The sequence below is a fragment of the Poecile atricapillus genome, chromosome 2 (assembly GCF_030490865.1).
Source record: "Poecile atricapillus isolate bPoeAtr1 chromosome 2, bPoeAtr1.hap1, whole genome shotgun sequence".
Classification (NCBI taxonomy): Eukaryota; Metazoa; Chordata; class Aves; order Passeriformes; family Paridae; genus Poecile; species Poecile atricapillus.
The window spans coordinates 117369177-117612969 of record NC_081250.1 but is presented as its reverse complement, the minus strand read 5'-3'; the positions used below and the strand labels follow the sequence as shown (position 1 = coordinate 117612969).

General features: G+C 38.2%; 2 protein-coding genes across 9 annotated transcripts; one reads left to right on the top strand and one right to left on the bottom strand.

Annotated features, from left to right (window-relative positions):
- The first annotated feature begins 532 nt into the window (after window positions 1–532).
- Window positions 533–120975, top strand: ASPH (aspartate beta-hydroxylase). Of its 8 annotated transcripts, XM_058833812.1 has the most exons (27): window positions 595–731; window positions 6782–6846; window positions 17114–17263; window positions 19325–19393; window positions 39090–39173; window positions 40677–40751; window positions 41233–41394; window positions 43000–43059; window positions 44573–44629; window positions 45152–45196; window positions 45976–46011; window positions 49254–49292; window positions 50594–50635; window positions 52021–52074; window positions 53027–53071; window positions 62650–62691; window positions 75056–75144; window positions 76907–76993; window positions 80044–80194; window positions 81189–81325; window positions 86768–86866; window positions 87610–87699; window positions 91153–91290; window positions 97686–97821; window positions 98690–98781; window positions 103384–103517; window positions 120822–120975. In XM_058833812.1, the coding sequence occupies exons 3-27, from the start codon at window positions 17185–17187 to the stop codon at window positions 120973–120975; spliced, it is 2196 nt and encodes a 731-aa protein (XP_058689795.1). In that variant the 5' UTR covers window positions 595–731; window positions 6782–6846; window positions 17114–17184. The 8 variants fall into 8 exon arrangements, with proteins under 8 accessions (XP_058689790.1, XP_058689791.1, XP_058689796.1 ...); XM_058833807.1 differs by lacking the exon at window positions 6782–6846 and having other exon boundaries at window positions 533–731; XM_058833808.1 differs by lacking the exons at window positions 6782–6846; window positions 120822–120975 and adding an exon at window positions 109110–113329 and having other exon boundaries at window positions 533–731.
- On the bottom strand, window positions 114471–204591 carry CLVS1 (clavesin 1). Its single transcript, XM_058833815.1, has 5 exons — window positions 204203–204591; window positions 179745–179919; window positions 133185–133295; window positions 131819–132054; window positions 114471–114558 (listed from the first exon to the last, which is right to left on the bottom strand). Exons 1-5 carry the CDS (start codon window positions 204589–204591, stop codon window positions 114471–114473), a joined length of 999 nt encoding a protein of 332 aa, XP_058689798.1.
- Between the last annotated feature and the right edge of the window lie 39202 nt (window positions 204592–243793).

Genomic DNA, 243793 nt, shown 5'->3' with positions numbered 1-243793 from the left:
TTGGTCACCCACGCAATACAGAAGTTCTTCCTCATGTTCAGGTGGAATTTTCTGTGCATAAATTGCCTGCCCATTGCCTCTTGTCCTATTATTTGGCACCGTCGAAAAGAGCCTAGCTCCATCCTCTTAGACCGTTAGACGCTTAACACACATCAACGATGATTTCCCACAGCCTGGGCGTTTAACTGGATGCGGAGCGCGGTTTAAGGCACAGGGCGGGATGATTCAAGCGGAGTGACCCTGTAAATGCCGCCCTCTCTCGCACGAAGCTCTCCCTCCCCGGCCTCCGCAGCCTCCCCTCCCTCAGCGGCGGGGGCGGCCCCACTGCCTGGCGGGGGGCGCGCGCCCGAACCCTCGCGAGAGGCCGCCGCTCGCGCCCGCCTTTGCCACGTTCAAATGGGCCGGCGGCGGCGGGGCAGCGCGGCGGGCGCGCGCAACCGGCGGGCCGCCGCCCCGCCCCCTCGCGGCGCCGCCGCCAATCGGAGGAGAGCGGCGCCGCGCCCCGCTGGCGCGATTGGCTGGCGGCGGGCGCGGGGGCGGGGTCGCGGCGCTCCCGGGGTCGCGCTGCCGTGGCCTCAGCGCGCTCCCGCCGCACGCAGGGCTCGGGTGGCGGCGGCGGTTCCCGACGCGCTCCCGCTCCGCCCCCCTGCGCTGCCCGACGGGAGGTGCGATGGCTTCCCGCAAGAGCTCCAGAGCCACCGGCGGCAGCCCCAGCCCCGGCTCCAAGAGAGGTGAGCGGCGCCGCTGCTGCGAGAGCGAGGCGGTAGCTCTGCGGGGAAGGGGCGGGGGCTCCAGCGGCGGCCGGAGCCGGGGGAAGGGAGGGGGCCGATGCCGCCCTTCCCCGCGATGCGGGGCAGCTGCCAGGCAAAGCGCTGGGATGCTGCGCCTTCTCCCCGCCTCTGCTGCCCTTCCCTTCCCTCCTGCCGGCCCCCCTGGTTCCTCCCGCGCTGCGGGAGCCGAGGAGAGGGACGCAGGGATAGATGGCCGTGATGTGTCCCTCGCGTTTCCGCCGGTCCCTATCCAGGGAGTTCACGTGGAGGAGAAAGTTGTCGGGCCTGGGCGGCGGGGACGCCCCTCGAAAGCTCCATAGAAGGGATGAGATGAGCGCCGGGCAGGCCTCAGCATCTGAGGGTACCCTCGAGATCTCTTCCTCCGGGAGATGAGGTAGAACCAGGATGGCCCATTCTCAAGTATTTCATCTTCTCGTATCCAAACTTGGATGTGGAATATCTCCTCAGACTGACCTGGTTAGGTCGAAATTACTCGATCTGTTGTAGATGGAGCACCTCAGCTGACGGTTTCTGTAGCTATCAAAGAGGAAGAGTCTCAGAAAAATACAAGGAGGAATTTTTTTTGAGGTAGTGATTCTCCTGTCCCGCCAATAAAGAACCCCTGGAGAAATCTGACTGTTCACATACTGCTGTGGACAGTTTATGTAGGGAAAGTTTTATGTGCATTGGCATTTCTCAGCATAGCAGTATGCGCCTGAAAGAGGGCAAAAAAGTGTCTGTACTTCTGGGGTCACTATGTAGCCATGTGCACTGTGCTGGAGAAAGAGGGTTTTTTTACCACACACTGCGTGTCCTAGCTTCTTTGGATTTGAGCTTGCTGTGCACAGGGCTCCAGTGATAAAATGTGGTGATGACAAAGAAATAATATCTGTTGTCCCTCTTTGAATATAGCAATAATAGCAAGAACAGTGTTCATTAACAGCTGAACCATGTAGGATTAGTTTACCTATCACATGATGAATTAAGAGGGAAAGATTTCAAATATACTTAAGCTTAAAAGAGTTTAGAGATAATATTGTAATGTTTGTAGAACATTACAATATTGTGAAGACCTGCAGAAGTGTTTTTTTTTTTAATTTAATTTTTAAATTCTTTTTTCAATTGCTGACCTGTGCTGTGCAGTCTGTGTTAATTACATAGTCCAGCTTTTGCTTGGGCTGGACATGCTGTGATGTTCACCCAGTATTAAGCGTGCTGAATACAGATTTTCAATTTTAATGCTTTAAAAACATGCATCCCTGTTGTAATTTTGAATACTGAATATGGTATTTAATATTTTAAATATCACTTTACATGTTTGTCAATATCTGAAAAATAAATTTATTGGTAAACTGAATCTCTGACTGAATAAAAAAAATCCTTTTTTTTTTTTTTGATTTGTAGTCTGAGTAAAATTTTCTCTCTTTATATTAAAAGATGTCTTTCAGGGCATGAAGCAGTATGGGTAATTTGTTAGGCACTCTACTGATATGTAACCTCTTAAATTTGTTAGTATGCAACACTCCTAGTTAGAATCCCTCAAACAACCATAGCATTTGCAGTGTGAAGCTGATGCTGTTTTCATAGTTGCAGCTGCAGAAAGAGGCAAGGGATGATAACTCCTGTGCAAATAAAGGAACAGCTGGAGGAGCAGAGTGCTCACAGCAGCCAGTAAGCTTTCCACAGTCAAGGGATGTGAAAATGTGATGAGGAAGTGATTTTGAGATGGCAAGTAATTGAGGCTGTGACGTATGAAAACCTCAAGTCTGAGGCAGTTTTTGCTTGATAGAAGTATTCACTTTCACAGCAGTACTTGAGAGTGGATGTGGCTTCTTGCCAAGGCCTTGCTCACAGCACAAACCGCTGAGGCTAACAGCTTATTTCAAAATCCGTGCACTCAAGACAATACCAGCATCAGTAATCTCCTTTTAGGTTTCTCTATCAGAAAATATTTACAGGAAACTACAAATAGATTAAATCCAAAATAGTTCTAACTAGTTTATATAGGTGTTTTCAGGTACACTGTATTGTCAGAAGTGGAACTAAAAATTTTTTAGAAATAGAACTCTAGCTTTTACTTTCAGAAGTCATATACTAGAAGCTGTGAAATCAGTCCTAATTTTAAAAAAAGCTTTTATTTTAGCTTTGTGGTGCTGCTTACTCTTTAAATTACATTTACAGAATTGTATGATTGTACCAGTGATATTATTTAGAGTACGGAAGTGAAAACCAGGGAAAAAATTTGACACCTTGAGGATACTTAGAGAGGGAAACGTGTTTGTTATTATCTTTACTGGAAAGTTTGGCTGCTTGTTACTAGCCTGCAGAATCCATTGTAAAGATGTAGTCTCTCAAAAGGAAGACTATCAGTGTTAGACTAGATCAAGTAATAGATACTTTCTGCATTGTTACTTGAGTCATCATTAGATGAGGAACAGTTTTGTTACAGAAACAAATGCATAACACCTGGTCATGAATCAAGTCCCTCAAGGTTGATGAGATGTGAAATGTGGAAATGTCTTGGGCATTGGTAGGTGCCTGTGGAGAAGCCTTCCAGCTGAGGGTCAGCAGCCCAGCTAACTTCAAATACAGATGACTGAAAAAATATGGATTACTTTGTAAGCTATGCTTACCTATAGAAGTCCAGATCATAAGACAACTATCATTATGCTGCTGTGTGGGTGTATTGTGTCTTACAGTACGTAAATGAGGACTTACTTAAACATGTTTTTAATGAAGATAAGTTGTGCAATAATTGTTTTCTTTGCATCTCTAATGTTAAGTAGGAGAGTTCTCCATTAAGCTAGACACCAAACAAACCACACATTTCCAATGCAAGGCATCTGTATCTACAGACAACTGTATTTTATATTAAAAAACCCATTGTCCTATCTCAGTTCTGAGGCTGTGTTACCTTCTGTTACCTATGATGACAAAGATCTCTAACATTGCTTTGTTAAATTTTCTTTAATCTCTGCACTAATGACTTGGAATCTTCTAACATCCCCTGCTTTTCTCTGCAAGATCCCAGGAGATGGTAGTTTCCTCATTTTGCTGTTTTAAGCATGTGACTTCCTTACATGTGTATATGTATTGCCATGTTTTTAACTCCTTTCAGTCATTCTTTGAACCCTCTAGTGCAGTGCCCCTTACTGTAATTCTTTGATTAATTTTTGGTGTTTCAACTTCCAATTTGTTTGGGGCTTTTTTTGGTATGTATTCAAGGTCACTCAATGTATTTATCCAAATGCAATTTTGTGTTAACATTACAACATTTTAGTTCACTACATCCCTTCTAGAAAGAAGTTGTGCCTGCTAATTTACAAGAATTTCTACTTTTTTCTCATCTCTGTTGTAAAGACTACTTTAGAGTATACTTTTATCTGGGTGAGGATCTTCATTAGCTTTCTACTTTACCCAAACAGCTGTGAAAACTCATCAACTAAAGAGATCATCTTTGTCTACTGAAATTCTTTTGTTGGGAACACTGAACTTCACATGAGTGAAGTTCCAGCGCTTGAAGTGGCATTGCCCATCCGTTCTATGGTGTCTCTCAGCTACTGAGCTATGGTCTAACATCTCATTTTTTTACACCATGGATTCTGTTTAAATATGTTGCTTTTTATCTATCTAAAAATTTGGTCTAATTTCTGGTCTCAACTGCTGTCCAGTGTGCTTGTTTAAGCTCATTACACTTGTGTAGTGTTTCATCTGATTTCTTGTATTACAATCTATCCATTATTGCCTTTTTCATGTTAATTGAAGCACTTAGGAAGGGGGTGTTCAGGTGTTGGAGGTCATAAGTGAGATGTAAATTTGGGATGCTCTGTGGGGCTTAAAAAATGTATTGACTTGTCAAACTGTTTGCTGACCGAATGCGACCAAAGTCCAAGCGTTTGCTGAGCCAAAGAGAGTTCTCATGATTCAATTAGTGTGGCACTCCGATTTAGCTTTTTAAACTCAATGTCAAAATGTTTTCTTATAACATTATTGGTCTTCAGAAATATACAGCAAATTGTTACTACTATGTTACAGCGTCTATAGGTCTATTGTGAACAAAGGAGAGATACTTTGTGTCTCACTAGTGGAAACTGTATATTGTTTAAGAAATTTTGTAGTGATTTCTGTTGAAGTTTATCCTATTGCCTAGTTTAGGTGCTTTCAACTATTTGTAGACAGCTCTTTATAATTAATCTGTCTGCCTTGGGTCTTATTCAGGGTGGCTTTTCTGGAAGGCATATTTAATATATTGTAAAACAATCCGCCAAATTAAAAAACAACAGTAGCAACAGTAATGGTCCAAACATCTGTAATTTGCATGGTACATTGCATCAGTGCCACTGGTGAAATCAGTGTTTGCTGATTCTTCTCCATTCTTCTCTTTTTTCTTTTAATTCCTTTTATTTCTTAAATGTCCTGTACAGAACTGGAGACTGTAACTCTTCAAACAAGCCAGTTTCCTTATCTCTGATTCAGTGACAGTGATATAAAAAACAATCTTAAAGTGGTTAATACAGGTATTACTCAGCTTGCTTGAGCAGATTTGCATTGAAATAGTGAGTCCTCAATAGATTCTTGATTCATTTGTCTAATACTAGAGTCAACTGAGCTCTAGAAAGACAACCCGTAAGGTTTATGTGAATGAAACTCTCTACACCATTAACTGTTGACAGGTGCAGTAGCTGATTGCCAAAGTTACTTTGGAAGTAGAAACAATCAATTTGAACAGCATATATGCTTTTATGCTTTTTTGTTTTTCCCATGTTGCTGGGTATTTGTGTTTCCTTCCTTTGCTCTATTTCTCAAGGATGTATTATTTTGCATTTTAAGATTGATACTTAAGTGTAGCAGGATGGACATAAATACAAAGAGCCTGATGCATTCCTCTCAGTTCTTTTTCTCCTGAAGACTTCTGAAGCACTGGGAGAGTCCTCTCCAAACTTCCAGAGATGCTACCACTTGATGAAGACATCAGAGTTCTCATACCCGTTTTGATCCAGTGTGGGCTGAAATCTTGGTCCTGCTCTGTGTTTTCTAATTGATCTTACCTGTATGCAGGAAGTCATTGTGGGCTAAAAGAAATTATTCACAGTACTTCCAATATGGAGGAAGGTTGCAGTTCATGGCTGCAAGGATGTATGCTGCAATATACTTTTTGGGCATTTAAGTGTTTAAATGATAACCTTGTCAATAGTCTTTTGAGGATAGGGCTTGTTTAAAATGCTAGGAGGAAAACCTAAAGAATCTCTGGTGTCAGGGAGACAGGAAGCTGGAGTATGTTTTCTCATATTTTGGCAACTATTCTGAGAATGCACATGAGGAATCCTCATCAGAGGTCATAACTACTCAGTGTTCAGACACCAAGGATGTGCATCATATTGGGGGATTAAGCTATTTTTTTTTAACTGTTTAGCCTGCAGGTCTGCAGTCAGCTTAATCTAGTTTAAGGTTGCTCTTCAGTCTTCCTCTTTTCAATACCCCTTCCCTGTAACTGAATTATTGGGTGTGCAGGTGCGAGGTGAACCACACAGGGAGCTGATAAGCAGAATGCTGATTTGTTTTATTTCCCCCCCTAGACTGAGTCATGGCTTTATAGAAGGTCATTTTTGGGAGGAGGGAAGAGATGACAATGAGTGGGTGGGCATTATGGGAGGGTGAGGTTAAATCAAAAGTTTTATGTTCCATCGTGTAATTATGGAGCCATGGTGTGAGCACCAAAAGGTGACTGGTTTGGTTGGCTATGCTAATGTAATAGCTGGATATATAAGGGCTCCAGTAGAGATAACAAAATTTACTAGCAGTAGAAGGCCTATGTTTCAAGATTATTTCTCATTACAGAGTGGTGACATTTCATTAAGAGGTGACATTTCAATAATGCTGTCTTTTAAAACTGAAAATTCCCTTGGCCGATCACCTGTATGAAAAGAAAGAGTTCATTTTCATCTGGAATCACTTTGAAACATAGAATAAGAATTCCTGTGCTAATTCATATATTGAATTCTTCATTGTAGAGAACTTGAGCAATGAAGTTCTGATTTGCCCCAAGCGGTTCTTTCCTGATGAAGATCACAATCTGGTAATCTGTGTGATAGCCTGCAGCAATCTTTTTCCTAACTGCATTTGTGGGATAGCTCTTTGCATGGAAAAGTTTTGAGCTATGCTTTGAAGTGGAATTCATAATATTATGTGTCTTGAAACATGTTGGAAATTAAGTATGCAGATAACTATATACTGAGTTTGAGCATACTGCTGTGTGGTTTGAACATACTGTGCCATGTCCCGTTGTTAGAATTTTTAAGCAGTTGTAGTTTTCTTCATATGGAGTTGCACTCTTACTATGCATGTACTTAACCTGATGTAACAAATGCTACCAAGTTTTTTGTTTGAAGACTTTCTTTACAAAACATCTAATAGCTAGGAGGAGTTGTAACTATTCAGTAGTGGTTTTCTGGTTTTGCAATTTTATTTCCTGAGGTTCTGTTTGTTAATTGACAGTTAATTACTAACGTATCTCACTTTCTCATTCCTCATGCTGGTGTTTTTTAAGTTTAAAAATTCTTAAAGGAAGTTCACATAGCAATTTGTAACTGTAGCCCTATTTCTTTCTATAGCAGCTGGAGGACACATAGTGACTAGAAGACACAGATATATATTTTGAAGCCAAGAGATTCTGTAAACGGAGATCTCCTGAAAGCATATTTTAGTAACGTATGAGGCACCAAAAACCTCTTTTGTACTCCATAAGAGTTGCAGGTGCATAGCACCCCCGTGGACAAACACCTAATTAAGTTGGCTTACTATTGGACTTGAAAATCTGATAAGTTTTTGGCACTTAAGCACTTTAAATTGTTCTTCCTTTCCCTGAGCAGAAACCTGTGAAAAGCAGAGTTGTAGGTGCTTGCATGGCGACTGGAGTTTCTCAATTTGAACTCCCTCAAAGCATGAGAAAAATTTAAAGAACTAAACCAACATAGTCTGTTTTCTTTATTTTGTGGCTTAATTAGGACTTGTTGCTAAAACAAATTGATGTGACCCACATTACAGGATAGGAAAATGGAACAAGGAAAAAATACCCTTAAATTAATGCCAGCACGGTATGTACGGAGATGAGGATTTTCAACCTTATGTAATAGAATCTTTTTTAAAGGTCACCACCAGCAAAATTTGCATGTTCTAGGCCCAAGTATTTCTTGTATTTCCTCTCCACATTTTACCTTCCCTGAACTCTGCTCTGTCCTAAATACTACCAACTATTTAATTAACCTAGTAATTATGTAGGACTGTTGGCTACATTAAACCATTCAAATGCAAGATAGGTATATTGTATAATTTTTAGATCGTATTTCCAAGTGTTCTGTGGGAGAGAGCTGGTTAATCAAAATAGCAGCTATTAAAAATCTGTAAGTAATTTGTACAGTTAAAATCAGTATTTTGTCTACTCATTGGTGTTACAGAGGTAATGTTCCTACAGCAGGAGGCCGACTAAAGTTTCTTTTTAAGCATTTGGTCTTAATCTTGAACCTCTTGGCTTGATGTTTGCTTCAAGTAAGTTTACAAGGGGCACATTCTACATTGTTTTGGAATTTAATTCAGTTTTTTGCTTGTATACACATAAAAACAAAACTAGAGAAAATTGACAGAAGTGTTTGGGAAAAATATGTACTTTCTATACAAATCTATTTAGATTAGGTAAATGTACAACAAAATATTTTTATTCTGTCTTTACAGGATTCTTGTTTTGTTTTCTTTTTTCCCTCCAGTGCTAATTGTCTAAGCCTGTTTTTGTACTGTCTTTAAGATTGTGGAGAAAAAGTTAAAAAAAAAAAAAGTAATCCAAAGTATTCAGATAGTGATAGATGCATTAAATATTGATTTAAATATATTCCTGGTGATAGTATTTATTATAAAACTGAAGTAGTAAGCAATGTAGTTTTTAGTCATTTAAACTGTGTGCACATCTGTGTGTATTTCTTCCTTGTAATAAATCCTCTTTGAGAAACTACTCAAAAAATAGTCATCCAAATAATCAAACACTAAAATAAAAAGCCACAACATGGCTTGAACAAAATTTGAGTAGCTTTTGGAAGTGATTATCTTTCTATCACATTTAGAAAAGCAGCAAGTGCAGATTTAGGATTTTCTCTTATGGATATACATCTATTGTCTTCTCTGACTTGAGTAGTTATGCTTAGATAAACAGGACTTGGGAAGAAAGTTGTTAACAGCCACAACTCTTATGGGGCAAACAGCTGGTCTCTCCAAACCTCACTGAGACGTGTGGAGCCAGCACTGCAAGTAGAGTCCACTGCTGTGCTGTACTTGGATCAAGTGCTTTTGACAAGACTCTTGAACCTCTGCAACCTCCTAGGACAGAATTTCTCACTAAGTTTCTCCTTTTCTTTAATTTGTGACTCTTTTTCTTGTAGAGTCAAATCTTTAGGGTTTTTTTAAAAACTCAAACAACCAACAACCCTGAAGCAAGTCATTATAGTGGTGGGTTTTCTCAGTAGATTTATTGGGAATAAATTTTATTATTTTTGTTGTGTATGTCTTAGAAGAATCATGTAAATGGAAAGCAATATAATCTGTTTATAGTCAGAAAAAATGTAACTACTGAAGCATAATAAATAAATGTAAAAAACCCCACTCTGGGGATGATGCTTAACTTCAATTAGCCAGATGATAATCTCATTCTTGTATTGGGTTTTTTGGTTTTTTTTCTGAAGAATAAATAATTCTGACTTAGTAACACATCACCTTAGCTTGAAACTAAAAAACTCTTCTAAATATTATGATACTCTGTGTGAGTCAAAAAGCTATTTTTAGGCTTAAAAGTACTTTTAAATATAGCAGCTTATGTTCAGAAATGGAGTTATTAACCATCTCTTTATAAACTGAATATAAAAAAGCTAAAAACCTATATGTGTCTCTTTACTTGAAGCATATTTCAGATAATAGGATCTCAGATGTGGTTCTTCAGGGACTGAAATGGCTTTGTTCTTATACCTTTGGGTATACTTAAAATGTTTTTAGACTTACGAAGAAGTTCAAACAGTGTTCCCTAGAGGAGAGAACTAAGTCTGATCTTTCACATCCTGACTAAGTGAGGAATTCGAGGAGATGTTTCAGTGGAATCATTTCATCTCTTGAAGGGAGGAGCTTCCTTTCACTAGGGAAGTTCAGCAGGATGCTTATAATCCTAGAGGTTTTTTGCATATTTTGTGGTGCATCCTTTTTTTTTGCTATTTAATTGTGTTTTCCCCTCCAGTTGGCTCTTCTCACAATCTCCACAGTCAGCCTGCTTTGTTGTCTAATCCTGAATTTATGACTTTTCTCATGCTTTCATTATTTTTGCTTTTCAATTGTTTTTATACTAGGATATTTTACTATGAGAAATCTTGTAGGGATTGAAAATTAAGGACATAAAGGTTTATATTTGGATTGATTATATGTGAAATAAGGTTCCTCAAATACTAAGGTAAAAAACTGTTAAGTGTCAGCAGCAGAGCCAAAATTGCATTTCAGTTAGTTAATTTTATTTCAAATTTACATTCTGGTCTTTGTATTTCCTTTGAAGTTAGTGCTTTTTCTGTTCCATCAGTTTCCCCATTCCTAATCAGTAAATTTATGATATGGATTATTCAGGTCTTTTGACAGTATGCAGGTATCTTTATAACCATGTAGTCTAGATTATATAAAGTTCAGATCAGAGATCTAGTTTTTAATGAGAAAATAATAATTAAAATGCTATTTTTCCCCTTACTAATTTCCCTTAAGGTTGTAATGCTGAAGAAAATTTCTTAGAAACTAAAAGGCCATGACTGTAGAACAAACAAAAAATTCTGAGTATGGATTTTAGTGAAACTTTAAGGTTGGAACGTTTCATAAACAATATCATAAGTATTTTAGTAAAAATCTCTATCCATCTGTAAATAAGCACAGAGAAAATAGTAACCCTGTCTCCCTTTAAAAAATAAAATAGAGTTCGTAAAAGCACAGATTTATCCCTTGAAAGTGTATTAATCTACCCTTGATGTAGAATAAAACTGAGCAAAAATAGAAGATGAAAACAGTTTTGATTTCAGGATAGCACTTGAACTCATTACGATGTAGGGACTTCTTAGAATGCAACAGTTCAGTATGTGCTTATTGAATCAGTTATAAAATACATATTACAAAAAATGTGTGTGTACTTATATGACCTGTTTCTCTGTCGTGAGACAATGAAAAAAAGCTTGTATTTTAATTCAAAGGGGAAAGTACATAGGGGAAAATCAACATAGAAGGCTCTGAATTTCCTCAGACACTTCAGTCAAAATACCTGTTACTGACCCGACCCAAAAAACCCCTCTGTGTAAAATCAGTTTCAAATAATTACCTGCAGATCTATTACTGGATTGCAACAGTTGCTTTATCATTAACCATATTGGAAAAGATAATTTGGCAAAAATTTCAAGCAGTAGTAGGCTGTGCTCATAAAATAGAAGTTGTTTTCTGTCTTTGCTCTGATACTAGTTCTGCTTTATTGGTGACAAGATGGTTCTTTTGTACCTTATTTTAGCTTTTTAATTCTCTCCCGTATCTTCTTTTTGTCACACTGAATTTTGTTCTTAAAATAACTTGTTCTAAAGTTTCCCTTTAATCTATTGATTAAATAAGTAATTTTTACTTCTGAAATGTGATTTTTAGTTGTTTCTTTGGTTATTGCTTTTTCTTTTAGTCTGTATTTCTAATTTCTAGTAACTGCTTGCTTTTGTGCACCCTTATCTCCAAGCGATAAATCACAATTTCTTCCATATAACTCGCTAATCACCTTTGTGGGAAATAATTATACACATTATGAAAGCTTAGCTTGATGGTTGGAAGCCTAACGTTTTTTACTCTAAATTGATTGTTTTTCCCCTCTACATTTCTTTGCTTGCACTTTGGTAGTGACGTAGAGGTGTAAGTAATGCTGTTAGTCTTAATTGTCAATTAGGCTTCTGTAAAATTAATTAAAATACAAGGGCTGCATAGTTGTAGCACAACTAACTTGAAAATAGTTTTTAAATTTTGGAATGGTTATATAAATCAGGTGAAGAATAATAACTTTGAGTGTTAGTAAAGTTATTTGAATTGCTTCGAAAAGAAGCAGCAGTCACAGTATTTGAACACAATAGAGATGAGACATTGTAAGAAGTCCACACTGTTGACTTTGCTATCCCAATGTCAAATTGCATTGTAAGTAGTATTCAACTTAACTTTTGTCTTTCATAAAACTAACCAAAATGATACCATGTGGTGTTTTGAGCTAACCTTGATCCATCTTTCTCTTGGTCCTTTTTCTTTTTGATGAGTTTGAAGAGTTTCCCCATTTTAGCTGTAGCCTCCCCTTTCATGAAGGAAGATGTTTGTCATTCTTGCAATCAATTAATTTCTAAAGGGCACAAGATTAAAACTCTGGGTACTCATCTAGAAGTTGACATATATGTGTTAGTTCAGTTTTGGAGTGTACATTTGAAATTAATTTCTTGATTCTCTCAACTCACTTTCCTTGTGAGCCTTGTGCTTGTTGTCCCTGAATGGAATATGCTCACTTAGATCTGAGTGAAAGGTGCATAAAGGTGTGCTGAAATCATTATGGACATTCAGCCAGGTAAGGTCTAGTTCAGAACAATCCCCCCAGTATATATATTAATGGCTGGGGAGGTTCTCAGCATCAGTTAAGTGCTTTATGTATGCACATGTGGTAAGATCTTGGTGGTGAGATTTGGTGTCTGCAAATGCAGCTGCAGCTGAAGTGAATTTGCTATAAATTGCATGATCTGATGCCTGTCAAAACACTGTGTGGTTTATATACAGTAGAATACATATCATTGCATGCAAAATTGCTTTGAATATTATTTGAATAATATTATTTTGATTTCTCCATGTTTCGTTACTTTTACTCTGTAAATTCCCCCATTTTGCTCTTAATTGCTTGTGCATCAGTTAAGTTACTGAAATGTACTAGTCAGGAGGTCTTTCTTAAAGCACCTGATCCATTTAATGTATTCAAATGGCTTTAAAGATATTTAAGAGATGCACTATTTATAGAATCAACTGGCTGTAGTTCCTTTTCATCCATATGAAAAGTCCTAAGCTCTAGTGCTGTGTCTCAATTTTTCTCCCTTGAACTCTTGGGAATTGTGTTTGGTAATCAGTTGCTGGATGTTAAAACCACAGGAGATACGTGTTTGTTTTTCAAATTAGCTGTAGCATTCTTCAGTTCACTCCATTTACCTGGTAGTTGTGTTACTTAAAGAAGCATGGGAATAGCAGGGCAGAGTGGTTGATCCTAAAGCTTTTTTTACAGTTGTAGTGAATGAGAAATTAGTTTGTGTCTGACTTCCACCTAAAAGGAAGGCTTTTGTTTGATAAGCAATGGGAAAAGAATAGTTTGCCAAAATTGAAGATGTAAAAAAAGTTGAAAAATGTATTGGTGAGTTTTTGCTCTTCTTCTGGTCTCTATGAAGAGGGTGTACTGGTAATTTATATTAACTTTAAATTGTATAGGCAGTATGCATTTTGTCAGAATTTAAGGGAGGGGTGAGTGAGATGAATTAGTGTTAACCCTTTCTGGAAAGGGTCTGCTAGTAGTAAATACAATGTGTACAGTTCTGATACGTAAATTCTTTGGCAAGAATGCATGAGGTTGGTTTCAAATAATTATTTTAGAAGACTCAAATCTGCGTTATAGCAAGTAGCTATCTCTTTTTTCTTAAAGTAGTTAGCAAGTTTCAAATGAGCAGTCTCTGCAGGAAGCTCAGAGCCTGGTAGGGGAGTGCCAACATGGAGAAAGTTTCTTGGATGAGGGCCAATGTAACAAATGCAAGCAGGCAAGCTTTGTGTCCAGACTTGTGTTTCAGCTTATGCGAATGGATTTAATGTCTTTAGAGATCAGGCACCGTGGCATAAATTGCAGCAAACGTACTACAGTACAATGTGCTTGGTTTCATTCGCTGTTGTTTTTGATGTTGAAGGATTAAGGGGAGGGGAAAGGATCAACTACCCAGGATGCTCTGTTTGGAGGAGTAAGTGAATTTCATTGTCGTCAGAACTAGATTGCCATATGAGTTCTGAAAAGCGTTTGGCTCCTGAGGATAACTGCTCTAAAAATAGATTTGGAGGAGAGGTTTCTCTTGGGTCCAGTTTCAGGTTCCAGCTGAGCTGGCTTTAGGAAGCTTGTTTGCTCCTGTTGCAAACAGGAGGATAACCGTGAAGATATTTCTTATTCTGCCTTCAGCATTAATTTTTGGAAATACTGACACACTCGCTCTGTTGGTGGAAATCGAGTACTAATGTTATGGCTGACGACACAGGTATAATCCTAACCTCTTTTTGTTTGTGAGCAAATGGAAAATGTGTACTCGCAAATACCAGTTATGTCTGATTTTGTAATCAGCAAAATAACTGGCTTACTGTTGTATGTTTTCTTGTCAGCTTGCTGTCTAGTCTGTGTTACAGACTGCCTCTGTTCTCTTTGGTTACATGTCCTCTGGACTAGAGGTATTCCATGTGTTTATGGTTGGTGGTTAATTGTAAATAATTTTTTGCCTAAAAGAGCATACGTTAGTATAAGAGATACTGTTTTGTCTTCAGATATGTGACTTCAAAGTTATTTTTAGAGTAAATTTACTAGGTGTTTTGATGGTAAGCTAAAGTAAAAAGGTTTTCATACATTTTTTGCTAGATGTGACTTAATGGGCGGTGGGTGAGGTGTAGGATTTTATAGATTTGCTGTTGAGCAGTAGACTGTGCTTTAAGACTTTCTGATGTCTGCATAAAGACATCTGGTGGTGTAAGCACAGGCTTACCAGATATGGCAAGTGACCTACTTCTGACATGGCTGCCAGCATGTGCAGGGAAAAGGGCTTGAGTTGAGAATTAACTGTTTGGAATGATCTCTGAGCCAGCTTCAGTCCTTGTAGTGTTTTGTTCTGACGCTGCATGTAGCATTATTTGTGCAGATCGTAGGTAAATTTTATGTTACATAATCTCCATTTATGTAAAAGTGTTGCATGATCAAGCTGCTGTGGTTGAGTTGTTATTCAAGAGTTTTGTAAATAATTTTGCTATAAGGTAGAAACCCACAGCATAAAAATATGTTTTTGCCACTATTGTGAACTACGTTCTTATAGCAGAACCTATTTTCGGGGAATTTACATGGACAATTGTTTATACTGGAAAAAAATATAAATAGTTGTGCTTGATTACTTAAATAAGTTGTATTTTCTTTCATTTTCCTGTTCTTCTGATAAGTAAAGCTTCTTTCTTCAGAGGCAAATAGTAGTAAATGGTAGAAAACAGTAAGGCAAATGACTATGAAATGCAGTAAGATTCTCTTTCCTGTTCGCTCTAGAACTAAGTTGCAATCTGGAATAATTAAAACTGCTTTTAACATAAGGGTTTCATTTTAAATATATACAAAGCTTTCATTGACTGCCTTGCTACACAGGTGTAGTGAAGCCCTGCTGTTACATACTGTAGTTGTTTATTTCTCAGTATTGACATTAACAGTTCAAGAGTACTGTAAGTAATTTTCATACAGTGGAGTATATTTCTGAATGCAGATGCTGCTTGTCTGTCCCTCAATTTTTAGGCTACCCATATATTTCCCACAAGAAAGATGTTACAATGAGCTGTGCATATGGACCCTGCACATATCTAATTAGAGGACTGTGCAGTAGAAAATGATATATGCCTGATATGAGGCTAAGTTGCCTCAGTTTCTCTCTGAATATTACTGGCATTTTGTGTTTAATGTAGAAAAGAAACTAATTACTTGGTGTTTGATCTTTGAAGGGAGTAGTGTTAATAAAAGAATTTTTGTTTTTCAGTAAAATGCTGAGCTGAGTAGGAGTTGATGTGAGTCAGTGGATTTTATATTGCTCTGAACTTGGTATAAAGCACAATGAGTGTAATAAAATAGTATTTTATTACAGCTGTAAACCTGCAGGCAAGCAGGGTCAGAGAGTATTTATACATAGTTCCTGTTACAAAAATAAGTCAGTTGCCCATGTCTCATTACTTGCCTTTCAGATACACCATTTTATTGTAAAAACAATTGTTTAGCTTTTGAGAGTATTTTTTCTCTTTTTCTATGATCAGTGTTGATAAATACATCAAACATTACTTTCAGTTAGTATAAAGATAACTCCTTAACTTATATTATCACAATATTCATGACAAAGTTTCTTTCAACATTCTTTAAATCATGTAAGAAATATTTCTGTTTGAATAACTGGGCCTACATGTGGCTGAGCAGGCAAAAGTTGGTTTTTAGAATGAAGTTGAATAGACTTGAAACTGCAGCCAAGTGCCACCCTTGCAGCAGTAATGTCAGGGGGCAGAAGAGCAGACCTTGGGCTTTGGAGGAAGGCCACAGGCATATGTATCTTTTTGGGTACATATTTATTTACTTTTAGATATATAAATATACACATCCCTCTCTCACTGAAACAATCCTAAAACAACAGGCCAAGCAATTTATGTCTTCTCTGGTGATGGCGCCCATTTGAAACTTGCTACACATGTGCTGGGTCAAGGTCTTTTGCAGTCATTTGTTTACAACTACATGTAATTTTTTAATAGATATTTACTTTCTATATATGCAGTTATAAATGAAACTGTAATTTGTGTTTTGTCTTTGTGTCATCCTTTTACTTGTATGTTCCATAGAACTGAAATTCTACAGTTGTTTGGCATGGAGTGAATCTCTGCTTAATTCTAAGCACCAGCGAAAATGGTTTTATTTGGTAAAATGTTCTGAACTTGAAGTCTTACCTTTAACATAGTTAAGGTTTTAGAGTTTTCTTAGGCTATTTGAATTGTCACATTGGTTCTGTGAGCTATTTCAACTAGTTTAGAAACTCGATTTAGGAGAAATGCTTCTCTTGCAAGGCTTTTCTGCTGGCCATACTGGCCTCTGGTGGTAGTCTGGAAACTGCGGGGAACAAATGCAAAGCATCTCAAAAATGTGAAACTGTGTAAATACACATCAAAGGGGAGCAAGGCAGAATTTTCAGCTAACTTGTAAGACAGCTTAGATGGGGGCTTCTGGTGTTGTGTTGGTTATGAGGCTTTTACTTAGATAATCAAGCTTCTCACACTATTTCAAAGGGAAATGGAATGTGAGTAAAACTAGTGAAGTTTAAAAAACGCAACCAACCAAAAAAATGCCACACAACAAAACCCACCAAAAAATTATTGCTCAAATGTCTTGTATTCTGTGTAATAATGAGCACCAAATTTTATAATTGTATCCTCAATAATAATTTTCTAGCCCTTACATCCATTTTTTCCTTCTTGTTTTATTTTAACAGAGACTAAGCATGGAGGAGGCAAGAATGGAAAGAAAGAAGGCCTCTCTGGAAGCTCATTTTTCACCTGGTTTATGGTAATTGCTTTGCTGGGAGTTTGGACATCAGTAGCAGTTGTCTGGTTTGAACTTGTAGATTATGAAGAAGTTCTAGGTAAGATTTCTAAATCTTAAGATTTTTCTAATAATGTTGTGATATGCATTTTATGTTCTTAGATGATTTGTCTAGTGTTTGCAAATTATCTACATGACAAGAATAGGCAGTGTAGTTTAAAATGTATGTTTTAATGCTGAACGCTATTGTGATTGTTAAAATGAGGTTCTCATAAAAGTGTGCTAACATCCTGTAGGATGCCTTTGTAGCATGCCTACTGTAGTTCATTTGAGGGGTCAGCTAAATATGCACTTTGAATTTAAGCTCTCAGAAACTCGCAGCAGTGGTTGAAAGTGGGCAGCTGATGTTAGCTCTGCTCTGATGGACTGTGATGCCTGCAGGGTCAGGACAACTGATCAGTCATCCTCTCATGAGTGAGATGTTGAATGACTTCAGTTTTAAGCTTATAGCGGTGATAATTGTATCTCAATATGACAATTTTAAGAGACAGTATTGTTAATATAATATTTAAGGTTACAAATTAATATCTCAAATATCAAGATGAATGTCCATAGGTACAGCTGTTTTCCCTGATGTAGGATTCAACATGCAGTTTTGCACCTGGTCACTTTACAAAATTTACAAATCTGTTGGTACATGCTTTTTTTTTTTGATCTGGACTGATTTTTTTCAGAAAAAAATTCTTCTGGTTTGAAACTTAACTGGGTCTAGTAATGCAAATAATGTTTTTTGTATTTTTGCCATGCATGCAGCCAAAGCAAAGGATTTCCGTTATAACTTGTCAGAGGTCCTACAAGGTAGGATATTAGAGAAATAAGCTTGCTTTACAGTCCCTTTGCTGAAAGTTTTGGTTTACTTTATTATGGTTTTAATTTTTTTTTATAAGAATTACACTTCTGCAATTACATGAAGTGCAGCCATTTCTCATCTGTTTCATTCTTCATGGTTTTGAAGATGATATCATTCTTATTTCTAGAGAGCTATATTTTTGCACCAGTCTATTGTGTTTATCCATAAACAGATATGGCTCCTTTCTAATGGGTTGCTTCCATACAATGGTGATGAACATATTTTTCTATTCTAGACCCAAGTCTGAATTTTTTCTTCCACAAAACTATTTTCTAATTTTCTAAGTACCATATTAAGAACTATGTTTCATTTATTTTGATAGCAAGAAAGTTCTACCTTCATTTAGAGAATGACAAGTGTAGTAAACTGTCAGACTATAAAGACACAAAGTTCTGCAAGCTCTGCAGAGTTTGATCCTGTTGAAAGTTGTGTCTGAATTTTATCAAGCCTATAATTAGATAACTTGTTTGGTGCTCTCAGGACACTTCAAATCCTGGATACCATGCTGAATGTTAATTTTGAATTTTTGAATTTAAATTAATAGGAATTTTCTATGCTGAAAATTCTCTTTTAATAGAAACTGAGTTCTCCTTTTGTATATACTTAGCACTAATAGAGCTTCAGTTTCAAAAACAAAAAGTGAGAAAACTGATTTGTTAGTCATATATGAAAGGATGGGAAACTTTTTTTGTCTGCATGGAAGTTTATACAATTGTTGGTAAAACTTGTGAATGGTTTTCCTTTGTCTGGGAAGTAGGCTACTTACTCTCTGTTAACTTGGCGCTAAAAACTATGTACCTATATATACCTATCTATTTTCCAAGAATTTAGAATTGCAGGAAACATGTTATCAGAAAACAAAAGGTGATTATTTTACAAATTTTTATTTTATTATTTTCCCTCAAACATGTTGGATGTTTCTCTGAACTTAAATTTTATTTTGAGCAAAGCATGTCAATGTCAAGTATATAATTACAGACTTGCTTTAAATTTACAGGCTGCAAAATCAATGTTCAGGAGAAAGACAAATTTGTGGTTAGTCTCAAGTGCAGGAAATAGAGAAAGAAACTTGAAATATCTGTAGCGTTTCCCAGGAAATTTAAAATGTGGTTAAGAATATTATGGCTAGATTGTTAAAAAACATATAGTAGCAACCTAGCATTGACAGTCAACCATGTCACACTGAAAACTGTGCTGGACACAGATGGCCAAATCCCTAATTGTCTTTTCTTCCTCTCTTTCCACTTCTAGGCAAGCTTGGGATATATGATGCTGATGGAGATGGAGATTTTGATGTGGAAGATGCTAAAGTATTGCTAGGCAAGTACAAATACAGGTGGAACAATCTATATAATTTAGTGGCATGTTGTTCATATTTGGCTTTTTCATTTTTAAGTCAAAACAATATTTCTGATTTGTTTGCTAGCTTTCTCCTAGCTCAAAAACTTAAATTGATTTCATTGTGATAGGCTTTTTCCTTAATGCAAGTTGTAGGATTGGGTGTGTAGCTCACAGCAATTTTTGTTCTTTTTCTTCTAATATAGCAATGTTAGTGGAAAGTATTTAATTACTTACAGGAAGATTTTGAAATTAGGTGGTTGATGCTACTGTATTGAATGTTGAAAGATGGTGTGATTATCAATAAATTTATCAGATGCAGGACCTAAGGTGCTTCAAGAGTGAAAACATTGTTTATGTTAGCATGTTAAGATAGGTCCATTTTAAAATTACTTTAAACATGCCTTTGTACTTCTTAGATGACTATTTGTGTAGTGTATTTTTGTATTGTCTTTATTCTGAATTCTCCACAAGTCTGTTCATTTTCTTTGCCCTTCAGAAACAGTACATGGCATGAATTTTTTACCTTCTCTGGCATTGAAACACTGGGTTTAGGCTTCTGTTCCTTGTAATTTGTGAGTGTCTTTCTGCTCACTGTATATCTTCAAAGGAAAATTTCAATCTCTAGACATGCTTTATGATGTTGTTTACTTACATCTTTTAAAGCACTGCCTTCTTCAGCTTCAGTCAAGCATTGGATAGATACTTCTTGCATACCTGATGGTAGAAATTTTACTTAAGTTTACTTTTCATTAATTTTTCTTCAGCTGGTTTCTTCAAATTTAAACCTCTGCTGAGCACACAAACCTGTAAAGTTAAACAAATGAACAAAGCAATGAACCCCCCAGCACAGTAACTAATTGCTTGAGCAGAGGGCAAAATGGAATATACCAGACTAGTCAAAGTTATCAGAAGTACAATAGGATGTTATAGTTTGCTATTTCAAATTCATTCTCTAAAAATCGGCTTATCATAACTTTTTTTTTTTTGCCTACTTTTATCTGGAGGCATAAGCAAGTCTTTGGGAGGATGTGTGTTCATTTGTTTAATCCCTTCACAGTTTATACAAAACTCATGTAATCAACTGAATTAGTTTGCAGTGGTGTGAATGTGAGAGTCACTCCAAAGAATCTCCAGCACTCTGAATGGCTACAGAGCTACAGACTGGGTGTTAATTATAATTTGTGACTAAGATGATGCTTGGTATAGTTATAATCCTAATTTTTCTCTGTTATGTAGTGTGTAGAAACTGGATATCCTTTTCTTGACAGTCACATACAGGCAGAAACATTCTGCTGCTTTGTTCCATCTCTGTTTTATGCAGCCTGATATAGCTGGGAGTTCTGCCAGTACATGAAAGTGTTTCTATTATAAGCTTGTCTTATCATGCATTTAAACCTTGTACTTCAAATGTGACCTTAAAAGGTCACAGACCAAAATTTATTTTTATTATTTTTGAAAAGTTGCTTAGAAATAGGAATTTCTCATTTAAATTTGAGAAGAATTTTTTCAGTATGAAAGAAATTATAAATTTTGTGACACTGAGAAATTATGAACATAAAAATGCATTTTTTCTAATAGCTAGTATGGTATATTATTAACTGAACTTTCCTGTAAGTTACTGTGCTTGTTTGCATTTAAAATTTAATACAAAATAAAAAATGAGCACCATAATGCAGATTGAAAGTATTTCATTGATACAGAAACTAGAAGACTGGATTTCCTCTTGAAGAATTTGTCTTCCAGAATTAAGTCATTGTTGTAAAGGAAACTGAATAGTAAGCCTACTTTGTGAATACTGCATGCAAAGCTCTTTTTATTTGTGAGGATTTTGTTAGTACATATGCTGTATTTGAAGGGCTTATTACTTCCTGGGATTTTTTTTCTGGGTAAGACTGCCATAACAGCATAATTGGTTTTTCCAGTACAAAAGGAGTCACTGCAGTTTGGTGTTTGATAGGGATTCATGTATTTTTTTCTCTTCTGTTCTTTAGCTATTGCAGCACTAGTATTTTGTATTGGAGTTGTGGTATGTACAGAGGTTTCATGTCATCCACCTCCATAAGCTTTAGTTTTCACTCCAAATTTCAAGATTGAATTTCATTTTAATGGTAAATATATTTTAAGTTTAAATTAATTTAATTAACGGTTGGAGAAATGCTTCTACCAGCATGAGTTTATTTTGTATTTCAAATAATGGTTTAGTAGCTGATAAATTAATAATTTTCTGTACTATTTGTCATACCGAAATAGTAGAATTAAATTTATTATTTTATTTCTTATTTCTATAAGGTGTGATAGGATCTGTTCTTTTTTATTTGTTGGAATCAAAGTGGGTTTCATCACCCCCTCCAGTCAGCCAATCCCAAGTAACTTTGTAGTATTGTAGCATTTATTAAAAAATTATCTGTGGCGGAAATACGAACTTGTTGAAGCTAATCTGCCATTATCTTGCACATTTTGTTTTTTTCATAGATGTTTCTGAGGTTCTGTTTACAAAATTCCTCCTGATAATGGGAAGAGAGGGTTCGTACTCTGCTCCTTTGGGGGCTGCTGTTTGCAGTACTTTGCTTCCCAGTTTTTGTTCACTTCACTCTGATTGTCCTCAGAAGGGTGTTATTCTTAGGGGGAGTGCTACACATCTGACCTTGCTTTAAATCAGTACAGCAAAACAGTGGCTTTAGTGGTATTTCCAAAAAAGTGGCGTGTATAGGGGTGCCAGTGTCTGTCATAACTGACTTTCGGAGCCAAGCTGTTTCTTTTGTACTTCTGTCCCTTTTAACAAGCAGCAATATCCCGAGAAATTCTTCTTAAATGGTTGCAGTAGTTAGTACCGTTTTGGAACTGCAACTACAGAAAACAATCCCTTTATTGTTCTTGTGCATTTAGTTCAGAGTAGTCCAGCTATGCAGAAAATGGCAAAGCTCCATCCTCATGTATCAACAGTCAAACAGTAATAAGTTAAAAATATTCTCCCCTGGTTCACCTACAGTAGCAAAATATATTTGCAGGCAGTTATGCTGAGATTGCACATTCAAAAAATCTGTAATGAGATAATGGGTGTTAAAAGAATGCTTTTTCACAGTTCAGCTGTTCAGGATAAGTTTCATGTTCTTCCCTATTTTTCTCGTGTTCTATTGTAGCACTTTCAAAAAGTAAAGGTTGGCTTGTGCTCATTTTCATAAAAAGAGGTGTTTAAAGGAGAAGAAAAGCTCTGTCTTGTTAAATGCATGTAGGGAAGTCCTGTACCCTACTGCTTGTGGTAACTATTGAACAGACAAATGTTTTGACTCCTTTGTTCACTTGGATTTAAATTGTCATGTTAAGACTCCTCTTAAAATAAAGTAGCTATATCTTGTGAGTCTCTGCTTTAGTAGGGTATGGCTGCTCTGCTTTTGTTACCGTTTTCAGGTACTTGTTGTGATGTTTTTGTGAGCTTATCAGTTTTACTTTGAAAAGAAGTTCTTGATTATGGGGGTGAATAAAGGTGAAAAATACAGTATTAATCAGTTGGTGGTTTTTTTGTACTCTTTCTTAGAAAAAAAGATAAACATGTGAAATCCTGTGGTTTTTTCCTTTAACTCAGGCTGTAGTGTGTCTGAGGGTTTTTTTGGTTTTGTTCTTGAGTTTATTATTTTGGATAATTTTTGCAAAGAATTGTAAAGAAAGGGTTTAGGCTTTTTTGTTTCGTGCTTTTTTGACAAAGAATGTAAGACACATTCTTCCAATCTCTGTGGCTCCCTTTAGAGTATTAGTATTTTCAAAGAAAATATGCTGCTGTACTCCATTTTATAAAGGTAATTGCCCAAAAGTCTTATTCTTGACTTAGTGCAAGAACAGGAGCATCTATATGATTCTGTATGTGTGTACAAAAATGGCTTCTAAAGCTTGAGGGAACAGTGTGTTGGATTTTTTCTTTTATTGGGTTTTGGTTTGTTTTTTTGTGGTTTTTTTTTGTTGTTGTTTTTTTTTTTTTGTTTTTGGCTTTTTTCCCCATTTTGTTTTTATATGAGATTCTGACAGACTAGGATGACACAGTATTAATTCTGTATTTATAAATTAGATTGTACTTTCAGGATTTTTAGATTCAAGTTTCCATTCTTATATTGAGATTTCATACTTCAATAAATATCCTTACTTTAGTATGTCTTTACATCTTGTATGATCCAAATTTTGAAAACAAATTAGAATAACTGAGTACTGTGCATAAAGTTGTTTATAAAATTTAATTTTTATAGAACTAAGCCATGGAAGAAGTTGGAGAGGGATATTTATAATACCTTGATTGCCTCCTGGATTCAATCTGTCATTTTTAAACCTTTGGGCTATCCAGTGAAAAGTTAAAGAGAATGGCTGGTCACTCAAGTAGAGGTACTGGACATCCAGGTACAAGGATGTGGAATATCATGGACTTGGAAGTTTCTTCAGAATTATCATTGATAATTTCACTATGTGCTGTAAGAAAAGCGTGTTGAAATGTGTTAAATGTCTCTGCCATGAACTTCTCTATCTTGAATGTTTCATTAACCTGCATCTAATATTGCTTTGTAATCTGCATGTGCAACATGTTCACTTAATTTTATGTTTCAACAATCTGTCTTCACCTTTAGCTCACTTTTCTGCTTGTCTTTTCAACACAAATGAAGGTTTGTTCTGGTTAGAAGTGGGGGAAATTCCTCCCTCTGCAGCTTTAAAGTGTACCAGTAATTGTTGTAGCCTGGTCATTCTGTTGTGCTTTTCCTAGAATGGAAAATTTGAAATGTTATTTAGTAACACCTGTAAAACAGTGATTTTAACTAAAAAAAAAACCCCAAACAAATCTAGGCAAGACCTCCCACAAAACAGGAGGGGAAAAAAGCATTAGTCATGGCTAATTTGTACTTTACAAGTACCATTTAGATCCGTGGATCTTGTAACATAAAATAGTAACTTAGTTCCTAATATTAGGGACTTTAGCAGTGATGATCTTGCTCTTTGCTGTTCTGTCCTTCTCTTCTTTGGCTCTTTACCCTGCTTTAGATTTTCAGTATAACAAACCTTATGCCTTGTATTGGCTACCTGTTCATTTTTATCTGGTGTTCTGTATATTCTCGGGTGTGGAAATTATTCCCGAGGATCAAGTACATCATATAGAAAATCTATCATAGAAAAAAAATGATTGAGAAACATGTTAAAAACCCAAACAAGCAAACAAACTGCAAAACAACACCCCTCCCCCCAGCAATTAGAATCCTCACTTCTAAACAAAATCAAAATTCTGCATGGATAAGAATGTTATCCTTAACAGTGTGTCTGTGATGAATTTGTTGATATATTCTTTGCTTTTAAATGTTATTTTTGGCCATCAGTTCCAAGCTCTCAAATTTGAACACGATGGTTTAAAAAGTAAAGAAAACAAATGAAATTATTTAAAAGTAGTAGAAGATTACTGATAAAAAATTGTCTAAAGGTGATTGCTGTGGCAGAAAACCTGATTATAAATGGGTGTAGTTTTAGGCCTAGGAAGAAGGGAAAGCAAAGCTACTGCTGTTTTTTGTCTCTCTATTTTTTTTTTTAGTAAGATTCTGGCATAATATTTTGCATGTTTATTGCCCAAATTATAGTCTGTATTGGAAAGATTCAACTTAACATCCTTCTATTTCCTCGTTAGCATTCCTGTAAAGACTTCTGTCTGTGACAAGAGATGTCTTTCACAGATCCTCCTTTTACAGTTTCCTCTTTCCACCTAACTGCTGTCTCTTTTTTCCCCTTCCCTCTCTCTCTCTCTTTCCTCTATTCTGTATAGGCCTGACCAAAGATGGCAGTAATGAAAATATTGATTCCCTTGAGGAAGTCCTTAATATTTTAGCAGAGGAAAGCTCTGATTGGTTTTATGGCTTTCTCTCATTTCTCTATGATGTATTGACTCCTTTTGAAATACTAGAAGAAGAAGAGAGCGAAGCTGCAGATGATGTTGATGGTACGTCACAGAATGAAGGGGTTCAGGGAAAAAAGACTTGTGTTATTTTGGATTTACAGAACCAGTGACTGAGAGACTAATTTGATTGGCTTTCAAAAATGTCCATGAAATTATCAGTCTTAATATATCATGAATTTATGGCATTGAAGGGAACCTCCCAGATGGACACTAAAGATTGAACTAAAGTTAGACATGCAATGCTGTTTCAGTAGTTGAAAACCTTTCAATAATTTTTCCATTTTTGTGACAGGATGACAAGTATTACACAGGTGTGTAAATATGTAGAATAAAACATGTTTCTGTGGTTGTGTAGTTGGTTTCTGTATGTGCTTCAATTTGTGCATTCTGTGCACAAAACTTACAATGCTTAAGTGTAATAATCTCTACTGTTAACACTAACATTTGTCCTTCTAGCAAACATTAACTGAAGCATTTTGTAACAGCCTTGATTGTAAAGTATTCTAGCATGACTGCATTTTGTAAACACGTATTTTTATGTTAATCCTTAATATAGACATGACAATGATAATTCTCTTGTGAAATATAGTTTTAATAAATAACTTATTTTGTGATTCACTGATTTCTCAGATAGGTTCTTTTTACTTGTACAAAGAAAAGCACTTAATTTATAAGTGCTTGAAAATTCTACAGAAACATTTATTTCTAAGTTAGCTGACATCTTGTATTCAGAAGCTACTCTGTCATATGGTTTATTCCCACTGATTTGTCTGTTTTCAAACTAGATCTTCAGTCATTTCTTTAATATGACAATCACATCATAAGGGCTGTTCTAAATTTCTTTTAGTTTTTAAGGTGGGCCTTCTATGGAAGTGGGAAACTGTGATTATGTATTTCTAATGTAATACTAAAGATATTAAAGATTAATTGGAAATTAGAATTTAATGTCTTCTATTCCTTGAGAAATTGAAGTATTTAATGTAGTTTTGCAAATTTGAATAATTTTCTTGTGAAACTGTTTTATGACAGTCGTTCCAAAAATACTTTCCATGTATGTAAATTCTGTCTGCTGTCATGAAATTACTGGTATAGAAAGGGCAGTTTATAATTGTGTCCTGCTGTTTGTATCAGGTATCAAAAGCTGAAACTGAGCTGTCCTTTTAAAACACGAATAATGTACTCAAATTACTATTAAAATTGTATCAAATTGTTTTTTGTAATGCCTGCTTTGCTTAACCTTGTATTGGTTTCCTATATGAAGTTGATATCTAAGTTTAAACACTAGTAGTTGCAGGCTGAAATTTTAACTTCTTTTTAAAATAAATAAAATTTCACTTACTTTGACATGCCATTTTTAAAGCAATTTAACATGCCTGTTTGAAAAACCTTACAATAGATCATCCAATTCAGGGTACAATATAGTCTTTTAAAAGTAATAAAAATGTGCTAGTGTTAAGCAAGTGATAGGTGATGGGCTAATACTGCTGCTCAAGGTTTATGAATTAAATAGAGCCATAAGAGCATTGGTCGCATTTTTTTCCAAATATTTGGGGATTAGGATATAAGAAAGCTAACAACATATAAATGTACTGGATTTTAAAACAAGTGTAAGGCAAAGAAAATAAATAAATCACTAAACATTATCAAAATAAGTGCTAGTAGATCTGGAATATTACTGAGCAGTTTGTTAGCAAGTACAAGAAACTTGCAGTGTCTGAGATGTAGAAAAAAAGTAAGCTTGGGTTGTTTTGTTTTGTTTGAGAATTATTTTTATCTTAATTTTAGAGGTAGATTTGAATTAGAAATAAGAGTTTCATCACTGTTTTGGGATATTAATCAGTTTAATGTGGGCTGCAGATATGAAATGCAGGCCAGCAGAATTCTGATTTGATATCATGCAACTTCCTTGTTGGTTTATTAAGTGTGTATGCATCTGCACAAAAACAATTATAGTGGGAATGAAGAATTTGTCAGGGGAGAAGGTGTGAAGGATGGGTACAAAGACCTAGTGTAAGTAAATAACTTATACAGTCATTAATTATTTTTTCTAAAGAATTTTTAAAGTGTGGGTTGAAAGCCATGGCTTTTTGCCTTCTATTATTTTAGAATAATTAATTTAGAAAGCAAGGCTGCTGCTTTCTCCTGCAGTTTCTGGTCTGAGAATTTAAAATAGGAGAAAATTAGTAGGAAACCATTTTTTTTAATGTGGAAAATATATTGTCTAAGTGATAGGAACTTGCTGGGTTTTATACCTAGGAAGGAATGAACTTTACTGATTTTATATTAAATTGGATATGCAGTTTTCATTAGATACCCTCATATTCCTTACCGTTAATTTATATTAAATTTTTGGAGTGCCATAAAAAATATCTGTAACTAAAATTGTAGTCTTCCAGTTTGTCCAGCATTTTTAGAAATCTGTGGAATGTTTTACTTTGTCATTTGTTGGTAAATGTTTGATATTTTAATTGCCAGTCTTCAAACAAAATACTGCATTAACCTTCGTAGTAAAGCTTTTGCTTGCTTCCTTGTGATACTAATGAAAATAAATTGATACGAGGGAAAAAACCCTTAATACCCATACCTAATACCATAGCCATCTGAGATGGCTGAAAACTTTTGGAAGCTTTGAACCCTGGATTTCTGTGACCACCTTCAGCAGTATTTTAAGTTGAAAGTAAAAGAGTGTTATATGGCAGAGAGAAGTCACAATGCTCATGATGTATAGAATAATTTTGAATTGAAGAGAATGAAGAGTATGTTGTTTGCATATGTGTTAAAAAACTCATTGCAAAAATTTTTTGCTAGTATTTCCCCCCTGCCCCCTTTAAAATTTTTTCAGTATTAGTCTCAATTGACTGGCTGTAGAAGAAATCAAATTTTCATACCAGTTATTGGTATATTGTATTTAGATGGCCACATGGAAGAATATATTGAAGCATTAGAAAGATTTTAATTTAATTTCATGGTCAGATGGGTGAGGTAAAACCCATCTGTATTGTAATTTGAATGCTGGGGAAAGGTGGTGTGTATAGAGCAGTCATTTTGGAGAGATGTTTTAGTATATTCCATTAGGTTTCCATCAGATAAGCAGCTATCATAATGATATCACAGTGGCATGAAATACATTCTTTCTCATGGTCAGTTAGGATGTATGTCTCAAGATGAGGCTAATAAAGGCAAGAATTGTTTGTTGGTTTCTTGTATCTGCTTGTACAGGACACAGCATAGGTCTGTGAGTTCAGGAAACAAAAATGCTTTCTACCACATGTATCTGATCTGGATTTTTCTTCTGACATTAGGCAGTTAAATAAGCAAGAGATATTGAAGCAACGTATGGAGAATATACTGAAGTTTGGTGTTTAGTTGTTTGGGGGTTTTTTATGCTAGTTGTATGAATTAAAACTTCTGCACTTGGAGAGTTACAGTCTTTGGTAAGACAAGTCTCTGAGCTCAGTTTATGGTAAGTGGGTGTTAGCTTTCTGTCAATAAACTAATTTTGTTTAGCAGATGACCTTGTATATCTAATATAGCATATTATAAATGCACAATCATTATAATAATTATATGCAGGGAGATATACAATCAATCATAATTTTTTCCAGATTTGCAGTGCTTCTGGAAAAGGAAAATAAAAGGGAGAGGAAAAAAATTAATAATAAAATTGCAGTGGGGTAGCAAGTGCTGTCAGCTGCTTAGAGCTAACCTGGCCCATGTGGTTTCTATGGAAAATGCAAAATAGCCTCTCACTTTTTCACGTCTAAATGGATAAACTGCCTTAATTAGATCACATTTGTTTCGTGGTGCTGCAGGTTAGAAGTGTTTATACAGGTAGAGGTTGTGGAGAAATTGACTTACAGGAATTTTTTCACTGGACAAAGTCTTCTGTCTAGCAACATTAAAGTTTTCAGGATTATTATGTGAATAAAATAGTATTTGCACATGCCACGTTGCTCAATATAGTGTTAAATATAAAAACGTTATTTGTCAACATCTGGAAAACTGCTCAAAAATTGAGAGCTTTTTGCCTATTATATTTGTTTTGCAGTGCTTATCTTTCTAAATAAAAATGGTATTTAGATATTTTTCTTCTGATGCTTAAGTTATAAATCTGTGCTCTCACTTGGGGGTTGTTTCTGGAGAATGAAGATTTTTGTGGGGCAATGTAGATGGAATGACTGGACTTGGTTAGGAATAAGAATGCTCTGTAATATTCCTGAGCTTCAAAGGATCAGTTAAAATAGCAAGTTGACCACCTTTAAGCACTATAGGAGAATAATCACTTTGAGAGGAGTATTTAATTTATTTAAATTTCATTTAATTTATAGAATGACTATTTAAAGCAGTTACTTAAAAAAATATTGTAAACCTATCCACCTATGGTTACTTGGAACTCAACTTTTTAGTCACTTAACTCCAATAGTAGCCATTTATGACATTCCATTTTACACACGTTTAATGTTATAAATTGTATATTTTCTTCTTGCATTGCCAGCATTGGACATATATAATGTGGGATTGAATGAAAAAAGAAGGAACTTTAAAACTAGCTCAAAACAAGTGTGAAACCACTTGAATTGAACTTTAGAATAATAGTCCACAAGTTCAACTAAATGACTTATAGAATTTTAGACATTTGTTTGTGTGCTATAAGAGCCTAAGTCTTTGCCATGAATTCCCTTAGGTGCCAGATTTTGCCACATGCCCTGGACATTGCTATCTTAAAAAGCCGTGTGGTTTGCACCCATCTTGCTTCAGCCTAATTGGGGATGACAAAGTAAAAGTAAAATTTCCCTGTGCTGTGGGATTTCCCCCTGTAGGGATCATGTCCAGGTAGAAATCAATATGAAGCAGGATTTCAGTCTTGTGCTTATTGCATAATACTAATGTTTTAAAATATATGATTTTTCATATTTGTGAACAGGTCTATTAGTAATATGTTAAAGTTTACATGATTTATGTAATTATGTTATGAATTGTTAACTTGCTGAGAACTTTAGTGCTATTCATTGCATAAGGGCAGATTGAAACAAAATTACTGCTTGTCTGAATATTTAACAAGTGAAAAAACAGTGAATAACAGTAATCAGTGAAGTGTGTTTTGTAATCTTTCAACATAGTGCATATTTGTTTATTTAAAAAGAATTAGAAATATCTGTATGATAATTTTTGTGTATACTGATACTTGTAAAATTTTACAGTTTTCCTTGTCAATACATGCGTTTAAGAGTATCTCAAAATATCCAGTAATGTTTAATTTTAATATGAAAAGAGGGGAGGAGCTGAAATGTAAATATGGCTTTGTGCAACCTTTCTGAGTACTTTTTATTGTTTATGTTTTCATTGATTATGTAAATTAAAGTTGGAGTCTATTTTTTCCTTTTATATGAAAAAGATGTTAACTTTTTCTTCCATGCATTGCTTAGAAATAGTAAGACTGAATAATGATTTTAGTCAAGTTAGAGCTCTGGACTTCATCAGTGGTGGTAGACTATGAGGGAAGAACTTGAAAAGACTCATATCCCAGGTATGAGTTGGTAAGGAAATTAATCTAAAGCCTGTATTTTTACTTGACTAACCCTTTTTAAAACAATTTTGGCCAATGTCAACACTTGATATATTGAAAATGTGTAGTATAAAAGCTAGATGCAAGGTGACTACAATGACTTTGATGGCTACATTCTTTAAATTTAAGATTTCATTTTTTTAGTATAGGCTATCAGAGTATTGTTTGGTTTTTTTTCAGATTAAAAGTTGATATATGGCACAGTTTAGGTAGATATTGTTATCTGGAAACCTAAGCTCATAATGCAGATGTTCAGTGTAGGTGTTCTGTATGTCCGAATGAGAAGCCTGGTGTTGAGACATCGGAATATCTCTTCTCATTTAGTAAGATTATGTATGAGTTTAAAAATACATAGTTACTGTATATTTTCAGCTTTTCTTTACTTTCTAGCAACCAATATTATTTTTGTGGTTAAAATTGCTGTGTTTGTGGGATTTAAGTCTTAATCCACAGCATCATGATAGTGATAATCCAGCCTCTTTTAATGGTATTAAAAAGATGAAACTAAATATTTTATGTATTTTTAGAAAGGTTTTTGCCTTTATGCCTCTTGTGGTACTAGCTAAATAAAGTAATATCAAGAGGCTGACTGGTCTCAGTTTGTTAGCTACAATGGGAAAAGAAGACAGCACCTGATTTTGGAGAGTAAGGTTTATTTTCTTAAATAAAAATCCAAACAGTCTTAAGTAGTCTGAAGTAATACAGTAAGTGTTTTAACTCTAAGAAAATGGTATCTGCTTTTGGATCTGAACAATACCTTTACCAAAACATTTATTTTCCTTTGGATAAAGAAACATATATTGTAATTTATTGTAAGAAAACAGTCAATTTATATACTCCGCAATACCTGTTTACTTGAAGGCCTTTTGAGTTAATATATTTATAAAATATTTATAAAATTTTATAGAAACATAAATTAGTGTGCTTGAGAGGGAACTGACAAATACTTTGCAGAGAAGTCAGAGGGGGGTGTTGGTTATATTTATGTGGCAGCACTTGTCTGGAGAGAACTGAGCAATCTCCAAGATGCTTCACAGGTAGAATGCATCTGGTAATGTGGTATTTTTCTGTGATTACTTTGCCTTTCATATCAGTACCTGTGATGGTCCTGCAACTGAAGTTGTTTATTCTTAATAAGTTAATGCTTTGTATTTTTCCATAGCATTGTAGTGTGCTGTGTAAAATTAACTTTTTACATAGCATGGCAGGTTGGGAAATTTCATGTCAAGTTTATTAAACATCACAAATATCTTCATAACCTATTTCCATTTTGCAACTAATTAGGTGAGGAGCCAGGAGGGGTAGCCAAGAAAAAACCTAAACTCAAAGGTATTTTTAATGTTCTTTTTCATGCAGAACTTTATGCAGATAATGATGTATGAAATGCATGTGCATTACAAAGACCAGCTGTGGGTTTTGTTTACTAATACTAGTTATATGTTGGCTAAATATTTTCTAATGGTGCAGTAAACTATTGTTCTTGCAATTTTTCAGTATTTGTTTTTACTACTGATTGAAATTTCATGGCAATGTGAGAGCTTTCCTAACTAGAGATTATATTTCATTTGTGTGGCTATTTTTTACAACAGATGTCTTGTTTGGATTGTAAGTAGTTTATGATAACGTGATATTCTGCATGTTTTTAAGTAAGATTTTGCTCTGTGTGAAACCCTCTTCATTATCTTCCATGAATTCTTGATACTATTACTATATTGTAATTGAACTCAAGTACCTTAATTCTTCTAAGGCTGTACTTTAATAGTTCCATCTTTTTTTTTTTTTTTTTTTTGCTTTGGGAGTTGATATTTAGGCTACGTTCAATAACTTCCCCTTTAATATTATTTGCAGGATTGATTGCAATATTTTCTAAAAGCATAGCATGGGATAGCTTGCAACCAAATTATACCATATATGTATTTATAATTACATTGCTGTATGAACAAGTCATAGTGTTAAAGACAAAAAAAGCTAATTAACCTCAGCAAACACCAAAGCACCAGATGTACTTCAGGTGCTTAGCTTTTTATTATCTGCATGGTTGTCTCTCATGGCAGCATGAGGCTATGGAAACAGTCTCTATGTTACATTAATGACAGACTGTAAAGTGCTTTTTTCTAGCAGTATATGAAAAATTTATGCTTTTCACCATACAAACCTTCATGAGAAAAAAAGTGTATTTGCTAAGGAAAGCTTGCTGCTCATTTCAGTGTGACTTTTCTCAATATCTTGCATCAAGTTGAAATTGCTTAGCATTTGTTCCACATTGTGCTTGGTATAACTTCGTTGTAAACAGCACATTTCCCATAATGTAATAAATGTCACTTAGCAATTCTTTCCTGATTTTTGCATTATTTTTCAGTGTTTGATATGAGAATAAAGAAATGGCATGTTTCAAATGTTTTATGTCAAAAAACGTTTGGAAGGAAATATGATGTCATTCCTTTTAGACTGAGCTGTGTAATTGAATTGTTCACAGAAATGGTACACAGCTGATAGAGGCAGACCTGTTTTTTTGCCTCAACAGACTGCAGTTTCTCTCAAAAGTCTGAATAAAAATGGAGTTGTGTATATGTAAAAGTCATTATCACTTTCTTAATAATGTGGGAGTATTCATTTCAAAATTAAATGCAAATATTGCGTACAGATTAATGGAAAAATCTCTGTATTTTATTCACCTAAAAATTCCTTATTTTGGAGAATTCTACTGTACTAACAAATATTTTCAAAACTATGGCAAAATGGAAGTAAATATTGAAGATTAAACATATTGAATATAAATTTCAATGATTCTGTTCTGATTGTTCTCACGGCATATTATCTGTATATCTCGTCACAGCCAAATGTGAGTTGAAGTAGAGAAAAGAGGCACAAGAGACACAACTCCAAAAGTAAAACAAAGAAAAAAATATTACTGATAACTGAAAAGCAAAGTTGTAAGAACCAATTTAAAATTATTGCTTTGATTTCACTGAGTTTAGTCTAACTCAGTTAACTTTTTTTAGACTTGATGTAGTTCATCAGGACCCTGCTGTTTCTTACTTGTCCTTCTCAATACGTACTTCAGTTACTTTTTTTAAGTCTTTGCTTAATATGAAGTAAATATGAGCAAAACATTGTATTATAAATTTGTGTAATAATGTTTACAACTGTTATGCTATTGTCAAAAGTTCAAAATTTATTGTGATTTTCACAGTCACAGGGAAAAGTTGTTTTAGCATTCTGCAGAAGTTAGCAGTAAGATAATAGAGGCATGGTTTTCTCTAGATTAACGCTTCATTTGGATGCAGCTGCAGTGCAAGCCAAGATTATTTGCTGGCTGCATGGTGTGAGATGTTCCTAAAAGTCAAAACTAATTTGTTTAAATTGCTTAAAGCTTAGGAGTTAATTATACAAGTTTAAATCTAACAAACATTAAATAAGAATTTGATCAAAGCTTTTACATGGTTGTTCATAAGATGTTTTTTGGCCTAAGAATGGTTCTCTTATTGAACATTTCCTCTTTTTTAAATGAAAAACTAAAAAGAAGCTATTAAAGAATCACTCAAGAAATTAAGGGAGAAGCAGGAATCAAAGAAGAAGGAAAATGAAGAAGACAAAAAGAAAACCAGGAAAGGAAAAGATGCTACTGATCGAAAGGACAAGAAAGCTGTTGATATGAATAAATTAAAGAAAGATTCTGACAAGGCTAAAAAAGACAGAGGAAAGGAAAAAGGCACAGACAAAAGTATAAAATCCAAGGAGACTGCAAAAAAGTCAGCCAGTGAAAAGGATGGCACTGTTCAGGTGGGAAAAGACAAAGAAACAAAAAAGCTGGTTAAAAACCAATCCAAGGAAGACAAGAAAGAAAAGAAATAAACAGGAGTTCCTGTTCTGCTAATGAGGAACAGATCTCAAGAATGTAAAATTCAGCATATTTATATGAATGTGGTAAATATGGCAATAAGAAAATAACATTTGGTAGAAATAAGTATGAACAAAGGCTATATATAATATTTTTTTAAAAACTGTTCAGTGTTTACTGGTATTATAAACGTAAAGCAGAAGCATCGTGTGAAACTCAAATATGTACATATGTTAATGTGCCTGGCTACCAATGTGTATTGAAAACATCCAAATGTGAAATTGATGCCAGTTACTTCAAGTCTATTCTTAATATGGGTTTGAATTTTTGTGATTGGTTTTTCCTCCTTCCTTCTTTACTTGTGTTTGCTTAATATGGAGATGAAACTCTAATTTTCTATATGAAATGCAAGTTTAAAAGCAATACTAACAGGCTTATCTGGACACATGTAGTGGAAACTCATAAAATAGAAATATTTCACAGAAACAACCAAGAGGAGCATTAATGGACTGTAGTGTCATAGGAACTAAACAGATAAGCGTAACTTATTCTCTGCCAAAATTTTTCTCTAAGGAAACTTTTTTCCTGAGAAAACTATTTTGTATACAAATAGTCAAAGCAACTTGAGTGTTGCACTTTATCATGAGACACCAGGGTATACTCAATGAAAATGGTCCTGCATTTTTGTCTTTTGATCTCATGACAGTATGTTTCTGGTTTTCTTCCATTCCCTATTTATTTATTTTATTTCTCTATATTTGTATTGGAAAGCTTGATTCATTATCACTTTTTTTAACCGTGTCCTGATTTTTTTCCAAGTTTGACAACCTTTTGGTAATGAATACTGCTGAAAATTAGGCCACCTATTTCATCATTGACAAGTATTGTTGTATTGCAATTACATTTAAGATGTGATATGCTAGTACTACTCTATTCTGGTTGAACTTGTTTAGAGAACAGCTTATATAGTTTTGCAGCTATTATCTTCAACACTTTCAAGTGCTTGATGTTTCTATAAGCAAAATCTTGTATTAGCTTGTTCTTACAGCTTCTGTATTTTTAGCATCAAGGAAGGATTTATCCAGCAGTCTCATTAGAATAAGCAAAGTTGCAAAACATTTCTGCAGAGATAATAGAGAGATTTGAAAATATTATTGAATCTATGGTTGCTTTCAAGTTTATTTAGAAATTAATATTTTCCAAGTAAATTTGAAAGCAAGTATATTGCATGGAATTGCACAATATAATAACACAAGATTCAGAAAAAAAATTGTGATGGAAGTTTATGATTGATTCTTGATAAAGTGCAGCATTAGTTTCAAGAAAGCAATACGAAGGAATGAAATTCAGAAGGAGTGTATATATGCATGTGGATGGTAATTTAAGATTGAAATCCTGAAGGTTATTTCTGCTTGTGGTTTTGCTAAAATTTTGTGTATAACAGTTGACAATACACTTACCTCAGCCGTTCCATACATATGTCTGCATCATGCTTTGATCCCTAGAGTTATGTGATAATAAGGTTAAAGATGATTTGTTGTTTTTTTCTAGAGAAAGTTAAATATTCAAATAGTTATGAAAAATATTTCAAATTTAAGCTATAGAAAACAGTACAATATCCTAAGATTCTGGCTGTGATCATTACCAGAGATGATCTATTCTGAGGTATTTTCTAAATATTTATAAATTCATGAAGAGGAAGAGACATGCATTGTGAGTGTTACAGTGTCTAGCAAAAAATATGAAAGAATGACAATCTAATAAATGCACTTCCATAATGAACATTCTCTGTTAGGTTTTGGTGATGATAGATATATTTATTCAACTTTGCTCTGGTAAGTGTTAAAATGCATATTTTACCAGAGAAGCATTCAAATCACACCTCTCAAGGATGGTGGCACAATGGTATAGTGCACATCACTTTTTATTTTCTGCCGTAATGTGTCAGAACTTGTAACTGTGTGGGAGTGAAATTTGAAATGAGTTGTATCTATGACCCAAAGTTTATGGGGTTCTGGAAAGGTTGGGTTGTTTTATTTTTTTTCCTTTCCAAAGAAAATTCTATTTGAGCAGCACTCCAGGCTATGCAGACAGCCACAAAATAAAGTACTTTTGTCCCAGAGATCTGTTGTGTTGTTGTGTATCTCTGTGAAATATTATTGTCAATAAACTTAATGCAACAAGTTACCACAAAAACTTTGCCGGAGTAGTAAAAGCTAAATGCGATTTTAATAAAGAGAATAGAGAAAATAGTATCTTACAAGAAGTAAATGATTTAGTATATTACATACTTGACAAGATTGAATAGAAATCAGTGTTAAACATGATAGATGTGTATAAAAAACTTGAAGGTGAGGTAGAGAAATGTGCAAGTGAAACAAAGACACATTGTTGTTGGTTCCTTCTTTCCTGTTAAATACCCATAGCATTCGTTGAGTGTCGAATATTGGCTGTCTTTTGAAATAATTTGAATTCATTTATTGTTCATGAAGCAGAGTATGTGGTTGTCTGGAACTGAACATGTAGGTTATTGAGGATTTGAAGACTTATTTAAAGCAGTGTTTGTGTAAAGTAACTGAACTATGTTTGTGAAAGCAAGGTAGCTGTTTCCATGCTTATGGATTCCAAAGTGTGAGAGTGGTTAATGTGACTTACTGGTTTTGTCTCCATCCTAAGATGATTGTAGAAGGAAGTAATTTCTTATTCTTGTAGCCATTAATATTCCTACAGGAAAAAATTAATTTCTTAATAATATCTTTTAATATTCTAGGTGGGTGGTTTTTTAATGACAGAAGAAAATTGGCCAAAAACTAAGTGTAAATTTGGAATTTTTCTTCTAGCTTCTTGTTTTGACTCCAAAGTGGTGAACTCTTAGTTACACTACTTTTGGATACAGCCTAACTACCTCTGTTCAAATAATTTAAATTTAAATAATATAAAAAGATAGATTTAATTCTGTTATCCTGTAACCATTACTTGAAATAAATACATGTTTTTCTCACAATACATAAAATAATATCTCTCTAGTCTACACAAATTCGGTTTGAGACATACTAGTCCAATTTGCATTGAGATATGTTTGACTCCAATAGAAATGTAGTAATTTTTTTTTTTTTTTAGTTGTACTTACTTGAAATATAATATTTATGTAAAAGTAACTTAAGAGTTGCTTTTACAAGATTGCTAGTACTACAGGAGTGTTCATTTTAGTTTAGCCACTGCTTTCTTGCATACTATCTTTTCTATTGATTTCCATGTATACAGCTGTTGAAGAACTAGTTTGCTTTGGGCAGTGGCGTGTGTTGTGAAGAGAGTCTTACCTTTATTGACCTTGGATGTAGGATTATAGGCAAATGCCATTTGGAAGGGACTTTGGGAGATCCTTATTTCAACATCCTACTCAAAACAGGGTCGTTTCAGAGGAATGACCAGGTTGCTCTGGCCATTTTTCAGTGTGGTCTTTCAAACCTCCTAGGATGGGAATACTCAGCCTCTCTGTGCAGTCTTTTCCACCAGTTTCACTGCCCTCGTAGGGGTGGAGGATTGTGGGTTTTTTGTGAGTTTTTCTTATATCCAGTCTGAACCTTTTGTGTAAGTCTTGCTTGAACCCTCCTAAAGGAGAGTTGAGAGGAAAATAAGCCTAATACCAACACATTCTTGAGCATACTGTGCCTAAAGATGTGACATGATCTGTCACAGTTGAATGTTTATCTCCTGCCATGATGATGGTAATTAAATTTATTGATTGCTTTCTTTTAATTGTTTTGATCTAGAAGGATACTGTGATATAGATAGTCAGGATCTTAGTAGTAAAATTCCATCACTCATGCTTTTTCTATAGTCACTTAGTTGTCAAAACAAACTAATCTTAATCAGGTCTTCTAAGATGTAACACATGAATTTAAAATAACTCTTCTTATTCTGTGTACCTTTTCACAAAGTTTAAATGAGTTCTTCATAGAACCCATATAATTGATCATATGAAACCATTTTTGCCCAAATTGAAAACAGAGAGAAAAATTTGCTGCCTATTTTTTTACTGGATGCTGAATAGATGTTGAGAATACCATAGTCATTTGTTCAGTTACTTTGAAATAAAGGCAAGTGCTTAAATTTCTGTCCCTTTTTACCTCCTCATTGTATGTTTGTCTTCCAAACATCTTTGTTTACTACCTGAGTACACTTTAGTTTTTAGATATATCACTGTATATTATGACAGCCCTGTAATTGTGAATGTTCAAATGCATTTTTGGAGAGTGTAACATCAGTTAATTTAATTAAAAGAACTTTCTTGTTTTATAAGTGAATCAGTTCAAAAAGGGCATAAAGTTAACTTTATAACTGAAAAATGCAGGCCTTAAAGAAAGATCTGTCCCAGCACAGCCAGCATCACCAGAATCTGAGGAGTCTGTCCAGCCTGCTGAAAATGTCGAATCAGGTAAGACCTTTTGTGAATTGTAGGTGAAACACAAGACATGATGCTTCATTTGAATTATAATTCTGTGTCATTAACATGCAGACTCACTCATAGATTTTGTGTTGCTTATCTACTGAAGTTTATTAATCAGGAATCACTGTTTATAACTTTGTATAACTTCACTGACCATGAAAAGTGAAAAATTTCATGGTTACCATTGTAGCTCTATCACATCAGAATAACTTTCTGATGATGTATTCTTGTGGTTTAGAGTGATTTCCAGCAGTATATCCAACCAGAATAGCAGCAGATTCTTCACCTTAAAAAATGAACAAAACCCTCTCAACAACCAACTTAATAAGATAATAAAGTACTCACTTTTCCACTAAAACTACTAGTATATAATAAATACAGTGAATACTGTTGTAAATCCTACTGTTAAAAAAATAATTTAAATATTTTTAAAGTCCTATACTATTAGTAGGATATATTAGAATTTAGAGGGATTGAAGAAAAAATGTTTTATGTGTCACATTTCACATATGTGATTTGCATTAGTGTTATTCAGAGAGTGTTTTTTCTTGTTTATTGAAGAGGCTTATCCTATGTGATGTTTATGTGAACCTAACACATAAACATACAAATACAGAGCATATGGCTAGTGGAATCTATGGAATATAGATTTTGTTTTAAAAGACTTGCATTACTTTTCTTAGATACCATTCATAAAATACATCAATATGTTTCTTGATTGGGTGAGTTTTGTGTGTGTGTGGTTTTTGTGGGACCGTTTTTCATAACTGGTACCATTTTGAATCCATATTTAAAAATGCAGCTGTAATCTGGTTTAGAGGGGTTTTTTGTCAGATGTGTCATTGTAGGGTTTCCTCAATGTTAATTTCATTACATTTATATGAAGATAACACTTCATACAAATTCCCATTATGTCCTGGGCTGGTGTGTTAGATGGCAATCACTTGTTCATTAAACCTGTTTGTGATTTCTCCTGGCAATTTGTAGTGGAGCAAGACCTTGATATTGTAATGTTAATATCTATTTTTCCCTGTTTATGAAGTCGACAGAACCCTACTTCTGCAAGTCACATTTTGTTGTCAAATATGACTTGCTAGTGCTGCAGCTTAAATTGTAGGAAGATAATGGATGAAAGTGTTAGTAAATTAATTTCTTAGAAGAGAGTTCATGGTTTAAATAGTTACCTGAAGCTGTTACTACCCCTGGAAAAAATATATATGCAAAAAATGAGGTGTGGATAAATTCTTCCAATTCATCTTCAGATGGAGAAATCTGATGTGATTGTTGCAATACTTTCTATATTAGAGAGGAAGCAAGACAAAATTGTTTTTCTAATTGCATGAATTGCAGAGGTTCACCAGGTCAGTCTCTAGGGAACTTTGTGAAAGGGATTAAGAACATTATGGAGCCTACTAAAAGCTGCAAGCCTTGAGTTAATGTTTAGATTTTGCCTTTTTCACTTACCTTCACTGCAATTTATAATCCTTTTAGAGCGCAAGATTGCTGACGTAGAAGTGGAAGAGGAAATTCAATCCGTTCTTCATGAAGCTCTCCATTCCCAGCCTGGTAATGCATTGACATTTAGAAATCACTGAAGAGTTTATAAATACTGCCATAGGTTAAATGAATCTCAGAGTCTGATTTTGGTATGCACTTAAAGTACTTTTGCCTGCACAAAACATTCATCAACTCATTTGTCATTTTCAAGAAAATTCAGAAAGTTCAGTCACCAAATCCTAAAACTGTGTCTTCTTATCCAGACTTGTTTAGCAGTAATAGCTCAAATCAGTCCTTTAACAAAAGCTTCCTCAGAACACTGTGTAGAAGGCAAGAGTGGACAGAGCAGAGTTGGCCTTTACTGTGAGCAAAGAAGGTCCTGGCAAGTTGGGTCTGTAATAATGGACTGTGCAGATAAGTTTTCTGTCACTCCCCATTCCCTTTGGAGACTAGCTGGAAAACAAAGGGGCTGTACTGAGGGCTGAATATTTGCAGGTAATAGAATATACCAAAGAAAATTTATTCACTAACAATCTGCATTATTGATTAGGAGAGAGACATGAAGATGTAGATGAAAGTGTAAATGACCAGTGGCAAGTAAAGGAAGAAATACGTGATGAAACTTTAGAAGTTCCTGCAACAGATGACATGCTCAGAGAATTTGAGAATGAAATTCCGGAAGCATATGAGACACCAGACTCAGTTCAGAAAGGTATCTGAATAACTAAATACAGTTAAAAACAAATTTACAAAAGAAAACATAACCCAGACAAATGAAAATATGTCTCATTAAAACCTGGACTTGTGATTACTACTTAAAATAGAGCCTTAGCAAGTGTGAACAACAGCTTTATTTAGCAAATAAAGATATTTTAAGTCAAAATGGGATATTTTAATGCTATCTGTTTTGAAACTTAGGTAACCATATATTATTAATTACTACTCTATGGGCTTAACAAAATTAATCTGTGCTCCAGATATGCATGTCTCCCCAGCAGAGGCATGAATATAATCATACAGAGCGGTTTTGGTTGAAAGGGGCTTTAAGGATGACCTAGTTCTAACGCTTCTGCCATGAAGGACCAAATTATTCAAACTCCCATCTAACCTGGCCTTGAACACTTCCAGGGATGAGGCATTCACAGCTTCTCTGGGCAACATGATCCAGTGCTTCATCACCTTCATAGTGAAGAATTTTTCTTTTATATCCAATCTAAACCTGCCCCCTTTTGGCTTAAAGCCAAAACCCGTTTCTTATCACTACATGCCCTTGTAAAAAGTCCCTTTTCAGCTTCTTTGTCCCCTTAAGGTACGGAAAGACTGCTATTAGGTCACCCCAGAGCATTTTTTCCTCCAGGCTGAACCCCAGTTCTCAGCCTTTTCTCACACCTCTGAAGAGCTGTTCCATGTCCAGTCTTTCATCTACCAGCACCCCCAAGTGCTTCTTGGTGTGGCTGCTCTCAATCTGTTCATCCCCCATCAGTAAAACCTGTATGGAATATGCTTCTGGACCTTATGGTTTATTAAACTAAATTTTAAAGTTTATTAACACATTTTTTTTCTATACTTTATTCTCATTCTTCTTTCATTCAAATATAGCTCCCTAAGAGCATTAACCGTATTTAAGTCCTGCAGAGATGCAGACATCATATAAAGAAGATGCTCATATCTTGTCACCTTGGGTCATTGACTGGATGATGAAAATTGTAGTCAAAATATTAAAGCACATTCATATGATCTAAATCCAGCTAGGGAGAAATTTTTCTGAATGCTTTTTATTTGTACTGCTGAAAATTTTACTTTTAATACCTCTTGATACCTTTTGATAAAATGCATGTAATTGATGTCATCTAAAAGTTTTGATTGCTGGAAGTGCACTGAGATTCCTTCTTCACAACCAAAGTAACTCTTCAGTCTGGCTCTATTATATCTCTGTGTCTTACTCATCCACAGCACAAGTCAAAGTAGGAGACTAGAGGAGAAATTCAAATTCCATTTACTTTAAATTTTTGCAATTAAGAAGGCAAAATGAATACATTCTTGTTTCCTCCAATTTATTCAGAAATTTCTGTGGAGAGTTCTCTTTCTTTGAGGAAATGTGTATATTCATATATACACATTCTCAATATTGTATATAAATAAAATAGTAACTTTTTTTTCAGTCTATATATACATATCCTGCTGCCATTAGGAGAAATTTGCTTAGAATTTCAACTTAGAAATATTACTGTTCTTACATAATGTCTGTTAGAGGATTTGTGGTATTGTTTGTTGATTTAAAAATGTTAAAATTTATGCAAATGTATTTGTTTCTCAGATGCTGATTCTATGGTGGATGATGTTGGAGCAGTGGAGTCTGAATCATATGAAATTCCAGGTATTTTTTTGTTTTTCCATACTCAGTAATAATGGTTTTCTGCCTCAATATAAGAAATTATATGAAAAAGAAAAATGGAAAATGTTAGTCTGGTTTAGAAATATGTAATTTTGAATTTGGGTTTTCTTTTCTCTCAATAACTATTTGTTATTATCTTGAAGAATTTTTCTCTGGGATGACTGTATTATACTTGCTATTGAAAATCTTTAGTACAAATAATAGGTGACAGGTATGGACAATTTTCTTTCATTGGTGCAAAAACTTTTTATTTTCTATGTGTTTCCGGCTGTTTTGTATGATTAGGGACTGGGTAGGCAAGTGATCTGTGTACAGTCTAAAAAAGTGAGAATGAGATTTATTGCTTACATTGTCTTTGTACAATCTATAATACTAAGGTTCTTCTAGACTATATTTTTCTTGGCATTAGGAACATCCGGTTTTTTGTACCTTTCCTTCAGGACTGTTTGTTTCTTTGTGGCTGGCTCTGCTACCAGAGAGTGAGTCAACACCAAGGATGTAATTCTGAACTATCCTTATTCTGTCTTTCTGCATATCTTAATTCATCTTGAAGGGTTTCTGAAATTTGGCTTGGACTAATCTGATTACCTTATAGTCATCTTCATGTTATGCTTGATATCATGTACAATGGCATTAGCTCATCTTTCCCATTATGAGGAAGCATTAAGTGGATATTGCAGGTTCCCTACTGTTTGATAAGTATTTTCTTCAGGATTTTAACAATGTTTCTTTACAGTATGGAGAGTCTCTTGCATTTACCTTAGACTTCTGTTTGTACTAGGCTTCTTATGTTTGACTCAGTGTTAGCTCTAGACTTTGCAGTTGTATTTGGTGTCACAGATGTGACAGAAAAATGGTTTTATTTGTTTGATACAGCTAAAACTGTTTATTCTAAACTGTGTGTGGGATTACTGGTTTAGAATCCAATCTAGTATAATTCCAAAGTAAAAGGATAAATTCAGTACAGCATTTTCTCAGATGTGTCATAACAACATTGAAAAGAATTGTAGTTGTAGAGGAAAATAATCCCCAAATTTAGCTAGGTAATGAAAGGAAGCAAATTGCTCTAAATCTGACATGCCAGAAGTAAAGTACATATTTTGCAAGGTCAGTTTCTGGTTCATATCTTGTCTTCTATAGATCCATCGCCAAGTGAGCCTTAAATTGCCATTAGTAGCAATTTTGAAGATAGATGATGTTTGCATTTTTTATATTAAAACAAATATTTGAAAATATTGATGGAGATTAATGGCTCTCGTTGCTCTAGTTTTCCTACAGAGTATAGCAGAAGGCAGGAAGAGGGAGTGGCCTAACACCTTCCATTAGATTGCCATGTGTCAAATTGCAAGTGTCAGTTGATAAAGTTTTTGTTTTTCAGTTTACAGCTAAGGAGATACATTTAGCCATTAACAGACTCATCATGGATACAAGTTAAATAAACATATTTTATATTTTTTATTTCAAGATATTTATTTGTTTTATGCTTAATTTACAGCCTTAGATGATTATGTTCCAGATTTGGAAGAGAGAATAAGTGATCCAGACACTCCAGGTTCGTAAATTGTCATTACTTCAAATGATAATATAATCATACTTTTTGAAATGTGCTACGAAATGATGTGTCATATTGACTGTTTCTTCACAGTTTTATTTTCAAACAGTTTTTAGGTAGTTTCAAGTAGGCCCAATTTTTAGGCCACTATGTTACCATTACATTTGTGACCATAACACTCTATGAATGCAATCTAAAAATACTTACATAAATATTTTGTTCTATCAGGAGTTTTCCAGTCTAATCAATGGATTGATTATTCAACACCTATTTATCTTCTTAACTTTAAGCCTAGCTACAAATATGTGTAAATTTATTGTGCTCTGTGTGTTACGGTGTAGTTCCTGGATGTGGTTTATAATTCAGCTGTCACTTTCAAATACAGTATTGTAGTATTAAGTCAGTATAATTAATTCTTTCATTTTTGAGCTAAATATGTGACCTTTATAAGCTCTCTTATGTTATTTAGCTGTTGCATGAAAATTCAATTGGAATATAAAATATTAAATATTTCTATTTAAGGTGACTCTGAGGTAATGCCAGAAGATGCTGTGGAACATTATGCAGGTACAAGCCAAAGTCCTCTTTCTTTTTGTTGAAGATTCATTGAATTTTAGCACCAACCAAGACAAGTCAAATACATAAAAAAACACCCCCAGACAAATAAAACAAACCACAACAACAAACAGCACCCAAGACTTTAGAGCTTCTAGGTAGTATTTTTTCAGAATGTAAATTCAAAATGTAGACATAATAACTTCCTAAGGAAATGATGCTAAAACCTACATGAGTACTAGTTCTCTGTAATGTCAGCCAAATGGGCAGAATAATATTTTGAGGGTTGAATTTCCAGAATGGATATTGGTATTTTAAATTGTATAGAAGTGTTTCTGTGGATAAAAAAGAACTTAAATATGCTAGAGATGTTGCAGTTAGTGTGATATCAAGAAGAAAGTAGTATTTCTAAGTTTTTTAGAAGGAAGTAAGCCATAACAAGTAGATGCTAAAATTACAATGTAGAAGTTAGCTGTATATAGAGATGATTTATAAATAGCTCAGAATCAAAATATTTATGAATATTTATAAACTGCATAAGAAAGCCTGCTGATATTGCTTTCTTTTTGAGTCTGTCTTTTGATGCCAGAAGATCAGTCAGTTCTTCTCACAGGATATTTTAGAAATCTTCACCTTTGCACTCTTATTAATTTTATTACAGTATGAATTACTATAGTTTAACTTTTTTTTTTTAATCTGAATAAACTTGACACTGTATTGTATTCTTTGTTTGTCTTTATTGTCTTAAAATTCCATTAATTTTCCTGGTCATTTTCTTTTTCTTTAAACAGAGGATAGAGTGCATGAAGATTATAATGAAGACCAAGGTATGACAACTGCTATATTTAGTGAAATTAGAGTATCAAAATCTTTTGTTAATATGCAAGTGGAATTACTTCGTTTTAAAATTTCCTATGCTGCCATATTACTTTGCAAGTTCTCAGCTAAGGTTTTGGGTTGTTGTCTGTTCAAACTCCCTGTGTTTGTAATCAGTCAATCAATCAATCTTTTAACACTGATCCCAGTACACAAAGTATGGGTACTCATTGTATTCCCACACTGGTCCTCTTTGCCACACTTTTTGCATATGTGGAATAGGAACATTGAAAGCTTTGCCATGCCTTTTTCCTTGTGAAACCCTGGCCAGGTCAGATGTGGTTTATTGCATCTGTTTAGCTCAGTATCACCTTTTCATGTTGTCTGCCACTACCAGTTCTTTGGGAATTGCCCTGTTTCAGTTTGATTCGGTTGATGATTTGCTAATGATTGCTAAGACCAAATCAAAAAGTAAATGAGAAGAATGGTAGTCTTGAAACAAAGGTGTGTTGTTGTCATTCCTGCTGTGATATCCTTCTGGAGACTACCACACTTCAGAATGGCTAAACATATCTTTAAGGCACTCTTGTGTATTTCTTATCTTTATGTAACCTGAGCAAAGGACAGTGTTTCTTAACCCTGTTAAGGTTAAGAAAATGGTTGCAAAATATTTGCAACAGAAAACCTTGAGGTTCATTCTTTGTTATCAGCAGGTAAATTCCAACATCCTTCTTTGGGATAGAAGTCAAAATTCCATTGAAAGACTCTCAGTGGCCCAAAGATATACTTAGCCCTTAGCCTGTGTCTGTCTCAGTCTGCAGAAAATATTTATTTGCCTCAGTTGTGGTGCCCTTGACAAAATGTCTCAGCAGTAATAGGATAGAAAAGCAAGAGACTCTTTTTTTCCCAGGGCTTATTTTTTACTTGCCTTTCAAGGAGATAGTTATTTTATGATCAGTTCCTAATCAAGAATCACTTCTCTTGCTTCTCACACCTTGATGTGAAGAAGTGCAACTTCTAATCTTTACTTTTCATACTCTTTCATATGTAATGGTAACACGAACAGAAAATGCTTCTATGCCATTGTGAAGAGACATCTACATCTGCTTTTTGACTAAGTTGATTAGGGAGGTTACAAAGTAAATTGCATCAGCTTTTTTTTAAATCAGTTCCAAAAGCATTTTATGTTCTGCAGTCTCTTCTGGTACCCCAGCACAATAACAGTGAATCACTGTATTCTGTGACTCATTCACTTACTTCAGGAAGCAGTGGTTTCATGTGCAGCTGCCATTCTGTACTGCAATGAGAGTTTTAAATAGTATCAGATAAACCACCATTCTCTTTCTTTATTCTTACCTGTCCCCTGATTAGTATGATAAGGAGAATAGGAAGTTCAATTCTTTTTCTCAAAAGGAAATTCTAAGGTAACATGTGACTGTCAAAAAAAATATTATTCTTGTCTATTAAATTGCAAGGCTTCTTTATGTAGTAAATTATTCCCACAGTTCAACATAATCCATGGAAAACTGCTTTCCTCTTGATAAAATGTGTCTTTTCACAACACAATTTTACTTTTCTTTCAAGTTCCATCTTGAAGGCATTCTGGTTGTGGGAGAAAGCACAATGCAACCTTTGTATTTTTTAGAGGAACTTCGTTTCAGAGCTCCAGCTTGGAGCAGTGTAGAAGACCAGAGGCTGCCTTTCTGTCACACACCATTTTTATCTTCTCAGTTCAGTCTGAGTTCAGTCCGAGTTCAGTCCATGGAGTTTCGGGGCATGTTCATGTGCTAAACACCATTTTAGCAGTTGTACCTGTTTTTCATTCTTTTTGTCTCTAGGCCCATCTTTCTTATGCCTTTTGACATGACTTTGGTTGGATTGAAACTGAAACAGATGTACTTTGTTTTTGGAGAAGAGCAATTTTGGCTTTGTTTTTCTAAAGTCTAAAAAATCGTTGGAAATCATTGTGGAGATCTGAAATCTTTTCTCATGAGTGTAAAGCCTGTGGTTTTGACATGGGCTCCAAAACTACAAGAAGATTCACATTAAAGCCTTCATATGCAATTCTCTGTGAAATCAACAGAAGTATAGGGTTTGAGTTAATTCATCTTCCCCATTTCTATCATGTGTTTCTGCTCTTCTGGCAAGCCCTTCTGGTGAAATATTTTCTCCAATCCTGGTGCTTTCTAGAGTTCTGAAATCTAAAGACAGTTCAAGATGATTGCTGGCCAGAGCAGTCCAATTTCTTTTGTGACTCTTGCTTTGTGAGGCTTGGCTCTTAATTCAGATTAGGAACTGCTCTAATAGGATTGCTGCAATCACATCACTGAGGTTATTGCTAGTGCTAAAAATTCTTCAGTGGAAGTAAGTGCCCACAGTGGAGTATGTAAATGATTGATCACAGAACTTGGAATACAAGAACTCAATTATTTTACATAACTTCCAGTTTTATGAAGAGTTTCCTACAGTGTGTAGCCATGAAAGGAGAGAAAGAAAGCCAGTTTGAGATTTTCATTAGAAATAAAGAGTTCTGGATGTTTTTTTAAGGATACTCTATAAGAATTCTTCTTTGTAGGAGTGTGGGGAGAGCCACACAACCATTAGTATATAAGATAGAACAATATCTTAAATGATGCAACAATAATATCAAGGTGGTTGTTTTGGATTTTGTTTCTTAATGTTATGTAAATAATCTTTTTCAGATGAGGATTAGTACCTGTTAGATAATGAAATTATCCAAAACACTGAATGAACTTTGAACTTTTTTAGTCTGAAGTTCACAGTAAGTGCATATTGAAAATTCAGACAATGGATAGCATTTTGTCTATTTTCAGACATTATCTAAAATGAAATAATTAATATTCTTGACCTATTTCTTTCAAATTGCAAAAATTAGACTGACTGTGCAAAGATTAAGAAAGTAGGAGAATTATAACAACTGTACAGTAGGAAAGATTTGTTGTCATTGTTTTCAACACTCCATCTGTGTGGTAGAAAGTCTTGAAATTTCAGCAATATATACACATATGGTTTGTTGGTTTTTTTTAATATAGAATTTCTACTATAAGCTCCAGAAAGGATTCATAGATAGACAGATAGATAGATAGATTGATACAGGCCCCCAGACTAGGGGAAGTTATTTTTAAAGGCCTTTGCTTTTGTCATTAAAGAAATTAACTTTATGCTTAACCAAATCTTTAGAATACGTCGTGCATATCAACCACCCAAGAACCTTATTTTTCTTTCCTTTCAGAACCAAAACATGAAAAGCAGACTGAGGCTCAAGAAGCAGGTATATACCTCTATATATATCCATAAAAAATATTTTAGGCAAATCAGTATAAAGATAATAAGCTTAATCTTGCTGTTTATATATAGTGAAGGACATAATCTGTGTAACCTTCAGTCATTGCCAACTGACATTGCCAGTTATGGCAAAGGTTCATTACAGTCTGTATTGTTATGAAGTTAGATTTTTAACTGAGAAACTTTGTTCTAGTATGCCACCCTTGAGGAGTCTTCTTTAAGGTCTCAGGTGACACAGTGGAGTGTCTGAGGCTTTTGATGGACAGCTGAACCACAGTAGCTCATCACAGACACTGCTTCTAGTAGTGTGTTCTGCTCATAAGCTTGCAACCAATGTGTAAGATCATTCAAAATGTACAGGCTGTCAGTTCTACCTCTGCTTTGATGCAGACTTCTTTCTGGTGCATTTGTCTAATTAGTAGGAGCAATTACAAACTCTTTGCAGTATTCTCTCTGGGTTCTGTATGCTTTGTTGTCTTGAAATGCCAGCTCTTTTGAGAGTCATCTCAGGCAGCTGACTGAAAAAAGCCACAATCATTTAGTTTAGAAGGAAGTCAGGAAGTTCTCTAGTATAATTAAATTGTAAGTATGTGTTTTGTCACCTTTGCTATCATAATCTCAAGAGCACAATTTAAAAAGTGCTATATTAAGAGTAAACAAAACAAAATAATTTTTTCTGTAGAATCCATAATTTAAGTTGTAGAATTTCTTTGTGCTTCAAGAAGGAAAGTATGACTCACAGATTAATTACATGTTTATCCAAATAAAAGGACTTTTAAAGTTCATAGGTATGCATGTTTTTAGGTTGGTTTTCACTGTGTCTAGCAGATAGAGTTGATGCTGCAAAAGATGAAAGTGGGAGTACTTGAATGTATATAGAAAGATTAAGAAGTGGTTTTAACATTTCAGTTATTGTGTAATAATCCAAACAGCAATTGTTGAAAAGGTACAATTTTGAAATAACTAGCTGATGAATAGAAGAACTATTTAGTGGAACAGGAAAGAATATTTAAGATGTATTTTTTTCCCCTGGAAATCTTCTAAGTGTCTGTTAATAGCAGGTAAACATGTCTATGTGCTAGCTGTGTTCTTCTGTGTGGTGTGTAAGTTCCATCACTTGAGGGCTTGATTTCATTATTGGTCTGAACTGAATGTTTTCTTAGTTGTTGAGGACCTTCCAAAGTGGGTGAATGAAGCCACAGGGCCAGGTATATATACACTTGTAAAACAGATGTTTTAAAATAAAAAGCAAGCTGATTATACACTTTTTCCTTTTTATACTTATAGGGGAAATTAATGAAGATTTTGATGTTGCTAAAGACCTGTCAGGTATGAAATTTTATAGTTTGTAAAACCTTTTTTCTTCCATTTATATTTATTAATGTAATTAAAAAACAAAGGAAAAACACAGCAGATAATAGAATCATTGAACAGTTTGGGTTAGGAGGGATATTAAAGATCATCTAGTTCAATCATCCTGCCATATATAGGGACATCTTTTTCTTAGCTTGCTCAAAGCTCTGTCTAGCCTGACTTCAAGCACTTCCAGGGATGGAACACTACTGCTCTGGGCAACCTGTTTCAATGTCTAACCACACTCATCATAAAGTTTCTTTCCAATCTCTATCTCCTCTCTTTCATTTTAAAATCCATTGTCCTGTTGCTACAGACATGAGTAAATAAAGTCTCTATCAGTTTTTACAAGATCCCTTATTGAAAGGCTGCAATAAAGTCTCACTGGAGTCTTCTTTTGTCCAGGCTGAACAGCCCCAGTCTGTCAGCCTGCCTTCCTAGGAGAGGTGCTCCAGCCCTCTGATCACCTTCATGGACCTCATCTGAACCTGTTCTAACAGGTTTATGTTTGTCTTGTTCTAAAAACTCTGGAGCTGGATGCAGCACTCCATGGGGGGTCTGATGAGAGGCTTCTCTTTAGATGCAGCCACGGATGCAGTTGGCCTTCTGGGCTGGGAGTGCACACTTTTGGCCCATGTCCAGTGTTTTATCCACCACAATATCAACCTCATGCTCCACAGGGATGTTCTCAATCCCTTCTTCCACAATGTTTGTTGCTATTGGAGGTTTCCCTGACCCTGGTGCCTGGCCTTGTTGAACTTCATGACGTTCTTATGAAGTGCTTATTCCATTGCTCAAATTGGAGTTCTGGGTAATTTCCCACATTGCTACTCAGAAAGGGTACATTGTAAATTTTTGTTTGCTGTATTGTTCTTGGAGAATTTTAAATGAGTAATGTATTAAATGTAATTTAAAAATCTGCTCTAAGAAGTTAAAAATTTTGTTAAAGAAGTTTTTCTCAAACATGATGTTGACTAAGTCAGCTAGAGCAAAGTGATCTAAGCAGTTTAGCCTGAGCACTATGTGGTAGGATTGGATACTGTATTTATTTAGGTTTTCTATTTGAAAAATGCATTCTTGTATGAATAAAAGGGATAACATACATTGTTTCACTCGAACAACAATTGTAGCTAAAATCCTTTTGGTGTGTGCAGTAGAAGTCCTACTTTTGGTAACTAAACTTTTGGATGTGAAATGCATTTAGTACCCTTTTTCCTACTCTTCAGTTAACCAAACTTGTTAGTTTATAATTTAAGTTTTCCTTTTTGTTTTTGATACTAATTCAATTGTGTGGCTGCTGAAAAGAAAAACAAAATTATGAATGTAATGTGAATAATTTTCAATATTTCTTTTCTATCTAGGAGTAGAAAGTAAGCAAACAGAAGATGATGTGATCATTGAACCAGAGGAATCAGGTTCGTATATTGGGTTTTCCATGCGTCTGCTATTTAAAAAAATTAATAGTTGGAAATTATAAATATTATGGAATAGAATTCTATGCTGCAATAAAAATACATTCATGATTTTTTCTGAAGCTGTTTTCTTTCAAGGACAAATATATCTGTGTTTTTGGGCTTCTTAATGACATATTTAATGTCTTAGAAAGCACTCTTCAGTTTTAAAAGTTGAGAGTGCTCCCAGTTCAGAAAAACTTAGATTGATAAAAATTGACTGCATTTGGTTATATGATGGAACTGAAAATTTCTTTTCCATGATCTGTGTTCCACTAGTCAGTCAGAAGTGCATACTCAGGAAAGAGGGTATGTTAAGGAATGAAGTGGAATGTCCCCTATGCTTTGAGCTCTTTATGGGCGCTTCCCAAATCAGAGAATGTATTTCCCTTCTTCAGTTCTTCCTATTAGCTACTGTGAAGTTTCTTTCTGGTGAGCCTGACTCCTTCCAAGCATGTGTACAGACTTCAGGCTGCAGTAGTAGCACTAGGTGATGTGTGACATAGCTAATTTAAACATATATATAGAAATACAAGGAGTTGAATTTTGAAGTCAAGTATTTCACAGTTACAGTTGGAAACATAATAGGTATATATAGATGTTTTCTAAGCCCATGTTGTAGTAGCATGTGAAACTGGGACATGTGCTTTGGATAGTATAGTTGGAGAAGTTTGAAGTATCATTTTTGAAACTGTGTGATCCTACAATATACTCACTGGCCTACTTAGGTATGGATCTTTCTCTTGGAAAGATTCAGCTGAGAAAATTTGCATCCCACTTCTGAAAAAGCAGTATTACAGAGCAGTCTTAATAGGTCACTGCTTGGAATGTAAGTGGAAAAAAAAAAAAAAGACACTTTTTGTAGATTTTTGGGCAGCAGTCCAATTTGAATTATATTTATATTTTTTATTTACAGAAAAACCTGTTAAAGCTGAAGATTATTCAAATGATGTTCAAGTAGGTAAGTCAGTCCTGGGTGCTTGTTTTTTTTTTCCTTAAAAATGAAGCTATAGCTACACTGAAATGAGTAATCAAATTACTTTGTGAAGGGATATAATTATTGTCAAAGTTGCTTCTTGGTTTAGAAGCAATATATTTTCTGTTGTACTTGATAAATGTCAATGGTAGTTACGGGGTTATATGAAAGCATTACTAATAAACTGAGTGGTTTTAATTTAAAACTTATTTTTTAATGATTTCAGATAGAGCTAAATACCTTTGAAAGGGAAATACAACAATTTCAGGTTTCAATATGTGTGTACTTCCTCTCCAGAGCAAATGTCATGGACAATGATAGTGTTACTTCTCTGTGTGTCAGTTGTATCTATTGGAATCTGACTGTGGCAGATTCTTTGGGCAGTGATCTGAAAACAGGGACTGTTTTGTTATGCCATCACATTTTTCTTGGCATAACTGATTTTAAGAACAAGAGCACTTGCAGTTCTTCCATCTGTTGCCTGACAGTAGCAGACATGAATTTTACCAAAACCATTTTTAGCATAGTTAAGTGGCTTCTAAATTAAAGAACTGCATATTGTTACATTTCTTGGAGTTAAGTATTAGAATTTGCTAGTTTGTTTGTTGTACCAAACTGATTGCGTGGAGTGGATCACAGAGTTATATCTCAGGGCAGTACATCAGAGAAGCTGCAATTTAAGACCTTGAACAGCTGTATTTTTGTTTTGTGCTGATTAGCCTGACCCCCTTTCTGGGTTAGTTAATCTTTGTACTATGCAGAAGCTCTTGCAAGATTTAATGCCCAGAGGGCTCTGAGTTGTTGGTTTGTTTTTTTTCCTTACGGTATTTACATTTGGTTCTTAGTCATGCCAAAACTAGCCAGAGAAATTAAGAAAACGCAGTAGGCCTTTTGTGGTTGTCCAGGACAGATTGGAGGCATAGTTTAGTTCATGTTTGAGTTTGTATGCAGAACCTTAGCTGAGGAGGTTTGAAATGCTCATTTTGGTGCATAACGGTGTTGTCTGCGGGGTCTTTCCAGCCTGTTTATCACAACAGCCATGTGGTGTGTTGAAAAGTTTGAAGCATTACCTATTAACTAATAGATGCATTATCTGAAAGTGTTTTGTTTCATAATGAATATGAAATATTCTTAACCAAAGCTTATAATCAGTGTAGGAACAAACAGTAGTTATCTTTGACAGCATGGGCAAGAAGTTCAGCAAAGGTAGTCTTCACTCTGTTATGCATTAAGTTGGAAAGGGAGAAGAGGAAAAGATGTTTCCTCTCAGAAAAGGTTACTGTTTAAAGTTAAAATAACAAAAAGGCCCTGACAGAACTATTACAAAATTTCAAGAGTAGATAATTCCACCACACAATGTCAGTTGAGGATAATGAGATGATTTCTTGACTTACAGATGCTATTTTAAAATTAAATTCAGAATAGAAGTGCCAACTTGGAATCTTGGGGTATTGCACCGTATTTCTATCAGTTTTTGCGTTGCAATTTATGGCTAAATCTTGCAGCTGTAAATTATTTTTTCTACCTTGACCAAAGAAAAAAAAGAAAAAAGAAAAATCTTAGGTGTTTTATATAGCAGCGATGGATTGATGGATTTCAAAATATGCCATTTTGAATCATAGCATCTTTTAGATTGGAAAAGACCCTTAAAGTCAAGTCCAGCTATAGCACTAACACTGGCACGTCCGCCACTAAACCATGTCCCCAAGTGTTGTATCTACACATTTTTCAAATACCTCCAGGCTGGGGACTCCACCTCTTCCTTGGGTAGCCTGTTCCAGTGCTTGACCACCCTTTCGGGGAAGAAATTTTTTCTCACACCCAATCTAAACCTCTCCTGGTGCAACTCAGTGCTGCTTTCTCAAACTGCTTGGCAGAAGAGACTGACCCTCACCTGGCTACAGCCTCCTTTCAGATACTTATGGAGAGCAGTAAGGTTCCTCCTGAGCCTCCTTGACTCCAGGCTAAACAATCCCAACTCCTGCAGCTGCTCTTATGAGACTTGTACTCCAGCCCCAGCTCTGTTCTCTGGACATGCACCAGCAGCTCAGTGTCCTTGCAGTGAGGGGCCCAAAACTGAACACAGGATTTGAGTCACCAGTGCCAAGTGGATTTTTTGCAGATAACTGCAGATCTATTGGCAAATAAGACCGTGGAATTGAACCTAGTTATCCACTCTTCTTTTGTTATATTGTGATACTAAGTTGCTATTTTCAAACACTGCTAGAATGAGAACTATCTTGTTCTACTTTGAAATTGTATGTATTTCTGAATAAATCTTTTAGATTTATTCTTTTTTTACCTGTACTTGTTTTCAAAATAAGTGCAACACACCATTTAAATCACAAAATTACCTTGACATCTATCCTGGCTTAGCTTTTGGAAACACATAATAGCAGCAGCACTAGAAGGAATTAATTATTTTCTTCTTCCCTTCATAGGGAAAAAGTGAGAGAATCAATCAAAATGTGTTTTAAAGACAGTTATTAAAGACACAAGTAATTATTAGATGTTCATGATCCTTAGTTTAGGAAGTGAAAAATGAAAATAATTTGATCAGCACAAGATCTGAGCACTGCACTAACTTAAGAATCCTTATAATTTGTGTGGTTATGTGAAAACCAATTTGAAGGCAGAAGAACCAGTATTTATAACTTTTTCTAAAAATCTCACTGTTTCAGCACATAAAGTAAAATTCCAATAGCATCTTGGAAAACTGACAAAAGAAACATAGGACATAAACTACTGCTAATGAATAAAAATTTATTAAATTATTAATTCTTCCTGCTATTAAGTATATTTACCTGTCTTTTTTTTTTTTTTTTTTTTTTTAATGTGAATATTGCAGTCTGAAGGCAAGATTTCTCTCAAATTTTCCTCTCAGATTATGACATTCATGTTTCCTGGTTTTTGGTTTTTTTTTATATTTTCTTTGTGATGGAGGATTTTGTTGTCAGGAATCTTTCTTATTAGTTCATGATTTTATTTCATCATTTGTTCAAAGCTAATATTTTGTGTTCTTTAAGCATAACAAACATAACTTCAGGCAGTTTAAAAGAAATTCAAAAATGTCACTATGCATATCTTATTCTTAGATAGTTTAAATTCATGCAACTGCATTTGAAGCATGGTGGCACCAGTTTGTATCAGGTTTGAAGCAGCTGTTTGGTTTTTAGCTAAAACATAGTAACTTAGTTTTTTTTTTTTAAAGAAAACAGAACATGGCTCAGTGATTGAATTTAGCTGTGAGGAACATCCTCACATTACCAGGGAAGGCACTGGGTGTGGGATTTGAATATGCTGGAGTGCAAGTCAAAAGTTTTTTGCTGGCTTCAGGTCATATCACAGTAAAGTTCATTCTAGTCAAGTGCATCTTTAGGTATCTGTAAATACTGTTTTCCAGTTCTCAGAGTTTACTTCCAAAATTATTGCCAGTATTTTTCAGATATAGGATACTTTAACTGCAGTTATAATCTGCACTTTTATAAGCTAATGGACTTTATAAACTAATGGCTTGATAAACTAGCTTGAAATATTACTGATTCAGGTTTTCTGGCTAATCCTGCTTTACACTGGCACATAAATTGCAGTGGTTGTGATAGAGTGGTACTTGGACATATTTTAGAGAGGCATTGCAGGTTTAGGGAATACCATTACTCTCTGTATTTGGATTTTGATCCCTCTCATATGTGTTTAGATTTAAAATAACTACAAGTTGTTCCACCCTTCCCCTTCACCTTGTATCCTTGACATTTTTATAACTCTCCATTTATTTTACCAACTGCTGAAATCCCCTATGTGTAGAGAAGTTTCCACTTTAGACCCTTGACCCTTCCTCATTCCCTGGCTCCTCTTTTCTGGTTGTCTTTGACTTCAATATATAAAACCCAAAATCAAACCAACACAAAAAAAACAAAACTTAAATGTTTAAATGGATTTGTGGCATGGCCTAGATATCCTTTACAAAGTAAATAAAGTGCCATATGGTAATAAAAAATTTGCTGCCTAGAAAAATATTTTGAAGTTTGTTTCCCACCTTATACAGCAACTTTGTGTAGATTTACTAAGGTAGCTCTTAGAAGTCAGAGCTTTTTCATATGAGCTAGTCTGATACAAAGTTGCATTTTTTAGCGTTTAAGATTTTTTTGTTGTTGTTTTAGAGGAAGTTGTGTTTTGGTTGGTCCTCTAATATAGATTTCCCCTTATTTTTTCAGATACTTAAAGCTTCAAAAGAAAAGTCCCTACATCAGGAGGACCAGTCCTAACCATACGCTACAAAAGGGGAGCAGATGGTTGTAATAGACCTTATGATGTAATTACCAAGCAGTTCAGGGTTTGGGGAACGAACACTAAGATGTTGTAAATGGGTTTTAGCCAACTGTCATTTTAGTAAGCATTTTTAACACTTGGATGTTTAGTTTACATTCCTGTCTGATATTTTTTTCCTTTGGTCAAGTTTAGTGAATTCATTATTTTTCTTCTGTGTTTGTGACAGAGTTACAACTTAGAGCTGCATTTCATGTACTGTTCAAGCAATTGTTAATATTCTATTTATAACATAGCAGCAAGTACATTTTTTTCAGATTTTAATATATATCTTTTGTTGTGGATTCATACAGTATGTACAGAGCAGTTTGGTCAAATGAAACATACGATGTTATGAATTTTGAAATATTTCATAACTGCTGATATAGCATACATTTGCATTTTATTAAATAAATATAAAATTGCATTTTATTAAAAAATACTAATCAGGCACACACTATGCTGTGAAGTTTGACTGATTGACTTATATGTCTTTGCACTGATGTTATGTCAACAGTTAACTACATGAATTTCAGGTGATTTTTAAAATACCCTAACAAGGAATAAAATGTGTGTTTAATTCATACTAGTGAAAGGCCAAATTACAATATTATAGTTTTCAAAAACTCTTTATGTCTGAATTAGCACTTTTTATTTATGCTCATCTGATTTTTCAAGCAAAAATGTCTAGAGACTAGATGCTAGCCTGACAGGGAGTCAGTGGAGAGTGCAACAAGACTGGCTGGAATCAGGTTTAATTCGTTAAAATTATTCCATTTTGGTTTGCCTACCAATATAATGATCTCAGAGCTGGCTTTAATAAGCTTTATATTCAGTAAATTATTTTAAAAGTAAAATTTGTATGAACACTTGATTTGCAAATTTTATTTTAAAAAAATGCTTTGGAAATTCAACCTTAAGAAAAATACGATGTCAAAATTTAAGACCTACAGCTATGAATGCTCTTAAAAATGGTACATCTGAAATTTAGGTACTGTGAGTGATTTAGAATTTTAATAAAACAGGTGTGCTTTCTACCTGTTCTGTGCTGCTGTTCCACAATTACGAAGACATATTTTAGTCTTTAATATTTTGCATGTGTTCCTTTTTGGCTCAGGAATAATTGCTGTGATTTGAGGAATTTGCCAAGCCTTTTATAGGAGCTTAGGAGAAATAAAGATGAATTTAAAAAAAGAAAAATCAATTTGGTAACCCTAACAGTTGGTTGCCGTTTGGTTTACAGGGAGACTTTCAATTTCTGCAAAACTGTTTTGAGGTCAGGGTTTTAGATGCTTATATTTGTAGTGAAAGGGGCATCATATATGCTTGCCCTTTTTTTGTGTTTGGGATGTCAGTAAGACTCCATGTGAGTATTACATCTGATCGACAAATACAGATGTCCCAAAGTGATTTCTTCAGATTTTTCAGGAAAGCAATAATACTCTTAGACTGTGATGTGTTTTGGGATGGGATATTCTAGTAAAATTACCTGTGATTGTGAATTGCAGAGCAATAATTTTTACAAAGCCATATTTTGTGAGGAATCATGGGAATTATTTTAGAATGGTGAATGGAGGACTTTTTATATAACAGTGGCAGCCTATTTGTAGAATTCTGGGACTGTGAGAGTATATTATGCTGTGACTGAATTTTAAGTATTTTGTAACTGGGTATGTGATTTTACGTGCTTCATGTTTACAAAAATATGCCAAGCTGAGCAAGGTCAAGTGGACTATTAAAAATATGTATATTTAATCCATTTTAATGTTTGGCTGCAATAAAACACAGAAGAATATCTTTGTCTTTCTAGTGTCATTATTTATTCCCAAATGTATTAGATATTAGCTGTAGGGATAAATATTTGACTTGGCCAATAATTAATATTATTTTTTTAATTGTGAATTTGAGCATTAGAAATATATTTGAAAGTATTGTTTATAAGGAGGAAGCAGCAAGTAAAATAATCTCTGGCTGCTGTTACGTGAAGGAAATGGGCAGTACGCTAAGGTCTGTGTCTTCTATAATTGTGTTGTGATTGTCCTTTTGGAGTATTAAGATTCTGCAACCAGTTAGGCCTGAATTTTTTCAAGAAACATAATTTCTGTTTGTAATTTATAATGGATGAGACAGCACTTCTTAACAAACACAAATGTCTGGGGAAAGTGATATATCTGCTTAGCATACAGAATATGGTTGTGGTACATAGTTTAAATAAGGAATCTAGTAAGGTCTGTGAACTTCTGTGAAAGCAAAAATCTCCCTTGGCCTTTTCAGTTTTCAAACACCTCCATAGCTTTAATGATCTGGTATTGCTGAATAGTAGTTTAAGAAAAAGATTACATTTTCTTTATATTTTCACATTGCTACATAGCTTCTTGTTATATGTCAGTGAATCTATGAAATCTTGGATTCAATTGTTTTGTTGCTTTTTTTGGAAATCACAGGAAGAAATACCAGTAAGCAAGGAGTAGAATACTAAAGTTGTGTTTTAATACTGCCAATTTACTACAATTTAAGTGACTTTCTAACATTCTCTGTGATTGAAAAGGTACCATATCATGACACTTCTTTCTAAGAAGTAAAGAAAATGGCTAAGATCTGATATAGGAAGGATACTAAAAATGTAATGATTTTACTGAACATCGTTTGTAATTTTATGTGTTTTAGAAATTATGTATCTGTAAATAAGTTGTATTGTGCATTTATAGTGTTGATTGAGATTCATGTAAAGTCTGCAAGGTCTGAAACACATTTTTAATTGTGAGTTGTGTCATTCTCATATGCCATCAAACATTTAGTTGTATTGTAATATGAAAAATAAATTTATTCTTCCTGGTAGAAATCTTCTTGAGAATCCCTGGTGCATTCATTATATAGTGATAGCAGTCCTAGCCTATAGAGATTAGATAAAGCTGTTTTGTCAGTGATTTTCATCTTCAATTATTTTGCTGGAAATGAAGATATTGAGTAAAGGATGGGAGTGGTTTGAAGAACAAAGATTTGTTTTTTTGTTTGCTTGAGCTACACTTGGTTTTAGTTGATGAAAAAGTAGTCTCAAGATTTATTATCATATTATCACGTCCCTGTCTTTGAGAGAACACATTTTTAGGCCTTTGTCAGAAATAGCGTAATTAAAACCTTTTGCACCATTGAAATATGCTAGGGATCAGTGTGAAAGGAACAAAGCAATATGTGCTGAATATGATGCTGAAGTGAATTCTTAGCCAAGTGTGAATTCTTAGCTTCAGAGCTAACAAGATCAAGTTGTGATGAATTTCAAAATCAGCTACCTAGAAGGAGAAGTGGGAGTATTGAAAGATCATTGGAGAAGCTTTGGTGAAGTGAATGGCAACTAATTTAGCAGAATACAGGCTGAAAATAGTCTGAGAGTTTGGAGAACTGATTCTAGTACATAAATAGATGTAGAGAGCTGTAGGTTATACGTTGCAGGAGTCTCAGGAATACAGAAATGTGAAGCCAGACAATAAATGGGAGATAAGAGCAGGCTTTAGAGTGAGGTCGTCATATGTTGTTCTTCCTGTGATGGCAAAGAAGCTGCAGAAGTAACATGAATATCCAAGATGTGACCTAGAATGGAGTAGAGAGGAGAGGCCAGGTGAGAATCTCAAGTGTTGCTGATAGAAGAGAGGATACATGGAAAATGGGGGCTGACTAGCATGATGTATTATGGTAATGGGAGGTGGTAAAAATAGAAATATGAATATATATAAACTGGTTTGTGTGAAAACTGTAAAACTAAACTATTATTTAATCTGGGGCTGAATCATTGCTCCTTTTAATGGAGCGTTTTGGATGACATACGGCCATTTTATTGATTGTGTGGTATGTGCAAAAAAAATACAGAAGCCAGGGTTTTAGAAAGTACTGCACAATGCTTTCATTAATATACTGCTACAGTAATAATTGTCCCTAGTATGCAATTGACTCTATAGATCTTTTGTCATTTCTTACAATTTAATTGACAGTCTAGATCTCATGATTTAATTGAAGAGGTGAATGACTTTCAGTGTGATCATATTTATTTAATTCACCATATAATCAAGTTAATGCTCATTCTGCCTTGTACTGAATATAAATTAGAGTTATAGTGTCCATACATTCCGGAATGGCAGTTGTCAGCCAGTAGTAAAGGGTGAAATTAGAGTGTTAAAAAATTTGGTTTCATCTGTGTGCATAATCCAGTTTCTTCATGAAAGACTGCAGTATTTTCCTGCATTTTTAAATGACATATTCACACTATAATGCTTCTGAGCAGTCAGTTTAAAAAAACGTGAAGACTGAGTATTCAGACAAGGTGTCTCTAAATTACTTGGAAATTAAAGAAAATGGTTTTTTGTATATAAGAATACGTCAAAATTAAACAGTACATGTTAAGGAGGACAGTGACTAGCTAAAAAGACAACAGACCTTGCTGTTTAGTGTTCTCTAAGTTTCTTAGGAGAAAATATTGGAAGCTTATTTGGAAAAAAATTGAATTGGAAACAGAATTACATTGTTAGAATTGTGAGGCAAGATGCTCTGTATGTTATAGAGTAGGGCAGGATCAAAAAGTGTTTAGGGGTGGGAAAAAGATCTTTATGTATCTGCCACCTTCATGAAATCCACATAAATTATTTTTGTCCAGGATTTACTTTGCCTTTGCTACAGACCATCTTAATGCTTACTTAACATCTACCTCTGCAGTCAGATGTTTGCAAAACACCTGTTACATTATTTTAAAAAAAGACAAAAAGACAAAAGCTTCCAGGTGCCCAAGTCACTTCTAAAAATGAGACTGAAGTTCCCAACTGATTGTGTTTTTCACATTTTAACCAAATGTATGCATTAAGATAGTGTTTCCAATAGATTCTAGTTAGTGAACAGATTTTCTTTCTTGCAAAGTAGCTTGCATAATTATACATTTTATATTTATATATTTTTATATTTATGTAAAATTATACATTTTAAGTGTATATCAACAAAATATATTAATATCTAGAGGAGAAATTCTGTGAAATGTTTTGTGATGGAAGCAATATTGTAATATTTGAAGCATCTGCATGGAAAGAGACCTTTTAGGTAACTGTATAGTTCAGAAAATAATCTTTGGTTATTTTAAAAAATAAAAATTAAACAGAAAGTCCAGTTGACTCAATTATGTTTTGAGTATAAATTGTAATTTTCTTGTATCTCTTTCTTACTGTAAAATGTTAACATAATAAATTTGTTTCAATAAAATTATATTTTTAATGTTCTAGGGAAAAGTGAAAAAGAAACTGAACAAGACAAAACAGAAAAAGGTAAGTCTGAAAGTAACATTTTGTTTGGAAATTCAAAACCATGCTTTCTGGGAAGATTGATTTACATCAAATTAAGCGTAGTGAAGCTTCACTCCTGTACATCTGATGTAGATAAACCGCAGTTGAATAAACGTCCAGAGAGCATGTACTTTTACAGATAAACACTTAGTTGTTTCCAAGGCTGGCATACATCAGTGTACACCAATCAATCTTACCTGGTCACAGAATGGAATGGTTGAATAATTGAATTGGAATTATTTAGATTAGAAAAGACCTTTAAGGTCATCAAGTCCAACTCATAACCTAGTATTGAGCCATGTCCCTAAGTCACACATCTTTTAAATACCACCAAGACAGCCTGGCAACCCTTTCAGTGAAAAAAATTTTCCTAATGTCCAACCTGTCCAAGAGCAGCTTGAGGCCATGGCCTCTTGTTCCATCCCCTGTTACCTGGGGAAAGAGACCAACCCGCACCTCACTGCAACCTCCTTTCAGGGCACTGTAGAGAGCAATAAGGTCCCTCCTAAGCCTCCTTTTCTGCAGGCTAAACACTCCCAGCTGCCTCATCAGATTTGTGCTCCAGACCCTTCCCCAGCTCCTTTGCTCTTCCCTGGACATGCTTCACCACCCCAATGTCTATCTTGTAGTGGGGCACAAAACTGACCCCAGGATTTGGGTGCAGCCTCTCAAGTGCTGAGTACAGGGGGACAGTCACTGCCTTGCTCCTGCTGGCCACACCACTGCTGATACTTGCAGGATGCCACCTGGGCACAGGGTGACTCTTGTTTCAGCCAGCTGTTGACCAGCCCCCCTGGCTGCTTTTCCCAAGGACAGCTTTCCAGCCACTCTGCCCCAAGCCTGTAGCATTGCACTGAGTCATGGGATGGTTGTGACAACTCCTGCTATTTAGGACTAAAATGTTCAGTGTCATACTCCTAGTTTAGTATTCTGGAGGTTGGAGTTCCACCAAGTTCCTTCTGCATCTGAGGGCAAGAGGCAACGTGGGCTACTTGGCCCCTGGAACTGGGTTCAGCGCTGGCAGCTGTGCTAAGTGTGAAGAGACAGGTGACATGCAAATCAGTCCTTGTCAACAGCATGATTGCCTAGTCTGTCTTATGTTAGGTAGGAAGGTGCAGATACAGAGTAGAGGGAAAAGAAGTGAGATTTTGCTGAAAAGCACTGTGAAGCTGCTCTCCCTACAATGATACTTGTTCTGGCCCCATGTGTTCCCTGTCACTGCACAAAGCTTGCAAAACCTCCTTCACTGGGGTTATGGCTGGTTGCTGACAAAACCCAGAAACCTCAGGGCCTGTGCCAAGGGATTCACTAGCTCTACTCCTTTTTCATTCTGTTTCCATTTTCTGTCTGGCTGTTATTTTATACTTGAGTACTTAGGAGTGCTGCTTTTCCAATATTTTGGTATGGTTTATTTGGTTTTGTTTTGTATATTGGTATTTTAAATATAAGTTTCTAGGACTGGCAAACTTCAAACATTTTATTTAAGTACTAAATATGTCACATGTAAGCATTACATATAAAAAGTAAAAAAAAAAACAACCAAAATGTCTTGGAAAGCTTGGCAATTTTGCCTACATTTCCACTTATTGGCAGGGTGTATCTTACTGCAATGGATTAACATATTTGATAGTAGGAAAAAACTCACCATTATGTGCTACTTTTACTGACCTGTTAGAACAGTATAATAAAATGACATACAAGAGCCATCTAGTATGGGTAAAAAGCAGTCAGAGAGACAAATGCCACCTTGTGTAAGAAACTTACTATTATGCAACGTTACTCATCGAAACCTGTACAAGAGCTTTTGGCCATGAAAGTATGACAAAGTGGAGCTACTTTCCTTTTTTGTGCTTTGTGGTTTTGTTTCTTTCTAAACAGCAATTAAATAAATGTCACTGCAGATTACAGGATTTCTATAAGGTAGAAAAAGGGATAGTTTTGTTTTCCAGGTTAAATTGATAGGATTTTTCATCCTACCAGGAAAAACAACTGCAGCTTTTTAAATTAACTTACTTTGTAGCTACACTGCTTGTGTGATTTTCATACAAGTTGAATTTTGTTGAACTTTTTTCATAGTTTGAGCTTTCAAGTTTCCACTTTCAATAAAAGTGGATAGCTAAAGATGTCCTAGTCACAGGAAGTGGTATAAAGTACTATTGATGTGGTTTATTTTAAATTACCATAACATGCAGCAATAAATTGATGAGAGTTGAATTATAAAATATACTATACTGTAACTGGTATATGTAGAAAACTTAAGGAGTTGGGAGTTTGAAACTCCGTGTTTGGTTTGGGTTTAGGGTTTGCTTCTGATTCTGAGAGTACATTCTGATGTGGAAGCCTGCATTTGTTTTGTGGTACTTGGACATACAAGTTCCAAAGAGCCTTCTGTGCAGAAAGTATTTAGAACTTTGAGTAGCTCTTACAACATGATTATTTTTTACTGTGGTAGCCTTCATAGTACTAGGTTAGCAAGGTGTCCTAATAATTATGTAAATTTCAGTATTCAACGGTATTTCATCAAGTTTATTAAGTCTTACTGAAAATTCTTTGATATTAACAAAATCCCCCTCTGGAAAGTCCTCTAAAGAAACAAAAATGAAAATAAACTTGTTTCTAACATATTTGAGTTGTATTCTTCATCTTCCCCACAAGAATGTCATCAGACTTTATATTTAAACAAGTAATTGAAATGGGATGGGTATTCCAGGTGAATCTAAGTAATAATTCTTAAAAGGGTTTCACAAATAGTGCAGTGCATATTGCAGACATACATGCCACATCCATAAGGTGTCTTTCCATCTGAGGTGGTTTTAGTTGTTTTTCATCACATAGACAAAAAAAAAAAATTTTTAAGTAAGAAGCCTAGTTTTTCTACTTCTATTGGATATATATTAAATATTCATTTACATTGGTGAACAGATATAAAAACTGAAAAAATAATTCTCACCATGAACATGTTTGCTTCATACAGTGAACTTCAGCATAGGTGTTATAATAAGAAGTAATTATTTTCCCTTTTCAAAACTGATAAAGCTTGGCTTTAAAGTAAAAATGAGTGCTGTTTGGCTCGAAAACTCAGTTGCACGGTATTAGGGAGAGAAGTACACAAAAGGCAGGCTTAGGACAATGTCATTCCACAAGTGGCCCTGCCACCTGGTATCATTTTGATAACAGGTCAGCATTCACCACTATTTACTCTAAGTATTTACCGTTGAAGATATGTTGGGTTCCACTGTGATATTAGTAGAGATCTAATCTGAGGAAGGTAAAGTGCTGTTCTTCTGACTAAATGCAGGGATTTGGTGCAGAGTAGGTTCAGTTATCCCCTAAATTCCATTGGGAACCTTCACCAGAGCTCTGTTGTCTGGAGAAAGAGCTTGCATGGTTAGCTCACCTCCAGTGTTGTCTCCTCAAGTTAGGTGGACTGAGTTCCACCCTTGCAAGCTCTATTTATAAGAGTACACATAGTACCTATTGATCTGTAAAATTGATACAGGCCACAATTAAATTTCTAAACTGTGTGTGAGAATGATCTGTGATCTATGTACAGAATGATCAACACAGAAATGTAGTTGTCAAAGTCCAAAACTGCTATATAATGCCATTCTGAACTAAATATATAGGACATTAGAATATTACAGTGTATTTCTGAATAGAAAGTCAATGCAGAAATTTCTTTCTGGTTTTGTCAAAGGATTGCTTGAATCCAGGCTTTGAGTGAAGCCAAAAGTCTTAATGGTGAAAGAGAGGTGAATACATGAAAAACCAAAATTATTCTGCTGTTATTCCTTATGATCAACATCTAACCAACCAACAATAATTTCATATGAAAAGCCCTGTAGAATACTTTTTACTGCAAGGGAAATTGTTCTGGAATAGCTGCAGCTAAAGATTTATTATAGTCATTAGATTCCAGCTTTATTAGTCCCTAAAATGCCTCAGTTTTTATTGTCTGATTACTTCCCTAGATAAGTTGATTATAGTGGTTTTGTTTGTCCTACCAATACAGTTTAGAAAGATCTTTTAATTATTGTAGTGCTCCTTGCTTTAAATTGTCTAGATGAAGTTTACTTGATTTTATACCTTCTAAGTTATCATCTATAGAAGCCCATAAAACAAGTAGACAACTTACACTCTCTGTATCTCACCTAATGAGCTTCCCAAACAACAGGACAATGTCAGTTTTTCATCATCACATTCTCATTCAAGTGCCCACTGAGAGGCAGCGCAATTTCCAAAACTAATTTGGGTAATGATATGGGGCTAGTATCAGGAGGGAGGACAATTACTTGAGCGAATTTTGAATTCCAAGTAAAAGTCTACTAATATATGTGCATGTTCTTCAGAACATAATTGAAACTTTGAACAGGGAAGACTGGTGGTGGATGGCGAAGGGAATTAGTAAAACAAGAGGTTGTGAAATTAGTTGGAAAACCACTACAGACCATGATATCAGTATCTACTTGTCATTGTCCCACCCTCAGAAGTTGCCATTCGCAAGTTGCCAAGAGCATTATTATTGAATTTGTATCACAGCAGGGATAGGAGGGTGTTTATAAAACAAAGCCTATGATGCTCCCCTGGAAATTGCTTCCTTAGTTTTTCAAAGTTTAAGACAGAGAACTGATAGGAGGAGCCTTTGCTGCAAGTGACTTACAAGACTGCATCACATGAAGGGGTTTTTATTTCAGATTAGCTTTAGAGATGGCATAACATAAGGAGACATAACTATATAGTTATAGCCTCTACAATTAAATAATTATAACTTCTATTAAAACTTTATTTAAGACCCAAATCATAAAATTATAGAACAGTTTGGGTTGGAAAGGACCTTGAAAGGCCATTTTGTCCAACCCCTGCACTGAGGTAATTTAATTTTCTGCCAAGTGGTAAGCACAACATACAGTCGGTGGAGCAGGATTGTTCCAGTGTACTTTTCAAAACAGAAACTGAGGGCCACGTGTCCTCAAGGTGGCTGTAAAGACCAGCCTTTATCTTGAATCACTTATACCTTATAAAGTAATTAAAACCGGGTTCCTAACTCCTCTCTGTTTTGCATGTGAGGAATAGCAGCTGTATGATCAAGGAAGGCACCAGGAATGCTCCCTTGACATTATAATGACAATATGAATGAATCAATAAGTGAATAAAAAAATCAAATTACAAGAACCAAACCACATTTACAAGAAGGTTTGTTAGATAGGGAGTAGTGACTTTCCATCCTCATGTTTCCTCCCCCCAGTCCACAGAGAGATTGCAATGTTACTGTCTTGCCGTTTCTGAGGAACTAGAAATTTCATTAAAGACAAGTTTAACGAGAAATACTTATGCTAATATGTAATAAGGACTCTCATAATCACAGAGCAAGCCCAATTGACTGTAAATCTTACAGCATTAGTTTCCAAAAACTGAAGCCAGACTCTTTATCCTGTGCGGAAGGCAACCTTCCCCCCAAAACTCCAAGTCAGACCATCCAGGCTGTCAGTCATTGCTCTTGGTGTACAGACCAGGTTCAAAATGTCAGCTCCAGCACTGCAGGTAAGCCTGTCCTCCCACCCCACCAATTTTTCTAGGCTCCAAACATAAGAAAGCAAGCAGAAGGCTTAGGAAGGGAATCATTAGTACTGAGAGCAAGAGGGAAGAGGAGAAAAGGGCAGCAAGTGGAAAACTGCCTGAGGTAGTCCTAGTTTAGATTTCCTTCTGGCCATGGTTGCACATCAGCTGCCAAGCTCTCTGTTTGTGGTGTCCTTCCTTGCATATCTGTTGGGTCAGAATAAAACCACAGAACTGGAAAATATCTGCTCCCAATAATTTACAAGACACAGGAGTGAGAGGAGATTTGTCTTAAGTCTATGGAAGTGCATACTGTTTTTTAGATATGAACACTAATTGTTCTGGAAGTGTTAATAGCAGCATGATGTCATCTTCTATTTAATTTGCTCAGGATGAAAACTGTACATGTATCCTTTGATCAGAGACTCAGAATATGTCAGCAATGACAAAATGGTTCATGCTATGTCTTGTGGTAAAAATACCCCAACTTTTTAAATTATCTTTTCAGGAAACAAGAAGTTGAAGCCTTTACAGTGTAGAAAATACCTTCAGCCACTCAAATTTGCTATCTGTTAAAATGCCAAGTGCATGGCATCTCTCTAGGGTAAAAAAAGTGTTAATTGTGAAAGATAATCATGATAGTATTCAATATTTTTGTGCAATTCTGGCTAATGATGTTAACTGTTTTGATGTACCAGGCTGATACTTAATCAGACAGGTCATCAGTGTTTTTTCTTTTCGGAGAAGCTTTTCCTTAGTTTGGATGATGGTGTTACATTTCAGATGAAAATGTGAAATTGAGAGGTTTCACACACACAACCATTCCCACTTCTCTGGAGGCTAGAGAGGATTCATTTACTCCATTATAGAAGTGGTATTACTAGTTATTTGTGACATTTCTATGAGTTTTTCTCTATTGTTTTGGGGTCATACGTAATCAATTTTTTGGCCATGTACTAGTTTTCTCTTTTTGTTTTCCTTGTTATCCATGCAACTGCCTTAACATAATTGTCTGCTTGGTGTTTTATACTGATTTCCACCCTTGGGTTCTGCTCCGTTACACAGGAATTTACAGATATTTGAACATGTGAGGACATTTGTCTAGAAATTCTTTAAAGTTTTAAGTCCTTGATTATTATATCTTCAGGCAGCTTTTCACATTAGAAGCTATCAAGAAATATAATTCTGTGAATAAATCAACGGTTTGCAAAATTACTTTTCTGATGCTGTTTGGACGGTTATTTAAGGTAAAAAGTTCTGCTTCAGATGAAGATTTACAAACTTGATTTTTTGAATGTTATTAGTATTTTATTTTTACAGAAAAAGCTAATAAGAGCAGTGGTAATTGAGATTGCTTTCTGTCACAAGACAGTGTTTTTAATCACTTATGACTTTTTTTAAATTATAGCACTGAAGTGAAATTTTGCATTGGGAAAAGATTTGAAGCTTCAATATTCTATTGCTGGCATGGGAGGGAGGAATAGGAGGAATCTCAGCTACTGTGATGACTGGCACAGTGAGTTTATGTGGGAGTTTCTTTGGTTGTCAAGTGAGAGAGTGGAAGTTACCTGCATAATTACAGTGTTGGCACTAAAGCACATTGACATATAATAGTATATTACAGAAATTGTACAACATATGACTAAGTGGGACCCTCAAGCTTACTTTGTCTCTTTAGTTGACTGAAAGCCTTATCAGCTGTGTGCATTGTTCTTGGCAGATGCTCACACATCTTGTTATTGCAAATTTTCAGTAATTAGAATTCCACAACTGCCCTCAGCAACCTGTTCTACTGTGCTTGCTCAGAGATAGTACTCCCAGATGTTCAAGACAAATTTTTTGTTATTGCCATTTTAAGCCTTCTCTTATCCTGTGATGATACAGAAAATAATTTATTATTTTCATATCTGTAGCTGTTTTACAGAGTAGTGTGTACCTGTCTTCTCATGGCAAACTCTTTATTACTGCCTTTTTACCCTTTGTTCTTGCTTATTGTTGCTCCCCTCTCCACCCCAAATAAAGGCAAAATATTTTTTAACCAATCTTCAAGAGTGATTCAATTATGCTTAATAGTCTAGTTACTTTTCCTTAATTTTGTTGTGATTCTCTTGTGGTCAGAAGAGTATCTAGCAGTGTGTTTGTTATCATTCAAAAATAATTTCTCTGTCCCTTGTAGAAGTAAGACGGTCACTGCTTTTGGTGATGACAAGGTGCTTTTTAACATAAAACTAAAACATGCCTGGTATTTTAGTTTTCATATGCCAATACATTTATATGAAATATTTAATCAAATTTCATTGGATGATATGACAGGCTATTAAGTTTACTGTACATTAATGTAATACATTGTAATACATTGCTATTTCTATTTTTTTAAAATTCTGTATCTTGGTAAGTGAGATATGAGATTTCTTGTCATCACTGGTAATTGTTTATTCTCCAGGACAAGAACTAGCATAGAGTTTTATATAGGACTTCTTCCTAGCTTGCTGCTTTTTCAGTGGAAACTGTTTTCTCTAAGGAAGTCTTCAGGAATCCTATGACAGCAGTCCTAGATAGAATGCTTATTCTTACATCCAAAGCTATTATTGAAAATCCTCAGTAGTATTCTTGAAAGCCCACAGAATGATACGTAAAAGGATTATTACCATTTTAATGCTCAACCTGATTTGGACTACAGACCAAATGTAAAACCATGTGTGATCATGCATGACTTCAGTGTCATGGTGAAATTTGTCATTGAAGAAAAATTACCTGTATTTTCCTCTGAAAACAGATAAGTTAACTTCTTTGTATCATTGAATTTAATATATTGGGTCACATCTGCTAAAGGATTATTGCTCTAGAAGGAGGCAATGGATAATTTATTAAAATACCCCTGCAGGGAGATAGCAGGCTATCTGGTTAATATAGAGGAATGCTTGATGGTTACACTGAAAGCTCCCTGGTGAATCCTTTAACATAGGAATAGAACGGGAGATGAAAATGACTGCTCGTTATATGCTGTTTACTGTGTTATATTGGTGCCTAGCACATGAATAATATTTATGTTAACAGCTCCTTTCCAGCTTTTTATATTGATCTCATGCTGGTCTAGAGCTGATATATAATTGTACCGAAAATAGGAAGATAATACTTTTTTTTTTTTATAATGGAGGGTAGCAAATAGGTTCTTCCAACACATCACCCTAGCTGGATATGAAAGATATTGTATCTTTGTGCCACAGGCTTGTAGGATTTTAACTTACTTTTTCTATTTACTTTTTTTTCTGAGCTGTTTCTCATCTCCTTGTAAACTTAAATGAACTGCAGAGAGTGTCCCACGGGCAATGGGAGTTTCTTGGTGGGTGGGAAAGCTTCTTTCCTTTGCCTCAAAGGAACCTCACTGTTGATATGCTTACTGAGTTTGAAAAGGACCAAATGACTCTGTCTTTCCATGAATGCTGAAAGCTAAAAAGCTGACAAATAGCTGTCCTGTCTCACTGAAATACAGTTCCTGCATAGCTGGCTAACCTTATATAAAGATGTTTCTTCATGCTGTAAGAACTGAGAATTAACATTTTAGTTGTAGTTTATGCTACTTAGAGAACAGAAACTAAACCAAATGTTTGGTGGTGATATCCCATTGGAAGCTCCCCAGATACTGAGGTACAGATACCCAGAAGAACTGACATGCCTCAGTTTTCTTGCTAACAGCAAAGGACAGTTTCACATGGCAGCAAAGAGCAAAATGAATGAAAAAATCCTCAAGGCCACTTGCTTTCATTGGTTCCTTGGGTTGTTTCTGGGTTCTTCCACTCCTGCTGTTAAGCAAGCCAGGCCTTAGAAATAGCAATGGTTTCTTGAAAAACTGAGCTGGCATATTTTTTAAAATGAAAAAAAAAAACCCCATATGCAAAATCCAACATATATTTTGCATGTTATGGGCTGTTCTTTTCAGGCCCAATGACATTATATGAAGAACTTCTCACCACACCTGTCAGTCACTGTGGACTGAAGGTTTGGGGTGGAGGGATTCTCACACAGCTGTTTCTGTGAATTTTACTGGATTCAAGGGGTGTGAACACCTGGAAGAGAGCCAGAGCTGTGCTCCTTAACCATTATTATCATTAAATGCATGAAAAGGCAGTAAAGACATTGCTTTCCTATGAAATGGAAGATACTAAAGTAAGACAGAGTAAGACTGAGGTCAGTGACAGGTTGGAAAACATTTCTCCTACATCATTTATGGGGAATAAACAAAAGGCATTAAAAACATCTATATTACTAAGAAAAATGCCATGCTTCTCTTTAGTCAGTGCAGTTCATGATAACTACATTCTTTAAGAGTATTACTGTGTGCTTCAGTATAAATGCTTAATTTCAAATCAGTTACAATAAAAAACTTGGAACTGCTTAGGGAAGCAAATCCAACATATTAAGTTATGCTAGTTGTGAGTGTATCCTGAAAAAGGAGTAAACTCCTCAATGTCAGGCATTTTAGTTTTGTTTTTTTTTCCTCTCCTTGTATCTAATGCTTTGAAAAGTTACAGTCCCTACTATTATAAGAGCAATCAACAGACATATAATACTAGTACATTGCTGTTTTAGTACCTTTTATTTATACTTTTTTTACATTTAAACCTTTATACAACCTTTGTGAATAAAAAAATGGAATTTAGTAGGATAGCTTAAATTCTGTTCCCTTCCTGCTCCTGAAAAACAATGGCATCTTTTCAATTGTGCATACCAGCACTGCAGAAGAGTTTAAAAAGGTAGTGTAAGAAAAACTCCACACAGAGCTGTCTAAGTTCAGCATTGAAAAGGAGAGTAAAATCTTACACAGAAAGAAACAAAAGTAGTCAAGGGTGTTTTTTTCATTCTATACAGATATTCAGACTTATGAGATCCTCTAATGACTGGATGGACGTAATATTGGTTTAGCGTTGTCCAAGGCATTGGTCTTTCTCTAAGGTTTAACACAGACCACATGATTTGTCTCCCTAAAACTCCGTGTAGGATCAGAGTCTCAGAGAGACAGTGTCATTTAATGAATCATGAGCACAGCTTCCAGTAGCATTTGGAGGATTTTGTCATTCCTGAACAGTGCACCTGAGGGCTTGGGAAGCAGAATAAAATGTGGATAGTTACTATAATTTGTTATATTGCTTGCTACAATACTTGCTACAGCATTGCAGTAGATGATGTTAAACTGTAGGATGTTTGATTTAAACTTTACACATACCAGATACAACATTCCCTATTTAAACTTCTACAAGGAAAATAGTAATTTTACTTCTTTTTCTGCTATTAATGACCCACTTTCCTTAGAGGCGGAAAAAGCAGTAATGCATAATTAAAGCAAAAAAGATGTGCTACTAATTACAGATATACTTAATGAGTAGTTCTATCAGACAATATGTATTTCCTCTACTTGTGTAAGAAAAGGTGGAATCTTTTTTTCTAATGAAGTGCAAATGCAGAGTTAAGCTGTAGAAAATGTAGAAGAAACCAGTTGTCATATCCTTTCAGTAGAGTACTTCCACTTTTTTAATAACTAGTATATTTAATAACTAGTATACTTGATGTAACCAGGTAGACATTTAGAATAAGCTACTATGAGGTAAATAGCTGTTTAAATTGACACTAGTTACTTAAATTTGCTTCAAATGCAGTTTACTTTACACAATTTATTTCAAGGCTGATTTGCTACATACTGCTGCTGCTCTACTGCTGTTCTACAGCTTACTAAGCTGTAGAAACTTAATCACTTAAATGAGTCTTAACCCAACATTTCAGTGTTTAATTAATCAGGAAAGCCAAGTACTTAATTTTTTGGATCCCTCCTAACCTGAGTAACTGATTTCTATGAATTCATCTAACCACAAAATGGATAAGGTTTGAAGAGACCACAGTGGATCATCTGGTCCAACCTTCCTGCTCAAGCAGGATCGTCCTATGGCACATGGTACAGGATTGTGTGCACACAGTTCTTGAATATCTCCAGTGAGGGAGAATCTACAATATCTCTGGGCAGTCTGTTCCAATGCTTGGTGAACTGCACAGTAAAAAAGTTCTTCCTCATGTTCAGGTGGAACTTCCCATGCATTAGTTTCTGCCTGTTTCCTCTTGTCCTATTGCTTGGCAGCACCGAGAAGAGCCTGGCTCCATCCTCATCACCTACTCTTAAGATATTTATACGCATTAATGAGGTCCCCTCTCAGTCGTCTCTTCTTGAGGCTGAATAGGCCCAGCCCCCTCAGGCTTTTTTCATAAGAGAGATGCTCCCTTGATCATCTTTATTGCCCTCCACTGGACTCACTCCTGGAGCTCCATATCTCTCTTGTCCTGAGGAGCCCAGAACTGCACACAGTGGTCCAGAGGCAACCTCAATAATTGCTCTAGACAAAGCAGACATATTTAGTCACACTTTTTGGAAATTACTAGTATGCCCTGATGATCATGGTTTTCATCATACCATAAATGTGGAAAAATAACAGTTCCCTTTGCTCTTCCACATCAGTCGAACCACTTGGGACAAAAAAAAAAAAAGTCCTTTACTGTCATGTGACAAAAAATGCTTTATTCTAAACTTAACTGCCAAGTTACTCAATTTGAATGTCTGAAGATTGCTTTTTCATATAGGAATTTTTGATTCTAATAACTAACAAATCAGTTTCTTTTCAGTGTAATTTGAAACTGCCTTACTTGAAAATTATGCACTTTGCCAGCACACTCCCTAGCTAAGTGTTACTCCAGACAATTGAAATATGAAAAAAGTAATGAACTGTGTGTTTGTTAAATCTTCCAGCTAAAAAGAAGAAGAAGCCAAAGCTCTTAAACAAGTTTGATAAGACCATTAAAGCTGAACTAGATGCTGCAGAAAAACTACGTAAAAAAGTAAGTTTTAAATGTTTCACTCAGGGCAGTAGGCAGTGGACAAAAAATGAATAAATTAAAAACTTGGAAAAAGGGAGAATGAATTTTCACTTTGTGAAATATTCAGCACATATTTGTCCTTCAAGTTTAAATCCGGCTGGATAGTTTATCTTAAATGTTTTAGTTGTAAGCATCTGTCTGTTCATGTTTGTTTGCTCACTGTTAACCTTGAAGATGTGTAGCTTAATCATTGAATTTCTGCTTAAATGGATCATATGGAACAGGGTAGTTCTGTCCTGTCACTTTGTCCAGTTGATTACTGAAGTCAAGTGCTACCAGAGGAGTTTGTGTGTGTTAACAGGGATCTCTTTCAGTACGTGTTCTGATGCCTCGTGAGCACATCATTGAAGTAGGTGTTTTTTCTGTTGAGATTCTGTGTCCTGGAAGTGCCTCTGCTGCTGTACAGCTGCTTAGGGCACAAAACAGATGTCCCTGCTTCTTGCCAGGGGCAGCAAGACCTTGATGTTAATCAGTCAGTCAGGTTGGGTAGTTCTGAATTTAATAACTTGACCATGAAAAACAAACAAAAAAAACCCCAAACTCTTCAGTCATCTCCCCTTATAGCTTCCAATTTTAAACTTTTTTTTAATATTTCAGAAAATAATGCTTTTGCAGAGATGTTCCTTTTCCAGAGATGAGATTAAATAGTGAAGGAAGACTGTGGCTGTTAAAAATGAGAGAATTTAAGTCTTTTAAATATAGTCCTTGTTAAAACTCTGATATGTCTAGAAGACAGTCCTAGCACATAAAGAGCAATCACAGATCTTTGCTGTACCCTAGATTTGAGGTGGATAAGCAGTGAGATACACTATTTTCAGTAAAACAAAATAAAAACCAATTTGGTCATTGCAGGTGCAGGATTGTTCTTGATTTTCAGGACATACTTTGCAGTTTTGACTTTATCTTGCCATCTATGCAGCCCCAGAGTTCTGGAAGGTCTGTGATGGGACTGGAGAGCTATTGCATCGGGAGCACTAACCTCTGGCAGCCCCTGCAGCAGTTCCTCACTAAAAACCTTCTTTACATGCTAGAATACAAAAAAAAAAAAAAAAAAAAGGAATTTTCATACTTCTTATTGCTTAAGCAATTAGTTAATTTGAAATAGGCATAATAGAAACATTTGATGAGCCTGTAGGGTCAGCTGCTTGACTCTTTTCCTGCTCTATTTCTTGGTAAGTTATATAGGAATCAGATGTATATAATACTTGAAGATAGCAAGGCAGTTGTGTATAATTTATACAGATATAACTCGTATTTATAAAGCTGTAAGGAGGTGGAAGTGGCAGCAAGGTCTATTGCCAAACATTGCTAAGCAGTTCTTAGCACCTCTTTGACAGTGGAGTTGTCTGTTCTCAACGTCCATCAGGAGAATACCACAGGTACCCTTACATTCAGACTTGTAGTTATGATACAGTTCATCATAAGAGTTATGCAGAGGGAAAATTTCCACCTATGTCTAGAATTTTCTTCCTATTCTCTATCATTTTTGGTCTGAAATTTGTTATTGGCAGTAGGATCTTTACTTTTTTATACAGACAGGTTATTTTCACCTCAGCATTTTATCCAGTCAACAGAGGGAAAGTGAATAAAGTATGAAAAACAAAGTTATTAATTTTAACCATGGAAAGTAGATTATATTGTTTCATAAATAATGACAGTTATTTCCTGCATCCTTTAGCATTTTTATTAGATAGAACTGCTGATAAATATCTCTGCTTTTCAGGGAAAAGTTGAAGAAGCTCTAAGGGCCTTTGAAGCATTAGTGAATCAATATCCACAAAGTCCTCGAGCAAGATACGGGAAAGCACAGGTATGTAGGAAAAAAAATTATAGGTGTTGAAAAAGGCTAAAATAAACATTTTGTTTTACCAATAGAGTTATAAACACCCCTTGGAATTAATTTATAAATTTGTGGAGGTTTCCTAGGTAAAAAAGCATCATGTGATCTGTCATATTGTATCTCTTTCAGTCAACCGTCCTTCCCCAATTACCTTGGCAGCTTTTGTGGAACTTCAGTGGGAAGTATTGTAAATAACAAAAAATAAGGTACATCCTGTAGATCTGAGGAGAACTGTCAGGTGAATGGCAAGAGATAAATACCACGTAATGGCCCAGTGCAGGAAGAACAGGCAGAACCTCCCTGTTACATACTATTTGCTGTACCTGGTAAATCAACATATCTGTCAGGATAAATGCTGCTTTTTGCTCTAGTGGGAATAGAGAAGAGGATTTGGAGTTTTTAGAGAGAAAGAGTTAAAGGATAAAGAACACAAATTCTCAGGCAGTGAGGCTTAATTAGCTTTACTTGTGGAGTGAGTTATGTTTTAGGTGTTTCCCTTCAAAAAAAAAAAAAAAAAAACAAAGCCCAGAAGAGATCAGAAAATAATCTCTACATTTATTATACTTTTAGATTGTGTTGAGATGTCTCAAAAGGGAATAATATTTGAATTTTCCTTAATAGTAGGATAATCCTGCTGCAATAAAAGACTCCTTGAACTCATGTTAATCAGGATGAACAAAGTGAAGCCCTCACTGTAGGATAGAATGGTGCTGTTGGACAATTGACGGCGACCTTGGAGTCACAACCAGTTTCCACTTGGTTAATAATAGTCATGCTTAAACCAAAGCTGTGATTATCCAAAAATCTATCACACAAGCACTTGATACACAGCAGACCAAATTCTTCAGTGTCCTCTGTGGTAACAGTCTGCTGAACTCTTTGCCTCTTTACAGTAGGAGACCACTTTGTTCCTACATGTGATGAACTTAACTCTCTTAAGTTACACTTTCAACAGTTAGCCGTTTTTACAAATCTACTCATTATATTTAATAGAATATGCTTCCTGCCTCCTCAATGGCTTTAGGGAGAGATCACTGCAGCTAGTTCTGAAATTTATTCTCATTCAGAATTCCCACCTCAGTGACCCAACTTCCTTTGTCCATTTCTAGCAATTTGTAGTCACTTACTGCTACTTTAGCAATACATGAAAGGTCAATACAGACCAGGATCTGAGGAAATTGTTATATGTGTTTTCTGGGAGTGTGTAAAAACAATAAATTAATTTTCTCTAGCCTTTGAAGGTTCATACTAGCCATCTTACTGAACACTTATAGAAATATTACCAATGACAATTTTATTGAAGCCAGTATGTGTAAGTTCAAGGTGTTTGAAGGAATAGGAAAACCATGGGCATCAGACAGACAAATTATTAAGATTTGCACTGCATCACAGTATTTTTTTAAAACGGGTATTCATACCAACAAAATGCATTTAAATTTGCTATTTCTCATCACTAACTAAAAGTGAAGCTGCAAAGAATAAGGTTAAAGACCTTGAAGATTAAAGGTGAAGAAGGTCAAGAATTCACCACAGAACTGTACTTCTCCATTTCTTTGAAGCATGAACCAACATTATGTGCTAATTTTTTAGATTAGGTTTTTAATAAGACATGAGGATTGATTTTTTTTTTCTGTACCTTTTAATGACTTTAAAAGGCAACTGTTTTCCAAAAAAATTTGCAAAATATTTCATTATTGGTGTGGTTTTCAGAAATATGAGCAATTCTTTATATGATATCTGAATTACACTTGAGACAGATAAAATTATACTCTACAGAATTTATTAACATCTTTACAGCTGGAAAGAACAATAGGTTTTTAACCTTCTTATATGATTTCTACTGGTGAAGTTATGCAGATTTTATGCTAACAATTTTTGCTTCTTTGTTATGTATCTTTAATATTATTTGCCCTGCAATTCCTTTGAAAAAAGAGAAATCAATTTCATAGCAATTGTACATCAGAAAAAATAAGTTATTGCTTAAAACTGATTTCTGAATTTGTCTCTGAAAAATGCTTGATGAACTGTTTAGCTGAGTAACCATACTTTTTGGTATTTCCAATACTAAGTTTTAAAGCAACTGAAGGAAAAAATTAAAGGACAGAAGTGCAAAAAGATTTCAGATACTTGCTATAACATACAGATAACACAGTTGAAGCAATTTCATTTAATTTGTGTCTTTGATGCAACAGTGAATTTAAATAGACCAACAACAGCTTCTGCACCATCATGCTTGTGATACACCTGCCACGGCTCTTGCCTTAAGAAAGAACATAAGCCAATAAATATTGAAGTATTTGAGAAGAATGCATTAAACGTGAAAATTCATGCATTTCTATAAACAATTCAAAGTAAGCCTTTAAAAATTCTGCATTTGAGACAGTCATTTGCAGCTATGGAAGCAAAGTATGAACATGCCCTACCACAGGTGAGATCAGTCATAACTTCTGTTAGATTCATTGAAGCTATAATTTCACTGTAGAGAGCTCATATATCCTTTGATCTGCTTCTGAATTTAATGAAGAAGTTTAAGCTTTGAAGGAGTTGTAGGGTTCATATTCTATCAATGCATGCAAGACAAAAGGCAATTCCTAATTCATTTTGGAAGAAAGAGTGTAAATAAATTTGTCAGAATAGATGAAAATGTTTATTGGTGTGTTTTGATTTGTGTATTGCTTCCAGAGTGAGGTTTAGTATGCAAATAGTCCATAGGCAAAATTTTGCATTTCTTTTGTGTTATTAAAACAGATTGCTTCATCTGTTTTTGAAAGCAGAAATTATGAATTCTACAAATATTAATCAAAAATCTGTGTTAATGAATGTTTTAGGTGCAAATTTTCTCGTACTTCTCCTTTCAAACACTTTGTAGGTAACAAGATTTAATGGTAATTCTAGTGTACTTTCCCATAAAGCACAACCCATAGTCTAACAATTCCATAGTTTGCCCAGTAAGAAAATAGTTGGTTTTAAGACTAACAGATTATTAGGTGTTCTAATAATGGTTTTGTTGTTCTTTCTAGTCTGAAGATGACTTAGCTGAGAAAATGAGAAGCAATGAGATGCTGCAACAAGCCATCAACACTTATGATGAGGTGGTTAGCTTGCCAAATGTCCCTTCAGACCTGATAAAACTGAGCTTGAAGCGAGAAGCAGACAGGCAGCAGTTCCTTGGTAAGTTTGGAGGATGGTATAAAAATTACAGCAGTTGTCTGAGCAAGGATTTCAAGACATTGCTAAGGATTTTAAAGTGATAATTCCACTGAATTTTTGGTTGAACTTGTCTTCCTAGTATCTTAAATGAAAACCATTTTTACATTATTTAATTTTTTTCCTAGGGAACTAGTGTCAATAATTTAGGATAATAGTGCCTGTAGAAAGCTGCAGCAGATGCTATGAGAAGCTATGATGATAGGTGGTCAAAAATTTTATTTACAAGGAAGAAAGTTTTCTTTTTCTACTGAAGCTGAAGAAAATCAAGAGGAAATGACTGGCATAAGCAGAGTAAACATAAGCAGAATAAACTTTCAGTAAACATAGAGAAGAATGGAATTGAACGCAGGGAGAACAGCCCCAAGATTTAGGTTTTAGATTCTAGTTTTAGATCTTAATTCTGTGGTGTGTGAGAAGTGATGATTAGAATATGAGGCACAATCAAGAGTTCTCTTCCCATGGGTTGGATTTTTAATATCAAGTTGTTTTGATCTTGCTTTTCCTTAGCAAGACCTCATTTAGGAAGTCAAGGATCATACTTAATTTTAAGCACATAAAGCATGACAACCTTCATAATGGAAGTAGACTAGAACTTACTTAACATTGGAAATTAATTAAGAATTAAGATGAAGTTTATTATTATATGTTTACTTAGTTTTGTCCAGTGCTTTGCTCCAAAGATTAAATAATGTTACTTCTGCACTGTGAAAGGTTCTCCACAAGAGGCTGCCATAACACTGCGTGATTGCAGTGATTCCCTGATATATTCCTGGTACAGCTACACCCACAGTGACAGCCAGGCAGCTGAATGTGCTCTTGTCCAGGTTTTCCTTCTTGATTGTCACTGAAAGTGGACCACTTGCCTCTGATTTGTGTTTCCTTAGATGTTGTGTAAATGTCTTGCTACTGTTTCTTATATCTGCAGTTGTAATTAAGTCTTGTTCAATCAAATCAGGTCGCATGAGGGGTTCCCTGGTTACTCTGCAGAAATTAGTTCAGCTTTTTCCCAGTGAGACTTCATTCAAGAATGACCTCGGTGTTGGTTACCTCTTGATAGGAGATAATAGCAATGCTAAGAAAGTATATGAAGAGGTGAGTTTCCATTCCTGCCAAGGAAAATTATTGTTAACATTATGTTCATTTCAAATTTTGATAGATTTTAACTTTTTTTAGTTGTTAAATATATCACATGTGAGATTTTGAGGGGTTAATACAGATACTTTTTTTTTTTTTTTTCTGGTGCAGTTATCTTTAATATTAATTAATATTTTCTGATAGTGTCACACTAAGTTTTTCCTCATTGACAGAGGAATGCAGATTATTTCCATATACTCAACTCTTCTACCTTCTGGTAGTCAGGTTTGGAATATATTGATAACACATCCAAATGTGTTGTAAGTAACATGTAATATGTAATGCATACTATAAAAAAAAAGAGATAACCAATCTTCAAGACAAGGGAAGCAGAAGTAAATCAGTTTCTTTACAGGAACAGCATCTCTAACCATGTGATCAAGTAGATCAGTACTCACAAAGCTATTTAACCTTAGTTTTTTCATCTTTCTGTAAGCAGCTTAAAATTTGTTTTTCATTCATGATTTTTGTAGTGTGGACAATTCATTGGAGTTATATTTCTGTCTATGCTATGGTTATCTGTCTGGGGAAACTTTGCTCTCAGGAAAGGCCACTCTGCTCCTGTGATCCAGAAACCTTGTTAACATCTGGAAACTGTCTGAAAGATGTGGAGTTTGACATCACTGGTAGAACACAAACTTGACCAGGAATGGTCTTGTTGATGTTGGCACGCTTGTGGTGCTTGTGTAGGACAGTCTTGGTGGGGTAATTGGCTGTTTATGGAGGCTGGAAAGGGATCAGCAGGATTAGTGCCACCTCCTGAGAATAAAGGCCTCATTTTCCATCCCCCACATCTGGGAGGCTGAAGAGATTCTCATCTCTGATAACTTCTCAAAGAGAAGGAGAATGTCCAACCACCTGGTTAGAAGCAGAAGCTAAACACTAGGAATACCATTTTTTCCCTCAGGCTCCTCTGGTAGTCTCAGATGTTGCCAGAATAATGTTTGCTTTGCTACTTTGGCTACTTTTTAGATCCTTCCATAAAATGTTTCTGTCCGATGATTTTTGGCTTGCTGTCAAAACTTTTCAGAGGATTGGAAATATTGGCCTTTTATACAGAATTTATTAAACAAACCTGGTACTCAAGCTGCAAGGAATTTAAGAAAACAAAAACATACTCCTTTTGGTCAAGATTTTCCTGTGCAATTATTCAGTGTTTTGTCACAAACAACATAATTGTTAGAATTTCTCAATAATCACAGGGATTTTTATAGATGGAGGAAGGTAATGAACCTGCTATATAATTACTTTGATACTGTTTTATATACTTCGGAAGAAATATATAGGGCTCTGATTGAGAACAGGTCTCAACTGGTTTGCTTTTAGCATATTGTTTCCCAGTCTTCTTCATCCAGTGTAATTACTCTGTTTCACAGTTCACTAACACTGAAATAGAACAGAGCATACTGGTGTTCTGTCATTGCAAAAGGAAGACAAATTTACTTTTTTTAAGACTTGGATTAATTTTTTTAAAATCATGGTGGGTTTGTCCATATTTTACATATTACTAAGGCTGAATTCCAACACAATAATGTAATTTTTTTGTTGTAATTCCAGATAAATTTACACTAAGGATTTTAAGAAAGAATACCCAAAGAAACAGGGAGAATCTCATGTGTTACCTGCTTTGGTTCTTGGTTTTACTGAAGGCTTCTTGCATGATTTTGGGCAGATTGCTTAGGGGCTACATGGCCTGTTTTGGAGTGCTCTCTCTGCTCAACTATTGCAATGCTTATTTAGAAAGTTCTTGGTTTTGAGCTCCTACCAGAGGTGCTCAGATTCTCTGCATGGTAGAAAAAAGGGCAAACTGAATAGTGGTTCTGAGGGCCTCAAGGAGATGTCTTGCTCTTCCCATGGTTTTTGAAAACACTGGGAAACTTTTGAAGTGTGACGAAGTCATTCTCACTTGTGTAATCTTTTGATACAAATATGTTAAAAGAGCACAGACAAGAGCATGAACTCAGTGCTGCAAAGTAGTTACCTCCAATATTTATGAATCCTGTATTCTGTTTCCCGCTGTAGGGATGTTCATACATTTTATTCAAGTGTTCTTTAATGCAGAAAGTGCAGACATCTTAGAGTTCAGTACACATCCTCAAGAGAACATACCCCTTAATCAACTTAAAGTCTCAGTTTTTGTTGATTTCCCTCTAGCCTTGTTCATGGTTGTCTAAGTTCCTGTGTATTTGGTACTTGTTTCTGCTGCTCAGGAAAATTCCCAAGTATTTAAATATTCTTCTCTGTGGAAGAACTTAAACACCAAATTTCCCATTTCCAGGGAATCTCCTAGATTTATGGGCAAAATCTTAACTTCCTGCTGCAACATTTCAATTTCAATTCAATGTTACTGATTTGTGTTAAGAATGCACTGAGCACATGCAGCCAGATGAACCCTTCACAGGTACTGTTCCCTCCATGGGATCACAGTACATACCATTTCAGACCAGACTAACCTGAGCTTGCATCATCTCCAAGGAATTGAATAGAAGCACAGGGAATCCTAGTGGATGAAAACTTTCTGGTTTTCCTTCACATTAAATAGACAGTTTACTTATTTTCCAGTCAATTCTTATTTCTCTTTCCAAATTTGTTACATCTTAGCAGCTTATTTTAAAACTCTTTAATATATTATTTTTTTATTCTTATGTATTTGATATAATATTAATATATTCTTATAATTTAATATATTAATATATTCTTATAGTTTCTTCTTTTAGATACAGAAGCAATGTGTATAAACACTGAACTTCAGACTAAGAGAGTTTTTTACTTCCAACTGTAGTGTGGTACAGTATAACTTGCCCAAAATATACTTTTCTAGTTTGTGTTTGCCAGAATTTTTGCTGAACCACAGATGGAAAATGGTGTCCAGCTGGAGAGGATTTCGGTTTTGCCTCAAATATTAAATAATTTTCTTTTGAGCATTGCACTTAGGGACATGGAAACATAATGTTAAGGGTAATCCTCATAGAATTCAGCGCTATTTGTATTTTTAAAGAAAACATAACTTTAAAAGTAGTCCTGGTAGAATTAGAACTATTTTTGGTTCAAACATCCACAGATTATAAAAAAATAGAGAATTTTGTAAGACTGGTTGCTCAGCTAATAGCGCTTTTTCTGCCTGCATGCTGAGGCATGTGTGCATGGTTCAGTGAAGCATTATAAACGTGCATAAGCCAGCTCTGACTGAGCTATCTCAGGTACCAAAACCAGAATATCCACATGAACTCAGTACTCTGCCCTGGCTAATTAGCCACTGCTAGCCCCAGAGGTTAATTTTTATATTCATGATTAGTATTTAATGGGCTATGAGCAGTTTAGTAAAACTTATTTCTAAACATAATTAATATTGCATGCAGCAACAGCAACAGAGTAATACAATTTACATTAAATACTTCCAGTGTAATTTCTGCTGATTGTACCTCTTTGCTGCTCTTTAGGGGCTCTGAATGTAGATCATTCCTTAATGCAACTCGGCATAGTTTAAATGAACCGTAATACAGAAAATTCTATTCTGTCTTAATTAATCAGATAGCTTTATCCTATAGTTAAAGAAACTGTAACAAAATTATGTGGCTAATAAATATTTCTGTCAGTCATTTCATTTCACCCTGCAGGTACAGATTCTTGGATCAAAACAATTATACACAGAATGCTGTAGTCAAAAGGCATAAGATGCAGAAGGTGGTAGTGTGTTCTTATTCTAGGGATCAAGCTTACCCTTACTCTGGTACTTTTTTCTAATAATGTCTCATACTATGTACTTCCAATAGATTCTCAAATTGCTTGTTCCTTAATAATAAGTCTTTTCTGTGACAAGAAGTAAAATGCTGCTATATTTAACTCATAACATTTTGTATTTTCACACCTGTGATTTTTTGTTTTGCTTGGATGTAGTTGCTGTGCCTAAGATATGAGAAAAGAGAGACATTAGTCCAGAAAACTTCTTATGATTTTGCTTGTAATTATTTTGATTGAAAAGTGATATCAGACAGTAACTGGAAAAGGCAGAAGGAAATAACTATAGTGTAAGCAGGCATTTTATCCATGGCATAAGTTAAGTAGCTACAAAAATGGATTTAGGCAAGATAAATTGCTCATCTGTCTGTTGTTTTGTACTTAGCAGCTGTTTAGACATTCAGTGGATATCAGCCTCTGTAATTCCACTGCCTGCCAGGCTCCTGTGATGATCCTCACAGACTGTGGGTCTATCCTGATAAGACTGTCCACCCTTATTTTAAGGACAGAAGAGGTGTAAAAACAGATTAACTTAACCATGTAATTGATATAGCATAGAGCTAAAAATTATATTGAATATGTACATCATAGAAATGTAGAGCTGAAAAGTAGATCAAGACATTCTCTAATCTAATTTTTGCCCTTGCTGGGGTGGACCAAATGCACTTGAATTGTCTGCCTGGTGTTGGGGGTGCATGTTTCAGAATTCAGGTTGGCAGCTTCACACCTCCTTCCCCTGAAACACTGCCCCATATACTGATCCTTTCCTACAGCTGTCCCTGTACTCACAAATCCTTCTCTTCCACAGTTCCCATGAAATATCCATCTCTGGACATTTGCCCATGAGTTTCCCTTTTCTGCAAAATTAAGCAAGTTTGTAATTCAGATGTGATCTGAATCTTGTTGAGGGTACAAAATCTTTTGGCTGAATTTAGCATGCTTGGTCTTGGTCAAAAGAGTGCAGCACACAACTATAAAAGAATAATTTATCCATCAACTTCTAGTGTGAAAGCACATTGAGTCACCACTGCAGTAGACTTTTTATTACCTCCTTTCTCATGGCCAGAAAAGTGCACACTGTTCCAGAGAGCGCTCCCGTTCACCACTGTGCTGAGACTGCCCTTGGTGTTCCAGGGTTTGCACATCCCCATCTCATGATACTGGCATTACATTTCAGCTTCTTTCTAAATTGCAGTCATTATGCTTCACATATTTTCTCTTGCAAAAGCTAGTTTGTCACCACTGGAAATCTATCTAATTTAAAACTATTTCAGGTATGTTTCTGCTGCAGATTTTTTTCAAGAGTAGCTGCTTTCCTTCTGATTAGTCAAACCTGGAATAAGTAACTCAAATGTTAATAGTGGGTTAAATTCTATATTGTAGCAAGCTATACCTCAAGAGAGAAATGTAGAAAAGGACAGACAAGTGAAGAATAAAGAAAATTCTGTTGGAATAATTTTACTTCTGAGACTTCAAAGTTTGGCTCGTCTGGAGAAAGCACAAAAGTGAATGAGGAAAAGGAAGCACAGACAAGCCAAGTGTTTACCTGAGAATCAGAAAAGGAAGAAATAACCATTATATTAATAAATAGTCCTATGTACACAAGTTTGTTAATTTGCATAGATTCATACCGGTATATTTAATTAATTTTCTCTCAAACAGGTTCTAAGTCTGGCTCCAAATGATGGTTTTGCCAAAGTACATTATGGCTTCATCCTGAAGGCAGAAAACAAGATAGCAGAGAGCATACCTTATCTACAGGTACTTTTTCACCCACAGTAAATGTTTTACCAGCAAAATGTAGAATTGGAATGTATAAAATGTGTCAGACTAGAAGTGTACTAATTACAAATTACTGCTGAAGCCATTTGTTAGAGTTATGCGGTGTATTACTGCTTATGAACTGGAACAAGCTTGTGCATTGAAAACGATCAATTCTTAAACATCAATTTTATGTTATTTGTTTTATTAATATTTGTTTTATTAATTAAATAAATTAATAAATAATAAATAATTTTAAAAATTCATGAAATTTGGGCTAACCCAAAGTACAGAGCTCTGAGCCTCAAATTCTTTTGAGGTTGGTAGAATGCTGCAAACCTAAAGTTCTTGAAAGATCCATAGAAGCCTTACATATACTGCTGAGGGTTTGGGAAGAAGTACTACAAAATAAAACCTTAATCCAGCTTTATGAAATGCTTATATATATGTTTATAGAGCCAGAGGCAAGTATCCATCTCTGAATACGCCTCTGTCTTGGAAGGACTGAAGGGAGAGGCTGTGGGATTTGGAAAACTGGTAACATTCCTCAATTACTTTCTACTGACATTTTGTATTCATCCAGTTTAAGTTCCAGGTTACCATGGTGGTTGCATTTTCTATCTAATTTCATAGCCTGTCTCTTGCATAGGATTGACTGACTATTTACAGCAGTCAAAGGAACTCTTTTAGAAGTCCTACTGAAATTTTCTTACAGCTTTAATTTTTATTTTTTTATTTATTAGGAAGGACTGGAGTCTGGTGACCCTGGCACAGATGATGGACGTTTTTATTTTCATCTGGGTGATGCGTTACAGAGAATGGGAGACAAAGAGGTACATGTTTAACATCTCCTTACTTTAAAATCTAAATCTCTGAGTGGCTGGGCTGCAGAATCCAAAAGAGCATTTGATGATGGGCTTAATAATGTTGAAAACAAGAGTAGTCCGAACAATCCAACCTGCGTGTGTAGAAGTCAAGATGAACAACAGCAAAAAATCTGTTACAGGCATTGCAATACAATCTCAGCATTCCTTGTTTTAGATTTAACTTAAAACATTTAAGCTGGCATAGGGCAGCTTGAAACAAGGGACTAAAAATTTACAAGAATTTTAAATGTTTCTAGAATCTGTTTTCTGCTTATATCACTTACAACACAGATTTTAATGAGAGTTAAAAGAATTATGTGTATATTACCGTATAGAAGGCCTTGTATGACAGTGTTTTGTAGATGTTCCTTTATTTCCAAGGAAAAAGCACCAATGAGTATGTGATAAAAGAGGATCATGAGAGAACTGAATATGTGGGCTGAGTTATGAAATTTTTTCAATATCTAAGTTAGCAAATGAATCAGGAAAACAGAAATTTGTACTATGTATCTGTTGAGTGGCCAGCAAAGACAAGCATATGACACTGGAAGCCATAAGAGTTTATCTTTTGTTTATTTGAAATCAAATTATACTTACAAACAAAATTAAAAAGTATGAATTACCACTGTGGTCATGGTAGGGGAGCAGAGGACCTTTTTTGAAGACTCTGATTAGTCATGAACTTTAATATGGGCATGAATTAAAAAACAACAGGGAAAACAAAAACAACATTCCGGTTCCTAGGTGGGAAATCTGAAAAGAATAAGCATTAAAAATAAGAGGAGCAATAGCCATGAAAGTCACTGCTTTTTTATTACTTACCTAGTAATGTGTGCATTATTAATACCTAAAAAATTGTAAAAAATGCTGATGTCTAATACTGTGGCCCAATCAGTAGGTTGTTCTCCAGTATGGGGAACCAAATGGGCTGTGATGAAGACTCTGTATGTGATCTTCCTCAAGCCTAGTTCATCAGGTTAGCTTTTTTTTTTAATAATTCATGAAACTTTTATTACAAAACTTTAACTTACAGTAGATCTAGAACAGTGAAATGTAATATCTGAATTTTAAGTTAGGTTGCCTTCCCTGCAATACTATTCCAATGAGATTTTTTTAAAATTGTTCATTTTCAAGTGAGAATTAGTTTACTTCATTTTACTTAGAAACACATGCACACACAGACACACAGAGTCTGCTTTCACACTCTAACTCTGTCTTCTTCTCTCAAATCCCTGTACATTTCCATGGGACACTCTGGGTTGGGTTTCTGAGCCTAGAACATCCCATTGCCATGTTTGACTAAAGACACCACACAGATGTAGTTAATGTACATAATCTCTAACCCCAGGATAATTATGTGTTAATGTTTTGGAGTTAATGGCCAAATCTGCTGTAGAAAAAGTTTAATTAATGACAAATTAACTTCTTGGGATAGAGGAGACTTCTAAATTTATCAGTGGAAAGTCCATTGTTCAGCTAAATTTTTCTCACTGACCTTGCTGGACTTGCTGAATTTCAAGATTTAATCAAGGAAACAGATCAATATTTAAGTTACATGTGAAATTGCTATCACTGAAGGTTTGTTGAAGGGAGATATTCATCTATTAGAGCTAAATTAGGAGTTATGAATGTGGCCTTGGGAAGTGTTAGGGAAAAACAGTATTGAGTATGCCCTTTCCAGCTATAATTTGATAAAATGCCATATTGGCTTAAGAAAAGGGAAATTAAAACCATGGAAGTTATTACAAAACAAAGCACTCTTCACACAGAATGTATAAACTGAGTGCATCTCATACAATTTCAGTCTTGGAAAAGAGCTACACTGTTGGAGCTGTCCATGTTCCACTGCCAAGAGCTGCATGAGAAAAGGAATGTTTCTCACAGAGTCTTGGGAATGGAAAGGATGAGTGAGGCAGCCTAACCCTACTCCATCCTAGTAAAGGCAACTTCCATAGCTCAGTTCTTCTAATAAATAAAGATTACCTGTATTATACATTGTAATTATAGCTGATATATCTTAAAGAGCAGCCACATTCATTCTCATCACTCAGGGGCTGAAACAAGTAGTTAATTCCCCTTATCATTTGGCCTAACTCCAGACATTGCAAATGAATGCAGGCAGCCAGCATGAACAATCTATTGTTATCTCACTGGTATTACAACTTTGGGGAACAAATGCTATAAATCCTGATGATTCCATTTCAGTTAACCAAGATAACATTGAAATTTAAAAATATACTGTGTATTACACAAAGGTAATACACAGTATATTTTTGACCCATGCACAATTTTACTGAGCTTCTCTAGGGAGAAAAAGATGACAGTTTATATAAATATATATATATATATATATGCTGCTATTTTGTTCATCCACACTACTTTTGTGTCCTTCAAATAAATGCTGTAAGGCAACAATGTATTACAGACTTCCCTCCATACTTTGGGAGGGTTGTAAAGATCAGAGTACCAGATTTTTTAAAAACTTGAAGAAAATTTACAGACTGTCACCAAGGACTTTGGCCAGTTTCTGTTCAAGGCAGGGATTGCTGCCTGTGTCAGTCCCCCTGCCCTGGAATTATTATTCTCATATTTCCCTGCTTAGGTGTCCTGGGGTTTTTTTAGTTTGTGGTGTTTTGGGGGGGGGGGGTTGTTTGTTTATTTGGGGATTTTTTTTAATTGTTTTTTTCTGAAATATTGCTGGAGCAGCAATGCTGGGCAGGAAGGAGGAAGCTCTGTATAACCTTCTCTACATATGGCTTATCACAGTACTACAAACCCTGGATCTTTTCTTTCCAAGCATCTTATTTTCTTTCTTTGCTTTTTTTTGGTGCTATGTAGGGGTAAAACAAGTAATGTAAAGGAAGAGCAAAAACAAGCAAAGGTCCAGTACTAACTTCACTTAATTAATTTCTGTTGTGTGATCAATTTTGGTGTGGCAAAAAAAATTTGAAGAAACTCAAGTGCATTTAAGTATTAAAGAGTTAATGTTTTAGATCTGTAAAGTCATTGTTATTTTAATCATCACAGCATTTCTACTGGCAGCAGAAAACAGTCATCCTAATTTGTAGGTAGAGGAAACAGAGAAAATGAAATTGACTAAGATGAGAAACAATGAGATATTCCAAGTCCAAGGACAGGGCATGAATTACTGGCCCATATTTGATGTGAATGGTTCTGAGATTATCCTGTTTTGTTAATGTTGGACTGGGCTCTCTTGGTCAACTGATCTATTTTGTTATTTGGGTTTTTTTGTTTGTAGGTGGTTTTTTTTTTTCCTTAAAGTATTCGTTAGTACATTTTATTAAAAGAATAACCCCAAAATCCAAAGAGACAGCCTGCTACCTTTCCAGAAAGTGTTACTTTTTTCATTTAGGAGTTTGGCTGATATGAATTTGGTTGTTAACAACTACAATGTTTTAGGCATACAAGTGGTATGAACTTGGATACCAAAGAGGTCACTTTGCATCAGTTTGGCAGCGCTCCCTCTACAATGTCAAGGGACTGAAAGCTCAGCCTTGGTGGACAGCAAGGGAAACTGGATATACAGAACTGGTGAAGGTAAGGCTTCGTTATACTTTTATTTTTATTAGCATTGCAGCTATAATTTCAGTTATTAAGCAGAGAAAATGCTAATCAATAAGGTCAGAACTACTGACTGAATTCCCGACACCACTGTCAGATGAGCACAAAAGATACCATAAAATAAGCTTAGACATTTTCAAATTTGAGAATGGGGACAGGATGGCTGAAATTATTAATAAATACAAAATTTGCATGGTAGACAAATGCAACATCTCAAGTGGAAAATGACAGCACAATTTGGTAATGTCTGGAACACCCATTGTGAATTTTTAATTAGTCAGGAAAGGCGGTGCTTTTGAGCCATTGTGGAATATTTACTGACTTTGGAAGCTTTTAATTGTATGAGAGAAACAAGTGTGGATTCCCAGTGACAGTTTTAAGAAAAGATAATAATACAGAATTTAAATTCTTTAGAAGGTTTTTTATTTATTTAATGCAAGGCAAGTAGTGTGGTTATTGTTTCTAACATTAGTTTTTATTTGCAAAATTGCATTGTTTTTATTAATTTACTATAATTCTAACAATAATTCCTAAAAAAATTTAAAAAATTAGGAAGAGCTTTTTTTCCTGTGTGTATCAATTATTGGTTTGTGGTTTAGAGAAAACATTAGGGATAAATAATTTAAACCCAAAAAAGTATATTTCTAAAGAACAAATTCCTTCAGAGTGGTTGTTTCTTTATACTTAGTTACATAGCATATTTTAAAAAGAAATGGAAGAGTGGTTAGAAAAAAACCCATAAAAGTAGTTTTAAAAGGAATATTGCTCTTTGTTATGGTTTTGATGGCAACAAAAATAAGGCTAGAAATTTAGATTGAAGTGTGATTCTCTCCAGTGTAATTTCAGCCACACCAAAAAGCAGAGAGCTTTATGGACTAGCACATGAAATATGCTCATCTTGAACTAATTCTTGAGGTATGTGTGGGAATGGATGCCTCTTGCCATAAAAGATATGGAGAACTGGGAACTTTTTACTATGTTTCTCTCAAACAAAAAGGAAATACACATATTATTTGATTGGTGTTTTAGAGCTACATGCAGTGTTTTTTTACAGTTTCTTATGTGTAAACCTTTCACATTCCTATGTCACAAAGGTAATGAACCATTCACCCTTGGCATGAGTAAGCTTTGAAGGGTGAAATAATTCAGTTGTTGTTACAAAATGGCCAGAGCTTCACCTGGAAGCTTTTTTCGGATTGATCAGGCTGTATATGGAGGCCTTGGTTTGGATCAGCACCTTGAGTGGCTCCTAGAAGAGCTGCTCAGAAAACCAGCAAGGACAAAAATTGACCCCTGACCCCACAGAACAACTGCCTCTCTGGAATTCAATAATACCTTTTCATTCCAATCATTTGGTGATATATGTTTTAGCTGTTTTATTAGCAATATGTCAGTGAATCTAGACTAAATTGTGACTGGTAATTTACTTGCACGGGTATCATAATTGGGAGTGGTAAGATTTACATTCTTTAAGATAAAACTCACAATTTAAAGTATAAAGCCAAAATGTAGTTATATGAATCAGGACAAATATTTGTACTTTTTTTGTAATTAAAGAAAGTACTTGAAGTTTTGAAAGAAAGCAGGTTTGACATTAATTACTTACAATGTTGTAAGCAATGTAGTAGTATTCTTCAGGAAACAGCAAAAAAATTATTGATGACATTAGTTTTCTAATTTCTGAAGTACTCAACTTCTGTACCTGGTTTAGTTAAAAAAAAAAAAATCCCTTTCTCACAGAGCAAAACCAATCAACAGTTATTTCCTACTGCTTCATTTCATTCCTCTTACATCTGTGTGGGAAATGTGGGAAATGCTTCCAAATCACAGTGGTAGAATTCAATATGGATATATACTGTGTACAGCAATGGAGGCCCTGACCCTCTCTCTGAGTTTCACTGCTTGTTAGATGGCAATGAACTATTTTCAGTAACTTGGTATCTTAATACTAACTGAGCATTTATTTGGGGCTGGGGCTTTTGGTTCAGTTAGTAAAGCTGAACTCTCTGGTTCATTCCATTAACCTGCCCAGCTTTGGTCAGTGGCATCTTATAGCACAGACCTGGCTTGATTTTCTTATAAAGGATCATCCAGTTTCTTGGGTCTAGAGATGGAGATGTGAGTTTTGACATTGCCTTGCTTTTTCCATAGAAAGCCTAAAGAGAAAATTGTCTTTTTTTCAGTATTCTCAGTTTAATAACTTCCTTCTGAGGGGCATTCAGCTTAACCAGCTATAATCATACAGATATGAGACATACTGTCTGTGCTAGTTTTTGTTTGCAAGTGAACAAAAGGGGTGTTTCCACAGGATGATTCATTTTTACTATGCTAAATACCTATCTAACTATAGCATGTCTCCTTTTCTGTCCTACTACTTTACTTAAAAAATGGGGCCTGATGCTTAGCTTCCTGATGGGTAAGGTTAAAAAAAGACAATCTCATACTTTATCCATTTTAATATTACCTGTTTGCCTGAATGTCTTAAGGAAGAGGTTTTTGGGTTGGGCTTTTTTTTTTTTTTGCTGGTGGGGAAGACTGAGAATATCTCACTAACACTTATGAGGACATAGTCGATCTTAATTAGTGGAACTGTGCTGAAGGTATATGAATTTTTTAATCTCTCTGCAGCTCAATGAGGCTTAATGTTTTTCCTTGAAAGAATAGGGAGAGGCACCTGATTTCTCAGGGAGAAGAAAATATAAACCTTTATATTAGGAAGGGTGTGGTGAGTGATTTATGTAGAGATGTTCTTCTAGTGTTTCTGATTTACAGTATTTTAGGCCTTTAGATCTAGGAATTCAAGAAACCATCTTCCATTTTTGATCTCAGCTGAAAGGAAACCTTACCTTCATCTTTGAAAGCCTGTCCTTTTCCCTTGGGATGATTAACTTTCCTCAGCCAGTCATACTGAGTCATTGCATCTTTCTCCAGTACCTTCTGCAGAACCTCATTTATGGCATTATTCTATTCTGGTACTCATTTAAAAAATAATAAAAGAGATAGAATGGTGTTGGGTCTTAGAGACTTTTCACTGGTCTGAAATTAATATGTAGGCAATGACTTAAGCAACTTTGTCCTTTCTGCGTGTTGGGTCCTTTTACTTTTGGAAAGGACCCAGATGATGCTTTGCCAATTGTTTACTGCAGTGAACAGCTGATTGATTAAAGTAGATCTTGTATTGTTGCTTTTCTCTGATGGCTTAGATTTTATTAATTAAAGTTGCAAGTGCAGCAAGAAAAGTGCAGAAAGACAATGAAAGTATTGGCAACAGCACATATCTTTATAATTTTCCATAGTTTGACAGCTGGGCCTTAATGGTTTAGGGTAATAGCTAAACATTCAAAGTCAAGGGAGAAATTAAATTGAAAAGTGTATTTAAAGTGTAGCTGCATACTTTAAGGGGAGACTTGTGTTGAAAAGAGCAAAGATGATGCATACAAGTGCTGATGTTTAAGCTCTGTGAGTGATTGAATGGGTGCAAGGAATCTATTTTGAAAGGTTTAAAACACTGCCCCTTGGTTGGAAGTTATCAGCATTACCCAGTGAAGTGTGGTAACTGATTACAAATGCTTTCCTATTCTGTTTCAATAGCAAAGTGAAGTACATTAAACTCTTCACCACAATTTTATTTTATAGTTCAGTGGATTAAAATGGATGTGTAGTCAGTGGTTGTGCCTCACGTGAAGGGTAGCAACCTCATAATCTCTTCCTGTGTCTTTTATAACCACACATTGAAAGGGTTTGACAGCACAGAGTAAGGATGCTTGCAATATAATAGTCTCACATAAAAACCTCCAATATTAAAAAATCCCTATTAAATCCCTATTAAAAAATCTACATTATTGCCAGATGTACAGCAACTGTAAACTTCAATTGCTATTAGCAACTGTATTTAAAAAGCCATATGGAGGTTTATGGGAATCAGCTGCTAGCAAACAAGTACATATGCTCCCAGTGCTGGTTGCCTCCTGATTTTTCACTTGTAATCAGGATACTGCACCAAATATAATATGAATTTTTTTCCCTAACCTGGAACTTGATTCCTTACGTATCACGGAGCCATAAGTATATTCACCTTTTTTCCTGCAGATACCAACTCTTAGATCAGGAGCTATAAGTCCAAGTCCTGGACTTACTCATTATGCTTTAATGGTTTTTTTGTGTTCTTACTGTTCAAGGTATCCCTGAGAGACTGTAGTATCAGGGAGACCAAGGCTGGGTGGTGTTTGAATTCCCCACTTTATTTCTCCCTAGGAGCTGTCTGGTGGTCATTATAAAGCATAATCAGTGTGTTTGGTAGATGGGGGGGGGTCTATGTTTTCAGGACAGAAACCCTATTGATTTCTGAGCAATTTATGTCTAAAACATTGAGGACTTAGTTCAAAATTGATGAGATGTATTCAAATAAGTTTGTATCTAACATGTTGGGCAGGGAGACTTTAAACACAAGGACAAACACTCACCTTTATAGGTTATCCTTCATCCTGTGGCACTTGAGGGAGAGTAGAGGTGAGAGAGCAGCTGTTGCCTACAATGCCTTAGACCACCAGAGCTCTTCATGTGTCATCTTGTCTGCCTGGATGAATGCTCCCTCTTACCTTTCTTCAGCTGAGAGAGTAGGAGGAGTTTGAGGAAGCACAGAAGAACTTGCAATATCTTTTAAAGTTTTCCAGTTTTGTTGCTCTATATCAATTTAAATTGAGGCTAGTGTGAGTGTAGGTTATTCTTTTCGTTCTCTTCTCCAGCCAGTTCAAAACTAGGTACTCAAGCTGGCATTTCCTTTCATAGATAGGGTAGTGCTGAACAAGTAGCAGCACTGTTCTCATATACGTTTCTGATTAGGTGGAAATTTTTAATCTTTTTTTGTACCATACATTTTGTAAAAGTCCAAAGTTTTCCAAAGATATTAAAAAAAAAAAAAAAAAAGCCCGAAACAACTCTCTGCATTTTTATTTAATGCTAACTGTTAAATGAGTGTTATAGAAACCATCAGTGAGGGAGAATAATGTGAATGCACAAGGAAAAATATGTGTTCTTCCCCATTTTTTAATAGGTGAGAGAAAAAACCAATTTGTTATGATAGAGATTACTATAATAACAGAAGTGAAATCCATGTTTTCATACACTTTAGCCTAGCTAAAATTGTTCTAGTGGGAGAATGTAGCTGTATTATAGACAACATGTTCAAGCCAAAGTTTGCTTTGTTGAGCCTTTTATGATCTAGCAATATAAACCTATTTTGTCAGATCAACTTTTCCTTTAGGTAAAAAAGCTCAAGTGGAAAATGCAACTGTTTAATTTACATGAGAATGGCTAATAATCGTATGAAGTTTTAAGATTAAAAAGGGGCACTTATATCACCTAGTCTACTCTGTGCTGTACAGACTTTTGAGTTTCACTCATCATATAAGGAGGTAGTGTGGGAACATACCATAGCTTATTTCACTGTGAAATGGATTGAAAATGTCTTAGAGAAATGCATTGTTTACGAGCACAAAGGAAAAATGAAAACTATTCACCCAAAATAAGGTTTAGTGAGAAAAGTAAGCTGCTGGGAAATTGAAGTTGCTTTTATCCAGATCCATTGTCATACTGTGGGTTTTCCATTTGTATTGCTATAACATAAAATGACTTATTATTGGTAGAATAAAAGGTTTTCCAAGCCATCTGATTTCTCCAAATATAATGTCCTAAGGCAGCAGAGAACAGAAATTTTAATTCTGCTACTTTGTGTGTTTGTGTGCATGAAGTGTAAGGCAGCTCACACGTTCTTAATGGTTGTGTCCATAAATGATCACCTGGCATTTCAAGCTGTATATGATTTTTTCAATAGCATCAACACATGCAAGTGAATCTTGGCAAGCCTTTGTGAAGGTTTGAATCATAAACTTCAACTCAAGTGGTATGTTTAAATTTGGCCTCTTTGGTCTGTAATATTCTGCCAACACCTGGAGTTTCAAGTTATGTGAGTAGTTTTCCAGTTGTAGGAATGATTCCTGGTCACATGCATAAATGCATAGCATTTAGGAAGATCAATATGTTTATCTTGCAATACCAAATGATCACTTAAAGAGCCCTTAAACTCATCAAAAAGCAAGTCTAAGTGAGGCCTCATCTGCAAAGAGGCTGGCTATTGTGGAAATCTTACAATCCCAATGTAACTGAATCTGAAGAATGGTGTGAAAATTATTTTTCCTGCCTTAACATGTCAGAAGGGAGTAAAATTTAAAGCAACTTGATAATAATGGTGAACACTTTCTTTTATTACTTTTAAATAGAAGATTAAAGTTAATAATGACAGGAAAAAATACAAATGGTACTAAAGCCAAACACAGTAATTTCTCAGTGCAGTAACATGGCTCTCACAACAGTCCTTAGAGAAAAACTGGAAGCTCATTCGGGATGAGGGTCTTTCTGTGATGGATAAAAAAAGAAGCCTCTTCCTGCCTGAAGATGAGAACCTACGGGAAAAAGGAGACTGGAGCCAGTTTACCTTATGGCAACAAGGTAAAACATTCTGTATTTCTTCTCTTACCTCAATTTCATGATCTCAGATTAACATAGTGTAATTATGAGTAGCAACACAGCTTTTCCCAGAACTGTTTTTGTAATCAGTGTGTCCAGAGGAAGGGGACTGATAAAACAGTGTTCAGGACCCCTGTGACAATGAACAGGAGTTCTTTATTCTAAACCACGTTGTCCCCAAACACTTCTAAAGGTCCCTTGAGTATGGTAACTGTTTGATGAGAGTACCCCTCTTCTGGCAAGGCTGCCAACTCTTTACCTGGTAATGCATAATATAGATCAGCCTGAGGGAAGTTGGGGACCTGGGAGAAGGCACATGCTCAGTTCTGTGTTGCCAGCTAGGGGAGATCTGTCATTCAGAAATGATACAAGCAAAAGAATATGACTTTAATAAACCTGCTGCCCTGCCTCTGAGTTGTGCACTGGGAGGCCTAACTCTTGGAATGATCTTAAATTCTTATAAAATTCCACATATGAAAGAGTACTGTGAAACAAAATATTAAAAGCAATTTATATCAAAATGTAATCTGGTGTTGAAATGTTATGATACTGGGGACATTTTAATATTTTTCTTCCTATACATCCACATTAGTGATTATATGTTTAAAATAACACTTTTTAAATTGTAGAAAGCCTGGTGTTCATAAATAATGTAAAAGTGAAATGTGTGGGCTTCTAGGATATTACAACATGAAAGTACATAGGTTGCACAGTTTGTAAAATGGGAATAGTAATATTTGTCTGTCTCTCAGTGTCAGATCTTTGGCAGCTTTGTTGCTCTTCTGCAAAGTAGAAAATGGAAATGTTCATTCATTGCTCTTACCAATGTTCTATCCATGATTCTCACTAGGAAGAAAAAATGAGAATGCTTGTAAAAGTGTTCCGAAAACGTGTGCTTTATTGGAAAGATTTCCAGAAGCTACTGGCTGCAGAAGAGGACAGGTACCTGGCAAACTTCTTCATTTTTGTGAAATCATATGTTGGGAGCAGGTGATTTTGAGGAATAGAGGAACATATATAGAGGAATGCACGATTTTGGTATATTTAATGACGCCTCAAGCACACGGTAAACTTAACAATAAAAATATGCCATATTTTAATTGTCTGCAAATACCAGGTGAAATATGTTAGCTGAAGCCTTTCTATGGACTCTTTCGTTGAGCCATTTTAACTTGTGTTTCCTGGGAGCTTGTGGTAGTTGAGTAGGTATTTTCCATGGGTCGACCAACAGGTAATGACTGGCTAAACTTCAGCCTGAAGGCTGATCTGAATTGTAGCCTAACTCTGCTTTGAGCAGGAGGTTGGATTAGGCTTTTCTTTATTTTTTGATCTGAACCTAACTTTATATGACTAATTTAGTGAGCCACATTCTCACTGTGATAAGCTTCACCTGTCTACCCCAGCCTGGCTTCATTAGACAGAGGGAGAATCACCTTGTGGAATCCAAATAGTGCTGCCACATGCGTCTTTCCTGAAGATAAAGGAAATAAATTTTACATTCATGAGTGTGGGTGCTAACAAAATTTGTTTCAAGTGCCTACAATGACTATTCAGCTATCAGTTCACCTCATTTAGACCTCTATGGGTCAGTATACATGCAATGATTCTGTAGGACATAAGTTTTTATTTTTTTTCAAGTTATTCTATTTTATCTATAATGACTGCATGAGAATGTCCTTCACATGGCAAAACTAAGGATGTAAAATTTGAAAAGCACAGTGCTAGTGTAGCCCTAATTTAGACATTTGAGTATATGTGTTCATCTTTTTGACCAGTCCTTTGCTTTTGATGTGCAGAGCTACACTGGGTGGCCACTGCTGTGGAAATGAACAAGGCTGTTGTTTCATTGATTGGTTGTAAAGGCTGGTTATAGTGAATATAACTGATGAGTGACTATAGTGAATAAAACTCAATGTGGCTACAAGAAAACTACTCTCAGTTGCATCCAGAGCCAAAGTGGATCTGTCCCTGAGAGCAGATTCTCTTTGAGAGCTACTGTTTTGTTCGTCATATCTTGGTGTTATCACCGGAATATGGTTTGCAGAAATGTTGTATATTTACAGCTGTAGCTGTAGTCACTTGTTTTGAAGATATAAATGTAAAATAATCTGAAAAGTCATTCTCTAGAAGTCTGAAGTTTTACATCCACTGTTATGAGATGCCTAGGGCAATTTTAGTTTATGTTACTCAGATGTTACTGCTAAAATAAAATACCAGCTGATCCCTATTCACATTCGGAAGCACTGCTAAGCAATGGGAATAAACAAAATCAGGAAATAAGGAATTCTGTGGTGGATAGAAAATTTGGATGCTTTTGTCACCTCATGTAGTGACAAAGATAAAAGAAATAAATGTAAAATAATCAACTACCTGCTCAGTGCTGCTGAGACACTGTATAGAACAATAGGAAGTGATCAAAATTACAATATTCTTCTTAAAAATAGCAGTAAACTATATGTATCACAGCTAGTTTTAATTCTGGACATTTCTTACATTGCAGCTATAGTACAAATCATTGGTAGTTTAGAACAATTTATCTATAGCACTTGAGCACAGCACGCAGATGTAATTCACATCCAGACTGATCTGCATGGGCAGATAATGTGACAGTAATCAGCCTTCAGTGCTGGCATGTTAGCATTACAGAAATTGTTTATCTTAAATATTAGTAAGTATTCTGCATTGCCAGTTGTTCACATTGCATTAGGCACATCACAGTGTAGCAGACTTGGGTGGGAGGCTCTGTGTTCACCATGGCCACTGGAGCTCATCACTGGCTGTCATAAGAAACTGCCAGTAAGCTGAGGCCTCAGACAGAAAGGATGGCTGGGGTAAGAGGGACAAGCTGTCTTCTGCTGGTTTTGTTAACAGCTGGAGAGCACGCAATGCCTTAGTCTGTAGGATTTATCAAAACTATTCTGTCCCAGCCAAATGTGCAGATTTCTCAGTTGAAAAGGTGCTTCTCACCACTGCCATGCATTATTCACACTTCCTGTTCTCTGAGTTGTTGTAGAATGAATCGAAAAGTTTGAGGTGAGGAGGGACACCTGGAGATTACTTAGTCCAACCCCTTGCTCAAAGTATGATGAATTAGAGAAGGTTGCTGTGTCCAGCCAGGTTTTGAATGCCTCTAAGGATAGACTATACAGCCTCTCTGGGCAACCTGTTCCTGTGTACAGTAAAAAAAGTGTTTCCTTATGCTTAAATGGCATTTCCTGTGTTTCAATCTGTGTTCATTGCTTCTTTGCCTTTCACTGGATGCTATTGAGAGGAGCCTGCCTCTGCCTTCTTCACTCCTCTCATCAGGTATTTATATGCATTGACAAGATCCTTCCTTGAACCTTAATTTCTCCAGGCTGAACAACTACCTCAGCCTCCCTTTGTATGTTAGATTCTCCCATCCCTTAATCCCCTTTGTAGCCCTTCACCTGCTCCAGTGTGTCCATGTCTCTCTCACAGTAGGTAGCACAGAATTGTGTCCAGCATTTAAGACATCTCAGCAACTCTGAGGGGAAGGATAAGCTCCCTCAAAGGGCTGCCAGAGCTCCCCACAATGCAACCCTTGAAGTTGTCACTGGCTTTGTTGCCGTGTTGGCTCTTGTTTAATTTGGACACTGTGAGGACCCTTTGAGGGCCCCCTGTGAGGACTCCACAGTGTCTTTCTAGAAGGTTTTTTCAGACAGTTGTCCATCAGCCTGTAATGGTGCATGCCTCCTTAGTGCAGAATTTTTATGCTTCTTTTTATCAAATATTTTAAGATTTGTGTTTCCTCCTGTCTCCAACCTGCCAAGGTATTTATGAAAGGCAGGAAAAAGAAAAAAAAAGTAGTGTATTGGTCATTTCTATTCAATTTTCTATCATTTGTAAACTTGCTGAGGGGATGCACTCTGCCCCATCTTCTGAGTCACTGTGAAGCTCTTAAACAGTGCTGGACTGAGCCCTGGAATGCACCCGTGATGAGTGACTTTCAGCTGGACTTTGTGCCTCAGATCATAACTTGTTGAGCCTAGCTTAAGCGCCAGGTTTCAATCCTCTTCATTGAGAACTTATCTAGATTATATTTCCTCACTTTGTTGATTAGGATGTTTATGGCAGACTGATCAAAGACTTAATGCTGAGATAAACAATATCCACCAAGCTAGAAACCTCACCATAGAAAGCTGGTAAAGTACAGAATCCCCTTCACAAACCCATACTGACTACAGCCAGGTACATTCTTTTCTTTCATGTGTTTGGAAATATTTTCCAGGATTACTTGCCCCATCACCTTTCCAAGGGTTGAGGTGAGGCTGACTAGACAGTAGTTCCTCAGACCATCCTACTTACCCTTCTTGAACAATGTTTCCTTTCTACTAGTTCTCAGGGACCTCTGCTGGTAACAGTGAGCTTCCAGAGATTGTGTGGATTATATGTGGGTTCACACCATCCATTTTCCTCAGGCCTCAGGGTGGATCCCATCATGACCCATGAACCAGGTTGTTGAGTTTGTTTAAATGTTCCCTAACCTGATCCTTCTCCACAGAAGATAAATCATCTGTACTCCAGTCTATTTCACTGGTCTCAGGTGCCTGACACTCCTGAAAGTCAGTCATACCAGTAAAGATTGAGGCAAAGAAGACATCTAGTGCCTCAGCCTTTTCCATGTCCTTTGTCATCGGATATTTTGTCATGTTTAGTAGCTGGGCATGTTTTCCCTTGACTTGCTTTTATTGCTGAGATACTTCTAGGAATCTCTCCTTTAACCCTTCAATTTTATCTCCAGATTTAGCACCAGGAGAGTTTCAACTTTTCCTAAGCTCATCCCTGCCTGTGCAGTGTCTGTATAGTCTTCCTGGGTGACCTGATCCTTCTTCCACTTCCTGTATACTTCCTTTTTGTGTTTCAATTTTTTCTGGGTTGCCTTGCCTCCTGCACATAAGAATTACCAAGTTTGGACAAGGACTTAAAAATCAACCAGCTGTCCTAGACCACTCTTCTCTCATGGGATTTTCCCCAGCAGATGCCTGAGTAAGACCAGATCTTCTCTCCTGAAGCTGTGGGTAGTAATTCTGCTTTTTTACTTTCTCCATCCTCTCATGATCTTGAACTCCACCTTTTCATGGTTGCTACAGCCAAGGCTGACAGTGACCTCCACAGATATGTGATCTGAGAGGGGCTGGCCAGTCTGATGAACACATGCCTTGTATCTCCTATTGTCCACCCTTTTTAGTCTTTCCATAGGAAAGAAGGGTTTTTTTCTGACAGTAGACAGAAGATAATTATTTTCAGCTTGAAATGTGAATACTGGTTATTTTAAGTAAAATTAAAACTATGTGCTTTCATACACAAACACACCCCTGGTTTCATACACACACCACAAGACATATGTTTTGTGGTATTAAATGCCTTTAGGATATGAGAGAAAGTTGCTGCTGAAACTCAAACAAAAGATGGCATTACACTTTTCACCCATCACCAAGGATGAGACTAAATGAAGTCCTGAACTCCCAGCAGCACAGCTGTGAAATGGAATGTGTTGAAAAATGTGCCTTTCTCTTCTTGCAGATCAAATACTCTATCATGCACCCAGGGACTCATGTCTGGCCCCACACAGGGCCCACCAATTGTCGGCTGAGGATGCATTTGGGCTTGGTGATCCCCAAGGAAGGCTGCAGAATACGGTGTGCCCAAGAATACAGGTAATGTTGCAATGTTGGGGTTTTTTTTAATTGTTTTGGGAAGAGGGGTGTTGCTTGCTTGCTTGCTTGCTTGCTTGTTTTTTGGGGTTTTTTCCCTTCACTTTCCTCAAGACTGAAAAAGGGATGTAACTGCACGTAGTTAAAAAAAGAAAAAAAAAGGGAATATTGTGATGACTGGGATGTGTAATATATAATATATATTATATATATAATATATTTTTTATATTAATGTAATACATTAAACAGGCAGTTTGCACTCTGACTCATGGTACAAAATTATAAATATCACTTCTGAAACAGTGCCAGGAGAGCCTTTCAAGACAAACCTGCTCTTCTCTGCTGTGGCATGGAAATAACAGTAGGTTTGGTCAATGGGGTCTCTGCTTACTCTTATAATGCCAGCCTAATATTGCTGCCAACAGAGTTCCTGTATTTGTTTTGATTTTGGAGAGACTTAGAATTTGTTGCTTCTTTGGCAGAAACTAAGACTAAGATATACCTACATTTTCACTTCTGTGACAGAATACCATGGTACTTCTGGCAGAAATCTCCTTTTCAGCTTGTATTTTTTGTTATAATTCAGTTAAAATATTCCAGTTGAAGTTGATCTCAGGATGAAGATATCTATAAAGTTTTAGGCCCAATAAATTACACAGGTGGCAATTTTTTTTTTTTAAAGTGTGCTTTAAGTGAAATTTCTTATCCATTAGGGGAAAAATTACACTGAATTTCAAGTCAGTTTTATCTCTATTTGCTCAGTCCAAAATGAAATTAAAAGCAATGGCTTATACATTTATAATCAGGGCATATACTCCCTTTAGAAATATGGGAAAATGTGCTAAGTTTTTTGTATTATATTATTAAACACAGAAAGAAAAATGTGGTGTTAACTATACTGCTTATTGCTTACAGGCTTAATTTGCTGAGACTTAAGTGAAATTCTCATAATACTTATTATCTGTACATGTATTTTGAAAGACTCTTGTATTGTCTGCAGCTTCTGAGGGCAACAAGTGTTAATTTTTAATTATTTTCAATGTAATAATGTAGTTAATTGTAGAAATATAATTAATTTGATATCGAGAAATGAAATGCTACTCTTATCTGCGTGACTACAATACATAGCAAAGGAGGTTTTTTTGATAACATTTGAAAACAACCACAACTGGAAATCTTTGGAATTTTTGAGAAGTATCCAGCTGTTAATAGCAAAAAGTATTGTTACTATACTCTCCTGCCAGCACGTAGCTTATAATCAGTGTTACAACCTATGCTACCTACATCTAGGAAGTGACTGACAAGTGATTGTTGCATTCCAATCCAACATCCAAAACAAGTTGGGAGGAGGGAGAGGTAGCTAATTGTCTTAGAGGAGTGGTATAGAAGCGTGGAGTCTTTTCACTTTAGGACATCAGTGTGAGTTCAGATTGGTGGTGACTGTGTGGCGTTACCATTAGGTGGCTGTAGCCATTAGTAGCTACCATTAGTAACTGGTGTGAACAAAAGAGTGGTTTTGCTCTGCTGCCAAGAGAGCAGGTGTCCACAGCTCACCACCTGTTATAAGGCTGGCACCCTTCTTTGTCTTAACCTGGACAGAAGGGATAATCCTGTGGAGAATGAACTTAACTACCTCCTTGGTAGCAACAGTCCTTCAAAGGTCAAGAGCAGAAAAATGCCTGTTGCTCCAGACAGAGCATAGAGCACGTCAGTGTCCAGGGTCCAGAATCTGGGTCGATCTCACGCATCAGACATATTCATTTCACATGTAAAACACTCAAGAGGTGATTACAACTTCTGCTGAAATGTGTTAAGATCAGTTGCTTACAGCAAGAGCTGTACATTCAGAAACAAGGGCAAGATTTTCCCTGGAAGCACTCAAAGTGTGTCTATTGCTGGCAGTGAAATGGCTTTTATATATCCTTCTCCTATGGCAGAGGAGGTGTGTGAACTACTGTCAAAGGGAATGGTGCCAGGAGGAAGATTTACCTTGAGTAATTTCCAATTCTTTCCTCCTGGTGGTTCAGAGCAGTGGTAAACTGGTGGTTTCCAATAGGAGAGCTGGTTGGAAGAGGAAGATTAGCATCATGCCTTTTCTGGCCTCCTGTGCCACTGCTGTGTGCGCGAGCAAGCAAAAGAAACAATGAGAATTTCATGCTTGGTTACCTCTGTGCCACCCAGCGTGGCTGTTTAGAGAGTTACAATGCAGCTCATCATTTGATGGACAGGCAAATCGGCACTGTCTAGTGCTGTGTTTTACTCCTTCACTTGCAGAAGAGTTTTTTACAGCTGTTTGGAGTTGGTATACCTTGTGGTTGAGGGCCACAAAGATGATCAGAGGGCTGAAACACCTCTCCTATGAGGAAAGGTTGGGAGAGCTGGGGCTGTTTGGCTTTGAGAAGAAAAGGCTCCAGAGAGACTCATGATGATCTTTAAGTACTCAAAGGGAACTTTTAGGAAAGACTGGAACAGTTTGTATCAGATAGGTTGCAACAGGGCAAGGGGTAATAATGCTTTTAAACTAAAAGAGGGTCAGTTTAGGTTATATATACAGTAGAAGTGCTTTATAGAGAGAGTGGTGAGACTGGAACAGATCACCCACAGGGATTATAGATATTACATCCCTAGAAATATTCAAGGTGAGGCTGGACAGGGCTTTGAGCAACTAATTGAGTTGAAGATGTCCCTGCTCATTGTTGATTTTGCCTTTAAAGGTTATTTAACCTAACCTATTATGATTCTATGTTTCATGTTCTTTATAGCATTGATCATTTTAGGTCACTTGGCCATTTTGGACTCCCAGCTCTATAAAGTGCAGGGTGTAATGCACAAAAGTGGTAGATAAATAGTATCTAGTTATCATAATCCAACATTGCTGTCAAGGAAGGTAACCTTATGTTGAAATTAAGGTGAAGGTACAGCCATTATGCAGAAGCCAGTCTGAGATCTCATCTTTAACAGGTAACACTAGATCTGATACGGAAAATTATCTGGAAACTACCCCAAAGTGGCTCAGCACCAGACCGGAACAATATGGTCCCTGTATTACCACTGAAAAGTGTTTCTCACACCATCAGGCTTCTAGAAAATATTTATTTGCATGCTAATAGTGGGGTTTGTAGCCTTTTCAAAAGGGGCTAATAGTCCCGTCAGCTTTATGACTTTTTCTTTGTTGTGCAAAACAGCCGATCCCATTATGATGCAAATGATAGATCCTGGGTTTTAACCTCTGAAGCTACTTCATTTGGGGTCCTGGGTTTTTATTGTCCTTTACCAGAGTTGCACTTTCAGGCTATTTAGAGCAGTTCTTTTCAGGCTTGATTTAATTAAAAAAAAGAAAAAAGAAAAAAAGCAAACCAAAACCAGAAATAAAAAAACTCAAAAAAACCCTAAACCAACCAAAAACCCAGCTACTCCCCTCAATAAGAAAAACAGCATTTGATCTCAATTGCTTTAGACAAAGCAAAATCAAATCCCCCAACCCTCCCCAAACACCATCAACAAATGCCCCTGGCACCATCTCCCAAAAAAAACCTACCCAAACCCCCCAAAATCAACCACCCCAGAAAAAACCCAAAAAAATAAACCAGCCCAATAAAACCAAACTAAAACAATTATACAACCCAAAGTCTGCTTTAATTTCTTTTACCACATTATAGCATTGCAAGTGGTTTACTCCCATGGACTTGAATAAAACCAATGTAACTTTGGTGCAGTACCAGTAACTCAGGGTCTATGTGACATACAACATTTTTGTTACCAGATAACTCATGTGGTAGCACAAATCCACACATGATCATATCTGAAACCTGCAAAAGGCTATTTATCTGGGCCTTTAAGGCATGTGCAAGTTAGTGTGAATTTTTTTACTAGGTTATGCTTTCTGGTTTGTCTACCCTTGTTTCAATTATGTTTAGCTGATTATTTCAATTGACCCTATTTCAATTTCTCTTCAGAGCATTACAGCATAACCCCATACATTTTGATGGTTAGGTTTTTTCCCTTTTGTTGAATTAAAAATATGGAGATGAATTGGAAGTATGAACCTAATTTTCACCCTGTTTTTGAAAAGAGAAAAATGTTTTCTCTGTAAATGAATACAGCTGAATGAGCTTAAGCAATGCATTTCCATCTTTGATGGCAAGGCCTTTGTGTCTTTACCATTGTTACTGTTCATAGTGTTTACTTCCCTCTGAGGGCATCCATCCTCTTGGATTGCTTCAGCTCCTGAGGGATCCTGTTAAAAAAATCGAGTGTGTGTTCATGATAGAGTGTCTTTAGGAAGGAATGTTTCTTTGACCATTGTTACCTTGACTGTTATTCATCTAGCCTCACCTGAAGGTGTATAATGAGGTGTTAAATTTCTTTTCAAAATTATGAATCCAGGTCTCAGCAGGCTGGAGAGGCTGCCAGCTGAAATGTGATGAAGTTCAACAAAGGCAAATGCAAAGCCCTGCAGCTGATAACAGATAAACACCTTGCAGCTGTAGTGGCTGGGTGATGGCTGCCTAGAAAACAGCTTTGCAGAAAAGGGCTTAAGCACCCTAGGGGCCAAGTTGAACATGACTAATAATCTTCCTTTGTATTGGTGAAGTCTAGCTGTGTATTGGACTGTGTTAGTATATTTGTAGGAAGCAGTTTGAGCAGTACAATTTTTGCCTCTCTCTTCTGCATTCCAGACACTGCCTCTGGAGTACTATGTCCAGTTTGGGACACTTTAGTGCAAAAAAAAGTCATTGACAAACTAGAGGGACTCCAGTGGAGGATGAATAAGAAGATTAGGGGTAGAAACTTAACAAACTGGTTTGGAGTCTGGAAACCAGAAGGCTAAAGAGTAGCCTAGTTACTGTTTTAACTACTAATGGGTGACTGTGAGGGAGACAGAGCCAGACTCTTTTCAGAGAGGTACAGTTGTAGAATGCAAGGTAATGAACACAAGTGACAATGAAGGAACTTTCATCTACGTAAAAGGGAGTTTTCACAATAAGATGGTAGAGTGTCCATGGTTGCAGATATCTCAGGTTCTTCAGTAGTGGATTTTTTAATATTTCATCTAACCTCAAAGTTGGATCTAACTTTGTAGCAAGTCCTTCTATGAGCACAAGTCCTTCTTGGACCACATGACCTTCCAAAGGCATTGCTCTGATTTTTAGGAAAAGCAAATTGCTTTAAAGTAACTTCTTTTTGAACCATATGACCATTTTACTAGTCATTCCCTCAGTTTCCATCACTTACGTACATCACTAATGTATCTGATTAGAAATGAAGAAAAGTGGATTATCACACCAGTATTATAGCCACTCCCTGTTTAATGGACTCAAGTCATTAAAAGTATAATAAATAGCATATATCATAAATGTCTGAATGTGTTTGTGAGCATAACTGTGCAGAATGAGGGGGAAAATAACATGAAAGTCCATTAGACTGATCTTTCTGTGGTTTATTTAAAGCTGTCATACTCCACTCTCTCTGGATTAGGCAGTGAAATCTTGACTATGCAAGATGTCAAAGATCATCTTCAGAGTTGATCTTTAGCTTACCTGCTCCATGGCACTTCAAATGCTACACTAAAGTATGTTCTTTTTTGTTTCACAGAGACTGGGAAGAAGGGAAAGTTCTTATTTTTGATGACTCTTTCGAACATGAAGTATGGCAGGATGCTGAAAGTTACCGCCTGATATTCATTGTGGATGTGTGGCACCCTGAGTTAACAGCTCAACAGAGACGTACCCTTCCTGCTATTTAGAGGGTTTCTTCTGATGTGTGGAGCAGAGGAGTATTAACTCCTTTGGAGTATGAAAATAGGATTAATTTATCCAGCATACAAAGTGTACAAGCATTTTAAGGGTAAGAAAAGATAAGGGTGGCATTCTACAATCACAGTGGACTTGGTTTAAAAAGAAAGAAAAATGAAGCCATGTTTTGTTTCATACTGATACAGCACTGATTTGTATTGTTTTTCTGGCTGCAAGTCTGAAAACACAAGTCTTGTCAGCCAAAAGGCAATAGATCTGGATTTTCAAACTGAGGAATGTGCAGATGTTTTTGCCATGCCTGTATTTTCTTTACAAAATCAGTCACCTGCTTAACTGTGTTCAGGCACAAGATTTATGATTTTACATCTAGGGAATACTTCCTTGCCTTCTGTCTGGGAAGCAACATGTAAGATATTTGCAAACATATGCACACAATTGACTTTGAAAATCAGTATGCAGGTGTAATGTTAGCTGCTTTAGGCATAGAACATGTCCCTATGTTATCACTGTAGATAATGTGAATGGATTATGTGTGTTTTGTATTTTTTCTACCTGAGTAACTGTATTTTTCTAGCTTAATTATGAACAAATCTTCTTTAATTAACCACTATTTTTTAAAAAAGGTGATATATATACAAGTGTATCTCCAGCTATCAGCAGAAGGAAAACGCTGTATATGAACAAATTTCATTTTTGCCAAGTGTGGCCTTCTTTTGCCTTCCTGGAAATGTAAACAGAAACTTGCATAATAGCTGCCTAGTGAAGCTTTGTTCTTCTAAAACCGAATAGTTCTCTTAGTTAGCGGGTGGCCTTCAGCTTTATAATGTGATTTTGGAAAATGTTGAGCAAATCTGACATTTTTAGGCTCAGATCCTAAAGTACTTGACAGTATATGGTGAGCTGCTGTTTCTCCTATCATTACCAAAGCGTCTGCTGTGATATCCTATTTCTACCCAGTGGAGGATCTGGGACCCCTTCTTCCAGGGGCTCCTCCTTGGCTGCCCTTGGGTGGTCATTCAGCAGAAAAAAAAATACATGAAGAATTTCTTGTGCTTTGGGCAGAAGGACAAGGTCCAACTTGGCTTCCTGCCCGAATGCAGAGCAGACAAAGAGCTTCAGGTTATTAACTCATATTAACTTCCACTGCCAGCATCCTACAGGGTGCTAGAATGATCCTCTAATTGACCTGATGGTGTTTTCCTTGTCTTGAAATGTGTGATATAATGCTGAAGTAGTCTGATCCCAGTAATGTTTACAGTATGCTCTGTATTTGCCATACAGAATTTACCATGTGGTAAAAAGGTCTGTTTTCAAGAAAGAAAACTAGCTACATGTTTAAGCAGTTGGCAGATCTTTTGGGTGTGTACTGTTTAATGGGAGATAGAGTGTGCAGGACCCTCTGCTTTTAACTTCTAAGAACACTAACAGGGGAGAGAGAGAGCAGAGATTGCGCTGCTGATGTTTATGGCTGGCTGTTATCTCCGCACCCACAGCACCAGCTGGCTCTGGACAGGTGTGCCAGGATGCTCTGGGCATCATGACTGACGCTTGTGAGTGACAAACTCTAAGCAAGGAGACATTGGGATTACTTAGTCTCTGCAGCTTTGACTTTGTTGTCCAAAAGCCATGGAACAGTTTTTATTTGAGTAGTACTCAGTGCTTCATTACTGCAGAGTCTACATCATGGCATTGGAGTATCGTGACCTGAATGTCACATTTGCTGAAGCAAACTGCAGATAAGAGCTCTGAATTCCCATAAGCTGAATGCTTTTCAGATTTTTGTATTTTACTAGGTAATTAAATCTTGTAATGCCATATAACACATGGTGACTGTGCCATAAATTAGTGTAACCAGTTTCTGGAAGTGTGCACTTTAATTTCCTCTTTTGAATATTAAACTGATAAACCCTCTCTTATCAAGAGTCATTTTTAGACAGCTAAGATAATTAGGTTTTCACATGTTGTCCATGTCAAAAATAATCATGAAATTATACACAATGTACAAGAAAGTAACAGTTCTCAGTTAATAATAATGAAAAAACTGTAAAGATTTATAAGTTTCACACTTTAGAAAATATAAAAATACTTTTGGAGATCATTTGGAGAATCATGCAAAACTTGAAATAAGGTACTTCTTGTTGTGGGGGGTAAAAGAATAAAAATATTTTTTAAATATCCTGTTAACTGTCAAGCCAAAGCCTATGTTTTATATCTTTTTCAAGTGATCAAACAGTAAAAATTATAAGGCAATTCTCTAAAATAAAGATAGCGTGTGCAAAAAAAAAAATCAATAACTTTTTAAACAAAAATTGATGGTTTAGGAATATTTTTATTAATGTTGCATTTTAGTTTCTATAGCTCAGAGTAAATGCTAAAGGAGTGGTAAAGGCTTTGGAGCTTTATTTATGAAAATCCATGCCGTCCTTCAGATTATTTCATTGTTCCTTTGAAGGCTCATACTTTATCTTGTCCAACTGCAATTGGCAAATAGATAAAATTGGCAAATAGATAAAAGTAATCTCCCAAAGATGTGTGTGTGCCAGAGTAGCACTGTTTATTAGATTGTGTAGTGATATATCGACCATTTAAAAATCTTAAGTGCCTCAAATAAGACGAGGTGCTCCTGCAACACTGAAGGGAATCTATTCTATGCCCACCTGTCAGGGAGCAGAGAGTGGATAATTTCATTAGGTACAGTTACTGGATTAGCTCTATACGTGGTGAGGATACATAGAGCAGACTGCTGAAATTATGCAGTGAATTACTGGCATATGGTTTTAGGTGTTCCTGTTTGCCAAATGGTATTCTGTCCTGAAAAAGCTTTTTGAAAGGAAGTGTTTTTTTCAATGGAAATCCATTGCAATTTGTGGTTTGTTTTTTTTTGTTAGATTTATTTACAAAAGGAAATGGCAGACAAGGGCAATATAGTTTGTAACACAGTATGTGCTCATCACGATGTTAGGAGGTGGCTTCCACCTTGCCTTTTGTTACCTTGCTTGCACAGAATCTGCATAAGAGCCTATGGTTAAATGCAGGCTTCATACAGTTACATACAAGGCATCATATGTATTTATTCATATCACAGTTAAAGAAAGTAAATAATTTATCCTTTGCGAGGTTTGATCCTCAAGGAGCAGATGTCAGTGGTATTTGCACTTCTTGGGCAAGACAAGACCCACTTTTATGAACAGTGATTGTAACAGGTTATCACAAAGATTCAATGGCAATGGGGTAAGTGTATTAACAGAAAAATCACAAACCAAAGTATTCCTTCCTTAGTGCTGCAGTATAATAGCAAATGTCTGTCTTTTTTTGTCTCTTTGGGTTTTCACTTTCTGCTTTAAGCACATTCTCTTTGATAAATCCAAATGCCTTTTAGCCTCTGTGAGCCCAGGGAAGAGAAAGGAACGGCTACCAGGACTTGACATCCGTGTTTCCTGTAACAGGTAGTGATGATGTCAGGTGGGGGAGAATGGAAGAAACCCCAAAGATAAATGGGCTCAGTCATCTTATTTTTTAATGTTCTTGCAAGCTTCTGCTTCTTTTTCTGACTCGTGTTGCCTTGCTGGGACCATCCACTGCCTTAAAGACTGGCTCTCTATCATGGAGGCCAGGCTTTGTATCAATGACACGTTGCTGCAGTAAGAGGTTTGTCTGAGTGAGGTTATTCTCTACAAAAACTAGAGGGTAAATCCCAGGTGTGTTGATAGGATCTGGCAGGATGTCCCTTCTGTCCTGTGCAGGCATAAAATGTCATTGTAGATAAAGGCAGTATTTTGTTAGTCCATCTGTTAGGGCTGGCCATGTCCACTTGAATGATATCATCACTTCAGCCTAACACTTGAGAGTTCAGTGGGTGTTCCAGTGCACATTAAAAGCCCTTGTGCCCATAATCATCTCATTTTGTATGTATGGTTTACACTGCTACCTTTGATATATTGTTGCCAAGTGCTTGTTCTAGTAAGTTGTCAATATATGGCAATTTAATTGAAGATTTATGTATGTACAGTGATTGTAACTGTTTTAGGAAATAAAGTCACTGCACATGCAATTTGATAATGATGGTTCTTTTATTTCTTTAATCTGGTTTCCATTTCAATGAAGGGATGGTACTCTCTTTGCAGCTAGAGCAAACAGAGATATGACAAACTGATCTTTGGCATTTCAGTTCTCCTATTCTTCAACATTTCCTTCTAGCAGAAACTTGAACTGAATAATTAATTCTAAGTTTTCCATTTTCATTTTAACCATGGCCCACATCTGCAATCAGCACACCTTTCTGGCTACACTTTTCCCTGACTGCAGGAGGGAAGGGGGTAAATGGCTCTGGAAAGCTTTCATTTGCTGTTGTGACCTAAATGAAACAATCTAGATTGAACCATTAATCACTGTTGAATTTGTCCAGCGTGTCTCCATGGAACCACCCCCTTCACATGTGCATACACATGAACATGTCTTCTAGGCTCCTGAGTTGCCTGTGGAAATGTTAATCATTATTAAAATCAACTCATTGCCTTTCAAATTCTGTGTGTCTGCTGCTCACACAGCTCATTTCACTTAGCTGACAGCTTTATAAGGGTTTCAAAAGTTAAGACCAATTTTTTGCTAGATACTGAAACGTGACCCCCGTATAAGCTGCATGGATGAGGCAGTCACAAAGTGTCATGTTGAATGGCATTATGCTGGCATTTGGGTTCTTTTTTAAATGTGAAATCCTTCTGTAAAACTCAAATACCCTATAGATGCTGATGATTCTGCCCTCTAACCCAGACTACACTTGCTGATTACAGTGTAAAGTTTGAGATGCTTTTCTTTAAAACTCTTACAATCTTCATTTCTGTAAAATGAACATCCCTGATGGAGTCCTCAGGAACACTATTAACACACCTGGTTTCTTTAAACAGAGAATGCAGTCCCACCATTTCCAACAATTTAATGTCACAAGTCAAAGAGGAGAAAAAAAAAAAAATCCAATTCTTTGTATGTGGACAGCCTCCTGTGTCAGTAGAAGTTTCTCAGTTCTTGTTCAGCGCCGGCCGCATGGACAGATGGCTGGTGACAGTTGTTACTTGGTCAGGAAACACGAAGGACTTGTTATCGAGCGGAACGCGTGTGTGCGTGCGTGTCTGTGTGTGGTGTGCTCTGTGGGGTTCTGTACGGTGGAGGTCTGTTCGTGGATCTCCCTTGGGCACGTGAGAGCTCAGTCCAGAGCCAGCAGCGGCTGGGTGTTCTCACTTTCCCCCTGGTCCTCGTGTTTCAGCGTGCCGGCTTCCACCACAGACTGGGACCTGAATGCAGAAAAACACACATGCTAGCAGTAACTGCTGCAGAAGCACTCACCTCCCTGTGCTTCTTTTTATGAGCTTTGCTTTAGTCCATTTTCATCTTTATGGCTTTTTAATCCTTTTCTGTGGAAAGCATAAGGACTCTGGGAAACTCCTTTACATACAAGCATACAAGCAGGGAAGGGAGTCATTGAAGATCTAAAATACCATCAAAATATTAAGTGCCTACCTACTATCGCTAGCGCTGAACGTGCTCAGCAACTTAAAGACCTGGGCCTGCAGTGCCATAAGTTCTGTTGGTGCTCAGTGTCTTCCTTGGCAAAGCTACATCTACAGCTGCTCACTGGAAGGCAAAGTCATTTTCACAGGCGCTTGCAGGAGTGAGTCACAGCTTGTGCTTGCTGCAAATCTTGAGAAATACAAGTAAATCACATTTTTCTGATGTAGGGCTTTATGGGGCAGAGCTTCCATGAGGTACCCAAGACCAGTAAAAAAACAGAGTTAATATGACAATGAGGGAGCTTTTGGTGTGCCCAGTCCTGCAGTTTGTCTCCCTGTCTACACCCTTGAAGGATAACTTTATTCAGGGTTAGTCCATTTTAAAATCATTCCTGTCTTCAAGGTGGGAAGCACAGTTTATCCTTTGTTATTAATGGACTAAAAAATCCCAACACAGAAAAAAATAATAAACACTAGAGAAAGAAGAGCATCATAATTTCTTGTAGCAGAAAAAATTGAATGGGCTCAAAACTGTGGGAAAGCTCAAGACTATTTCATTTTCTGAGGTCTGTGTGCTGTAATGTTTGCTTGCTGAACTATGGAAGGAAGATCTGATGAATTTATTGTTAGAGATTTGTTATCCTCCATTTTCTCTGTTGTGGGCTAGGAGCCGCCTCCCAATTTGGAGGAGACAGTGAACTTCAGAGCAAGATCACTGAATGAATCTGGAACTTTTAGAAAAGGAACTTTTTCATAAGGGGGCATAGAGTCATCCAGACCAGGTATTCACGTATTGCATAGTATTGTTATGAAGAGCCAGTTTTCTCGTGGATAGCTTTTAGAATCAGGAGTAGCTCTCATTCCATACATGATGCATTTGTAGTTCCCAATTGTTCACTTATGCTTTAGCTACTTTGTGAGATTAGATGTCACCTCTCTTTTGATAAGAATCCTTAATAAATTGCATCCTTTGGTACTGCAGGACTGAATACCGTGACTGTGAATAACTTGTATGATAATTATTCCTATTCTTATGCCTGGAGCTTTCATTAAAGCATAATAAAAATAATTAATTTTTAAAAAATCTTCAAAGAAAGATAACAAAAACTGGATGCTCAATGACTTTATGCCATAATTTTCAAAGAAATTATGTTTGCCCAAATGTTTTCAATGCATATGTTTTACAGATATGTGACATGAATAGTGATTTATGATTGCATTTTAACATAGAAAAGCAACTGATTTGGGAGATTATGCTAAATGGCAATTTACATATTGCTAGGATGAGGCAGCAAAAAATAATGATGTGGCTTTCAAACTGTTATGGAATGGATTGAAATCTCAACATCATCAGGTTTTTATTTTCTTTTTGACTACCAGATCAAGTTATTATTAAATAGTACCTGATTAATACTCATCACCAGACAACACTCATCTGACCCACTGCCCTTCAATGGGTATCAAAAGTTGTGTATCCTTTGCAGCATTTCCCAACACACAGCTGAAAGTTTCTGCTCTAAGTCAACTGTGAAAAATCTGAATTTTTTCCTTTTGTGATCACTGCTGATCATCTCTGCTCTCATCTCCTTACACACTCAAGAATTCTTGCATTTTGTAACAGCAAGATACCAGGTTCTCCACCATCTGGTACTTGGATGCACACCACCTTGGGAGCAACATAATCCCAAATTCTATGTGCAGGTCCTCTTTACACAGAAAACATCCAGAGCACCAAGTACATGTGTTGTAACCCACCTGACCTCCAAATTCCAAAAGCCAAATGATTCAAATGCTATGTCCAGCCCTTCTGAATAATGTGGAGAGGGATCCAACCGAGGTTTTTGTATCCACCAAGCTCTGCAGCAACAATTTCTTTTCCATTTCTGCTTAGATTACTATCCTAAAATAAGCAATTCTGATATCTCTGTAGGACACAGTCATGGTTTGAACAATCATTGTTATTTGCTAAGACACCACAAATAAAGGATTTCTGTTTGGATTTCCATTTTCCAAATACATGTAGGGAGTCTTTGCTGAAAAGTGTTTCTACTTTTGTTTTTAACTTACTTTTTATGTAGAAAATCAAAAAATCAGTAAATTTTGAAAAATATTCTAAAACACTTTTTTTCATATTCTTCATTTATGATAAATATTAAAAATGTAGATAGTCAGGAAAGGAATTTGGCAATATGAATCAATGCAGCTCACAATCTAATGTAATAACTTAGCATGAGATATATATTTCACTGGCCTAAAACATCCTGAATGCATTCTATACTTTGTTTAATGATAGAGAAAAGATAATTCGCAGTAGGCCACTGTTGCAGAAAGCATTTTCAGCTGACCAGTATCTGTAGAATCACAGAATATGTTGAGTTGGAAGGGACCCATCAGGATCATCAAGTCCAAATTCTGGCCCTACACAGCACCTTCCCCGAGAGTCACACCATGTGCCTGAGAGCACTGTCCAAATGCTTCATGAGCTCTGTCAGGCTTGGGAATGTGACCACTCCCCTGGGGAGCCTGTTCCAGTGACCAACCACCCTCTGCATGAAAAATCTTCTCACAAGATCCAAAATAAACCTCCCCTGACTCAGCTGCATAACATTTCCTCAGGTCCTGTCATTGTTTAGGAGAATAAAGATTTCGTTACCTGCCCTTCCACTTGCCCTCATAGGGATGCTGAAGACCACAGTGAGGTCTCCCCATCTCCTCTGGGCTGAAAAACCAAGTGACCTCAGCTGGTCTTCATGTGGCTTCCTCTCCTGTTCCTTCACCATCCTCATTACTCCTTTGGACACATATTAATAGCTTAATAGTTTTATCTTGTGGCACCCAGAACTGCCCCCAGCACTGGAGGTGAGGCTGCCCCAGTGCAGAACAGAGCAGGACAATCCCTTCCCTTGCCCAGCTGGTGATGCTGTGCCTGATGCCCCCAGTACACACTTGGCCCTCCTGGCTGCCTCCTTGGCACTGCTGGCTCATGTTCAGCTTGCCATCAACCAGGACCCCAGGTCCCTTTCCACAGCACTTGTCTCCAGGCTCTTGTCCCCCACACTATTCACACAACCAGATTTGCCCTATCCCAAGTGCAGAATCGTCGTTAATCTCCATACAATTGGTGATTGCCCATCTCTCTAATTTGTCTACGTCTCTCTGCAGGGCTGCCTTGCCTTCAAGGGAGTCAACAGCTCCTCCCACTTATTGTTGTATCCTTCAAGTTGTTATCCTTCAAGTCCTGCATCCACATTGTTAATGAAGCTGTTGAGGAGCACAGGGCCAAAGATGGAGCCCTGCAGAGCCCCACTAGTGACAGGTTGCCAGTCTGATGTCACCCCTTTCACTGTAACTCTTTGTGCCTGACCCATGAGCCAGTTGCTCGTCCATCACATGGTGTGTTTATCCAGTTTATCCAGTGTTGGCTATTTTGTCAGGAAGGATACTGTGATAGACAGTATCAAAAGCTTTGCTGAATTCCAAAAAGATTTCATTAACTGGCTTTCCTAGATCAGCTAGGTGGGTTACTCTGTGGTAGAAGGAAATCTGGTTTGACAAGCAAGACTTTCTCCTCATCACCGTGCTGAATGTGACCAATGACTGCATTATCCTCCAGGTGTTTTTCAGTACCTCCCAGAGTAATTTTTCCATGATTCTACTGGGCACTGAAGGAAGACTAACAGGCATGTAGTCTCCAGGGTCCCGCTTCTTACCCTCCTTAAAAATTGGGACATTTGCCAGATTTCAGTCAGCTGGGACTTCTCCAGATCACCAAGACCACTCAAAAATAATCTAGAGAGGCATTGCAGTGACATCAGATAACTTTGAGGATTCTCAGATGAATCTCATCAGGCCCCATAGATTAGCAGGGATCCAGCCAGAGCAGCAGATCCTGCTCAAGTTCAGCTGGGTCAGCTGGCAGTTGATCATTCTCACGGTCATGGTCCCTCAGCTCTGGGCACTGAGATCCCCTGCATTTTTTGGCTGTATAAATTAAAATTAGACAAATACCATTTGGAAGAAGCACCCTATCTGTTGGTTTCATCTAGCTTTTGTGCATCTAGTACACATTTCTAGTTCATGGAAAGAAGTCACATTATAGGTATGTGCAAGTTTACACACTAAATAGAGGCTTTGTATGCTGGCTCTAGCACTGAGCCTAGGACTAGGACTAGTTCGTATTTTAAAAGTACTGCTACCTGGTTTAGCTGCATTAACATTTTATTCAGAGGATTTCACAACCACAATTCAAATTTTTAAGACAATCTGCTCATGATTCTTGGAAAGGTATGTGTGTATCTAATTGCACCTTAACCTCCTATCAAAAAATAAATTGCAGTAAGACACCAAAGTACCTTTGCCCTGACTAGTCCTTGTAAATTGCAACCATCTTTGCATTCAAAGCACCCTCTTGCACAACAATTTAAGTAATTTTGATTTAAAATGGTAAATGAGCAGTACAAAACTTCCCTTGTTTGGCAAGCAGGGTTAAAGCTTTGGTCCTGTCAATGCAGTGGATACTGTTCTGGTGGTATCCCATGGCCAGCAGAAATTGTTCAAGCTACCATACAAAAGCATTTCTGTTTTGCTGTCTTTCCATATCAATATGTTCAAATACCTGATGGGGTGGAGTAGTGGAACGCAAAAGAATCATCCCAGTGATACTCAGTGACAGAAGAGGCAGCAGACATCAATGGAAATACAGGAACTTCCATTTTTTTACTGGGGAATATTTAAACACTGAAACAAATTGCTCAGAGATATTCTGGAGTCTTCGTGCTTAGAGATATTCAAAATACAGATGGACAAAATCCTGGACAATCTGCTCTGCACTGAGCAGGGGATTATGTAGATCTCCAGAGGTTTCTTCCTCAGCCTTTTTGTGATTCTGTGCCCACAGAAATACCAACTTTTCTGAACCATCTCAATTAATCTTTCTCTATCCTGACAGGGCAACTATTTTCTTTACAAGTCTTTGGGGTGTCAGCCTCCACAGGGTGGATGACATTCAGCTGCTAAACATAGATATCTATGGCCATTTAAGGCACCATAGGGTATCCAAAACAACTGATTTGATAACTGAAGGTTATGGCTCTTGGTTTTATGAAAGACTTGTAGAGGACTCATGTCCTTCTGGAGTAACAGATGGGGGCCAGGAGGCCATCATAGTGCCTAAAACCATTTAATTATACTTTGCAGGATGAATGCAGCTACTTTGTAGTGTTCAAGAAATGTCCAAGTCATTTTCACCTGAGCCGGATATGAACGGATCATCTAAGCAGGAAACAGAAATTGCATTGGCCTTCTCCTGTCAATACATTTTAGTCACTCATGTTTTGATTCATCTCATCATCAGACATCTATGGTCACTCTGTGCTATAAATGGCAGAGAAATAAATATTCTCAGGGTGCTACTCATCTGACTTGTTTGAAACATATGGTATAAACATATGATTCATGGGTTACCTACATTCAAGTCCCTGCTCTGATGAGTTCTCATCTGTTAAAACCAGGGAGAACAGATTTCATGACTTAGGAGGCAATGTTTCCTACATATCATAGCCTCAAATGCCTCACACCATATTCACTATATTACCTTCAGTACTCACCAGAAATGTGACACTTGTCCAGTGTGTTCTGCACCTCTGAAATTATAAATGAGTACATGTGAATTCAAAACCTTCTGGTTTCCTTCCTTTCTCAGCTAAAAATTCTCTGTAACCAGTTTGAAAGATACTTGACTGAGGATGATCTGGTTGACTTATATTTTAACACAAGTAGACAATTGTTTGTATCACACAGATAGGGTCACTGCCCTCAGCTGGCAGACACTGTGCCTGTCTTTCTTTAACATGATCCCTGTGGGAGACTTAGCTTCTGTAAGATTACATGATCACAGTGGACTAGGAGCTAAATCTGAAGTAATTAAAAGACAAGTCAATGCCCATAGACTTTAATAATCTAGGTTCCAGGGCTAGGTAACCTTGCTTAGGAGAACAAAACAAAAAGAGAAAAAGAAATTAATTCTCAGTCTCACTTCTGAACCCTAGGTACCATTTGAGTGTGGTCCATTTAAAGCGTCAATCAAACCCCCCATGGTTGTTTTACTGTTCAGCAAGAATATTTGGAAGTCTGGAAAATCAACAATACCCAGCTGTTTCTCCAGCAGGCTGGCCATATATTTCAAATGACAGCACTGCATAGGTATGTACATCAATGTCTAAGAGAACAGATGGCTTTATGTGTGTGGCCACTTTTATGCAACTCTCTCCAATACAGTCAAAAACCATGCAAAAATACTGGATACAGACTTCCTAGCTGTGCTGTTTTCAGGAGGCTCTTCTCAGAGTATTAGTATATAGCTGTAGTCAATCAGCTCACAGGAACTGATGTTTGTTGGGGATCAGTTTTGTTTCCCATAAAAAATACAGTACAAAATCCTGGACTGAGCTAACAGTAAGTGCCAGTGTATCACAGCACGTTTGTCTTGAGAGACATTTTCCAATTCTCTGACCCTTCAGTTTATGCTCTTCTTCACAGGAATGCTGATGTGCTGCAGCCCACAGGAGTGAGGATGTCTTTGTGCTGGGCTTCCTTTCAGGAGGTTTGTGAAGGAAAGAGGAGGGTGGCATGTTTTCTTCCCTAAATTCAGGAGGCTTCAAGGTCTCAGCGACACACTGCAGATCACATTGAGTGATTCTGTTTTCTACCTCTTGCCTCCCATCTGCTCATTTCCCTTAAATTCCATTCAGATTTCACCAGTACCTTAGGGCTGTTCATCTCCCAATTATTCATTCCCTTTACAGAACATTATAAGTATTTTTTAAAATCACACTCATGAATGTTTGTACTGACAAAGTCTGAGGGACATTTCTTTCTTGCCTTTCTCCCTCCATCAGACTGTAGAGGGGGGTGCAGCACCTAAGGGTGTGCTCTGCAACACACCTCACTCAAGTCTATGGCTTCACTAGGTGAGATAAACAATGCTTTCACCTTGGTATCACAGAAACAGTGCAGATGTACAGATATGAAGTAATTGTGTCAAAAAGTACCCTTTTGTTATTGTAAGTGCTTGGAAAGAAAATGCTCTCCAGCAGGTGTGGGCAGATGAAGTGAGCCCTGCTCAGCAGTGCTCAACCCCAGTGCAGCAGCCATGGCACGTAGTTCTCTGTCCAGGCTCACAAGCCCTGCTCAAATCTCTTGCCAACACAATTTTAGTTTCTACTCCAGTGTTGGCTCGCAGCTGTGCTTTAGAACAGCAGTGTATTGTGCCACAGAGACCTGCCCAGAGGGGCAGCTTTGGTACACCAGCCGCAGCAGATGCAGCAGCACCAATGTCCAGCGGCCCAGGAGGGCTGGCAATGTCCACTGGCATGATGAGTCAGGGGCAAGAGCAGTATGAAAACTCTGGCAGAGCCTTGCTGCCAAGGCTCAGCCCTCAGGACAGTGGTGCCAAGCTGCTGCACTTCCCAAATGGAAGCCATCTTAGTGGTCACTGTGGCAGCAGTATCCATCTTTCTCCCTGGTGGTGAGAACATCCTAGTGAGAGGTCTCTGAGTAGGCCCCTGACATCAAAGTCAGGGGCAGCCCTGGCCCAGACCTGTAAGTGCACATGTGAAGAGGTCTCTGTGAGTACATCTGCACCACTAAAGAGGCAATTGCTGCAGAGTAAACCCCAGCACAAGACCCCTCATCCTCCCTGTGCCCACCAGTTCTCTCCCCTTTGTACCTGACGGCCGGTCACAGCTGCTTCTCTCCACCAAAAACCCTGAGCACACTCACTGCAGGGTGTGCACAAGGAGGGATAGGGATGACACTGCACCACATTTGACTAACCATGGCCTGGCTGTCTGAGCACCCAGTCCTGCCCTGTCCCTTAGTCCACACCACTCTCCAAGGATGCAGTGCGTATCCCTTGGCACTTGCTGTAAACACAGGCTTCTGATGGGCTATGACAAGTTCTCAGCTTTTTGCAGACACTCTGAATTGTATAAACATACAGAAATGCTTAAGTATGTGACACAGCACATACAGTCTCATGCCTTCAGGCCACTGAGACCCAGATGGAACCAGAGCATATGGAGGGCAAATGCAGCCAGACTCCTCTGGCAGGGCCTATCCTGAGAAACGCAGGTCTGTGCCACCAGCCATAGAATTAGGGTGCACATCCCTGTCTTTTTTGATCAGTGGGGATTTGCCTGATATCTCCTGCTCCTAAGTGTTGAGCTTCTGTGTCAAGATCTTGCCTCAGTCCAGGGCAGGGGAAAGGCATGGGTAGGAGCTTTTCCTGTCCATTTCCTTTCTCTGCTATGGACTGAGTTTTCCACATGGTTTTTCTCTCATAAAAGGAATAAGAGCACCTGCTTCAGATAGGAGCTCCTGGAAGACCCTTAGACCTCTGGAATCCAATATGTCACCTATCACATAGTAAGCCTAGTCATAGGATCAAAGACAACACTGCAGCAGCAAACATCAATTTATATCAGATTCAGCACATCTATTATGAAGTGTGCAGAATTTGATATTAAAAAAAAATTTCAGGCCAGGTAGTGAAAAAAAATTCTTCTCACACTTTATGAATACTCACACATAAACATACATGCACTTGTCATGACTACTCATGCTTTTCCTGCTAAACTCCATTTCCTTGCCCACCAAGCTCTCTCTAGCCCAACAGCTTCCTTTTTTTCAGACAATTCAGTCCTTTACTTCTGCCTCATCTTTCAGTCTGCCTTTTTTAGCTCCCATTCCAGGACTCCAGTTTTCAACATCTCCACCAGATCTGCCACTGAGTCACAGTCTCTTCACAGCTGTGTGGCAATAACAGGGAGGACAGAGGGCTAGGAGCAAAGGGGATCAGTCTTTCTACTTCCCCATCATACATAAAAAGTTTCCTGTCCTTCAGAAGAACAGCACTACAGCATGAAAGCAACCCTGAGATGTACTATTTAGAGTGGAAAGTCAAGCACTACCTCAGCATGAAAAGCCAAAATGTAGGCTGTGGGAGCAGCAGTCACTTGCCCAGGTGTGTGTGGGTGTTGAGACCCGTGCATTGCGCCCTGGCCCCAGGAGCACCCTCTGTTCTTTCTCAGAGGGCTCTTTCCTCCCTCAGTGCTCAGCATACTCAGTGCTGTGCTAGTAAGTGGCTTTTATATTGCTTTCGTCTGGTGATTCAGCGTGTGGCTCTGTGACATATTTGCTGCATATTAGTCCAAGCCTGCTCTGAAGACAGCCTTTTTTAATTCCCTTCTGAGCTTTTCTGTGGAGTTTATCAATGCCTTACTTGTGTGCCTCTTAAATGCTAATTCATTTACTGCCATGGCATGACTGTGAGAGTCAGTTTTCTTTTAATTTTCATTTTGCATGTGGAGAGCTGAAATGCAGTGAGATTAGGGTACAAGTATTCCTCCAATGGGGTGCCCAGTGCTGAGGGTCTGATTTTGCAGAGCACTCAGCCTTAAGTGGCAGCTGGTGTGTTCAAAGCACATATCCCATGGATTTCTGTTGCAGGCAAGTGCTGAGAATTTCTGGAAATTAGACCCCAAAGTCTATAGCTTGACAGGTTGAAAATAAGCAATGTGCAGTCTCACTGTCTGTGTGAAGTTCAGCTTAAGCTGCTTGCTAGGCTAAAACAGGGGCTCAGGGGGAGAGGGAGAGCAGGATCTGCCTCAAGGGTTGCACCCAATAGTCTGAACCTGGTCTCCATCAGCCATTTGCTTGCCCACCAAGTGCGTATCCTAGCCCATCTGTTCTAGCCCTTTGTGCCTACCTCGTCTTTCAGTCTGCCTTGTGGCTCCCATCCCAGTGACCCAAGTCTCCAGTACCCCAAATGGGCTCACCACTAAATCCTCTATTCTCCAGTTCTCCTGCCAACAGCAGTGAGGATGAAGCCCTACAAGCATAAAGTGTCAGTCTTCCAAATCCTGGCTCCATGTCTTGCCATAGATTGGCCTAGTGCAGGGACAATTGTGATCACAAGTAAAAGTTGTAATTACAAAAGCCATCTACACCCCATGGCCTAGGCAGGAGATGCACATTGTGGGCATTGAACCGTCAACCCAAGCTGAACAAGTTTATTTGTGTAGGGAGGCCGAGCTAAAGCATGAGGCAATCCGTGGGGCCATTAAATGCTAAAATTAAAATATGTTTCTACAGGGTATGTGTGAATTGCCCTTTCAAAGGCTTGTAACTCAGCCAGATGTAGGCAGATTTTTCACAGGACAGCAAAAGACATAAGCAGTGTAAAACCATTTGTTTTATTAAGTGTCATGTCTCTAATCTAAACTACTAAACTTCTGGCAAATTTATAGCTAGTTGAAGACATAATTTACAACACAATATTTTAAGCAGCCTGAACGGCACTGGTTCTGCCATTCCCACCTCTAGCCTATGTTTGTGCACCCATGCACTGGGAATTGAGTGTTGCAAACAAATGAAATGAAACCCACAGGGCCAATGCCCCAGAGAGCAACTGATTTCCTGCCTCATCCCAGGGAATCCCCATACCATGCTACCCATCCCTCCTGCCCTTGGTTCAGCTGTGGCTTTGCAATGTGCTACAGGTTCCTGAGGATATTCTCCAACAGATATTATCCCTGTAGCCTCCCTAGGACCTGCTAATGTCCCAGATCCACCAGCTGTTTTCCATTTTTTTCTGATGTATTCGCTGGATTCTGTTTAAAAGTTACAAAACTGTTTAACAGCTAACACTCTATATTACTAGATAATGCATACATTGCGTGATATACATGTCCCTGGGACCCTGCTTTACTACCAATACGTGTTTCATTCATCATCTGTGTATGGGGGAAGTATTTCTGCAGAAGCATTCAGAAATTCTCTTTTGTTTAATTTATAATAAAATAGAGAATGTGAACCTTGTGTTGTAGGTCTCACGTATTACAGAGGTATTTTATCATAAGTTTTTCCTCTTTCCCCTAACACAAGTAGAAATGCACCCCAGCTACAAGCACAGCAACCCAGGTGCTGTCCATGGGCAGTGGGAAGTGTTCACACATTTTCATACTGATTTTTATTTGCTGGTATTTTACTACTTCTGCAGTAAATTGGTGCTGACTGTGAACCGGCATAAAACATGACCCATAAAAGCAGAAACATATGGCGAAGGAACATTAAGGTCACACTAAGGATAACAACTAGAAAGGTCTGCCTTGCACAGCCCAGCTGGGCATATGGAGAAACAAGTCTGAATAAATAAAAACCTTACATAAGTCACCGCCATGAACGGCCCCTTTTGGTTCTAAAACTGTTCCAGTCGGCATTAGTGTGGACCAGTGGTAATATCCGTCTTTATGGAAGCAGGATCCCATTTCTGAGAAACAGCAATTAGTTTCAGCAGTGAGTTCATTTGAATATCAGGGCTTTTGAAAACACACACATCAGGAGGCAATAATGGCTAAACCCTCATCTGCACTTTAAAATCCTTTCACTCAAATCTGGGACATAAAAATCCACATGCTCCAACTCAGCATCATGGGGCAATGGGTCAATGCATTCCAACAGGCTTTTTCCACTGCATTTTCAAAATGCATAATATGGGGGCTTTTGATGAACCACTGGTCAGGACATTGATTCTTTGGGTGCTCAAGTCCATCAGGAAACAGCCTCAAGTTGTGCCAGAAGAGGTTTAAATTAGATATTAGGGAACAAATTCTTTACTGAAGGGATTGTAAGCATTGGAACAGGCTTCCCAGGAAAGTGGTGGAGACACCATTCCCTGGAGGTATTTTAAAGATGTGTAGATGTGGGGTGCTTAGGCACAAGGTTTAGTGTTGGACTTGGGTTAACGTTGGACTTGACAATGTTAAAGTTCTTTTCCAACTTAAATTATTCTACAGTTCTATGATTATTTTTTATTTTACAGCAGAAAAACATAATGGTGTCTTAATGCACAGATTGTACATGTTCATAATTATTGTGCTTGGCTCTACTTTAAATGTTTTACCCTGACTCTGAATTTACAGAGTCTCTGGTAAGCTTGACTCAGTGCTAGTAAGGCTCTTGCAATCCATGGTATCCTAAGAATAATTTTAACCCCAAATTTGAATAAAGCTATAATTAATAAAATTTTGATTAAATAAGTTTGATTAAACAACTCAGGTTGTTTAGCCAGAATATACATGCAGTTTAGGTAAAATTTTCTTTCTCTGCAAGGCAATTTTAAATTGCAGTAGGTTTCCAAATCTGTTTGCAGGTTAAAAGCTAGTGCTCTTTTGGTGCCTGGGAGGGCAGAGAAGGAACATTCATCTCCCTGACTGTGCTTGGTACCTGTGCATGGAACATGCAAAGCAGAGAACAGTTTTTGTCACTTGGACTGAAGATCAAGTTCAGACATCAAGAAGTGACCCAGATGCAGCTGAAGAAGGGCAGTTCTTGTAAAGAAAAGTGAGTCAGAGAGAGGGAACACACTGCTACAACTTACTTGTTGCTGCTGGACCCGAGTGCAAGAGCAAGGGTGACACTGGAGAATAAAGGAAACTTCAAAGAACGGAGCTCTTTCACATCTTCCCCAGTCACTGAATCCATCCCTTCACATGGGGATGCTCACCCACTGCTTTTAGGTATCCAAATAGCTACAGATGTGGATCTCCTACCCTTAGGAGAATGGGGCTAAAAAACTGTGCCCTATTGGCACGGTGATATGCTGAGAGCAGTCTCTGATTCTTTAACTGCTAGGTTTAAGAATCCACCATAACTATTCCTTAAACTGCACACCCAGATAAAACTGCCAGCTGCTCCTAAAAACAACATCTCATCAACAAAAGCCAGCATGAATGCCTCAGGCAAATGCTTTGCTTTTGTGTAAGCTCCCTGTTGACTGAAGGCCCCTTTCTGACCATCAGAGATCACGACTTGGCCACAGATGAAAGGGAGGTGATGTTCTTCCCTGTGCTCCAAATTTTTGCACCATTTACATTGTTCTGAAATCCCAAAGCTCCTAAGGGATGCCTGGATGGATACAGACCCTTCAGAAGACAGGGGAAAGGTCTGTTGCCATTGCTGCTCCCAGGACTGTCTAATGGATGCAGTTAGATTAAACGAAGTTTGCTGTATTAATGCTGGTTTGCATGTTTCAGACTTCACTGAGCTGAGTCTTAATAAACATACATTCTGAATGGATTTTTATTATTGTTGATTCCCCCTCCCATCCCCCCTGGTCATTAAGACTCATTATGTGGACTCATCAGCTGTTTTGCTTTGTATCCCATCTGTTCATACAGGACTTGGGATCCTAGATAATACTGCAAATGGGAGTGCTATTTCCACTGCTTTGGTTTTGCTCCAGTGGGACTTCATGTGGCTACTGTTGGAAAAATTGTAATGGTTTTGATTAAAAATTTTCCATATTATAGACACTCGTTAAATCTCAAAATTTTCAGGATCATGGCACTGACTAGAGTCAGTGGCAGTCTTTCTCTAAGAGGACTTTCAATCCTTTCCCCATCTACAACACCTCCATTCTCTGAAGTCAACAAGGACTCTTTCTTGAGAACAAATCTTGTGAAAGTTCAAGTCACAGGGAAAACCACCCCTGCCTGTGACTGGGAAGAGCATAATGATCTCGTTCCATTCCTGTTAAATGGAGCAGAAATTGGAATCTAATGAGACTTTGCTATGCAAGTTTAATCTTCTATAGCTCCTTCACATTAGTCATTCACTCCTGTATCAGTTAGATTGTCACACTGGCACGCTGCTTCTGGCCTCTTATGACTAGCAAACCAACTCCATTTTGTAGCCAGTGTATACCTTGGTCAACTTCTACCCATTTTATCTCATGCCTAATGCCTAAACTGTCCCTTTTCTCAAATACTTGTTTTCTCTCCCTAGATTATATTCCCTTCAAATCCATTTAAACTTTCACCCTCTGAAGCTAAACAAACTATTGTCTTCTATAGCTTCTTGCTTGAAAAATATGGTCTCTGCTTTCCTCATCCTCCCCACAGTTCTCAGGTGAACTTGTTTCAGTTTACATGCACCTGCCATGGTGTCAGGAGCCAAAGCACTGCTGTCAGCCCTAAAGCCAACCTACAGGCAGGTACCTGCTCCAGCTTCAGTCCCTCTTACTGTTGCTTGGTGCCTCATTTTTTCCTGTTCTGTATTTGGAGATTTATTTTAGATCTCAGTTTTGTCTCAGGCACATCTTGAAAATGGCCTCCTCCTCCTCCCCCTCTGCATTAATTTGCTAATATAGGTTACATGGCTACAACAGTATTTTGGTCAGTTATTCTCTGATTCCATTTCCTGGCACTTTTCTTTCAGATCTGTAATTCATACCTTGATTTCTCAGCCTCTCTGCTACTAAAATTGCGAGACACTATTTTTGGAGCAGGTGTCAAGGGTGAGCTTCTCTCCAGGTGTAGAGGATGGAGGCATTTAATTTCACAGGGACACTTCTCTGTGGTCACAGTGCAAGCTGCTATACCAGCACTGAGATCAAAGATTCCAGATGCTTTAACACTCTGCTGGTCCAGTGGCAGCTTTAGCAAGGATGGGCTTGTGTGGCTTTACAGCAAGTGGCCACAGAGCCAGGAGGGACTGCAGCTCTGCACCCTGTCATGCAGCAGGACGGTGACACAGTGGGGAATGACACTAATTTCAGCCTCCTGGGTAAATCCAAGGCTCACAAGCACAGCTGGTTACTGGGCAGGTAAACCTGCAGTGATATCTGGGAAGTCAGAGATGAAAGGTCCCATAATTGTTCAGGCTTTTCAGCCTTAAATTGCAGAAACCCAAGAAGGCTCAGCCTTTGCCATATTTGCCCCTTTCAGTGGAACATGACTGCTAAAGAAAAAGTCAGTGACCTTGACCTTTATTTTCTGTTAAGCCAATCCTTTCATCAGAGAAACACATAGTTAACATGTTACCTAAGAGTCTATTCCATGAAAGGAGGAGCAGAGGAGAGATTTTCAATAAAACTAAAAATTGTTTTAATAAGGGAAAGAAATGATAGGATAATTGTGAAAGAATTATATTTAAGATGAAGAATAATGTTAAAAGATCACCTATGCCTGGTGCAAACCTCTCTGGAGTAGCCAGGAATCTCAGTCACAGCCTGAGTTTCTCATTGTGTTAGAGATTTATGAACCTAAAGAGGCAAGGAGGGGAGATATATAAAGACAGGTAATGCTGGTAGAAGTCTGGAGACCTTTTAAGATGCCTTGGATATAATCTGGTCAAAAAAAATCTTACAAAGCACACAATCATGCTTTCTAAACATAGGCTTTTACCTGTGCTTGGGCCAAACCATAATTTCAGGAGAGGAGAATCAAAGCAAATACTCATAGGAGAAAATCTGTTGAAGCTGTGAACTTTTCACCTTTAACAGCAAGTAATGACCACGGGGTGCAAGATCAGATGGTTGACTTAACTGCCGAGTAACGAAATTAGGCTAAAAGTTAGATCTAGTCTGCCCAGAGGCAACATGACAAATTAAATTCATCCACTCCCTGTATTTGTGCAAGTACACTTTTTTGTTAGTGAACAGATTATAAAAGAAGTTTTTGCCTCAAGGCAGGGTTTTCTGGCACCAAACTAATTTTCAAGCTGAGGTTCTCCCCTGAGGGCACAATAAGACCCTCCCTTCTTTGCAGCCAGGGATCAGATCCTCAGCAGATTTACCTGTGAACAGCTCTCAACATATTTGGAGCTTTAAAAAACTGCAGATTTCTTGCTATAAAGAAAAAAATAAAAAGAAAAAAAAGAGAAAGCTACATAAATGGAGATATATTTTAATAACAGCGAAATATTTAGTATTTTTCTAAAATGATTCAGTGCGTTTCACTGACGATATTTATTAGAAATAAATTGGTTCAAACTCAACTCTTTTGGGCAGACTTTGTAAACTCATACTGGCTCCCAGCCACTGAGAACTGCTGACAATGCAGGTGGCCACCCCTCTTCATGACAAGGCTGCAGCTCATAGCCTGAAAGTCTTGTGGCCCTGTGAGCTCTTGAAGTCAGTCATAAGTGTTAGCGTTTCCAGCACGAGGCCTCACTTTGCAGACACAGCTGCGTGGCATCCCTCTGACCTGGAAGGGAGCTGTGAATAGAGAACGCATTTCTTTTTCCTCTGAAGATGAAAGACTTTCAAAATTAATTGCACGACATTATGGCTTGTCTGTGTTGTCAGCTTTGATTTTGCTGTGACAAAATGATGGCCGCTCCCTGTCACGGAGAGCCAGGCTGTGCCTGTGAGCACCACGCTCATCAAGTGGCAGCAGCGAGGAAAGCACCACTGTGATCTGCATGGAAAGCAGTTTCGTGGAGTGGGATGCCAAGGGTGAGTCAAGTGCAGATGTTTCATCACGCAGGGGAGCCTACACGGCCATGGCTCACTGCAGCTGGTGTTGGCTGAGCCGTACCACACACAGCTCCGTGCCAGCTATCCGACTTCCTGACCCCATCCCCACAATCAGTCCAAACTACTGAGCGTAACAATCTCCGGAGGTGTCATTTTGGGCATTCTGAGCCCAAAATGCACAATCACTAGAGCTAAAATCGGAGCATTTAAAAGAGCAGTTCTGCAACTGCCTTAGCAGGGCTTTGCAGAGCAAGTGGGAACAGAAGCATAGGGAGAAGACCAACTCCTTTTCCCTTTAGAGGGCAGTGGTGTTCATCGTACAAAAGCTGCCTTTTCAAAAAGGCAAATCCCTCATCGATAAGAACCGGGTCAGCATCAGCAGAGCAGCGGCAAGGAGTAGGGACCAGTGCTGAAGTGGTGCCACTGGATGCACTGCGCCATACAGGACAGCATCTCACCCTGATGTACTTTCTGTAATGCTCTGTGCAGGGGCTCATTAATTTCCCCTCATTTTCATGCACGGTAATCAGACAAGTAATTACGGTTCCACCGAGAGGTTTCCTTTCTCCCACCACACCATGAGCACAGCCCAGAGTGAAGTGCTCCTTACCATCAATGTTTGCCAGATTGCAGCCTCTCCTCCAGCCAGATGAGCCCTTCCTGTGAGACTTATGCCAAACCTGTTCAGAAAGCCAAATAAGAGGCGATTTCGAAGGCGGGACTAACCTTTTCATGGGTTTGGGGGAGGCCTCCCTCTCCAGGTTGGAGGACGCGTGCTTCACATGCATGGCGTTGTAGGAGGTGTGGGTATACTCGTTCTCATCGCTGTAGTCGGGACCCAATAATGTTCGAGCCCACGTCCCCATGTCGTAGGGAGGCAGAGTCCCCCCAAATTCAGAGGGCAGGCATTCAGGGTGTATTAGCTGGTGAAGGCTGTTCAGGTTGTTACCGTGAAGAAAGATCTTGAACAAATGAAAAAGAAAGTTCAAAGTCATCATCGACTCCTTACTTCATTGAGTACAATAATAGCAGCACTAATGAGGTGTGGAGTGTCATTAGTTGACACTGCAGTTTCGGGTGGGAATTTCAAAAGCTCTCAGGGCTGACTCTGTTGGCAGAAGAGGGGGGGTTAACTTTGGGGTGAGCAGCTGAAGAATTGGGCTGGCACTACTAACACTTCTGAAAACTCCGATTCTCTTGCTTTTGGCACATGACAATTTCAGTTTCTTAAGTACCAGACCAGGAGAAGCAGAAGTCAGGAATTATGACTGATTATTGCTGCTGCAAGGGGATAGAGGTGTACACGAAGACTAGTGATAAATAAAGGATGACAGCAGAGCTTACTGAAGCAGCAGGAAGAGCAGTACTTCAGAGTCTGAGAGGGCCACTAGCCCTGCACCCCAGGACAGATATTTTCAGGGGTGAATCAGGCTGTGTCACCACTTGGTGCTGCTTCAGTAACACTTGTTTCTCTAATCCCTCTTTGCTTTCATTTGGGTCCTACCCTTGTCCTGCCTAGTCAGCTCAGGGTGGGCTCTGGGGTCTCCTGATGGATTATTCAGCTGTTGTTTCACAGACTGCAGAGAACAAATGGCTAGGATGACAGCAGAACCACCAATTCACTTGGGTTTCTGTGGAGAAGATCTGTCTCTTCTGCAGTGTGAGCAAACAGCCTTCAGGCATGGGTACTTTTTGTGGAAGCAAGTGAGTTACCATCATGTGAAAACAGTCACCCTGCTGAAGGAATGAAATAGGAATTTTTACTCCCACAAGAAGAGTTGAGCTGAAGTTTTCCTCACTTGCAAGTAACTTCAGCCAGGCCTGATAATCTCTCCATATTGCCAATTCTCTCTGTCCCTGAGCACGTCCCGGTAAAATGTATCCATGCAGTGATAACAGATTTCTGGTCCCTGGCTGAGTTACTGATTCAATCCAGACCATTCCAAACTCTAATTTTTAATAACAGCAGCGATTCTCTTATACCATGCGGAAAATGCAGAGAGAAAGACTAGAAAAGGAAACATACAGCTACATGGAAAATCCAGGTCTGCAGGTTCCTCTCCACCCCCACCCCTCACCCCCATCTAATTACCCTTTTCCTTGTCTTGTCTTTGAGGAACGGTTTGATTAGCGTGTACAGGGCATGGATGTACCAGGGCTGATTGACAAAATGTACTCCTCCAAAACGTGCAGGAAAGCTGTCCTACAGAAAGAAAAAGAAAGAAAGAAAGGAAGGCAGTTAAGAGATGCAGTGCTTTACTCCGGCAGTCAATAGGATGAAAGTCGCAGGAAAAATCTGTCTCTTTCCATCTGCAAACGAGCACTGGGCTGGCTGGGAGGGGGAAGGAGGGAAATAGAAAAACAAAAAAGATGCCTGTAAGCGTTTGTATCAGTTTCCTCTGTGGATAGAGGCGCCCCTCCACACGCTGACACATCAATTGCCGATGAGATGCTGAGGATTTAAAGTCGGGTCTCCAGCCACTTCTCATGAACATTTTTTAACTCCGCCAGGGCATCTGACTCGGCCGGCCTGGGAAGTGAGAGGGGGTTGATGAGCACCGCTCCCTCGAGGGGAAGCTTTCTAATTTCTCATTGTGCAGCGCCAGGCAAGCCCCCGGTTCCCACGCACATCGCCGCTCAGAGCTCACCTTTTCACCCTTCGGCCTCCCTGCCTCCCCCCGCTAAAATCATCATTACAATGGCTGACCTTTCGGGGTGAGCAAGCAGCACATTAGAGGGAGGAGGATGGGTGGGAAATGCTGATAAGTGAAGGTGCGGGGAGAGAGCACCATGACAGCACCATGGAAACTGCCGGAGCGGCGCTCGCTGCCGCCGCCGGGCTCGGCACAAACAGCCTGGCCATTAACATGCAGGTAGCGTCCCGCTGGCGAGCTACTCGCTACAGCATCCCACCAGCCCAAGGGAAGAGGAGGTGCTGGCTGGCGTGTCTTTAAAGGTTACTGTACGTTGTGAAGGGTATTTTGTACCTACGATTTTATCTAACAAACGTCAGTCAAGGAAGAGCCTGGGATTTTTTTTTTTTTTCTTTTTTTTTAAGCGTGGCATAAATAATGGGACGACCGCTGTTCCTGTGTGCAAATACGCTTCCAAGGGGAGGAGAGGAGCCTGTCTCTCCGCTGTGAAGGGACATCCTGATGAAGCCGTCCTCATCCTGTGTGTGCTCCTAACCCCCGCAGCTCAGCATGAAAAGCAGAGTATAATCAGGTCTCTTCCTTCAGGGCTTTGGCTCTGGGTCCCAGGCAGGTTCCTTCCCCCCACAATTAGCACAGGGTGTCCTGGGGCTTTCTCTCGCCTTCCTCCCGAACATCAGAGATTGAGCACAGCTGGTGAGAATACTGGGTGGATTTATAAGATGATATGAAAAAATCCCCTTATACACCTGCTCTGCAGTGCTTCTGTTCTGCTTCAAGGTCAATTTTTCCTCCAGATTTAGCGATATGTATGCATACATCACCTCCTGCAACCCAGGGCAGGTCATCAAGATTCTCCATACTCTTTGCATGGATTGCCCTGGCAGTCATCTAAAACCATCCTAGAGTAATGTTTGTGAGCAGCCACAGCCATTAAATGATATCGTTTTCTTTTGCTATTAAGTGGAATAAGCCACTTCCACCTCAGGCAGGTCAGCTGACCTGAAATCATTACAAATCTGGATATTGGATATACTGTGAAGGACTATTGGATAATTAGGCCAGCACACAGGAGGACAAGCAGTGTAACATCACAGGTGATCCCATTTTAAATTCCAATAAATGATGAATTGAGCTTTTGAGACCCCATCTGGTCTGGGGTCCTTAGCCCAAGAAAGATGTCAACCTGTTAGAGTACAGAGGAAGGCCAGAAGATGATCAGATGAATTGAGCATCTTTCCTACAAAAACAGGCAGAGAGAGGTGGGGTTTTTCAGCCTGAGGAAGGGAAGGTCCCAGGGAGACCTCATTGCAGCCTTCCAGTACCTTAAGGAGGCTCATAAAAAGGAGGCAGAGGGACTTCTTATCTGGGCAGATAGTGACAAGACAAGGCTTTAAACTGAAAAGTAGGCTTGATTATATTAGATATTAGGAAAAAATTATTTTCTTAGAGGGTGATGAGGTACTGGAACAGAAAAATTGTGGATGTCCCATCCCTGAAAGTGGTCAAGGCCAGGTTTAATGGGGTCCTGAGGAATCTGATTTAGTGAATGGCATCCCTGCCCATGGCAGAGGAATTGGAACTAAATGACTTTTAGGGTCCTTCCAGCCCTAACCGTTCTATGATTCTGTTCAGTGATTCTGTGATTCTATAATTCTCTTTAAGGATGGTGTATGTCCTGTTGGGATGTTCATTTTCAGTAAAGAAGAGTATATTTCCACTGCTTTTCATGAGAGTTTAGGATGCAGATCTGACTGAGATAAAGTACTGCAGTGCTGAACATTGTGGTGACTTCAGCTGACTGATGGGAAATTGGTCACAGTCTGAGTCCACCTAGGAAAACACATGGACTGACAGAAATGTGAAGTCCAAAGTGTTTTTCTACCATGTGATAACCTAAAATTGTGTTTTATAGCAGATCAGAGCCATAAAATGCCCATTTCATGCAAAATTCACAAATTCAGTTGCCTTCTTCCCACATGGGAATGAAGATTTTAAGATTAAGAGCTCTTCAAAGATTATTAAAAAAAAACCCCACCCAACCTAAGACAAACTGGAATGTTCCATACTTGCCTTTATTTATTTATTTATGTATTTATTTATTTATTTATTTATTTAATTAATTCTGTGTTTGTCAGGCTGGCTGCCATCCCACGAGTTGTATCTATGAGGAAGATGTTTTGGACACCTTTGCTCTTTGGAAGTAAATTGCCACAGTTGTTCCCAGGCTGTACTGTAGCAGCTAATGTCAGTGTAGAAAATCCAATCTGAGTCTGAAGCACAGGAAAGTACAGAAATGAAAGATTGGATGCAGGGGAATAACTTTAAGACACAGAGATTTATACTGACCTGAAAAAGAAAAATTGTTTTGCCTTCTTGCTGGACTGCACAAATTATATTAATCATAAGTTTTAGTGAGAAACATCAGCCAGTCTTCATTTTCAAGGGGGAACATATATTTTTTAGAACATGTTGACCAGCTTTAACAATACCCAGAAAGGTCCAAATACTGAGAATTATAGGAACCAGCCAGAGGCTTAAGCTGGCAGTCTGCCTGTAGAAAAAAGGAGCAGAATGCATTTTCATATACAGAAAATTAATTTTATGTCCACCCAACATAGAGTTTTTGAGTCTATAAACTAAATTCTATCCCACATGTCTGGTTTATAAGAAAGCCCTTAACATAACAATTTTATTTAAAGGCAACTGCTTTCTTTTAATTTTGAAGGTACACACAAAAGTGCACAAAGACCCTTGAAAAAGAAACATGACAGTCAGAAAAAAAAACAACAACCGAAGAACATTTTTTTTTGTGTGTGTAACTTTTTTGCTAAATTTTGTTCCTTGCCCTATTAAGCACATTAAGTTCAATTTGACCTCCATCCCTCAGTCCACCTGCATTTGTAAGGCTGTCAATTAGAACAAGGACAAAGACTTTTTTTTTTTTTTTTTTTTTTTTGAGACCCAAAGAAATTTGATAAGGGAATCATCCAGACACTGTTTGGAACTGCAACATACTAATTTTGTAAAAGTCCCTAATTAGAGCAGAGCTGTCTTGGAAAGAAAAGCTCCTGTCTGGAGGTCTGCCTTGTGCAGCTCCAGGAAGGAGTATGAGACATTTCCCACACCCCACTTAGTGTCTCTGCTGCTTTCCCTGGGGCAAGGTAAAAGTAGCTGAAATTGATTTTCTGCTGGAGAGCTTTTGCTTTTAGGAATTCTCTTTTGATTTCTCATGTCTTGTGATTCCTTGGGAAGGTGTATTTTATAATGAGGTACATTTTTTGGAGTCTACTGTGAAATGGACTCTGGGATCATGGAGCCTTTTCTTAACCTGATTCCTTGTCAAAAATACCCAATCCTGAGGATATACTTGGGCTTTATTCCAATGTTATAAATGAAATGTAGTACACATTAATTGGTCTAATTGTTTTTGGGCACTAGTGTCTTCTCTTCTGAAAACAAGGCTGGACAAATTAACATGTTGAACAGCAATGAAATTGCAGAGTTAATAAACACATCCAATCCAGACCTAAGCAAGCTAACCTGCTTCTTAGCAATAGCAGGGAATGACAGAATCACAGAATGGATCAGGCTGGAAGGGACCACAGTCATCAGGTCCAAACTCCCTGCTCAAGCAGGGTCATCCCAGAGCACATGGCACAGGATTGTGTCCAGAAAATTCTTGAATATTTCCAGTGAGGGAGACTTCACAACCCCTCTGGGAAATCTGTTCCACATGGAGCATAGCAAAGAAGTTCTTCCTCATGTTTAGGTGGAACTTCCCATGCATCACTTTTTATCCATTCCCTCTTGTCCAATTGAACTTGCTGAGGAGGCATCTGCCCCTTCACCCAAGTGATTGATGAATAAGTTAAACTGAACCTTGTGGGACACCACCAGTGACAGGACTCCAGCTTGTCCCTGTGATACTAATATGGCCCCCTGGGATCTGCCTTTCAGCCAGTTCTCAATCCACCTCACTGTACACTCATCCAATCCACACTTCATGGAAAGAACTCCAGATATCTTCTTGGACAGCTGGCTCACTCCACTGTCAGACCAGGCCTTCTTCACTGGGACTTAAATTGATCTAAAATAAGGAATTTATCTAACAATGCTGCAGTGGCACCTTCCCAGAGCAGTATAGGCAAACAGAGAGAGAAAATTGACCAAACATAGAGTTGGAGTTGATTTAATAAAACTGGGGCCATTGATGGACCTACTCTTTTGCCTGATTTGTCTTTGTTTTGCTTTATATATCTGTTTCTTTGCTTTTTCAGCTATTCTCTTTATCATGCCTAAAGAGAAAGTAATGAACACAGTGGAGCTACCACAGACCCTCCAAATCCATGCAGGCTTCAATACATCTTTTGTTTCAGATGGAAGAAGTATCCCCAAGCTTGCAAATCAGAGCAAAATGTTATGAGGACCAGTTTCCTGTCTTTGCTCCTTTGCAGAATAATTTTTGAACTGAACCTGGAACTAAAAACCTTTAGCACATAATATTCCATTAAATAGCTCAGGAGGGGTGCTTGGAAGATACGAGGTTGATTAGAGAGTTAATTGTTCTTTCTTTCTGCCTGTTCTTGCCATGACAATATTTATTTCTTTTGGCATGAGTATGCATCAGGAACTTTTTACTATGGTGTTGTTTGGAACTGCCTGAAAACTAAAAATCAAGATGCTTTTCCAGCAACTTCTCACACCAAAGCATGTTGGGAATTCAAAGCCATCTTTGAAATATGAAAAATAGGAACAAATCCAACCTGATGCTCAAGGTCATTCCTTTCAAACTACATGATTTGACATCATAGACCAAAGACCTGAGCTCAAAATCCATATCACAGCATATTTCTAGGTTACAGGACATCTGAATTTTGATAAATAAGCATATTTAAAATGCTTTCACAACCTTTACCCTTTTTAATTAGAAAACCAAGCACACACTCCAATGAACTTTTATCTCAACCATACTTGCCAGTTTACTGCAAATGCAAGTATAATTCCCTTGAAAGAAAATAATTGCCCCCAGATTCAGGAAGATATCAGTCATAAACAAAACTCTTTAAAGCGAAATGTCATGTAAACTGAGGATAAAAACAGCATCTTCATGCCTGTGCACTTACATAATAAGTCCCTGAGGTGGATTAAAGCTCCCAGAGATCGTATTAATAGTTCAGGAAGATTTTATTAATAGTTCAGAGATAGTTTCTCCATGGAGAATTTCCATGAGTGTGTGATTTTAATGGACTGGCACAATAAAGGAAGGAGGATTTCTGCTCTTCAGCTCTTCAGCTTCAGACCCAAATTCAGCCTTTGAAAGAGTGACAATGCTTGAAAGTTTGTTGTTTGCCAGATATTGGATAGGCTGTGTCCATCAACAACCTGTTCCTGAGCATGTTTGGATGAATTCCATGTAATTCCCTAGGTATGAGCTGTTGAATAGGGCATGCTAGGCAAGAAGACAAAGTGTCCTCCCATCGCTACAGCTTCAGCTTCTAATTTTAATGCATCTCCTAAGAGATGGATGTTTAGTTTGGCAGGAGGCAGAGGGAGGCAGGACCAGGACCATGAGGACACAGGGACTGGGCTGCTCCTGCATCTCTACAAGTGTTCCCTGGGGCTACAAGAATTGAGGCTGCTCTCCCTCACCTTCTGCAGTGCCTGCACAGATCCCAGGCACGTGTCCAATCTCCACCCCGACAAGTTGCTTGTCTTTCCGTTATCTCTTTTTGCTCCCTTGTGTTTTTGAAGAGATGGGAATGCAAAATTAATGTTGCCGGTGCCAATAATTGCTAATCGTTTGCTTCTACCTCGGCATGCCCTCAGAGTACACAGGGCTTGAAAATAGCTGCAGAGTAGGGGAAAAACAGTAAAAAAAAGACATTAGTGCCTGCAGTATGGCAATCCTGACCTGCTTGAATACGGCCATAAAAAGAATTCTTGCAATCGTAAAGAATTCATTGATTTTGGGTAAGCTGTGACTGTAACAGCTCACACCAGAATTCTCTCTTTTCTTTGAAGCACATAATAGCAAAGGATTGGAGCAAAATCATGGGAGATTGTGAGTTCTTGGTTTATTTTTACATCTCATGCCCACATATGTAGATGAGGATGCTCTGAAGTACTTCTGTCAGAGAAGCAGAACTGAAAAATGAACACTGGGATACATTCTCCTAGACATTGTTTCATTATGTTTGTTATCTCTCCTGCTACACTCAGGAACTTTTAAAATTCAGTCATTTGCAGTGAGTTTCTCCCAGTCAGTATTGCACACTAGTGAGGTCCTACAGAGCATCTGTTCATGGGTGTTGGCAGATGGCACCAATAAATCAGGTTATAGAACACAGATTTGCTCAGTAAACTTTGATTTGTCCTGATAGAATCATGCTGTCATGTCATCTGGTCTAACAAAATAAGTTGTAACCTTGGGGCAAAAGGAGGATTTCTTCACTACCTTTTTTCAAGAAACGCTTTACTGAACCAGCTCAGAATAATTTAGGAACAGGAAATTTCCCAGAAGCAGTAACTCTGTTGGATTGACACCATGTCCTGGCACTATTTTTTTTTGCCTGGCATGTATCCCTCTTTTAGACACTAAAGGTAGAGAGTAAGGCTTCCTCCGGAAAAAAAAAAAAACAAAGAAAAAAAAATAGATGAATGAATTATATCGATAGAGAAACAGCAGGTTCATTCAGAGGGTTGGTTGAGGAGGCTCACAGAGAAGACAGGAATTCAAAATGTGATTAAAAAGTAAAACTGAGAGCACTGAGACACTAATTTAGAAGTAGCCCATGCATGTGTGCAACTGGGGTGCTGCAGTTTGCTCTAGATTAGGTCATATTAGGTAAGGCCAGATCAGGAGGCTTCTGGTGGAGCAGGAAGAGTGACAATCACCCACTAAGCTAGAGTGGGGTAGTTTGGGTCACAGGCAGCATAGGAAGGGACATGAATTAGCTGGAGGCTATTTTTCAGAGTTAGTTTAGGAACTTGGTGTGATCTTTGCAGCCAGCTCCAGCAAACCAGGCTACATTGTCTCCAGTGTTCTGATTTTTGGTGTAAACTGTAGCTCAGAAACCTGTTTATATTCAGCTTTCCTAACGCAGGGTGACTGCAAGCTGAGTTGCTTCTATTCCTGTATCTCACTGAATGTGAACGTCTGAAATTAGTTGTGGGGGAAGGAAAAAGCAGCAGGAAGATCATCAGAGCTGAAAGCCGTCTTGGGCTTAATTAGAAATGGCAAAACGTGCTGGGCACAAAGCAAGCCTGGCCTGGAGACCTGCTGGGTGAGCCCAGGTGCTGTTGGCTGCAGTGTGTGCCCGCAGGTCAGCAGGGATGTGTCACACTCCCCGCAACAGCACACTGGGAGTGACCTGTGAGCTTTGGTTGCTCATTCGAAATCATCATCACTGTAACGTCCCCATGAGAGCTCTAGGTTACTGAGAAAAGTGACCTCTCTCCAATCCTCTCTCCATGACACCAGGAGATAAAGCGATGTGTTTTATTTCCATTTGAGCTGTTGGTGGGTGTTTGTGGGTGTGAGCTGCTCTCAGTTTTGGGGCTATGGTAAATAAGTAGGTTTCTTGTGGAGCCAGATTTTAGTGCAGGGCATTCTGAAGTAAAATGCCCACCAGCAGAATGAGCACTTTCAGCAAAGAAATAACAGTCAGCATTAAGATAGCTTTAACAAAGGAGCATCCTAATTCCCTAGCACCTGGAAAGGAGCACTGGGGTTGAAAGTTTGACATTGAAAACTTGACCCAAAAATGTTCTATTTTTAATATACACTTCTTGGAAAATAATAGAAAGAATAGGTATTTTTTAAAAGTAATTTTTTTGAAGTCAAGCTTTAAGCAAAATTAATTAGTACCATTAACCACTGTAGTGAAGAACACTGCTGTTTTGTTTAGCTGATCTTATTTGAAGCTCTCTCCTAGCTATTTATATTTCCATAGACAGGCCTTGCACTGGTCTTGAAGGGCAGTAGATCTGCAGGATACTGTGATTGAAAGCACAGGGAGTGAAGGAGTTAGGGCAAAGAAAATGGCACTGAGGCAAATCCAGTAGCATCTAAACAGCTGTTGAAAGGAATTATTTGACTACATGCAAAGTCAGTCATGAAAACATAACATACAGCATCTCGTTTCTTGCCCAGTACTGAGATTTTAAACAAAAAGTCCCGTACAAAGACAGTCTCTATACATATGCATTTTTATGCTGAGATTCTCTACATTGTCTATGTAAAATGTTTATTCTATATTTTTTTTCACACTGCCACTTGCATATATATATATATATATATATACACATATATATACATATGCATGTACACACACATATATATCTGTATATACACTTGCTCTCTGCTGACATAGCTGTGTCTGAGCAAAGGGCGATGAAGGCCAAACTGCCATGGTGAGGACAAATGCCCACAGCATTGGTTAAAGTCAGCCAAAGAAAAGCAATTAAAAAGGTCTTGTGGCACTTACATTGCTTCTCAGGAGACCTACTGACTTTGCAGAGAAGCTTTTCATCTTTGCCCATGGAAGCACCAAGATATTAAACAGAATTCCTAAAGTCGCATTGCACTTGTGTTGTGATTGAAAGCTGATGATGAAGAAAAGGAGATTTTGTTATTTATAGTGCTAGGCAACCTCTTTGGTGCTGAACAGAAGTCTGATCTAGCCTGGCCTGAACAATGCGTAGAATCGTCTTAAAAGTAACATGGAAAGGAGATTATAAACTATCATTGTGATGAGATTATAACCCAGCATGGTCAGTAGAAAATGATCAAGCAATTTTTTTATTGGCAATTGTTGACTGACTAAAACAAAGTATTTGATGGAAATTATTCCTTTTTCCAGTAACTATCTTTGAATCTAGGAATAAGTATAATAATTAGTAAGTTAAAATAATCTTTTGTGTTGACTTCTCTGTACAAGTCCTTGTAGGTATCGCAGGCTCTTAGCACTCATTTTCTCAGAGCTATGTGTTGAACAAGAGCTAGATTCCTGTCTTATTACATAAAAAATTTTGTATTTTACTCTAATTTGTTTGAGATGAAAACCTCATTTTAAAATTTAAAGTTTCCCTTCACCTAGCACCTGGCACCAACCCCTTTTAAAAACAATTCTTGTGGCCCATGTCAGGTTCAACAAATGCCCCATGATGATAACTGTACCATGGTGAAGATATTTTTTCAAATTTTTATTCTCTTTCAACAGTGTGAATGTGTTTGTGAGCAAACCCCATGAACTACTTTGTTTTAAAGGGAGTCAAAATGCGAAATGCCTGCTCAATGGGGGAGACCCAACCCTTGCTGGGTGCAATATGAGACAACTTGCACTGCATCACATAAACACCTAATAGCAGCAGCACCTTTGCCTCATACACAGCCTCTTATTCTTCAGACCAATAGAAGCCTGAGGGAAAAACCCCACTCTTTTATTTTTTGCATGATTCAGTCTCTGTCCTTGTTCCAGTCTCTGAGTGAGATTGCTTTGCTGTCTTATTCTTTCATGCTGAAAGGAAAATTGTTTTGTGTATTTGTATTTCACAAAGTCCCACATCAGTCACCAGACTGATTTAACAGGAGCAGACCAATGTGTCAGGTCTGCAATAAAAGATAATCTCTTTGTGTCTGCCCTTTTGTAATCTCTTTCTCTCCATATTTTTTTTTTAATAACAGAGCATGTCTTGGTAATGAGAAACCTGACCATAATTTAATGTCCTTGAAATAAGTTTTGAAAATAAAAAAATAGGAGTAATGTTAAAAATACATGTTGAAAGATTTAAAGATACATTGTGGAAAATACATATTTTTGCAATATCAGACTGCAATTCAAGTTTCGTGACATTTTCAACAGCGTGTGTTTAAGAAATGAGTTATGAAGACAATTTTCTTAGTGAAGAGCCTTATACTATGCAGTACAAAGAACTGATGTTTTCCACTGATGTTTTTCCCTGTGGTTATAAAAGCAAGCATCGCTAATAACACCACCAATCCTGAGAGTGTCTGATTGTCCGACTTGTTGCAACTTTACTGTAGTTACACATTTTGGGCCCAAAACTTTCAACAGGGAGCCAGACATATTTTTATGGGATCAGTGTTGGAGGCTGGGCGTGGGGTGACAGTTTCTCCATGGGCTTGGAGAGAAAAAAATTTTTCTGCACTTCAAAATATTTTTATGATCATTGGAGGGTGGAGATTTAAATCTCAGAGCTTTTGGAGCATGGACCCAACCTTTCACAAAAGGTTTCCCTGGCACACATGGCTTTAATAACACAGAGAGGATTTGCAGCTCTGTGTATATGTCCAAACTCACTCAAGGAAGTGTGGAGGCTGTTTCATAAGCTCACTAGACACAGTGATACCCTCTTGCCCTAAAAGCTATGATCTGTCAAAATTCTTGGAGTTCCTTAGCAATGTTCTCCCAACAGAGAGAGAAGCTGCAGCCCCAACCCACAGGTGGGAGGTAGAGCTCTCTCTGCAGTGGTTTCTCACAGAGATGTCATAAAGCACTGGTGTAGTCAGGGCTCCCTGAAGCTCTGCTTTGATACTCAGATTTTTCCTTTCCTAAGTGCGTGACTTTGCCATTTCTATGTTCTTTTTGTGCTGTGTTCACCACCTAAAGCAATGCGAGGCAACAGTCAGTGCTGCTCATTGCATAATCACTCAGAATCAGGGCTTTTGTCAGTTTGGCAGCATTAAATGTCACATAAACTTTGTACTCTTTGCTACATGAAATACATGCTTATACTCTCTGCAACAGCTCTTTCATTTCCACAACACATCCTTCAGTTTGCACTTTTTATTCCTCACTACCTGGCTTTACTGCCACCTTAACTCTGACTACAAAATAGCTTTAAAAGACAGCAGAATTGAAAAATGGTTTCTGATGTCTGTGCAGGTGCAAGAAAAGCAGAGCATTTCTGGACTGAGTGCAGTTTCTCAGTCTTTCCAGTATCATTAGTCAAGCATGGATATCAGACTGTGGACATTGTACCAGGTCACTGTTCAGCCCTTTGGCATCCTGTATATTATCATCTGCTCCCACTACAGACCCTAACATGAGGAGTCTGAGAGTTACCAGTGAAGTTTACTGCCTGAGTAGTGCTTGCACTGCCTTCTCCAAAAGGTTATTCTAAATTGTGTTTTCAGGCACCACAGCATCAGTCTGCAAGCTCATGATTCCTTCACTCTCTGATTCCTTAAAAATGTACTCTGATTATTTTTTTCAGGGCCAAGAGCAGGGAAAAAATTTCTCTGAATTTTCTAAAACTGCACTTCACAGGAAGGTGTGACCCCATTTCTCAGCCACCTCAGATTAAAAAGCCATACAAATTTTCATTCTCCTCTTTCCTTTCATATTGGGTTGAAGTCACACATCAAGTACTGCTACATGAAGACTTAAATGAATTAGGTTTTTTCCACCCAGAGTCTGGTGTATCCTCTGTCATATCTCTGGAGGTCATTAAATTTGCTAGGTAGGAACAGGACTATCTGTCTGTAACTTCTTTGAAGGCTTCCCATCGAGAGCTCTTCCCACCTAATTGCAGGCAGCAGTGTATCCTCTTTATTAAACTCCAAGCACTGGATACCAGGGCAAATTTGCAAATTACTTGCTGTCATTAACCTTGACTTCAGCAAGACTTTAGGCACAGTGGCATGTATTGTCCCTCCAGCAAATTGGAGAGATTTAGTTTGGGGTGGCAGTGCTTAGTTCTAGTTTCAAAGTTTGCCCTGCTTTAAGCTGTGAATAGGATCTGATCTTCCAGACTTACTTACCCCAAGATTCTGTGTTATTTCGTATGTTAAAATATGTGTGCATCTCAAGTTGTTGGACTGTTCCTGCCCTGTCATGTTCCATGCTTACTGTTGACTGATCACTGGTTATTCAGGGCTTAAGGTTACAGCTTCCATTTAAAGCTGAAGCTTTTATCACCTCTATAATATGCCACAGAATTTGTTATAGAAATGGGCAGGAAGGTAAGGCTTATTTATTATCTGCTTTGCTGCAAAACCCATGTTATGAGTATAAATGACAGCAATAAACAAAAGAAAATAACCTGTTCAGACCGGAAGAAAATCTATATCACTAACTCCCTGTATTGAACGCTTGTTCCAAGAATGAAGGATTTCCTTGTTATTAGGAATGTGCCAGGTGAAGAGAAGTTAAAAGAGAAGCTGCATTCCCTATTAACTGCTACAGAATGTTGCACATGTGCAATGCATATTAATCCCACTTAGATCCATCAACTCAATTAGAACCTCCCCATTATTGAAATCTATAACTGACACAGCAAGGTATCTGAGCCTAGTGAAGAGTGTTCATTTATGCTGTCCACTGGACAGCTCTCCAGTAGTGCTAGGTTATTCCTGGAAGGAAGTAAAACCTTTCTGCTGAACATCCAGAAATTTGAAAAACATTTGGAGATTTCAACCAAGGCCAATGTTTGTCTGCAAGTGTTAGTGAGAAATTAATAATATTACCAGATACTTCGAGATGCTTCAACTGGGTTTTTTGGGTGGTTTTTTTTTTTTTTCACTTTTGTCAATGACACACTTTTATCATATATATACTGTAATGTGCATGTACACTACATCTTTACACAAAAATTGAAGATAAGGTCCACTGACAACACACTTATAATGCAGAGATGACACTGATATATTTCCCCACTTCTGTCAGGATCTGTCTGGGAAAGTCATTTCACCACTTATTGGTAATTGGTACAATCAGTGTCAAAATTTTAAGAATAAAAAGTTAACAAACTTTCCTTTTTTTTTTTTTTTTTTCGTCTTCCCTAATTTTCTCTTCTAAGTACTATGTTGTTTCAACTTTTTAGTTGCATCTTAGGTGCACTGTGTTGTACAGCCTGGGAGATCTCTTAAACAGGTTCTGCTATTTGAACTGTTTGGGTTCAGACTACAAAAGTCTGCTCAGTGTGAAATCCACCACTGAATACAGCAAATTCCTCACTCAAGGTGATAATTGAATAATTGATTTTCTCAATAATGAACAGCAAGAAGATCTCCTCACTGAAAAATAGAGAAATTAAACAACTTGTCAGCATCAAAACTCTTTCAGACCACAGAAGATAGCTGAAGTACTTCAACTGCCCAGTACTTCAGTCTGTATCCATAAAACAGAAGTGTCAATGTTAAGCTGTTAAAGCAGCTTAATTTCTGACAGAGAAGTTGTGAAGCACTTTGATTGTTGAAATTATTTTGGGAAAAGAAGGTTTATTATGAAAGATTATAGCAGCAATGTAAGCAGCAAGGTAAAGGGAAACATGTCAGATGTTTGTTTTCAAACAAACAATACTAGTAAGATAGTAAAAATAAAATTATGGATGTGATTTATAGAAAGGTAAAAAAAGTTTTAAAAATTTTGGAATTCAGTTTGTGATAAAATTACAGATTCTGGGAAAAATTATTCAAGGAAGCATGTACTGAAATACCCAGAATCTACTTTAAAAAAAGCATTTGTAGGACCTGCCTGAAATTTGAGAAGGTTAAATGCTGCTTTAATGTTGTGGACATAAAAATACACCCACAATTTTTCTGCAAATGAGACTGAGGCAGAAAAGCATAACACCAGCAGTGTGGGAATCCACAGAGCCCACGATGGAGAAACCCAGGGTGGACAAACAACCCACGCAAAATAATATCTGCAGTTTGTAAAAGGATCACAATACCACATAGGCATTTAAAAGCATCAGCAGAGATCTGTAGAAGAGCACACTTTTTCATGGCAGCCAAGGAAAACAGCATAGCAACACAGAATCACAGAATACCTTGATTTGGAAGGGACCCACAAGGATCATCCAAGTCCAACTCCTGGCCCTGCACAGCACCATCCCCAGGACTCACACCATGTGCCTATGAGCATTGTCCAAATGCTTCCTGAACTCTGTCAGGCTAGGGGTTGTGACCACTTCCCTGGGGACCCTGTTCCAGTGCCCAACCATTTTGGAAAAAAAGACTTTTGGATAAAAAACCTTTTCCTTATATCCAGCCTTAATCTCCCCAGACACACCTTCAGGGCATTCCCTTGGACCCTGTCACTGGTTACCATAGAGAAGAGATGGGTGACTACCCCTCTTCTTGTCTGTCCACCTAAAGGTTTATGGAACACAAATGATTTTCCATGATATTTAGGTTTACCAGGGACACCAGTATTAACAAAGACAAAAACTCTGTTCATATAGAGGCTAACTTTTATTATATAACAAATTTGTGTTTGGACAAGGAATAATATTAAAATTTATGGAAAAGTTAAAATTTTTAATAGTACCAGAAGTAAAAAAATGCTTATTACTGAGCTAGAAAGATGCCAACTTCTGGATCTCAGAGACTGAATTCATGCAATGGTCAGACAATTGTTGGCAGCAGCTAAACAGGAACCTAAGGATGCTTCTGGGAAATCAAGGAACTCTCAACAGCGTATGAAATAGAGATGAAAGGGTCAAGATGGTCCATGGCTCATCTACCCAGGAAAGTTTCACTTGCCATAAATTTGGCTATGATAAGAGAAGCCTATTGCTCTAGGGAGAGAAGTATAATGAAGAAGAACAAGTGAATGTATTGTGCTTACAAATCATGTCGAAAGCAAGCAAAACATTGAAATATTTCATTTGCATACGAATGACCTGAAAATGGCATCTATCACAATGTCTCTAATGAGAAACTGAAAAGGCAGCAACACTCTGGGAGACAACCTTATGAAACTGGGGCATCCATATATGCATGACCATAACCTCTTCATGAAATTATTTCCTTGGAATGCCATTGGGTTGTGCTTGGAGCCATAAGGCTTTTTCTTGGAAATACAAAATATTTGACAATGCAAACAGCACTAAGTTACACAAAAATTATATTAGATATGGGGGGGAAAGTGTAAAAAAATCCCATCTGGAGGCCACAAGTAACTCAGAAATTCTGACATAAATTAAACAAATTAAGATGTAAAGTGTAAAGATATATTCCAGTGGAACTTCCAGGGAATGTCTCCCCCAGCAGACTCCTCACATGAGGGAACCATAAGGAAATTTTCACTTATCAAGCTGCCTGCAGCAGCAGCTTGAGAGGGCCTCTAAGACACACACAGGAAGGGTAGGTCACAACCCGGTCTGAATTTAATATTCAGAAATTTTAAATTGTGAAATTACCATGGCACCAGTGATGCACTGGAGATCACATGAACTCTGAAGACAAGATGTCTGTGCTTGTCAGGCAGCTGTCAGAGTCACTTTGGTCTCACAGGTATCTTGAGACAGACAGAGCAAAGCAGCAAGTCCAGTATGGTTTGTGCAATGTGATAAAGGTGGGAAGCAGTCATGCCGATGTGCAGTGAACTTGTCCCGGGTGCAAGCGACACTGCTGCACCAGATGGACACAAGCAGAGGTGGAATAGGTTTTCTCATCTGAGACAGCTGAGCTCAAGGACCTGAGACAGCAAGAACTGAAGGACCTGGCTGTGGCAGAAATGACAGCATGGATATTAAAACAGATCCAAGAGTCTGTGTGACACTGCAGTACACCTTAGGAGTTAATTGAACCTTGATAGATGATCAAGCTGATCAAACTGGTCTTTGAGATTCTGAATTGCATTAGAAATCACTGATGGTGTGGCTAGAAAGAGGAGTTGGGGGAAAAGAATGAACTTGCAGGAGGACCTTAAAATAGACATTTATAAAGAAATGATTACTGATTCCTTTCCTACTTCCATCAATCCAGCCATGATCAGTTTATTACCCCCTCTCTTGCTGTACTCATAATTTTGAGTGGAAATGTGAAACAGCACCTTCTTTGTGCTTCCTTTAAAAGTGACAGGAACAGCCTCTTTTCCCTTTTAGGGGGTAGGATAAGGTCTCCCACAAGTGCTTGCAGAATCCACATCAGTAGGAAGCAAAAGTAAGGAAAATAGTAGAAGAAGAAGGCAGTAAATATGTTTCCCTCAATGGCATTTTCAGAACAGGATAATTTCTCTGGCTTCAGATCCCCCGATCATAACAGCAAACCATCTGCTTGTGGAAAGAAGACACTTCAAGAAAGGATATTTGGCTTAGTCATCCTGTCACATCACAGCTCTGCAGGGTTTCTTGTATTCTAGTAAAGAGGTTTTCATTTGTAATCCTGTTTCTGCACTCTTTAAAAAAAATTTAGATGTTGTTTTCATAGTTTAATTTCACAATTCTTCTAAAAAACATTGTGAGACAAATAATTGAGCATCCTACAGAAGTATAAATCTAGTAGTACCAGCAATTGCACTAACAATAAAGCACAACTGCAGTTAAAATATTATGGAATCCAAAATACAGTTTAAAGCATGCATAGACTCTTCACAATATCAGCCATGTTTAACACCAGTGACAGGCAAGGATATGCACAACACTGGCATTTACAGGAACACAGGACTCAGCTCCCTGTGGCAGATCCAACTCCTCTCCAGGATGTGGCCCAAATTATGGCCCTGGGTGGGCTAAGTTCATAGGGCCAGCTCTTCCCTGTGTAGCTGGACCTGTCCTGTGCTCATGGGTGCATACACATGTGTGTTACACAGCCCTTCATTTTCTCTCTGACCTTCCCTTTTGCCTCCTCTGGCCTCATCTCTCTGAGCTGGCAGCGTAATGTGGACAAGTTGGAGGCAGAGGTGCAGCCTAGTGGGACATTATTGTTTCATTTTTCAACCTTCTGCTGCATTTTCCTAATCCTCCAAGAAGATTCCTCTCTAGTAGATAGGGAGTATTTGTAGATAAGGAGTATTTGTTTCTGTTATTCTCCAAAGCTTGTCATAAGTTTCAGACTGCAAACAAGGACCTGATGCTAATATTCTTGTCCCTTTTTGGTCCTTTTTTTCCTCCGTTTGTTGTCAATCCTTCACACTTCCTATCATTCACAGTCCTCTTCTGGCTCAGGTAAGTTTTTTGAAATAAAATTTGTGACAATATATTTCAGTGTGCATTTTGTCTTTCATTTTGATTGACTTCACCTGTGTTTTTAGGGCTACAGGTCAAAAGCTTCATTTCCCCTGCTGCTTTATAAAAGATTCCTCTAAATAAATAGCACATACCATGGGCATGTCTGATCATCCTAGCAAAATATGAAGCTATCCACACCAGCTGGAAGCTGAAGAAAACAGCACCTGCCTGCACACAGCAATTCTGTGTAAATCTAGAGACAAAATGAAAAGCCTTGCCTCTGCTGAGACATGGGAAAATTTACTGTGAAGTGAAGCTCAACATGTGAAAACAAGCACTTCTGAAAAAGCAGAAGAGATTACTGTCCTGTCATTGCTCATAAACCCCTTGAAGCTGCTGGTTACTATCTCTTGTGGAACCTGCTCTTCTGAGGGTCCCTATAACATTACATACTATCCTTTTGCCTAAGAATGGCTGATATTTTTGCCCTGAGACATCAAAGAGTATTTATGAGCTACAGCTGTGGAAAACTCCAAGATGAGGGGTGGATACTAATATGTGGCCATCTCCGGGACTCCTCCAAGTGTACACTTGTTTGGTACAAGATACCAAAACCTCAAAAAGAGGTTTGAGTTCCTGTAAAACAATCTCTGTTTAATTGTGCTGGTTTAACAACAGCTATACCATCATTTTTCACCTTATCCAGTTAAAACATGGTAACATCTAAATTCTTATTAATTTATACCTGTTCAACCATATGTTTATTTTCTAAGTGTTTGTAAGAAAGCATCTTCTCTTGTGCCTGAGTAATTTAAAAGCCAGGTAACTGAATAAAATGTTAACACCTAGCACCTGCTAATTTTACACACAGAAGTATGGACAGTGCTGTCTCTATTTAGAAGAGGATCTGAATATAAAACTTGTTAATGCATGAAGCAGTGAAGGTTGCTGTGTACTATTTTTTTTCCTGCCTGATGAGAGTCTTGGCTTTATGACAGATTTTAATGTCAGTAGAAATTGTAGTTCCAAAGTACAGCCCCAGCTCCAATGGCTTCAGGTTACAGATTTGTTTGTCAAAACAACCGTTCTGAATGACTCTGGCCTCAAGTCTCTGACTCCAGTGAGCAGAATTAGGAACTTCTCCATCTAATACTACTTTCCATCTGATTTTCCATATTAAGCTTTGCTTCAGCCTTCTATTGGTTTTGCTTATTTTGTAGTGTATAATACAAGTCAAGTACATTTTGGTGGAACTGGCAACAAAACAGGAGGGAAGATTTGAGCCATGAGTTTTTGCTGTGCTGTTCAGCATTGTGTTGTGACTCCAGACATGCTGACAAATGCAGAAGGCAAGTAGATGGGTTTCAGTGGTGAGCCAGGGGGCTGGAGAGGCAGCAGATATGACCTTGCATTTTAAACATATTGCAGTGGCTGTGACTGCAAGAACTTCACACGCCCTCTCTTGAAGAACCTGATCTTTCTTTTCATACTTTGTGGTATCAGACTTTGAGAAAACACCTGCAATATTAAGGCAGTGTATTTTAAAAGCTGTCTTCACTGTCATGGGTTTGGAATGATGAAATAATCTGACATTTAAATGGAACTAACACCAAATGCTGATTGTGTGATATCTTGAAGGACTGTGTTTACTGGTAGGTGCCCACAAAGGAGAGCTGACAGTTCACCTTCATGTGAGACCACCAGAGGAAATATTCATCAAGCAAAATGAAAGGGATCAAACACATGTGGCAGAAGAGTGTAATGATGGCTTGACACCTTGGACATTGGCACGAGAATCTGCCCACCTTCTGCTTTATTTTTCATTAAATGAAAGTGTACATTGAAAAGTCTGCCTTGTCATCTTTGCAGCCCATCTCCATTGACTCAGTGGTCTCCTGTGTGCCCATGTTCTGGGAAACTTCTCAGGTACCTTCCTCTCTAAGACTGCCTTCTAACTTCTTCCCTGGTGCTCCCTCCTTTGCTCTTCAAAGGACGTGTGGCTCTGGCAACATTTCAAGGTGTGCCTGTACAGGTGATCAGTGACCCAGGTGCCCTCAGGTTTGGTACATGAATGTTACCTGGTCTTTTTGTTGTCAGGGAAAGCAGGAAATACAAGGGCAGGAAATTGCCTAAGTCACACAACTAGATCTGAACATTGCTTCCTTCTCTTCCATCCTCTGACCTTGCTTGTGTAAATGACTGCTGACACCATGATGATCTCTGAGTGCCTTTTATTTGCCTCTGAGTAACTAACAACAGGACAGATACTCAGGAGCTCAATACTTTCTTGCTCAAATTCAATTTTTGAAAAAAACTTTCAAAACTTTCCTTGCTGAGCCAAATCCAGTAAATCCAACACCCTATCTCTGGCAGTGGCTAAAGGAAGTAGTACAAAACCAGGATAAAATTTGGTATATTCACAGAGTACTCTCAGTTAAGAGAGTTCCTGTGTTCCTTTCTTAAGTTCAGTTAAGGACTTCCTGTGTTTGCTTTTTTTCCTGAAATATCTTTTTCTGTCTCAAATGATGTCTCCTCTAATGACAATTAGGTCATAACTCTCCAATTTATGGATGAAAAAAAGAAAAATCCACTAAAGAGATGGAAATTCTGAAAATGTTTTATGTCTTAGGAGTCCAGATAACCTGCCTGGGAATAAATTTCAAGGTTTAGTTTTCTCTGTCAAAACATTTTTCACTAAAACAGAAGGGAGCCAGGCATCTGCAATGAAGTTTGCATTGATTGTGAAAAAGGTAAGGGGATACCATCATGATTTCCTTTACTCTGGTTTTGCCTTTTCAGCATATTTTAGTATTGCTACAGTCAATAGCTAATCATTTGTTTCTCTGAATTTTTTTTTTTTTTGGACTCTTTGGATCTTGTAGGAGGATTTTCCATGGGAAAAAAAAATGAAAAGCATTTCTATGGGAGTGGCCAAACCTATTGTCCTGAGAGAATGAATCAGGATCTCAAATTTTGTAATAAAAAGTTCTTTCGGTTCCTCCTCCTTCATGTCTCAAGTCAGGTACCATCCTGACAGTAATACTGTGTGTGCTCCAGGAATATTTCAGTGCTAGCCAGGAAAATTTCATGTGCACTCAGATACTGGTGAATCCTGTGAGAGCTCTGCACTCCCATGCAGTGCTTAAACATGGCATAAAAACTTCTTTAAAAATATCAGGATCTTTATTATCACACTGGTTATGTTGCATATATTGTAAATAATTTTGTGAGTCATCCTTGGAGCTGAGAGATGCTCAGCAGATTTCACAGTGTGACAATGACCTCAGGACCCAACAGCAGCAGATCTCCTTGGACTACCTGAACCTGACCTGGCTCGGCACTCTGGTGTTGAACATTTACAAGTACAAACTGTGGCTTTTCAAAACACTTGCTTGTTTTTCATTAGGTTGACATTTCCTTTTTAGATTCACCTCCAGGCCTGAGGCATGCGGGTTTTCTGAGGTGGAAAAGGGTTGAATAAAAGCTGATGATTGATTGTAAGAAAACAATTTGCAAGGAAAGGTAAAACAACAGCATGTCCCTTCACCTAGAAGCATTTGCCATTTGAAAGCTCAGCACCTGCCATTCTGTGACATTCTGCAGCAGTACTTCTGGACCTCCTGATATTGGCAAGTGTTTAGTAGAACTCAGTGCTACCAGTGTAGAGTATCAGTGTAAAGTAAAAGGGTTGAAAAGGGTATTAAAGCTATCTCAGTTTACCAAAATACAACAGATTTAAAAATTTCTTACAATTTGTTATATGTCTAGAATGCTAGAAGGAAATGCTGACTTTGAAGAGATCATGAGGACTACAGTAACTTCTAAAAGGTAGAATACATCCCTTATTCCAGTGCTCTTTATTTTTGTAATTACCTTTATTCCTGGGAATGTAATAAAGTGTATTTTCTAAGAATTCCACTAAAACCACTGTAGCATTTACAGCTACTCAACACACTTTCTGTAAAGATAGAAACAAACAGTTGTTTAAAAAAATCTATTCTTGTAAAACAGAATGTCTCATCCATAAATCCCTTTGGGTTTAGGAAAAAATCAAAAACCTACAACATTCAGAAAGCTTAATTCAGCCTCTTAGTGGAAGCAATTCACTGCAGCCTTCCAGAATGCTGGAGGGTCACAGCGTCTGGTTGAGAGAAGCAACGTGGTCTCCCCTGCTTACACAGGGCATGTGCACAACCTTGCCTCAGAATCCAGACATGAATATCCTCACCATAGGTCAGCCCTCTGCCTCAGGATTTCTCTCTGTTTCCTGATCCACAGGGAGCACTTAAATACTCCTCTCCCTTGGCCCTGGCAATACCATCTATTCTGCAAAGTAAACAGTCTCCAGACTGGAAAACCACAGGAAGCCCTTTATAACACTTAAGCATTCTTACGTGACCATTTCACCCTTTAGATAGGCAAACAAGAAATGATTTTGCTGACACCACCACCAAGCTGAAACTCTGCATCCCTCAGTGAAGGACATCTACTCTTCCACCTAGTACTATCTAGTTTTTGACACAGCAAGGTGATACAATTTGGTACCAATTTGTTTCAGGTAGTGACAGCTGGATCACCACAACAAAAGGACATTTGTTGTGGAGGATAAAGCATTTGCTGTCTGAGTCAAAAATTATTCAGGAAAGCTACACAGCTACACCAACCTGAGAACTTTTTAAAAATAATTTATATGCACACAGCTCAAGGGAGCTTTCTTAGATCAGAGAAATTATCACCAGAGAAATTATCCAATTTTCAGACTATCGCTAGCAAGTGGGGTGATGGAGCATATGTCTGCTTCAGCTGTAGAGACAAGATCCATGTGGTCAAAATTTGTTAAGAAAGTGGTTTGTTCACTGAAGAAACAAAAGATTGACTGAAATTACTTGTATTTATTTGATGAAGCATCTTGCCAAAAAAAGAAAGAGGAAAAAAATCAAGCAAATGCACAAACTGAATTATTTCCAAGTTTTATTTTGATATGTAGCTTCAGTGTGATATGAAAAGGGAGAAAGAAACATTCAAAAAGTACATGAAGACTTTTGCAAGTCAAAGAATGAGCTGGATATTTTCTGTTTTGTTTTGACCCACAACAATTGCTTTTCCAACTGTAATACTGGGACAACGACTTAGAAAATCAATTTGTTCATCTCTAGTCATTAAGTGTGTAATGAAGCATTCAGTGTGGTTTGTGGCCACAATGAATAAACAATTTATTCAATGTCATTAACATTTTTGGCCTGAGTGTGAATCCATGAACACCCGATAACATTCCTTGTTGTGCAGCTCATGTGAGCAGTTTTCAGTATGAATCACTGTCAAAATTTGAGATAATATTTAACTTTTATTGAGCATTTTAAATACTGCTTTATGGCAGAATCTGAACAAAACAGTCTGGGCAAGGTGATCTAATGATATACATGTCTTTTTGGCCAGTGGAATATTTGTTGGATTGTGCTGAACTGTCCATTAAACTCATGAGAAAAAAACCCAACCGGTATAACCAGATGTAGCAGGAAAAAATATCTGCATCAACCTGCCAGCCATGTGGTTTTGCTGCATTATGTAGATGTCTCCCATATTAAGCTGTTGCAGGTATCCTATTGTCACCCTGAGGATGAATTTTAATTAGGCACAGTATAGAATAGTTTAATTATTAAACTTATGGCACATATTTTACATTGAAAAGGTGATATGTACAGCATAAAATTATAATTTGATTTTCAGATCACCTTCTCCATAATAGCACAAAGGGACTTAGATTGGACCCACAATCTATCTAGGCTAGTATTCTCTGATAAGCTCTCTCAGTTACTGATTTTAGTAATGATACTGAAAATACAGCTATTATTCACAACTCTGTAGCAGATATATATTCAAAATCTGTCCAGAAACCCTCAGCACAATTCAGGCATATGACTTGAATACGTTAGAGGGTAAATGCTGTTCCTGCTGTTTAACACAGAAGATCTGCAGGCTGTGAAGTTCTAGTGCTAAGCAACATGCCTAACTGAGATACTTGGAAATGGGGAAGCAGCCCTACTCTTCCTTTTGTTTTCAGCGTTATACAAGAAAGCATTCAACAAGACCTGGTCCATACAAAGTGAGTGCAAATAGAAATTGAACAGAAAATACTTCTCTAAAACCAGCATGGAAACAAGTGAAAATGCAGCCTGGGTACAGCTGAGGGGGCAGAACCAGGGTCAGGTGTTAATGGCCAACCCAAGTTTTTTGGCTGAGGGTTGAAATAAACACTCTTTTCAAGTTATTTCCTATCCCCCTCTCATGACAAATCTAAAGTCCTTCAAGCCCATTTGTAAACTGGAAACTGGAAACTGTTTTTGCCTGGCTGGGAAGTGGAAGCAGATCTTCCCATCTAAACAAAAAACCCAAAACAACTATATGTCATACATCCACACAGAAAGAGACCACAATGAAATCTGGGGAGACTGTAGGTCTGGGGACAATGAAACCCTGGAATGCTGAGTTTATTTTAAGACATTAGCTCCTACTGGAGAATCCATTTCCATGTGGGTTCCAAATTATTGGAAGAAAAATGTATATTGTGTGTCATATAGCATCAACAGAAATCCCAGATGACTACAAGACCCATCCTTGTATTTTTTTCTATGGCTGAAAGTATGGACTTAATGTGACCAAATGAAGCATCTGTTTCTCATTCAGAAATGCAATAAAGGCAACTTTTTGCTCATGTGACAGGGACATATTGAGTCACACAAGGGGAGAGGGAGGTACCAGGACCCTGGGAATTGGGATGCTAGAGGAAAAATTCTTACAATATTTTTATTCCTGTTTTCCTCATCTCTTTTCAGACGGCGATAGCATGGGTTGGTCTAAAGTTGGAGTTGTTCCTGATTGGAAGCTTTTGTTTTATTACCCAGTAATCCAAACACAGCTTTACTTGTTATCTAAACAAGTAAACTAACTAACTTTGAAATGTACTGATATTCTTAAATTGGTCTAAATTTTTAAATGCCTAGTGTTGGTTGAACTAACTTGAGCAATCCCATCATACCATTGGCAAATAGCCTTGACTGCAAATAAATTCAAATCTACTTTTAAAAATCCATCATTCTCTGTTGATATCAGAAATCACCTGCCCAGACATGAGCAGATAAGGGATAAAGTTTTGCTTTAGTTCCAGTATTAACACACGACTTTGAATTAATCAGGCTGGTTATTATCACTTGAAAATTGCACCATCCCCTGTTGAGTTCAATTTCTGATATAATGAATACATATCTAACCATCTTCATTTTCTTTCTTGTCACGGCTGTTTTGCTTGAAACTATTTTGCCTGGGACATTCAATACATTCAAAATAATTTTACAGTCTCTAGTTCACTTAAGACACAAAGATCTAAAATTCCCGAGGAAAAAATATAACAGAGGTAACGCCTCAGTACATTGTTTGAAGATACCTAGTTTATAAATCAACATTCTCAAGGACAACTCAATGACAAAGATTTTTTTCAAACCTCACTAGGAAAGGGATGACACATGCCCAGGACAGTAAGATATACTTGATATTCAGAAAAATAATTTGACTTGTAAAAGGGTAGGAAATGAGTCAACAAGACAAGTCTAAGTGTCTACAATCGTCCCTACACCTCATCACGGAGCCCATTCCCTGACTGTGCATGGCCTAATTTAGTAATTCCACTTGGCGCTGTGGATGTGCCACACCACACCTGAAGCAGCACTACTTCCTTCACATCGATCTCATTTAGCCCACAACTAGGTCTTAAGCTGATTATCTCAGGCATCTGTTTCCCCTTCTCTTGCAGTATAGATAAGCTGTACTGTGTACCTCTGCTGACTCAGTCTCCAGTTTTGAATGACTTGTCTCTCCCAGCATCTGAAGTTCCTTAGGCTGTGTCCAGCATAGGCATAGGAAGACCTCCTGATGGGAGAAGTGCTGAGTGCTTTCACTCTGCATCATTATTTTCTGAATTAGTAGGCATAGTTTGCTCTGTGACAGTTCAGTCACCTTCATGCTAGAATAATGGGGATTTTAATTACATGATGTTAAACCTCTGTCTCTGATGTAGGCATGTATTGGAAGGCTCATCATCAATTCAGCAGTCGATTGAGGAAACCTTGGGTAATGAGAGTTTATTAACCCAGGTTAATGAGCCTCAGGCAAAAATGAGGAATTTTGCCCAGCTGAAGAGGAGCACTGAACACAAACAAGGCTACATGAGCAGAGCTCAGCCCTCTTGAGATCTGCCCAGGAAATGACAGAGCATTTGGTGGAAATACCAGCGACTGGATGCTGAAAGAAGAACATCTGTGTTCTTGGGAGCTACATTTTTTAATCATGTCCTCCAGACCTCTGAGGCGAGGCAGTTTTCCAGCAAGTGCACTGGCAAACAGGGAGAAGAACGGTTCAGAGGAACAGCAGGCAGGATGAGCACATCTCAAGAAGTCCCTAGACTGTTCCTTCAGGGTCTACCTGACGAGGTTCCTTCTGTTGTCCACCCTGGAAATGACATCATCTGTGCTCCCAGGAACACCCTCTTAGTCCTTGGATCTCATATCCTGTCCTAGGTGCAGAGAGGTGCTGAAAATTTGTGGTACTAAACAGAAGCAACAAGCTACCTTCCTTCCCTGGGAGACAGTCTTCTGATAAAACAATGTCCCCTCACATAAATTCACACAGGTACAAGTTCCTGTGGAATGACTTACCAGGCATAGAGAAAAGGGAGAAATCCCATGACATCTGGAACAACTATCAGCTGTGCAACTTTAGCCTCTCATGCACATCTCCTGTCCTGCTGTTTTACCTTTCCCAGGCGTGAATAGGCAAGGAAGTGAGAAACAAAGCATCATTGCATCAGAAAGAGCACTTATTTAGTTACGGCTACTCACTCTTAGCTCATTAAAAAGTATGAATTTTTAATTTGTTTTGGTTTTTTTTCTTTTTTGAATATTTATATATGCAGCTAAAATATTTCAGAAGTTGTTTACTTATTTTCAAGTTGTAGTAAAGGTCAATCACAACTAGAAAGAAAGACAGACATTAGCCAACAGAGGAAAAATGCATGAACTTCATTGATGTGAAATACTACTCTTTCCTGTAATAAATACATTAACCACTGAAATTATAAATTAGTATCTGCAGTTCAAAAAGTTGGTAGTAATAGATTCCTGCATCCATATTTTTGTGTCCAGTCCCTTTGCTATTAAGTCTGAGAAGGGCAAATAATTCAAAATTACTTACTAGGCTGAAATCTTTAGTTCTGAAGTCAGCAAAAGATTTGCCCTTGTTGTCAGTTCTGAGAATTCGTGTGTGCGCAACATTTACTTGTCAGCTCTTGCTGTTGGCAAAATTCAAATGGATACAAATTCTTTAAGCTAATGGATGGAAGACAAAATGGCCCCAGAGAAAATGACTTTTGGTTTTATGAACTTAAGAAAATGGAAGTTTCTATTTCATTTTTTTGCATCTATTGCAAAATATAGCTCATGAATCAAAGTATCTTACCTCTTTCCCTGTAGAGTATCTTGTCAATATACAAAGAAGGAAAAAAGAACTGCCTAAAATATCAAGTGCTATGAAGTATCTGCAACTTTGGAAATTAAAATAGCTGGTAAATGGCTGAATTAATTGTATATGGCCTAAAGAAAGCTGGGTGCATGTTATTATTCTTAGTTTCGATATATGTAAAATTGTAAAACTGTGGTTCAATGAAAATAATGACAGCTATGTCAAAAATGTGTCTGAGATATATTTGAATAAGTTCATTGCAAAGTCAGCTGTAAAACTTCCACTGTGCTGTTTCTTTAGAAGACAAAACCTTGCAGTTCTTGATAAAGACCTCTACTAAACAAAACACACACACACACACACATACATACATAGGAATGGTCCACAGGTGTTTTCCAAAATTAGAAACTCATTGTATAAGTTCTATAATATTCTATAATATATGACTGTATATTTGTCATGCAGCTGATGACAAAACAGAAGCTCTGCATGGCCATGGATAAAACTTTGCCTGCACAGGAAAGTTACCTTTGTGCAATTTTTGTACAATAACATTTATGCAAATATTACTGTGCCAGGAATGCACCAGTGTATTATAAAGGATGTGCCACTTTGAGATGACAGCAGATCCCACAGGGCCTTTGGGCTCTTGGACAGCATGAACTGAGGTGGCTGATCCATGTTACTGACAGTCCTGCAGCAATTCCAGTAACATGGAGACAGGAGTTCACTGGAGATGCAGCAGAACACCAGTGCTGGAAAAGACCTCCATTGAGACACCATCACCCTACATATATGCATATGTATGGATATTTGTTTGTATTTATAAAAATATCTGAACAAACTGCTATTTGTACCTCAATTATTGCTATCAGGAAGGTGGCTACTGCTGATCAGTGCCATTTCATGTGTTGTGTAGGAGTGTTTAGAAATGCACAGGTGATTAACACTAGATTTACAGCAAAGAGTTCCTGCAGCCTGGACCATGACTGCAAAAATGGGTCTCTTGGTTTTCACCCCCCACACTCTTAATCCAAAAACTACAAAATTAAATTGCTTTCCCATGCTATAAGGCATGTCAAAAGCTTTACAAGCCCATGTGACAACCATTTTTTTTACAGTCTGGGGTATTGTGTGCATGTTGAAAAATAATTTTCCAGCTCTCTGTGAAAGACCCCAGCAGCAAAGTACTGCAGGGAGGGAGGGAGGACAACTTTAGAGGTTTGAATTGGAGGATATAAAGAGCAAAATAAATAGAATAACACAAGGAGTATTTTATAAGTCTAGATTAAAATAGCCATACCTGTCTTCAAGCCTTCTGATGAACTTTAAGAAATGTACCTGCACCATAGTATTGACAATTTGATTTATAAAATCCAAAGGTAGATAAAGAGCTAAGGATATTGATTAAGCTATGAACCAGTATACTGTTTCTATTTTTATGGCTGTAGCAACAATAACCATATGGCAGATTAAAGTTTTAACCTGCTTTGTTAGCACCACCTGGAGAAGGTTCTAGATCAGGAGGTGAGAAAATATTTAGGAATACAGAAGCATAAGCAGTCAATCATTAGGGGTTTTGAGATTACAAAGCAGAAATCCTTCCAATCTCAGTATCAAAAGAGAAAATACCAAGACATACCTGTTCCTTGGTGTCTAGAGTATGTTAAGAGGCTTATGAATTTGTGGGCTTGTTAACTTTAGGAGGCTGACTGGTGGAGAATGGGATACTGCAGCAGAGAGGCATGCACGCAGATGTCCTTAGAACTTGTTCTGGAGCTGACACTGCTTTCAACTCCAATTGGCTTGCTCAAAATCACAGCCCTGACCTTTTTTCAGAGAATGTTATGTATGAATACACACAAACTGTACTAGAAAAAATGATGATTCAGTGAAATACGCTCCTGTGAGCTTTTGGTACTAGAAAGACACTCCTAGGAGTGATGGAGGCCAGCTGGTGCTGAACACTGTTGCCAGAAGAAGATCTGGGGAGTGAGAAAAACCCCCTGACTGTTCATAAGGATGCTAGCTACTTAAAATACTGATGGTATTTTCCTTAGGATGTAGTGTTAAGATTCTTCCGGCTTCATATGCTAATTGAGAGAATGATAAAGGGAGGGTAACCTCTACATCCCCACTCCTGTTTGAAACAACTCTCTTTTCCATATTTAGGGCTATCAGCGAGGTCTAGATATAGACTTTGTGTAGTATTATGAAATATTAAACCTGACTAAATGCTTAATTGCACTTGCAGGCCTCTTGTAAATCACCTGACAGGCCCTAGTGGCCCTGGTGTTATGGAAAAAGGAAGGTTCCTTTGCCAAAGGATGTGATGTGCCCTCCCCATTTCAAACCAGGATCACTGCAAGAACAAGAATGATGTGCCATAGATATCCCCACACAACCTCTTAAGCTTTGTCTGTCCCTTTTGGCCTAACAACGTTGGAGACCCCTTGCCTTTTCCGCTGAACCACAGCACACAGCTCTTATCATGCCAAAAGATCACTCCAAAGATCCAGTTCCTGTTTATTTCTAATTCCACATATCCATCTTGGACCAGAGTTTCACAAAATTTCTCAGTGCATACCGGACCACCCATCCTCTTTGACCAAAAACTCTATCTAGAGCACCATCTGAGTCTCCTCTGTTCTTCCAGGCTTCTGCTCCAATCCTCCTTCTGGCTAAACCCCCCCAACTTCCCTGCTCTTCCATCCCAGGCTCTCTGCTGCCATCCCTCACTGCTCCGTGGTCAGGAACCCCAAATGCTGATCTCCTGGGAGTGTGGCTGCTCAGCTCTCCATCTTTGAGCCCCTCACCGCTGCTTCAACCATCTGCCAACATCTCCACCCACTACAATGAATTTCCATGGGACTTTGAGCCCACCTTCCTCCTCTACAGCCCCTCTTCCCTTACCACTCCCTCAGAGAGAATGACCCAACTCCTGCATCCCACAGGGAGAGCCTAAATACAGGTTGCAGTTCCCAGAAATATACTTTAAAAGGATGCAAAGAACAAAAAGTAAGATCTATTTTAGGAAAACCAGATGCACTTAGACCTTGTATTTCCTTACTTTTACCCTACAATTAGATCTGGAACTTCCTTTTTTATAGGATTTGGGAAACAAAACTGAAGAAAATGCACGTGTAATTTTTTCCTTCCCCACACCCCCTGCCTCTAACAACAAAGAGAGCATTTTTAGGTTGATTTTCCTCTCTTTAGTCCTGTATTTCTGAAGAAGGTGGGGGAGGTGAAAGGCAACTAAGACCAAAAGAATTAGAGGTTACTTGTTCTTCTTTGTAAATAATTGCCATGCCATTGACTGAGTGCCCTGAAGCCCAGCTGCCTGCTGACAGACTGCTGTGTCAGCAAAAATCTCTCTTGTTTGCAGGAGGCTTTAAAGTTGTGATGGGTGGAATACAAGGCAGAGTACAAAAACTCACTACAGCTCTTGATAGCACACAGTTGCTTTTCAAATTAAAACATTTTTTCCTTTCCACTTTCACCAGGGGTGCTACCTCAGAGATGCTTGCTTATCCATTCCTCCTTTCTCGTGGAGAATGCAGACTTGTCACTGAACCACTTTCTTCTTCCCCTTCAGATTTGTCGTTGCAATCAGAATGCAGGTTATTTGATTAACCGGTTTAGTAAACCTGTTTTCACCTTTGAAAAAGATGTTTTGTTCTCCTCCATTTATAGCACACTAAGACACTGTGCAAATGTAGCTCTGGATCAACACCTTAATCCATTTTTTGGTGATTAAATAGCTGTGTGAGGAGCTACAAGGACCTCACAGATAACAAAACCCTGCTAGGGTGCCCCATTCAGACCTTTTCCTGTTTTAAAACTCCTTGTTCTGGTACATGTGTGCTTCCTTGTAAGTTGTACATGTTAATTTTCCTCCTAGCCTCACATTGCTGTCAGTGTTAAAGACTTGAACAAAAAAACAGGGTACAACAGAGCTTACAGCAGCAGAAGTATGTTGTGTGTTTGAAAAGCTATGTAGTGGAGCTGAACAAGTAGGAGATCTTATTTTCCGGCCATGCAGAGCTTTAAATGCTAGAATAAAGCAAGACAGAAACCTGGTCTGGACTATTGTTCAGCAAAGGTCACTGAATTTTCAGCAAGTGGTGACTGCAAACAGCCCAATAAATTCAGTTGGGGATAGCACACAACTTCAAGTAAGCCTGAAAGCCTCCACTAGCATAGGTCAGGAGGTGGAGGATCTACTGCACACTTAGAAAAGATGCTGTAGTGGCTGGTAGCACACATCTCTCTTTTCCTGTCAGAACAGGTCTTTCAACAGGAAGAGTAAGGGCTGTCTAATATCACTAGAAAAATTTTCTGAATTTATTGTCTCCAAATCAAACTGTGCCCATTTTTTAATTGACAAGATGAGCTGTATTTCCAGCTAAATCAGCAATAATGTGAGGCCCTTTCCTGTTCAATTATCCCTGTTTCATGGGAGTTGAGAAGGTGTACAAGTGGCAGTAAAATCAAGCTTGCTGTTCTGGCTCTTCAGTGCTAGTGTGAACAAATGGCAACATAACACTTCATGCTTAAGGTAAGCCCTGTTCCTCTGATGTAAAGAGGGAGAAAATGATTTCTTAAATATTAACCTTTAACTCTGAGAGAAAAAAACACCCCTCATTGTCACTGCAAAAGTAAGCACTGAGGGTCTCTGTACATCTTGTACAACAAAGTGAGTCCTTTTGACTACATCCAAAGGAGGATGTCTTTTGTAATGAGCTACTTCAGCTGAAAATAAGCAGCATTTCCAATTAGAAACAACACCAATGTGAATTTAGTGATAAGGGAAGTGATGGAGCTGATCACAAAACCTTGCTTAGGGTAATGGATGCTTTGTGTTATTTGGCTGAGCGAGGTTGTGCCTCTTCATCCATCTCCTCCTCTTCATCCATCTATCTCCTCCTCCATCCACCTAACCACCACCCCATTGCCATCACAACCATATCCAACGTTGTTTCTTCTGTGAGGCCAGCAGCAGCAGCCAGCTCACAAGTGGGCCTTGCAAGGGAGGGAGGATGTATGTAAAACATATTCTGTGGAGACACAGAATCAGCACTGGCAATGAACTTTGTGATTTTCAAAGATTCTCTTAAGGACTGAGCATGAAGTTCCTGTGATATTGCATGAAATCTTGGCTTTTATTCAAATGGGGAGAAAATGTTTCCAGGGTTCATGGCAGCCAACAAAATCTTGAGGACATTAACTGCAAGCACCTAGACTGCAAATGCAAAGTAAGAGTTTTCAGTTTTCTGTTTTCACTTCCATCTCTGTTAAAAAAAAAAAAAAAAAAAATCAAACCCATGGGCCTAAGGAGATAAAAGAGAGGAGTGTGGGATTATTGGATGTTTTCAGAGGAAGACAGTAAGCGTATTATGAAGCAGCTGCCTTGACTGACAGTCTGTTGCCCACCTGGAGGAGTGGACCCACTGTGAGATTTCCATGCAATCCTCAGAGAAAGCCAGGTAGAGCGCAAAGGTAACAGGAGGGGTCTGGATGAAACTCTCCCCTTTGATTCCTGTGGTTTGTGGTGAATTCCTGCAAAGTTTAAAAGCTCTGGGGAAGACTGTGTGGTTTTCGGCCAGAGCACAGATGGGGAATTCAGGGCTAGTTTGCTGTTCCTGGCTTTTGGTCACAGAAGTAATATTGCTGCAATCACCTTTCATTTCGCAGTCCCGACACAGGACACGGCGTGTGCAAAGAACTGCTCGAGAGAATGGAGACAAAGGCTCTGTGGTTCTCCCCTCCCTGCCCTTCCCACCAGCAGCGCTCACTCCAGCATTACAAAACAAAAAATAGACCTGCAGCTCAGCAGGCCCCTGCCCCCACCCACCAAATCTTCACTCTGTCCTCTGCAAAAGCATCGACAGTGCCTCTGAGGAGCAGGTGAAAGATCAGTGGGGATGACTGAATGCTCCACGCTTTTGATCCACCAAACTGCCGTGGTAATGCTTAGATAAGCATGGGGGGAAATATTGTCAGTTCTCCAGTGAATTTCAGAATTTACTACATTTTACTAGCATCTCGTTTGCTTGAATATATTTATTTTTATCCTTCAGGCAAATATTTCTGCCTCCTGTGAACCTTTTATGTAAATCAACAGAGGCATTTGGCAAGCTATATCAAAACTGCAGCTTTACATATCACTGAAGCAGAAAATAAATGGAAATAATTACTGATGCCTCCAAGTACAGATTTGTTTCAAAATGAAACGTGCAGCTTAGAGATGGTGGGCAGTATATACCTAATGATTTCCTGTTAGCTTACATAGCATTAGCTCAGACATTTTTATTTCATTCTAGGATGTGTTTTTTCCCTCTTTTGGGGGAGATCAGGGAGAGATAGTGGCTGTTTGTTTGCTCATTTTAACTATATTGAACAGAATCAGATCTTCAGTTATTTAATAAACTGCTTCCCAACAGGAAGCTTACGCTTAACATGTTGCTGTGGGACTCATTTACATAATTCTGACACTGGACAAAAAAACCACCCAAAACTCAACACAAAAAAAAAAAAAAAAAGAAAAAAAAAAAAGAGATGGCATTAACTGATCTGCTTCACAAAATCTCCCATCATGGCAATATAACAATACTCCAGCTTGTTAAAGTGCTCTGCTGGGCTTTAATGATTGGAGAAATGCAGGGGGAAAGTCAGCTCATGACTGAAAGTACAAAAAGATAGATAAAAAGGAAAAGACAAGTGATTTTCAAGTTGGTAGTTTGCTGCATTTATCATGTACAAACAGCATTTTGAATTTTTTAAAGGATGCAAGATCTGCTTCACATGCAACAACAGCTGAATGGCAAAAAAATCAGAAGGGTTGAAAGTCTTCACCTATGTCACACCTCCCAGATCTGTCCCTACTGAGGTGGCAGGCTTCTCAAAAGGATGCAATTTACACAGAAATCAACAGATGTTTCGTCGTTAGTGAAATGTTCCTGCCAAGAGTTATTTCACATCTTCTTTTAGAGTGCCAACCAGCCCAGATCAAAGAGGCCTGCCTTGAAAACACAGCCTCCAGGGTCTGGGGAGAGGTGGCATGGAGCTGCTCTCTGGGTTTGGACACCCCCTCCCAAATACTGAAAACAAAGGAGACAACGATTTTTGCCTGTGGTTACCACAATCAGGTTTGTTATGCTGGTGACATAATTGAGCATTCACTGCACTGAATCCTTGATTGCTTGCCTCTGTTTATGCCAGAGGCATGGATATTTACTGACCAGTCCAGGGCAATTTGACTAGACCCAGATCTGAGATACTGCTCTGAGGGGAAACTGCAGCATGACAACTCACTGCTCGAAAGTTCCTTTAATTCATGGATTTATTTTCAACAATGTGAGTGTCCAATGAAACACTGCTGTTAAAAGATGATTTCTGAAAATCATGTTCTGATGTTATTACAGAGTTTGTACTACATAAAATTTCCAATTAAAAAATAATATCATCAGAGGGCTAATTTGCAAAATCTCCTATAAGCATGAAAACTTATTTCTTTTCCCCCCTTCCCCCCCCCCTCCTCCCTTCCTCCCTTCCTCCCTTCCTCCCTCCCTCCCTCCCTCCCTCCCTTCCTTCCTTCCTTCCTTCCTTCCTTCCTTCCTTCCTTCCTTCCTTCCTTCCTTCCTTCCTTCCTTCCTTCCTTCCTTCCTTCCTTCCTTCCTTCCTTCCTTCCTTCCTTCCTTCCTTCCTTCCTTCCTTCCTTCCTTCCTTCCTTCCTTCCTTCCTTCCTTCCTTCCTTCCTTCCTTCCTTCCTTCCTTCCTTCCTTCCTTCCTTCCTTCCTTCCTTCCTGCCTTCCTGCCTTCCTGCCTTCCTGCCTTCCTGCCTTCCTTCCTTCCTTCCTTCCTTCCTTCCTTCCTTCCTTCCTTCCTTCCTGCCTTCCTGCCTTCCTGCCTTCCTGCCTTCCTGCCTTCCTTCCTCTCCTCAGCATCTTACAGATGTACTTTCTGCATTGGCTTCAAAGAAAAGTAATCCACTACTACAAAGGGTTGGTTTCTCTTTTTTTTCTTTTTTTCTTTTTTTTTCCCACATACACACACAAAGCTGGGCAATTCTTAGAGGTAGATACCAAATAAATTTACTCAAGCTAATAGTAATGTTCACCTATTTTGTTAGTTTAACAAACATTCCCAAGCTAATTTGCGTAGAACATCTTTGCAAAATAAACAAGTTTTGCAAGCAGTCAAAGTAAAATACTTCAAACTTTTGAATTAATTTTATCACAGATGGCAGGAATTTACTAGTAAGGTTATTTATACTTTCTCAGGCAATACTGTTCAGGCATAAATTATCTCTGGAACAGAGATAAATCTAAATTATTTTCATTGTCTTTTAAGACAATTCAAATGGAATTTATTTGCCTTCCTCACTCAGCAAACTGGGTAAGAGGTCTAGCTCTTTAAATGCTGTTGTTCCAGTTTCAGAGTAGAGAGACTATAAAATGGGGGTGCTTCATTAAAATACCATAGCTGCCACCTCTCAGAGGCACAGGAAAGGAATATTCACTGAGTAAGTAACACATTATAAATTATAATTGAGATTCAATTCTCCCAGGGAGAAGAGAAGGTAACTTGTCATTTGAAGTGTTGTGAGTTTCTGAGAGTGGACCAGAAGTTTAGAGGGTATAATGATATCATTAAGAAATGCCCTTGCAAAGCAAGCAAAATTATACTGTGCTGTTTCTTGAAAACCGCAGGAACTCTTTATTGTTCTGTCAGCAGCAGTTCAAAGAGCTATGTGACCCTATTAACATTCATTCAGGCATGTATAACAAATTGGAGGGGGGAAATTTCTTGAATAGTTAATTATATTTTGTGTCTTTGAATACCAAACACTGTTAGCTATAAGAGCTCAGCACCATGGAATACACACCTTGCACACCTGGTTTACCTCACAGCTTTATTTTTCTTTTAATATTTAGAGGAGAAAGCAGTATCAAAGGTAAAGAAATAGTTGGAAGGTAGGAAAGTGGAAAAAGTAGATAGTAGCTTGCTGATTTGATGGCTGTGGTTGAACTGCTCTGGTATTTGCAATCCTTCTTCCATGAGCAGCAACTATTATAAGATGATTAGAAAATCCTTTGAACACATATATCCATGTCAGATAGGAATATGTGGTGATACACTATAGACATAAGCTAGAATCTTGCAGGGAAACCAAAGTGATCTCATTTTGATAAGACACGGCTCTTCTGGCCAAAGTATTCATTCATTTATTTGTGAGTGAAAAGTTGTCCCAGAAGCTCTTTCACACACAGTGGCAAATGACTAGAGTCCCCAAGCTGATCATTGACTCAGCTGAAGCAAAGACAGTGGCCAGAAACAGAAACTCAAGTTTGCCTGGTTGGATTTGAATACAAAAGTTAATCTTATTTTTTAGAGAGAATGATTGGTAGATATAGTCTCCAACGTTAGCAGGAAGCCCATTCACAATGGTTAATTAAGTCAGGAGCTTTATCTATACCAATTAATTAATTTCAGTTCCACTACAGATTCAGAAATCCTTATCTCTTTAGGACTGTCTCCTTGCAGCTTTCTGTGCACTTAACATTGAGATCACAAGGAGTTTAATGCTGTCTGTGCTATCCTGAGGAGATGTTGTTTCTTCAGAATTCAGTTCAGGTTCTCTGTATTTCTAAGTGATGCCAAACAAAGTTAGGATTGTTAGTGGGACTCTTCAGGAAACTTCACACAGAAGCTGGACTAGAATCCTTTGTAGCTACTGCAGGTGTCAATTTACATAAACATTCCCATCAAGCCACAGGAAACTATTTCTTCCAGACACTGGGCACACATGCTACTGAGCACACTTACTAATTCAAATCTGCTTCTAAATTCTCTTGGAATACAGAAGAATAAAATTTATCTTACCCTCTAAACCTAGGCAAGCCTGCATTCTATTTCAGTTCATTGAAATTTCTGCTGTTTTCATCTGTAATTCTTACACTGTGATTAAGTACTTTGCTCATCACATATATATTCATACTACTGCCTTTCTTCTGAAATATTGTCAATCTAATGACCTTCTAAATGTATCTGTTATTTGAAGAATATTTGCATTGTAATTGTACTTGTGTTACCTATGTTTTTTCTTAGCTGCACTTTTATTGGAGCTGGTCAGAAAGCCTCCTCTGCAATGGAAATTATTTTTATTACCCTTTGGCCTTGCTTTAAACTGATTCCACTGCAGAGTTTGTAACAGTGGGAATGTGCTCAGAGTGAAAATCAGAATGCACATTCGAATGCTCTAATTTCCTAATATGTGTCTACCAGAAAGGGATGAAAAACACATCCTGAACTAATAACAGGAAGTCTTGAATTACAGGGAAGTAGAGCTACTAGATGAATTTCCACTGAAATGCTTTTTTTTCTCAGAAAATGCCCATTTGCTGAAACCAAAGCTTAGTGAGGGCAAGGGGTAGAGACGAGGGGAGAAGGAATTAGGCTGAATATTTCTCTTGATGTTTTCAGCATTTCTTGGAAGACTGTGGTGTTTGAGATTGACATTTTTGCATCAAGAAACCCCTGCTATTCAGGAATATTTGTATAATTGTAAGGTTCCACACTTTTGTATAGAAAAATTTGAGAACAAAACAGAGTTCTTCAAGATCCTTAGGCAAATGTTCTTATTGGTGTACAAAATTTCCAAAAAGCACTCAGACATTGAGGGACATTTTCTGCAAGCCTAGAAAACTCTCTTAAAGTGGAAAATCACTTTCTGCCATGGTTTAATAGAGGTGGAATTACAGCCTCCATCAAGACAGTGGTAAAAGCTCCATTTGAATCAGCTGGGACTTCACCTCAATCTTACTGAAAGCATTGTAGTCTCTTTTGACCATGCTGATTATACACGTATTTGCCATACAAATATGTATGACCATACAGGGTTTGAGGAATTTAGAAGTTCCTTTGCTGAGGAGGAGGTAATAATAGATGAGACTTTAAAGAAAATTATTATATGTGTAGAAAAGTCCTAGTTTTCTGCACATAATCAAGTAAAACAAGTAGGCAAATGCTTCTAAAAATCATTGCCTTCCTGCAGAATTTTAAAATGTTTCTGACAGCAACTTTGTGTTAAAAAGTTGCACCAGAAATTACCTTGCTTAGGGGAGCAGAATGAACACAGAGTCCTGCCAAGAGCCCTCTCCTGCATCTGTGTGAGCTGAGCTGCTGGGTGTTCCACAGCAGCAGTCAGGGACCCGCAGCCAGTCCCACCGATGCAGCACGTCCTTGAAGGCATGCGCTAAAGACAGGGCTGTAAGCCAGAGGTGTAAAGGAACAGCTGATCTTATACTGGCACAGTTGTCTTCCCAGGAGATATGAATTTCAGTTCTGCAGTTGTTAGTGAAGGCTGCAGCATGAGTCTTGTCCTGGAGAGAGCCAAGTCCTTATCTACCTCTGCTTAGGGGATAATCTGTGCCACTGTGTGCAGTCATGTCAGAGCGATGAATCCTCCTGCTCTGACTCCCTGCATCTCCCTATCCACATGTACCTCCATTGCCACCCCTCATCTCAAACAAAATAACACCCATTCCAATTCTCACACAGCTCTCACTGAACTGTCATTATCCCTATCTCCTTCTGATCTAGTCTTGTATATGCAGTCCCTTTCATACTCTTGCATAATCACTGTGTATATTTGTCACAGCAAGAAATTGCCTGTAGTAAACACTCTCCTCAGGAAGCATTCACTCGTTTCCCATGCTAAAAAGGAGAAAGCTTTTGGAGTTGTAAAAGAAGTTAAACATATTACAGATGCATCATTCCTGAAATTTTATGAAATTATGAAGGACAGGGATAATATAAATTGATGCAAGTACATTAGACCAGGGTCATATTTTATGAGAGGAAGAAATATTTAACATATAACATGATCTATTTATGCATGTGTTGGTGGGAAGGTTTGAGCATGACTGTTGTTAGCTCTAGGCTACTTTTTACTGTCTACTACTGAGAAACAGCTACTTTCTCTTCAAGGCAGATTTACTGCAATAAACTTTCACATTTCCTTGCTGGGGATGAAAGAGTATTTTCCTTTCTAATGCTTATCAGTAACTTGGTGAGATCTTTATTAAGTTGTAATAACAGGCATAAGAAAAGAGTTTCCATTTAACATATGCAGCTTGTCCTTTGCTTACAGCCAAAGCATCCAGCTGGCAAACATGACAGGGCTGATCAATTTTACTAAGCAGTTAATTCTAGTTTTCAAGTGAAAAATGTGAGTCTACAGTCTGCTCTCCTTTGCTTTTTCCTTGTTCCAGTCAACTCCCTAGAGATGATAGACACACAATGAGCATAGGCCTTCCCTTGCAGAGAGCAAAGTCTGCTTATCTACCTTTTTTTTTTTTAATATAAAATGAGTCAATCCCTCTTCTCATCTCCTTTAATTTCAAAGGCTCCCTCACTGGCAGCTCAAAGAGTACTCACTCTACATATCACAACAGCTGCTGGAGACAGATAGCATGAGCATTTCTGGAATGATTCAAACTGACCTTCTTTCAATGGATAGTAAATGCTCATCCTTAGCCGTGGCTTCATGTTCAGCCATCCAACACAGGGCTCTAACATGAAGCACATTCTAATACTGAGGGGAAAGGTAACAAGGTAAAATGATTTGGGAACTTTTGAGGCAGTCTTTAATAAAAAAAACCCCAAAATTAGTATGCTTTTTATGTGTACATATTGCATATTATTTCACTCAAATACTTGTGTAAATATGCAGTCTGATGTCTCATATGAGCAGCGGACTTGAAATCAAGAAAGTTTTTTTGTTACAAGTGTTCACAAGATCCAATTGCATCATACAGCATCTGAAAAATTCTGATCATTAGGAACTTTCCCATTGATGAAGATCATTAGAACTTAAAGCTATCTCATTTTAGGAACAGTTCAATCATTCTTACTGGGAGGAGGTCTCTATTTCTTTCACAGATTTGTAGGTCCCCTTCTGTAGGTCAAGCCATGTTTATACAGCTTGAATTGCCTCTGTGAACATTAGCTTGAGTTACTAGCATATATTCTAAAGTTACTGACAAGGACTCTTCTTTGGGAAGCTGCAACATGCCTTTTGGACACTTGAACACACTCTGATTACAATGAAGGAACATCCTGCTTTTACATTCTGAGGAAAGCTCTTGTCTTCTGGTAGGACACTACTAAGGCTACAGTTATCCATCCTCAAGGACCCAGCCTAGAATATCCCCTCTTCCTCAGTTTCCCTATCCTGGGGGAAATAATGACAAGGCTTTTGCAAAAATCAAAAATATAAGCATTTCCCTAATTTTTTGCAAGTCTTTAAATTCTGGACATAAATATGCAAAAAATGCCTTCAGATAGGTTTCTTTCTAACAGGGGAAAGGAAAGAGGAACAGATTCTGAGCTGCCACAGATCATCATTTCTCTGCAGATGTGCACAGAACCACAGCCAGTTGCACTGTCCCTGCAACTGGCCTCAGCTCTCTGCTCACTTTTATCAACATGAAAAACTGAGGAGAAGCTAAACAATAGAATGAGAAACTTTTGGATCCGCAGTCAGTCTCCCAGAGATAAACTGTTAAATCTACATTTAGGGGCTTATTATATGAGGTGCTAATGTTTTTTGGCTTGTCCTTGTGCAACACAGTAGATACATGAGCCTATATATGGTTTTCCTTGCCTAGCTTCTGTCACTGAGGATTTTATTTGTTCTGTCTTCAGTAAGCAGTGACAGAGAGCTCTGTCTTTCTGTTAATATGACCTGTTATAAGTACTAGTGGAGACATAATAGCATCATAGGATATTTATAGTACAGACAGGCTTAACCTTACACTACAGATTTCTACAGAAAAGCTGAGTGTTCCTCAGCTTGTTACAATGAGAATTGTGATTCACTCTAAATTTTCAAGTAGCAGCAATGTTATGTTCAGAAACTCTGTGGAAAGAAGTGTTTTGTCTTATACTCACTATGCCAGGCGTCTTATACCCTACATCCCTCACATGACTCATAAGGAGTTCCACTGGAAGTACTTATTCAGACAAAGAGATCACATTTACCTCGGGTTTCAGAGTACAAAAATGTTTAAGCACGGAAGGAAGAGTCAGTTCCTTGCTCCATCGTCTGGGCTGGTGAAGGAGGCGTCAGGTTTTCAGGGCAGAGGGCTCGGTGAAGTTCTCCAAATGCTCAAGGACTGCCCGGATTCTGTTCAGATGCCCAGTTTGACCATAACAAATATTAAATTATGCCCATTAACCCAGTTCATGCTGACCTGAAATACTGTTCCATTACCTCCACTTGATTACAAACTTCAAAAAACAATTAAGGTAAAAATTAAATGCTTACCACTCATAATTAATTAGATTATTAAGTATTTTGATTCCCAGATGAAAATTATTGAAACAAACATAATTCCAGATAATTTTGGAAATCTATTCCACTGTAATAATGTTATTCTGAAAATACAGCATAATTCCAGAAAAAAAGTGGTTTTGAGTTGAAAGCTTTCATCAGGTCTAAAAGCTCATATTTTTCAGTAACATTTGGAAAAACAAGCCTAAAAAATATTACACCTTTGGCGTAATATTGAACTTAATTTTTTTCCTTCAAGAACTACATTCTTCTTCACTTTTGAACATTTTAAAAAATATTATAGTTCTTCTTTCTGAAGCACAACATGAAAAATATTTGATTGTATAAGACAGTGTCAAGAGACAAGTGATTTTCTGCTATTATTTAACTGACATTAAGTTTCTTAATCCTAGAAAATTACAGTAGAAGGAAATTTTTAAAAAAGACTTTTAAAATATATTTCTAGTGTTAAAGATCAAAAAGATTCATATCATTCTAAACAGGCTGAGTTTTTCACAATCTGGGATCTCATTCTAGATTTTGAAGTAAGATAATCTCCAATAATATCTAAACAAACCTGTTAGCTTGATTTTCTGATTTCATCTAAACATTAATGATATTCTGTAGCATTAGCAAATGTACCTTTGACAATTTTCTAAGAGAATCTTAGACCATTTTCCCTTGTTTGAAGATTTTTTTTCAAAGAGTTTTATCTATACCAGTATCTGATCAAAGTATTCTTAAGTTAAGCATCATTGATTTCCTTTCATTTTCCTTTCCTCACAGAAATAACAGCCTTAAATTTTTGCTGGATTTTGCTGGATTATGATAAACTGAAAATAGCTTAAAAGAACTAGAGAGATTTAATGGCTCTCCCAATGTTCTTTGTTGGTCAAATCATCTGTCAAGTTATTGCCAATGAAGATCTGGAGACAAATTCATGTTTGCAGATCTGGGTTGATCCCTCTTGTTACTGCTATTTGATACAATGATTGTAGAATTCAAATAAAAGCCCTGTTGAACCCTAAAGATCACTCCTGCAGTGATTCATCATTGCCAAAAGTAGGAATATGGTTTATTTCTTAAGAGTCATTGTAATCACATTTGAGTACACCTGCATGTGACAAAACTATCAGAGAAAGAAAGAATACAGCTGGGAAATAACCATTCACCCTTTCTTGTTTCATTACTTTGAGACAGCCTTGGGGCCAGTTACCTGCTAGGTAAAGCAGAGCTCTGGAGTGCAAACCTGAGCTTCAGGTCAGTTTTAAATCCAGCCTGGTGATTTGTGTCATAAGCCAATCAGCTGGGTCTCGTTAGACCATGGCCTTCTGTCTTGGCTTTCACCAAAGAAATGGCAGGCAAGGTCAAACCTTCTGCTGTTTTGAGGGTTTTGGAAGATTTCTGGATGCTATTGAGAAGTTATTTGATTTCAATTCAGAGTACTAGCTGGGGGAATTTCTAAATTATTACATGCATGCACCTTCATGAAGATAGCTCTGATGATGGATAAGGCAGGAACAAAGTGATTCTTGATGCTCATTGGTATACCAAAAAATCAAAAGTCTTGTCTGGGGGCCAACCAACTACATCCTCAGAGCAGAAACCAACCAGCCATAAATAAAAAAAATGTCTGGGCTTCACTGGACATGGAGGCTGTGTTCACTGTAACAGTTCAGCCTTGGTTTCCAGAGTTATTAGAGGTCTTTGGATACAGTAGTCAGTAGCAAACATCCTGCATACTGAGAAGTGGCCATTTCTTATATGCTTCACCTGCATCACTATTGTAACGTGGGTCTCTGACTTTTGATATTGGACTCTGATGCTTCTCCTCTGTTATGCAAAGTGCCAAAAGATTAGTCTCTGGTTAACTTAAGCCACAATTAAATTTTGTCTACCATCATAAGATAATTATAAGCTCAGCATGACACACGAAGAACTGTAACTTCACAGACTAAGAAAACAGAGGAAAAGACATGCTGTGAAGGGGAAAAGCTGTTCGCATTAAAAGAGTAAAGATTAGAATTGAAAACTTAGAAAATCATTCGCAAAATAGATTTATTTTAGACACAAGTCTTTCCCCACCTTTCCATCCACTTGAAAATCTTGTGCTTAATGTGTTAAAATTCCAGAGATCTGTAAGGTCTAGAAAGGAGTACAGCATGAGCTCAAAGCATACAGTGACAATTGTCTTTTGCTAAAACAGCAGAGCTTGTTAATCAGAGGTGGCTTAGGCACTACAAAGACATTTGTCCCCACACTGCTGTGACATGATGAGAATTGCCACACAGTACAAATACTTATTTAGCATCTGAACTACTGTTGTTTGAAGTGGAGGCATAAGGCTATTTTTAGGTCATTAAATAACATGACTGAGGTACAATGAACTGTCTTGTGTGATGCAACATATAAAGAAATCTATACAGAACAAGAAGTAGTATTGAGCAAAATGTGCATTCAGCAATGTGGTGATGTAACTCCTATGTCATCTTTCTAAGTATTTTCAGATTTTACAGTGTTTGGAACTGAGCAGCCTATATAATAGAAATATATTAATTTCTGCAGCCAAATCCACTAGATTTGACTAGTGTTTGTTTTACATCTCAAGATGAATTAATATATGCACCTTTATAATGCTTGCTGCCTGCACTTTAGTGGTAATGCATTGTAGCAGCAGTTTGAGGAAAAATAAATTGAAGGCAAAAGCAAAAACATTGAATTGCCAAAAGATTAATTGGATGAAAGCATTTTGAAAGCAAGAAAAAAACCCCAAATGCATAAATTATTTAATATTATTTGTTGTTTTTTTTAAGTAATTCTATATGTCAGAATGTGATGGTTTGAGACACTGAATAAGAGTTAAAAAAATTATAGGAATCTTGTTCTGCTATGGCATTAAAATTGCCATTACATAGAGAGAGCCTAAAAGTTTCACAAATAGCAACATATGGGTTCAGCTCCAGGAGAAATTGTAAGAGAATTATTTTCCTTCCATCCACTTAATTAGACTTACACAGGATTTAATATAACCCAAAATCTCTTCATAGAAAGGAGGACTGAGATACCCGTGCAATCAGCCTGTCTGAGGATTTGTACTTGCACAGTGCCTTAGCTATGAGAAAAACAAGGAACTGAAACAATCTGCTTTTTTTTTTTCTGGACATCATCATCTCATGGGACAGGATCTGACTTTTTTACTTTCAGTGACTTCCAGTGCAGTGACTCTTTTTCTAAAGTAATGTATGTAGATCTCGTCTGCATTTCGACTACATTTCATGTAAATTTTATATTAGGATGGCACTAGTTCTTTTAAAATAGTAATAGAACAAAGTGTCAATGAAGGTACTTCTACAGCAATGGTGAAAGCCAAAAAAAACCCCAAACTAAAAAATCCCCACTATCATTGTATGTTAAATATGTGCTGTATAAGCATGAATGAGTTGCTTCTAAAACTGGTAAAAAGCAATGCAGCATTCACAACTCCTACTACTCCTACTGCTCAGAAGCCAGTGGTTAGCTAAGTTTAGGACACGTTATCCCAATTTGTACTTTCAGGGAGTCATATTTTTACTAATCCTGGAGAAGACAACAGTAGCTTGACTTCAAATATGAAATGAAATGCACCTCAAGAAAGACAGCCTTCTTAAATTGCACACCACAGGATGTCAAGCTAATGACAGAATTATAAGATCAACTTTGGTACTCCCAGGCTTCAGTACTTCCAGTATTTTTGGCAACAAATGCAAATAAACTGGAGGCAGACAACCTGGCAGCGCCATGGCCAGAAATCAAATGGGGTTAAGGCTGGACTGGCCTCTTACTGAATAGATGCAAAAGCAAAATTTGGACAGGCACAAGGATGCTTTGCTAGAATTTGATCTACTTATGAGTGTCACTTGGCTTTATCTTCCTTCTGACTAGAAGGTTTTATTTAACCACAGAATGTTATTCTAAATGAAGTGATAGTATCTGCAGGAGAAGATAAGGTATTGTCCTAAGGACTAATTGCACAGCTTGACTTTCTATTTTGTTAGAATAGATGAAAATTCCTCACAAAGGGGAACACAGGCTTAAAATTACTGGCAGATTTTTCTGCTTCATTTTTGAATAATAAAACAAAGCAGACACAATCAAGATCTACTTCTAGATAATTCCCTAGTCAAAAAATTGTTCCTTCATAAATTAAAAATGCACACACCAGAAAGAATTTTACTTGAGGTGTTTATGACAACAGGATATCTGGTAAGTACTAAGCAAGAAAAAAACCAATTACTTATATCTCCTTTTAAATATGTACCTGCATGAAAATATGTGGTCCTTAAGCAAGCAGATAAAAGATTGAAGTCATCCCTGCTTTGAGCAGGGAGTCAGACAAAATTGTCTCCAGCTCTCTTTCCAAACTCAGTAGTCCTTGGATTCTATCAAATGCCCTCAAATAGTAAGGTTATGTAAAACTATTTCAGACTTAAAAGTCCATCTCAAGTCTAACATCAGAAATGGGCTCAGACTTTAGTGGATGGGGCCAAAGTCCTCTCTGAGCACTGCAGTTTATCCTCATGCTCAGGTTGCCCCATCCTCAGGTTGACCCATCAGGCCCCAGCTGCCTGGTCCTCACTCTCCACCTAACCCCATAACAGCACGTGGTTTTAGCTTGCTCCCATTTATCTGCAAGCACCAAGTGGATGTGCAGCCCCTAAACAGTCTGAGCCATAAAGCAACAGGATCCTGTGTGACAAATGAAGGCAGTCAGAATGAGGACACAACAGGGAACCTGTCCTCCCTCTTGCCCATTTCTGTCCAACTCAAATGCATCCCCATGAACACAACAGCACTCTTCCATCTGCTGAGGGATCTGTCTCATCTCCTGTTACCTTCCCTCTGCATACACATGTGCTTGCATGTGGACTGCACACTCCAGAAGGCAGGCACTGCTGGGTTCTAATCCCCCCAAATTCTCTGATGGATTAAACATCAAATCTCTAACCCTCCCTCTTAATGCTGTGGTAAGTAACGCACATGCTGGCTACATTGATTTACAGCTGAAATAAAAGTGAAAGACAGACAAAATGAGATGTCTGAAAATCGATCTGTGCTGCAAGTGGATAGAACATTAAAGCATTCTGGATTATTTTCTCCTCCCTTCACTTTGCCCAGTGCCTAATGAAGCAAAAATCACTGTGTGCGGCAATAAAAGTTGCAGGCACACGTGCTACCCTCCACCTACCTGTAACCCTTCAATGGCCAGTTTGAGGATAGATGGTGTCAGCTTGGAGGCTTGCTTGAAGGAGAAGTTGCTCCAGTCTATAATTAGAATGAAGCCATTTATCTGAAGCTCCTGATCTTCAATGAGTACTTCCAAGGAAAGTAGAATAGCCCGAAGGATATCTATGAAGGAGTTCCTAAAGCAAAAGCAGAAAAAAGAAATCAATGGTTGCAGTTATTTTCAAACCTCAAGATACTCAGTTTTGCTGTGGGTGGGGCATGAGTGAGGGACAGGGATTTATTCTGGTAGAATTATCCTGAAAAAGAGTTGTTTCAGAGGTGTTCTTAAAGAGTGCCTTCTTCAAAACTGCTTGTTGGGCTAAATTCTGCTCACTGATGGAAAAAATAAACACTGAATGAGATCTCCTCAATTTTGCTAGCAGTCCTTATAATAGATTTTAGCTAAGCTGCATTGGGAAACTATTTGTCTGTGATGAAATGAATCAAATTCAAGCTATCAATTTAAATCCTTGCTTGTTTGGATATACTTTACCAGTTTGCTTCCTTTCTTCTTACTAGTTTTTTGTTTCCCTTATTTTCAGAAAAGGAAATAAATCCGTACAATATTAATATACAAATATCATTACAACTAGGTTCTGTGCCTTCCTGCTTGAGTGTAGGGAATGATACAAGGCTTTACCCAATAAAGTTTGACATTGCCTTATTTTTGCAAACCAAATGCAATACGAAGAATGGCTGCATCCTCTCAAAACAAGAACTCTTTATTAATTATCAGTAGGCTGGCCACAAGGCTTCCCTCAGCTGTGGGAGATTAATTAAAAGCCTTGGAAGGCCTGAGGTATATAAGTAAAACAGAATAAAATGCTGAAATGTTTTCTTTAATGTGAAAGCCTGCACTGGGAGGCCTGGGTGCCTCTGCTGGTGAGCCTCTGCTCACTACTTCCATTTTCTCACTACTTCCATTCCACAAAACAGGACTTGGACACTTTAATGACTAGTCCATACTTATACCCAAGTAAGCTGAATTAGGTGCTCTCCTCATCTGTCCTTCTCATTAAGATGATTTACAAACAATACATTCTATTAGAGAGAAACAAGCAAGGAAAGCTTCAGAAAGTGCAGCTTAAACTTGTGTAAAATGAAATTGTAATATACTGCTAGTACAATCTGCTTTATTTCAGCATAATTCTCAAGTTTTCATGAGGCCTGAGGTCTTTTACAGGGAAGGTTCATACCTTATTCTCCCATGGAGATATTAATTTAGTTATTTTCTGCTGTTTTAATTAATTTAAAATAAATCCACCCAAACCTTCAAGAGCATTTTTTTCAAATTCTGCCTGATAGAAAAAACATATGTGCAGTTAAAACAAAGTTCTCTACCATTGACCTGTACCTCTGAATGGCATCAGAACATGGTAAATTTTTATTAAATGTAAATGGTGAAGTGTTCTCTTTCTTTTTTCTCTTAGCAGGTTTTGAGTGGAAATATACATTCCTTCTCTAAAGACCTGATCCCTTGAAAAAGCTGCTTCTGCACTCTGCCTTGCTGCAAAAGTTAGAAGCTTCTCTGAAGTATAATGCTGGGGCAATAAATTGATCTTGAAGATACCTAATATTGTTCTTGCTGCATACCAAGCCACCCCTCCCTCATTTACAGTCACAGGACAACCTTGACCTTTTCAAATCTTATGGGGAAGCTCTGCAAAACAGCTAAAATGAAGGAGTATTTCCTTAGCAACGTCAGGTGAAGGCATACTGATTGGATTGGCAATTGGAATGTACTTTTAGTCTGAATTTATTTTGAAAAACTGTGATATATGACCTACTGCTTAGCTGAAATAGATGACTTTCAAGCAGCAGCATCAGATGACCACACTTTCAATGGTGAAAGAAAACAAATATATCCTGTCCTAGGGTGACTTTATGATGTTTGTATCCCCAGTCATCTGTTCTATTTATGTTGGATGTTAAATTCTGCACCTTTAGGACAGGTTCTGAGAGCAAAGGGGGAGAAGAAGTGCACAGTTGGTTTTCAGAAGCTGCACTCACTCCTCTGCATCCCTTCCCGGACTGTGCTGTCTGCTGCACAGACAGCAGGAGAGAGATCTCCTTTGCCTTGAGTTAGTTTGGTTTTTTTTTAGCTAGCTGAGGCAGAGAAGTTCCATGGACTGTGGCTTTTCTTTTTCTTGGAAGTGGTAGGCTCTGGGAAAACCCAGACAAACACCGGGAGCTCTCACTTGTGGCCCACTGGGGCCTGAGATGAGACATTTTCCAGTGCTGGAGGGACTGATGAGAGACTGAGAGGCCCCCAGCTACACCCCACAGCAAGGATTTTCTGAATTTGCCATCTCTTCAGAACAGCAAGAGGTTTTATTGTTTAATATTATTTAATTTTTTTATGCTTGTGAACACTTTGCTTACAAAATAAACAGGGTTTTTTCCACTTTTCTCCAAGGAAATCTTTTCCCAAACCAGTTGGGGTAGAGGCTGTTTGAATCTGCTCTCTAGAGGGACCCTTTTGGAAGTTTCCTCCCAAATTTGCCCTAAACCAGAACATACCCCTACATCATATCTACTTAATATATCCTACACTACCCCAGAATCCTCCTTCAGGGTGATCAGCCTTCCCCAAGAACTGCCCCATGGAAGCTCCCAGATGTGCAGTGGCTCCAAAAGTGTCCTCACATACATGCCAACCTTCTTTGCACTCTTGTTGGCATCAATTCAAAATTATATCATTGACTAGCTACATTGGGAAAGATGGAATAATCATGACCTCAATCCCACAACTACAAAACTTAGAATGAACTGAAAGTTTTACATTAACAAAGGTTTGTAAACATGGCCACATCGTGACAAAAAAGGTTTCATCCTTCATTAGTGGGAAGAAGTTTTCTTAAAAGTACATTTAAACTTATATTCATGATCCTGCTAGCACTGATGATTTTAAAGTCTGTGTAATGATTCCAGTGGGGCTGTCTGGAAATGGTGGATACAAGACATCTTCTGTAATCCACTCAAACCCTAAATGACAATTGATGTATTTCAATGCAAAATCTTCCCCTCGGACTCTGTGCTGAGGAATTCCAGTCTTTGTTTGAGTGTCTGCATAAATTGCCAATTTATCAAGTAATTACTCACCTGTACTTCCCTGTATTTTCAGTAGCAATTATTTACCTGGGAGATATGGCACTCAGTTTTCCTAGCTTGCAACAAATCTGTCTGTCCCTGCCTACATCCCTCCCTTTTCTATGTATTTGCAATTTGAAGACATGATGAAGGAAATAACACAGAGTGAACACAAAGATGTTTTTCTGATGAGTACAGGGAGACATGAAAGCAGCACACAGTCCTCCAGGTGGGCTGTTTGCAGACACACTGTTCCGTGAATGCAAAGCTTGGATAGAAATCAGACAGTGTGCCACTTGAGGCTGAAGCCCTCTGGTCTCTAGTCTTGGGGCTTTGAGACAAATCATTCAGCTGTGTGACTGATTTGCATCCAAATAATTTTCTATGCATGAACACGGAACCACTTTTTATTAGTCCATCTCTTTTGTTCCTTTGCTTAATGTTCACTTCCCCTCCTCCAACCCCTCTCTTCACTGGTTTAACCCTCTCACACAGAAAAAAAATGAAATAAATTACAATTACACAAAGGGAAATGTGTAAGGTTCTGTAAGGATTCAGCACGGAGCCTACTGAAGTGAGCCACTAATGAGTTACAGAAGATTTGCACAAGCCCCAGAAAGAGAAAAAGGAAGAGGGAGAGAGAGTATGCTTATCTGCCTTGGCTGAATGGAAAGGTACCACAAAAGAGGCTCTTCAAATACCCTTTGGAAAATGGGAAGTTAGCCCAACATAAGCTAGTGGTAAGGAACAATAATGTAAGACAAAAGATGAAGATGGTTTAGCTGAGGGATTTGGTGGGGAGATTAGCCAAAGGCATAACATGAAAATAAATAAGAAGAAATTGCTTAATTATAAGAGGTGTAAGCAGGCTGTGAGAGAACCATAAGGCTCAGTGGAGTACCAGGGTGCAATGGGAACAATTAATGAGGATAAAGACATTGCAAGGAAATTAAATGATCTATTTGCATGTATCTGCCACCAGTCATTTTGAAGAGATCCATGGATAACAAAGCTGAGGGACTGTTGGAAAATACAGGGTCAACTAAGACATACGGAAAAAAGTGATACATTTTGGAGAAGACAGCATCAGTAAAGGCTTTTGACATTAATCTTTCTGAATAGCTAAGCACAGGCTCTGTTTTGGGCATGCTAGTGAAATTAATTGGATTATTCAGATAGTTAAAAGTACAAATGTACAGAAGTACTGGCAGCTGAAGCCATTAAGATTGTCTGGTAGTAAGCAAAAAACAAACGTCACTACAAATCCTGACTGTCCCACAAGACAGCAGACTCAAAAAGTTTGGACCAGTGCCGATAACTTGGCAGTTACAGATAATTCAGCTTAACATTCCTAAGTTAATATGCAGTAAGAGCCTCTCTCCTCTAAGACTAAAAAAAGATGGCCAAAGCTCTATAACATTTGGCAAGCTGCAAACATGGCATAGATACAAATCAGGTAAGAGACCACATCTCGCTTTGTTCGCCCCATATACAAAAAATCACCAAGGGAGCAAAAATGCATATTTTGCTTCTAAGTGGGGAGAACTGACAGTGCCCTCCAAGGAGGATTCCCACTGGGAATAAAACACAGAAGAGGAAGCAGACAGAAGGATCAGAAACACATCTTCAGGTTGCCCCAAATTATTTGACCTAATCCAAGTTCAAGAAGCTGGTTGCATCTCAAATCCTGTGTTGATTTTGGGCCCCTCACTACAAGAAGGACACTGAGGTGTGGAGCAGGACTATAGAAGGGTAAGGAATTGGTGAAGTGTCTGGACCACAAGTCTTGTGAGAAGTGGCTGAGGGAGATGAAGGCATTTAGCCTGGAGAAAAGATAGCTCATGGGAGATCTTACCATCCTCTACAACTACCTGAAAAAAGGTGTCAAGGTGAGGGTCAATCTCTTCTCTCAGGTAACAAGTGACAGGACAAGGGGAAATGGCCTTAATTTGTTCCAGGAGAGGTTTAGATTGGATAGCAGGAAAAGCTTTTTCACTGAAAGGGTTGCCCTGGAGACATGTGAATTTGTGTAGATGTGGCACTAAGGGGCGTGGCTTAGTGGTGGACTTGGCAGAGCTGGTTTAACAGTTGAACTCAATCTTAAAGGACTTTTCCAGCCTAAATTATACCATGATTCTATGAAAAGCTTAGAAAGGGAGACACGAGCAACACAACAGATCCATACAGGTGGACAAGGAGAGCCCAGGAAGGCACATTTTTAATTGTTCCCAAACACACCCAACCTATGTTATTCATAAAATATGAATAAAGCAAAACCCCTGGAATCCAGTTGATAGTGGGCTTTGAAAAGGTGTTCATAAATCATACTAAGTCATTTATTTCATCAGATTAAATTCTCCTTTCTGCTCATGAAGTATTGATAAGAAAGCCCCCAACTTCTATTATTGTATTATTGGAAAACATCTGTGTTTTTTTAATGTGCCTATTTATTTTAGAAAATTAAACCTCACCCACCCCTACTGAAATCAGTACCAGAAATTGTTAACACACAGTCCTTGAGGATTCATGTCTTGATTCAAGCTCATGATCCTGAGTAACTACCCTGCCTCTCTGGCATCAGAGGGAAATGGCAATCACCCTAGCTGCTGGAAGACCTGATCTTCACAGCTTATCACTTTTGGTGAGGAAAGGTCTCTCATATGAACCATGCACAATGCAAGGCAGCCCCTTGGCTAAAAAATAATCAGGAAGAGTAAGTTCAAAATGAAGACTCACAAATGAACATGGTGACTCACTTGACTAATCCTGCACTAGAGAAGATGAACAGTCAAACAGAGGAGCTCACAGCTGAGTCATGCACTAAAAAGGGCTTATCTCCTCTGTCTGAGGTCTGAATAGAACATGTATGTGCAGAAATTAGCAAGGCTTGCCTGCAATTCAGAGGAAATAGGTTGCATTAGCAGCAAATATTCACAAAGAATATTTTGGCCTGCTGTAGGTAACTTTCTTCATGGAACAATTCAAAGCCATATAGACTTGTTAGCTGCAAAAAATATGAATAATTCATTGACTTGCAAACCAGAAAAAATATTACACAACAATATAAGGGTAGCTTTTTTATTTTGTATTAACCTTTCTTGCCCAAGCTAAATTACCTTTTTTTTTTTTTTTTAATTTCTCTGTCAAAACAGAATACATGCACAGGAAACTCCTACTGATTAAAACACAGATTGCCTTAAGTTAATGTCAGAGCTCCAAATTAATTCTTCTGTTGCATCCAGTGTAGCTATCTTTGGTTGTTCCAGTATGCCAGCTTCAAACAAGAACCTCCCCTGTTTTGTAACGAAAAGATAGCAAGTTTCTCCCCACAGCATCTGTGTCATTCTATAAATAAAATTCACAAGTAACTTTACATCCAGGACTACACACTGGATAGATAGGTGTACTGGTTTTTTTTTTTTCAGAAGTGCTTAGTCCAGTAATGCGTTGGATACAAAGAATAGCATAGACTATGCTGAGACCTGAACTGTATTTCACATTTCTAATGTTAAAAATGCATGGCTTGGTTTGTAACTGAATGAAGGCCATTCACACACAGATATCTGTCTGGCTTTGAATTCCTGCTTGGAATGAGCTGGAAGCCTCTGCACAGACAGTGAAGACTAAATGTACAAGCCTGAGAAAAAAAAAAAAAATTACTTCAATTTTTTTTTTTTATCATGCAAAAATTGCCTCTCAGTGACTTCCTTGAAGATATAAAAAATTTCCCTTGTTATGTTTCTGCTAGAGAGAGGTTCTTGTACATAAAAGTATTATGAGGTTTTTTTTTGCTGTCACTTTCCACTTCAGTTGGACTCCATAGCAACCAATAGCCCACAAATTACACACTCTGCATTCAAGTCTGTGCTACAAACCTCCTCCTACATGCACTCATTCATATTGCAGGCACCCTTACCAAAAGAATACTTTGTCCCTGACGTTAATGTGACTGAGCAAGGACCCTTTCTTACATGCAATTTGGCTGACAAACAGGACAGGCACCTTCACAGAACCTGGGTTTTTGGAGGGAGACCTGGGAGGTGGTGGGGCTCTTCAGACACATAGATAGAACCAGCTTCCACCACAGAGAAGCTAGCATCTGTTTTTCCCTTTGCCTCAGCCCACAGAAGTGTCACACCACTTAGCAGGGGATCAGTCCAAGATAAAGCACAGAACTGTGCTTTATTCACTCTCATATTCCCGAGAGTTCAAAAAAATCCCTCCCAGAGCTCTCAAGAAACTTGATCCAAAACAGAGAAGGCAACAGATTGCAACCTATCACAGCACAAGCTCTTTGATTGCTCCTAAGGAGTTCTTGTGGATGCAGCAGGGCTTGGCTGGCCTCCCATGAGCAGTGTACAACTCTGCTCAGCAGCCTGCTGCTGACAAAAGGTCAGAATTCAATCTTGGGTGCAATAGAACTGTTCCTCTAGCTGTGGGTTTGGTTTATTCCTTTAGGAATTAAAAATTTCTGAGTTACACATTGTTGATTTTCTCACCTTTTTAGTACCCTGGGCCATGTCAAGCTCGCACACTGTGTAAATTTCTCTGTTGAGAAGGAATAAGTGACAATCACAGGCAGTGTGTTATGATATTGTAGAAATTATTAAATGCCCTATACTACAACTCCTAAGTGCAATCAATAAATCAGCTTGACAGAGCCACTGCTGTAATTTGCCTGGCTATTCCCAAAGGCAGTATCCCCTGCAAGAAGCATGGGAAAGACAGGTAAAGAGTTCATTCCAGCATGAGCAGAGCCGGGGAGTCCATGGTGGTTTCAGGTTAGTTGCCTCCACTGTTGGAAATTCAGGAGATGGCATGTGGTAACACACAGATCAGGATCTTGTTCAGGAGGTAGTTTTTAATCTCCTATGGTGATCTCACCAATGTTGTGATGGTTTCCCCAAAGCACAGCTGTAGTAATAATGAACAAAATGAATAGCAGGTACATGAATGGCTATGGCTAGAAGCATTAGGATTGATGACCTCTGTTGTTTACTCTGTGTGATTGCACAGCCTTTTCTTATTCCCTCTTGGCACTGAAATCCATCCTTGCATCACACTAAGCTATTTGCTCAATTTCTTGCACCATTGCATTTCACAAGTTAATTTTTCATTACAGAAAGGGAAGGGATTTTCTTTTGAACATTATGAAGCTACTGTTTAATGGCTGAAAGCAATTATGCAGCTCCTTTGCTTTGTTATTGGAAGGTACAAATGGCACCACTGATTCAGTTTCCCTGGGATCATGTTTCCTCTGTGTGATTCTACTCTGTCCCCTCTAGTTATATCTCCTCTGCGTCTTCAACATCTTCCCATCTGAAATCACCCTGAACTTTTTGTTCTCTCCTGATGCAATGGTGATGACTTCACTCGTTCATAACATTAATGAATTCCTTTCCTTGCCTTTTCTTTTTCTTTGGTCAGATAGATATACTATCTGACCAAAGAAAAAGAAAGTTTTTTACATCCCCTTCTTTTTGAAATAATACAGTGTAAAGTGAATCTCATATTCAAGGTTAGTTTGGAATATCAGCATGCATAAAAGAATTTGTTATATTTTCCTCTTTGTTCTCCATCTCATTCTTAATGCAGCCTAACACTTAATTAACTTTTCTGACCAGCACTGCACAATAAGTACACTTCTTAATTATGCTGTCCATAATGACACAATGCTCTTTTTAAAATGTTAAAAGTAATTGAAAATGCAGAGGAAAGTGCACAGAGTTTAGAAAGGGTGAAAGATCTCCATATAAAATGTGGTCACAAATTCAAACCCAATATTTTCTTGGACTTCTTTGCACAATAATGCTGCTTTTCTAGGTCATTCTAGAGTTTTCCACAATGTTTGCTAATCCTCACTAACCGACATGACTTTTCATTTACTTTCTGTCACATCACCTTTTACCTCACATGTCTGCCAAAAGAATATTACTACTGGGGGTTATGATAACATAATTTTGCCACTTGCAAATCCTACTCTCTGTCTAAAGTATCAGGACCCCTTTTATTTGTAAAATGAAAGTTCAGCTGTATTTTTAAAAAAAAATTAATAAAAAGTTCACAGGAAGATCTTTTATTAGCTAACCGATGGCATATTAATATACTTTACCTTAAATAATTCCAAACAAAATATCTAATTGTCCCTTTGATTGCAAACAGTCACCCTTATAGCAGACCTCAATGATGACTAGATCAAATAGTAAAGTTAAAATCAAATAACTGCTCACCAATTCATATATTTTGTGAGTGCTGTGTTCAGAATGACAAAAATCACATTATCGTTTGTGGACATCCAAACAGCACCTGGTTACTCAGCCCAGAAAGCCTCAAAAAAAAATGTGTCTCTTGAGAGATATTGGGAAAGAGGTTACCAAGACATCTAAAGAAGTGGCAGAAAGTAGAAATGCAGGTATATATTAGTAAACAGATATATATTAATAAGCACCTAAATTGGCTGTTAAAACACAAAGAGCATGTATTTGCCTGTACTTAAATCCAGGCAGTGAAAGTAGCAGATACAAGAAATATGTACAAAACTCATGTCAACCACAATAAGGTTTATAATTTGTTTTAGTTGGAGCCCTTCAGGGCACATAAAAGACAGACATGAAAATATTCTAATAATTTCTTATAAATAAATGAAAAAATGTGTCAAGTATTATATATTAGAGTATAGAGTATTAGAGGTTTCCCTGGAACAATAAGCAACTTTGATATAGCGATAAGATGGAAGAACTTGATATTATTGATGTAGAAATAATCACTGGGGAACACAAAAGAGATGCAATAAAGATTCATAAGACAGCAGTCAAGAAAAAAATAACTTCATGTTTCTGCAGAAACAATGCTGAAAACTTGTTATAATGATTCGAGTGAACAGGAGAGAAGAATCAAGAAAAAAAATGAAATTGTGTAGATTTATGTAATAAAGGCTGATAAAAGTGTATAGAATCATGGTGCTGCCACTTTGCACAGGTATGTTGAAAAGGATATACAGTGCCATGAAGCTTGAGAAAAATGAGCATTTTCACCCTAGCTATTTTTGAGTGGATCATATTTCACCCAACTTCACTGAGGAAAGTGAAGGAATAAATAGCAAAAACCATTCTCCCTTAAAAAGAAGATTTATATTTTTTTGTCCGCAGAAAGAACAAATGAGCCCCTTCTGTAGAAGACTGCAGACTTTACAGAAACTTTAGCAAGATGAAAATAGGTTGTGGTCCAACCAGCAGCAAAGAGTCCAATGGCATATCACCAGTGAAATTTAAAAAAAGGTATGTCTTTTTTCTCACATTCTCCAAGTTTGCCCCAGAGTTCACTGGGTATCCAACCTTCTGTGTGGACAACAGCTGACAGAAGTTGCTCTGGGAGGTCTGGATTCCACAGACACATGACTCCCCAATATATCAATCAAGAAAATATGATAACTGAATGAATTTTATAAGTAGCTGGTAGAAAAAGAAAATTATGGGGCAACACCATCAGTCTCAACCACACAACATTGCAGTAGAAACCTTAGAAATGTAATTCTGTGGCAGCATAAATGACCATCACTGTAACATCTCCTGCAATTGCAGGGAATGAAGGGGAATTACTGAATTCAGAAACCAGATATCATCAGTGTTGTTCTATGTGGTGTCACAAGCCTTTCACTTGGGGTATTTTTGTGTGGATGGTAGCAATGGAGAAAACCTAAAGCCTAACAAAACCTAAAAATCTATTTCTGTCGATTTAACTACCACTTAGGCAGAATTGGTTGGGTTTGAGGAAGTAAAAAATGTTGAGATCCTGAGATGGCTACAACCACTTAATGTGAAAACAAGGTTGCAAGTATTCCTGGGATGTGCCAGGTTCCTTTGAAAAAATTAGTGCTTTGGAATGGGTTGGGGTTTTGGGGACGTTTGTTTTACCTTCAAGTTGAAAATTACAGTTTCCTGAGAGAATTGGAGGACGAAGGGAAAAAAGTGAACCTAGCATGGTTTCACTGAAATTTTTCCAAAGCAGCAACCTGTACAATATAATGTTACTGGCCCAGCTCATTTAGAAATATAACAGTGCTGAGACTGGCCTTCTCAAAGTAGATGAAAAAATTATTGAAAAAGAATCTTAAATTCAGGTTGCAAATTGAAAATAAGAAGTTGACAGGGTTGCAGTTGTTTTAAAAATGCCTTTTGTGCAAGATCAGTGGACAAAATAAGCTAGAACCAATATTTCAAGTATGATTTTAGATAATCACAAAAGGGAAAATTAAACCTATTTTAAAACTCTAAGACTCTAGTTTTTGAGTACTTCAATTTATGTGAGTGTAGAGGCTTTATGCATTACTTCCACATTACTAAAATAAAAAGAAAAAAGAAAAAAAAGAAACAGATCTATCAATCTACCTGAAGCAATTCATCAATGCTTTACTTATAGTTCATTATTTGGATTTGATACCTTAAATTTCTGAAATAAAGTCTGCCTTTTAACTGAGATTTCTAATTCTGTGATCTAGCAGCATGAAAGACTTTTCTTGAATGGGATGAGGTAGACCTTGGTGTAAATGCTAACAGCAACAGTGGGTAGCAACTGCTTAAGCTAAGATTCCAAAGACAGCAGAATTTTATATCCCTTTTACTGGGTGTAATGGAGAAAAGAAGCCCAGCCTGATATTCTTCTGAAGCCAATACACTTTCATGGTACATGCCAGCAACTCCCAATAGGGTTAAAATGAGTCTTGCAGGTGCAAGGTAGTCCTTGCCCTGGAATAATAGTGTTATATAATTATTTTGGGGAGACCATCAAATTTTCTTAGGAATTTCCAGTGAAAAACAATCTAAGTGGTTCATAAACTATTAAAGTGAGTTGAAATGAAAAGAGATTTTTATATGAGTTGCATTGTTAGGGATACTGAAATAAAAGTTTCATTAATTTCTTATTAAAGAAGTTATCAGCAATCTCCTAAATTACTCTGACCTCTAAACAATAGAGTATATTTATATGTGTGGAGATTTAATCTCTTCTTTCTGGCAACTGATGTTTTTGGTTTGCTGTTTCTGGGGGAAAGAGTTGCATTTTAAGTTTCTAACTAACTGGAAACTATAAAATGACGTAATTTATACACTTTAATTTCTGTTTGTATTTCTTTTTATTCTGAAGCTAATTAATTCAAAATAATTTTTTAACAACTCTAATAAGAATTTTCGCATAGTCAATACAGAGAATTACTGAAGAAATGTGATTAATTGAAGTCATGACTCTGTACTACTAATTAAATTATAAATAATTGTTAATGAAGAAACATATTTAAGAATTAAGTACAGATCATAATAGGAAAAAAAAAAAAAATCAGTGCTTTTGAATTCAATGCACAGTGATGTCCTGCCAGACCCTATGTTGGAATTTGAAGGAAGCAGCTCTGGAACCAGATAGCTGGAGCAACCAGGGCTTTTACTGCCAAACACAAGCACTAAAATAAAGACACAAGACAGCAAGGAGGCCCTGTTTGTCAAAAGGCAGCCAACAAGAGGCAAAAAAAGGATCAGTAGATATTGCCACAGAAAATATGGCCTTGGGAAAAATTCCAGAAGAAAAACTCGATATTAGGGGCAAATGTGTAAACCTTGAAAAAATAAATCACTCCTTGTTATTACTTCCTCTTGTTTGTGGAAAGCATTTACATGTAGTCATTCATATTAGGTTCCTTACAAAGAAACACCTAATTTTTAATCATTTCCTTTCCATAAAAAAGGAAACAAAACCCAAAAACCCTCACAAAAAAAACTGACCTAAAAATACATACAATTTTAAATTATTTTTTTAACTTTTTAACTTTTTTTAATGTTGCAAAGCCTGCTTTTCAGGAGATGTCATCAGACATGTTTTCATGGTATCATGGGATGATTTGTTAAAATTGCCACATTTCTTAGTACTATACTGGTAGTCCTTTTTCCGTATGTTTTTGTCTCACAGTTTAGACTATATTGAAAGGGTAAAATTAGGTATTGACTAATGGTCCATTTTACTGTCTTGGCTTTACTGTCTGGCAGATCTCTGCACAGCCTTAGGACACATTGATTAGAACTGCAAAATTAATTTTCATAAGAGTAACTGTAATACATACTTCTCTTTATTCCTGACAATATTTTGACTTCACCAAAAGATTACTAAAAGGCCTTATGCAGTATCAAAAAATAAGTGATCAGCTCTTTGCACAGTGATCCCAGTTATGTCACAACTAGCTTCACTCCATAAAAATACATTTCAGGCTCTCTGTGATTTTTCATCTTGATCTGGCAGAACTCTTGACCACTCCATACCCTTGTATTAGGCTGACTTAGCTTTGGTTAATATTTTGCAACAGTGTTTATCAGTCAAGTAGATGCACTGCTTTTGTTTCTGCGTGAGAAGTATGTTGAGTCATAAGGTATTTAAGCAAATGTCTGAAGCTATGGGTATCAGTAGTGTCATTGCTGATGGGGAGCCCACAGAATGCCACAGTTACCTGTATCTTAATCATTGCAAAATATTTTCTAATATTTGGGAATCTAATTCTGTTAAAGATTTGGGATATTTTTGCTTTTATTCTATATACCCACTGTTTACTACCACATTTTGTTAAGGTAAACTGTTATATATAGGAATAATTGAATCCCACCTCTTATTATCTTCAACTTTTACTACATTGTCATATTTTCCAGACTTCTTGTTGTGCTATTGTTTTGTTGACTTAGCTCAGACTTGTCTCTTGTGCTGGAACTCAGGTTACAGGACAGTTGAGGTGGGTAAAGGTAACTACTGCTGTCCTGCTGAAAACATTCCTGTAATACAGCCCAGAGCCTTTGCTCCCCAATGGTATCATTTTATATAATTTCATCTGTAATCCATTCTTTACCCTCAAATCCTTTTGTGCCCAGTCAATATTAGTTACCCATGAACACCTGATTTAAGAAATCAAGAGGTGAGGAAATCCCAGTCGAGACAAACCTGTCAGCCAGGATGAAACCAGTAATGGCAGGTGTGTCTGGTGTCTCTCAAGCCTCCTTGGCTTTTAACATGGAGCCTACATCTGCTAAGCCTCTTTCTGAAGTAAATCCCAAAATTATCCTGAAGTACTTTTAAATGATTCATTTAAAATGACTTTCTCTGAGAGAAAGTCAATGTGCATGTACCTGCACATACATTTTATCAGAGAATAACAATAAGATGCTGGAAAAAGAAGAGGCACTCATTGGCAGCACAGCATACACAAATTGCCATTTTCCCCAGACTTGCAAGACGCTTTTATTCAAACAGAATTGAAGGCTTTATCAGAATAAAAGTGAATTTAAATTGCAGGAGCCAGCAAGAAGTGACTTACATGTAAATGAGAACCTAAGAAATGGAAAGATTTCCCACCATCTCTCCCTAGGTCGGAGTTTATTCCTCCTCCTTTTTTACTTAGTTTTCAAATTAATATTGCAGTACACTTGGAAGCAGTATTTTTCATCAGTCTCCTTCAATATAAATCACGTTTCTTCTTTTGTACCTATACAACAGACAGGTAGGATTAACCCTGGGAAAGCAAGGCAATGCACATTTATGGTGAAACCTTGCAAAGTGGGAACAGCTTAGATGATCACAGCTTCAAGATAACAGAAGAGGATGAAGATGACTTAGATAGGGTTATATCACATTCAGGTGTAGATTCTCCTGGTTAGAAATACCCATATAAAAGCAATCCTGTGTGCTAACACACAGCCTAGCACTCTGAAGCTCTGAAGGCAGCACACATGCTCTGTAGATTGATCTGTGCACATCTAAAATGTGTGACTGGCATCTCTTGGATTTGCTGTGAAAGGCAGCCAGGAGGAAGGAAACAGTGAAATTTTTAGCCCTGGCAAAGGGAAAAAATGTTTCTGATCACACCACAGCAGTGTGATCAGCAGTGGCCTTGTGTTGTTACCCTTGTTTTTCCACCTTTGCTACTTCATTCATACCTGAATTTATGTAATTCAGTTCCTCTACTGATATACTATAAAACCAGAGGAGATGAGATTGCAACTTTGTGGAAAGGAACACAGGACTATCTGTAGGACTGAATAAGGAAGATGTGGGGATAGCTTGACAAAATGAAGAAAAGCATATTGTTTAAAAAATGTTTAAAAAAGTCTTCCTGCTTTATTAATTCATACGATCAGGTCTTGGTGCATTATGTGAGAATATGTGAGTTTTAAAGTACACTTGAGAGTGGTTCTATAGGACCAGATCAAAAGTTCTCCTGGCAGGAACAGGCCTCTAATAAGAGGTTTGATACACAGCAGGTTGGCAAAGTTAAAATAGAGACCATACTAATTTGACACTAAAAATCAAGTATTTTTTCCTATGTATGTTGATACGACAATCACTAGCATAGGCTTTCAATCAAATCCTCCATTTTGGTCCCTAAAGATTGTCATGGGGTAGCTTCACCTTTAAGACCGAGTAAAAAAAAGGGGAAGTTGAAGCTACTGGTGACTGATGGGAGTTTTTCTTCCTGACCAATTATCAGTCATTTCTAAGAATTGACAGCAGATCTGACCATTAAAAAGTGAATTCAACTTGTAAACACCCCCTTAAGAAGTACACTCAGAACTGTCTCGTTCTCTTTTTGTTTCCGGCTCTGGAGAGGTAACAAGCTCTGTCTTGGCTTTCCCCCCCCTCCCAGGCCCGGGACAAGGCTGCAGGGAGGGGGGGGAAGGAGAGAAAAGCAAAGTTTAGCAGTTTAGTTTAGTTTTCAAGGTCTGCTGCTAGACTGAAACTGGACACTATGAACTTTTGTAGCTTTCTTCTTTTAACTCCTTTATTACCTAGATAAACAACAGATTACTCCTTTTTCTTAGAACAGACAGAGAAAGAGAGACAATTAACATGTAAGACATCATAAAACTACCAAAAACAGTGAAGAAAAGAGTTAAGTTTAAATAAGAAAGAAAAAAGAAGATGCTTGTTGCTGAAAAGTCTTTCTGTTACAGCTATGGAGATGGACAGTAGTTTAAAGACTCCTTTAATTCATGACTAGAGTATGGGAGGAATAGAGTATTCAAAGTGTAGACTTTAAAGAAAAGAAGGATGGTTGTAATGCTGTGAGTTGCTGGAACTTGCGAGTGAAGTGAAGATTTTAAAGCTTTAAAGGAGCCAAAGAGATAGCTGTTTTCCAGGAAGGCTCACAGAAACAACTGAAGAAGATTTTTACCTTTGAATCACTTTTCCTTAAAAATAACATTCCTAGATTCAATTTGACCCATTGCACAGCTCAGAATAGTGTGAGATGGGAGGAGTGGACTCTAGAAACTCCATAGATTGCCAGGAAGAGACTTCTGTTTCTCTACGGGGACTGATGAAAAGACTCTAACAATGGAGACTGTTTTTGACCACCAAGATTGTAAAACTATTTTTTTTGTCTCTATGTTGTTATGTGTACAAAGAAATAATCGAGTAGTAAGAAGTAAAAGGGTTTTCTGAAAGTTTATTTTGGTATTCTTATTCTAATAGTCTATTAATAAACTGTCTTTATTCCTTTTAAGTTTTGAACCTGTTTTGCTCTTATTTTAATCCATATCTCACAACAAAAATAAGTAATTTTTGTTACTAGTTTAAAACCACAACAAAGATGTATTATGTATTATTTATACATAAATACTCCATATACCCTTTTCAAATATGTTGTGATTGAACCTCTAGCATCATAACTTTACATGGTGCTGTGATTTACATTGCACACGTGAAAGAAAACAGCACCATGTGTTAATGCATGCATAGACAAGTGCCATCCACTGCTCCTCTGCAATGGGAAAGTGGAAAAGAAATACCATCTCTCTATAAAGAAAAACATATTTCCATATTATCTTTCTCCTTAAAATGAATCTTTACTAGCTTGAGTTTCCTCAGCATGGACAGTTTTCATAAGCAGTTACATAGGAAATAATGTCAGCAGGAGGCTAACTGGCTTGCTTTACCCTCTGTCCCTGCAACAAATGGACCCTCCAGGAAGTTCCCAGGGCTGGGATTATCATGGTTTGTGAACAAGGGGTAGTTGCTTTTTGCTGCCTCTGTGGTTGCTGCACTTATTAAAAACAAAAACTGTGAGAATGCAATCAGAATTTCAGACCAAAATTTCCTCTTTCTTAAGAAATGATTCCATTTTCTCATTTTTAAGAATCAAATCTCCAGTCATGTTATATTAATTATGATGCACCAACTCTTTTATCGTTTTAACCATGACAAAGGAAGCAAAATACAGAAGATCTTTAACAATTCAATTTTTTATCTGAATTATTGGAATGACTTTACTCCTCCATCCTTTCCCCTGTCCTCCTATTCTATCTGCTTGATTAAATGTTTAGGTGTACGTGGCAGCTGGGTGCTTGTACCACTGAATTTCCCACATCACTGAGAGCTTCCCGTGGTCATGGCATTCTCACCAGTGCAACCACAGGACCAACCTTGTCTCCCACATCCTCCACCCTCACCATGGCAAAGACATACCCTGAAGCAGGGTGATTGTGGTGGCAGGGTAGAATTCACCCCAGTGTACTGTTCAGTTTTTATTGCATGGAATTGAGCAGCCACCCACAGCATCCACATCCTGACCAAATCCAGGCTGTCTGCTGTAACTCCTGTGGGATCACCTGGTCTGCTAACAGCACCAGCTCCTGAGCATCCATCCCTTCTGCTGTTCTGAAGGTGCTGGAATTGGAGGATGCTCAGCACTTGCCTGAGTGAAAAAAAGCAGATATTCCAATGTAAAATGCAATTGATACAGGGCTCAGAGTTCAGAGGAAAGAGTCTAAAATAAATCATGGCCTGGAGAAATAATATATCAAGGAAGTATTAAAATTTTAAATTTTCAAATGTATTTAAGGATTCCAGCTCAGTATTTCCATTCTTTTTTGATGCTTCTACTGCATGTAGCTTATTAAATAGCTGGCCAGAGAATGAATTTTTTTTTCCTTCCCTGACGCTTTTCAGTCTGTTCCTGCTGCAATGACTGAATTTGCCTTAGCTGCTTTTATTTAGGTTGGCAAGTTAGAAATGGATCAGAATATTAGATATTTAGAAAAGTTGATTTGAGGAGTTCTGGGACAAAAAAGTGTTCTGGTCTCTTCCTACAAAGCCTCACCTCAAAAAGCTGCTGTTTATACCAGCATTCATTTATGGTTTCCAGCAGTTTCCAAAGTTCAAAAAGGCAAAGAACCATGTGGGATGTCACACTGCTTGGCTTCCTACTACTCTGTGGATGTAGCTCTGTTACAGTGCTCTCTTGCAGATCCCATCTGTGAGGATGACATATGCAGCCCATGTAGGACTATGGGCCACAAGCGCTATCCCAACTGTGTGCAGTTCTCTTTTCTGACACCCAGACAATCCCTCATGCAAAAATTGAGTCTCTTGAGTGTCTGGGAAGAAAAGCAGGGGATGTGTATTTGTACCTATGTGTTTGCTGTGTAGATGTGTTTGTATATTTGTCTTTACCAACTGCCCTTCTTTCCACTTTATAAAGTATGGGAATAGGATTTGGTTTCTTTTCACCACAGGAAGAAGGTGGCCCAGAGCCACTTTTCAGTCTGCCCTGCATTCTCCTGTGTTATCCTGTGGGTGAGCTCCTAAACCGTGTTCCTCACCCCCAGGCACTGTCCTTCACAGCTCTTCAGTCAGCCCTCAGCCCAACACCATCCAGTCACCTCTTCCCTCACAAAATCTGTCTGATTGCCAACCCCTCTGCAGAAATTGGTTTGTTTTCTTTCTTTTCAGTCAAGCTTCCCTCCTTCTTCAACATATGCTTCATAACTTTCCCGGCTGTTGTTTTTCTTTCTCTTTTTCAGACATTTTCTCTGTCTTGGATTTCCTACGCAGCCCAACACAGGATTCTCATTTGTGTATGTCATCCTGCTGTCATTCATATGGGCTACAATTGCCTTCCCAAATATGGCTTAGGTAATAAATGAAACTAACTGAATTAAGTTGCTGCCTACAAGCAAATTAAAATGTTTCAAGACAGAGCTTCTTTTTGTCTTCTTTGTCCAACGTTTAATTTGCACATCTGTTACTCTTCAAAATGAGCATTCTGCTTATGCTATGCTGCCTTCCCCTACTATCCTGAATTCTGTTACCATTTCAGACCTGCTCAGTAATGTAATATTAATTATTTTTTTTGTGCAGAGTGCTTATAAGCTATTTATTGGTCAATGCAATGCTTGAACAGCTATGTCAATCTACATTACTGTAAGCATCTCCCAACACAGAATCACTAGCTCCTAACCAAATCCAAAGACTTGATGTGTAAAAATTATTATGGTGTTAGGGCTGGCTGCACTTCAACTGTAATCTCTCATGATAAACAGACATGAGGCTGAGTTATTGCCACAGTTCGCCTGTGACTATAAGTCAGTCTCAACAGATGTTTATTCCCTCATATTCTGTTAAGCACCTGAGACTATGCTTGAAATATATTAGAAAAATCAGCACTTGAGATGTATTCTTTTATACCAACAGTATCTGATGATGATAAAAAAGTGGTAATTTGAGCTTCTCTGGAAGGTCATACTTGGGTTTTACCACAATCCTTCAAAGTATTTATAGCTGTTGGTTTACCTCTATGTAAATATTTCCTTTCCCTCTAGCCTCAGTACACTGTCCTACAGAACGGTAGGTATTTGAGATTCCTTGGGTAATACAAGATGGTTTATGGCTAGCAGTTGAGTTGGGATTGTATGCTGTAAACAAAGCAGCAGGTTTTCTCTGACTCATAGAATTTTTGGAGCTATGTGACAGCTTCTAAGGCACAGACATGAAGACAGAAATTAGTTACCATCTTACTGAAAAAAATGATGAAAAACATTCTGCCCCCTACCCCAAGCCCTATTTGCAGAGGATTGTGATTGGAGTCCTTCTCCTTTCTCTCTACACAAAAATAAATTTTACTCTGGCTAAACAACCTTGAAAGAAACATTTGCTTGGAAGATTAATGAGCACCTTCTGCTGAATTACTTGTTCACCCAAAGTTCCATCTCCTTGGTGTATAAGCAGCATGTATTTGAAGACAGCAGCTGACATAGGAACAGCTGTGGCAGTTACTGAAGGCTTTCCTCAATCCAACAGCTGAGAAGACCCTCTTACCTAGCTTCTTTAAAAGCTTCAGTTTCACTACAGGTGGATCAGAGGAGTGAAGGCTTAGATTTGGTGAGAGTGATGAAATGAAAAAGTGTGAGAAAAGAGTATTTGTATTCCAGCACATGGAACATGGTTTTCACATTAAATCTTTTAAATCCATTTAAATCCATTAAATTCAGGTTTTATCAAAACTGTGTGTATGCATTTGTTTGCTTTACAAACTGGAAGTTTTATCATTCAAATTATTTAATCAAAAAAATTCATTACACAATCAGTTTGATATCCTTATGTGGCTTTATTGCTGCACAAATTTGCATTCAAAATAAGGTGCTCTGTAAGTACTGGTATAAGTAAAGTCTTTGTGGGTTTCAGGTGGGTTCACACCTTGAGTTCTGATCAAAGTGAAAAATGTCCCTCCCCTGTACTTGTGTACAGTAATATAGCTCAACAGTTGGTTTTTTTTTCCTTCACTAAGGAACTTATCTGATCTCTCTCTTTTCTATTCACCTGCTCATTTTCATACATTCAATATTGAACAAGTGAAAATGAAGGTATTGAATTAACTTTAACAAATAATTCCAAAATATACTATGCAGGACCTAGAGAGAAAGTGATGACATCATCTCTAAGAAATCTGCCTGAACAATGGAGAGAAATCAAACTTATGCAGAACATGCTAAATTAGTGTAACTCTGGAACATGATAGATCTCAGCTTGTGATCTGGCAATAAGAATTATCATCCCCAGTGTTTTTTTCCCTGTCATCAAAGAGGTTTTGTTCAAAACAATCATTATTATATTTTTTACCTGTGTGGAAACAAAAACAAAATTCTTGTCAGTGTGTTCTGCAGATGTCACAAACCCCTTGAAATGATAACTGGGGAGCAGGACAGTTTTAGCTCTTCACAAGAGTGTGAATCACATGCTAGACTGTGCCCACATTATGGATGAGAATCTATGACACATTTACCAGTGGCATTTGTATTTTAGGAAACTGACTTGAAAGCAAATTTGAGCTGAACATGAGCTCAAAATGGGATAGAATAGTTAAGAACAGAGTGACAATCTTGTATCTAAAAGGAGGGAACTACTAAACAGGGGAGCTAGGGTTATCACTTGAAGACTTATTAGTGAAAATTTTTATGCAGTTCATTCACCTGCACCTTAGCAACAATACTACAATGATAGAAACAGTCCAGAAAAGAATGATGAAGAGTATTTTAGACTTGGAAAATCTTCCCAATTCTGAGAGTAAAGAAGTTAAAACTGTAAGCTTTGGCATCTCAAATGTATTGCAATGCATTAAGCTGGTGGATCACTTTGCAGAACAGTACCTTTGATGTGCTGGCTGCTCAGAGGTGTGTTCTTTACCTTGTGGACAACACAAAGCTGTTTTTCCTTGAGGAAAAGGGTGTTAGCTGCTTTACTTTCCCTATGGTTAAAAGTGAACACAAGAACCTCTGCTGCAGAGTCACTAATGCATAAGATAGTTCTTCTTGTTGCCTGACAGTGACTTACCCTACAGTGCTGCCTCCCCAGTGAACTCAAAAATAGGTTAAATGTGACGTGGTCAGGACACAAAAGTACAAACATGGGAAGCTGTCATATTTTTGTGGTACATTTAAACTAACACGATCTAGCAGCTGGAAGCTGAAGCTGGAAACATTGAGACTGGAAATTAAAACCTAGTTTGTTAGAGATGTCAGGTCTATCTATTGCATTCTGGTGGCTGAAATTACAAATGTTTCTAGAAGCTTACATGGAAATTCTATCTTTGATACAGAGAATACCTTAGAAACATCTTGGATCTGATTTGTCCAAGCAGTCATATTACACAAATAATGACATTTCCTGTAAAAATTAATATTATTTAGATATTCTGATTTTAACAGACCCTTTAAAAGCTATTATTTCTTTATAAACAATCTCTCATAAATTAGAATTTGATAATAAAGAAAGAGAAAGCACAGCCAGTGGCAAATGAGATTAAAGTTAGGAAGGTCAGGCTGGAGGCTGAGCTCTTACTCTTGCATGTCAACATCCCTGCCAATTCCATTAACATTCAACTGAAATGTGAGCTTGTGAACATCTTGCCATCACTCAAGACACGTCTGCAGAAAGGTTGCCCAAGATACATTTATGTAAGATGGGCACAATGCCTGTTTCAACTTTTTTTGTAATATTTGTGTTTCTTCTGGTCAATAACCTGCTCCCATGCTGCTTAATAGGACAGTGCACTCACCATTTTCTTCTCCTTAACAGCTTTTCCACTTGTTGATGCCTTTAGACAGCAAAAAAGGAGGAGGACAACCATTTACTTAAAGTCCCATATCCCCATTGCACCTGGAGTGGCACAAAAACCCACAGAAAAAAATACTTTTGTCATCTGAATCCACAGAAGAGATGAGGTTAAGTGGCTGAACTGAGGTCAAATTTGCACATGATTTTTAATGCCACTGAGGAGTCTTAGGAAAGTTCATCCTATGCTATTTGCCTCAGCTTTTCTTCTTTGAAGGTTAAAATTGTAGTTTCAAAAATATGCAGGTTTGCTTTGGTTTTTGCACACACACACACACATACAAACACATGGATGCATACTAAAGGTCTTGCAGAAAATATGAGCCAAAATCTGACAGGAGCCATTATTCTGTCAAAATTTCATTTCAGGAGCCTTAGACACCAGCTCTCTCAGCTTTCCAAGAGCAGGGCCTGATGTACAAGGTTAATCACAAAGATTCATTTTGTTGAGGGATCAGAAACCCAAAGCTGGCTCTATGTAATACCTAAATCCCTTAATGCAACCAGCAGAGCCACAGTGCTGTCCTCTAAAGCTGATGCTTTCTACTAATTCCAGATACCTGTGCATTCATCTTTCTTTTCAGGCCAATTGCTAACAGAATTTAATAGTTTTGTGGTTGAAAGAAAGGCAAACTTGCAGTTCAGAAGGACAGGAGATATACTGCTGGCCTCTTTGTAGTTAATAGGACTTTTATTACTGCCCTCAGTTCATGATTTCACCAAACGTATTCGATTATGCAAAGTTACACTTCTATATAATTTTCTGTACATTTATTCACATGCAAATGAAAATCAGAAACACTTCTGAACTTTGCTTTTCATATGGCAATGAAAGGATTTCCCAGAAAACAAATAACAAGAAAAATTGCAGGCATATGTGTATTGTTCTTTAATAATTTCCCTGGTTTAAATTCAAAGCTCCAATCTACTGACTCCTAAGAATAAGACATTTTCATTAAAACATTAAGACCATGGCAAGACAAAATCCTACCTGTAAATCATCAGAACTGATGGTATTTAAAACCTGAATCTGAATTTTGTTCTTTCATACGATTTTTATAAAGATTCAACAGAACACACGGTAACCCTACCACTGATTACACTTCTCCATCTCACCATGAAGGCAGGGAAAATGGAATGGAATAACTTACAAAGACGAGGACAATGTGAAATGATATTCCTGGAATAGCCCCTTTTCTCTGTACCACTTCAAATAGGTAGTGAAAGCTGACTAATCACATTAACATTTAAGGACATTATTTTATAATAATGGCTGCAAGACATCTTTGTTCATACCACTCTGTAAAAAAATGGCCTGAGCAAAAAATATGTTTTGTGTGAATCTCCCATTCATGGGACTAAAAACACAGAGCAACCACAGTGTGTAAAAATCACAATGCAGTTTGTAGAAATAGAGCAGAGGCTGCAATTCCCAAAATGGTTCAAACAAATAATCAAACAATCAAACAAGCAAGCAATCTGTTAGAAAGTCTAAAGATAGAATAAATATTGTCAGTTTTTTCTGCACCAGGAGAGCTACAAGAATGTCCTTATATTTTGAGGTGCTTTCTGTCAACCTGTTTGGCTGGTCCATGATACAGCTGAAGTAATTGTCTGATAGACATTAATGTATGTATTGCAAAAACACGTTATCTGGCTAAAATTTGGAAATATTTATTTAAAAAATCCCAGATATGTACTGCTTATATGACACACTGATATAGCCTTATCTCTCAATGGTCCTATATCCTAAGAATGAGGACTGACAGGTGATCAGGTGAGATGGTAGTTATAGTGTAATGGAGATATGGTTACAAAATCTTTTGCTGAAAATGTCCTTGCTGCTTCAAGGATGGCCACAAATATTCCATTACGAGTTGAGTGAGTGTGTAAAAAGATAAGGACACTATCTACATTTACCTACTCTGATCCCAGTTGGCTGCAAAAAGCAGAAGAATCTTCCTGCCACAGTGGTCGCGATTTTCCAGTACTCCCGGAAACCCATCTGTCAGAGCCCGTTTGATTCCTGGATCATCAGCCTTGAAGTTTTTGAACATATCCAGATTTAATTGGCGGTATTGGAAGTACTGAGCCAGCAGTCTGAAGGCCTCAGTTTGGTGAAACTTTCTGGCTCGGAGAAATCTCAAGATGAAGGCATCATCTGTACGTAAAAACCCAATGTCAGGCCTCGTGATGATCATGTCCCTGACTTGCTGGATATCCTGGTGCAAAATGTCTGGGTTTTCATTCAGTTCCAGGCGGGCTTTCTCTATAGTCTCTGGACTAAGTCCAGCTTGTAAATGGGTCATCTCTGCAAAAACCTCTTTTCCAAATCCTTAACTTCGGATGTTTTAGTAGAAGTGCTGATCCCATTCAACTGATGGTCTGCTGTGAGCGTGAGCCATTCAGATGCTTTTTGCTATCAAGCTGATATTTAACAAGTGAAAGCAAAAGGCTTTTCGTATTCTTGAAGAGTAACAGGCAGTTCACATGTACTATAATCCATCCAAAGGAAAATGTTGTTTATTCCACCACTTACTAAAAGAAAAAGAAAATATATAAAAGAAAGATTAAATGTGTATATAAAGCTTGTAGGAATGCATTTCTGAATTTATTTAACCATAAAATTTCTTTGTGTAGGAGGATACCAGTCACATAATTTCAGAATGGGTGCATTAAAGATAAGGCAGTAATGCAAGTAAGATAAGTACATCTTGAATGTATGTTTTCAGGCTTTCAGAAAAGCAATCAGATTTATTGACAATTAATACTAAGCTGTATCATCTTGCTATTAGAATACATTTCTCAAAGTTGTCTTACAGAAGTGTGGGAGTTGCAGCATCCCTAATTTCAAGCCAAGAATGATAACTGCAAAAACAATAGTATTTTTTTCCTACCATTAACGTGAGCAACATTTCAGCTTCAAAAGTAGACAGATTTATCCTCATCATACTAAGCAGAACTGTTTGATTTAGTTTTATCACCTGTAGCTTGTAGCTCTCCTTGAATAAGACCCTGAGCTGACTGTAAAACTTATTTTTAAAAAACCCAGAACTCCACCAATACCAGGGATAATTTCTACTTTTTAGAAACTCACTGGAAATAGTTCCCATTAAGACTCAACATGTCTTCATGGGAAACTTTGCACAAATAAGGTTCTTCTTCCAATCTGGCAGGGTTGGTGTTATAGTTGACAAGAGATTTTATTCAAAATTCCTTTCTTTCAGTATATTGTAGCTTTTCTAAATGCCTAGTTCTGAATTTCATTTTGATTTTCGTACTGTACCTAGAGTTTGTTTTTAAAAGTGTTAGAAGAAAATCTGCTTAAGCTGTTATGTACGAGCAAAATGGTACAGTGAATCTCTTACATTTCAGCGACATAATTAGCAAGAGGCTGTCATCGAAGTCTGTGTAGCTACACTTGTGTGAAATAAGATCAAGGTCTGTTCCAATGTGATATGTGTGTGAGGAAAGATCAAGATCCATAGAATATTTCAGCTATCACAGGAACAGACAAGCAAACAACCCCCACCCCCCGCACTGCTTAACTGATCTCTATTTCTAATTTCTGAAAGAGAAAAATTGGTTTTAAACATTTAAAGAGAATCCCTCAGTGAAAGACATACTTTTTGTATTTGAAGAAAGCTGTTCAGAGAGTTGTGAATTATTTATGGCAAAACAACAATTTCATCCAGATACTCCCCTGGGTTCAGCATTGTCAGATCAAACAAAGGGGAGAGCAGCAGCCAAAGCATTTCTTGGTCCCGGATTTGCTCAAAGTTATGTTGCAAGACCTGGAAGTCACTGAGCTCAAGAGATGCCTTGGTTCCCTGCTTTGTGACCTTACATGTTATTGATAAGAACTACATTTTACATGCCACAGCTGCAGCCCCAGGATGAAATCACAAAATTTTAATACAAACTGTTTCTGCATATTTGCTTAAAGGACATTTATGGTGGGAGATAAGCTTTTCATTTAACAGCAATATGAATTGGACATTTCTGTGGGTGACACAAAGGAGAGTTTATCAAGCATCCTCTTTCTGTATTCACTGTGGAGCTGGAGTTGAAAAGAGCTACCTGCAGAGCAGAGTATCTGATGATTGATCAGCCTGGGAAAACTCGAGGAAAGGCAGAGCTGGGAGAAAAGAGGGCTTTGAAAAGGCACTACAGAGAGCAAATTATTCCAAAAACCAAGTCCCCAGGTTTTGAGGGGTAGTCCATGAGTGCAGGCTATCTAATTCTTAAAGAAATTAGAACTGTTATAAAGGCGGATCTCTTATATAAAAATAATGTAACAGTTATTTTCTTTACTCTTGCCTTTATCAGACGAAATTAGAATAACTCCAGTGGTATTAACTGAATTCCACTGATGTAAAATTACAGTAGGCTGCAGAGAAACCAAGCTAATATTTTTGTGACTAAGATCTCAAATTAATGGTGACATCAGCATTTTCATGCATAAATCATGGATTTTGTTACGATTGCATCCATGAGCTAGTTAGGAGAGCTAGGAGTACTTAAGGGTGACACTGTCATTAGGGGACTGTGGTGCCAGGATTGGTCCCTCCCTAGTTTTAACAGCAAGGGTAGAGTACGGAAATTCTTTGCTCCCAAGGGTGTTAAATAGAGATCTGGAAGCAAGAAGCTTATCTGGGGTCTGTGTTAGCTCTGGCTTAGAACCTAGTATGAATTACAACACATTTAGCATTCCTGTGGCTTAGAATCACAAAACTGTGGAATCACAGAATGTTTTCGTTTGGAGGGGATCTTTGAAGGTCATCTGGTCCAACCTCCCTGTCGTGGGCAGGGACATCTTTCACTGGATCAAGTTTTTCAAAGTCCCATTCCACCTGGCCTTGAACATTTCCAATGTTTGAACATTCACAACTTCTCTGGGAAACTTGTTTCAGAGCTTCACCACCCTCATCATAAAAAAAAAAATTCTTCGTTATATCCAATCTTAATTTGTCCTCTTTCAGTTAGCCCTTGTCCTATTACTACAGGCCCTAGTAAAAGGTCTGTGACCATCTTTTCTTGTAAGCCCCTTTTAGATACTGGACAGCTGCTGTAAAGTCTCCTTGGAGCCTTCTCTTCTCCAGGCTGAAACCCCTCAAATCTCTCAGCCTGTCGTCATAAGAGGTGCTCCAGCTCTCTGATAATTTTTGTAGCTCTTCTCTGCATCTGTTCTAAAACATCCAAGGATTAGTAGCAGATAACAGTCACACACACACACACACAATTCCCAGTGGTTCATCCATTTTCTAGGAGTTTATGGGAGTAAAACTGTTCCTTCCTCTGCTCCTTTTCTGTCTCCCACCTCCACCAGGATGCTTCTTTGGCAATAAGGCAAATTCTTGAAAGGTCAAATGCAGTCTGCTCCAGCAGAAAATGAAATTTGACCAAGGAAATAAAGTCTGGCCTTTTTCATTGGTTCCCCAACTATTTAATGTCAAAAAATATTCTTATTTTTATTAAAGTTTCCTACTGTTTTTAACTAATTTAAGTGCTCAGGATTATCCCAAGGTGAAGGAGATACAGTCCTTTCTTGTCAGATGTTGTTGCCAAAAAAACCTTACTCATTCTAACAAAAGATCCATTTTTAAATGCATTTCAAAGTTTTCTGATAGTGAGCTGAGCTATAACCATAGATTACAGTTACCTATAGACTATCCTGATTATCACCCGGAACAGACTGCACTAAAATACTTTATTGGTGTGAAATTATATATTGCAAAACAATCTAAAATATGTATGAACAATTTTGTCACTCTCAGAATCGCAGGGCAAATCATGAATTTAGCAATCCACATTAGCACCATTGCCTTCAAGGAGCCTGATATACATCAGTGAATGATTTGATTCTCCCACTGCTAACCTTGACAATAAATTTAGTGCTCCATAGCTACCCAGTTTAACTGTCACTGCACTTTCTCAAATGGTTCTGATTTATTCTGATTCCCAAGATATAACAGAAGCTTCATCTCCATTTTCACCTCCTCCCACACATGGCAATTTCTTCTTCTCTTCCGGTGTTGTGTACAGCTCTGATCCATCTGCCAATGTTTTAGATGTTTACATCTTTGTTCAGTTTGGTGCAGGGTTGTTTTTTCTTCCAAACAAGCATACTGGCCTTCTTTTCCTATTTTGAATATTGTTGCTGTGTATTGGCACACTAGAGTGTGTTACAGTCTCAACAGCTGTTTTTCTATCTTGTGACTCTTTGTTCCCAAGGGACTATTTCCTCTTCTAACATCTTTTCACAGCCACTTATAATAAATCATCTCTCCAAAGGAACAAAATTCAGCCTTAAATTAAAAAAAAAAAGAAAAATTACAGGGATTTGCAACACAATGTACTAAAACCAAAACAAGGAGGGAAATTTCCACCAAAATTGTGGCATCACATACAATTTTGGTTAATTCATTTTCAGTCCCAGCAAGGGAATGACAAGGGACAGTGAGTGTTCAGCATGGGTAACATGCTGAAAGTCGGATACAATTTTCAGACAAGCAGTTTATATTTTTACAAGATCCTAAAAAAATAAAATAAATAAATAAATAAATAAAATGTGTAGTAATATTTGCTATACAAATTAAAATGAAAATAACACTTTTTCAAAGTATACAAAACACTTTTCATTCAAAGATTTTAATATGCCTTACTGCTCTCTCTTCAGTGACAGCTTCTGGGTCAGCATCCAATCCCTATTTGCACTGCAAGACCTAAAAAATTGGCCAAAACCTGCCTTCAATGATGATGGCAATTGTCTGGTTCATTGTGTTCCTGCCCGCTTACCAGTCCCTTCAACACCACTTGCTTCTTTAAGCACCTCTTGTCCATTTGGCCCCTCCCCATCCAATTCAGTTCCACAAAGATTTTAGCTGTCTCTTAATCTACCAAGCGTTTTCCATCCAGTCCAAAGCTATCTGCCATGAGAAATTTCATTGCCACAATTTCCAAAGTGAGAAGTCACTAACATTTCTTCCTCACCTGTTATTAAGAGGCATTACTGCTAAGGTTTGGCTCATTATATAATTCCTAACTCCTAGCATTTATACAGATATTAGCTGCTGAAATCACGCCAGAGAGGAAGGGAGTGGGCAGGGAGGGAGGGAAAATGGTAATATAGAATGATTTTATCTCAGAGTGTGGGCGCCATCTCATTAAATTTCTTTTTGAAAAATATTTTGATGTTAATTCTGGAAAATCTTTTAGGGCTATGTTCTGCTTAGCAGAGGTTGCTCCATAAGGACAGGGGAGGATGAATCCATACCTGTACCTATAGGAATGGTCCTTTGTGGCCTTGTGGTACCTTGTACCTGCACTGGAAGTGGAGTAGTCAGACCTAGAAAGGAACCTACCCCAGCTCCATGAACCAATTTCATGGAGGACAACATTTCATGGAGCTGGGAACAGATCATATATCTCCTGAGCCATAAGCCTACATGTTAACATCCAGGAAATCTTTCCTTATCATTCCCTTGACCCTTTGTCAGGCTTTCTTTTGCATGTTCATATCTCCCTTGCACTGAGGAGCCCAGAAGAGGACACGATACTCCGACTGTGGCCTCTACTTCTCTGTAGTCCTTCCTTCCTAAGGGACTAGATTCTCCCAGTGAACATAAATGAGTTAAATATTGCAAGTCTTTCTGCTCCAAGTACTGGTGCTCCTGTAAACCTCCACTAGGGATTTGTTGCTCCTTGCCATTATGAAAAGAGTGAATGTTTGTGACTGTAACAGCTGTGTGGGGAATTTGATGGTTTCTCACAATTTCCCAGGGTAGAATCTCTCAGCTCAGGTACAAAAACTAACATTTCCTTCAGTTCAGTAAAAACAACATATCATGCATTCCTACTCATTCTACAGTCTTCTTGTTAGTTTGAGTTAGTTACAGATTGCCCTCAGGCTACATCTAAATGTCCAGTGGTGGTAATTTAGCCATGGCACAGCACAAAACACAGCAGAAGCTCAGCTGATCTTTACTGCTCTCTGCACAGTATGTAGGGCAGGCATGTCTGCAGCACCGACCTGAAGTTGTCCTGCTATTCCTACAAGCTGCCAGGCAGGAGGAGAGACAGACAAGGTTGTCCAGCAAACGTAAAATTAAAAAAACCGCCCTGTTATCTTTTGACCTAAAATGTGTAAAACTTATTCACTACCTGAATATTAATGAATTGGACCACATGCTAAGGAGGGGAACTTATATGACACAGAAATAAAAAAGGTAAACAAAATAGACTTAGCCTCAAAGAGTTTGGTTATTTTTTTCTTCAAATCATGGGTTTTAAGTTGTAAGTATTCACCAGTCACAGATAATCTGCAAACCCCTATGGGAACCTGTGGCCTGGCCTGTGGCATGCCAGAGAAGCAGCAGTTCAAGAGGAACTTCCATGTCAGTCATAGTGCAGGCATCACCAAGCAAAAGCATCCTGGCCACTGTGGCACAGAGGCCAGTTCCTCCAATAATATAGAAACATCTTGCAGCCGAAATTAACAGCTTGCAAAACATTAATTCTGACCCCCAAGCATCATAAAGAAGCTATATGTAGAAATCTGGTAGTACACAATCATAACATTGGTGTCAGAAAATGCTGAAATGCTGTCAAAGCTGTTACAGCAACTGCACAAAGATATACAGAAGAAGGAACAAAACATATTAACAAGATATTCAGTACTGCATGTTTAAGAACGTGAAGTTTAACTAATTTTGCAGTCCTTTTTACTCCATGTTTTGAAAAATTATGTTATATAAAAATATATGAAATGGAGTGATGATGCATTAGTGTTGTCTTTTTTCAGCTTTATACGTTGTGCCAGAGGAAAGCATCTGTGATCATCATATCATTGTGTGGCAGGGGGAAGGGGAAGGGGAAGGGGAAGGGGAAGGGGAAGGGGAAGGGGAAGGGGAAGGGGAAGGGGAAGGGGAAGGGGAAGGGGAAGGGGAAGGGGAAGGGGAAGGGGAAGGGGAAGGGGAAGGGGAAGGAATTTCTGCATCCAGGAATTCATGCAATCCTCCTGTTTTTTTTTCTCTCATTCCTACTGAAATCTGAGCACAAACACAAAATACATAGGAACTTCTCCCAGACTTGTAGAAATAAAGCTTAATATAACTTTATAATTCCATGTGGGTTTGTTTTCTAGGTGGAGGAACATATCAGACTTCAGGAGTTTATTTCTATAAATATTATTGAAAGAAAAAAAACCAAAGCAAACCAAAATCCCTCTAAAGTGCTTGGAAACTCTCAAATTAAATCAATGAAGCAGCATTAGATCAAGAAGGAAAGGAATTACAACTCATCTGACAAAAACCGTGTAAACTTCTGCTCAGTTTTTCCACTCTATAAGAGACTAATGTTGCTTCTTTTTTTTCTTGTTTTGTTCTGCTTAACTAGTAGTACCCAATTGTCACATCTTGTTTGTGTCTGTGCTAGAGAGACACTACAGTATGAGGCTGTGACAGAAAATAAAACTAATTTGCCAAGCAATAGCACAATTGCTTCAATAATTGCATGCTTAAGTTAACAACTGCGTGAGTTTACAGTCTTTTTGAAGGAAATATTCTCCATCCATTTATGAGGCTGATCATTACTATTTCAACTGACATAGTCCTTTTTTTGGAAGATGAGGAGGCTGCTGTTACATATTTCAGTGAAATGACGTCTGTGTTCAAGGCATGTAGAGTTTAAGGAATTATGACCCAGTGCTATGGTGTGCATTCTGCAGTTCCCCCTCTGCTGAACTCAGTTTCATTGCTTTCACCACTACTCAGCAGCACTCAGTGCTACTCAGAGTATCCTGTCTCTGCAACAGATTTTCAGTTATAAATTATGATACAATAAATTAAGAAGGTTTTTTGAATAGGTTGTAGTATCTTTCATTGTTTTGGGTTTGCGTTACAAAAGTTTAATTTTTAGAAAATGCTCAATAGTTTTTAGAGGTAGATGAGTCAACAGAATTCTTAAAATAATCATCAGCATTTTATAACAGACACATGACAGCACAAGCTGCCCCTGTAAACTTCAAGCTGGGATACAGACTGTAAATGAGGAAAAGCTCTACAAGGTTATCTGATTTATCATTATAGGAAAAAATAAACCAGTACCTTCACTATGCAGTGCATGGCATAACACTGTTACATAATATCTCATGTAGATGTTGGCATTGTATTAACATTTAGTACTGGAGATAATCCATATTATCATCTGATCACTCAGAAAGCACATGAAAGCAGAAATTCTGTAATTTAATTTTTTCTTCCAAATATGATCCTATCACTATTTAGTGATGGACAAGGAGTAGCCATCTGCTCCTTAACTTAATTATTCACAGAGCTTTTTAGAAATGAGGAACCAGCATTTTGAAAAGGGGAAACTCCCTTTCTCCTATGACCTTCCTCACCCTCTCAGGATTAAACCATTGCAAACAGAATTAAAGTCTGGACAGTAGCACGCATTGGGTTTCTCCAGCTGTTGTTTGCTTTGCATTTATTTTCTGTATGAACACCCTCACTTCTTGCAAAGATCGAAACTTAGTTCTTGACTTCCTGCAGCAAGGGACCCACATGCTAGAAGTGATTCACTCACTTCTTCCCTGCACCCATCACTATTTACCACTAGGAAAGCAATACAATTGACTGACCTGGCACATTCCCCCCTCCCTTTCATCACTCATCCCTCTTTGGAATGAGTACAAGTAGTTAAAACAGGTGTCAATTTGCTGAGGAGCAAACAGGTATCTGCTGCTCTTTGACAAGCTCCTGTATGTCAACTCTTGGCTATAGCCCTTACTTCATTAACTTAGCTCCCAGTTTTAGCCCTTTCCTCTACATGCCTCTCATCTCTCCCTGGTCCCAAATTGTATCTGGACTTTCCCTTCCAACTTGTGCTCTTTTCCTTCCTTGCCCAGCCCCTGGGCTGTTGAGCTGATTTTTACAGTCCCATGCCCCCTTTCAGGAAGGATTGAGGCCAGTGATGAGGAAAGAAGACAGGAGGGGAAGAAAGGGCAGGAAAGGGAGGAATGTGAGGAAACAAGGGCAGGGAGGAAAGGAGGCAAGGGAGCAGAGCAGGGAGGAGAGCAGACAGGGAAGGCAGAATGCATGACGGCAGAGAGAAGAGAATCAGAGAAGCAGGGCAAGGACAACTGGAGGAAGAGGCAGGATATATAGGAGGCAGGAAGCAGTAAGCAGGGCAAGGAGAGGCAAGGGAGACAGGTGAAGCAGAGGAAGGAGGGGAGGTAAGGGAAGTAAAGGCAGCAGGGCAAAGAGAAATAGGGAGCAGGATAAGGACACAGGGAGGGAGTAGGTCAAGTAAGAGGCACAGGAGGCAGAGAGTAGGGAGTTAGGGCAGGCATGAGGCAAGCAGTGGATTCAGGGAACATAGAGACAGGGAAGGCAGTGAGCAGGGGAAAGAGGCAGACGGGGCAAAGAGCAGGCAGGCACCAGGGAAGCAGATGCAGGAGAGGTAAGTTGGCAGACAGGAATATTGGGAGGCAGGAGGTAGGGCAGGCAGGGAGCTGGGCAAGCAGGAGTCAGCAGCCAGAGCTGGTCGGAGGCAGGGAACAGGAGAAGCAGGACAAGCAGCAGGCTGACCAGGCAAGGAGTAGGGTAGCAGCAAGCAGAGAGCTTGGCTGGTAAGAGGCAGGGGGTGAGAGGGAATAGAGCTGGCAGGAGACAGGGAGCAGGACAGGGAAGAGGCAGGGCAGACAGGAGGGAGCAGGAGGGAGCAGGGATGGCAAGGGGGAGAAGGGTAGGCAGGGGGGATCAGGGAAGACAGGAGGGAGCAGGCAGGGCAGGCAGGAAGCAGGCAGGGGGGAGCAGGGCAGGCAGGATGGAGCAGGGCAGGCAGGAAGGCACAGGCAGGGCAGGCAGGGGGCAGGCAGGAAGGCACAGGCAGGGCAGGCAGGGGGCAGGCAGGATGGAGCAGGGCAGGCAGGAAGGCACAGGCAGGGCAGGCAGGGGGCAGGCAGGATGGAGCAGGGCAGGCAGGAAGGCACAGGCAGGGCAGGCAGGGGGCAGGCAGGATGGAGCAGGCAGAGCCGGAGGCCGGGCAGGGAGCGGCCGAGCCGGAGCTGTCCGCCCGGCGGTGCTGAAACGCCGCATCCCGGGCCCGGCGGGGCGGGGGGAGCGCCGAGAGCCGCCCTGCGCAACCCGAGAGAAGGCAAATCCAAATACCTGCACAGCGCCGGCAGCTGCCGTGGGGCGGCGGGGAGCTGCGTGGGGTGGGAGTTTTCCCCCTGTAGATGTCCTTGCTGCTGAGCTGTGTGGGCGAGAAAGATCTCCCGGCTCCGGCTCCCGGGTTCCGGCTCAGATCTCTCTAGAAAACTGAATGAGCGAGCGCCAGCTCCACGGGGCTGAGATTTTTTTTTTTTTTCTTTTTTTTTTTTTGGTAGGAGGCGTGTGCGCCAAAGCCTGGGTCCTTCCACCGCCGTCCCCCTGGGTCCTAAGCCCTCCTGCCGCCCGCCCGGCTGCCTCCCGGCGCTCCCGGCACCCCGGGATGCGCGCTGGGAGCTCCGCGCCGCCGCGGGAGGGTGGGAAGGGGCTGCTGGCAGCCGGGAGGGCTTAGCTCGGCGGGCTTCCACCCAGCGGCACGGGCTTCACCGCCTCTTTTCTAGCATCGCCTCTTTCCCAGCGAAAGTCGGGCAGAGCACAGCCTCCTGCGGCATTTACGGCAGCCATGGAAAGGGTGATCTTAATGGGCCGTGTATTGTCGATGGGCTGCCTTAGTAACATGGCAGCCCGGGTTTAGAAGAGAAGTTTGTCTGGGTCAGACTGTAGGGACTGTCACCGAGAGCACCCACAGCAAACGTTCAGTGAAGAATGTAAAAAGCAGGACTCTCTCAGCCCCTGTTCCAAGTACTTTAGGTTCAGGAATTTCTCCAGCAATGTAGTGTCTGTGTTTTCAGGATGAATTTGTCCTCCTTGAATTTTCACAGTATCTCCTAGAACATTTATACATTTCTAGAATGTCCTTCCATAATGTCCTTTGATTAGGCCATCTACCTACTTCACAAACTATCTTTCATTAGAGAGATGTGTAAGCTTTAGTTGGTGGCATGGAAAGAACAGGAGAAGGGAACTTCTGTCATTAAATTCTGTTCTGAAAATAATTTTCTGTACAAGCCACACAAGACCTACCTTAAACTGTATTTGAAAGACTCTGGGTGACATAATGACCAAATTCACATCCACCTACTCCTATCAACACAGTAAACCAAATTAAATGTACCAGCAAAGTGCATTTCTTCTTTTGTTATCCCTGTACATTAAGGAACATAATTCCTGGGGATTGGTGGATTGAAGTCAGCTGATTTTCTTGGTCTCTTCGCTTTGGACATGTTTCCTGAGTCAGTTACTGAAGGATCTTGTATAGTGAAGAACTAGGTGGTAAATGATAAAGATAAGGAACAAATTCTGCATAGGAAATGGCTAAATAGAGTAGGATTCTTCAGCATGGAAAAAAAAAAAAAGAGAGAGTAATAAGTGTAGATAAAATAGCAGTGTGGGGTTTTTTCATTGTTCATAGTATTTCATAATAAAGAGCAGCACAAGGAAGATAAACCTGAACAATATCTCAGTATCATTTCCATTTTTAGGAGTAGGAAAAATGAAACCCACTAGGGTCTAGCTTTGATTCAAACAAAAGGACATACTTCTTCACAGAATATTTAGTGAATCTGTGGAACTCATTTCCACAGGAATTCACACTTCAGAAAATTGTAGGACATATCTGTGGAAGAAAAATCCATTAAGGCCCTTTAAGTATGAAGTCATATTCTCTGGCTCAAGAAGACTCTGTCCTGTAAATTGCTGAAGGCTGGAGTAATATTTGGGAAAGGATGATTATATCTATGCCCTGCTCTTATTCTTTACTTTAGCCATCCAGTGTTGATCACTGCTGGAGACAGACACTGGGCTAGATGCACCTTTGATCTGACCCAGTACTGGCTTCTCTTATATTCTTACATAAAAAAGTAGACTTTGAGAATGTGAACACAGTTGGATTCCTTTCAGCTTTGCTTTCCCTTAAAAGGGGAAGATCCAGTGGTCTTGCTCTTTTTTAAAGTGTGTACATCCAGAGTCACTTACTTTTTAGAGGAAACACCCCAATATTAATGAGCAAAGGCAAAAGGAATCTGTGGGGAAGATGACTTGTGCTTTTAGAATGATTCCCATGCAGAACCATTAATTTAGCCCACAGCATGTGTAAAACTGGAATATGAGGTTTTTACATCCTGTGACCCAACCACATTGACTGGAAGAGAAGCAGAAGCTCAAAGGCCAAGAGCTCTCACAAGATGATTTGTCCAAGCACTTGATGGAAAAGCATTTCTAACCCCAGGGAAGTTAATACTCAGTTAGTAAGTAGTCTCATTAGATCATTATTTTCTGCATAGAGATCAGTTTGGAGATAAAAGAATAAGCACTCTGTTTTCATAATCCTGTTCCAAGCTTCCACTCTTGCACATATGATAAAGATTAATGTACTAGCTACTGTAACTATGCAGTGCTTCCCTGGGAATTGTTAATAATATTAAGTGGAATGAACATGACTCTATAAACCAACTGCCTGAGGCAGTCAAATGAGTTGCCAAATTGGATGTATGCTTAATATTTGGGGATTTATTATTTTCATTCAGTTTAATTGATGTGGTTTTTTCCTCCTTTACTGTTGCTGTTAAGTGACCAGTGCCTGCTGAGCCCCTGAATGATTGACATGTACCACAATACGATGGTAGAAGCAGATCTCTAAATATATTACAGCAGGGCCTTATATTGATCCCAGTGCAAATATTCTTAAGTTTCTTTCTCACCACCACTTTATCACTTCTTCATCACTTTCTTTGTACAAAATCTACTCTGTAGTCTGAAACCATGCTCCAGGTTGTATCATTCTTTGCATTGTCCCAGGCATTACACTTCATCTGACATTACAATCTCAGAAACAAACAGTGTTGAAGGCATAAAACTTTGAGTTTCATAAAGCTGTGTTTGGGACATTAGGAACTCCCTTGCTGGTGTGCACAGACTGGAGCTGCAGCCCTTTCTCATTTACAGTGCTGAATATACACAACTAAGGGGAGAATAATATGCTTATAGTCAAGTTTTGTCACTGAAGGCATCAGAACTGACTGCACACATGGAAGGAATAGATGAGTTTTGAAGGGGAGGATATTTTATGCAGCTTTTTCTGAAAGTAAAATAGAACTTTGATATTAAAATTATTCTAAACTTACCTTCTCTACTGACACACATATTGATGTTCTGTTAAAAAAAAACAACAACCAAACAGGGAGATAACAAACTTGAAAAGAAAATGTATATATTTACCAGCAGTTGAAAGGATCCAAGTACCTTAACTATCACAGATGCCATGGAAGGTCAGAGAAGCTGATCACTCCATAGTCTAGGCATAATAAATAGTTAATATTCTCTTTGCAGCAAAATATTTTGTTTACATTTGGTTGGACTAGACACACATTCTCTTGCAGTATTTTTGACTCCCAAGATATGCCATGAAACTAGGGGCTAGTCTGAACATTTCTGCATCTCTGATATTACTCTCTAATTCATACAAAGCCCAAAACCATTGAAATATTTCAATTCCTCACCATAAGGAATGAATTTTTTAACCCTAAATAAAAAAAAATAAATTTCCAAATAAGTGGAAATCTGGTCTCACTCTGCCTTAAGACTGACAGGGACATATATATCTTTGTAACACAGACACATATTGATCTTCAGCACTTTATAGGGTTAGTGTATGTGCATGTATATTCCTCAAGCAGGGACACTGGACCAATTAACCCCTCTGGTGGTCTCTTCCAACCTTACTCATTCTGTGATTTTCTGATACAAGAAAGGGAATCCTTGACACAATTCAGTGTATACCTGGTGTCATTTACTTTATGAGATTCCTCCAATATTTAAAATATTTTTTACCTCTTGTGAACAGGGAATTTGAGAAATAATATAGTATTCATACTATATACAATAATACAATATATACAATAATAATAGTTCTTGTAGCTTTAAATTTTCTTTTGTGAATAATTTGCTGCAAGTTTCTAAAATTAACAGTCAATTTTAATAATTAATTGGGAGTTCATTCTTTTTCTCTAATCTACAATTATCATCTGGTTTTATTTCCTTTGAAAGTAACCTCACTGAAAGCCCCAGTGGGTTAAAAAATAATAATGTTAAAACTGCTTAGACCCAGTAAATCATTATTCTTAATGGACAAGTAACTCTTAGATCACAGTTCAGAGGGATTCATGTTTTAAATCCTCCCAGGTTTCCTGAACCTTTAAAATATTTAAAAATTTATACCCAAGAATGCAAAACATATGCAAATTGATAGTTCATATGATTTATTTAATGAGAAGGGTCCAATTTTTCCATTTTTAGTCTTGATGTAGAGAATTCACTCTTTTGCTGAGTTCACATGCAATCACCACTTCTGCCACTCTCAGAATAACATGTAAGTGGGACATGAGCAAAGCTTTGGCCTCGAGCATGTAGAGGGGTGAAGCTGAAATGTTCACAACTCCATGGGAATTACAGGAGCTGGTGATGAGATGCAACACAGAGCTGGAGGCCAGCAGCAGAATTCAGGTAAAGTCGAGATCTTAGAACTGTGATCCAGAAGTTTGCCTCTCAGCTCTTGCCTATCTCTGAACCAGTCTAAACCCCACAGATGGCTTATTTTGGGATTGTGAGGTTCACGGTGTAGACCTAGGCTGAGTAGCTTAGCTCTAAAGATCAATCAACATTCAAAAAACTGCAAATATCTCTTTGACATTTGGATGTTGGAAATGTTGACTTTAGGCCCAGATGTGCTGTTAAAGTAAGGCACAGATTTGGCCTCATGTCTTTAGTCATTTTAACTTGGCAGCACTGAGTGTGCTGTCTTTAGTGAGGTAACTGTGATTTAAATCACCTGGGGACATGCTTCTATTGAGTTCAGTAGTCAGTGCTACTCTGTCTAAACAATAAGGCAGTGTCTTGCTAAACAGCTAAGTGTCCTTTTGCAGAGAGAAATAAATTGTGAGATGTCAGGTTTTGCATAGTTACTGCCTAAATATGACCTTTAAAGAACAGCACAGCAAAACTTTGCCCTACTGCCTTAGAAGATGAATATCAGAAATAATTCTTCCTGATGCTGGGGAAAGGCAATCTAAGGTAGGCTGGTAGTGCAAAAAAAAAGCATACAAGGAGGTAAGTAGTCCAAACATTAGATGAGTTCCTCAAGGTTTAGGAAGACTGTTAAAGAATTGATTCAGAAAAATCCTTTTGGGAAAAACCTGGCTGATAACTGCTACCTTCTGCATTTGGATCAGTTTGCACATGAGCAACATTTCAGTCTGATTTGTAGAATACTGATCTCGGATATGATTTGTTAAAAGCTTGAAATATGTAAGCTGTTTCATGTCAATTCTCCAGTGTGTTAACTTCAGGGTTCCTTAGCTTCCCAAAATCTATTGTATATTTCCCTTTCTGGGAATATACAATAATAATTGCATCTTGCCCCTATGCATTTGCCCGAAGTAGCTTTAACAGTTGAGCTCAAAGTGTGAGAATGGAACATGTGAAGGGATAAAAGATGATTTGAAGGTTGGTAGTTGGATTTGAATAGGCAAATAATAGGATACTCATCTGATTGCTTAGTTTGTTATGTCATGATTTATTTCTGAAATAGTTTTAAATGAATGGTGTACATAAATGCATGCAGTTTTGGATGGCAATAACATAAATCAGCAACAGTAATAATGACTGTGAGTTCTTGCACGTGTAAATAAGCATATGTGCTATATAAATGCTATTATCTCAATGTCACTGAGGATATAGAATAATTTCACATTTGTGACTGAGCAACTGCATAAATTTTTGTTGGAGATATAAACAGATGGAGGACACAATGCTGCACTGGATAACTGAAGTCTGTTGAAAACTGAAGTATGTGAGTGTATTTGTATACATGCACAGAAATAGAGACAAGAATTATGGCTGCAATCCTCAGCAGATATAAATCACCACTATTTCACTGACTGTGGTGGAGCTGTGCTAACTAGCCAGCACAGGGGTAAATCTCTGTGTATAAAACAACTGTAACACCCATCAGCAGTCAGATGTTTTACATTATTACTTCATCCAGCAGCATAAAGGATGTATCAATCTGCTGAAAACACTCCACAGAACTGTTTTGTTCTTCCCAGGATTCAGCACTGGAATCAGGGTGTAGAGCACCAATGTCATCTTGCAAACACTGGGTATGTTTTAATGTTATCTGGCACAATCCATCTAGAATATATATCCAACAGTGGGGCATACAGCAATCATGTACTTTTTAACAGGAGGGAGGTTTTTTGCTTGTCATAGCTCGTGAGCCTCTAGGGAGGTGAGGCTCCTGCTGCCCTGGTTCCCAATATATGCTGATTCAGTCATTAAAATGTGCATTCATCTTCCTTCTCCCAAGACCTAGCTGTGCACAGCAGGTTTAACTAAATTGCCAATAAGAAAGCCTCTTAAATCATCTGCAGTCCTGACTGGCAGCCTCACAAGCAGATGCAGCAACTGATCCTGAGGCAAACGGAGTCTGTTCAGCAGCAGCTTTGCACTTCTGTGTGTACCAGCTAGGGTTGCTTATATGGTTTTTTTCTTTTTAATCATTAATGGATGAGTACATTGAAGACAGAGGGAGGAGAGACAGAAGAAGAATGAGAAAAGCATTTGGAAAGGGAAAGGTGAGACTATCGAAAAAGTCTCATTTCCTTTTCTGCTGTGGTAACACCCTCTGCAGCTGTAGGACAAAAGGAGCAACCCCTTCTCTTAAGTGCCCCTAGCTTCAGGGTACGGACAGCTACTCATCAGCTTGTTCTCATGCAGCAAGGACCTGCGGGAGAGCTGGCTGGAGAAGTGCCAAGGTCTGTCACTTCACACATCCTGAGAAATCTCCTCCCTTCGGAGGAGATTTTAGTGGCTGTGGGACATGCCTGTGTACATCCATGTATGCATGTAGAAGAGAGAGAAAATGTATTCTCTTGTCCCTCTTCCATCTCTCACATACACTGCTGCAAATACCTATTTTTTCCTATGTGTACACATGAAAAGTGGTTTCAGTAACTGTATGCAAAAGGGCTGGAAAGACCTGGTTCTGGCAGGAAGCCCTCACTGTCAGGCATTGTTGGAGTCTATCACAGCTGCCAGCTCATCTCTGGAGAGGCATAAAATCCCAGAAATGAGGTGTTCAAGCTCAGTTATTGCCTAAATAGCTGGACACAGTTAGCCTTGCTTCTTCTTTAGTAAAAGGTTAAGATTTAACTAAGGGTGTGATTTTCCAGAGGGAACTGTGTCTGGCCCTCCTTGATTCAGGGCTTATGGTCAGTTCCATGAAAGCATGCAGGAGTTTGCTCCACACTAAAGTTAAGGTTAAATTATTGGTCTGTCATTCTTCCTAGGATGTGGTGCCTCCACTGGACAATAGCCAAGGAACCATCATTAAATTTAACTGGCTCTCTCCATGTACTGGACATCTCGTTGCAGAGCAGAGGCTGTCCAAGTCCTGCTGTTGCATGTTAAGTGCCACAGGCCCGCAGCACCCTTCAGGAGATACCCTGCATGGGTGAATAACCAGGTGGTGGGTGAATAACCATGTGGTGGAGTGGCTCAACATGGGTATTCGTGTGCGACACAGTTGTAGTCTCTCTCCTCTCACATGTATTTCTTTCCTGCGGAACTGCAGTAAAATGTGAAGAGGTGGCAAGTATCCACTTCTCTTAGATTTTGCTGAAAACCATGTGCTTTTCAGCACCTCTGAAAAGCTACAGACAAGTGTAAAACCCAAGGAAAAAAACGGCAAGGCATGTAGTACTCAAAATATATTTAAAAAAATCCCTCCTTGAATTCTAAACTAATCCCCTTAATCACATAAGCTTATGAGATCTGGAAAACATGAAAAGAAAAAAAGAAATTAAACATCTTGTCTTGAGTGAAGACACTCAAGATGGAAGGAATCTTTGCTAGCAGATTTATACATTGCCAGACAGCAACTTGTCTCCAGAGAGATCAGGAGGAAGACAGGTACTTTAGGTCTCCAAAGAAATCACTCCACTCTAAGCCACTGAGAGGGAGATATCTGGTAAAAAAACATGAGCCCGAGGGAGACCTCATGAAGAGCATTTATCAGTATAATTGGTGTCCTAGTGATAAAAGCATCAATAGTTGATGGTAGTTAGTGGAAAAAATTATTTTGTCTCTTTTGCACTATCTTTAGTGTAAAAAGACTTTGTTTGCAGACAAAGATTTCCACACACTGGATATTAGCACCCTGTGTCTGACTGCCCAGTTCGGTTTGCTGACTTTCCTTTCTGTAGGCAAATGTTTATCACATAAAGTGGCAGACCAGAGATTCACAGAATCAGTCAGGTTAGGAAAAAACCTCTGAGATCATAGAGTCCAACCTGTGACCAGTCACCACCACATCAACTAGACCATGGCACAGACTGACACATCCAGCCTTTCCTTAAACACCTCCAGGGATGGTGACTCCACCACAGCCCTGGGCAGCCCATTTCAATGTCTAATCACCCCCTTTGTGAAGAAATTGTTCCTGATGTCCAATGTGAACCTCCCTGCTTGAGACTACATCCTGTCATTCTGTCACTAGGTCCCTGGGAGAAGGGGCTGAACCCCACCTGGCTACAACCTCCTTTCAGGGAGCTGTAGAGAGTGACAAGGCCTCCCATGAGCCTCCTTTTGTCCAGGGTAAACAATCCCAGCTCCCTCAGTTGCTCCTCATCAGACCTGTGCTCCAGACCCTCTATCGGCTCTGTTGCCCTTCTCTGGACCTGCTCCCATGTCTCAATGTCTTTCTTGTAGGAGCTCAGAACTGGACATAGTACTTGAGCTGTGGCCTCACCAGTGATGAGCACAGAGGGAAAATCCTTTACAGATCACTGTAAAGGGTGTGGAAACTACAAGACAGCTCTGGTAATTTCAGTTTGTTTTCTATGATGAAAGTTCTGTGACAAGCTTTCTTTTAACAAATCATTCACACAAAGCTTGAATTAAATATATCTTTTTTCCCACAAAGTAGTGATGAGATAACATCTTGAAAATTAGCACATTCCCTAAGAAGTAGTACATTTAAACCAATAAGTTGGTGATTTGAAGTCACAGAATAAACCAGAGAGTAAAAGTTTTTTCTGGGACCATTTTGGAAAAGAATATTCATAGAGGATGCTAAGGAATTTGAGCTCAATTTTAAAGCAAATTTGTTTTCTTCCTTAAGTTCACAGCAAAATCTCTCTTTTCTGTTACTTACAAAACTCTCTTTCTTGTCAATATATGTTTATTTTATTTTCTCCCTGTTTGCTGGGGTTTTTTTCCCTTAACATTGCTTTTCTAGGAGACAGGACAACTACAAATGCCAGTGTTTCTTTATATAGAGCCATGAAGTTTCCAGCTAATTTTACTTTTTTGAGCCATGAAAACTATCTCAGGGAGGACACGTCTCTGTTGCACCATGGACTTGTCCTATCTGGGCCCCAAAAGTCCATCAAGCAGGGCAGAGCACTGTGCAGGGAACCTGTCCAGACCTGTGGGCATGGTAGGGACATTTATGTAGCTATATTCTCTTTGAACTCACAGAGGAAAATTTCCTGTGTCCAGCACTAAGAAAATCCCAATAGCTGATTTGACTTCCATTTCCCATTTGAAACTTTTCAAATAAAGAAAAAAGATGATATTTCATATGGTTTTTGATTAATGTCTCACACATTAAGCATCCCTGGCTACACTAGGAAATTTTCCAGCTGTGGCACTTTTCTTTTTCATGACCACACTGTACTGCTGGCTCATAATCCTCCTGTAATCAACAAGTGCCCCAGGGTCTCCCTCCTTCCTTCTCTGTCATTTTCCTATGAAACTCCCAATTTGCAGAAGTTCATGTTATAAGCTCGTTAAGTGTATGACTTTGCACATTATGCAATTAAATTTCATCCCATTTCTAATACTCTACTCTCAAGGTCATTTAGTTTTTCCTGTATAATATTACATTCTCCCTCTCTGTTGAGCTTTGTGTCAGCACCAAACTTCATTAGTACACGCCAGCTTCTTATCAGGGTCATTAATGAAGATGTTAGAAAGTCAATCCCAAATGTTTAAGGGTTTCCACTTGTGACAGTTCTTTCCAGACTAATTATTGTTTCTTTTCTTGTGCTGAACTCATATTTCTGTCAAGTGTTGGTAGCTAGCTGCAATGCAGGTAGATTTAGTTTGGGATTTAGTGGGGTTTTTTCATGTATTTTTTTCCTGTATTTTACACAGATTTAGTCATTCTATTGTATATATAGGTAGTATGTTTGCTTTTTTGTAGTCAGACGGTGCTCCTCCACACTCCACTAAAAAGTCACAATTTTTTTCCACATTTCAGTGGGTAAATCACTTAGTTTCTCAAAGGAGCGTATTAAGCATTCTTACACCCAGATTTGGTCATCTCTGTCTCTCTGTGCATTCATGTCTATTAGCCATTTATCCTCTACATTCATCCCATCAGTGTCATATTTCTTACTGAAAAATGAGGCAAAGTAGTAGTTTGGATTTGTAGTTCTATCATTATTAAATTTCATATTTAGCCTGTATCATTACAGAGAGGACTCACTTCATTATTTATTTGCATGATGAGATTTTCACTACTTATTTCCATTTGATTTGCAAAATCCAGAAATTGTTTTTCTTATCCATTTGTACTCCTAGTGCTTTATTGTTTAGAGCAAGCATGGATTACCATCCTTTGTCAACTTCAAATGATGTACAGGTCTTTCCCTCCACTGTTACTTCTAGTGCACCTTCTCCATCACCTTTTTTTAAGAATCCTCAGTGAGACCACTGGTTTGGGGCACTTCGGTAATGCAGCAGAACTGCAAAAGTGCATGAACTCCTGCCAGGTCTCAGAACCTGCTGGGGCTGCCCTTGGCTCCCTCTGGATCCATCAACCTGTGGCTTCCAGAGGCGGGAGAGAGCGAGCAAGAATTTCTGGGAAAGAGTGGGATGGTATGAAGTGTGAGCTCATTAAAATCAGCCAAAACCTCTTTAAATGTACACTGGCATGTCTGAGGTTTGTGAACCCCAGAACCAATGTTTTCTCTTTGCTGCTCTTGGTATTAAGATATTTAACACAGGCATGAGAACATTGCATACAATGGCTACTATGCAAGCATTTGGAAAATGCTGGGAGAACCCATTGGTGTGACACATTTCAAGGAACAAAATTAAAACATTGGTTTATATTCAAGGAGCTGAGGGGTGGCTGAACATATGCCATGAACATATAAAGTTGCCACCTCTCAGCAGAAAAACACTAACATATAGCATATGAATATACTCACTAATTTAGCTTGTTTCCTTTGACTTTAAAGCTCAATGGAAGATCAACACTTCCCAGATGAATTGCTTTGAGAACCCACAAATGACTGGTTATTCCACATTCCTGCTAACTTGCCATAGCCTGATGGAAGGCATGAGTCCTCACTGTAGTTTCTGATAATTCAGTTGTTACTGCTTATAACAGTAAAAGGAGAATCCTGAAGTACTGACACCCCAGTTCTGGGATTCAGGAGGTCTATCTATCTCACATATCTACTAAGTGATAGTGAACAAAATTGTTACTTTGATTTCTTTACATTTCCTTCTCTGTAGATTGAGAATAGCAATGCTAACCTAGAGCAGGAGATTATATAGGTCCTAATTCTTTAACAGGGGTAATGTGATTTCTGAATCATTTAAAAAAGCATAAGGAAAGGTCAATATATTATAATGGTAAATAAGCCACACATTTTGAGGATTCAATATATAACTTTCTTTTTGAAAGACAGTATTTTAATTCTTAAATAACAGTTTCTCTTAAGCAAATGCTTCTGTGTCTTATAATAGTAAGAAGTGACACTACAAAACAACGGTTTGAGGCAGCGCCAAGATAATTTCTACTTCTTTATACTGGAACGAGAATTTCTCAGCCTTGAAGCATGACAGCTATTCAGGAGTCGATTTTTCTGGCTTTGAAATCTGAGTTGTACTTAGCTATGGGAGCTGACAAGTTTCTGCTGCCTTATATCATCCCTGCTCACCTGACAGCACAGAAGAAGGTGTCTCACACTAATCTTGTCAAGCTGAAGCTCCACTGAGAGGACAGTGATGAATGTCAGTTTGAGTCTATTGAGCTTGTGGTGGGCAATGGATAAAAGTTAGATAAATAAAGCAGCAAGAACTATAAGATGAAATATAGTCTATTCATTCCAATGTATTGCATATAGTCTGATTCTTTGTGCAATCAAATGAGGTTTTCTTGACCAAACAGTGACCTTTCCTAACTCAGCTGTCCCTACAAGCCCATGTCCCAGTGAGGTTTTTGTCTACTTGAATTACTGGCCCCAGCAGACAGTTCCATACCTCTACTAAGAGGAATATTGTTTGGGGAAAATAATAACCACTCTGCAAGAAAACAATCATCTTTTGATTTGTACATCTCTACACCCTGCTGACTGTTCTAGTGAATAATCTCCAGCTATGCATGAAGGCTCAGTGTATCATTCCTTAGGTGAACAAATTTCAACAACGAGATGAGCACAGTGAGTGATTTTTAAACTCTTCTAATGCTGCCAAACCAAATAAAAATTCCTTCAGAACAAGGCTGCTCATTGATGCTCCTTAAAAGGTATTTTCATAATGTCTACAATTAGGTTGTGGATCAATACAGTTGCACTCTGTGGGAATATTTTAGTTCATCACACGGTGCAATTATCCATGACCACAGACACAAAACCAGCAATCACTGGCCTACTGAACATGTGTTAATTGGAAGTGTGAATGCTCTACAACAACCAACAGCACCAGTCCTTACATAATCTCTGCTTTTGTACTTCCTTCTTGTGGATACCTCTCTGTTGTGGATGCAGCTAGGGTGAGGGTTTTATTCCCTGCTTCCAGTTTGGAGGCATTTCTCAATGCCACATGGTACAAAACACAGCCTTTCCTCTAGATCTCACCAGTCTCTTTCAGTAAAGGGCAGTGCCACAGCTACCACTAAGTTTCAACTCCCTCTTCTTGTCTGTACTCAATCTTCCTGGAGACCCACAGGACTGCACCCCATGAGTGCCAGCTGCTGGATATTGTGACAGGATACCCTGAAAAGTAAAGAAAATTAAAAAAAAAAAGGAAGAGGCTGTTTCATTAAATCAGCCTATTAAAGCAGCCTGATAATTTTTTTTCACTGTTATTTTTGTTAAGCATCTATAGAAATTCAAGTCTGTATTAAATAATAATAATATATCTTTTAAAAAATAAACCCTGACATGATTCAAAGCAACGAGAAAGGCTTCTCATCTGCACAAAAGCAATTTAGTTACACACAATCCCAAAAATCTGCTTGAGATTGAGAGGAAAAGTAAGTTCAGAAAATGCTTTCAATATAAGAGACAACTGCTTTTTACTGCTACATTTAATGAGAAAAGAGGAGGTAGTCAAGCCAGCTGATCTGTCAGAAAGATGAAACAGTCACAGATGACAGAATCTGGCTAGATAGGGTAGATCTGCCACTTTTCTAGTGTGGAATGTGTCTGAGGGATTTTAGACATTAAATCTACTAAAACACCCACTGAAAGGCATACCCTGTTAACCTGAACTATTCTTACCATGTAATCACAGTGTGGTTAGGGACCTGTGGGCCAGAGATGCTCTCCTCTCCAGCTTTTGGCTCTGGATCACTGATCTCTGGGCAGGACCTTCCCTGGAGTCAGAGTTCTGAGTCTATTCCCCCCTCTCTGCAGGAGCCAATCTAATTGATAATCTGATAGATTATTTTAGATACTAATCTAAATTTAGGAGTCTAATTGACTCCAAAGTCATCTCCCTCACTCATAAGTACAATCATGAAGAAAGCTAGAAGAAATATCCTGCCCACCAAGCTTTCCCTTGGGAGCTGGGGCACTTTAGTTTGGCCACGTCTCTTCTTCATTACAGCTCTGTGAGTGCAGCCTGAATGCATCCTTGGTCCTGACCCTGACCCTAATCCTGGCAGACTGACTTGACTTCCCATCTGGATCCCAGACCAGCCTAACTGTAATGGGTTAGCAAATCTGTCTTTGGACCAATGCTGACCCTCATCACTGTCCCTGGACCTGATCCTGACCCCTCCTGGCTAAACTTCCTGAATTCCTGTTGGGAAGGTCACAGACCCTGCCTGCCTTGCTGCCACCCTCTGCTCCTGTCCTTGCAGAGCAGCTTGTCCTTGCTGCTCCCTGACATCTGGAAAGCATAAACCCACATTACTTTTTACAGAAAATAGACGTCTAAAAGACACTTTATGGCTCTAAATATATACCAAAGCATCTCAGAGGTCACAATATAAGGTTCTGTGGTTGAATCATGAGAACACCAATGCAGCAGAATAACACAGACTCATAAAAGCATTGTCTGGGAAGGACTTCTAGAGACGTCTAGTCCAGTCTCTTGTTAAAAGAGTTAAGACCATGTCAAATCAGCTGTAGTTTTGTCTATCTCAGTTTTTGAGACATCCAAGAATGAAGAGTCTCTGTACAACCTGTTTCAGCAGTGCATTGCCCTCTTTCTTCTCTTCAACTTCACCTCCCAAGGTGCAATTTGTGGTTATTTATGGAAGTAATTGGCACAACACTTCAATTTCTCAAGTTCCCCTGAAATCCTTCAAGTGCCTTACTTATGGAATCACTAAAATCCTTCTGTACAAAAGTCTGAGTTATCCTCTGGGCCATGTCAATGCTCTCTTTTGTCCTGGACACTTGTTTGGTGTTACTTTTTTTTTTTAAACAATTTAAAAAATGTTCAAAGGTTAATAATTTCTTTTAAAATATACATGGAAAGTGAGACCCTTGCAGTACATATATACCTTTCCAGCAGACTGTTGAGAGGGTGGACTGCATATAGCAGGCCACAATATTACAACTTGTGGGAAGATCCATCATACTGGGTACCTGCTAGAGTCCTGGGGTGGTGAGAGAGACAGGCATTGCCCTGGCCACAATGCCTGGTGGAATTGCCTCTGATTGATCTAACCATCAACCCACTCATGGGTTTTGTTTAAGAGATACTCAGTTGTTCCCATCCAGAGAAGATTCCAGGACAAATCTAGTCTGCATGCTGTGCTCCTGGTCAGGGAAGCAGGACCCTGGAGTGAAACAATGAATAATCCAAGCTGACGGGTTAGTGACCTGCTGACCCTTGGATAAAGAGCTCATTATTGATGCTGTTAACACAGGGAAAAGAGTGATCCAAATCTTCTTAAGTATTTCCACTAGATGGAGAGTTTGTCAGGGAGCAAGACATCTTGATTGACATCTCTTGGTGAGTGAAAAGGATGCATTGGCCAAGTTCCACTTCTATTTCTGCCATGTGACACTTAAGGTGTACTTTACCAATTTGTCATTGCTGTGTTTTGCTCAAATGCCCCATTAAGTATTTAGTAAAAGAAAAAATGCCATAATGCTGCTTATTCTTTTGGAATCAAATGGAATTGGAGAACTGCAGACTTTACTTTTGATGAAGGCTTACTACAGCCTGATATGGCTGTTTTGGGACATGGGAAAAACAATGACAGGGAAAACCAGTGGACATTTCCCTTTCAGTATTTCTCATGTAAGAATTCTGAGTAAAGCCCTCCATACCACTTTCTTTCTGAAAACTTAGCGACAGATTTTGGTAATACAGAGATGGCTTTTGCTGATATTGTAAGACCTCATCAGTGTATCTGAAGAATGTAGTGAGGGACTCTCCAGTCAGTTATCAAGCTTACAACAATTCTTGCAGGAGGAGACTCCACTGCTTTGGAGAATTCCAGGCAAACTGCTCTGAGGGGGCTAGTGGCAATTCTTCTCAAGCTCCAAGTTGTGGCAGCACTGAATACCAAACCAACACTGAACACCAAACAGGAAGTGATGCAGCTGAGGAAAAGGGAAAAGAAAAAGCACAAAAACACAGTGTTGGGTGCTTCAGACTATGACAGTCAGACTGTTGCCAAGAGTGAAAAAATGTTAAAAAGCTTATATAATAGACATTTACAGCTAATATTATCCCTGGATTTCCCAAATGTAGGCTGTGTTCTTTTCAGGCAAGCACATTCAGTTTCTACCTTATTTTTGCCCTCAATGAATCATAAATACTGACTCAGAGAGACAGGAAGTGCTTGATAGCTATTTCTCTTCTGCATTTGGAATAAAGCAGGCACATGTTTCTGTCCCTCAGGATATGCTGGATAAAGGGCATGTCTGTGACAAAGAAGGAAAAGAAATCTGCTAAAGAAGCCCATATAATATAAATTAAAGAGGAGGTGGGTGAGGATCTTCCTGAGCACACTAATTGTTAAGCAACTTGAAGAATGTAGTGTTACAAAAGATGGAAGAATTATTGGTCAAATCCTCATATTTGGAAGGGGTTTGAAGACTTCAGCATCTATAATCTGGTTAGCCTAACATTACCAGCATGGAAAATGAGAAATTTCATCTGAAGCAATGCACAGCAGAATTTAATTTAAAAACCCCTAAACAACCCTTCCCACCCAAAACCCTCCAACCCTAAACCTTTGAAAAGACCACAGCATAAAAAAAAAAGTTTTCTTTTTTTTTTTGAAAACAAAATAAAATAAAACAAGAAAGGTTCATTGGTTGATAAAGACTTTGTGTTGGCTATCTCAAGGCATAGATTCAATGCCATATTACATCTTGACTAAAACTTTACACCCTGAGAATGAGGTGTTCTCTTATGATGTGATGAATCACTACTCTCCACATCCCTAGGAGATACCTCTTTGAATGGATCTGCTCTTCCTGTCTGACCTTGAGAAAAGTATAGTGATGAATAAACACCTGTAACAATAACAAATGCCTTTCTAGTCTATCCAGGAAAGGAGATGGAAAATTAAGGTATATCTATGCAGATTATTGAAAAAGGCTGCTGCTCAGCTCAGCTCAGCTCAGTTCAGCTCAGCTCAGTTCAGCTCAGCTCAGCTCAGCTCAGCTCAGCTCAAGTGTCTCTACATAGACAACATGTGGCTTGCACTTAGGTGTATTTGAATCTCTTACCTGTATTTATCTAATTAACCTTTTGTTCATGTGTCAATAGAGCTAGAATCTTGCCTCAGGATTATCTTACTTTATTGCTGTAGTGCCAACTACAGTAGATAAAGCTTCTTATAAGTTATAAATTCACAGAAATAAAGCAGCTTATTTAGGTCTCCAAAATGGGGACCAGAATCAGCTGTAGATTTTATGGACTCTTAAGAAACAGTGATGGGTTTGAAAGTTGGGTGGTCACTCTGCAGGTACTGTCTTATTTTGGAAGTCTGAATAGAGGAAATGAGATTTCAGGTGGGGACTGCTCAGCAATGTGTCCTCACAACATTAAACATGTGCCTAACATTAAAAACAGTAGCTGCATTCTGCATTTCTCAAGCATCTGGGGAATCATTTAACACACACCTTTTAAGGCCTCTTAAAATCCAGTGTAATGAGGGACAAGCAGGGATAGGCTGATACAGAATCTGGATGCATTCCTGGAAGGACATACCTCCATACAAAAAAATGTGAGGAAGATTTGACAGTGTATTTACAAAGGGAACAGCAGGTTCTCAAATTAAACGAGGCAATAAGCTTTCAGCTCAGAAATCTCCTGTGAGGTACTGTAAAAAAGCAACAGCACCAAGTAGTGCGATGTCCTCTGATCAAATCAACTGTAGGACATGAATGCAGAAAAAAAAAACAACTGGATCAGATAAGCAGCCTGCTCCAGGCTGCTTCCCTCTGTTACAAAAATATGTGCTTCATCCCATGACTTTCCTGGCATTGTCTGCCACAAAAGGCTTTTCTTTGCTAAGGACAGAAAACAGCACACGATAATGTGTCGCTCCCCACCTGATGATGCCTGTCGAACATCCTTATCCACAACAGCCAAAGAGCAGCTGCACCTGCCTCTGTCTGCAGTGTATCATTGTTGAAAGGATTTCAGATGGCTGGCAAATGCTGTGTTGGCCAAACCTAGCTGTAGGCACGAGGTAATTCTTGATGTGAATTCAGAATATTCAAACAAATAGGCCTTAGCATGTGCAAAACCATGACGGAAACACATGTACACTAGCTACAAAAATAAACACAGTTATTAGATGAAACAACTCTACATCTGCCTTAAATACATGAAAAAAGGAGTTCTGACTGATTCCACAAGTTAAGTCTCAGGAAGCAGGCTTGAAATTTCTATCTTATATTAAACATATAAACATGTTAGAACCCTACTAGCTGCTCTAGGCCTATCCTGTCCACTTTCTTCCATGTTAAGTGTCATCAGAAAATTCCAGCACAAGCAGCTTGCTGCCACTTTGATTAACACCTAACTGACTATAATAGTCACAAATGTATCTCCACACAGTTACAGCCATTTCAAAATATTCAAATAACCAGCCAGCATAGCATGTTATATGCTGCTAGTTTGATGTGGCATAAACTCACACAGCCCCCAGCAGAGCACTGAGCAGGGTTGTGTGCTGCAGTGAACACAGAGCCAGGCATCAGCTGAGACATTAAAAGCAGTGGATGCAATTAAGCTGAGATAAAGTGTAGCCTTTAGAATGCTGCTTGTCACTCCTCACTCACTGTAAATGTAACCAAACAGAAAATACTATCAATCTATCAACTGCTACAGTAAGGAAAGTGTTGGCATGTTGTGCTAAAATACCCTTGTGCCGGGCTGTTTTCAACACTGTGTTTCGTTACTGGTAGCCTTACAGCCAGGGACAGGTGGGAAAAGAAAATACTTTGCACAGGCTGCTCCAAAGAACTGCCTTTTAGTGAACACCCTGTTTCCTGGTTTTCAGAGTGGCTGCTGTGGACAGAGTTTTACAGGAGAATGCACAAACCCTTAGGTCACAGTACCTTGTACCAAAGATAAAAGAGGAACTGGATATAGAAATGGGGTTTAAAAAACAACTTTTCTTTGCATTCTTTAATCTGCTTACGTTGAGAGACATCTGTTTTCTTCTTATCTGTAAGACTTCTTTACTAGAACTTGATTTCTTCCAAGCAATAATCCAAACAGATTTCATTATGGGAGTTCCTTGGGATAATGGAAATAATTTCAAAACAAAACAGATACAAGCAAATGAGGAAAGAGGAACCTGAATACTTCAGGTAGATTTCTTTCTTTATTGTTCGCTAGCTCACAAATCTGTGGTGAATGACAACTGAAAGGGGAGCACGTCTGTTTAATTTTCTCACATTGGTTATTTGCAGAATCTTCATGTTAAAAGAGAGAGCAGGAGATGTATTTCTTGATGTTACCACACCAAAATTTATCTTTCATTATAGAAATTATTTTCTTATTAATTATTAGGGAAATATCACTTTTCTGGTGAGGTTATTAGAAACAGTAATTGGAATATGCTTCATGCAATAAATTCAGTACATTGTAAATGAGCAGTCATCTATATTAACATTTGAAAGAATCATTCCTACTTAGTAATAACACACGAGGTGCAGGACAGGTTCAGTGAATTGATGGAGAAGTGGGAAGAGCTGATACTTGAATCAAAGGCCATTTATCCCACTCAGCCAATAATCCCCAGGAAGAACACTGTGCCAAGGTTTGAAAAAATATAAGAAAGGTTTTGGGTGAGTGAATCTTGTGTCTTGAACACATTGAGGAACAGATGCATGCTGTCACATAAAGATGTTGTCAGTTTGTCATGTTTTTACATTTGTGTGCTATTGGATTAAGCTGGTTGAATACTAGCTGATGTTTAAGGCACCTACATTCTAAGTTCAAAGATTTCCACCATTTTGGAAAGCAGAATATATGTTTGCCAGCAGCTTACAAGGCACTGGAATAAGAATCAATAATGAGTTTGGATCCAGAGTTCATTTGTGACACCCTGTAAATCAGTTCTGTGAGTTCATTGCTAAACATCTGCAGAATGGAGATCAATAAATGCAGAAAGAGAAATTTAACAAATATTGGTCATTATGCTAATTAGCAAAGACAGTTACAAAGGATTTTGCAATCTGTAGAAAATTAAATACAGAGTAAATAACCAGATAGGAAGAGAACAGAGAAATTCAGTTTCAATTAATACAATTATTTCAACTACTACATTTATGTCAAAGTTCTGTGGAAATTAGTGGCAGTTTTTAGAACGGTATCATATGAATACAGATTTATAGTGAATATCATAATCCCCTGATGGCTTTTGTCTCACAAAGACTCTAGCAGATGCAGAAAAGGTCTGTGGTAGGATAATGTGAAGGTTAAAGCTACTAAGACGACTAGGCACAAATTAAAAGGGAAAGGTACAAGTGAGAGAAGCAATGTCCTGAGTGTATGGAACAACAAAACATTAAAAACATGCATTTGAACATGGTTTGGCCTACAGATTATGACAAGGAAAAGAAATATCCATACTGAAACACAACAGACATAAAATAGTACAAGTACTGCATTTTCTACCATTTACAATTAACCTGTGTGGATTGTTGCCACAGGACTCCACTGAGAGAAAATAACATAGTAAATTCCTGAAAAGAGTAGCATCTGCAGCTCAGCCTGAGATGACCATGGAATAAGAACTATGAATCCTCTCATGTTGCAGCATCAAGCCAGGACCAGCTGGATCTCAGAGAAAAATTCTTTTGTGGCCCAATAGAGAAGGGAGCAGAAGTGCTACAGTTGAAGGGCAGATGTTACAACAGAAGAACTGCTGCTTTGTAATGGCATCACAGCTTTTGTCACTGGTTTAACACATCTGGAGAATAGAATTTGGTATTTACTGAGAAATGTAGTATTAAAATGCCAGCATGCATGTCACGCCTTTTTAGTGCAAGTGATTCATATTCCTCTAAATCACTAAAACTATGAGAATATATTTAGCTTTTTATTGATTGCAGGAAGTGAAACAACTGAATGGCATTGAGGATTTTGCATTGAAATCAAGTTAGCTATGTATCATAAATTTCATGGAGTTTTTATCTTTTAATCTAAAAGCAAAAACTATTTTAAAACAGATTGTTGGTTCATAGTTAAAACCAAGATGAAGTCTTGGTTATTCTAAATTATATTTTTAGCTCTGAGTCAGAACTCTTGTGTGAATTCAGACAAGTTATTTAACTTCTATGCATTTAAACTTCCTCATACCTGAAAAATGAATCTGCCAAATGAAGATGCTGCTGAATCATTGAGTGCATTCTGTGTTCCAGACATGAAAACTTTATGGAAATGCAAAGTGTTATTACTGAGCTTTGTTTTGAAGCTGACAAATGAGTCAGATTCCTCTAGCTGTCACCCTACATAAAATAAATGTAATTATATAGGGACATTTATCTGAGTGAAATTCTATAGCTGCAGCCTGGTATCCCAGATACAGCTTGGCATACTTTCCCAGGTGCATAGTGGGATCTATGGTAGACTGTTCCCTTAAGATCTATGTTTGTTTGGGGTTTATTCTGCCTGTCTCCCTCTTAATCTTTCTCTCTCAGGTCACCTCCAAATAGTTACCAGGTCACTGGGCTAGTCACGATTTTCACATTGAAAAAGCACCAAAACAAGGTATTTCTCCTGCATTGCATGGAGCAGTGCCATGGATGCCAGGTAAACTCAGGCCAGGAGCTGCATTCCTGTGCTATCTTCCCTTCCCTATCAATAGCCAAAGCAGCTCCTTAATAGTGAGGGATATTATGTGAGTGCTGCTGATTTTACTACTGTACATCACACACAAGTGTCCTTCAACTTGTCTGCTCCCAATTACTTGTCTGGACTTGTCTGGTCCCAAAAAAATGGAATCAAAATAATAATCCTCTTGGATTTGGCAGATTTAATTACACCTTGCTGCCAGGCCTTTTTGATCCATGCTGGCACTTTTTCTCCTTATAGAGAAATTTTGCCTGCATCCTCACAGGTGCTGGATGATGCTGGAGGGGCCATTTGGGCAACCAGGAGGAGACACACAAGGCTTGGTATTACAGCTGGGAGCCAATTTACTTCTATCTGCCCGAGCTTGCTGCAGGCAAAAGGATGGGATGAAGGTTGTATGCAAGAGATAAGCAGAATAAATGCTCCCAGCAATAGCACCATGAGGAACAGACTGTGTAGAAAGTACAAATACAGAGACACTTTAGGCAATGTTCATGGTGACTAGATGCCTGCAAGTGAAGATCACTGTGCTGTTCTCCATGAGCAATGCCATCTCCTGGTGTCCTGGATCAGGCCTAGGAGAAAGATCTTTTCTACAATGGATGAAAGAAATAATAAAAATACACTGATACCCACATAGATACAAGAATTGCTTCCTGTTTGTGTGAATGTTGTGATCCAAGGAGCACTGTTTCATTGTTGCTATGCACCTCGTTTCACATCTGCAAAAATAAAAATTTCCCCTCTTGAGCATTAGTGAAATTCCTGGGAATTGTAGATGCCCTACTCCAATTTGTGAAAGAAATATCAAATGTAAGCACTCATTCTAAAACATTGGTTCTGGTACCTTGGGCAAGCTCCAGGGTGGAAGACCATGGAGCTGCATCTAGCAAAAGAGTGTTATAACACAGGAACACAAAAATTCAAACACATTAAAGCACAACATCCTTGTTCTACATGGTTCAACCTCAGCCTGAACAGTGTTGCCACTGGGGGAAAATAGCTCAGATTCTCATTAAACATTTTCTCAAATGCTGAGAGAGCTGGAAATGCTGTTGGTGATATAAAGTGGAGAGCAGAATAGATTCCCTCATCTATTTCCCACAGCTGATAAACAGTAATGCCCTTCAGTCTCTCCCCAGCTGGCCTGGCTTCAGATGAGTAGCACAGTAATGAGAGCCTCCATATCCCATTAGCAGTTCTCAGGCCAGCCGTGGTTCATCGGAGAAATGCCTGCTCCAAGCTGAGATGGATGGCTTCCCCCGTAATGAAAACAGAGTGAGGAGCAGGACTGCACGAGGAAGACCTGCTTCTATCTCATCCCTGTGCAGGAGGAAGGACACCTGCAGGGGGGGAATTTTGGTAAGTATCTGGTACCTTTGTTTCACCTAACAAAGAAAAGACAAATGGTAACACATCCATAATTCTAACACCAGTTTTGACATAATAGGACAAAATGGTGCCTGAGGATTCCTGTGTATCAAGCAGATGGGCCATCCATTATTTTCCCTCAGGTCAGGGGTCATCCTAAAACGAGAGTCAGCAATCATTTTGCAGGGTATAACAAAACCATTTTTTTGCCTGCTTCTTAATCCCAGAAAGCACTACTGTCCTCTACTTTTGTCCACATACATTATCATTTTTGTCTATTATCTGCATCCCCAGAGACCTAATAGTCTTTTCTTCAGTGCGGCTTGATCTGGAGCAGCTGTAAGCTTTGCTGCAGGCAGTGTCTGACAACTGCTTGCCTCTTGGTCAGTGTCAGCTCCCTGGGGGAGGGTAGGCATTCATTTCATTATTAAAGCATGGAAAAAAATCCTATATTCATTTAGATCCAGAATGAATACGTAATATTTGGAACAAAGGGTCCGTGTTCCAGTCCAGCTGGCAGTGCTTTTACCATTGCTGTTCTTCAAGGCTAGCTCCTGCTTAAAGCATGCATTAAGGTCATTTATTTAAAAATAATGGAATGTGCTGCAAAAGCCCTTTTCCCTCTGTCAGTCTAAATTTCACCTTCCAACATCTCTCATTGATCCTCAAGCACTAAGAGCTTGAGTGGAACAGCACTTTTGTGAAAATAAAGATTGTTCAATTACAGTGCTTGGGAGAAGAAAGCAATAGCTATGATCAAGCCCAATGGTGTCTTCTTGTGGTTTGGTGCTGGTTTTTTTTAACCACGTCTGAGTCTTATTTTGTCATATGTTTTCTCCTTCAGGTGTTAGGTGAGTGCAAATTTTGTCTATAAATTACCTCCTTCATTACTAGGGTAGAAATGGATGTTGATAAAAGGGTTTCTTTTTGGCTTACTACAAGGCACCATAGTACTTCACATGATTAGCCAAGGCTAATCATGTGAGCTTCAAAACTGGTCATGTGCTTTTGCTGCAGATGTCCAGCACATCTGTTTATGTTCCCTTCAACTGAGAGATGGAAGAAATGGGCTCTGAACCAGCTAGCTCCTCATGATTTCAGGAAGCTAACCCTGAAAATGTGCAGCATTGTAGAGGATTAGGATGAAATCTTGACCCTATTGATATTAATGGACACAATAATTTACATCAACAAGACAAGAAGGTAATCTCTGTGATAAAACACAATTTATGTTTCACCAGATTACCTTCTTAGGGGCCTCCAAGGTGAATGAGCAGATGGAGGCTGCATCCTCCAAAGACTATGCTGAAAGGTAACCAAAATTGAAGTGAAAGGCACTTCAAAGGTAAAATCTCTGCATCATTTGACACCAAGTCTGAAAAAATTTAGGCTGAGATTTGTCTGAAGCAATGGTAGCAACTAAAAGCTAAGCATGAATTCTGAATGACTATGTTCAGAGTGTGATTTATCCATCCACTCATCCTTACTTTAGATGGTGGGATTATCCTTATTATAATTTGTTTTGAAATGAAACCATACCTGAGACATTCTTGTTTTTGTTGGTTAGACTGACTTTCAAATTCAGTTGCTTCAGCTTTTTACAGATTTTCACCCCTTGGGAAATAAGCTAACCCTGTTATAGGAAGGTAGGAAGTTGTTTTTTTTACACTGCTACTTTTTATATAGTCTTTTTGATAACAGAAACAGGGGGAAAATCCAATGAAAATATTTACTGATATCTTCCTTAAAATTTGTATTTGCACAGGTAATTGTTCGTATAATAAACAATTTTCCTCCACTTTCAGACACATAAGACAGCTCTGTCGTAAGTAGAACCAATAGCAAAATTTTTGCCTCACAAGTTCCAAATCCTTCTGAAGACATTTTACAGACAGACACTTCAAGCTTTAAGGTGGTGATAACTATTTGGAGGGATTGAGACCAGGCTTGCCATCTCTGCATCATGTACATCTGTTTTCCCTCGCTGCACATGCTTCATTCTAATTACTGTTAATAGGAACTGGTTGTGCAGTCTGAGGAAATCTGAATTAGTTGCTGTTCATTCAGCAGAGATGAAGATGTTTGTGACTAAATAAAATCCTGCCATTCTGCATGCCTAGCACACAGCATTAATTGGGCCACCACCTTGACAATATTAAAAGGGCACAGAGTGGGGCGAGCAATTTTGCCTTTCTTTTGTACAGTCCACATGAAGGTCAAGAAGACTTGCAGCTGCTTTGCTCTGGGAAACATAAGAGTGGCTTCCTTCTTGCTTCTGTCTTTCCCTTCCCTTTCATCTCCTACTTTCAACAGCAAAACATGGAAAATGTACCCAAACCTAACACACCAGGAAAGGAAAGTTGAAAAGAAATCTTTCAATAGCCTTAGACTCTATGCATTATGATGCCCTGGGGGAAATAAAGCTCATCCCAAAGGACACCAGCCCTGAAGACAGGTGGTGTTATACACAAGTTCTTGTTTCTACCAGCTCAGAGTTCAGACACACACATAGCTCAGTTACAGAGAGTGTACTGGCAGAGCTTTAGTGGCTGTCAGATTGCACTGCTGAAGAAATAGGTTGTAAACTGGTATCACATTCTAAGTCAATCATGTGGCTATGTCCTAATTTAAAATTATATAAACCTCATTTGGATATTTGTTTTAATCTCACCCTAGCTTTTTTATATTATTTTTTGTTCTATCTTGAATATCTCCTATATTAACTTTGGCTTTGTACATCTGCTCCATGCTTAAACTTCCTGAAGACCCTATATCTCACTACCAGCTCTGAGGACTGTCCTGAAGGCTACACCTCACACCAAGCCCCTTACAAGGCACAGTGCCCTGGCAGAGATGACTGCTGCAGACTTTCCTTGATCCTGACTGGAAGCACCCACTTAAAATGGCCAGAGACTTATAGGTTAGTGTGTACCAGGAAATAAAAAGAGTTGGAGCACAGGCTAAAGCTGTTTCCATGACAACTTGTACTGCTTAATTGAATTTTCCCTGCCACATGTGGTTTTGGCCCATGAGAGCTGTGATCTCCATACAGTGCTCAAATGCTTCACAAGGTGACACACACCATGGGATACTCCACATTTTTATACAGATAAAGATTCCCTGCAGTTTTCCTCTTTTACTTTTGGGATGGAAGAAGCCACATAATTATGACCTATGCACTTACTTTCAGGGTCAGAAGTCTCTTGGAACTGTTCAGCTTAATATGGACCTCGTCTGGGGAAGGGAATGGGAAATCTGGTGAACAAAGAATCATAGAATGATTTGGGTTGGAAGGGACTTCAGAGACCATCTACTTCCAACCCTGCTGCAATAATAAGGGATGACACCCACTAGACCAGACTACTTAAAGCCTCATGCTACCTAGCCAAGTTACTACTCTCTAGTCAACTATATATTTCACAAGGGGGGTTGAAGAGACAGTGTCCTGATTCTGGACAAGACAGGGTTAATTTTCACCTAGTCAAGAGGGAGAATGGCTAGGTTCTGGAGGTTATTCTATACCACCTCACATCATTTTCCAGGGGCAGGGGGAGGACACTCTCTGGGTCAGGGTAGGGCAGTGGAGGAAGTGGTTGGGTATTTTTGGGGGTGGGAACTCACATGCAAATCATTAATTTCGTGTACCCTCTGTCATTTTTGCTATTACTGTTCATTTTCTTATCTCATTGCTGTTTCCAGTAAATCGTTCCTATCTTAACCAAAGATCTTTACCTTTCGTGCCTCCATTTCTCCTCTCCATCCCACTACAGGGGGAGGGGATAGGGAAGGAAGGAGTGAGCAAGAGACACATGGTTAGTCTTAGTGGGGAACGTTAAATTAGGGAATACCATCCCTTAACTACCGGAGTTATATAATCTTTCTTCTTTCCATCTGCCTTCTAGCAGCCTAAAGCCACCTGCAGTTTACTCATATCCAGCAACATTTATTTGCACTTCTCTGCTGGCTTTAAGAGTTCAGTTGGACCCAGGCTGTGGCCAGATCTAGGCTGTCTTTATTTGTTTCTGGAAGATTTAAAACATGGTATTTTGCTTGGGGCAACATTAGCAAAGGGATTTGTGTTAATATTTTATCTGAAATAAAACAAACCAAAACATCTCTTTGAAATGTAGAATTTATCACAAGAAAGTCTAAATCAACTGCTCAGTTTATTAGAGATGTCTTTTTTAGAGTTGTTTTTTTTTTTTCCAAACACCATAATGTTGGATTTTTCAGTTGCATACATACATTGCATGCAAATGTTCAAACAAAAGTATTTCTTGCAAAATGAGAATATGGATCACAGTGAATAGATGCAAGAATATAATGGGATAGGACCACATTTATTTTAATAATGCATAGGCACGTTATGTGCATTACTATAATCAGGTAACTGGATCATTTTACCTAAATTTGGCTGGAATCTTATTGTTCTTATTTTGTTTCCTTTCAGAGTGATTAAACTGCATGATTTAGGCTATGGCACCTGGAAAAGAAGTAAATACACAGTGTGCCTGCAATTCAAATTCTTACATCTATGTATACTCCCTGGAGCTGGCACCTGCTACAAGAAACACTGGAGAAAAGGGCAAAAGTAGGTGTTGAAATGTCATTATTCTGCAACTGTTTTTGTAGTACCTGACCAAATTCTTCAAATGGGAAGTGACCTTATGGAAAAACACTGTAATTCAGAGAAGGCACTATGTTTGGTCAACACCACTTACTTTTAGTAAACCAAAACACTTCCAAGGCCCAGGTGACTGTGGACATCAGGGGCCCGCCCTGCCTCTCAATCAGGACAAAGTGCATGGGGGATTCTTACCCTCTCATCTGCCTGGGTTGTCACGTGAATAAGTGCCCAGCGAAATGATCTGGAAGGAGTTGGAGGTACAAGCTCCACCCAGGACCATGGACACTTTGAGAAGGCCAGAGTGAGCATGCAGTCCCAGCACTTCAACTAGATGCAAACTTTCAATTCATTTAGAAAGCCAGGATCCCTATTTCTGCATGAGTTTGGGGCTGAGCTTTTTTCCTGTTCTAGCACATGTGTGGTAATGCCTATGGTGATATATTACTTAAGGTCATATATATTAGACAGGACCTGCAATTACTGAGTAGCACTTCAAAGAAGTAGGATCTAAAGACAGGCCAAAGAGAGATACAATCCACACATAGTACTTACCTGTTTTCTTTCTTCATGCCCTGCCTTTTGGCACAAAGATGAGAAATTTCTGCTTGTTCTTCTGCCACCAGCTGCCAATCCCCTGAGCTGCTAAAGGCCAACCCACCTGCTCCATGTTCCTTCTCACCAGCTAGCGGTAAAAAACACCACTAGGAAAATGATGTTTTCATGCTACAGAAACCAGCAAACCAGAAGTAAAGCAAGGAACAGCTGCTGCCTTGAGAAACCTCAGCCTGAGCTCCAGGCTGAGCACTCATCCCAGCCACAGGCTGCAGAGCAAAGCAGGAGCAACAAAAGTGAATTGCTCAAGGGAGTGCAAAAGTTTGAACATGAGGCAAATGAAGCATGAAAAACGAAGCAGTGAACCAAACAATTATTCACCACTACAAGAAAATCCATTAAAGAAAAACAAAGCCATCTACAATAGCGCAGCTGAGGGAGGTAGAGATGAAAGCATGGAAAACAATCCCCCCCTGAAAAGCTATCTTGAAATTCTTGGAGTAAGGAAGAAAAGTAGGAGAACAGAGAGGGGGAAAAGGAATGGGGGAAGGTAAAATATCAAAATGTAAATTAGTAAGCTTCATCAGAGAACTCTTTCCAAGACATGCAAGGAAAAGACTAAACAAGAGCTACTGCCTCTCTGGGCATAATGCCATCTCATCACATGCAAGGAGAGAATCTCAGATAACTGAGGTAGAATAAGAAATGATCATGGAAATGGTAGGGTGAATGGTGAGAAAAGGGGGTTTTGCCCTATAATCACATTCAAGATACTGTACATTCATCATCACTGTGTAGTTTTTTGAGGGTTTAATTAGCAATGAATGTAATTGAGGTCGGTTTACTGTGTTACTCTGTTACTAAGTAAAATTTTGAACATACTACTTTTGTCAAGTGTCTTTTTCTTCAAAGAAGCTGCTGCTTAGTGCATGGCAGCAGCAGCACCGAATATAGTTAGGGGCACATCCCCTCTTTCAGAACCGTCTCCTGTTGAGCTGCATTGACAAAGTCTTACAGACCTTTTCCCCCCCCATGATACTCACCTATGAAAAGATGCTTGGGGCAATCCATTCACCATTCCATTTACCATCAAACAGGGTATAAAACTTAGGGAAGTGTACATAGCGACACCAAAAACATGTATGTGACACGTTCTGGGATGTCACATTGTTCAGAACAAAAAGACAAAGGAAGTAAGCTGTCTATAATCCTTGGATATATATGGTAGCAGTCTAGAACACAAAAATAATTTCATATTTATCATGC

Coding starts and splice junctions, on each gene's coding strand:
- CLVS1 (XM_058833815.1), bottom strand. CDS start 204,591: ATGACCCATTTACAAGCTGGACTTAGTCCAGAGACTATAGAGAAAGCC. Junction 179,920..204,202: donor GCCAACTGGGATCAGAGTAG/GTAAATGTAGAT, acceptor CTTTTGCTTTAG/GAACTCCTTCATAGATATCC. Junction 133,296..179,744: donor TGGCCATTGAAGGGTTACAG/GTAGGTGGAGGG, acceptor TTCTTTCTGTAG/GACAGCTTTCCTGCACGTTT.
- ASPH (XM_058833807.1), top strand. CDS start 671: ATGGCTTCCCGCAAGAGCTCCAGAGCCACCGGCGGCAGCCCCAGCCCC. Junction 62,692..75,055: donor ACAAGACAAAACAGAAAAAG/GTAAGTCTGAAA, acceptor TAAATCTTCCAG/CTAAAAAGAAGAAGAAGCCA. Junction 76,994..80,043: donor CAAGATACGGGAAAGCACAG/GTATGTAGGAAA, acceptor TGTTCTTTCTAG/TCTGAAGATGACTTAGCTGA.